The 288,358-nt window shown below is 36.5% G+C and overlaps 2 protein-coding genes across 2 annotated transcripts; both read right to left on the bottom strand.

Annotated features, from left to right (window-relative positions):
- Positions 1 to 50,860: 50,860 nt before the first annotated feature.
- On the bottom strand, positions 50,861 to 55,831 carry LOC131858785 (zinc finger protein GIS2-like). Its single transcript, XM_059212235.1, has 2 exons — positions 55,282 to 55,831; positions 50,861 to 51,084 (listed from the first exon to the last, which is right to left on the bottom strand). Exons 1-2 carry the CDS (start codon positions 55,829 to 55,831, stop codon positions 50,861 to 50,863), a joined length of 774 nt encoding a protein of 257 aa, XP_059068218.1.
- A 17,691-nt stretch (positions 55,832 to 73,522) lies between these two features.
- On the bottom strand, positions 73,523 to 183,142 carry LOC131049616 (fumarylacetoacetase). Its single transcript, XM_057983671.2, has 15 exons — positions 182,638 to 183,142; positions 146,107 to 146,185; positions 126,106 to 126,164; positions 125,878 to 126,002; positions 117,542 to 117,616; positions 105,312 to 105,387; positions 104,666 to 104,765; positions 104,382 to 104,441; positions 104,163 to 104,233; positions 103,116 to 103,178; positions 102,905 to 102,969; positions 88,673 to 88,769; positions 88,330 to 88,458; positions 73,973 to 74,043; positions 73,523 to 73,867 (listed from the first exon to the last, which is right to left on the bottom strand). Exons 1-14 carry the CDS (start codon positions 182,845 to 182,847, stop codon positions 73,981 to 73,983), a joined length of 1,272 nt encoding a protein of 423 aa, XP_057839654.2. The 5' UTR covers positions 182,848 to 183,142; the 3' UTR covers positions 73,523 to 73,867; positions 73,973 to 73,980.
- Between the last annotated feature and the right edge of the window lie 105,216 nt (positions 183,143 to 288,358).

Here is a 288,358-nt window from a genome sequence, read left to right as displayed (position 1 = left end):
CACTTCACCGACCTCTGCGTACTTGCCACCTGGTTTCCACCTGTCATCCTTGTCAACATCCACCTATTCTTAGACTGCATAGTTGGTTTGACATCCTTCACCGACCAAGACATACTACTGGTTCAACTTCACCTTACCATTATAACCTATCCTCACTGGTGGACCTTCACACTAGTTGATCTCTTCTTTATTGGTGGATCAACTTGGCCTTCCATCAAACATGTTGGTCCATCCACTGAATCCATTTACCGATTGCATTATACTTCTCTTTGTCTATCAATGATCACATCCCTCTGTTCTTCTTTTCTTCTTTGCTTGCTTGTCGATGGTCCTACTTTACCGGTAGATGTTGCACTTGATGTGTACTAGTAACATACCTTTCTTGTCTACTTACACACCTCATCCTTCATACTGATTGACATCATTACTTACTTCACCCATACCGGTCACCACTACCTACTCACCGGTGACCATTCCATACCGGTTGACATCAATGACAACATAATGCCAACAATCTCCCCCTTTGGCATTGATGTCAACACACTTTGTTCCTTCATCCGACCCATTTGGCCATTCTCCCCCTTTGACAACAATGACAAAGGGTTGGGGCATCCTTCCATCTAATTCATTCTCCATCGGTCATACAGTGTATTCTCCCCTTTTGGCCACAATCTGCTCAACCAACAACATATAAGAATCAAATGTGATTGTACTACGAGTGCTGCCAAGTGGGAAAGTAGATACCCATAATCATGAAATTCTCTTGAGTATTACTACAACAATTTCCTTCTTCTGTAGTTGATGCTTCCAGTACACCCATAATGTTCAAGCATGTCGGTTCTGCATCATAAACACTCGATCTCCCATGTGTCCAGCATATGGTCCAAGAGATAGGGGATTTTACAATGAACTCCCCTTGAACCATAGATCTCCTTCCAAACTTAAGTGCATGAGGCAGGTGACACAACTCCCAACTTGTGTCTTAAGTACTCAAAAGTGCTTACCGGTAATGGTTTGGTGAAGATGTCTGCCACTTGTTCTCCTATAGGAACATATTCCATTACAACTTCTTGTCCTTCAACCTTCTCTCTAAGAAAATGATACTTGATGGCTATATGCTTTGTCCTTGAGTGCATCATCAGGTTCTTTGATATGTTGATGGCACTTAAATTGTCACATCGGATGGGAACAAGATCAAAGATATCCACCTGTATGTCTTTGAGGGTCTGCTTCATCCAAAGCACCTAAGAGCAGTATGTGGCAACATCAATATATTCTGCTTCAACAATGGATAGGGAGACTGAATCATGCTTCTTGTTATGCCATGAGACCAATCGGTCACCTAGGAAGAATGCACCACCACTTGTGCTCTTCCTGTCATCAATGCAACTTGCCCAATCAACATCAATATATGCTTCCAAGATGAATTACCCTTGTTTAGGGTACCATAATCCATAATTGAGTGTCCCTTGCAGGTACCTAAAAATTTTGTTGACTGCATTCATGTGTGACTGCTTAGGTACCGCTTGAAATCTGACCACCATACACATTGTTTACACTATATCCGATCTAAAAGCAGTAAGATACAATAAACTGCCTATCATGGATATATACAATGTCTGATCCACTACCAATGACTCATTATTCTTGCTCAGTTTTCTTCCGGTCACCATGGGGGTACTCACTAATTTGCAGTCCTCCATTTCAAACTTCTTTAGCATGTCCTTTGCATACTTGGCTTGTGAGATGAAGATTCCCTTGTCTAGCTGTGATATCTGCAAACCAAGAAAGTATGTCAATTCTCTGAGCATTTTCATCTCAAACTCTGACTGCATCTGATTAGCAAAATCTTTGCAAAGAGTGTCCTTTTTGCCTCCAAAAATGATGTCATCTACATACACAACCATAATGATCATGTGGTTTTCATCTGCCTTGATGTATAGATTATTGTTAGCACTCCCCCTTTTGAATCCTTGCTCCTTCAGGTACTTATATAGCCTTGAATATCATGCTCTAGGAGCCTGCTTTAAACCATATAGAGCTTTCTTCAACCAATACACAAAGGTTTCATCATCATGTAACAAAAAACCTTCTGGTTGCTCCATGTACACTTCTTCTTCCAAATTTCCATTGAGGAAGGCAAATTTTACATCCATTTGATATACCTTATAACCCTTGTAGGCTGAAAAAGCTAGAAACATCCTAATTACTTCTAGTCTAGCTACCAATGCAAATGTTTCTTCAAAATCAATGCCCTCTACTTGAGAGTAACCCTTGCACACAAGTCTAGCTTTATGCCTAACAATTTTACCTTCTTCATTCATCTTGTTTCGGTAGACCCATTTGGTGCCAACGATGTTCTTGTCTTCTGGTCTAGGGACAAATCCCCAAGTCTTGTTCTTCTCAATCTGCTACAACTCTTCTTCCATGGCATCCATCCATTTCTGACTTTGGTTGGCCTCATTGAATGTCTTAGGTTCTACTTTAGTCATGAGGTAGAAATTTACTTGTTCATCATTTGGGGCAAGTCTTCTTCTAGATTGTACACCATCACTCTTATTACCTAAAATCTGCTCTTGTGGATGATTTTTCTGCACATACCGGTTAGGGACCTTATTGGATGCTTCTTCCAGTTCATTATCTCACTGATCTTCTTCACCTTCATCACCAGAATCATCATACCAGTTCATTTGTGCTTGTCTTCCTTTATGCATATCCTCGTCAACTCTTATATGCACACTTTCAATGACTCTTCCAAGTCTTTTGTTGTAGCATTTATAGGCCTTACTGTTAGTTAGGTAACCAAGGAAGATCCCTTCATCACTCCTGGAGTCAAAACTACCTAAACCATCCATGTCTCTCTTGATAAAATATTTGCTTCCAAATACTTTGAAGTACTTGATTGATGGTTTCCGGTCATACCACAGCTCATAAGGTTTCATTCTGCTATTTGTTCTTAGTTGAACCCGGTTCAAATTATATGCTGCAGTATGAACCATTTCCATCCAATACATATCCGACAACCCTGCCTCATTTAACATGGTTCTGGCCATCTCCTTGATTGTCCCGTTCTTCCTTTCTACCACACCATTTTGTTGTGGTGTCCTAGGGGCTGAGTATTGCATCTTATTCCATGCCTCTCACAATAATATTCAAACTCATTTGATGTGAACTCTCCACCCTGGTTTGATCTAAGGCATTTCAACTTGTGCCCACTTTCCTTCTCTACCATCTTCTGGAAGATCTTGAATTTGGAAAATGCTTGTGATTTATCTTGTAGGAAAGTGACCCATGTCATTCTTGAACAATCATCAATGAAGAGCATAAAATATCTCTCACTAGCAAGAGCTCTTGTCCTAGTCGGACCACATAAATCTATATGGATAAATTCAAGTGGTCTTGAGATGTTGTGTTCTTTTGTCTTGAAGCTCACTTTAGTTTGTTTTCCTTCACACATTCGTCACAAAATGTGCTTACCGGTTTGATGATGGGCATAATATTTCTCACACAACCCTTTTTGCTCACTGCAATTAGATTATAAAAAATTATGTGTCCTAATCTTCTATGCCACAACCAACTTTCATCCACTTGTCCCAACATGCATTGGGATTCAAAACATTCTTTCAGATTGTATACATTTTCGTCTGTCCTCTTTCCTTCTGCTACAACCTGACTGGTACCCTCCTTCTTTATTTGGCAACTGATAGAATCAAAGGTGAATTTATAACCTTTATCACACATATGACTCATCCTCAACAAATTGTGCTTCAGGCCTTCCACATAATATACATCATGTGCTTTCAGTTTGCCATCAATATTTAGGGTACCTCTTCCAGATTCTATTCATCTCAGCTCTGGTTTCTTCAATATCAAATTTCTTCTTTCCTTTTCAGTCTGCAAAATGATTCACTGGTTGGTTCTTCCGTGTTCTGCAAAACTTAGCAATGTGTCCTGGTTTGTTATAATGATAACATGTCATTCCAGATGCTCTCCATGGTCCCACATTGCCTCTACATGTCCTTCTACAATTCATTGCCACATGTCCATAATTGTTGTAAATTGAACAAATCACATTAACTCTTCTCTCCATCTCATAGGGGCTAGATTGATTAACATAGGGTCTTTGCCAATTAGCGCTTCTCCGGTCATTGGAATTCCTTCTCCAATCACCAACAGATCTTGGATTCATATGAGGTGTTGGATTATTAGCTCCATACCTACATTCAATAGATCTATGCCCATACATGTTGCATGTATAATAGTAACCTTCAAAATTTCTAGGCACATATCTAGTATTAGGTCTATAATAAGTATTAGCATCAGATCTGCTTCTACAAATATTAGTAGTATGTCCTGGTTTATGACAATTAAAACAAACAGGTTTGTAAGCTTTCTTACTGGTAGGTTTCTGAGCCTTAAGAGTTGTTTTACCTTCATGCATGTTGATCTTGGTACCAGAAGGTTCTCCTTTCTCAAATGTATTGTATCCTGACCTAGATGTATCACAATTCATCCTCTAAGATTAGATTTGTTCATCCAACATGGTAGAACTCTTGTTGAATTTTACAAGATTCTCATTAGCTCCTACAAGCTCTTTAGTAAGATCTTCATTCTGCTTCATAAGAGTCTCTCTAAAAGACATTGCCATATCAAGATCTACTTTGATTTCTTCTTTCTCTTCTTTATCCTCATGCCAGTGTGCATATAGAGTGTCATTTTCTTAATTTATATTAAAGATTGCATGACCTTTCTCTTTGATCTTTTCTTCAGCTGCCCTCCTAGCTTCAAGTTCTTGAGGGGTGAATTCACAATACTAGTTCCCACTTTTTTACCAACTTTGACACTTATATGAATATTTTGAAAAAAACCTTCACTTTCCGACACCTATAACTTTAAAACCATTAAGAATTTGAAGATGATATAAACTAGTGATTTTTAACATCTTGTTTGTAGATTCTAAATATATTTTTTTCAAATTTGTTTGAATAAAATTTTATTGATTTTTCCATCTCCCTCAAAAAGTAGTTTTTTACAGCAAACAACATTTTTTAAGAGTGATGTGTATCCCGAAATGCATAATTTTTTTTCTATAAAGGATAAAAACTTAATTCTTTTGAAATTTGGTTTGTAAGATCAATACCCAGGGCATGCAGTTGGTTTGATAGTGATATGTTGAATATTTTTCATTTTATTAAGTTTTGAAGTTTGACTAATTATAATTTAGATATAGGTGTACGTTTGAACACATAACTTGTTCTATATATATCAAAATTCAATTTTCTTTTTTTTGTTAGAAAGAAATGTCAATACCTAGTGCATAGATATTTTTCAGAATTTTTTTGAATTACTTTACTATTTTTCCCAATGCATTGAACAAAGAAGTTCATGTTCGGTGAAAAACCTACATTCATAAAAAATAAAATAAAAATATATTGATGAAATTAAATATATTAAAAGTTATACTATTTGGAAATCTTATAATAAGGACTAAATACTTTAAAAAAAAAAACTTTTAAATGAATTAATTTGACCCCCCAAAAGCTAATGTAAAATTGGTTTTTGTATCAGCATTTGATAGATGCAAAGGAGACTCCCTTGCAAGTATGATTTAGAAGTAGAGAGGTTCTATCCAAGAAATTTTGATCTAAGAGCCTTTGATTTAACTCTCTTCAATTAATTACTTAAAATGGGACCTCTTAAAGCTTAAATCATTATATTTTTTTTAAAATGTATGATTTCAGCAAAAATCAGGACGTACCAAAAAGTGGGAACTAGCTTTGTGAGTTCACCCTGAGTCATCCAGATTGTAAGGGCTTCAAGCTCTCTCCTCAGGTTATTTTTCTCACCATTTAGTTTCTCCACTTCCTCAACCAATGCATCTATTTTTTCTCCATTAGAAGAGTTGCTTTCATTAATCTCCAACAGTTGTTCGATTAGTTCTTTCCTTTTAGCTAGTGATGCCTTATACTTGCCTCTTAGGGTTTCTAGGTCTTCCTTGGTTTCTAGAAGTTCCCTAGCCATCTTTATAACTCATTCATTCCCCCATATTTGCCTTAGGATTAGAGATCCCTTCCAAGCAGTTAAGCCTTAAGGAAGTTAGGCTTTGATACCAATTGATGAACTTATAAGGCAATGAGAGGGGGGGTGAATCAGTGCAAGTAAAAACAATACAAATCTGATTATCAATTTCACCAGCTTAAAACTCAATAGGCATATAAGAAATAAAACCAAGTAAGCAATCACCACATAAATTACAAACCACATGACACAAGAGGTTATATGTGGAAAACCCAAATGGGAAAAACCACGGTGGGAGCCAGTACCCACAAAGATCCACTATCTGCAGTATAGAGATATGATTGGTTAAGGTCTACAACACCCAGTTAGGGGCACACCCTATTAGGAGTGTCTAAGCCTGATTAAGAGCTATACAATAAGGCCTATGAGGAACAAACTTGTTAGGAGCTACCCACATTACTAGGATTTGCAAACACAAGTTAATGCGTCACCTAGTTAGAGGATTTAATGATCATACCTGTTAGGATCTGATTGCACCCTGTTAGGAGTGACCTTGTGAGAGTATTTTCTTGTTGCAACTGTTAGGGAGACAACAAATTCAAATGATCTAAGTATAACATCAGTAGTGTCTGATAAGATCTGCTTCAAAACATTACAACATCACATATACTTCATCTCAGAACTCCTCTGATCATCACACTACCAGAAATACAAAATTCGCTACTGATTTCTTACACATTCAAGCTCATACTCATATATGCCTTCATACCTCATCACACATCTTAAAAACATCATTAGGTCGGCTAGAACCTTGGAACAATTCCCTAGATTCAATGAATATATACAAACTTGCATTGCATGCCTTACTTATGTCGGCCACCGACATAACAAATAAAATTATGTGTCATTTTACCAATCTTAGTGATTCTCATCACTACCGGTTGAATGTCCATCAGAATACCCGCTCTGTCAATCAAATCTCGTTCACCTGATCGAATCACGAACATAACTTCATCTACCAGTCTTCTTTGCTGCTGCAAAACCACATCATCCCATTCTTCATAAATTTATTGTACCAATTGTCAGAATATTATTCTATTTGTCTTGTACCGGTTAAAGTCCTAATTACCAGTTCTGATAAAAACTGTCTCTGCTTATCGGTTGAACTGTAGGACTCAGATGGCTGTAGAAACATAGTTGCCATCAATGACAACATACAACATAGTCATTATATGACAATCTAATCTCTTTACAAATCAAACATGTACTGGTTGCATCAAGCAAACAAACAATTACCAGTTTAGATCAAATGATCAAATGCCAACAATTTTGGCTCTCACAAAACTTCTAAAGGGAACATGCTCACTCAAACTTGTGAGATTTTATTCATAATCAACTACTGTAAATGATACTCATCCCACATGAATGCAAAAACTATGTTTTATCATTTTATACACCCAACTTCGTCTTTAATGGCATCCTTATATACTATTACCATCACAACTTTGTGTCACAATGAAGGATAGTAATGGTATATGGTATTTATTATTTAGATTAGTACTACATGGTATGATTATGTGCCATGTTCTTATGCATGTTAAGACCATTGATAAAAACTCATCACCTCCAATTTAATAAAGTTTTTTTTTGGCCAAAGTGGCAAGCTACTAATATATATTAATATAAGATATAAGAAATTATAAAAACTGGTTCAAAGAGCATACTGGCAAGAAACAACCAACAAGAGAACCTCTAGTTATAGCTCAAAATATAGCAAAATTCTTACAAACTGAATCCGAGATTTCCTATGAAATTTTCAACTACTAATCCTAAATACAAACTAAATATTTCCTTTCTACAGTATCCATATTGGCTCATTTGACCATGCCCATGCAAAAATTTAAAAGGGATTACATTTCAAAATGCTTATGCCCTTCGAATACTTGGGCCCGAGTATCGTTGGCCTAATACTTGTACGTAAGATGACATGCAAAATCTAATGGAAACATATTCGGAGAGAAAAAGCCATATTATATTTACTGTAGTATCAAAAATTATGAAATATGCCCAAAAAAGACTTCATTGCAACTATTTCAAAAATCACCCTTATTTTCCCCTTGTTGCTCCTGTAGGTTTGAAGGCACTGTAACCGGATCATGTTCTGCTACTACAGAAGGCTGTGTTGGATGCACATGTTGGGGTGGCATGCATGATGCACTTCGAGGCTATGAAGTTAGAGCTAAATCTACCACATGAGCATGCTCATGACCCAATAACACAAGGATAACATTCGTCCTTCTTCAAATTCTTTGCATTAAATCATCACCCAGAATAGGAGCATGTTTATAAGTTACCTATTACATGATGCTAAAATTTTGGAATTCTAGGACTTCCTTGATACCATTGTGGACCTCCATGTAGACGTTTCCTTTCAGTAAGAAATGACAGGGAAAGAGACCTCCTATATAACCCCGTCCTTTCCACAAATCATAGTTCTGCACAACTTTGTGAAGCTTGTTTTCCTCAAGGAACCTACTTTTAATGGCCCTAATTGCTATTAACTAGAGATGAAAGTAAGATTGAGACAAATCAAACACATTGGAGAGGAAGATGGAAATAATTTGGGATGGGAAGATGAACCTTTGAGCATTGGGGGATAGTATTTCTTCTCCAATGATCCTCTTGATGGTCTTTTTACTGTCAGCACATGAAATGTTGAACATTGAGGCCAACTCTTCATCTCTTATGCTCTCTAAAAATGGCATTTCCCATTCTGACATTGGAATAAAAACTCTGTAGTTACGTGGTAAATATTCCATCTACAAACAATGACACCTTCTACAAAGTCTCTATTCAAATAGAATTTCCCCCTATGCACTCGAGTCTTCCTCATGCATGGCTAAATTAAGAAAGAAGAATGGGTTCCTGAGATAGAAGGGTAGGAATAAATGATTGGAGAGCACGCTGCACAATTTTCCATGATGACAAGATGTGATGAAAAAATCCGTAGTTCAAAAAGGAAAAATCTAGAAAAGCCGCTTGTGAAACCTATTGTGGGCTAAGAAAATACTTGAGCCTGCAATTAATGAAATACAATTAGGCAAGGAATAAATGTCCTTTTCTTGAAAGAGAGGGACACACTTGTTCCTTACAATTGTCCTTCACATGTGCTATCTTCTTGAAACCTATCGCATGCACTCAAGATGATCAACACATGGTTACAAAAATTCCTTAGGTTGTATTGTGTTATGATAAGTAAAATGACCATTGTCCCTTTGAAATAGTAATGAATTAGAGGTTGCAATGTGTACGGGCTCTTGGGACAGCGTGGCAGTATTTAAATGAGTGAATGAATTCACTGACCCAAGCATTCTTGTTGCAATAACCTAACGATAATATGAAAACGTTCAATTTGGGGATCATCATTAAATAATTCCAGTTTTGTTTTGTCACAACCTAAGTTTGCTGACTCATCCACTATACGATTTCCTTCCCTGAAGATATGGGACAATTAAAATGATTTGCAATTGTCTAATAAAGCCCAAAATTTATGTAAAATATACTTGATATGCCAGTTAAGACATTTTCGATTTCTACAGGCATTGATAATGAGAAGCGAAACATCCTCAATGTGATTTTTTTTATACCTATTCACTTAGCCAAGAGAAAACCATGAAAGAGGGCTAAAGATTCTACCATATTATTTGTATCAGGAGGAAGAGAGATAGATTTCAGAGCTATATGTTTCCCTTCATGGTTTCTAATACAAATTCCTACTCCAGACACACCTGGATTACCTTGTGATGCTCCATCAAAATTTACTTTATGGAAACCAATGGGAGGATGCAACCAAATAACCTCTCCTCTAAAAATAGTATGTTGAACATTACCTGTAAAAGGCACTATTAAACCTTCCCAAGCTTTTAGAATACTATTATCACATACTATGAATAAGGAAGAACAATTCTTATTTTTTTGAACATTAGAATTAATTGCTTCTGCAATCGAATTTTCAATGATTTTAATGACTTGTTGTGTATTGTTTGTATTTTTCTTGAAAATTCCTTTATTGCGTTCCCACCAAATTGACCAAAGTACTAAAGCTGGAATAACATGCTAGATGCTTACAAAGAAAGAGGTTTCGTATAGAATCGACCAAGACTGGAGGAGATCCCAGACATTATTGGGTAGAGGAGCAAAGTAAGCTAATTTAGACATCAAATGTTTCCAACAATTTTGAGAAAAAAATACATTGAATGAATAAATGGTCAGCTGTCTCAACTTCCCTCTCACAAAGAACACATTTGAAAAGTTGTAAAATTTGAATTTTGCCAATCTGTCACTTGTAAGGGCTCTGTTATAGAGGACTAACCAAGCAAAGCTTCCTGCTTTTGGAAGAACATAACTAGACCAATAATATGGATAAGCTCTTTGTGAGTGATTTTGAACTTCTTTTTATTTTGTAATGCTTTGTAGCCTTGTTTGACTAGATATAATCCATCTTTGGATGCAGCCCAAATCACTGAGTCCTTTTTGTTAGAGAAGTAGACCACTCTCTACCCCAAGATTTTATGAAATAGATCTTTTTAAACTTGTGAAAGTGGAATAAGGGAGCAATCTTTCCATGTAGCTTTACCTAAAGAAATGTCAACTTAATCAATGTACTCATCTAATTTGTCACCCCAAAGTTGAGAAAGGATTAGAATAATTGGTTGAAGTTGTTCATTATCCTCAAGAGGTGGATAGCCATTCCAGGAGTCATTCCAAAAGTAAGCATCTTCTCACTTATTGACAAACCAAGAAGTATATGAGGAAACCGCATGTCAGTAGGACTTCAAAAAATTCCACACTGTTGAGTCATCTGGAGGATTGGAAATGGTAAGAATTCTCAATGCTTCAGTAGAGTCTAGGTACTTTGCTTGCATAATTTTGCACCATTTGGAATTAGGTTGTGTATACATTATGTCATATCCTCTACCCCACAAATGGAAGGAATTTTGAAGGACATCATGTATATACTCATAGTTTAAATATATGTTCTCTTACAAATTTTGACATTATGACTAATGATCAAATTTTCATTATGCCATATAATGATGGTGTATATATTAATGTATAATTATTATCTATAGCTATTTTAATCACATATAGTTTTCTATGTCTCAATGGAGGTGGATTGTAGGAACAAAGTTACAATTACTACCTGTAATATGGTGAAAAGTGATGAGAGGAGATCAAGTCGAAAACTTTGCCCTCCTCAAGAAAGGAGTGAAAGTTTCACAAAGGATTCTGTTCAACTTCTCACACACATTACATTTAAAAGAGGGGGTTGAATTCACTAGATCCAATCTCAATGGAAAGAGATTGAATACTAAGTGAATTGTAGGGAATTTTCAATAAATTTGGAAAGTAAAGTAACCTTGTTTTAAAATAGTCAAGTTGAATTAAACAAATTGAGACTAAGCATAAAGATGCCAAAGAAATGATTATATCTTGAGATAGAGATGCGAGATGAAGCTGTGCACTTGGAATTAGTAGTAAAATGTTGAGACAAAGCTCCCCTGCAAATTTGAGCAAAATTTGCTGGGACCGGGTTGAAAGTGTACTTGGTCCTCTAAAAAATCCATGCGCCGAAAAGGTTTTTTCTGTCTCTGAAAATGGAGTCTAAACCTACAATTACAGCTGCGCAACTGCAACCTACACACAAAAAAGAGAGGAAATCTTGTTGGGATTGGGGGTTTGCCTTAAGGTCAAACCCCATTTTGGAATTAACCAAGTGAATGAAAATACTTGCAAGTAAATGAAAGGAAATGTCTGAAGTAAAGTTCACCTCAAGAGAGGATGCAATTGAAATGTTGATAGAATTGATTGAAAGGATATGTGGAATTCAATGTTTTGAATGTTGGTATGGATCTCCTCTTCAATGGTTGAATCCTTGAATTGAATGCAACACCTAGCCTTGAAAGAAGACTTGAAATAATCAATACTTGAAAGGATACTTAGATGCTTGAATTCTTGAATATTTGATGAAGATAATGCTTGCTCATCTTAGTTTTTCTTATTGGACTTATGCAAATAGGAGGGGAGATTCCCCTTATATACTTGCCAATTAGGGGTATTAATTGATTTTTCATCTTAGGCCAACATAGGAAACCATTTTCCCGCTCATGATTGACAAGCCCAATGAAGGATTAGGTCAAGGGAGGCCCAAAATAGGGCAGGGACAGGGGCGTCGGTCCCCTGTCCTGCCCTAATTTAGGACAGGAAGTGAGAGCAGGCAGTGTGGGGTGTAATAAAATGCAATTTTTCAGGTGGTATGAGCATGTCTCGGGTCTCCAGTCAGGCTTAGGGATTTGTCCGCCAATGCGAAGACCCAAATGCAGTCTAAAATTGCAGGGTCACAATTTTATGATGCTACACTACCATATATTTACCAATGGTTGTAGCAAGGTTATCATTTTTAAAACAATGTCACAATCTATATATTACGTATGATCATTCAAGTTTCTACTTGCCACTTATTTGTCTACCAATTTTCATTTATTAAAGGACTCATCTGAAGAAAAATTCTTTCTAAAATTCTTACAATTAAAAGTAATATAGGATATAAGTCACCTGGAATAAATGCAGGTAATGAACCCAACTTACAATTTCTATGGTAGAATATATCAAAAGATAAAATTCTAACTAGTACTAACACAATAATAGGTAATTTGTTGTTGAGAATATAATTTTTTACCACTAATTCATGCCCCACTTTCACTTTCCATGTCTAAGTATGTTAGTTCTATACATGTTTTGTACAACCAAGAATAGATAGACTAAAACTTAATCAAGGATGTCATTTTGATATAATTAAAAAATAGAACAACTTGGCAATTAAAAAAAATCACATTGGCATATTGACAAGCCACCTATAATACACTTTATATTTCTTTGGTACAAACTACTACAACAACCACAAACCTAACACAATAACAAATACTTAATTAGTGAAGGCATTCTTTCATGTGAAAGTGACAATTTATTAGTTTTCTCAATTAAATCTACAAACCATAATTACGTTATGTGACTTTTTCCGCAAGAGATGATAAAGTTATGAAATAACCCTTTAGAAATAAAAAGGAGATAAAAATAAAGGATATTATGATCCTTGGTTAAAATAGATTATAAAATTATATTTATAAAAGTCCTTACAAAAGTGGAGGAATAAAAATAAATTAAATAATTATTAAAATGAAACTCTTGTAAAGGGGTGTGATAGTTTGGAATCCATCCCTTAAAAGGTTATATAAAGTATACTTAAAAAGGGCATGGAGATAACTTGAGGAATAATAAGAAGGTGTCTTGGTGAACTATGGGCTTGGAGAAGGGGGCTCATAGTGTGTGTCCAACTCGGGGTATAGTGGAACACTCGAGATTGTCCTGGCTCAAGTTGTTGTGCATGTTGAGTAATTACTCTGGAGCATATTTTATGCATGCTGAGTAATTACTCTAGAGCATGTTGTGTTGATGCTTGGGAAGAATTTGTGTTGGTTCTAAATAAGAACTAGTTCCTCCTACACATGTCATAGTTATGAGGGCCAAGACCGAAATCTTCTTAGAGTGAGAATGATTGTTCCAACTTCTCAAGATTCAAATATGTATTGGAAATCCTTGATGATAAAAGAAATTGAGAATATAATATATGATTTTGGTGATAATAAGATTGATTTATGTGGTTGTGTTGTTCAATTTACTATGTTAGATATTTTCTTTAGAGTTCTTATTAAATTATCAATGCATAATATGCATAATATGCATTGCTATCCATATCTATTTTGGATAACATTATATATTGCAAATTAAATGTGAACTCTATTATTGACCATTGCATTAATTTCGCTGCAAATACTTAGTTAACTCTAAGAAAAAAGAGACATTGCATTTGGTATTAGACCCGAATAGGCTATGGTAGTCATTTATGTAGAGAATTATAGTCGAATATGACGTATATACACTTTACAAATAAAACTGACCATGTAAAAGAATTTTCAATAAAAAATAAATGAAAGTTACTCTCAATTTATCAATTTATATAACCATTATAAAGTTGGATATACTTGGTTATTAAGACTTTAATATAGAATGATTAGATTGCTAATTATTTAAATGAAAATATAGAAACATAACTTCTATTACAAAGAAATAAGAGAATAATACTATTATTCTTCACCAAAATATCCAATATAGAATATATGTAGAAAATAACACTTAAAATATGAAAGCATCCTCTATTTCTATTAAAAAATAAATATGTTCAAGAGTAATAATGAACTACATAAACATCAACTATTTAGTAGTGAAATCTTTTCAATCTAATATGACATCTACTTTTGTAAGGATCCAATTGCTTGTTTTAAACATCTATAGGAAGAGCACTAGTAGTGGATTGCGTTCCAATAACCAATCACTCCTTGTGCACCCAACCCCCCAATTACTAATTTCAAAGGAGTAAAAAATATGATAATAAAAATGTCATTAATAAGTTTCAAATGTACTAATAGCTGATCACTTTTTAGCTTTTTTGATCCATAATTGGCTCGCTTGTGCACCACTATTGGGACATTTGTGCACAACTATTGGGACATTTGTCTACAAGTACTGGCAATTTTGAGTGGACGGTTATTGGAACATCTTTAAGTAGGTGTCGGGTGACACTTTGAAATGTGTAATTTTTGACCCTCGTGCACATAACTAATCCACAATGTGCGTTGTTACTACCCAGAAACCAAAACCTTAGCTATAAACAGTTAAGTCACATATAGAGACAACAAAAAAATCATCGAAATATGATGTATCTTTTAAGATTTGTGGTGCATGAAGTTAGCTATAACCACAATTGGTATGCCTCCCCTAATAGAGTACTTTCTTTTCTAACAAATGTGAAATTATAAAACACTTAGAATAAGACAAACTTATTAGAAACTTATTGGACCAAATTTCAACAATAGAAAAACTATATAAAGTGATTTTTTTGTTTTTTTTCCTTGTGAAATGAGCTACATGAGACAAAGACTTGATAACATAAATTGATTCTCAATCGATAAGATAGGTCTCATGTCTTGCACTTTCTCTTGTGACAAACTTTGCATACATCTCTACAATGTTTGATAAAGTTTCACTATACCTTATGCATTTTCCCACATACACATTTCACATACATGTTTATTAAAACATGAGAAATCATACCGATTGATAATGATCTCCCTTAAACTACACATAGGTGGGCATCGATGTTATGTTCAATAGTGTAGAGAAAGTTGTGAATGCCATGAAAGTATCATACTAGTGTAAAATGTAAAGAGATTATTAACATTACATTCATGGATTTCTAGGGAAAAGTGAAATGGGTGAACTTATTACTAGCATATTACCATTGTCTTCCATGTTTCCTTCATATTGTTTTACCCATATTTTCAAGACAAAGTGAAGGATGATCCTACCAAAGAATAAAGAAAATGAAGGTCATACTAGAAACCCTAGAAAATGTCTTTAAAAACCAAACACCTAAAAATGGTCTGAAGATAATTAATTAAATAAGCAATTATTTTATTAATCCCCCTTCCCAATTTAATTGAATTCATTAGTAAGCTGATTAAATTCCCCCATTCACCTGCTTATTAATAAATCTAAGGATTTATTTAATAAGTTCATTTCAATAGTCCCCTTTGATTAATTAATCTGAATTAATTATTCCTCCCCCCATTTAATTCATTTCTTCTAATCCCCTAATTAATTAAAACAAATCAATTTATGAGTTGTTGAAAGTTAATTAGCCTTTTTACTATTATTTGAATTTTTAAATTCAAATTCCTCACATGCCTCCTAACTTCTAACCACCTAACCTAACCACCCCCTAACCTAACTCATTCCACCTAATCCTGGGTTTAGCTAACCCTATCCTATCTTGCACATCCTAACCTCCTTATCCTAACCTCCTATGGGGTGGATATTCTCCCCTTGAGACATATGGCACTTATGCCACATGTCTCCTCCCTTGGACACTTGCCCTCTTGTGAGCAAGATTCCTTGACACTTGCCACCACAGAGATGACAAGTGTCCCTCCCTCCAACCTCTTCTCCAACCTCCTCCAATTTGACCCTTGATATCTTGAGACTCAATCTTGACCATTGATTCCTGCCACCTCACCCCTTGCCTTGGAAATCCTATAAATATCCCCCGTTTTGGAGCACAAAGGATCCGATCTCATATCATTTTAAGCATTGTTATTATAGGTAGATCCCATCCCATCTCATCCCATTTAAAGCATTGTTATTATAGGAAATTGCATCTTAGATCTAGCTTAATTTGATCATCTTCTATCATAATTGTTGAATCATATAGCATAATCAATCTCTTTTTCTAGCTTAATTGCATCTATCATTTAGCATAATCAATGCATATCATTAGCTTCTTGGATCAATCTAGCTTATTCACGCATTCATCTAGCTTGCACATCATATCATTTTAAATCCTCTGTCTTGGTGTAGTCAAGTCACTGGGATTGCTCATCTAGATCTGAGAGCAAATCCACACTCGTATCTCTTAGGAGGCAATAGGTTGCTTTGTCATGGTTTATCTTTTGTTTGATTTCAATTTGCTAACCATGCTTGTAATGATCTATTGAGTGTTTGTGTTGCAGCTTCAAGTATCTTACTTCACACACACAACAGAAACTGTAGAAAATGTCTTTTAAAACCAAACGTCTTATTATTGAAAAATGGAAACTATATACACCTAAAAATGGTCTGAAGATAGTTAATTAAATACGCAGTTATTTGATTAATTCCCCTTCCCAATTAATTGAATTCACAAGCAATTTAATTAATTTCTCTATTCATCTACTAGTAAATAAATCTAAATGATTTATTTATATAGTTCATCTCATATCCCCCTTTGGTTAATTAATTCTAAATTAATTAATGTCTCCCCATATTAATCAATTCTTCTAATCCCTAATTAAGATTAACAAACTCAAGTTTGTTGAGATTAATTACCATTTTCCAATTATTTGAATTTCTAAATTCAAATGAGTACATGGCTCCTAACTTTAACCACCTAACCTAAACATCCCCTAACTTAACCCATTCAATCTAATCTTGGGTCTAACTAACCCTATCCTATCTTGCACATTCTAACCTCCTTATCCTAACCTCCCATGGTGTGGATATTCTCTCCTTGAGACGCATGGCACTTTTGCCACATGTCTCCTCCCTTGGACACTTGCCCTCTCATGAGCAAGGCTCCTTGACACTTGTCACCACAGAGATGACAAGTGTCCATTCCTCCAACCTCTTCTCCAACTTCCTCAGTCTTGGCCCTTGATATCTTCATATCAAATCTGGACCGTTGATTCCTGCCACCTCAACTTTGGCCTTGGAATTCCTATAAATATCCCCCATTTTGGAGCAATATGGATCCCATCTCATATCAATTTAGGCATCATTACTATAGGCAATTTGCATTTCAATTATCTAGTAATTAGATTTTGGATTAATCATAGCATGTTAATCTAGGTTCTCAAATCATGCATTTCATATCATCTCCATAGTCAATCATGATCAAATAGCTACTCAACTCTTGAGTTGTCACTTTGGAGGTCATTGCTCCGCTGAGAGCCCATCAATCCAACACCTTCAAGGTCCTCAAGAATAGAGGAAAATGGGACATTTCAAGGAAGGCTTATGGTTTGCATCTTTGATTTAGTTTTGAAATTAAGCTTTTCAATTATATTATATTGTCTCATTATATGTGTATGCCTCTTATACTAACAACATTTTTAGCATCACATTAATTGGCACCCACCGTGGGGCCTAGCCCCTTTGATCTTTAACAAGTTTGCTTGCAGGAAATTTCATTGACAGGTTGATTAGCTCTTTTAGAGTGCAGATTGGCTCTCTTGGGCTCCTGAATCGCGTTCTTGGTCTCTATTGTGGCGTTCCGGCACCTCAAAGGACGTTTTTAGGAGACTTCTCAACTCTATTTTTCTACTTTTCTGTACTTTAGCATTTTGGTATGTATGGTGGCATTTTTGGCAAATTTGTCAGCATTTTCAGTTTGTTTAACATCATTTCTGGTGTGCAGGACAACGTTTCTAGTGTGCAGAATAGCGTTTCTGGTGTGCAGGACAATGTTTCTGGTGTGCAAAGCAGCGTTCTTGGCATATATGATGGCGTTCTTGGTCAATTTGATGGCGTTTTCAATTTTTTATTAATTTTTCAAATATTGTATGTTGCATTCCTCATTTCTGCTTCTGGACTGTCATTTTCCCGAACCTAATTTGCAGATTGTTGGTTTTGCAGGTACTTATTTCGCTGTGAAAGACCGGAGTTATAAACTATTTTGCCACCAAAGAATACAATATAAACTACTAACTTTATTTGTAGTCGTGGGATTTTGCACTTATATTTGTTAAATTAGGCACGTAGACTAATTACAATGGAAATGAACAAACATGTCTTATGTGTTTTGATGATAGGCGAGTATGCTCTCACCTTTCTTAGGTGATCAGAAAGCTAGACTCATCCTTTGCTTTCAATAGTGCATATCTTTAGTGGGCTTGTCACAGTGGGAAAAAGTAATCACCCTGTGAGAATGACCCAAGTGAGTACAACTAGACCTGAGCATTCCAACTCACTATAATAAATAGGTCTCTGATGATTAAAGTCTCAGAGGATGGGATTATTTGAGTTTCCTCTTTGAGATCTCTCATATCGGGCATTTTGTTGGGCCTTGCGGTCTCAATCATGTTTACATGACTACAACTTGTTTCGGTACCTTGTCGGGCTATAGGCCTCAATCATGCTTGTGTGACTTCAAGGGGTAATTTCAAACGGAATTCCTGACTAAGAACTATAAAAATAGAAGCTACTTGATTCACCTCCGAAAGGGTGATAATCTTTGTGCAAGAGAGATAGTAACTCTCCCAAGACACTTGCCATATCGTGCCCCCATTAGCGTTTGGAGTTGGATAATACGACATTGAGAATCCATTGCGTGATGCTTAGCGGCCGTATTTTGATTAGCTATTGGGTGTGTACCTAAGTCAACAAGCAAAGGTTTTCATCCTCAGCCAATCTCCTTAGGATAGACTGATTGATGTGTTTTTAATTGTTAAAAACCTTTGGGACAAAAATACAATCTGATTTCTATGTTTATAAGTCAATTCAAGATCTCATCCATTGAAATACAACAAAAATTGCAAACTCAAACCTTAAATTATCAAATTCACAAGTTTTGCAGCAGATTTGCTCTTTCAGTCCAAACAGTCGCATTTACGGTCCAAACAGTCACATCTACGGTCCAAACGTCGCATCTACAGTCCAAACAGTCGTATCTATGGTCCAAATAGTCGCATCTACGATATAAACAGTTGCTCTTTCAGTCCAAACATTATCTTTTACAGCTCAAACATTAGCTCTTTCAGTCCAAACAGCCGCAGCTTCAGTCCAAACAGTCGCATTTTCAATCCAAATGTCAGCTCTCTTGGTGTTAATGTCAAATTTCTCATTATTTCAACATTAACTCTCAAAGGTTGAGCATATTAGAGTTTTTGGTTTGTCTGTCAGAGTTCCTGGTTTAAACAACAGAGTTTTCGGTTTGTTTCTCAGCGTTTCTAGTCTAAATAACAACGTTCCTGGTCTAAATAGTAGCTCTCTTGGTCTAAAGGTCAGGTCCCTTGGTCTAATCAACAAATCTTGTAAGTTGCAAGCCAAATAACTCATGTTGTGGCATTAGATCTCCCAATTGGTACTTATTAGGTCTAAACATCCATTTTCTAAGTCTAAAATTCACAGAGTTGGGTCAAAATTGTAATCTCCTAAGTTCAAACACTCAATTTGCTAAACCTACATATCATTATTTGAACTTTAGAGTCCACTGTATTGCAGAACAGAGTTCCTGGTCTATCAGTCAGCGTTTCTGGTCTGTATGTCAGCGTTTCTGGTCAGTATAGTAGCGTTTTTGGTAAGTCTGTCAGAGTTTCTGGTCTAAACAACAGTGTTTCTGGTCCAAACAACAAAGTTCCTGGTCTAAACAACAATGTTTCTGGTAAGTTTGTCAGCGTTTCTGGTCAGTACAGCAGAGTTCTTGGTCATTTTGTTAGCGTTTCTAGTAAAACTGCATCAAAATCAGAAAACAAAAACAACCCATTTCTCAAACAATCAAACATAGAGAGTAGGTCATCTTGTTAGGTCATTCAATCAGGTTATCTTCTGTCAAAAATAGATTCGAGAACAAGACACACAAAAGTCTCAAGTATTCACCTCAAACAAGTTAAAGATCAAACACCTTAAAGTGCGACACCACATTGTCTTTAATAAACTGATCATTCAAACCTAGTTTCTTATCAGGATCTATCATCCTTTAATCATGAAACTACAACGCTTGATCAACATAACCTCGTTCTTTATCATAGGATATATCGTTCCTATTTGAACTTGGTCATATCAAAAATCACAAAATTTGCACTCCAAAACTAAGATCGAAAAACTTGCAAACAAGCAAATACTTGAAAAAATCATTTCCTCAACAATTGATCACTTATTGCGGCACATTAAGCAAGATTTAATCACAAAAACATTCAAAACACAATGCCCATTTTAATTGCAGCACAGAGACATAAGATCGCTGAAACATTGGAAATACCTGAAGATCATAGAAACATGGCATACCAAAGCAAAAGAAAAGAACACATAACAAGCCAACATATTGGAGAAATCAAACAAGTCCAGAATCAAAATCCAACTATGTCAAAACTTAGCAGGGATTCAAATACATATCCAAAGAAAGGTGGCTCTTTTATGAAACTATTAAAAAGATCCTTAAAAGATTTGGATAAGAAAGATCACAATCACGCACCTATATCTAGCAATGGTTCATCCCCCCATAAGCAAATTAACTCTCCAAAGGCATCTATTCTTACACTTCTTAAAAAAGTAAAAAAACCTTCCATAACATCCTCACCAGACAATACACCCAAAGATGATGTTCCCCAAGGGATATCCATAATGGCCATCAAACCTATTTCAGAGGATCCTATTCAAAACCCATCTACTTCATATCCAAGCATTGATTCCTTGCAACATCCCCATAGCGCTTCCTTGCAAATTGAAGTCCTCATCCATAAAACGCTCGTTAAACGTGTCCTAATAGATGGGGGAGCTAGCTTAAATATTTTCTCATTGAGTCTTCTCAGTGCTCTAGGTTATTCAAAAGATGCAGTTGATCCCCTGAAAAAGATCAAAATCAAAGCACATAATGAAGAAGAGAATTCCTCTAAAAGAGTTGTGGTATTACCCATCAGAGTGGGACCTTTGCAGAAAAACATAGCATGCCAAGTCCTAGATTTGGAACTACCATACAACATACTCTTGGGAAGACCATGGATACATGACATACAAGCTATTACATCAACATGTCATCAGTGCTTAAAATTTCCATACAATGGACAAGAAATCACAATATCAGCCGACTTAAATCCAGTGCAGTGTGGTAATAAACTGAAATCAGCTCAAGAGATCATTGTTTCACATAACAAAGAGGAAGCATATTCAAACACACAATCCAAGGAACAATCATTTGCATCAATTTTGTCAACATGGAAGAACAAATGCAGCTAAAAGATCAAGGGAACAAAGAATATTCATTATCATGGAACAACAAACAAGAGCAACTTGAAATTGAAAGGGAAGAAGCAGATGGAGGTGTTGATGTAGTTCACACATATGCAGAACAAACATTAGGAACTAGCCTACTTGAATCAGAATCACATATGGCTGACACGGACTTAACCGAGGATGATCAGGATTTTCTTGTACGAGGTCATTCTGATGAGAGTATCACCCTAGACATGGAAATACCTACTGAAAGCTCTGACATCTCTATCATGACTCCCAATATCTTTGAAACATATCAACCTGAAGATCCTTTATCCTTAAGCTATCCCGAACCTATGGACTGGGAAAATGAAGGACATACTGACATTGATACCTTACCTAATGACCATGCCATATCCTTATATCTTAATGAAATCAAACCTACAACAACTTTCACTAGGGATTCCACTAACGTATCTTCAAGTCAAATAGATGCCAAATCTCCTAGTCGCAAAAATGAAAATAAAGAAAACAATATCAGGTATAATGGTGAAAACCATTTATTGGCAACATTAGACCATGAAAAAGTAAAAATAAAGGACACATCTATCGGTGAAAACCTCCTCGAGGCATCGAAAGATGGGAGATTTGACACCTTACATGTGTACCATCAAGAGAAATCATCTATCCTAATAGAACCAACAATTATCATTGACACAATCAATCTACATCCAGCAGCAATCTCTTTATCAGAACCAGCAAGGAAAAGATATTTGAAATCCTTCAAAAGATGGCAAATCAATTTTACCTGGTCATACGCAGACATTCCAGGGTTCGATCCAGATCTTATAATACATCACTTGAATATCAGTCTAGGAGAAAACATCAATAATGGAACACAACATAAATCAGGAGCAAGCATTCTATTTATCAAAATGGCTACAAAATGGAATATTAAACAACTTCAAGTCTTTGGAGACTCTCAGCTTGTCATAAATCAAATCAATGATGACTATCAAACAAAAGATGACAAACTCATGCCTTACAAAAAGATGGTGGATGACTTCAAGAAATGTTTTGTTGAAATCACTTTTGAACAAATTCCAAGAAATGACAACAAAGCAGCATATGACATGGCAACACTTGCTTCTCTATTACAAACATAGGAAAATCAAGAGCGTTATGGATTCCTGGTTGAAGAGTTGTTTTACCCGTCTCATAATTGTCCTGATTCCCAAACCATTTGTCAACTTATAGGACATGATTTCTCCCGCTATGGCCAAACTTACACATAACTGAAAGATAACATCTTACCTCTTGACTTATCAAAAAATCAAAAGAGAAACTTTATTCGCCAATCCTCCCATTATACTCTTGTTGCAGATACCCTATTTAAATGAGGTCTAAACGATACTCTTTTAAGATGTCTCGAACAAGAAGAATCTGAGAAGGCCTTAAAGGAAGTACATAATGACATTTGTGGCACTCATTCAAGTGGTCTTACCCTTTCAAAAAAACTCACACGCTTGGGCTATTATTGGCCGACTATGGAACGAGATTCTTTTCAGATAGCTAGAATGTGCAAACAATGTCAGATCCATGGGAACTTGATTCATGCACTAGCACAAGAACTTCATGCTTTGGCAACATCTTGGCCTTTCTGCCAATGGGGTCTTGATCTAGTAGGAAAAATAAATCCTTCTTCATCTAATGGTCACAAATTCATCCTTGTAGCTACAAAATATTTCACAAAATGGATTGAAGCAGTACCTCTCACAAATATCACAAGAAAACAAATTGCTACATTTATCTTGAATTACATTATTTGTCGTTATGGAATACCAATGACCATTATCACTGATAATGGGCGACCATTCAAGAATCAGGATGTACAAGAGCTATGCGAGAAGTTTAAGATCCAACACAAATTCTCCACACCCTATTATCCATAGGGGAATGGGCAGGCATAAGCATCTAACAAAACTATTCTGAAAATCCTCAAAAAGACAGTGAATGATGCTGGGAAAGATTGACATATTCAACTAAACCCTGCTCTCTGGGCCTACCGCACCAGTATCCACACACCAACAAGTGCCACACCTTTCTCTCTTGTATATGGATCAGAAGCCATATTGCCAATCGAAGTAGAGATGCCCTCTCTATGTGTATCACTAAAAGGACTTATCCCAGATGAAGAACAATGAGTATCTAGACTGCAGGAGTTAGAATTGATCCATGAAAGAAGACAAAATGCCTTTGATCATCTAAAGGTATATCAACAAAGAATGTGCCGAAGTTATAATCACAAGGTCAAACCATGAATCTTTCAAGTGGGAGAACTAGTACTAAAGGAAAATCCATGAAATCAGTTAGATCGAGAAAAGAAGGGAAAATTTGAACCAAACTGGTTAGGTCCATTTGTGGTCACAACAGTATTTGGGTCAGGGGCATATCATCTATCAACACAAGACGAAGATCAGCTCGAGGAACCCATCAATAACATGCATCTGAAGAAGTTTTATGTCTAAAAAATCCAAAAACAGTGAAAAAATAGAAAATCCAAAAACAGTGAAAAAGCAAGAAAATCCAAAAACAGTGAAAAAGCAGAAAATCCAAAAATAGTGAAAAAGCAAAAAATCCAAAAACAGTGAAAAAATAGAAAATCCAAAAACAGTGAAAAAGCAAGAAATCCAAAAACAGTGAAAAAGCAGAAAATCCAAAAACAGTGAAAAAGCAAAAACACACAAAAAAAAATCAAATATGAGAAAAAGTGCAATAAAAGCAGATGGTGAAAACCTGGCAAACAGGTGCTATCTGTCGGCTAGCTCTGCCATCTATTGGTTCACGCTTTCTTCTGCTTGCATTCTTTTCCGTCAGCGCTGTTCATATTCATCATAAAGCCTTTGTACATATGTAGGCATCCTAGGTGATTTCTCGTCATGGTTTGGATCATTGACTATATCATAATAAGGCTTGTTTCTAGGCTGGAGGCAAAATCCTGAACTTGGTTGGGGGAAAAAGTTGCAATCATTTTGAGCTTAATCAAAGCAGGTAGAACAATAGTCAAACAACGCTTGTCAAGCGAAAAACTGAGATACATCCAACATTGAACATAAGATCACATTGTCAACCATTAACTATCACATATCAATCTAAACATGACAAAACACATATCAATGGATGATATATCTTAACTCATGATTTTAACACTTTGGCAATAATGGTTCAACTATTTTATTTTGATTTTCATTATCATGATTTCTGAGTAACTCCAAGATGTCTTTGACTAGAGGAACGAGGAAGGAACATGATATTTTTCTTGTCTACTATCTGTAAATTAATCATTAATATGTGCAAAGTTGTCTAAGGAAATGATCATCAGAGTATCATTGTAGACATTTCAGACTTGCATATAGAAATGGTTAATACTGCTTGTTTTACGCAAGCAACACTCAGGTCATCTTGGTTCAATTATACCTCAATGCTTGTGCTAACTTGCAATATCAAAACCCAGGAAAGTAGTGCTCAGGTCATCATGGTTCAATTATACCATTTATATTTGCACCCACTTCCCACATTTTAAAGGCTCAATGATGAAACAAAGCAATGACTTCATGACCGGTCCGATCACTACATTGCATTTCATTTTTGCATTTGCATTTAGTTTGCATTTCATTCTTGCATGGGATCACAAAATATCATCTTATCCAAGGCCAAATATATCGCAGGAATCATCAATGTATCATCAAAGGTGTATACACAATCATAACGATGACTCATCTCTCCAAATATTGTCGACCCAACACAAATCTTACGCTACCCCCTCAAATATGAACCCACATTAGCATCTAAATCTTCCTGCAACAGGATATCAACAAAACATCAGTTCTTTATCTCATCTGATCCATTCTATCATGTCTTATACAAGATGAATCCTTCCTAGAACCAGACATTTTGATCAAGTCTTATACAGGATATATTGTTCCTGAAACCAGACGCTTTGATCATCTTTGTCTTATACAGGAGGTGTCATTCCTAAAACCAGACTAAATCTTGATCTTATTAGTCTAACCAATCTTATCAATTCAATCAAGCTTTATCAATCATCACATCCAGAATCACATCATAGTGATCAAAGAACTCACACTTTCATCAATCAACATTGCAGAAGTCAAATCATTTCTTATCGGGAAATGAATCGGATTGACTCTAAAAATCTCTAAAAATCGAAAAATTATTAAAAATCTAAAAATCGAAAAAATTTCAAAATAAAAATTAAAAAATCGCGAAAAATTCAAAAACATTAGAAAATTATCCGATTCATCTCTCGAGGGGGCACCCTTGCATTGATATCTATCAATCAACGTTTGGGGCATCATATCGAGATTTATCATCTCCAAGATCGAAATCACATCATATCGAGATTCATCATCTCCAAAATCAAATCGACATCATATCAAGATTTATCATCTCCAAGATCGAAACCACGTCATATCGAGATTTATCATCTCTAAAATCGAATCGACATCATATCGAGATTTATCATCTCCAGAATCGACATCATATTGAGATTTATCATCTCCAAAATCAAATCGACATCATATCGAGATTTATCATCTCCAAATCAAATCAGTATCATATCGAAACCAAATCCGCATCAAATTAAGATCGAATCTACATCCTATCAAAATCAATATTAGCAACATCATCAATCAAGTTTTCTTTGAATCAACACGTCGTCACACATCGCTTCAAAGAGGGGCAAAATGTATACACCTAAAAATGGTCTGAAGATAGTTAATTAAATATGCAGTTATTTGATTAATTCCCCTTCCCAATTAATTGAATTCACAAGCAATTTAATTAATTTCTCTATTCATCTACTAGTAAATAAATCTAAATGATTTATTTATATAGTTCATCTCATATCCCCCTTTGGTTAATTAATTCTAAATTAATTAATGTATCCCCATATTAATCAATTCTTCTAATCCCTAATTAAGATTAACAAACTCAAGTTTGTTGAGATTAATTACCATTTTCCAATTATTTGAATTTCTAAATTCAAATGAGTACATGGCTCCTAACTTTAACCACCTAACCTAAACATCCCCTAACTTAACCCATTCAATCTAATCTTGGGTCTAACTAACCCTATCCTATCTTGCACATTCTAACCTCCTTATCCTAACCTCCCATGGTGTGGATATTCTCTCCTTGAGACACATAACACTTTTGCCACATGTCTCCTCCCTTGGACACTTGCCCTCTCATGAGCAAGGCTCCTTGACACTTGTCACCACAGAGATGACAAGTGTCCATTCCTCCAACCTCTTCTCCAACTTCCTCAATCTTGGCCCTTGATATGTTCAGATCAAATCTGGAATGTCGATTCCTGCCACCTTAGCTTTGGCCTTGGAATTCCTATAAATATCCCCCATTTTGGAGCAATATGGATCCCATCTCATATCAATTTAGGCATCATTACTTTAGGCAATTTGCATTTCAATTATCTAGTAATTAGATTTTGGATTAATCATAGCATGTTAATCTAGGTTCTCAAATCATGCATTTCATATCATCTCCATAGTCAATCATGATCAAATAGCTACTCAACTCTTGAGTTGTCACTTTGGAGGTCATTGCTTCGCTAAGAGCCCATCAATCCAACACCTTCAAGGTCCTCAAGAATAGAGGAAAATGGGACATTTCAAGGAAGGCTTATGGTTTGCATCTTTGATTTAGTTTTGAAATTAAGCTTTTCAATTATATTATATTGTCTCATTATATGTGTATGCCTCTTATACTAACAACATTTTTAGCATCATAGAAACAGGTAATTCAAGTTATTTGGATTTGGAGGTTAATTCAAAAGTTGAAAATTTATTCATAGCAATTTCATAGTAATCTAAAATTTTGGACTTAGATTGAATATATGGTTTATTAGAAGATAACTTTAAATCATATTGTAGATTTAACTCTCAACACAAAATTTGTTACTTATGAAGTTTAGGTGGCATATATTGACACAAAGGAAAATTGTGTGTTTATCATTGGTGTTATATGGTATGTTAACAATAAAACAAACCTTGTGATGAAGAATGATTATAATGATAAAGGGAAAATACTTGAATTTCATTCTAAATTTAAAATCAAGAAAATATGGATAGATGGTTCTATGTAGAAAACTCCAATTTGATACTAAATCAAAATGTCACTTTGGCATTTGTTGGTTACTTTGATGGTGATAGAAAAGATGACACAAGCAACAAAAAAAGAGAGAAGATGTGACATAACAGAGAGAAGAAGTGATAGTTAAAGGGAAAGAGTGCCTATTTGGGGGAGATTTGGAAGATTCAAAGGCCATTCCTTAGTGGGTGTATTATATTTAGTTGATAGGCTTCTTATTGCGAGCTTGTTCGTGTAGATTCATAGGGAATTTTATCTCACGCCTGTAAAATCTTCTCAAATCAAAAAAGAAATCGTTTCATGCCAGAAAATAAAACCTTTCATTCAATTCAATACAATTGATGATTGCATCCCATCCCATTGGAAAAGTTGAACTGTCATGCAGTTCAAAGACTCTTTGCATCACGTCTAAATTTTTTTTTGATAGGAAACCACTCATGTCTAATATTTCTTCAGCTACTGACGTTTGAAACAAGTTACTCTGACCATAAATGTAGTTGCCCCACTAGCCTAGTGTTGGTGATGAAGCCCCTGATATTTTTAGTGACTATAAAATTATCTCACGCTGGAAAGAAAAAAACTTCGTACAACTCAAAACATTCCTCTGGTAAAATTTGCCAGATCAGCCTGGAAACAAACTCACATCTCATTCAAAAATATGACCTGCATTTAATATTTAAATCTCCATATCTCGCATTAATATCGAAAAAATATTAGTTGCACCAGTAAAATCTTGTCTAGCCCTAAAACTCCAATATTTGCAGGTCTAGTGTTGTTCAAGGTGAATAGATTGAAGCAGTGACTGTAGGGTTTTGGTTTGTCTCATTTAAAGAAACCTACTCAATCTCACAACATTTCATTTCATGAGCATAGTTGATAGTCACTTGCCATAGTCAGGTGAGTTTGTTTTTTTCATTTTTTATGCAACAATTATCTTTTTTTTGGTTTTGTTTCATTCTAAATCAATTATGTTTTTATCTGTTGAATGGAGGCATGTTTTTCTGGGAAAGTTGACTCTAACACCATCCAAAATATTAACTCACAATCAATATTATTGATTAGAAGGTTGAAAAATCTTGAATCAACAATCTGAAGCAACAACTATATGGAGTCTGGTTTTGGTTCAGGAATTTCTGCTTTGGCAAGGCTTCATAAAAAAATTCTTCCAAACTCTGGTAGTTTTTAGATGATTTCAATTTACTCTTTTTTTTTTTAATAAACTTTGGGATATTTTATAGTTACAAGTTTGATTGCATTAAATAACTAAATTTCTTTTCTGGTTTCAATTTTTCTATCGTTAGATAATCTAGTTATAGAGATGATAGATTCTTTAGTTTACTTTGGTATGTATTTAGAGTGGAAAGAGCACTCAACCTATGAATTGTTCTTTAACCTAAAATGCGTAGTTAATTCATAATTCTTTCCCCATTTTCCAATTTTTAATAATTACATATTTGTTTCCATTCTCTGACTAAAAATAAGGATTGATAATATTGATTACATTAATTATAATTGTGAAAGCTTTTGATAGAAAACATGGCATTAGAGGGAAACAAACCTCCTTGCATCATCTATTAAGTGGTACTACTCGTAGTTGAGTCAAGGGAAGCTTCATAATTAAATATGATCTGCAAGCCATCAAAACAAAGGTATCTCCTCATGGCCTTTCGTCCTTCCCTCCCATGGGAAATTTGACACATTCTTGACTCTTAGAGCCCTTCTAGCAGACTTTGACTTAGTAATTGGATGGAAAAATGAGACAAACCAACATAAACTCCATACAACTATTGCTTCAATCTTTAAACTTATTAAATACTTGAGCTTGAGACGAGTTTTACAACCTCTTAAATGGGAATATTGATTGCGAGTTAAAATTTGTTTTGGCAAATAAGCTTGGTATTTTTATAAAGCATGATTTGATTCCATTTGAGTATATCCATTTTCCAGTTAGAGTGTGCCTTCTTCTTAATCTCACAAAGCCATTCCCTTCCTTAATTTCCATTCAATCCCATTGGGGTATTTGGGATCAGAAAATAGAAATTCAAGATGCTACCTATGTAGATCAACAACAATTTTTTTTGGGCCACTATAATACTCAATGCTAGGATGCTGATCAGAAAATGATTTCTGTGTGTAAAGATCACACTTCGTATCCCTTTCAATGCTCTTTTCATTTGAGAGAGTACGAAGATCAGTATGAGGTTGAGGCATTGGGTGGTGAACCTTCATCCCCGCCACTTAAGTTACATGATCAGTTGATTTGTAATGTTATTTTTGAGTCACTTTTTAAGGCTTTCCATCCAGATTGTTCATCTGTGTCTCCTACTTAAAAGGGCCTAAATGAATTAAATTTTAAGTTGGTTTGTACTGCTCTTTTTGATGCACTTGTTAAGGCTTATCATCCATCTATTCAAAGGAATCATAAGTTATTAGGTTTTGATAAGAGATGGAATTTCCATAAATATTTCTACTTTGGTTTTTCTCTGGATGGACCATTCTGGTTGCATTAATTATTGGGTCCTAGTCAAACTATGTTCACTATTTCACATGATGGACTCTGATCTCATTTTAAATTGGAAAACACTGTCCAAAACTTAATTTTCCAGAGCAGCCCAATTGATGTTGTTCACAAAGAGTTAATTTCTCCCCCCTTGCACCTTTCTAAATGTAAGAAGAAATCAGAAGAAGAGCTTCAAAGAATAGTGGATGAGATGATATTGAATGTGGCTTCCCAACGTTTTGATGAAATTGCTCAAGAGGAAATATTTGGGGATTATGCTAATTATGTGCTCCCACTAGGTTATGTAGATAAGGTTGGGTCTACCCTGAGAGGTAAAGTTGACATTGTGTCCCAATTAACTAAGTTTGATGGACCTGAGATATCTTCACAGTTTTAATTTGAAAACTGGATTGTTGGAAATCAAAAGACAACGGTTCAAATTCATGATATTACAATTGATCAAGACTTGCCTGTGGATTATGCCACTCTGGAAAATTTGCATTATGTTGATCCATTTGACTCTAGTCTGGATGACATTGAGATCATTCACTAGTTATCACCTGTTGAGTTTCCAAGAAATATATTAAAAACAAATCGAAAATAATTTCTATTAGAGGAAGAAAAGGTAGCTTTTGCTCCTTGCAATTTGCCCTTGGAAGAGGCACAACTTAAGTGAAGCTTTGATTTTTCTCAAACCTTATCCATCTCCCAAACTCCCGCTTTATACAAATCAAATTTGAGAACTCCTAAAAGAAGAGGGAGAAAGTCAAAATCTATTAAAGCCAACGAGGAAATTGAGTCTAGTGTCCAATCTACCATTGAACGGAAATTCTCAGTTAGAAAGAGAGTTACAAGGAGGACTAAGTGTAGTTCTCCTCAACATAAATGAAAGTTTTGTCTTGGAATTTTAGGGGCATAAATGCCTCTGGCAAAAGGAAGAGAATCAAGCAACAACTTGATTCTTCTCAGGTAGATGTAGTTTTGCTCCAAGAAACCAAAATGTCAGATGAGGTTTTTGAGAATTCAGTAGCTAAGTGGTCAAATTGGAAATCAACTTATAGTCAGAGTATAGGAGATTCAGGAGGTCTCGTTGTGCTTTGGAATCCAAAATCGGTAGTAGGACAACTTAATAAGCAAGGAACTAATTGGCAGCTTATTAGTATAAATCACTTTGATATGTGCTTCAATTTGATAAACGTTTATGGCCCAACATCTACTCAGGATAAAAAAAAGTATGGTCCTTACTCACTTCTATCATTCAACAAGTTGTAGGGTAGAATGTAATTTTTTTTTTTTTTGGGGGGGGATTTCAATGCAATTACTTCACTAGAGAAAAATAAAGGTGGTATTTGCCCCCCTTATAGGACTATTGAAGACTTAAAAGAATTTATTAATGATAATTACTTGTTTGATATTCTTCTACAAAAATGTTTTTTTACATGAACTAATAGGAGGCCCGCCTTCTTACAAATTGCAGACTAGATGGATTCCTCTTTTCACATGAGTGGAGGGTTCAAAATTATTCACTGCAATCTCAGATTCTGGCTTTTTCAGGTTCAGACCATTTCCCCATCCTATTGAGCATTGATAAAGCAGTAGCCTTGCCAAACTATAACCATAGACCTTCTTTCAAGTTTGAAAGGATTTGGTTCTGTCACCCCCACTTTCATTCCTTGCTTAGACAATGGTGGGTAAGTGCTCCTCAGGTGTTGGGCACCAAAATTTTTAAGTTTCATAAAAAATGCAGCATGTTAAAGCTCAAATTAAATTATGGAATAATCAAGTATTCAAAAACATATTTGCTCAAAAATAATTTGTTGAAAATCAGTTACAACAGATTAATGAGCAAATCATCTCTAAAGGACTAGATTCAGATTTGTTCATTAAGCAGAAGCAATTTCAAGAGGAATGGGAAGAAATATGTAAGAGAGAGGAGGAATAGTGGAGATATAAATCTCGTGAGCTATGGTTAAGAGAAGGGGACAAAAACAATTTTTTTTTTATATGTCAGCTAAACAAAAGAGAGCAGTTAATACTATTTTTTCCATTAAGGAAGTTTCCTCAGGTAAAATACTTTGAGGTGCACAAGAAATTCAGGATGGAGGAGTAAGCTACTTTAAGAACTTACTTGCCCCTGCTTCTTCAACTCTTCCACTTGATGTTCAAGAACGGGAGATAATGGATGATATCCCCCATATTGTTTGTCCCCTTGATAATCAATAATTATTGGCTCCTTTCAAAATTGAAGAGATTCGTAAAGTAGTATTTTCTTTCCCTCCTGATAAGGCTCTGGGTCCAAATGGGTTTACTGCTCTTTTTTTCCAAAAATGCTGGGATGTTTTGGGTTTTGAGTTGTTGGCAGTGCTGGAGGAATCAAGAAAGAGTTCATCCATCCTTATAAACTTCAATGCCACTAAAATTGCTATTATTCCCAAGATTAAGGAGCCTAAAATTTTTGCAGATTTTAGGCCCATTTCGTTGTGCAATACAATATATAAGATTCTTACCAAAGCCATTTATTTGAGACTGCAGAAATTGATCATTAAAATCATATCTCCTGAACAGGGCAGTTTTGTCCCAGGGAAAGAGACTATGGAAGGTGCATTGGTGGCTCATAAAGTGTTGCATTCTATCCATTCCAACAATGCTTCTTTGTTTGTAGTGAAATTGGATATGATAAAAGATTACGACAAACTTAATTGGTCTTTTCTATTTAAAGTGTTATGCAAATTTGGCTTTGCTGAGAAATTATGCAAGTGGATTAGGGCATGTGTCTCAAGAGCTTACTATTCAGTATTAATTAATGGTGTTCCTGCTAGCTTTTTTGTTGCCTCACAAGGTGTGAGACATGGAAATCCTTTATCCCCGTCTTTATTTATAATCATGGCAAAATCTTTCAACATAATTATTAAGTCTAAACATGAACAAGGGCTTTGGATGGGAGCTCATATTGAAGGAACATTTGTCTCAGTTACACACTCTTTATTTGCCGATGACACACTTTTATTTGGTAAGTCAAATGTTTAGGAGGCAAAACAGATTAAGAAAACTTTGGATCTTTATATGGCAGTCTCAGGACAAAGAATTAATGCTCAGAAATCAAAGATCTATTTTTTTAAACACAAATGATGTTGTCACAAGGAAAATTGTTGACACTTTGGGTTTCTCACAAGAATGCCTTCCTTCTACATATTTAGGCATCCCTTTTTTTGTGGGTGCTAATAAGTCATCTTATTGGAAAGCTATTATTGATAGAATTAAGAATGCCATCTCCACATGAAAGGCTCGTTGGTTCTCTTTGTCAGTTAGATTACTCCTAATAAAAACAGTCTTGTCTGCTATTCCCAATTACTACATGTTAGTTCTTAAAGCCCCTGCTGGAGTTATTCAACAAATTGAAAAATTTATTAGAGGTTTCCTATGGAGGGACAATATGTCAGAAGAAAAAAAGATCCCGCTTATCTCAATTAAGGAAATAGCACATGACAAGGGGGGAGGGGGAGTAGGTCCACATGACATATCTAAAAGGAACATAGCCTTTGGGGGTAAACTTGTGTGGAAAATGGTCACCAAACCAGACACTAAGTGGTGCAAAATCATGCAGGAAAAGTACTTGGATTCTCTAAATCCTTCTCGTGTTATAACTATTCTTGATCCCCCAAAGGGATCAACTGTTTGGAACTTCATCATGTCTTGTAGACAGGTTATCACAAGATATGTATCTTGGGAGGCTCATAATGGTGAGAGCATTCAATTTTGGGAGGAATTATGGAATGGTTTGCCTCCTTTGAAGCTCTCAGATCTTCTATTGGATGCAATTCCAATTATTAAAAATTGTTGGGGAGCATTATTGATAGATGTTACTGGAGTGGAACTTTTTTTAGTGAAAGTTATTTGGAAAGATTTATCCATTAGAGATGATCAAAGGATATGCTTTCAGGAGCTATTGACAAAAATATGGGTGTACATTTCTAATCAAGAAGATAAATTGATCTGGGCTCCAACGCATGATGGTAAATATTCAGTTAAAGATGGTTATGTGGCTGCTCGGCATATGGAAATCTAACAAGTTAAAAGTAGAGCCTCTTCATTTTGTTGGAATAATGCGGTTCTTCCTAAAGCAGGCTGCTTTGCCTGGTTAAATTTGAGAAAGAGGATCTTAACAAGTGATAAATTGGAAATATTACATTGTGCTAACTCTTTTAGTTGTGTATTATGCAAGGCAGAGACCGAGACTGTGGATCAGTTACTCCTAAGGTGCCCCTTTGCTCATCAATGTTGGACTCATGTTTTGGAAAAGCTTAACCTTTCTATGCCACTGCCTTATACTTTATGGGAGCTATTCCAATCATGGCCATCTCTATTTTCTAGTTCTTTATTTGCAAGCATTTGGAAATGTATCCCAACAACGGTCATATGGTCAATTTGGTGGGAAAGGAATAGAAGAATTTTTAGACAGGTAGATTCTACAATTCAATTGATTCTTGAGGGAATTGAGACATATACCTTAGAACAGGTTAATGCTAACATCAAGAACACAAATAGCAACTTTAATTTTTCCTCTTGGGATGGTCGCATTATCAAGGTTTAACTATCCCCTCCTTCTGTGCTTCAATTGGTCATGGAAATCATTCAATCAATAGAGAACTAGTTAAATGGCAACCTCCTCCACTTGGCTTTGTGAAATTAAAGTTTGATGGTTCATCAAGAGGGAATCTGGGTGCCTCAGGGATTGGAGTTTTTATTAGAGATCATTTAGGTCATCTTTTGGCAATGAAATCTTCTCCTATTCCTCCTGGAACAAATAATTTGGTGGAAGCTCTTGCCCTATTATCTGGATTGACATTGGAAAAAAAGTAAGGTTCTCTAAGATCCATGTTGAAGGAGATTCTTCTATCATAGTTAAAGCTTGCATATCTAGATGTTCATTTAATTGGAGAATTTCTTACATTTAAAATCAAGCCTGAATGTTGTTAGACTCATTTGATGAATGTTGCATCTCTCATGAATTTCTAGATGACTGGATGAAAAATGTATAGATTAAAAAGGTAGGGTTTAATTTCTCTTTTTGTAGAATGATCCAGAAAGGTTTATTTGTTATTTTATTTAAAGATAATAAATCGCAGACAGAGGTCCTCCAAAAACAATTCTGGGTTGTTGGACAAACCACCTTCAGAGTCCTCAAATGGTCCTTTGATGCGATCAATGAAGAAATACTGTCTCTCTCCTGCCCTTGCTGGCTCCTGTTTAAGAATTTGCCTCCCATCTTCTGGAATTTCATCCCTCAAATTATAGAATCTGTCGACAGAGTGATTAGGGTTGTTCACTCCTCAAATCTTGTCCCCCACCTGGATGCCAAAGTCTCAGTATCCATTAACCTTGACATTGATATTCCTAGATTATCTTAACACAATCATTTTACTTAATTCATGTTGGAGTAATTAGGAAACTTTAAATAATTATTTATTAATTAGGTCCTTTAATTAATTTTTTACTTAAGCTAAACTTAGGTACTTTTTTATTATTAAAGTTTGCTTTTCTAGCATTAGTTCTAAATGTAGTTGAGCTTAATATAGCTCCTATTTTGCATTGCTTTAGTTCTTCTAAATTTAACATTAGGGTTTGTACCTAGGGTTTCATTCATCCTTTATAAGGATTCATTCATTTGTTGTAATTATATCCACATTATTGTATCTTCAATCATTCTTTGTGCATAATACAAAATTCTCTAGTTGTTATAGAACATATTATCTTTGCTTGATCTCTTTTATGTGATAGATGTTTTTCTTGCAAATGATTCTTGGCTCTTGTGGTTGATCATCAACTCCTACATGGTATTGGAGCATCAGATCTATCAAGTTCCTATCCACATACTTGATGGATCCAACTTAAGGTGAATTTTCTATGCACTTTGGGTTCAAATGGAGGTTGCCATTGTGTCTGCAACATCAAAAAACCTAAGATCGACTATTATTTCATCAAAATTGGAGCAATTGAAATTTTGGGTCAAATTGGTCGAGGGCACAAAAATTGAGAAAAATCTAGGTGTAGCTAAAAAATCTAGGCAATTTGGAGAAAAACAAAGGTCGCCATTGCGCTCAGGAGGCCCGAGAACCCTAAAATCACTTGCCAATTTGTTGAAATCAAATACCAGTGAATTCTTTGTAAATTTTTTTAGAAAGTTCCCAATTTGGAAAGTTTTCGTTTTCAAATTGTTTTGATTTTTGGAAAGTTTCTTTTTTGAAAACTTTCTATTTTCGGAAACTTACTATTTTCAAAAAGTTTCTATTTTCATTTTTTTTCTATTTTTGGAAACCCTTCAAGCCTTCTAAGCCCTAATTGACATGCAATTGGTTTTTCCCATAACTTTGTCATATAGAGTTGAAGCTAGACAAACTTGATATTGTTGAAATGTTGATATGGCAGTGATCTAATTTGGCTGGTGGTTTGATCAAATTCTATACCAAGTCTCTAAAGTTGACCTTTATTTTTATGCTTCCAGAGCCATAGCTTGAGCAAACGGACTCTGTTTTTTGACTTTCGCATATCGTTGGAAAGCTCAAAGTCCTCTATTTAGATTTATAATAATTTTTTTCTAGAATATTCACCAAGTACTCAGTGATCACAATCTTTTTTTTTAATTTCTCAACTTTGTGATTTATCAACTTATACAAGTGCAAAAGGGTTCATTTTTCTTGCTGGGGGGATAGAATTATCATCTTTCAGATTTCTATATTGCTCTAACCTTAGCCTAATGTCAAATCCTTCTATTGAGAGGTTCACCCCTCATAACTATCATAACTAGAAGACTACAATAATCAGATTGCTTTAGTCTAGGGGTTTATGGTCTTTTTTAGATCAAACCCAACCCAACTTGACTAGTGAGTTTGAGATCATTCACCACAGGGATAAGCCAAATCTGGCCATGGGTTTGATTTCCCTACATATTTTAGATAGTCTCTAGTTCCACATTGATTCCTGCACCACTTCTAGGGCTACGTGGCTCAAATTTGAGCAATTGTTTTGGATATTAATGAGTTTCATGCAGTTTAGCTTGAGATAGATTTGACATCATTGGTACTTGATTCATTTCCTCCCATTAAAGACTTTTTGGAGGAGTTCAAATCCATCATATCATAGTTATAGGGTTTTGGCAAGCATAAGACTGATAAGGAGTGCATCTTCCTAATTTCGTCCACACTTTGAGGCCAATTTCAGTTCTTTGCTTCATCATTTAATTCCACCATGAATGATTTGGGTATCACATTCACTATGTCTCCATTTGAGGTTTTTTATGAGCGCTTGACATAGGAGTAGGCCAATCTATCACAACTTGATTCAATTTCTAGTTCCAAATCTCAAGCCTTGGTTGCTCAGACTCGTACATCTATAGGGAAACAAAAGAAGAAGTAGAAGAACAAAGATACACAATCTACTCCTCTAGCTTCAGAGACTCATACATATGTTTTAGATTCTTCCACCTCTTCCAATAGCTCTTCATCCAAGAAGGACAAGCTTAAGTGTGCTTATTGCACCAAGCCAAGAGATGATGAGCATCAATGTTATGAAAAGCAGATAGATGAGCTAAAAGAACTTCTCTGAAAGAATAATATTCAACTACCTTCATCTAGTGCATCATCTTCCACCACTTCAAGACCTGGACATTTTGGATTTTCTTCATCATCAAGTGGCGAAGACAAGATGAAGGGCCATGCTTTATTTGCATCAACACATTCTTAGTCCTCCAGGAGGAGCTTCACATCGTATGACATCATTAGAGGGTATATTCTCTTCTTTTGAGCATCGTCCTTTTCCACAAATTTTGATGGGTAATAACACTTACATGAGTGTTAATAGGAGTGGTTCTATTGAGGTTGATGGTGGCACATTCAATAATGTTCTTTGTGTCCCTACATTATCTTCTAACCTTCTTTCCATCTACTAGATTACTCATAGTGGGACAAGCAAGATAGTTGAGTTCACCCTTAATTCAGTGCTCATGAGAGACCTTTGTAGTAGAGAGTTTGTTGCACTTGGTAATGTTGATCATGCATCATGATTGTATGAGTTCTCTCTTTTCTCCCATTGAGCATGCATCTAGTCCTATCTCTCATGCATCAAGAATAGATAAAAAATTTGAGGAGAGGTTTGGTCACTTGAACCTATGTGTGCTTCAGTCATCTACAGTGGTTCCTAAGACTTGTTTTGATCCTCCACCTCCTATTGCTTCATAGATCAATTCAATTCAACAAGTTGATCGTTCCCTTCTAGTTTCAGTAGAGTGGGATGAGTACTTGCTAGAAATTGCAAGGTTATTTGATACATCACACACTCCAGACATTGGGGACATGAGTAAGGATATTCCATTCCTCCTTGATGGCAGTTTGAGCATTCTTGTAATGCCATCTTCAATGCTTCAGAGATTGTTCATCAGGTATCTTCATAGTTGTTTGGATTTTCTTAAGTTGATTTTGCATATCATGATTCAAACAGTTAGACAGTTGAGTAGTTTTCCATGACACATCAAGAGACTATTCCTTCTATCTCCTTTCAAGCAGTTGCCTCTACCTTGGCCACTTGATTTTTTTCCTAAGGGGAGGAATGTGGTTTGCCACTCTTGGATCTTTATCAACATATGTTCTCAAGCCTTCATGTTCGACATTGGAATTTTGTCATTATGGGGGGAGATACATCATCTCTTCTTCTCTCTCTTATGGGGGGGATATACATTGTACTTCTGTGACTGATTCTATACTTGGGGTAGGGGGAGTCACTTGGAGTTCTTCATCTTAGTTACATGTAGTACCTTTTTTATTTCATTGCATCTCTCATTTTTCGAGAGAGGATTTTTCCCATGGGGTTTTTCTCCTTTTCTTCATTTAGAGAGACCTCATTGGTGTGAGTTGCATTGCTTTGCCTTGGTTTGCAAATGCATACCTGATCAAGCCTAGTTGTTGGGACTCATTCGTGCATGAATTTTATATTCATTATTAGCTCTTTAGCTTATCCCTAAGTTAATCTTAAGGGGGTGCAAGAGTAATTAGGAAACTTTATCTAAATATTTATTAACTAGGTCTTTAAATTACTTTTTCACTTAAGCTAAACTTAGGTGCTTTTTTATTATTATAGTTTGCCTTTCTAGTATTGGCTCTAGATTTAGTTGAGCCTAATTTAGCTCCTACTTTGCAATGCTTTAGTTCTCCTACTTTTAGCATTAAGGTTTGCACCTAAGTTTTCCTTCATCCTTTATAAGGATTCATTCATTCATTGTAATTGTATCTCCATTATTGTATCTTCAATCATTTTTTTGTGCATCATATAAATGGTTGTTATAGAGCATATTATCTTTGCTTGATCTTTTTTATGTGATAGGTGTTTTTCTTGCAGATGATTCTTCTCAACTCTTGTGGTTGACCATCAACTTCTACAATTCAAACTTAACAATCACAAAACTAGGAATAGTAGCAATAGTAACACTAACAACAAACATACATCATCCACACGAGAGAACACCAAACTTATGTGGAAACCCTTTCAAGAGGAAACCATGATGAAAGATTGCTTGGATTTACTGCCCCAATCTAGCCTCACAATAATGATGGAATGTTCTTACAATATTTGCATGCACCAACCCACTAGAGCACACAACCAATCAACAACAAATATAACAAAAGTAAATAAGGCTTGACTAATCTATGTTTTATGGACTTAGGGCAAATATTAAAACCCTAGCAAGCAAGCTCAAAACCCTAAACATGCAACAATGCATCCAAGAGGCCAATCCAAGGATCTCAACCCTAATTGTCCATTCAACCTACTCCAATGACATCAATGAAAACATGACATATATCAACCTTTGACATTAATGACATATTTGCAACACTCTCTACATCCCAAGGTCACTTGCAAAATAAAAATAACCTTTTGTGAGAGAATTTCAAGAATTTGATTATGGATGCAAGATCGAGTTGATTGAATATAAAATGTACATAGGAGGCTTTGCTTATAAGGACAAGGTTGAGAGATAGGATTAGACAAGATTGTAACATGTGTCTTATGATAGTTTTGATACTTAATGTAAGTACAAATCCAATAGCTAACAAGATGAGGGGGGGGGGGGGGGTGAATCATACAAACTTAATCTTCATAAAAACAACAGATTCGACCTCGGTAACATATACTTTAGTAATATAACCAAAACCGCTAAACATGCAAACTCAAAAGCATATAAACATCATAACACTCATAACACCAGATTTAACATGGAAACCTAAATAGGGAAAAACCACTGTGGGATTTTGGACCCACTAAAAAATATACTCTTCTAGAGTATGCTTGGTTAAAAACAAATCCTGTTAAAGATTACAAACACATTGCTAGATGTGACCCGGTTAAGGGATTTCCCTCAGATTTGTTAGGATCTTCACCTTGTTAGAAGTGACCTTGTTAAAGGATTTCAAACACTCAATCAAAATGTCACCTTGCTTGAGGGTTTTACAAATAAGACTGTTAAGTCCACTCGATTAAGAGATTTTCTGTCACTTCACAAAATAATAGTAATAAAAATCTATCTGCAACTTCACATCTAAAATGCTAAAGCAGATTCTTATTTGCTCAATACAATATAGGACTTATCTTGTCCATCTGCTGGGCTCTATACTCTGTTATTCATTCAAATAGGTCTTCAAGCTTCTGTGCTCGGTAATCACTATGTAGCATCCCTGTGCATACACTTGCCCACATACATTGTTTATCAACAGTTCCTTATTTATAAACAATTTGCTGACCGCTTAATCTCCTCGATTACATTTCCCATGATCAATCATAGCCATCAGATCTTCAACCTTTGACCAGGTTCAATGTATCCTTCGATCTGAAAAATATTTTACCTCGCCTTGGAACTTGCATACATTTCTTGGAACTTGTGCTAGGGTATTGCGATTCAATTTGAGTTGTAGATCTTCATGCCGATTTTCCTTTGCCATAGATTATTTAACAAAATTCATGCACGACATACCAATCATTTAATCATAGCCAACTCATTAGCTTCCTTCATTAAATAATGCTTTTATTCATTCAATGCATTCTGTTACTGCTCGGTTGCAACTAGGTAAATACTAAACTTCACTCGGTAGACATTCTGCCTTTATTAACTGATAGCGATAACCTTAGGGTTTACCGACTAGGTTCATTGCTCGGTAACATAGTATAGTATTATCCTTACAATGAATAACATATGTATGATATCAAAACAATCTAAACATCATGATCTCATCATTGTCTAACTCAGTAATAGTTGCCCATTGAATAACTTATTCCTCCCCTTATTCATCACATTCTTTATGTGTCTTTTACCGAAATCTTTATATTCATCAAATCATATTTTTTAAGATATGGCAACATCATACTGAATTAGAAAATCAATTTCTTGACATCAATGACAAAATAATACTATTAAGACAGTAAACATCCTTAATCAGTTATATCCATAATCATCAACAACCTTCTCAATATCCTTATTGAAATGCCAACAATCTCGACAATCTCCCCCTTGTCTGTTATAATGCCAACAATCTCCCCCTTTGGCATTGATGGCAAAACCAATTGATTTGACCTAATTGATTCGGATTCAGATTGTTGTGAGATTCTGAAATGCTGAAGTGCTCTCCCCCTGTCATCAGTCTTCTCCCCCATACATTAGTATTCACTCCTTTTCTCCAGTCTTCTCCCCCTTTGACAACAATGCCAAAAAGTAAAGAACTAAAACATAATTTCTTCTTGTATGAAGTGATTTCCTGCTGTTATGTCAACTTAGTCTTGGCCAGAGCATTTTGTCTTCAATTCCTATTTCCTGTATTGTTTCCTGCACACCTTTAGAGAACATCCTAAAGTGTGTAAATCAACATCAACTCCTAAAAGATATTCTGTAGAGTCATCGAATTGATGCGTTCACCGAACTCGGTCAATGAATGAAAGATAGGGGTAGGACCCCTAACTTACTTCTGAGGTACTCAAAAGTGTCCCTTGGCAGTGGCTTGGTGAAGACATCTTCTATTTGTTCCTTCGTGCTAACATACTCCAACACCACTTTTTTCTCTTGAGCTTCTTCTCTAAGATAATGATATTTGATAGAGATGTGCTTTGTTTTAGAGTGTATAACTGGATTCTTTGAAATGTTAATGGCACTAGTATTGTCACAGAATATAGTTACTAGCTCAGTAACTTTCTCATTTATACCATCCAACAGTTGTTTAATCCATGCTATGTTGGTACAATTCAATGCCGCAACAACGTATTCAACTTCTGCTGTTGACTGTGAAACACATCCTTGTTTCTTGCTAAGCTAGCTCACTAGTCTTTCACCTAAAAAGAAAGCTCCTCCACTTGTGCTTTTCCTGTCATCAATGTTGCCTGCCCAATCAGCATCAGTATAAACTTTTAAATCAAATTCATTTCCTTTCTAATATACTAAGACATAATCCTTAGTGCCTTTCAAGTATCTGAAAATTCTCTTGATTGTTGTCATGTGTGTTTCCTTAGGATCTGCAGAGAATCTTGCAACTATACCTACTGCATGTGCTATATCTGGCCTAATGTGAACAACATATTGTAGCTTTCCAATCATGGATCGGTAAAGTGTCTCATCAATAGATGCAAATTCACCATTCTTTGATAGTTTACAGTTGGTAGTCATAGGAGTACTTACTAGTTTTGAATCCTCCATTCCAAATTTCTTCAAGATTTCCTTTATGTACTTGGATTGAGTAATGAAAATCTCATTTTTCATTTGCAGTATCTGTAAACCTATAAAATACTTTATCTCACCGATTAATGACATCTCAAATTCTTTGCTCATTTCATTTCCAAAGTTCTTGCATAAAGAGTCATTTCCACAAAAGATAATATCATCAACAAATATGGCTGAGATCAGTATTCCATTTTCATCATTCTTCATGTACATATTGTTGTTTTCACTTGTTCTTATAAAACCAATCTTGATTAAATAAGAGTGCAATCTTTCATACCATGCTCTAGGTGCTTGTTTCAAACCATATAAAGCTTTGTTCAATTTACATACCTGATCTTTATTCTTGTCTTCAACAAATCCTTCAGGTTGTTCAATAAAAACTTCTTCTAATATACCATTCAGAAATGCAGATTTGACATCCATTTGATATACCTTGAAATTCTTGTAAGCAGCATATGCCAACAATGTTCTTACTCCTTCAAGTCTAGCCACAGGTGCAAAAGTCTCACCATAATCAATTCCTTCTTCTTGGGCATAGCCTTTGCAAACTAGTCTTGCTTTATTTCGAATGACCTCACCTTTTTCATTCAACTTGTTTATGAAAATCCACTTTGTACCGATTACATTTTTGTCCTTCGGTCTTGGGACCAATGTCCATGTGTCATTCTTCTTGATTTGGTCAATCTCTTCTGTCATAGCATTTATCCAATCTTCACTGTTAAATGCCTCTTTGACTATTCTCGGTTCAAATTCAGATATCAGACATGTGTTCTGTCTCAGTTTGTTCCTTGTCATCACTGGATCATCCTTATCTCCTATAATCTGACTTGATGCATTATGTCTTCTGACATACTTGGTTAATACAGGCTCAGTAGGCTTTGTATGATCTTCTCCATCACTCGGTAACTGGATATTCTCTTCATTTCCTTCTGCAGTTTTCTTGGTAAGACTTGTCGGTTGAACATAGACAAATTCATCATAATCTTTTGGTTCTTTGGAGTTTCCTTCATCATTTCTTTATGCAAATTCATCAATTTTCACATTTGCACTTTCTACTATTTTGTTAGATGATTTGATCAGACATTTAAATGCTTTACTTCTAGAAGAATAACCAAGAAATGTTCCTTCTTCACTTTTCTGATCAAACTTGCCATTTCTATCATCCTTGTGTACATAGCATTTACTTCCAAAGATTTTGAAATAACTTACATTAGGTTTCTTGTCATACCAGATTTCATATGGTGTCTTCAAAGTTCCTTTCTTCAGTTGTACTCGGTTCAGGGTGTAAACTGCTGTGCTTATTGCTTCTCTCCAAAATGTTTGTGGCACTTTCTTTTCAATCATCAGGGTTCTAGCACAATCCACAATAGATCTATTTCTTCTCTCAACTATTCCATTTTGTTGTGGAGTTCTTGGTGCATAGACTTGTCTTTTAATACCATGATCATTGCAGAATAAGTTGAACTCATTAGATGTGAACTCTCCTCCTCTGTCCGATCTAAGACATTTCAGTTGTCTTCCTATTTCATTTTCAACTCCTGCCTTGTACCATTTAAACATTTGAAAAGCTTCTGATTTTTCTTTTAAAAACATATCTGACATCATCCTTGAATAATCATCCACAAATAATATGAAATATTTATCACCATAATAACTTTGAACTTTCATAGGATCACAAAGATCAGTGTGCACAAGATCTAAAATTCCCTTTGAAGTGTAGGACTTACTTGTAAAGCTTGATCTTGTCATTTTACCCATCTGGCATCCTCGACACATGGCATTCTCAGGCTTTTCCAAACTCGGTAGACCTCTTACTTATTTTGATCATATTATCAAAATTTACATGACAAAACCTTTTATGCCATAACCAGGTATCATTTATCTTTGCATACAGACACTTGTTCGGAGTTGAGTCAAGGTGAAATGTGTTACCTTTTGTTTCTGTCCCGGTTGCAGCTAACTTTCCATGCTTGTCATGAACTTTGACAATTCCTTTCTGAAATTCTATTCGGTAACCTGTGTTGTTTAGCTGTGCTACACTTAACAAATTGTATTTCAAACCTTCAACCCAATAAACATCATTGCATTTTGCATTGTCAAGAAGTGTTATAGATCCTTTACCTTTTATTGGACATGGTGCATCATTACCAAATCTTACATAGCCTCCATCATAATCTTCTAACATAAAAAACTTGTGTTTATCACCTGTCATGTGATGTGAGCATCCACTATCTATGATCCAAGAATCATTAGTATTTATGTGAGTTATTAGGGCTTTTTCTTCATACCTTTCTTCATCTGATCCATCTTTGATAGCCACATAAACTACTTCCTCTGTATCAGTTTCATCTGATTTATCATCATTGGATTCCTCATTAGCTATTAAGCATGACTTTCTATCTCTTCTTCTGAAGTCTCGGTGTCCTCTGTAATGATTATCTTTCTGTCTATCATCTTGGTAATCTCTCTTTTCAGTAGATTCTTTGTCAGGACAGTTAAAAGTCATATGTCCTATCTTATCACAATTGAAACATTTCAAAGGTAGTTTTCCTTTATACTTACCTTTGCCTCTCAGTAACCTTCTAGCTAATAGTGCTTCAAACTCTTCTTGCTTTCTGATTTCCTCATACAGTTTGTGTACTTCTTCCATGTTCTTGCGAAATCTTTCACTTGCTCCACTGTGATCCCCTTTAGTGTACTTACTCATTCTATCATTGTAATTATCAGATTCACCAATATGAAAAGAACTAAATGCAAATTCAACTTTATTTACCGATGACCCATTGTTATCAAAGTTACTTAACTCAAATGCATGTAGCTTACCAATAGTAGCATCTAAAGAAACTAGCATATTGGGTACAGACCTTAATTAATTGATTGCAGAGATTCGGATTGCATAAGCTGGTAGAAGGGTTCTTAATAACTTACTTGTTATATCCTTTTCTTCAATAGTTCCACCTGCTCCTTTGATTTGATTGACAATCTCCTTTAGTCTTGTACTGTACTGGGTTATGTTCTCACCTTCATTCATCCTCATAGATTCAAGTTGTCCTCTTAGACTATCCACTTTTTCTCTTTGAACATGTTCATCTCCACCATACACAGATATGAGCTTGTCCCAGATTGCCTTTGCATCATTGCAGCCTTCTAGATCATTAAACTCTGAATCGGTCAATGTAGATGTTATTTCAATCATTGCTTGAATATTTTCTTGCTTTGCTTTTATCTCTTCCATTGTCAATGGATAGGTGCTCGGTGTAATGAAATCATTCTCTAGATAATATACAACATATTCTCCAAATCCTGATAGGTGCAGCTTCATCCTTTTCTGCCATGTAGAGAAACTAGACTTGTTCAGCTTCGGTGCATCCCTCTTATACATCTTTAGATCTTTGCCTCAAGTACCTTTAAACTTTTCTTCCAGAGTCCAATGCTCTGATACCAATTGATAGTTCTGATACTTAATGTAAGTACAGATCCAATAGCTAACAAGAAGAGAGGGGGGGGGTGAATCATACAAACTTAATCTTCCATAAAAACAACAAATTCGACCTCGGTAACATATACTTCAGTAATATAACCAAAACTGCTAAACATGCAAACTCAAAAGCATATAAACATTATAACACTCATAACACCAGATTTAACGTGGCAACCCAAATAGGGAAAAACCACTGTGGGATTTCGGATCCACTAAGAAATATACTCTTCTAGAGTATGCTCGGTTAAAAGCAAATCCTGTTAAAGATTACAAACACATTGCTAGATGTGACCCGGTTAAGGGATTTCCCTCAGATCTGTTAGGATCTTCACCTTGTTAGAAGTGACCTTGTTAAAGGATTTCAAACACTCAATCGCTAGAGGGTTTTACAAATAAGACTGTTAAGTCCACTCGGTTAAGAGATTTTCTGTCACTTCACAAAATAACAGTAATAAAAATCTATCTGCAACTTCACATCTAAAATATTAAAGCAGATTCTTATTTGCTCAATACAATATAGGACTTATCTTGTCCATCTGCTGGGCTCTATACTCTGTTATTCAAACAGGTCTTCAAGCTTCTGTGCTCGGTAATCACTATGTAGCATCCCTGTGCATACACTTGCCCGCATACATTGTTTATCAACAGTTCCTTATTTATAAACAATTTGCTGACTGCTTAATCTCCTTGATCACATTTCCCATGATCAATCATAACCATCAGATCTTCAACCTTTGACCAGGTTCAATGTATCCTTCGATCTGAAAAACGTTTTACCTCGCCTTGGAACTTGCATACATTTCTTGTAACTTGTGCTAGGGTATTGCGGTTCAATCTGAGCTGTAGATCTTCATGCCGATTTTCCTTTGCCATAGATTCTTTAACAAACTTCATGCACGACATACCAATCATTTAATCATAGCCAGCTCATCAGCTTCCTTCATTAAATAATGCTTTTATTCATTCAATGCATTCTGTTAATGCTCGGTTGCAACTCGGTAAATACTAAACTTCACTCGGTAGACATTCTGCCTTTATTAACCGATAGCGATAACCTTAGGGTTTACCGACTAGGTTCCTTAGGGTTTACCGACTAGGTTCATTGCTCGGTAACATAGTATAGTATTATCCTTACAATGAATAACATATGTAGGATATCAAAACAATCTAAACATCATGATCTCATCATTGTCTAACTCGATAATAGTTGCCCATTGAATAACTTATTCCTCCCCTTATTCATCACATTCTTTTTGTGTCTTTTACCAACATCTTTATATTCATCAAATCATACTTTTTAAGATATGACAACATCATACTGAATTAGAAAATCAATTTCTTGACATCAATGACAAAATAATAATATTAAGACAGTAAACATCCTTAACCAGTTATATCCATAATCATCAACAACCTTCTCAATATCCTTATTGAAATGCCAACAATCTCGACAATCTCCCCCTTGTCTGTTATAATGCCAACAATCTTAATCCTATACAATGAGATAACTAACTTGATAATTATTAAATGACTCAGGACTCAATAATTAAATGTAAAAAGATAAAATTTTATGAAATTAACAACCTTCTAGAGAGATTCCCCAGAACCTAAGTAAACTTAAACATCTAAATAGGCCCTACTAGTGAACTACTTAAGTAAAATACCTTATTCACACCAACATACTCCTTAAGTTTCACTTAAGGAGAAGTACATATTATGCAAATGATGCAAACCATGAAGATGATTATGATTATGGGTCTCAACTATAAGGTCATGTTAGGAAACCCCTTTACAATGCAATCTCTCACAAACATAGAAAAGGAAAAAACTTAGTGGGACAAAACTCTTCTCCAAAAGAGTTAAGATAAAAACAAGTGACAAAAGATGGATGACACAATGATAACCCCAAGGATTACATCAATTACAAATATACAATGAAGTATTCTTACAAAATGGATATACTATTCTACATGTGGAAAGATAGAAACACTACTTTATTTTTAGGTTTTGCAATAGATGCTCATTTATCTTTGTATGTTAAAGCCATCATATGTTGTAATGTTATGTTATAAATATAATTGTAGGCAATTAAAGTTACTTTGGAGGTTTCTCACTTGTAGACATTTATTGAGACTAAGCCAATGTACCTTGCATTGTTGCTTGAGTCACTATTTCTTGCTAGTAAGGATGCCTCTCCATGGAGATCTCAATGTGTTCATAGCCATAGTGTTCATTCAAGATATGGTTCTCATGGGCCTTGTGTGTCCCCTCAATGCCAACATTGTTGTTGGTGCCCCCACCACATGTGCAGTCCTCTATTTCTTAGCCTGATCATGGGTCCCTTGGTTGACATGACAATGAGAAGATCCCTTAGTTGGACCTTGTTATTTCATCCATTTGCACAACTTATTATGGTCACGAGAAAGAAAAAGTTAGGAGCCTATTCCTAATGCTTGAGATCATTCGTATTTTTAAGGCAAACCCCTTGATTATGATCCCTTCCTCCCTATAGTATAACCCTCCTTTTGTGTATTATATTTTTATATTTTACTATAAAAGTGCACTATTCATCACTAGGAAAAAAAGTTTGAGTACGTGACACCCAATTCTCAAAGTTAACCTTGAATTGAGGATGAATAACATTGGTATCGAAGATGCATTTAATTTGGAAATGTTTGTACTTGACTTTGCCTAGATGAACTACAATTGGATTGAAAGGCAGTTTGATATCAAAGATGCATACTTGTCTTTGCCCAGACACATAATCTTTTTTTTGCTGTAATGACTTTTGAACATGCCCATTTTGCCTCAATATGCAAGTCGTCCCATCCACACAAAATTAGTGCTTTGACCCTACAGATGAAAAATCCAATAATAATTTCACTAGATGAAAGCAATATGCCCTTGTGAAGAATACTTCAGCAGATCATTCAGTTGTTGAACCATCCTCTAATTCTCCAGTGTCGGATGTAGAGGCCAAAATGTGTGTATTGAAACAGAATAGAACCTGAACAAACTTGTGGATGACACTTCAAAGCTCATATATATAGTTTTAACAAGGCAGCATATGGACCCACCATCACTGATTTTGCATGATCTAACAACTTTCTGGATTGTTCAAGTTTTCTGGAATCAACTGCATTTGTCAAAGATCTTTCGGATGCTTATACTGTATCCATATTCAGGGAGTTCTAAAGACAATGCCAATACTGGAGCACAGGCAAAAGAGGTAATGATCGAGTGATCGCAGCTATTTTCTGTGCAGACTTTCCGTACTAATAATATTTATTTATTTCCTTAAAAAACAAAAGCTTTTAGCTTATACGACTTCGACTGTTGGCAACATTTCAACCATTTCAATTGTTCCTTCAAACCCCGATGACCATATTTGCACATTCTTAAACACATCTGACAAAAAGATAACAAAATAACATCCATAAAGTGTGTAGAACATTTTGTCACTAGGTTTTAAATAACAAATAATCCTACCTTGTTGATCATATGTTTCTATAACCTCAAATATCTTCAAAGTTTAGGATGCTTGTGCCTCCACCAACAGTTGTTTAGACTAAGATAGCCCTCTTCAAATTTCACTGAACAGAGATAACTATCAAGATTGAAGAAAAGGCAGTGCCTAACAAGCCATTTATCAACATGTTTTCCTCAAATTGTGTTTACTCCCCACCGTGAGTTATTCAAGTTCCCAGAATGAACAATAAATAAGTATAGACATATGATAATAGTTTCAATTATCTACAGAGCATGGAAGTAACAATCGGATGGCAAAAAGATGTTCTTTTTATTGCATTTCAAAAATGTTCAGTACATCAACATTATTATCGAGTTCCCTTACATGGCAATATATATTATCTAGCGATTGGCCAAGGTACCAACTGTCGTAACTGACACAGGAACCCACATGGCGGAGTCCAAAACATAACAAAATGACATAACAATAACTTAAAAGTTTTATTCCTAACATCAACCCCCCCCAAAAAAGAAGTTGTCTTCCAGACAACAAACAAATGGAAGCAACTGAAACTAATGTGAAGAGGGATGAGAGGGCGTCCCTGGAAGTACAGATGACTGAGATGTGCCCGCTCGTTGGAGTTGCTGTGTGGCTGCCAGTTCCCGCTCTCGTGCCAATTTAACCATATGAGCAGCCTCAACAATTTTGTTGCGGGCTCTCTAAAGCTCCTGTCCTTGCTCCTGCAAGTGCTGCTCCTTCTTGGTCAGTCTAGCCTCCAAGCTTGCCACCTTAGCTGTCAGCTCATCCTTCGCCTTGTCACTTACTTCCCACTCCTGCATGTTCTTGGCAACTGTCTCCTCCAACACGGTAATCCGAGAGTGCTCTTGAGCCAACTGTGACTGACTCTACTGAATGTGGTGAGCCAATGTTTTCCTGATACCCTCTACTTTCCGCACTACCTGATCCCGCTGGGCCTTCATGGCTTCCATCCTTACCACTGTCGTCCTTTGATACTTCAAGACTAGGTCCCGGAAGGCCGTCTCCATTCCATCAAATGAGTATAGAAACAAAACACAATTATACTAAGAACATAAAATGTTCTTACTAATCAAGTAATAGGCCAATGATACAACATGATCATAAAAATCTACATAATACATATCCTTTGTTGCAAATCTTTGCATATTTATAGTTGAAAAAATATTATGGCTACTACATAATCTAGGACCTACCTTAGACACCTTAGTAGGAAAGATGTAGGCTCCTATGAGCCATAGACTTCTAGTTTTTGTTTTGATATTGGTTTGGAACTTTTGATGTCATGGATTTCATATTCCATGAGTGTTGCATACATTTGACAATATTTATATATCTAAGTGTGCTATTTCCTTCAGCTACAATTTGCTCTTATACTTATGTGATCAATGTATACTTGTGGATGTGATCAAATTAGCTTCTATTTTATGATGTTATCGTGTCTTTAAGGTTTATTTAATAATGGGTGCATGAAACAAGTTTTAAATCCTTAAAAATCTCTAAATTCCTTGGGTTTTTCACTTTGTTGAGTCTTCATCAAGTTTTTTGCCAAGTCTCGAGTTGAGTCATACTTGTCGAGTTCGAGCCAAGTCCGAGTCTCGTAACTTTGGGTTATACTACTAATCATAGTGAATTTATGTACACTCAACATTTTTGTACTTGTAATTTGAATGGGGGCACACCACTATCAAAGAAAAACGATAACAAAAATAGATGTGATGGAACCTCATTTATAACACCTTAGATAAGCAAAGATAATCTAATATGATGTCAACATTATTATGTATGGCATCGTGAAAAGAAAAGCTCACATGAGCATCTTCTCTCTAAGCTTCCTAAGAGGAAGCGATAAATTTCATTGATGTACAACAATTCAACTAATCTAAAAGTCCATAAAACAAACATAATTTAATAATGTATTTAACCAAGCATGCATTATTTTAATAGTCTTTAAGCTCGATTTGTAATTAAATAAAATTGATGTAAAATGTTTCGACCAAAACTTTGATTTACAACAAAAATAATAAATTCATGAAGCTTATGGATAGTTACAACTATTTTCTAGTTTACTTCTTATTGTTTAACCTTGCAATTAAAACATAAAAGATAACACATAACAAATAAATCAACATAAACTCATGGCAATTAAACAAGCCGCAAAATAAGAGATTAGTTAGCTATATAATATATAGCTAACTAATTGAATACTAAGAAGCTAAACCCATCATTTACCCATTAATCTTATTTTACCAGTTTTAATCGTAAACCAAAGAGCAAGGAAAGAATTGCAATAACTTATTTTATTTTTTAATTATAGTATTTAGATATGTTGTGGCAAAACGTAGTATTAAATTTTGCATAATTTTTAGTTACCAAATTTGCTAAACTTGCACCTGAAGTATAGTCCACGATATTGTAGGTCTCCTCTTCCCCATGAACTCAGGGTATTTGACGTCTTGCACCTTTTTTCTTCTTCTTCTCAATATTAGCTAAGTGTGAGTATACATAATAACCAAAACTTAGGAATAAGAGATCACCTCTTGTTAAGATATATTCATAATACAATTATAGCTATTCCATTTAATCTTATTAAAATTGTAATAATCCATTCTACCAAAATATCATAGTGTTAATATTGCAAAATTATTAGAATTGTAATAATCCATTCTACTAAAATATCAAGGTGAGACATAATCAAACCCTAAACAACAATAATGTAAAATAATAAATTACCAATGGGAGAAATCGGGGTGTTGCCATTGTTCACAATGGCCTACCATTTACAAGTTAAGCACAATGCAAAAGAGAAGACACGGCAATAAAGCATATCAATTAAAATAATTGGACCTAAAACTCAACAAATTTTGTGATTGAAAATATGATTCAAGGATATCCACAAAAGCTTATAGAAATAGCTTTGGTATAAAGACTATTATAGAAATAGCTTTGGTATAAAGACTATCATTATAGCCACTCAAGTAAACTTCCATGCAGAATATGAATGCAAGTGAGTTAGATCTTTTCAATAATACATTTGGTTTAGTTTCATCATGCAAATTAAGGCTGTAATCACACAATTATAGTGTGGAGTAAAATTATCATAACTTGATAAAATTAAAACATTTTTTGATTTCTAATATGGAATGGAAAGAAGATTTAAAGTATTACAAAACATAGAAATTGTTTTACAAAATTCATAATTAATTATGAACAAAAAAGGTCTAAAGATCTATATAACAGTCTTTTTAAGAAAAATCAACATTCTTGTGGATTATTTGATTAGATTTATCTATAGAGAATTATAGAAATAATTTAGAGATAAATTTTAAAGGGTTTTTTAATACTTAGCTTATATAACAGTCTTTTTAAGAAAAATCAACATTCTTGTGGATTATTTGATTAGATTTATCTATAGAGAATTATATAAATAATTTAGAGATAAATTTTAAAGGGTTTTTTAATACTTAGCTTAGAAAAAATTATCTGAAAATTAGGTGAACTGAATCAACCAATTAAAAGTTATGGTCAAAACACTGCTGTCTTCTATTTCAAACAGTAAATGGTTGTAAAATTGTCTTATAAATTTAATCATAGAGAATTATATACATAAAATTAAGAGTTAAAATTTAGTGGGTTTTTCTAGTATTTGGTTTTGAATGGCATGTCCAAAAAATAGGCTAACCCAGTTGACCAATTAAAATTTTTAGTCAAAACATTGCTACCTTCCATTTCAAAATAATGAATTGCTCAAGTGAGAAAAACAAAAATGCACAACTTTTAAATCAATTTTACATACAATACTCATTGAAGTAATGCTCTCATTTACATTTCTTCATTATAATTACAATTAATAATATCAACTCAAAGTTTTCATATTACAAATCCTTTAACAATAGGTTTAAAGATAGAATATCTTACATAGTGAGTTTCCTCCATGAAGTTCATGTTCAAAATATAACTACGATCTACATATAATAGAGACTACAAGCCTCACACGACTAAGGATAGGTCACCAATCAATCCTAGGATTTGCAAGAAAGTCCATCCTTGAGCTTGGAGGCTTCCAAGAAACTGGTTTGCATAACACAAAAACACATACAAACATCTCAAATGTGCAACTACTCATATCCTTGGATCTTGTCCAACTTCCACACCCTTCACAGTACTCCCCATATTCTGAAGGAAAAGTTGCATCTTCCGTACTTGCACTTGATTCCCCGATCTCGCAGATTTGCAACATGTGGCAATCGGGGTGAAATACTTCATAGTCTTCCATCTACCAATGGAAGAGTTCGACGAGGGAACTTGTTTCATCCTCTAAGCATCCCTCTAGTTCCAAAACCCCCTCGTTATCAGGGTCCATCCTTTCCCGACCTTTTTGTGAGCCCCATTCCCAATTGTGTGAGTCATTTGAGTGCGAATCAGAGGATGCCGATTCCTCGCTTATGACTTGATTCCTCAAGTTGATCACGTACTTCCGACCTTCACTCTCAATGGAGAGTGTGTTTTTCTTCCAGTTGTGGTTCGCCTTCACCATAATTAGCCAACCCCTTCCCAGAAGGGTGTCATAGGCCTTCTTCTCCAATGGTATGACCACAAAGTCAAGGAAAAAGTGTTGGGTACCGACAACAACTTTTTGTGGCATGAGTGTCCCTAGGGGCTTGATTCCATGCTGGTCGACACCGACCAGGTGGAATGTTGGTGGCCCGAGAGTTGGCTTGCCCAGACCTCTCCATGTCTCCTCTGATAACACGTTCACTTCGGAGCCGTCGTCAACAATGGTGTTGGTCAATTTATGTACCATTATCTCCATCTCGACCATGACCGACTTCCAACCAATGCTTACGGTGAGCAGTGTGGGTCTGTAGTAGACGTACCAAGTAATTTTGTTGCCACCATGGGGTCTGTGCCAGATGGTTTTGCTTCCATTTGACGATGTTCCTAGTTGGTAGTGTTGTCACCGACTATGTTTGTAATAACCATCTTCAATTGTGGCATTGTTTGCAGAATGTCAGACACGCGTATGGGTACAGTGGTTTGCAACATCTGTTTGATAATGATTTTCTTGGACTCTGGATGGAGTGGGGTACTAGCAGTATTGTGTGAGGCCCTACGCTCTTCCACCATCGCCAGCTCCACATAAGCCTTTGCTTCCTAGAGTCTCTCCTTCGTATGGGGATTGGGGTATACTGCCTTCTTACTTTGCAATCTTGTGATTGCGAGTACCTCCTCGTTTGGCTCCTTTATGTCCAACATGTTTACTCCCTTCTGTTTGGGGCAGTCAGTGTCCTCATGGTTTCTAGGACCACACCATTTGCACAACAAACCTCCACCATTGTTCCCGTTCTGACATTCTTGAGCAAAGTGGCCCCACTCATTACATTTCCGACATTGGATCATGGGCTGCCCTTTTGCATCGTATTGAATTTTACTCCTTGGTGTGTTACTATTGGAATGGTTGTTTCCGCGCCGATTATTACGGTATCTTCCTAGTGAAGCCTCTGAGTTTGTTGATTGTTTAGGTGGTGTGACTGGTGGAGTAGCTTGCTCGCCTTGAGTGTAGAGCACTTGTGTGATCCGTGTTTTTAAATTGTACGAACATTCCTTGGTGGAATGGCTTAGTACCTGACAGATGTCACAAAAAGCTTTCTTTGAACATGTCCCCTTCGTATGCCCTTTTGCCTTACAGTCGGTGCACCAAAGTTCCTTGTCGTCTCTGCCACTTTCTTTATCAATCTTTAACTTCTTCATCATTCACAACATGTCCTTCCGAAGAGCTTGTACGGTTTTGGACTCGTCGTCTCTACTTCTGTTCGTATTGTTATCGTCACTTGCCCTCTGTTTCCCCTTCGAATTTTTGCTCTCACTTTCAATATCCATCGCTCGGTTGTAAGCTTCGTCATATGACCGCAGAGAGACCACCTTCATCTTCCATTTGAGGGATGGTACCAACCCTTCGACAAACCATCTCTTCTTTAGCCCATCTACCAGATGGTTCTCCATTTTGTTCAGTAGTTCCTTCAACCTTCGGTTATAACCCCAGACACTTTCACTTTTTCCCTACTCGGTATTGTAAATCTCTGCCACAATTTCATTGTCGTCACATAGGAGTTTGAAATCCTCCTAGAAGGCCTTCTTCAAATTGTTCCATGATGTTTTATGTTGAGCATCAAGGTCCGTGTACCAGTCAATTGCTATCCCTCGAAGGGTGGCCGAAAATGACTTCAACCAGTAATACTGGTTGTCTTGGTCATTTGCCTCCCAGATGGTTATGCATGTCTTACAATGTTGTACGGGGTCCTCCGATCCATCTCCCATGAATTTTGGAAGCTTTTGTTTCTCTCGGGTGTGTGCCATTGTCTTCGTCTGGATGGTTTTGTGTTGGCATTGATTGAAGATTGCATTGGAGAAGTATAGTGTTGTCATTGATGTCAATAGCAACCGGTAATGAAGCACGTATAGCTACCGGTAATGATGCAGTAAAGCAACCAATGTTGATGTAGTGAAGATCAACCAGTAACCCTAACTAGTTGAGATGCAGAACCCTAACCGATGAAGTTTGGAGATCGGTTGTGATGATCTATGACCGAATGATGATCGGTGATGAAGATGCCACGTAAGCATGATGCATGTGATGAGTTTCAAAATGGTTTTGGTGCGTGAAGATAACCGTTTATCTTGGGAATGATCAAATGCATAGCATGAAGTGAAAAACGTGTGATGAGTTACATGATTCAATGTGCGGTGATCCAGGAACGGTTGAATATGCCTAGAAGAATGCAATGTTGATTGCATGCAATATAACGGTCAAGATTGAACCAATATGTTTGTAATCTCTATGAGATTTGTAGGGTTTGTGTTGTATTACCGACCTAATGTATTTGCTTATAAGGTTGATGATTTGTTTCAATGAAGTGTTGGCAATTTGGTTAAGTGTGTGAGTGATTGTTGCTGAACTTGGAGGTGTGTTTGCATAATGTTGTGAAGGTAGAGCGGAGCAATAAAGGATCTGATTAAGAAAGGAAGTGCTATTTCCAGATTAGTCAAGAGCGTGTTGTTCTCTAACCATTACAACAATTCAATCGCTTAACCGGGTAAGCTTTAACATGGTTGTTGTTGAAATACTCTAACCAGGTGATCCATTAGATTGGATTTGAAATCCTCCACCAAGGTTACCTTTAACAGGGTATTTGTAGTCAATCCCTTAACCGAGTGGTCCTTAACCAAATCTCTTCCTAATAGGACATTATTGTATAAGCTTCTAACAAGACTTGGCTCCTAACAGGGCGAACTTCAGAAGAGTTCAAAATACTTGTGGGTATTCATCCCCATTGTGGTTTCTCCCATTTGGGTTTCCACGTGAAAAATCATTGTTTCAAGTGGTGAATGATTTTGTGGATGTGTTTTTGATATGGTTGATTTGAATGACTGGTAAATCTGCATAGATATATTTGAATGACCGGAAATGATCTGAAACATGTTTTTACTGGTATTAGTAAAGTGGCTTAAGGTTTTGTCAAATGGTAATTAAGTTTCAAGATTGTTGCATTATGTCACCGAGTATTAGGACAACCGGTAAAGTTTAACAGTGCAGTTGCATATTTGTCTGAGTGTCTAAATCGATATACTTTATGAGTTGATTTTGAGTTGAAAGTTTGTTTGGTGAAATGTTTAGTTTATTTTCTATCTACTGATTCACCCCCCCCCCCTCTCAGTAGTTGACCAGATCTTTATAGTTTCATCATATTATCATTTGGTATCAGAGCATTCCAGCTCCTCTTGAGTTTAAGCTTAATAACTTGAGAAAAAGATCTAGGAGAAAATTAAGAAGAGAGAAGGTTCGAAGTTTAATAGAGATAACTACAAAATCTGGAGTGATAGGATGAAGATTTACATCAAGAGCTTAGGAAGTTAGTATTGGGATCAGGTTATTACTAAGTATAACTTGCCTAGTGGAATTCTGACAGATGATCAGAAGGAGCAACAACAAGAGAACAATCAAGCATTAGAGGCCATCATCAGTACCTTGTCTGATTCAGAGTATGTTGATGTTCATGGATTGGAGACTGCATATGAAGTTTGGAAGAAACCAAAAGAAATCTATGGCGGTGATGACCATGTAAATATTTCCAAGGAAGAGAGTCTCAGAGGAAAATTTGATGATATGTGAATGGCTGAAGGTGAAAACATTCAACAGTATGGTCAGAGAATCAAGGAAATAGTTGGAGAAATCAAAAGTGTTGGAGGTATAGTGGAGGATGCCACTATGGTTAGCAAGGTGTTGAGAACCCTTCTACCGGTCTACGCTATTAGAGTTGCATCTATTCAAGAACTCAAATCTATTGACAAGACAAAGGTAACTCTTGACTCTATCATTGGTAAATTGACTGCTTTTGAATTAAATGGTTTTGATGGAAGTGTTTAGAGGTCAGAATTTGCATTTAAAGCCTCAGGCTCAACCCCACCGCTAAGGAAAAGCAGAGAAGCTAGTTACAGTCATGAATCTAGATCCAACAGAGAGATAGATGATGATGACAGTCTAATGGAACTTGAAGCATTGCTGACCAAGCAGTTACCTAGAGGTATTGGTAAGTATAGAGGTAAACTACATTTGAAATGTTTTACATGTAACCGGATAGGACATATTGCTGCTAACTATCCTAATGGAGATAATGAGCAAAAATGAAAGAAATATAGGAAGTATAAAGGAAAAAGAAAAAGAGATTGTCTCATTGCAGTGGATGGAGGTAGGTATTACTGATGAAGAATCTGAGGGTGATGGAAATGAAGACATTGTCTTTGTTGCTATGAAAGAAGAGATATCAGATCAGAAGGCATTGCTCTCTCACTTAGATAGATTGGATTATAGACAGTGGTTGTTCACACCACATGACCGGTGACCGGATCAAGTTTCTAACATTGAAAGAGTTTAGTGTAGATGATATCTACTCGGTTGAAGGTCTGAAACACAATCTTTTGAGTGTTGCTCAACTCAATGACAAAGGTTACCCATTGGAATTCAAGAATAGAGTTTGCAAGATCTTTGGAAGCAAAGGTGAACTGATTGCAACCGGCAATCAAACCAGAGGTAACTTATTTCACTTAAACTCTAAAGTCAATAGTTGTTTGATTGCAAAAGTAGAAGATAGTTGGCTTTGGCATTAGAGGTTTTGCCATGTGAATTTTGATGACATTGTAAGAGTCAGCAAGTCAAAATCAGTAAAAGGTTTGCCACTGTTGGACAAACCGGTGAATGCTTTGTGCAAGGAATGTCAGTAAGGGAAAATGACATCGTCAACCTTCAAGAGCAAATCTTTCTTAGCTGGACATTTGCTAGATTTGGTTCATACTGACCTATGTGGACCAATAAGGACTAGGAGTATTCAAGGTTATCGATACTTCATGATATTTACCGATGACTGCTCAAGGATGATGTGGGTCACATTCTTGAAAGATAAGACATAAGCTTTTAGCAAATGTAAGGCATTAAGAGCCTTGGTTGAGAGTGAAAGTGGAAGGAAGCTGAAATGCCTGAGGACTGATGAAGGTGGTGAATTTACTTCAAAGGAATTCACTAGATACTGTGAAGACAATGGGATGAAAAGATAGCTATCTGCACCAAGGACACCACAGTAGAATGGTATTGCAGAAAGGAACAACCGGTTAGTAGTTGAAGCTGCTAGGACTATGTTAATTCAAGGAGGTGTTGTTAAGACATTTTGCAGAGAAGCTATCAGCACAACTCTTTACACAATGAACCAGATATTGGTTAAAAGAGGTAAAGACAAAACACCCTATGAATACTGGTATGGTAGATCACCTAATGTCAGTTACTTCAAAATATTTAGTAGCAGATGTTTTATTAAAAGAAGTGATTATATTGGTAAGTTTGATGCGAAGAGTGATGAAGGCATATTTCTTGGTTACTCCACCAAGAGCAAAACTTACAAGTGCTACAACAACCAAACTAAGAAGATCATTGAAAGTGTCAATGTCTGAGTTGATGAATTTCCTGAGAAATCAGAAGAAACCAGCAAGGAGAATGAAGAAGTACCTAACACACTGTTTTTGGAACCGGAACCAGTGAAGCCAGAAGTTGGAGAACAAAACACAGAAGCCCCAGTTCAACCGAAACATAAAGGTCCAATAGAAGATGAAGAAAGTGAAGAAGAAGAAGAACTTGTAAATTAAGATCATGTTATTCCAAGCTATGTCAGACTCAATCATAGCCCTGATCAGATTATTGGAGACAAGAATGCAGGTGTGCTAACTAGAACAAGGCTAAGAGAAAACTCTTGTATGATCTCCACCAATGAGTAGAGAATTCCAAAATAAGCCTTTGCAGATGAAGACTCGATCAAGGCAATGGAAGAAGAACCTGACTAGATAGAGAAGAATAATACATGGTCATTAGTAACTAGATGAAAGAACAAGAATGTAATAGGTACAAAGTGGGTATTTAGAAACAAACTGAATGAAGATGGAGTAGTGGTCAGGTATAAAGCCAGACTGGTATGCAAAGGATATGCACAAGAGGAAGGTGAGACTAGGGTGAGACATTTGCACCAGTAGCAAGATTGGAAGGAGTAAGGACTTTACTTGCATTTGCAACATAGAGAGGATTTAAAGTATATTAGATGGATGTTAAGTGAATATTTTTAAATGAAATATTGGAAGAAGAAGTCTACATGGAACAACTAGATGGTTATGAATTAACAAAAGAAAAGGATATGGTGTGTAAGCTACATTATGTTGTCCACAACAGACCGAACATTTCTCATGCAATAGGATTGGTTGGCAGATTTCATAAAAGCCCAAAGGAGTCACTCATGGTTGCAACCAAACGAATTTTTAGATACCTGAAAGGCACTATAGATTATGGTATCCATATGTAGGTGAATTTGACTTAGAGGTCTATATTGATGTAGATTGGGCAGACAATATTGATGATAGGAAGAGTGCAACGGGGAGGTGCATTTTTTCTTGGAGGCAGATTAGTGTCTTGGAGCAGCAAGAAACAAAGTTGTATCTCTCAATCAATAGTAAAAGCTAAGTATGTTGCAACTTACATGAATTGTACACAAGCAATTTGGATGAAACACATATTGGAAGGTTTCAAGCTGAAGATATCAGAACCGGTAAGAATTTTCTGTGATAACATCATTGCTATAAATATTTCAAAGAACCCGGTGTTGCATGTTAGGAAAAAACATATAGAGTTGAAGTATCATTTCCTGAGAGAGAAAGTTCAAAGCAAGGATGTGTCACTAGAACATGTTTCCACTAAGGAACAACTGGGATATATTTTTACTAAACCTCTACCTAAGGATACATTTGATTACCTTAGAGGTAAGTTAGGGGTTGTACCCTTACATGAAGTCAATTAAGAAGAGAGGGAAGCCATCAATCCCAAAGCCTATTGAAAATCTTGAAGAAGGATTAGTGACAAATGGAGCTACTACACAGGGGGAGCAACTAATTGTAGATTGGTGAAGCATGGATGAGAACCAGAATGGTTTACCTTCACTTTGGCATTGTTGTCAAAGGGAGAGAAGAACTGTATATGATTGATAGCCAGTTACCTGCTAATGATATGTAGATACAGTTGAAGGACAAAATATGATTTGAAAATGTAAACCAGGATTCCTATACTTGTGTATGTGCTTTACTCTCAATCATGACAATACCTTGGTATTGATATTTGTATTGCCATCAATGCCAAAGGGGGAGAATGTTCGCATTGCATGAAGATTTCATTGGAGAAGTATAGTGTTGTCATTGATGTCAATAGCAACCGGTAATGAAGCACGTATAGCTACCGGTAATGATGTAGTAAAGCAACCGGTGTTGATGCAGTGAAGATCAATTGATAACCCTAACCAGTTGAGATGCAGAACCCTAACCGATGAAGTTTGGAGATCGGTTATGATGATCTATGACCGAATGATGATCGGTGATGAATATGCCACGTAAGCATGATGCACGTGATGAGTTTCAAAATGATTTTGGCATGTGAAGATAACCATTTATCTTGGGAATGATCAAATGCATAGAATGAAGTGAAAAACGTGTGATGAGTTACAAGATTTAATGTGCGGTGATCCAGGAACGGTTGAAGATGCCTAGAAGAATGTAATGTTGATTGCATGTAATCTAACGGTTACGATTGAACCAATATGTTTGTCATCTCTATAACATTTGTAGGGTTTGTGTTGTATTATTGACCTAATGTATTTGCTTATAAGGTTAATGATTAGTTTCAATGAAGTGTTGGCAATTTGGTTAAGTGTGTGAGTGATTGTTGCCAAACTAGGAGGTGTGTCTGCAGAATGTTGTGAAGGCAAAGAGGAGCGATAAAGGATCTGATTAAGCAAGGAAGTGCTATTTCCAGATCAGTTAAGAACATGTTCTCTAACCATTACAACAGTTAAATTCCTTAACCGGGTAAGCTTTAACAGACTTCTTGTTGAAATCCTCTAACCAGGTGATCCATTAGCTTGGATTTGAAATCCTCCACCGAGGTCACCTTTAACAGGGTATTTGTAGTCATTCCCTTAACCGGGTGGTCCTTAATCGGATCTGTTCCTAACAGGACATTATTGTATAAGATTTTAACAAGGCTTGGCTCCTAAGAAGGCGAACTTCAGAAGAGTTCAAAATACTTGTGGGTATTCATCCCCACTGTGGTTTTTCCCATTTGGGTTTCCACGTGAAAAATCATTGTGTCAAGTGGTGAATGATTTTGTGGATGTGTTTTTGATATGGTTGATTTGAATGACTGGTAAATCTGCATAGATATATTTGAAGGATCGGAAATGATCCGAAACATGTTTTTACTGGTATTAGTAAAGTGGTTTAAGGTTTTGTCAAATGGTAATTAAGTTTCAAGATCTGTTGCATTATGTCTCTGAGTATTAGGACATCTGGTAAAGTTTAAAAGTGCAGTTGCAGATTTGTCTGAGTGTCTAAACCGATATACTTTATGAATTGATTCAGAGTTGAAAGTTTGTTTGGTGAAAGTTTAGTTTATTTTCTATCTACTGATTCACCCCCCCTCTCAGTAGTTGACCAGATCTTTATCATCATATTATCAATTGGTATCAAAGGATTCCAGGTCCTCTTGAATTTAAGCTTAACAAATTGAGGAAAAGGTCTAGGAGAAAATGATGAAGAGAGAAGGTCTGAAGTTTAGAGATAACTACAAAATCTGGAGTGATAGGATGAAGATTTACATCAAGAGCTTAGGAAGTCAGTATTGGGATTAGGTTATTATTAAGTATAACTTGCCTAGTGGAATTCTGACAGATGATCAGAAGAAGGAGCAACAAGAGAACAATCAAGCATTGGAGGCCAGCATCAGTATCTTGTCCGATTCAGAGTATGTTGACGTTCATGGATTGGAGACTCCATATGAAGTTTGGAAGAAACTGAAAGAAATATATGGCGGTGATGAGCATGTAAAGATTGCCAAGGAAGAGAGTCTCAGAGGAAAATTTGATGATATGCAAATGGTTGAATGTTAAAACATTCAACAATATGGTCAGAGAATCAAGGAAATAGTTGGAGAAATAAAAAATGTTGGAGGTACAATGGAGGATGCCACTATGGTTAGCAAGGTGTTGAGAACCCTTCTACTGGTCTACGCTATAAGAGTTGCAACTATTCAAGAACTCAAATCTATTGACAAGACAAGGTAACTCTTGACTCTATCATTGGTAAATTGACTGCTTTTGAATTAAATGGTTTTGATGGAAGTGTTTAGAGGTCAGAATCTGCATTTAAAGCCTCAGTCTCAACCTCACCTGTAAGGAAAAGAGGAGAAGCTAGTTACAGTCATGAATCCAGATCCAACAAAGAGATAGATGATGATGATAGTCTGATGGAACTTGAAGCATTGTCAGCCAAGCAGTTACCTAGAGGTACCAATAAGTAGAGAGGTAAACTAGCTTTGAAATGTTTTGCATGTAACCGGATAGGACATATTGCTGCTAACTATCATACTGGAGATGATGAGCAAAAACGAGAGAAATATAAGAAGTATAAAGGAAAAGAAAAAATAGATTGTCTCATTGCAGTGGATGGAGGTATTACTGATGAAGAATCCGAGGGTGATGCAAATGAAGACATTGTCTTTGTTGCTATCAAAGAAGAGATATCAGATCAGAAGGCATTGGTCTCTCACTTAGATAGTTTAGATGACTGGATTATATATAGTGGTTGTTCACACCACATGACCAATGAACGGATCAAGTTTCTAACATTGAAAGAGTTTGATGGAGGTGTTGTGAGATTTGAGAATGGCTCTCCTTGTATGGTGAAAGGGAAAGGACCCATCTCCTTGAATGGTAAGAGTAGTGCAGATGATGTCTACTGGGTTGAAGGTCTGAAACACAATCTTTTGAGTGTTGCTCAACTCAATGACAAAGGTTACTTGTTGGAATTTAAGAATGGAGTTTGCAAGATCTTTGGAAGCAAAAGTGAACTAATTGCAACCGGCAAACAAACCACAAGTTACTTATTTCACCTAAACTCTAAAGTCAATAGTTGTTTGATTGCAAAAGTAGAAGATAGTTGGCTTTGGCATCAGAGGTTTTGCCATGCAAATTTTTGATAACATTGTAAGAGTCAGCAAGTCAAAATCAGTAAGAGGTTTGACACAGTTGGACAAACCGGTGAATGCTTTGTGCAAGGAATGCCAGTTAGGGAAAATGACATCCTCAACCTTCAAGAGCAAATCTTTCTCAGCTGAACATTTGCTAGATTTCGTTCATATTGACCTATGTGGACCAATGAGGACAAGGATTATTCAAGGTTATCGGTACTTCATGATATTTACTGATGACTGCTCAAGGATGATGTGGGTCACATTTTTCAAAGATAAGACATAAGCTTTTAGCAAATTTAAGGCATTCAGAGCCTTGGTTGAGAATGAAAGTGGAAGGAAGCTGAAACGTCTAAGGATTGATCAAGGTGGTGAATTTACTTCAGAGGAATTCACTAGATACTGTGAAGACAATGGGATCAAGAGATAGCTATCTGCACCAAGGACACCACAACAAAATGGTATTGCAGAAAGGAACAACCGGTCAATAGTTGAAGCTGCTAGGACTATGTTAATTCAAGGAGGTATTGCTAAGACATTTTGGAGAGAAGCTGTCAGCACAACTGTTTACACAATGAACCAGATATTGGTTATAATCGGTAAAGATAAAACACCCTATGAATACTGGTATGGTAGATCACCTAATGTCAGTTACTTCAAAATATTTGGTAGCAGATTTTTTATTAAAAGAAGTGATTATATTGGTAAGTTTGATGCCAAGAGTGATGAAGGCATATTTTTTGGTTACTCCACCAAGAGCAAAGCTTACAAGTGCTACAACAACCGGACTTAGAAGATCATGGAAAGTGTCAATGTCCGAGTTGATAAATTTCCAGAGAAATCAGAAGAAACCAACAAGGAGAAGGAAGAAGAAGAACCTAACACATTGTTTTCGGAACTGAAACCAGTGAAGTCAGAATTTGGAGAAAAGAACACAGAAGCCCCAGTTCAATCGAAACAGGAAGGTCCAACAAAAGATGAAGAAAGTGAAGAAGAAGAAGAACCTATAAATCAAGATCATGTTATACCAAGCTATGTCAGACTCAATCATAGCCCTGATCAGATTATTGGAGGCAAGAATGCATGTGTGCTAACTAGAACAAGGCTAAGAGAAAACTCTTGTATGATCTCCACCATTGAGCCAAGAACTGCAAAAGAAGCCTTTGCAGATGAAGACTGGATCAAGGTAATGGAAGAAGAACTTGACCAAATAGAGAAGAATAATACATAGTCATTAGTACCCAGACCAAAGAACAAGAATGTAATAGGTACAAAGTGGGTATTTAGAAACAAAGTGAATGAAGATGTAGTGGTCAAGAATAAATCCAGACTGGTATGCAAAGGATATGCACAAGAGGAAGGTGAAGACTATGGTGAGACATTTGCACCAGTAGCAAGACTGGAAGGAGTAAGGACTTTATTTGCATTTGCAACATACAAAGGATTTAAAGTATATCAGATGGATGTTAAGTCAACATTTTTAAATAGATTATTGGAAGAAGAAGTCTACATAGAACAACCATATGGTTATGCATTAACATAAGAAAAGGATATGGTGTGTAAGCTACATTATGTTGTCCACAACAGATCGGACATTGCTCATGTAGTAGGATTGGTTGCCAAATTTCAGAAAAATCCAAAGGAGTAACACATGGTTGTAACCAAGAGAATTTTTAGATACCCGAAAGGCACTATAGATTATGGATTATGATATCCATATGCAAGTGAATTTGACTTAAAGGTCTATACCGATGCAGATTGGGCAGGCAATATTGATGACAAGAAGAGTACAACCAGAGGAGCATTTTTTCTTGGAGTCAGATTAGTGTCTTGGAGCAGCAAGAAACAAAGTTGTATCTCTCAATCAACAACAAAAGTTGAGTATGTTGCAACATACATGAATTGTACACAACCAATCTGGATGAAACACATATTGGAAGGTTTCAAGTTGAAGATATCAGGACCGGTAAGAATTTTTTGTGTTAACACCAGTGCTATAAATATTTCAAAGAACCCGGTGTTGCATGCTAGGACAAAGCATATAGAGCTGAAGCATCATTTCCTGAGAGAGAAAGTTCAAAGCAAGGATGTGTCACTGGAACATGTTTCCACTAAGGAAAAACTGGTAGATATTTTTACTGAACCTCTACCTAAGGCTACATTTGATTACCTTAGAGGTAAGTTAGGGGTTGTACCCCTACATGAAGTCAATTAAGAAGATAGGGAAGCCATCAATATCGGAGCCTATTGAAAATATTGAAGAAGAATTGGTGACGAATGGAGCTACTCCATAGGGGGAACAACTAATTGCAGATCAGTGAAGCAAGGATGAGAACCATAATGGTTTACCTTCACTTTGACATTGTTGTCAAAGGGGGAGAAGAACTGTAAATGATTGATAGCCAGTTACTAGCTGAAGATATGTAGATACAGTTGAAGGACAAACTATGATTTGAAAATGTAAACCAAGATTCCGATACCTGTGTATGTGCTTGACTCTCAATCATGACAATCAAGGAGGTGTTGCTAAGACATTTTGGAGATAAGCTGTCAGCACAACTCTTTACACAATGAACCAGATATTGGTTAAAAGAAGTAAAGACAAAACACCCTATGAATACTAGTATGGTAGATCACCTAATGTCAGTTACTTCAAAATATTTAGCAGCAGATGTTTTATTAAAAGAAGTGATTATATTGGTAAGTTTGATGCGAAGAGTGATGAAGGCATATTTCTTGGTTACTCCACCAAGAGCAAAACTTACAAGTGCTACAACAACCAAACTAAGAAGATCATTGAAAGTGTCAATGTCCAGGTTGATGAATTTCCTGAGAAATCAGAAGAAACCAGCAAGGAGAAGGAAGAAGTACCTAACACACTGTTTTTGGAACTGAAACCGGTGAAGCAAAAGTTGGAGAACAAAACACAGAAGCCCCAATTCAACCGGAAAATAAAGGTCCAATAGAAGATGAAGAAAGTGAAGAAGAAGAAGAACCTGTAAATTAAGATCATGTTATTCCAAGCTATGTTAGACTCAATCATAGCCCTGATCAGATTATTGGAGACAAGAATGCAGGTGTGCTAACTAGAACAAGGCTAAGAGAAAACTCTTGTATGATCTCCACCAATGAGTAGAGAATTCCAAAATAAGCCTTTGCAGATGAAGACTCGATCAAGGCAATGGAAGAAGAACCTGACTAGATAGAGAAGAATAATACATGGTCATTAGTAACCAGATGAAAGAACAAGAATGTAATAGGTACAAAGTGGATATTTGGAAACAAACTGAATGAAGATGGAGTAGTGGTCAGGAATAAAGCCAGACTGGTATGCAAAGGATATGCACAAGAGGAAGGTGAGACTATGGTGAAACATTTGCACTAGTAGCAAGATTGGAAGGAGTAAGGACTTTACTTGCATTTGCAGCATAGAAAGGATTTAAAGTATATCAGATGGATGTTAAGTGAATATTTTTAAATGAAATATTGGAAGAAGTCTACATGGAACAACCAGATGGTTATGAATTAACAAAAGAAAAGGATATGGTGTGTAAGCTACATTATGTTGTCCACAACAGACCGAACATTGCTCATGCAGTAGGATTGGTTGGTAGATTTCATAAAAACCCAAAGGAGTCACTCATGGTTGCAACCAAACGAATTTTTAGATACCTGAAAGGCACTATAGATTATGGTATCCATATGTAGGTGAATTTGAGAGGTCTATATTGATGCAGATTGGGCAGACAATATTGATGATAGGAAGAGTACAACAGGAGGCACATTTTTTTTTGGAGGCAGATTAGTGTCTTGGAGCAGCAAGAAACAAAGTTGTATCTCTCAATCAACAGTAAAAGCTGAGTATGTTGCAACTTACATGAATTGTACACAAGCAATCTGGATGAAACACATACTGGAAGGTTTCAAGCTGAAGATATCAGAACTGGTAAGAATTTTCTGTGATAACATCATTGCTATAAATATTTCAAAGAACCCGGTGTTGCATGTTAGGAAAAAACATATAGAGTTGAAGTATCATTTTCTGAGAGAGAAAGTTCAAAGCAAGGATGTGTCACTAGAACATGTTTCCACTAAGGAACAACTGGGAGATATTTTTACTAAACCTCTACCTAAGGCTACATTTGATTACCTTAGAGGTAAGTTAGGGGTTGTACCCTTACATGAAGTCAATTAAGAAGAAAGGGAAGCCATCAATCCCGGAGCCTATTGAAAATCTTGATGAAGGATTGGTGACGAATGGAGCTACTTCACAGGGGGAGCAGTTAATTGTAGATCGGTGAAGCATGGATAAGAACCAGAATGTTTTACCTTCACTTTGGCATTGTTGTCAAAGGGGGAGAAGAACTGTATATGATTGATAGCCAGTTACCCGCTAATGATATGTAGATACAGTTGAAGAACAAAATATGATTTGAAAATGTAAACCAGGATTCCTATACTTGTGTATGTGCTTTACTCTCAATCATGACAATACATTGGTATTGATATTTGTATTGCCATCAATGCCAAAGGGGGAGAATGTTGGCATTGCATGAAGATTGCATTGGATAGATATAGTGTTGTCATTGATGTCAATAGCAAGCGGTAATGAAGCACGTATAGCTACTGGTAACGATGCAGTAAAGCAACCGGTGTTGATGCAGTGAAGATCAACCGGTAACCCTAACTAGTTGAGATGCAGAAACCTCACCAATGAAGTTTGGAGATCGGTTGTGCTGATCTATGACCGAATGATGATCGGTGATGAAGATGCCACATAAACATTATGCACGTGATGAGTTTCAAAATGGTTTTGGCGCGTGAAGGTAACCGTTTATCTTGGGAATGATCAGATGCATAACATGAAGTGAAAAACGCGTGATGAGTTACAAGATTCAATGTGTGGTGATCCAGGAACAGTTGAAGATGCCTAGAAGAATGTAATCTAACGGTTAAGATTGAACCGATATGTTTGTAATCTCTATGAGATTTGTAGGGTTTGTCTTGTATTACCAACCTAATGTATTTGCTTATAAGGTCGATGATTTGTTTCAATGAAGTGTTGGCAATTTGGTTAAGTGTGAGTGATTGTTGCCGAACTAGGAGGTGTGTTTGCAGAATGTTGTGAAGGCAAACAAAAGCAATAAATGATCTGATTAATCAAGGAAGTTCTATTTCCAGATCAGTCAAGAACCTGTTGTTCTCTAACCATTACAATAGTTAAATCCCTTTATCGGGTAAGCTTTAACAGGCTTCTTGTTGAAATCCTCTAACTGGGTGATCCATTAGCTTGGATTTGAAATCCTCCACCGAGGTTACCTTTAACAAGGTATTTATAGTCAATCCCTTAACTGGATCTGTTCCTAAGAGGACATTATTGTATAAGCTTTTAACAAGGCGAACTTGAGAAGAGTTCAAAATACTTGTGGGTATTCATCCCCACTGTGGTTTTTCCCATTTGGGTTTCCACGTGAAAAATCATTGTGTCAAGTGGTGAATGATTTTGTGGATGTGTTTTTGATATGGTTGATTTGAATGACTGGTAAATCTGCATAGATATATTTAAAGGACCGGAAATGATCCGAAACATGTTTTTACTGGTATTAGTAAAGTGGTTTAAGGTTTTGTCAAATGGTAATTAAGTTTTAAGATCTATTGCATTATGTCTCTGAGTATTAGGACATCCGGTAAAGTTTAACAGTGCAATTGCAGATTTGTCTGAGTGTCTAAACCGATATACTTTATGAGTTGATTAAGAGTTGAAAGTTTGTTTGGTGAAAGTTTAGTTTATTTTCTATCTACTGATTCACCCCCCCCTCTCAATAGTTGACCAGACCTTTATAATTTCATCATATTATCATTATGTATCGCCTGGAATGTATTGTATGTTTGGAAGGTACCATATGCATTCGACCGGATCGAACTGTATTGCTCCGTCCATGAGCCTTCTACGTGTCCACCCGCGTCCTCCGCACTTTGGTCACCCTCACTCATATATTCCCTCTTTCTTGGGGTTTTTGGGTCTGAACCTCCTATTTTTGAGTCTTCCCCGAGCAATAGATTTCCAATTCGATACAGGTTATCTCCAAGAGTTCGGTGACCTCACCCTGCAAGTCCCGTACGACCCCTTCGTCGCGATCAGAGTGCTCTAATGGATTGCTCTTGGACTGAGTTCCAAACTCTTCACTAGACGTAGAGTGAGTGACCTAGTTGACGAGATCGTCCTCCGCTACGTTTGACAGTGGTAGGGTCCCAACAACTCCTACCAACTCGTTCCGTGTACACCGAGTCTGTCTCTCCCGACTATGGCTTTGACTCTTGCTTCGCCTTTCTGGACTCTCCGACCCTTCGACAATCTCTCGTAGCCAACGTCTTTGTTCGTTTGGTTCTCTAATCCGTAGGGATATCCGTACGGACCCCTCACCTAACTCTCTGTTGGTGCCAGTACGTTGTCGGTCCTTGTTGGGACCTTGGGTTATTAATTGTGGGGGGTACAACATCTGCTCGTAGCCCTCTCTTCCTCTTCCCTACGACTCCTTTATTCATACTGCTGCAGGATTTGTTGCCGATGACGTTCCCGATTGGTTTCTTCCCTTTGCTCTTGCCGTTTAATGAGGTTTCATGGCAGTAGTCTAGGAAAGCTCCCCAGAAGATCAAACACTACAGAATTTACTGTGAGTTCCTCACGTATCGTGCCCTCGGGGACCGCTCTCTCCCGAGCTTCCTTTTGCACGTACTGTCAGTTGATCATCCCTTGCTTCCGCTTGCGTGGGCTCCTTGTGTGTATCACCTTCAATGACTATTAACTGTTGTTGAAATGGTCGGCCCATTAGTGGTTTCGGCCTACCACCATATTGATCTCTGGAATTCGAATTGGCAACGATGCCAAAATGTTTACTCCCCATAAATAAGTACAAAAATATGATAATAGTTTCAATTATCTACAGAACATGGAAGTAACAATCAACATTATTGTCGGCATTCCCTTACGTGGCAATATATACTATCTAGCGATTGGCTAACAAAATGACATAACAATAACTTAAAAGTTTTATTCCTAATTACAACCAAACAAATTGCTTACTTTTTTAATTTTGTAACTACAAAAATTGAACTAACTGGTAAACAGTATCACCGATCTAAAACAAGGTACTACCGGTAAAACACATAATGATTGTGAAAGACATAAACCAGTTAACACTTAGATCTTCACCACACCTAATATCTCTTTTCCACTTCACCCATATGCATAAATAGGTAATACATCAAAAATATAAAGACCACTGGTTCAACATGCATTACCACTTAACAGAAAATACTAATCATCATATGAAAAGGAATCACACATGACACACTACACACTGATTTTTCACGTGGAAACCCAACTGAGAAAAACCATGGTGGGGATGAATACCCACAAGTTGTTCTTTGAACTCTTATGAAGTCCGCTCTGTTAAGAGCCTAATTCGGTTAAGAACTTTACAATAGGTTTTGCTAGGGATCACCCGGTTAAGGGATGGCTAAATACCCGGTTAAAGGTTAGAACCCTATCAAAAGTTACCTCGCAAGAGGATTTGAAGAACTCATTGAATTGATTCCAAGGCAGATCCACTTTAGCCCATTTGCTTTTGCAATCACACTCTACAGGTATCAACACACTTCTCCGATCTGGCAAGAATCAAGTATCTCTTCACTTGGATACACACATAACATTTGCCAACAACTTCACAATGCAAATCATCATCGACCTTATAGGAAACAGATAGGTCGGTAGCATAAACGCTAAACCCTAAACATTTAGGTTATCAATACAGTCGGTCCAATCCTGATCGTTCAGACACATTGCATTGAATAAAACAGTCTTGAAAAAATCTCAAGACGTTCTCTATCGTTCGTTCTATGCCGCTTCTGGAAGCTGATAACCCATCACGCGCTCTCCACCGTTTATAGAGACTTCGCACATTCCCGAGGTAGATAGGATCAATCTTCTTCATGCAAGATCTTCAAATAAATTCCTCACGCGCACAACGCTGATGTGGCAACACAATCTGATCTTCATCTCAATGTAAGCCCATCACAAAATGTCGTCGGTTGAATCACACAAACTTAAAATGCATCAACCGAAAACTCTAAAGCTGAGACTACCAATGGGTAGTCATAGCAAATGAAAGCTCGATACCGGTTCACATTTCAACTTACCAGTTGTCTTGCCAATTTGATTACTTTAATATTCCAGTTCACTCTTCAGCATATTGACACCAATGACAACATACAATATCATCATGTCATCAAGCTTTGCACAAATGCCAACACATCATAACTATTAAAATGTCATCAGAAGCAGATTTTTTTATCTGTAGTTTGTAACTGCTCCTTTTTTATATATAATGTTAAGTCCGTGCTTCTTTTGCAGAAACCTCTACCTGCATTTTGTAACTGCTCCTTTAATATATTTAATGCAAAAATCCATGTTTACTTTGCACATCTAAAATTAGAGATATCCCAAATCCACAAGTTTTGTTAACACCTCCATGGACACTGATCCATAGCCTCATGTTCTTAAAAGATGATCTCTTTGATTTATAAGCTTCCAAAATTATTCCGACTTTATCCTTATTGCATATTCATATTTCGGTTTTGATATAACTTCTATAATCTATTATTGCAATTTGCAAATACCTTTCAAGTGGACAATTTATAGATCATCATATGATAAGAAATAACATTTAGATTTTAAATTTTAATCCTTTGGGCAATATCGATCTTTATGATTTACTGAAAATAAAATGCATCTACTGTTTTTATTTGATTGTCTATATATATTATAGATAACACTCAAATATTGCAAAAGATTTATGTTGGCATTCAAATATGGAAGTATTTGCTTTGAAATAAAAAATCAACAGTGATAATGCATCCTATCACGAGGAAGGTCAGTGATGGATCAGAATTGAATGTTCAACAAACTAATTGTCGCTCTAAGGGAGCAAACTCATGGACGACCTTGATAATAACTGCAACTTTATGACAAGGGCACTGAAGCAACTGGAATTCAAAGGAAGAGGATACTACTAAGCAGCAGAATGACGGTCAATTATACATGAACCATCAAAACAAAGTGCAAAAGTAGACATTTCTTATACAATCTGCTTTTTTTTCTAACGATAATTGTCATAGTCAAATTCCTGCAGAACACACGCAAATCATTATTAATTATAAAATACTCACTAGAAAATCTTTAAAAGATCTTAAAGATGTGCTACAAATTAGACAGCAAAGAAAAAACATACTTCACTAATCAAGAAATTGACGGAAGAATTTTTCCAGAGCATGCACCAAATCCCACCTTATACCCCTCTCCCTGCAAATTAACAAACAATGTTAGCAAATAATATTGAACTTATTTTTAAAATCAAGAAGCCTTCTAAATCTTCGGTTTTTATTAATTGGTATATATGATCACAAATAGAAGCCAGCATGTCAAATGCAGGTATTATGCTTCTTTATGATATCATTAACTATGGTTTAATAATCATTTCTAACCACACATTAATAAGCCTAAGGAACCATTGTTAGAGAAGAGAACACAGTAGTAATACAAAGATTTTTAAAAAGTCAAGAGTAAGCATAAATAGCCCCTACGCAGATGTTGAAGCTACTTGGTCATTGTGCACAACCCCTGGTAGAACATGATCATATTGAGATAGAAGGGGTCCAAAAGGACATTATTAAGAAACGGATATTCTGTATTCATGCTGGCCAAGAGGCACCTAGACCATAGCAGAAATAGCCATTCAAGTTTCCTTCTCTCATTTGATTGTTCAATTTTTCATTATCACAGAGAAATTTGTCATTAAACAGTTAAGAAGAAATTGACATCATTCTAATGGTAGCATCTTGACTCAAATCATATCAACTGACCACGCATAACCCTTTGGCTTTCTTTATTGAATGTGTTTCAGTAATCTAATAAATATTGAATGTTTATATTGACTATGCCAACTTCAAGTAACACTCAACTCTGGGTTATTCTATGTCACTTTGACGCTATATGTTCATTTGGGCTGCTAAATGGAAGCAAACCATAATTTATTTAATCTGGTTTTGGTGAATTTTCCCAGAATCGAAGGCACATGCTGGTTTTTATTTCTGAGGCCGGCCATCTGCTTTAAAATAGCAGTAGCTGATCATTAAGTAATTCCCAAGCATGTTTAAGACATAACTCAAGTTATGTCCATATAAAGCCCTGTAATCTGCATAAACATTGTAGCACACCCACTAATATAAAGTTTCAGTTTTTAAAATATCAAAAGGTAGTTCAGTTTGGAAAAGTAAGAGTGGTTAAAGACAGTAAAATTTCACCACCTTTGGGAGGTAGTGCCCAAAATGTTGTCAAGAAAGTAGCCCTGGGGAGCTGCATAATAGATATTTATGGCCAAAAATTATTTGTATAGGTCAACAAACTGCCAAATGAGGGGCAATTTGGACCAGGAACTCATTTTGCAGGAAACTGCTTTCATGTGTGAATATTAACTGATAAATAATTATTAGTTAGGTATTCGAATTCAGGAAGAAGCCATGCTGATCAAACAACAATTTCTTGAATGGTGGTAGTGGTAATTTGTTTTTTTGCAATGTAGTTGTGCTGGAAAAAAATGACCACCACAATGTTAGAAGAGCCCCGAAGGAGGGACAGAGTTACCATAACATATACATGTTAAACAAAACAATTGTAAAACAAAAAATAGTGTAGGATAAGATAATACACAGTAAAGAAAAACTCTACACTAAAATAAGTGCAAATTTAATTGCATTATTACAAAAGGATTTTTTATAAAGCTATCTTCAACTGATTCTTGTGAACCACCCCAATGACTACTTACACATACATAACAATAACAACTATTAACTCCAAACTTACTAACCTAAGCAACATTACAAAAACATGAGCATTAGGTCATAATATAATATTATAACCTATGTCTAAGTCTAAGTCAGTTTAACACACTCACACAATACTACACTTACAACAAACGACTTTTGAATTATAAGGACCATAAAATCCAACAAAGTCGCCCTTGAAAAAGAGGAAAGCCAAATGATCTGGATTATCTGATGGTTAGTCTACAATTCAACAACTAGCAATGGTCCACTTGTGCCTCTAACACTGACACAATCATGTTGAGTTATCATTCATTCAACATGCTTTTGACTATATATACCCTGCATGTGGTGTAAACAACATATGTGCCTCTCAAGCACACCTGTCTCACTAATCAACACAGGTACCTGTAATCATTGGGTCCAACTCCATCTGAGATCACTAGACAACTTTGCTCCACCTTCCTCTGTGAGCAACACATGCCAGTGTTTATTGATACAAAATTTTCAACCTCCCCTCAACAGTAGTGAGGGAAAAATGATAACATTCACAATCGCACACCACCTTCAGTCTTCATCATAGCTCAAACACTGAAAACCAAAATTAAATACACCGAACACTATAAAGTTAAAAATACAACACACTGAACTTGACAAACAACTCCCATAAAAAATGCTACTCAAGTATTTTACCTCATTCCTGAGTAAATAGCTAAATTGAGATAAGAATAAGCATCCATCATCCTGGTGGGTCTTCCAACCCCCGTTTAGATCACCAAGCAGCTTACCAATTCTAGTGACTTCTTCCTATAAAAACATCTGTATGTGGGTCACACAGGTAACAGGCATACAAACAGAGGTTGCAGGAGTAAAGAATCACAATTGCCCTGCGGAAATTTGTAGGATAGACTAAGTAATTGGAAGTTTAATTTTCTGAATTAACATTGATGATGTATTTGTAAGTCATAAATTGAATTCTTATTTATGTTATCTGAGTTATGGTTACTCTCGTTCTGCCTTTGTGGTTTGATTTGGTGTATTATGTATTAAGCTGCTAGGATTGGCTGCCTCTCACTGGGCACTCGATCCTTATCTGCATCAGGGACTTTAACATTTTACCTTCTACTTAAATGTCTTATCAAAAATATTTTACACCCACGCTAAGATATATCATGCTTAGCCATATTTAGCCATATAAGCACCACTGCATTTTATAAAGAGAGATGGCATAAACAGAAAAATAAAAATTAAAGAGAAGATGCAAGACCTTTGCTTACTCCATAAATCCGTACAATGTGCAAAAGGCATAGATAGCTGGTGCTATTTAATTTTCTAAACCATCTTGCTTAACTGGTAGCATGTTGTTTGCTACTTGGGTGTGCATTGTGGACTATGGGTGAGCAAATGTAGCCAGAGAGTAGCTTGTGTGTGAGTGGATCGGCAAAACACAGTTTTTTTTATCAATCAATAAAATCTACCTTTACCAAAGATGTCATAAGTCTCTAGAAATCATTAGGTACATGTTACTTTACTTGTAAACTCTGATGATACTGTAACTTAATTTCAACTATATTTGAAGCATGAGACTTTGGGGAATAGATATCAACTCAAAAAATGCATCATATCCAGTGTCAAAGCTCAAAACAATGTAAAAAATACATTATTTGGGTCCAAACCGAAGTTACCAAGCAACGAATTGAAGAAGATTAAACTTTATTTGCTAATATAAAAGACAAGCTTTCACCCAAACCTTCTCTGATTTTAGATCTGCTCCATTTTGTGTTAGGTATTATATGAACTTCTCTAGGGCATTCTTATTGCAAATTATCCTTCACACACTTGTGCATTCATTACATCTTTTCATAGCAAACGATGCAACTACACACAAAGCTTCACATGGAAGCTTCATGATTGAGGACAACCCCTCTTTCTTTGCTTCATGTGAGCACTGAAAGGGAATAAAACCAATACATAAAGTCTTCCAACCAACAACACCAACTCACAGTTTAAGAAGGTTTCACATGATATACATGTCTCATTTATTGAGAGAAGAAAAAACTAAAGAATTATAAAATATAAACAATACTTATGTATCTCATGTATGCCTCTGCCCCTTCATCACTCTCACAAGCTAGTCATTGTTAAGGCTCTAATACCACTTGTACGATCAGATAACACGCATGGAAAAAAAATCTATAAAATGAATGCAATAATAATAGTCATAAATTATCAAATAAGTGGGAATTAACTGCATTATGACAAAGCCTTCTTCAGTTGATTCCTGTGAACCATCCCAACAACCACTTACCTGCAGCTAACAATAACAAATATTATTCACTTACTAAGTAATATAACCAATGCTCAACACAGTTAGCGCCAGTGCTGAAGAGCCAAAAAAGCCATCTTCCCCAGTGACCTTCAACCTCCTTCAGACATGGAATTTCATAATGGTGTATCATAAGAGCTCTGAAGGGTTTGATCTCAAGTTCCTAGAGTTGTATTTTAGTTTCATTTTCAGTTTTCACATGTATTGTAATAGATTTTTGTACACAAGGTTCATATTAATTAACCATGCACTTCTGTGTTATAGTTCCAACCTTGTTTCAATATATCAATGACGTTATTATCTGCAAATCTGCACAAGAACAAGTTTGTGACTGTTATTTTTGTCTAAGTACTCTAATTGTTCTTTATAGGTATTACTGCAAATAGTCCTGTTATATAGGACGTTATAAGTAATTTAGCGTGTTGTACAATGGATTGCTGTTGGGATTTGAATCAGTTGTATCAGTGTTCTTATTCCTGCAATTGTACATCTTGCAAACAAGTTCAGGTTGCAAAATTTTTCATCTCAATGCACATGGTTTTACAAATTGCATTTCCTGTTTCAAATCATCTCATATAGAGGAAAAGGAAAGTGCAATTACAAAAGTCCCTTTGGGCATTATAAGATGGTTAAAGATGCAGTTCAAAGGCAAAGAGAGGACCTGATCAACCAGTTTTGTTAGATTCTTGTCTCCTTATAGGGCTTGTTCCAACTTTCACATTTTCTTTTGTCCTTTATCCTCATTGGTCTTTTCAGGTTTTTTAATATTTGGATATTGGGTGGAAGAATGTCTAAGATGCTTGTATTCAAAGCAGGATCTATATTAAAAAAAAAAAAAGATTCTGGAAACAATCTGCAGCTTCAAGGCATAATCCATCAGTTCATGTCTGATTGAGACTAGTAATGATTTCATCAAGCAACAAGGAAGATCTATACAAATCCTTGTATAGCTTAGATTGACCATGCTTCGTTCTTCAGTTAGGAAATCAGCAAATGAGAATCAAGCATATTTCTGACTTCATCAAAGATAGACTGGTGCCCAAGATCTTAAGGAATGTTAAGGACCCCACCCAAAATAACATAGTGGAAGGTGTCTCTGAAATGGATTGCAACCTATTGTCCATAGCTTCATAAAACTTTTGGTCCTTCTAGAATCTAATTAGCCATGGTCAGTTGATAAAAATAACTCTAAGCATAATCTGAAGCCTAATGCAATAACTTAGTTTTCCATTTCTACAGGATCTGTTATTTTGAGAGTTTCTTGCAGCCCTGATTCCCAAGAAACGAAATATCAACACCGTAGCTTGCAAACTTGGCAAGTTCTTGCCAAACTCAAGAGCTTTTCTGCTCTGCAAGTAACTTGCAGTCTGGGTCAGTGCATGTAACTTGCAGATTTACTTCAAAGTTTTGGAGTTTTCTTGCAGAAACTCACCTGACAAAAAACAAATGTGCCAAAATTCGAAAAAATGTTATTTTTTCCTCATTATAATCTTCAACAGGTGCAAACACAGCAAAGGAAATTGATTGCTGACTGATCAGAGGTGGAGTTTGAAGATTTAATTAATGCTTTGAGTGCATTCATAAAGGTATTTACCCTTTTTCTATTCTTCTTTCAATGTCAAGCCCTGCAATTATGCTACTGAAAATTTCTTTTATTTCCAACCCATGCTACTCTAATTGTTTATTTAATCTTCTAATTTTTTAGATATTTTCTTTCAAAAATTTCAATTTAAAAAAATAAAAATAAAACCCTGCTGTTATGCTGCTGAATTTTACTTTCTTTTTTTTCAACATTCATAATCTATAGTGTGCCATGCAAGGCTGTGGCAAAAATGACCTGCAATTGAACCATGGCACAGAGGGTGAAAATCAAGGGCACGGTGACCTGCAATTATTGCAGGTTTAATATGAGAGGAGGTATAAATTGATTGAAATACCACCTTGCAAGTATTAACTCGGATGTCTAGTTGTGTAGCTAAAGCACAGGAAAAAGTGAAGAGACCTGAATTCCCTTCTTTCTAGTTATGAGGAAAAGAACAATAAAAAGGATGCGGACAAGGGAAGTGGTTGCATCAGTGATGAATTCCACAGCCACCCTTGAATCATCTAGAAATTCTCTTCTTGGCCCATGGATTTGGCATCTCTCCACTACGGAGAGTTTTAGCTGTCTAAATTTCCCACCTCATTTCTTTGTTCCTCACAATGTTCTAGGTTAACAACCTTGCTTGAAGATTCCGCTTGGAACTGAGAGACACCATTAGGAAGGATGGCCAGTACAAATTTTTGGTACTGCAAAAAATACACCATTTAATGTGGCTAACAACATATTAGGATGGAATTAAAGAAAAAAAAAACAATTGCCAATGCACAGAAAACATTAACAATCGCAATGCAAAGTTTAAGGTTCCAACTTCAAAGGAGCTGGGACTTGGCAAAATTTGGCACTGTCAGATTGAGTCCTAATGAAATCTACCAAAAGAATTGCCAAGAACATTAATTGCAAATGGGACAAGTGATGGTGTTGCAAGGATGGGATGTTGTGTTGCTGCTCAAGATGTGGTAGCTAAGAGTGTTAATGGAAAACAGGCAAAAATCTCATTGTTTTAGGAAACCAATGAGTGAAATGACTCATGAATATGGGCTACCTTCTGTTTGCCACATACGGGTAAACGATTAAATGCAGAAAGTAAATGCACAAAACATAATGGGAATATATTAAAGAACCAGTCATTGTATTAATTCAACAGTCCATGTACATCAAGTAATGGGAATATATAACATCACACCCAGATACGACTATCATGATCCCACTTCGAAGGAAAGGTATGCAATATATAATACCCAAAGGGGTGCGACCAACTGCCCTTCAGGAAGACTAACTGACTGCCGTAACCCATAATTACCGACGACAACATAACATAATGATTATTCCCGACACATCATCCCCCCGAAGAAAAGAAGTCACCTCCGGACGACTTAATACAAAATAGAGATGAGGTTCATACACTAAACAAAATCAAGGTATAGAAGAAGGGGGCTGAGGGGGCGTCCCTGAAGTAGCAGGTGGTAGGGCTGATGATGATGCTGGTGTCAGTCGTGCGCGCAGAACGTACACCCGCTGTGTCCTCGCCTGAAAACCCTTTTCTGCTACCATCTGATGCTCAAGTGTGGATTTCACCATTATTGCTTCCGCAAGGAGTTCTTTTTTTTCCTTGACATCACAGTCCTCCTATGCCTAAACCAAACTTGTCTGCAAAACACGCTTTTCAGTCTCAGCCTCCACCAACTGCTACTCAAATGATATTGTCTCCCTAGCCAATTTGTCCTCGATAGCCACCCGTGTTGCCCTCTCGGCATCCAACTTCTGGGTACGCTGAGCTAAGTCTCACGCTACTACTGCCCCCAACCTGGTGGTCAGCTCCTCCTCCCGAGCCCTCTGTGCATCCACCAAGGCAACCTCACGTCCAACAGATACATACTCTGAGTTCCTCAAAGCGTACCATTCATGCCTGGAAGTGGCCACAACCCTCTGGCACAAAGGCTAGGAGACGCCTCAAATCCTCCATCACACTCCCCAAAGGCTGATAACTGAATTGAATAACTCCTTGGTGCCATACGACTTCGCGTTCTTGCAATGCCTTCCTTCGAACTCTGTTTGTTCGCAACCTCCAAATCCGTCTTTCTCTATGGCTATATGGCTTCCCCGTATGGAACAACCCCAACACTTACCGTGACTTCTCTGATGCCCTTCGCCCAACTCAAAAGTGTATTGTAGCTCAAAAATAAATTGGGGGTCTGGGGGCAGTGCCCTCGCGGGGTCCGGGGGCAGCACCCCAGGTGTGCTCCCTGTCGCAGTACAGGGCGGGGTCCCCGCTGCCAACACCAATTTACAACCTTCAGAACCACACAGAAGTCCATGGCGCACATCATTTTTGTGATATTTTAAGATGCCAAAAATCTTCTTCTCCACTCTAATTTTTTCAACGTCCTGGCTCCAGACTCCATCGAATGATTTTTCAATTTGGTCGGTTTTTTTTTCACGTGCCATCACCATCGTTTATCCCTGCCGTGCCATGGTATTTTTCCTTTCACCCTTTTTTTAAATCGCCACCGTGCTCCTTCAAGCCTACGGTGGTATTCCACCGCCGGTGACCTCCGTCGACGGTGTCCCACCGCACAGTGGTCTACCCGTGGTGTTTCCACAGCACGGGGTCCCAGCGTACGATGGTCCCACCACCACTTTCAAAAATATATATATTTTTTTTTTCATTTTTATTTTTAAATTTTTTTTTTTTCCTAATCTAATTGTCCAGAGAGTCTTAGGCTCAAGTCCCGTGCCTTTGGGATCGCCCTTCATCCTTCTTTGCCTCGCTTGAGAGTCTCCTGCCTCTCGGGTCCCCTGCGCGCTTCTCGTGGTAGGGTTTCAATTTGGACCTGTTGATGGCAAGTCTATTTTCAATGGCCATCCGAAGACCTGGAACCATAAATTCTACAGGGACCACGGTCTCCTTCTCGTACATAAGAAGAAGAAGAAGAATAAAGATTTTGAAGGCTGTGGCCTTCCACACAGGGTTCCAATCGTTGTCGACACGAATGATCTTGGGATTATCTACGTCACCGAGGTTTGTCTCCTTCAATTTTACCTCTTGATACTTGATGGGTTCTTCCTTCGAGAACTGGTGTGCAGTGGTGTCACTCACACGAGTGTCTCCCTTCCAATATTCTCTGTATTTCTTCTCGTACCCTTCGCTTCTCCGTCTCCGGGTTTGGGCATGTTGCTTGTTTGGCTTGGGCACAGGTTACGGCCAACACTTCCTCTTCTTTGGTTTCCTCGATATTGAGCACCATTTGCACAAATATTGTGTGGCTTCTCCCTTCGGGCAGTCTCAGGCAGCGTGCCCCCATTGGCTGCACGCTTTGCATTGTATCATCGGTCGGCCTTTGGAGTCGTATTGGATCCGGCTCCTTGTATTGCTATTGTTGTTTCGTCCTCCCCACCGGTTATCTCGGTAGCCTCCTGATGTTGCATTGTTGGTTGCCTGGGAGCTGCTGGTACCGCCCGATGTAGTTGGTTGTTCTTGCGTAAGCAATACTTGTTGGTTTTGTGTTTTCATGTTGTAGGGGCATTCCCTGGTGGGATGCCCCATCAACTGGCATATATCACAATAGGCCTTCTTTGGGCAGGAGCCTTTCATGTGGCCATCCATCTTACATTCCGTGTACCAAAGCTCCCCTTCGTCAGTCTTGCTTGGACCTCCCTTCATAACCTTCAGCTCTTTCATCATCCTCAGCATGTCCTTCTGCAGGGCTTGCACCTTTTTGCCGGACTCGCCATCGTTGGTGCTTCCCTCGGAAGAGTCATCATCCTCGGACGAGCTATCCTTCTTCTTTTTCTTCTTAGATGTCTTGGTCTCGCTCTCGAGATCCATTACTCTATTATATTCATCTTCGTACGAGGTTGGTGGAACAATTTTCATGTTCTTCCGGAGGGAGTGTTTCAGTCCCTCCACGAACCATCTCTTTTTCAACCCATCCGCTAGTTGACTCTCCATTTTCCCCAACAGTTCCTTTAGGTGCCTTCCGTAGGCACGAACTGATTCCTTTTGTCCTTGTTTCGTACTGTATATCTCTGCCACTATTTCATTATCATCCCGGAGTAGGCGGAACTCCTCCTCGAAGGCTTTCCGCAGCGTGTCCCAGGTGGCCACTGCAGTTTTATCAATGTCCAAGTACCAGTCGATGGCAACTCCCCATAATGTTGCTGGAAATTGCCTCGTCCATTTGTCCTGGTTCATGACACCATTGGCTGTCCATATGATTTCGCAGGTTCTGCAGTGCCTTACGAGGTCCTCCTTCCTATCGCCGGTGAATTTCGACAGCTTCTGCCTATTGGCCATTGATGGGGGTCGTGTCCCCAGAGGTGGCTGTGTCTGTCGTGCACCCGCGCCACTCCCCCCCGCACCGGTGGTGTTTCCTGTTTGAGTGACTGGGGGTACGGTGTTTTGTACCCGCGTGCTTGGTGTGATGGGTCCCAAGAGGGGGTCCTGTCTGCCGTGTGCCTGTGCCTCCTCCGCACCTACGGTCATACGGTTGCCCTCTCCTCCGTTCTTACCCTCGTCTGCTGTTCGCTTCCTTCGGTGGTCCTGAACTGATCCCGGGTCTCTTCGACCAGATTTCTCCATAGCCTTGTTTCTTCCAAAAATTCTTCGTGGCTTCTCACCCTACGGTGTTCTGGCGACACGTAGAAATCTCCTTCGGCACCCTCTGTGACTCCTTTTAGGTTCCCTTTGGGCAACCCTACGACAAGGTAGAGAGTGTAATTCTATCCGTCTATCTTTGCCTCCGCAACCTCCGTGACACCTCCTGGGTTCCCTTATTGCAAACCCCTCGGTTAGTCGTCCCTCGGCAAGATCCCTTAGCCTACACCTTCATTCAATTTGCTATCTGAGATTCAACGCTCTTTGTGCCACTTCCCATTCGTCACTTTGAATCTTTTTATTTTTGTCCTTATTTAGCATATTGGGCATAAATCACTTCCGTACATGGCAAGCACACATCATGTACACAAAAAAAAACTTTTATTATTTTCCCTTTCGGCCACAATTTATGCCAACATTGTGTTGGGATTATTACAGTATTGCTTTATTCCTCCCGAAGATTCAGGGTTCAATTTCCCCTTTGCCTCTTGCCATCACGCTCTGCTTCCCAACGACGATTGTTTTCTTCGTACTGTCGGAGTACCTATTGGCGTCGCTCCTCACGGGCAATCTCCTCTAGGCGGGTTTGATGTGCCAATGATCCCCGTGCAAGCAACCGGGGGAGGTGGTTCATCAGCCGATTCGCTGCGGGGCTAACTTCCAGTGCGGTCCACACGACACTTGTTGGGACTTCAGCCTCCGTGGCCTCTCTTCGGATGTAGGTCTCGATAGCCGCCTGAAGAAAGATTGAAAATTCCCTTGTTGCAGTGTCTTCTTCGTCGTAGAGCTCCGTTTGTGCGTCGTCGGCCTCTGGGTTAATCTCTCCAATGGGTAGGCTCCTTCCTTTCCCGAGTATGTCTAGGCAACGGTGCCAGGTGTTTGCCACATATGGGTAAACGATTAAATGTAGAAAGTAAATGCACAGAACATAATGGGAATATATTAAAGAACTAGTCCTTGTATTAATTCAACAATCCATGTACATCAAGTAATGGGAATATATAACATCACACCCAAATACAACTATCATGATCCCACTTCGAAGGAAAGGTATGCAATATATAATACCCGAAGGGGTGCGACCAACCGTCGACTAACTGACTGCCGTAACCCATAATTACCGACGACAACATAGCATAATACGACAACATAACATAATGATTATTCCCGACAACACCTTCCATCTATTCAATTGGCATCAGGTCTCAAATGGAATTAGGTTGTAGCAAGTATGATGTATGTAGATTTGAGAAGGGTTTTCTCCTTTATTCTGAAAAGGATCCAATCCAAAGGAATGTCCTACAATACAGGAGGCTTGATTAAGTATACAACATGGTCTATGGTGGATTTAATAGGTTGTTGCAACAAATTAATGAAATGACTGCATACAATGGTGCAGATTGCAGCAAATGTCAGTTGTGTAGAAGAGCTTAGCAGGAATGATTGGTTAAATGGGAGTTCTTGCTATGCATATTTTCTCGATTCTTTTGGCCATTTTGTGTACAGGGCAGCCTATAGTGTATTCTAGGGTAATCAAATGAGTTATCTCAGAACTAAGAAAGGATGTGGGGCAGATTTGGGTGAAGTCTAGCGAAGGAGTTGCAAGTAAATACCACTCACTGGAGGCAGATATGCCATATTGCAGCATTTCTAGGAGCAGGTATTTTATCATGCTTCTTGGGACACATTTACAAACCTCTTGTAAGTTTCTGATTAGTCTTTACCTTTTAGCATCAAATGTTGACAGGATGTTTGTAAGTTATTGTGAACACGTTTTTCCAAACCCACACAGAGGATATTATGGATCATTTATGGTCTTAAGAAATTCTACTGCAGTTGATGTATTTGGATTTCATTGAATTTTTTCATTTTGGATGAATTTGTAGCTAGATTGATAGGATTCCATTTACCTGATAAGATTTGCATAAATATTTTCCACATTTTTTGGGTTCTTGACTCTATTTTCTAATGGAGTGCATTGGTCACAAATGGATGATTGATCATGCTTTATATTGAATATCATCCAATGTTCTATGTAGATTAGTGTAAGTTAGTATCTATCCACTCTGTGTAAACTCATCGATATATCTTGGGAGACTAAACTTGTTAATTATATTTAGAGAAAGATGAATTTCTAGGTCTTCATAGGTTGTAATGAAGTAAGATATTGTAAATGATTTGCATTTGATGATATAAAAATTGGTTCTACATCCTTAGTTGCTGCTGATAGGACATGTCAGGTACAAGACTAGTAAACCAATATAAGAGGTGCCTAGTGACAAATCTTTGAGGTAGCCGTATGCAAAGGGTGTGGTAAGCTGTGTGCCCATTTGTTCTGATTTCTCTTTAATTGTCCTCTAAGATCTCTAGGAATAACCTCATCAGCATAGCAAAGCAAGAAGTCTAGAAGAATTTTCTGTTGTCATTTTGCACACATTGTCTACAATTTAATCATGACTCATAGCTTGTCTATCTGAGACTCTGATCTGACCTTTAGTCCTCAGGTTCAGATCTTTAAGTCTGTCTACTAGAACTGCAAGATACAATTTGAGCACCAAAAAGGCCCAAGGCTTATTTGAGCACCCAATTTGTCTACTAACTTATTTGCTTTTCCAGGTTACCCTGGCAAAGAGAGAAACACACAAAGTCACAGCTCAGCTCACAATTACCAGTGAGTGATTACACAGTAGTCATTATATTTGATATCTCTAACCCAGGAAAGACTCCAAATTACAAAAGGATTATGAAGGTTAAAGGATAATAGTTTTGCATTAGCATACCCAAAAAAGGAGTTTGTCAGTTGTGAAATGGGGTTGGCCCAAGGAAGGTTAGGTAACCAAAGTGCTCAGTCAGTATCACTTATTGGGCATGTTGTGTTGAATCTCCTCACACCTGTCAACCCCAAGGGACCTCCGATGCAAGGTAAGACCACAGCTAGAATGTCGCCACTAGCACCAAGTTTGCAACTACTCTTGCCATGTGGGCAGTATAATTGAAAAATGCCTTAGGTTAATGTACTAAATGCCGTGCACTGTGGATGTGGTCGATAATTGTAGTTGGACAACACCTAGTTGATGGAGCTAGTATGCACCCGAAAGTTAAAACATAGCATTTCAATTACAATGATTCTGTATGGAGCTCACCAAAAATTTATATATTTTAAGAAAAGAAAATTTAGTAGTTACTCTGGTTTCCCATATCCTTGGTTGATAGAAGATCCAACTAGGAAGAGGGAGAAGTTGAAGCTCTACTGTGTGAAGGAACTGTATAATTCTCACCATTTTGCTAACTGGTCCAAGGCCCAAGTGATGGTTATTTATTGTCTTCCAATACCTATATGGTGAAAAGGAAGAATCAGAAGAGACTTATTTTCAGAATGTGAAACTGAATCACGTCACGTGGACAACCTAAGCAAGGTCTTTATTGGAGGTATGCCTATTTACATAGCAGTCTTTATACATTCAGGATCAAGCATATCTGCAAGCCGTGCTCAACTTAATAATCTCATTCCATCAGTTGATTCAGTAGATTTGAATTGCAGGCGAATCCTAATGCCAAATCTCTGCTTCATTTGTTTAAAATGCAGAGAAGTGGTTTATGGCATATATGTGTTATTTGTTACAGTAAAAAATTGTCTGAGGTCTGTCTGTTCTGACTTCATTCAATTTAATTTGGTGGCATCTCATTTATATGCATCTTCTCTTTACTATTTATGTGTGATCAAATGCATGAATGAAATGATAGCAGTTAATTCTAAAGCCATTAAATAGTTTGTTCAGTCTTCCAAGTATGCCTGATGCCCAATGGTTCTTGCGAGTTGGTTTACATAGTAATATAAAAATATCTATGAACGACCACACAGTACTGTTATAATATGTGCCATCTAACAGAAAAAGGATTGATCTAGTCGAGTTCATGGTAGAGGTATTTGAATGGACCAAAAGGGATACGAATGGGGCAATTTGTATAGAACCAAGTAAAAATTATATTTACAAATCAATGTAACAAGTATAACACAACTAAAAAAAACTGATGTTTTGCTTATCATCAAAAGCTACATAACAAACAAATATTTCAATGTCAACATTTATTAAAATTAAATCTATAAAGAAATAAACTTTTACAGCAAGAGTTGTCACTATCTAAAATTTTGATTTGAAGAAAATTGCAGTAAGATTAGCCACAACAATTGGCAACAACATATTTGAAAAAACAAAAATTGGCTAATGATATCTTATGCTACCTGACAACATGCAGATAGAATGACCTCATCACCATCCTGAATAAATGTTCGAGATATGTCATTTTCGAGCTTCACTTGCTTCTTGCCATCCCATGATAGCTCTAATAGAGAGCCAAAACTTTCAGGTTCCTGTACATCCAAGAATCTTAGATAAATACATTTCACTAAAAGAATGGTAAGCCACAATAGAGCTGTAATAAATAATTCACATGCAAAGCCAGTTATAACCTGTATCCACAAGGTTGTAAATTTGAGTCCTGAATTGCAATGCGATGTCCGTTGTTTACCTCTATAATTCTGCTAATATTTACCTATTTAAAATTTTAAAGAAATCATAACTTACTGGTCCACTTATGGTTCCAGATCCTAGCAGATCACCAGGTCTCAAATTGCAACCATTGATTGTATGGTGTGTCAGTTGTTGTTCAATTGTCCAATATCTGAACCACAATATGTGCACCGTAAGAGAAGAGTTTATAATATATGTGCTCTGCATTGGAGGGGGAAGAACAAATGGCTATACTGCCACAAATCAGCATTCACACAGTAATGATCATTAAAACCTCCTGATAAAGAACTTTTAGATAAATACATATTTCAAACCAAAAAAGAAAAACAATAAAACAAATATAAAAAATCTTGATAAGTTTTTATCACATAACTTTAGTAGGAAGTAGTTACAATGTGCAATTGCTTTCTGGCCAATGAACTACTAAGGTTGGTGAAAGAATATGTTCCCATGTTATCCTACATAATTCAAGATTCCACACAATATCTTGAGCAACTCTGCATGGGAAAAATTCAAGTTTATTTCAGGCTCTTTGTCTCTGGTGAACTTCACCAAAAACAATAGTTAAGCATTATGTTCATGGTATAAGACAGATAAAGGTGATTTTTTTAGTCCCAGTCTTGTTGCCACACTTAGTGTATGAGCCTCCTTGCGAACTTTTCCACTTTACCTTAAGAATTCCTCTTTATGTAAGTTTTATCTTGATTAACGTATGTAATCACTTGTTGCTTTTTACTGATTCATTACTCCTTTCCAAAGACAATTCACACTTGTCCTATAGAAAGAGAAAGAAAAAATTTAAATGTCCGCAAATGACCTTTAATAGGCCCATAGGAGTGGAATGCACAATTGTTGCAATAGCAAAGTACTAGGGCAAAAAGTACTCTAGACTCAGAAAAAATAAATAAACAAAAGAAACCAAGAAACAATGGAATAGACAAGTTGGCATAAACCTAACATGATAACCCTGAAACAAATTCAAGTACAAATAGTTGTGTGGAGGAAGGACCTATCAATGACTAGGGAGCTGATGAAAATCCAAGCTAGCAACCACGAGCTGAAGCAAATACTATAAAGTGTTTGTAACTTTGTACCTTGGCATGCACTCAAAGAGCCAACAACATTACCATCTATCATAGTGTCTCAACGCTTGCATTGTGAATGTGTATTAGAGGGTCTTTGACCTTGAGAAAAGTTATAACCTACCAATGACATGGAAGTTGATGAAAATCAAAGCTAGCAACCAAGATTAGAAGCAAATACCATCAAGCATTTGTACCTTGGCATGCATTCGAAGAGCTAACAACATTACCATGTATCATGTGGGAATACCAATGTAGGATCTGAAAATGCTCATTGGGGAGTGTTTAGGGCTAAGGGGGTTAGGCTAAAGAATCATTAAGGTAATTAGTTCCCTCTAGAGCCTCTCCTAACACCCAAGGGCAAATAATTGTTGGTTACAGGGAGAAATCAGTAAAATGAGCTTACACTCTAGATTGCATTGTAGATGAGTGCTAGTCCTCGACCTTGAGAGAAGGTATAACCATGATTCCTAGAATGAGAGTTGAAGTGTTAGGAAACTTGTTAGTGTACGTTTTATCATATACCTAACATTAGAATAAAATATCCAAGGATACTCTATCCTCTCTTGAACAAAATCACTACTTGTGCCAAGATTGCGAGAAAGACCACAAGACGACTCCAAGGTCTATATGTGCGAACGAGCGGCTTTATGTGGATAGCTTCTTGGGTAATGTGTGCTGAAATACAAGGGGGACTTACGCTTATCAATTGGTATCATTCACAAGTTGAACTTAAGTGAATTTTTCAATAAATGCTCTTTGTTTTTGGATTTTCTTATTTGGGATTTAAAAAAAAAGGATAAAAAAGGATAAGGGTTTAGGAATTCTAACTACTGCTAAGCTATTCTTATGAACTCAAGAGATGGTAAAGACTGGGTGAAACTAGTAACGACACTTTGTTTCGCCACACTTGGACAACTATGCAAAGCGGGTGCAATATTCTAGGGTTGTGCTTAAGATTTTCACACTTATGAATAATACCAACAATTAAACAATATTACTCAAAGTAGAAGTTAAGCATCCACATCAAAAGCTCGGGCTAACTTTACACATTGAATGAAAATCATCCATCCAACAAAAGTATGAGCAAAATTTCACCAATCTAAACTATCAATCCTTCATTCATCTAACAATTGCAAAGCAAATTACTTAAAGCAAATCTATTCTAAGTGTTGAAGAAAATATGCAACCATGCAACCACTTGATAACAAATAAGATTTCAAAACAATACTGATAGTGAACTTTTTATTATCCAAGTAGCTCTACGCAACAATTTCATAAATCTCTCCACACTGAAATGAAATGAGAGAATGAGTTTATATACAGTTTCTGAAAACAAATGAAAGGTAATCTAAGATCAACAGTCGAAATTAAGACAACCTAACCCTAATTAGAGTTTCCCAAAATAAAATCAATATCCAATGCACACAAGACAAATGGCACAAGGTGCTATTTTTTAGGATTGCACCCCCTTCTCCTGTTGAGAGGCAAAAAGTTCAATGAACTTGGACACAATTTGATCAACCTCTTCCATTGTGACATGTGGCAACACGCTGACTCTGAATTCTAATTCTTCCAAATCATCTATACATACAACAAAAGTGATTTCCCAATCTAATTCATGTTTTTGGAAAGCACCTCCGATGGACAGGAGGTTCGATGCCTTAGCTAGATTCTGCCTCAGGATTGGTCCAATGGTGAAGATCTCGTGTCTTGGTCTTTAGATTTTCTAACTTCATATCCTTCTCTCGGATAGTTTCATTTTCAAGAACTTTTGCAGCTACAAGGTAAACTTGGTCTTGAATTTCTTTTATCTGTTCTTCAGCTCTGTCAGCATCTGCCTTCACTGCGTGTGACCAATGTCCAATGCCAACTGTTGAAGTCATATGCAGCTCTTGATTCTATTACATTTCCATCAATTACTTCTTGTTTTGAAACTCCTTTCAATTCTCTAAGGCATGGAATAATTCTTTCTTGGATGTCTTGAAGGTCTGCCCATGCTTCTGCCATGCTTGCAATCCTAGAGAGTAAAGAAGAGGTTTGTTCATATGTTAATGCTAACCTTCCCACAATTGCAGCTGCCTCTTTACGTGTGCTTTCCATCCCTGAATTGGTCTCTCTGGCTGTTACTGCTTCTTCCTCAGAACTTCTAACTATTTCTTGTGGATTCAAGAGTGGAGGAGCCTCTGGATTGGCTTATTTAAGTGGCTTAGTCAAGTGCTGAATGTATTCTCTCAGGCGCTCAACTTCTTTCTTATATTCCTTCTTTTCTACTTCCTTGTCCACTCTTTCCTTCATGGAAGCAACTGAATTATCCAAGTCTTCAGCTTCCTGCTTCTTGGTAGTTGGTCCTAAGCTGATCACAGTGACTACATATTCATGGGGACCAATATCTCCCTTCGCCTTGTGCACTTTTGGCACAACAATTTGCATTGTCCTACAACTGGCTTCATCTCTTTGGATGGTGGAAAACCTTCTAGCTGGCTTCTTTGTGGCAACCTGTTCTAATCTGGCCAAAAAATCTATCATATCATCCTCTTCTTGAATTTCTATTTCTTGTGTTTTTACTTTCAATCTTTCTTTTAACTATTCTGAAATAGTGGGCTGCTCAATGCCTTCCATTTCCTAAATGCCTTTCTCACACATGATATCCAGAAGGGCGGAAATCATTCCTTCTTGAAATTCACCTTCCTCAACATCCATTTCATTGTCTGATTCCAATACTTCTGTGCCAGTAGGAGATGGATGGTGTTCATCTTCTTGATGGATTGACTCTACGTTTTCTTCATGTACTAGGGAAGGAATTTCCATCTCTGCCAATGACTTATCAATGGCCAATATATCATTGATGTTTGCTGACACGGCAAAACGAGATGGTTCTAGCCTTTGTTTCTTCTGAGCAGGCCCTTCATTCACAACTGTCTTTCCTTTCCTTTTAGCACTTTCAATTGGTCTGGCACTTTGAGTTGCTTCCTCATTTGAAGAATATCCTTCTGCTTCACCCATCAGGTCATAAGTCAAGATTATATTTCTCCGTCTTAATCTATGACACTGCTGATCAACCCACCACCTGGAATATTTCATAACTAGCAGCATCAAGGTAGTCAAGTCTGCACGCTCTGGTTCTGACCATTTGATAGGAGAAAGAGGTGCATGCTCATCAAAGCCAGGTTGAATATATTTTGCATCATCTTCTAGCTGATCCAGTACAAGGAAAGGTTCAGTCATTCTGATCAAGGTTACTGGCAATTTGGAACATAGTCTTTTCCTGATGTCAAATTCATTTGCAACATTTGCCCAAAAATCCTCTATGCCCACTCTATGTTTGAATCTTTCTCCATTCACTGATCAAATATTGTTGTGAGGATCATAGTTAACTCTAGACCAGTAGAATGTAAAGGGATACCACTGCATCTCTAGCCTGACACTTTCAGCTACCTGTGCTGTCAGACAAGACTCCTCCATATTTCCAATAAAGAATGGAAAGGTAATTGTTGCCTTCTGCCTTATTCTTTTGAAGCTTTGATATGTTTCAAGTTGTCTGAGAACTTCACGTAGGACCATCCTGTTGGTTGGATAGATCGGAAGTTGGTAAGGACGACCTTCAAAACCTTGAGCTCTTATGTATATAAGTTTCGGAAACTGGATAAACCAGGATACATACTTGCTGATTAAACTTTTGGTTCAAGAGATAACCTTCCTCCTTGTAATGTAATTGTGATGTACATCAAGAATGCATCATTCACTCGCTTGAAGTGGGTTTTCTCCTTAAGTTGTAGCTGAGGATAACAGTCATAAGACTTAAATTCATTTTCTCCATTGCCAACCACTCCCCTGCAGATCAATCCAGAATATCTAAAATTTCTGGTCAATGAGTAGATAATGTAGGAGCTCATGTAGAATGACTTTGTCTTCTCCAAATTTATCAGTTGTTCATGAAGATTGTTGCTAATTATGCAGGACCAATTGAACATTTTGACTCCCGAGGTAATTTCATCTATACAGTAGTACATCCATGTCTTGAATGGTGTACCCTAAGGGCTGCCCATTACCCTATTTAGTAGTAGGATGATATCACCATATTCTTCTTTGAAGTATAGATGCAACATATACTTTGGCACTTTTCCCTACGGTCTTTTCTTTTCCAACCATGACTTGTTAATATTTGCCGCACAGAGTTCAGATTGGTTATCATAGATCCTTTGGGTATCTTCTTTGGTCTTGTAGGAGGTTTTATTGTAGACTAGTATTCCAAATGTATCTTGAATGGCTAACTTTGAAAGATTAGCTAAAACTCTTCCATCAAGTGCAATGATCTCTCTTGATTGTGCGTTGTAGTGGATAGCACATTCAACTATCAGCTTAGCACATTCTTTAGCCGGAGGAAATCCAGCTGCCTAGATGATGCCATTTCTCATCATCCGACAAGCAATGGGTGTCGGCAGGTATCCATCAAGCCCGTACATTCTCTTTCTGAATTCTTCCAAATCTACATGCCCCAAGTTAATGTCTGTGACATTCTTCCATTTGGACTTGATCTTGGATTCCTGCTGAACTCTTTTATTGGCAAAGTTCATTGGTGCTTTTCTGGAAGGTGCTCCTTTGGTGGTCATTAACTTGCATAACACATAAAAATTCAATATTATTTTCAAGACAACTTGCTGATTTTAGACCCTTTTTTCTTGAAAATTTTACTTTCAGCTTATCAAAAAGCTAAATTTCTGCGAAAAAGCAGACTGAAAATGAAGAATTTGGTCTAGAAATCGACAAATTTGATGAGAAATAAGACAAAAAGGTAGAAGAATTCAGTCAAATTCAGATTTTGGATCACTGAAATTGCTCTTGGTGACTGAAATTCACCTTTAATTCTGAAAATTCTGCCTTAAAATCAGAAAAAGCACTTTGTTCTGTGTTCCAACACTTGGAAAAAATTTTGATTCTTGAAAATTTCTCTTCAAAAACTAATTTTCTAAAAAATATGAGAGAACTTCTTTTCAATTGCTCTCCAAATTTCCAACCTGAATAGTGAATTTTGAAAGTGACTGTTTGAAAATATAGAGTTTAAGGTTTTAATCTTAGAAGCTTCTTGTGTTTTTTTTCTAATTTTTTATTATTTTTTTGTGTTTTAATGTTTTAAATCTTTCCAAAATGGAAAGTTTTATTTCTCTCTCAAAACTTCAGCTAGCTAAGGAATCTTCTAGAACTTTCTTTTCAAATTGAATTTTCTTGAATTTTTCAAAAATATTTCTAAGTGTTGAAATTATTTTTCCTTTAGCCAATTTTTGTCTTTCATCATGGCAAGTTGATTGTCTTCATGTTTTACACATAGGTCATGGACAAACTTTCATCCGGCTCAGGCATCTTCACATATTCCATTTATGCCTAGGCAAATTTGGAATGTGTAAGTCTTGCCAACTTGTGTTTGATCGAACTTCCAAAGTGTTCGGACAATTTATTTTGGCAAAATTTTATTTTCTTCCTAATATGTGTTTCATTGTCAATGTCTTGCCAGAGAGAGCGAACTTGGATCATGTCTACCCAAGGGCGGAGTTGGAAGTTGCTTAGACATGCTGAGAAGAGGGCAGACTTCAAGTATATTTCACCTTGCTTACTTGTCAAAATTGTTAGTCCTCTTATCCATTCTTTTCTTCTTCATGGTGAACTTGGCCATATGTATGCTATACTCCACCTAGGCGGACTTTGGAGGTGTCTCCTTCGACAAGGCAGACTTGGAATGCTATGCCAATTGTGTTTGCTTTTCTAGATGGCGGACTTCATGAGTTTTATTCCAACTTTAATGTGCTTTTCCAAGCTTGGGCGGAGTTAGGAGTGCATTAGCCAAGGGCAGACTTTGAAGGTCTTGTGACATTCTATCTCATGGGTGGGGTTCACCTTCTTTCTACCAAAGAGGGCAAACTTTGATGAAGTCAAGACATTTTCCATAGGGCGGAGTTTGAACCTTCTTGGACAATCCAAGGGCGGACTTCACCTTCCTTGTGCCATGTCTTCTTCTAGGCGGACTTGACAAAGGCTTTGCCAACCTTGACATATGCTAGGTGGATTTTGACTTGCCAATTTTGAAATTTGGAAGGCTTTGCATGATCTCTCTATTTGGCTCAGGATGACTTCAAAAACTCTGACTCAAAACTCTCAAACAAAATGGATTATGAAACTACAGAGCTAGGACAAAACCTTAAAAAGCAAAAATAGGGGGTCCCCATCTGCGATGGGGCGATGTGTGAAATAGGTCACAACAGGAACCTAGTACTAGTAGATCACAAGGATGAACAATCTCTCATTGATCTTGCCTCCTTTGTGAAAGATCAACAAGATTCAAAGGTTTCTTAACAAATATGACATGCTAAGAGATGAAAGTAACCGATTTGGTAGCTCTTGGGCCCCCCACATAATGTCATATGCCTTGAAGTGGCGACTTTACAAATAAATAAGTTAAGTGTCCCTAATCAAGCTAGCAAAAGAAAGTGAATAAAAAGCCACTAGAGTCTTTATACAAACACCGGTATCCCTAATACATCTCATAGTAGGAAAGACGCAAGAAAATAAAATGCTCCTTGGTCTCCACCTCTTGGAGAGACCATAGGTGGAACTTTTTCACTTTGTGGTGTATAATGGTTTGTTTCATCTCTTGGTTGGTAGGAACACACTCTCAATAGACAAGGGGAATATTTTGACCACGACTAATAATGCTGAAGATAGTTGGGCCAAATAATGGTCCCATCTCCACCATATAAAAAAAGCTTAACTTAAAATCTGGTTTGTGGCTGAGAGTATACACAAGAGAGCTCCAGTTGACCTAGTTACACCACTTGTAGATGTCCTCTCTAACTAATCTATTGAGAACCAACTTTTTGGGAAGAAGGCAATGGGAGGCATCTAAAGAATACTTGAAAGGAGGTAGCTTGTCCAAAGAAACGCAAATAGATTGGAAGAGAAAATTGACCTAAAAAGTCTACAATATCAACATTTGGTAGGACCCAATCATGCAATCCATTCTAAGGAACAAAGTCCAAATATGGATACCTCTCACAAATTGAAGCTAAATCACGCAAAGATCTAAGCTTGTGTGTTTACTAATTGAGTCTAAAATTCTTCAACAACCTAAGTGATAGGACCAATGTCCATCTCCCTTATGTCATAATCTTCTGTTGTAATTTGATCCCTTGGTTTATCAAATTTGGGAATAGCCACTTGTACTTTTCGAGAGCCAGATGCATCATTCACAATCTTGGAATATTTCTTAGGCTTCTTTTCTTTATTTTGTTCTACTCTAGCAAGCAAAGTATCCAAATATCTAACCTCATCTACTATTGTCACTGATTTCTTCTTTATTCTTTCTCTCAACCATTCGGGTGCTTGATCATCCACCTCTCCTAAACCGGATTGCTGCTGATTACTCTCGGGGGCCATGAATGTGTCTTCATAATGTTCTTGATTTTGATTATCAACATCCATACCTTGTACTTCTTCATTTGTGTTGATTTGCTGATCATAAATAGGTTCTTCATTATGGGGTGGTGAATTGACTTCTTGATCCTCTTGCTGATTGGTATCATTAGATTCATTGACACTTCTCCTATCTTGTGTGTTTTGAATAACTCCTTCATCTTCTTGTGAGATGTTCTTTCCTTTCAAAGCTGCATTCATGTCTACAAAGATATTCACTTCCCTTCTAGAAGGAGTACTAGTGGTAGATGGAGTTCTTGATGACCTTTGCTTCTTTTCCTGAGCTCGATTATCATTCACCCTTTTTCTCTTCTTTGCTTGGGCTTGTGAACTTTCAGGAATTTCCCGTTGACTACTCTCCCCTTGTGTGTTCACTTCATTTCATGTGTTTTCATCTTCACTCTTCTGAATTCTCATATTGATAAGATGATGACTCCTCATTATCCATCCGATCATATGTCGGAGTGATACCTTTTGCTCTCAATTTATCAGCTTGATACAATGTCCACTTCTTAGTGTTGTCTAACACTACTTGATTTATGACTTCTGGTTGGGTGATCTCGGGAGCATACCAATCTATTGAAGAAAGAGGTTTGTCCTTTTCTTTTTTATAGTATGGTAATATCACATCTTCATCTCCCTCAATCTGCTCTGGTACCCGCAATACTCTTGTGTGCTTGATCAATTTAAGAGATAATCTTGAGTATGCTCTTTCTCTTATCTCAAAATCATCAGCTGCATTAGCCCAATGATCTTCAATATGCATGAAGTGGTGAAACTTCTCTTTATTCATTGTCATGATGTTATGATAGGGATCAAAGTTGCTCCTTGAGGTATGAATCTCGAGATTATAATGTTGTAGCTCTTCTTCTGATCCTTGTGCTGCTGAAAGGGTGGAGCATGTTTCAAGTGATTTTCCCACCATGATTGGGAAGGTAGTCTTAGCTTTCTTCTTTCTCTTCTCAATTGCATCATATTCCAATAGTTGCCTGGATACTTCAAACAACACTATCCTATCAGTAGGATATCTTGGTAGATGGTAGGCATATGAAGAGCATCCTTGTATCCTCAAATATGTGAATTTTGGAAATTGAGTATACCAACACCCATACTTCTTTATCAGCTTCATCGACACTTTAGATAGTCTAATATGAGTGCCCCCTTGTAATGTTCTCACAATATGCATGGTGAATGCATTGTTCACCCTCCTGAAATGAGCGACACGATTGTTCAAGTGCAATTGTGGATATGCATCATATGAGAGCATTTGCCCTTGTTCTGGTCCAACAGGTGCTCTACAATTCAAAACTTTGTACTTCCCAAATCTTGCCAAAATGTAGATTAAGTATGAACTCATATAAAATGTTTTAGTTTGTCCTACATTCTTCAATTGCTCATGTAGATTATCACTCACTATCTTGGCCCAATTGATTGTGTTAACACCTTTAGTCACTTCCTCTATGTAGTACCACATCCAAGATTCGTAGGATGCATTTTGTGGGGATCCCATAACTCTGTTAAACATCATTATAAGCTCGGTTGGTCCTTCCTTGAAATCTGATTTGAGGAGCATCTTCTTAGGTACTCTCTTATGACTACTCCATGGTTCTATCACTATAATCCAATTCTTGTTGAGGATGTCATCGCATATCTCTGGTTTGCTTTGGTATAGTGCTAATGCATCATCCTTACTCTTGTAAATGAGCTTGTTGTATGTAGGCACATTGAATACTTCAGCTATAGATAGCTCCGTGAGGTATGCTATCTTGCTCCCATTTGGTGCTACTATAATCCTCCTCTCCAGGTCATAATGCTTTGCACAATCTAGAACCCATTTGCTACATTGTACTGCTGGTGGGAAGCTTGCAATGTGAGCAATGTCATTCCTTGTGAATTTCTTTGCCATCTTCGAAGCGGTGTATTTGCTTCTACCAAACACTCGATCTCGAAAATCTTCCATATTAGCGTGCCCGAAGTTGGTGTCGCTGATCTTTCACCATTTGGAGGTGAGTTTAGTTTCAAAGAGTGTCTTTGAATTCGTTCTTCATTAGGACTTGCCTCTTATTTCCTCGTGTCTTCACTTCAGTCATTGGCCTGCAAACAAGATAATTTTGTCACCAAATAGATGTGGTTTTTGAAGTTTTGAGGAATGAGATGTGATAGATAAGAATGCTAGTGATATTCAATTTGACCAACAACTTATCTTACCTTTGCTAAGGCAAACAAAAACTTTTGTTAAAACTTGAAAGCTACAGCTCTTTGATAAAAATCAGACCTGGAAATGAGATAAGAACTAAGATTTTCAAACCTCTATAGCAAATTATCAAAACCTTAGGATTTATAAAAGTGGTTTTGGCAATAAGATGCAAGCTTACAAATGTTGATTTGCCAAATGTCAAGGTCTGATTTGATCTTATTTCGCCTTTTATATGCAGATGTAGATATGATGGTATACAGATTTTCACCAATCTTTGCCCAGGTTGCTTTCAAATTGAACTGAAAATGCTTCTAAGTCAGAATAAAAGATCTTCAAATCAATTACGCCTTCCCTGAAAATGTATTTTGATCAGTGAACTGTGAAATGATCAAAATCTGTTGCTAAAAATTGCTAATATAGATAGAATTCACCTTTCAAAATTGCTGATTCTGAGATGCAAATCAGAATTAAATTGCTCCTAGAGATGTAGTTCACTGGTCTCTTGTATTTGCAGAGCAGAATATTGTTGATTGACTTGAATGATGTTTTGAAATGAACAAGAATACTTTCTTATATACAGGCGTTGAGGGCTAGAGATGTGTCTTTTCATTTCTCCTTCCCATAGGCCGACTTGCATCTAAAAGAAAAAACATTTAATTTGCTCTTTGTTTGGGGAGCGCTCATCCTTGAAGGCCGGCTTCTTCATTTGCCTCATCATTTCGGCTTTTTAGCTATCCTTTACACCTAGTAATGTTGGCGGGTTTTTGAACTTGCTTTGCATCATTTGGTCTAGGTGGCCTATTGAGGCACCTTTGCAACTTTTGTTGAAGGCGGTGTTTTTAAGTACCTTTGCAATATTTGCTTAGAGGCGGCTTTTCAAGGCACCTTTGCAACATTTGATTGAGGCGGCTTTTCAAGGCACCTTTACAGCATTTGATTGAGGTGGCTTTTCAAGGCACCTTTGCAACTTTGGACTGAGGTGGCTTTCTAAGACACCTTTGCAACTTGCACACTTGGGCGGATTTTGAAGGCACCTTTGCAACATTTGATTGAGGCGGCTTTTCAAGGGACCTTTGCAACTTTAGATTGAGGCGGCTTTCTAAGACACCTTTGCAACATTTGATTGAGGCGGCTTTTCAAGGCACCTTTGCAACATTTGATTGAGGCGGCTTTTCAAGGCACCTTTGCAACTTTGGATTGAGGCGGCTTTCTAAGACATCTTTGCAACTTGCACACTTTGGCGGATTTCGAAGGCACCTTTGCAACATTTGATTGAGGCGGCTTTTCAAGGGACCTTTGCAACTTAAGATTGAGGTGGCTTTCTAAGACACCTTTGCATCTCATGGTGTGATCAGCCACACTGACTTGTTTTGGAAACCATTAGTGAATCGACCAATTTGGAGACCTTTGCATCTCACTACTTAATCGGCCAATTTGGAGACCTTTGCATCTCACTACTTAATCGGCCAATTTGGAGACCTTTGCATCTTTTAACTTAGTCGGCCCAATCAGCTAGCTTTGCAATCCATTTGTATTCCAAAGTTTTGTCAAGATCTTGAAACTAAGTTTACCAAATTTTCATCTCTAAGGCAAATCATGATTCAAAACTTCATCCTTTGTTGTCAAAACCTTCTTCACCGAATCGGCCATCAGGGGTTCATTTGCATTAATTCTTGACATTTCAATGTAGTTGGGACTTCCTTGATTCTCACTCCTCATGCTCTCTTCAAACCCTAATTGACCTAAGCTAAGAGACTTCGATGATCTCAATCTCTCCTTCATCTCTCTTAACTTATGAATATCATCTTTAGTCATTGCAATCGGAAATGCTCTAGGACAAGGAAAATCTTCATCTTGGAGTCTAATCTTAGAGTGCTAACCGTTTGATCGACTGACTACTACTGCTGGACGCAAAAAGAGGGAGGTCCTCATCTTTGATGGGGTGATGTGTGAAATGGTCACCACACCTTCCTTCTTCCTTTTTCTATCGCCCCCTCTCAAATGAGGTTCTCTTCTCCCTTTTATATCTCATGTTTGAGGGAGTCACAACTTTTCATTACATGACTTTTGACCATTCATTAACTTAATTATATTTAATTATATTCTTTTATATTTTAATTTTAATTTTATTTTTATTCTTTTGTATTTTAATTTTATTATTAAATATATTTCAAAGGGGGGACATTACATGTGCGCTCATGTAATTAGTGTATATGGTTTCATTTGTGCAGTTCTCCACCAAATAATATTTTACATTAATATTGTAAGTGGATACTAGAAGATTTTCTGCCAGATCCCTCATTAAGATCTACATCATTTATATCAATTCAATAGTTGCATGTTTTTCTCTAGAAGGCCTGCCACCAAACTCAACAAATTTATCTTCCAATTTTTGCATGAATTGTAAACCATGCAGCTTGCTGCCAATGAGTGAAATATAATTTTTTTGTTAACATCCTGGCTAAAGTATGCTCTCACCTTGTCCATCCAGATCTTGGTGATCAGAAAGTGTTAAGGATTGTGTTCTTCTTTTCAAATTTTGAAAAGTAAGCTAATATCCCAGCTATGGGCATTACAGTGTTATTCTAAACTGAATAGTATTCTAAAGTTTCTACCCACTTCCAAGCCTTAACATTAGTCCAAAAAAGATTTAACAAAGTTTACACCCTACATAATGCCACAATCCATTTTCTCAAATGTTAAATATTTTGCTAAATTGACTCACTGGAAGAAACTTATCATTCGTAAGCAGTTGTTGACATGTAATATATGAACTATCATGAGGTTTGAGAATCGGTCTGGAACACCCATATAATTTAAAGAGGACTGGTCCATCATTATATGGATATTAAAAATGAAGATCATCCTTGCATTATGTGGGAAGTTATATGGGAGAAAACTGCTTTTTTAAAATTTGAGCTTTACATTTCATTTTCCAAGGAAAACAATTTTTCTATGAGGCTTATGCAAAACAATTGTTAACTTGTGCGCTAACAGATAATTAAGTAATCTTCATTCCACAAAACAATGGATCAGTCACTGAAGGCATGTTCCAAGGCATGGAAGTCCAAATGGTAGGTGACTGAAATGACAACCAGCGAGGAAAAAGGATTGTTTGCCTGGGGAGAAATCACCACCAACCAGGGAACATTCCCCTAACCCTTAGATTAAAATGATTTCTCGTATGTTTCTTAGCTGAAAATTAATGGTTTTAATTTTTATCATTATGCACTCTGAAATATTGGTATAATCCTTTTTTTGTATGTCTTGTGTATTACTCAGGGCAAACTACTCTATACATTTTCTAGTGCTACCGGTTATAGCTTTTTTGTCCATATCATTTCTATGTTTCTATATTTTCTCCCCTGCTTTCTATCATGGTGATCTTCAGAAACTTAAGCTAAACCCTGAGTTTGTTTTTTTGTACATCTTGGTCATTTAATTTAACATAATTAACTCATTTTGAAAAAATAGAGATAAGAAAAGGGATGAAAAAAGAAAACCAATCAAGTTAAAAAGAAATGCAAGTAAAAATTCTCTTACAAGTGTTTTGCATTGCTTCTACATACAACTGAAGCTTTTTCCTCTCCTGCTGGTCTTATGGCAACCTTAAGAGAAAATAGACAAAATGAACAGAAATTCTGTACCAAAGATATTGTAATCATTCAAATAAGAGGATACCTCCAACTAATAATTAAAATTTGAAGCTAAAGTTACAATATTTTAACATGGGAATAATGAAATGTTCATATACCTCCAAGGGGATATCATAGCTTTGGCAGTTTTTTCCACTTAGATAGGCTGATGGGGGTGGATCCTGGAGTAAACGTCATAAATCTTTATTAAAATCTTAATTTCTGATTTTTTCTTGGACATGAAATTTTGACAAAACTTCACTTCTATTGACTAGTAAATACACGTAACATTGATTGATATTATAAACATTTGGGATACGAGTCAATATATATTAAATTAAAATATTTAAGCTTAAAAACTTGAGATCTAGCTGTCAACAAAGTAGAGAAACTGGATGAAGCAGAGAACTTCAAAAGAAACAATCTACAACATAACACCTATATGAGTACTGCGGTTCATACACTAGGACACCTAAGCGAGCTTATCTCCAAAAAGGGAAACAATCTAGAGATAAGAATGACAACTTAAAAGACTTCCTAAATAACTTAAGTTATTATGTTGCAATGTTATACTTAGGATACAGTAAAAATATTATACCAACAGTCATTTGTGATGGATATGCTTTAGGTGCTCCCTTGCATCTATAATTATAGAGATATTTCTACAGTTATATTTAATGCTTTTGGTTATTCGCTTCCAGAGTTGAAAATGGAACATAAACATTTTCGAACAAAAGTATGTAATGGAGCTTGGATATAAAATAATTGGTACTTCGATAGACATCATATAATAGTTCACATAAAGAGACCATGTAGGAAAAAAGAAAATGGAGTCGTGTAAAACAAACTTTGTAATGTTTCCAGCTCTATTTTCAATTTTCTAACTAACTAATTTTTTCTAACAAGCATCCTCCATGAGACTTAAGTATCAATAGTACACTTCTAAAATAAATATGAAAGGAGATGATCTTCAATAGATGTTTTTTAATGTATGATACAAGGCCAGAAAATTCCTGAGCTTCTTCAAAGAAAAGGATTCTTCACATGGTGAAAATATATGATGCAGGGCCGCCATATTCACAAGAAGAATCCAGTTCTGAAAAATAATAATTTGAAAATGTTCCAAATCTTCAACTATAGACTAAACAAAGGGACACCCACGTCACCTGGGATGGAGCTTCACAGGCAAATGGTTCTAATGCCTCCAGAGTTACAATCCAAGGTGAGATGCTTGTTCCTACAATTGTAAACAATAAAATAAGACTAATTTTACAATATTCAGTTACAGCATTGTGAAATTAGCATAAGCTAATTGGCAGCCATTTGGTTCTTACTTAAAAGGTGCTCTATTCTCCTACAGCAAATTAAACAATAGCTAAACATACCAAAGCTCTTTCCTAAAAAAGGTCCAAGAGGTTGAGCTTCCCATGCTTGTATGTCTCTGGCTGCAAATGCCATTTTCTGAGTAAGAATATGCTTTAATAACTTTTCCAAACAAAATTGGCCTAGAAAATATATTCACATTAAATAAAGTATCATTTAAATTGTGAAAGAAATAGCATTATTATTCCAATAAATAGTTTCTTCCATCTATTTTATTGCCACAATCTCAAGGCTTTCAGGAAAATTGAAAAGGGTCAAAAGGTGAATAATTGTTGTGAATGACTACCACTCCAATCATTCATTAAAACCAATCCGAAGATATGATCAGCTGCATCATCAATGTTCACAGATGTACCCAGCTCATTTCCCGGACCAACTAGCATAGCCTGGAAGAAAAATCCCCAAATCATCAACCAATATATATTGGATAAAACATGAAACTTACATATTTGAACAAGGGTCAAAACCTATATCCTTCTTACAATATGAGGAAAAATAAGACAATATGAAGAACTCAGAACAAGTAACAAATGACTCTAGACAACCAATGTAAGTATGACCTATGAATCCAAAGGCTAAATCCATACATTCCCTGCCTTCAGTTTCAAATATCTATTATAACCCCTTTGAGGCTTTCAGCTGTCCATGCTTTTAATTTTTTAATCTAAAGATCATGTTTTGCTCTAGGATACTATAATGACATCCAATTGCCACTTTTTGCAATTTTTTGAGTAAAATCATTTCTGCTATAATTTTCTATTGTTCTGCTCCTCATATCCAGAAAAAAATATTTTGTAAAGCTAAACTCGCTCCTCTTCCTTTCCCTTTAATAATTAAAGTTTGAACTTCCAAACAAATAAAATGTAAGCTGTGCTGTAGAATTTGTCATCGCTACTATATTTCATTTACTGCAAAATTGCCAAGAACTTTACCATTTCAAGCTCAAAATCAAGTTTTACACTTGGCCCAAAACCTGGTGGAGAATTACCAACTGGGCGCTTTTGTCCTCTGCAAAAATCAAATAAAGCTGATTACTTTTTAAGAGGTATTTTGATAAAGACAAGTCATATAATAGCCAAGAACAGACCATAGCTTTTAACTCACAACTGGAAGGCTGAGTCAAAATTATTTATCTATAGTCCAGTAAAATCAATCACATATCTGAGCACTTTATTCACCATCTAAATGCTATCAACCTTACTAAGGTTTAGTTTTCTAAGATAAAATTGGTGTTTTCAATATTATATCAAAAATACTGACACCACTACATGATCATGATTGAACCACCCAAGGCACCCTTCACACAAGATTCAACTTTGGTCATGGTAAATACTAAAACTACCTTGGAATCCATTAACATGAGAAGACAAATGCAAAATATTATAATGTCCACAGAATCCAAAAAAGTGGAATACAGATGCCAGAATTTACAATGATCTTCTAAGCCTGTAATAGGAAAGCAGGAAGTTAATTAGGAACTATAATTGGAGAATGTTGAATTTAGTTTGTTAGAAAATCCTACTGGGATTAGCAAAAACAGAAAAGATTTGTGAATAGGCTAAGGTGCTTGTTTAAGGAGAGTTTATCAAGTTTACCTGTGTCCACTTACACACCTTTTACCAAATGTTTGGATTTGAACAACACAATTTGAAATCAAAAAATGTGATAATAATATAATTATATATTTAGAATGAAGATGCCTAGAGACCATTTTAAAAATGTTACAAAGATTACTTGGTGAATATTAGATACAATATAATGTTTGAATACAGGCATTTTATTGTTTATGTTATAAATGTAATAGTTATAAATGTAATAACACCCATTTAATTATGTCTAAATAATAATTTCCAATTAAGTTACAACCACCTTGGAACTTCCCCACTCAATAACAAATACAAGACATTCTCATTGAAGTGTGTCATCTATTTCTCTAGAACTTCATGCAATCGTCGTTCCAACATTTGATATCAAAGCAAGGATGCCCTAGGAAGGGTACAATGTACAAAGCAAGGAAGTCCTCGGAAGGGTATGCTGATCCAAAGTGAGGAAGACCTTGTAAAGCTGTGCAGATTGATATAATGTCCCCTTTCCACCTGACCTTTAAGAATAATTAAATAATTAAAATTAAGTAGTCAAAGCTAACTTTATGTTATATTTTAAAAGACGACTATTTTAATTATTCAAAAAGGTCACAATAATAAAGTGTTTATAAAGTACATTAGTTCAGGACCAAAAAAGTAAGTTATTAAGTCACTTTAATGAAGCAAAAGGATTATAGGAGGCCAAAGAGAAGAAAGGGATTCATTTGGAAGTCTGATAATTTCTCTTTTTGAGATTTGTGCTTGTGGCCAAATTTCTACATAACCCCAATGGCTACTTGATGGATGAAAATCTGAACGGCTGAAGCTAAGGACGAAAACCCTCTACCTCAATAGAGCAATTCCATCCAGGGATCAACAGTGAGCTGAAGGTTTGGGATTTCAGGATGGAAACCCTCAGAATCAGTTGAAGCAATTTCATACAGAAGTTGCCTTTGTGCTGAATGCAAGTTTGAACATTTATAAACTTATTAATGATTTGTAGCAAATTGATAAATTTATGGAGTTTGTATTATTTCTCTTTCTTGTTTGTATCATTTAATACTTCTTGTAATGTCCCTACTTTGAAATATAATTTAATAATAAATTATAATAATAATAAAATTAAAATACAAAAGAATAAATATAAAAATTAAATTAAATTATAACAGAATATAATTAAAATTTTATTAAAGTTAATGAATAGTCAAAAGGCATGAAATGATAAGTTGTGACTCCCTCAAACGTGAGATATAAAAGGAAGAAGAGAACCTCATTTGAGGAGGGGAGAATTTGGAAATGAGAAATGCAGATCTGATTTAAATAAGAAGTGCAGATCTGATTGTGGAAGGTTGTGTCCCTTTCAAAGGGCAGAAATAATGAAGAGTTGCATTCTTTCAAAGGGTGCTAATGGTGAAAGGGCATGTCTCTTGCCAAAGGGCATACATGATGAAGAGGTGTGACCTCTCCTTCACACTGAGAGATATAAAGGGAAGGAATCAACAGCATCTAGTGACATCACCATTGATCAGATCAGTTCAGAACTGTTATTAAGTTACAGGCAGTAACATCTGTGTTCTTGGTGGTATGCATGGGGATGTGCTTAATATATGAACCCTGATAATGTTGTTATGCAGAATTTAGTAGTAATATTAATATAAACTGCAATATGTATGACAGTCATACTTTATTTCATATATATTCATAATACATGAGAAGTTGGTATACTTATAGTCTAAATCATGTTATTACTGTCAATATTTAAAAATATGGGGATGAGATGTTCCAAAGAGGGGCAATCTAAATCCAAGCAATAGGTTAAGTCCCAAGATGGGGTAAGATTCAGCGACCCATAAGCCTTGAGGGTATAAATCCAAGATAGGTAAGGGCTTGGATCTGTAAACTTTGAGGGAGCCTATTGTATTTGGTCTCTAAGTACTTTGGTAACATACATACACCCTTCTCCCTTGAAACTGAAGTAGTAGCAGGGTCTGATATCTATATTAAGAACTATGAATACTGAAATTAATCATCTAATGAGGAAAATAAATAAGCACTTGTTAATAACTAATAAATTGAAGAATATCAATGACTGGCTTCATGATTAGTCTCTCAATCAATTTTAGTATATTGAAATAGATTAATTATGTTAATCAGGTAGGGAGACATTACACTTCTTCTATTACTAGGTGCTCCCTTTCATGATCATCGGAAGTAGTGATTCAAGGTAACAGTTTGTTTGAAATGCTATCGTCCAAGCTGCATGATTGATGAATGAAAAGATTTAAAAAATTTTAGATGGGATTGATTAGTCAATGATTTATAAGGGAAATCATGACACGAGGAAATAGAGACCTGCAATTTGAGCTAAATCTGGGCGACTCTAAAGAAAGGACGTGGGTTATTTAAATATGGTGTCCTTCATTCAAATGTGGCCTGACAACAATAAGGCAATCGAATTCTCTTATCTTGGCCACTAGCTATTAGATTGAAATTTATACTTAAGGGGCAACACATACTCCAGGGGAATTGTGAATGTATGAGGAGCTACCATTAACAAATGATTTATATTTACCAATGCTGGAGAAGGCATCTAGAATAGTAAGACTTGGCAGCCGCGAGCAATATAGAGGTCTGAAGACTTGAAGAGCCGTGCTACAAAACAATACGTGAGGATAAGAATTAACTGGTAATAACGTTTCTAGAGTTCAGCAAATCAAACAAAAATCACGGGAGCGAATATCAGCCACTAGGAAACAAAAATAAGTCTTCCCTTGGTTGGTGCCACCTTATAGCTGCTGACTAAAAGCTATCAGAGTCATATATAGGCATTCGTTGGATCTTGAGTGGTGGACGCCACCATGGCACATGAGAAAATTAACAAAGTGAAAGAGTATAGGCGGTTTGGAGGATTTGTGGGAGTTTAAGAAACCTTGCCAGGTGTAACTGAACTCTGAAATTGACATATGAAGGTACTGAGCAGCATATATATGCACTGTGATTGGTAAACATTCAATCTGCAATAACAATCCCGTTCAGCAAATCAAACAAAAATCATGGGAGCGAATATCAGCCACTAGCAAACAAAAATAAGTCTTCCCTTGGTTGGTACCACCTTATAGCTGCTGACTAAAAGCTATCAGTCATATATAGGCATTCGTTGGACCTTGAGTGGTTGGACGCCACCATGGCACATGAGAAAATTAACAAAATGAAAGAGTATAGGTGGTTTGGAGGGTTTGTGGGAGTTTAAAAAACCTTGCCAGGTGTAACTGAACTCTGAAATTGACATATGAAGGTGATGAGCAGCATATATATGCACTGTGATGAGCAGCATATATATGCACTGTGATGAGCAGCATATATATGTTTTCAGATTTCCACAGTGGCTATATGAATGGACTGTCGCAGTATGGATAAACAGTGCTCATGCAGATGAACAATCATTGGGTATGGATGAACAGTAATGGTTTGGTACGGCAAAGACAAACAGTACCATACAGATGCACAGTAGTTTAGAAAGCAGCAAAACAGATTTACAAATCAGATTTCCTCCCACCCATTTCTTGTCACTTCTATTTGGTCATTTTTAATTATCTCAAGACCTTTTTTGCAACTCCCCTTGGTAAAGTCAAATTGTTAAAAAAAATCATTTTTCTATAATGTTTATTAAAGTCGAATACATCATTATTTACCATCCACTTGAATTTGAAAGAATCATTTTTTTTTAAATGAAGTAGAAAGGACATTACAAGATTGAGGATAACAATTACAAAAAACATGACCTCACAATGAATAACAATAAATAAGAATATACCAAGGAAATTCTATAATGACTAAAAAGAGGAAACAAGCCAGGCAAAAATCAATCTTGAAAATTGATGCAAGAATAATGAAAGTAACAACCTATATAAAAAGATGAAAGCAGTAATCCACTTCGAAAATGGATGTAAGAATAATGAAAGCTACAATCTATTAGAATATGTTAGAATATAATAATGGTGTATTAAAGTGTATTCACACTTAGTGTACTTGGGTAATTAGGTGTAGGTCATTGAATAGGGTTATTGTAATAGTTGTACTTATTGCAACTCTTAATGAGCATGTTGTATTGTCTTTTGCTATGGCAATCATACGATTATATGTGGTAGATGCATAGTACTTTTCTAATTCTATATAATTCTACTACTTCTCTTTGTGGAGTAAGTCATTCCAACCATTTTTTATCATCTCATTTATTTGCAATTACTAACATTGATATAAGAGCTCTAAGTGAAGGCTCTAGGTTAGGGTTTCAAGTTACAATTTGATCAAGCAAAAAAAGTCAAGAAGAAGCCGTGATTGCAAAACAGGTCACGAAATCACTAAATAACTCAAGCAACTCATTATAGAACCTGAAGGGGTGGTAAGGAAACAGTTACATAGGAAAAATCAATCAAAATATCTTGAAAGTTGTGGCTAGGGTTTTCTATTACCCAAATGCAAATGTGCGACTCAAAATAGAAAATATCATGAGCATTAATTTCAGAAAATCGCAGGTCACAAGCTGAAAATTGTGGGCAAAACCACAGCATAAATTTAGGACTCAAATGCCAACCACATTGACTGATTTTTGTCATTTTTTAAGCAGAAAATGAAGTCACGGCTATAGAATTGCGATCTTTGGGCACATGATTTTTTCTAGTTGTGTCAAGGGCACATGATGCAAAAAAATCAGTATAGAGGTCATGCAACAAGTCAAATTTGCAGAAAAAAATGCTAGAAGTCATGGCTAGGGCAGAAAAATCGTCGATTTTTCCTCGCAAAACTTGCAGGTTTTAAAAATTGCACAAGAAAATTTTATTTGACGAGGGTCTAAAGGTCATAAATCCCATGTTTTGATAAGGGCAAATGTGAGATTTTGCCAAGATCTAGAGGCAATGGAAAGCACAAATAAGAGAGAACAAAATGTATGAAAGGAATAAATTGTATTCTATCAAGATGAAAATATTGATCAACTGGATCATCAATCGTTGTTGTTACATACAATGTAGATGAGCCTGCTTATATAGGCAAGGCTATATGGATATGTGAGCACACAAACATGACATGTGGCTCAATGAGAAACAAAGGTAGGTAGGAGAAACAATATAATATTCCACATGAGGTGGATGACCCACCGAAAGTGGAATTATCACTCCACAATAAGTGGATATGATAAATTAGTAACAAGATCAACACCATAAAAGGTGGAAATTCTCCTACAAACACTATCCCAATGTGGCACAAACACCCAAGTGTCTCATATCCAAACTAATATGAAATGCATTATCCTAAGTAAACTTAAGTAAGGTGTAATAATATCCAACATGAATAAATATTTACACCAACACCCCCCCTTAAGTGCAACTTAGGGAAATGCACTTAAGTCTACAATGCAAGATGGGTCTCGACTACAAGGTCATGTTAGGTACCCATGTACAAATGCAAATGCATGCAAACCAATGCAATGAAATCTCTCATAAAGCAGGGAAAGAGAGAAAAACCACATGGGAAAAAACTCCCCCCCAAAAGAGAGATGATGAAAGCACACAATGCTTTCAATGATGAATAAGAGAGAAGAAGAGACCATGAAGCCCCCCCTCAATGTAAAATCTCCTGCAAAGATGGTCCAATGATGTTGACCAAAATACCTCCCCATAAGAAAGAAAGAGAGCCAATGCTGCACCAATAATGTCAAAGTGTGACAAAACTAGGTACCAATGTCGATGACGATGAATCACTCGCTGCAACAAAATGAAGATCAGGCATGGCGACAACCTGCTTTGAGCATCATCTGGATACTCGTAAATAGCAGAAATACCGGTACAATCGAAGTCTCACAGGAGCCATGCACAAATGTGTACAATCTAAGTCTCAACTGGAGCCATGCACCAAGTCTCACAAGATATTCCTAATCTACATGTACAAGAGGATTACATCAAATAGTCATCAAAGACAAGATACAAAAAGGTGTGGCACTTTATGATAGTGCGAGTACAACATTGCTCATGCAAGAGCATAAAACATGATATAGTGCAAATTTGGAAACGTGAAGATGATGCCACCAAAGAAGCCTTGTAGAATACTGCAAATGAAGATGCCTTTGATTGGGATGTTGTCAAGCAAAATATAGGAGCAATAGGCCCCCCCCTTGGCTGCCGGTTGGTAGTGCTGCAAGACAGGTGTGAAGTGGACAAAAAAAAATGTGTTCCCAATTTGACTTATTCCATGATATTTTTGTTTTTAAAAGATCTCTTAAAAAACATTTATTAAAATGCCCATTAAAAAAAACTTTATTAAAAAGAATAAAGAAAAAAATTAAAAAAAGGCGTAAGTCATTTTTTTTATAAAAAAAAAATTGATATTAAAAAAACTTTAATAAAAATTTATTAAAGAAAAGCTTTATAAAAATAAACTTTAATAAAAATTTATTAAAGAAAAACTTTATAAAAAAAAATTATTATTTTTTATTAAAAAACTATTTAAAAAACTAAAATTAAAAATTAAAAAAAGGGGCCTATGGGCACTGCGGAGGCCGCAGGACCTGCGTCACCCACAGGTACAAACCTGGTTCCAAATTATTATTATTATTTTTTTTAGATTTTAATTTATTAAAAAAAAACAAATTACCCCCCCCCCCCCAAAAAAAAATTTTGGATTTTTTATTTTTATTTTTTTTAAATTCTGAAAAAAAAAAAAAAACGGAAAGTAAATTTTAATATTTTTTTCAGACCTGTACCTGCAAGTGCGTACGGCGGGCCAAGAGAGGGAATTTTTTCAACTCGGAGGGACGGAAGCTGATTTCAACGAATTGATAGTCTATCTTAGGGTTTTTGGGCCTTCTGAGCGCAATGGCGATGACGGATTTGGCCAAACACGCTCCAAAATTGCAGATCGCTGTCGGGACAAGTCACCACCCTCCCCCTTCAAACGGCTCTAGATTTGGCTTCGGATGTCGGATTTGGACGAAACAAAAGGCGATTCTGACTTTCTCAAACCTCCTCAATCCAATGGTGACCTCAGATTTGAGCCAACAAGCTCCAATAATAACCTGCAATAGAAAGCTCCAAAATGCAAAACCCCAAATTTCTCTCAATTGGCAAACCAATGGCACTCTAATGACTCTGATACCATATGAGATTTTGCCAAGATCTAGAGGCAATGGAAAGCACAAATAAGAGAACAAAATGTATGATAGGAATAAACTGTATTCTATCAAGATGAAAATACTGATCAACTGAATCATCAATCGTTGTTGTTACATAGAATGTAGATGAGCCTGCTTATATAGGCAAGGCTATATGGATATGTGAGCACACAAACATGACATGTGGCTCAATGAGAAACAAGGTTAGGTAGGAAATAGGTGTGGTAGGTAGGAGAAACAATATAATATTCCACATGAGGTGGATCACCCACCGAAAGTGGAATTATCACTCCACAATAAGTGGATATGATAAAGAAGTAACAAGATCAACACCATAAAAGGTGGAAATTCTCCTACACACACTATCCCAATGTGGTACAAACACCCAAGTGTCTCATACCCAAACTACTATGAAATACATTATCCTAAGTAAACTTAAGGTGTAATAATATCCAACATGAATAAAAATTTACACCAGCAGCAAAAATTTAATGTACCATTTTTATTTAAAGATCACTCACCTTTTTTTAGAAAAACTATTTGAATTTTTTTGAATTTACAAATTTTGGAATGAGGGTTTCAAGTTGACAGATCTTGGAAGATTTTTATTTGCAATTTTCAGGATCATTCTAAAAGTTTTTGAGGAAGTATTATTTTTTCAGGTCAAATTTAAGAGGTTGTGGCGGTTTCAGTAAAAGCTAATTTTCTAGGATAATGGTAAATATTAAAAATTTAGATTTGTTGGAGGCACAAAAATTCACTGGGAAAAAACATTATATAAAGTCACAAACTCACGACTGTTGAGCATATAGAATGTTTGATAGAATTCTCTAGGAACCAAAACTAGGCTTGCAACCAACCTAGATGATTGTGACAAGCGTCACTAAAAAGCCTTATTGGTATTCTTGTTGTCTATGTCTATGATTTAATCCTCTAATTCTAGAATGCCATATCTACATTTACACTATGGGAAAGCTTGTAAAACAAGCAATCAAGTCTCCAAGAAAAGTCAAGTCCTATATATGGGGAATGTGTTGTTTACCACAAAATTGTACGAGGGTGGATCTTTATTAGAGCACCTTTTGAAAATCAAAGATATTAAGGTTCACTTTGTCACAATCAATAAAACAATGGACAAGAAAAAATACGATTCTTTAGTCATCAACAACTTGCCACCCTCCTATGAAACCTTTGTGGAGTTGTTATTGTTGGTGTGAATTAGGTGTCTTTCCTAACTAGATCACCTAGTAGGTCCTATTCACATGTTAAGTTTACTTAGGTCTTAGGAATCTTTCTAGAAAAATTCTTAGTTGTCAATGAGATCTTATCTCATTTATTTGTTGTGTTCTAGGGGTTTAAATATTTTTTATGTTAGTTGTCTCATGTTCTAGTATTAAGACACATATCAAGAAAAAAGATCTTGTCTAATCCTATCCCTCACCTTGCCTATATAAGCAAGGCTCTTGTACATTGTAGTATCAGAAGATCAAAAGATCACTATCATAGATCTTAATATCAAACAATCTCTTTTCTTGACACTCTCTTGTGGAAGGCTATCTTTTGTTTTGCAGATCCTAGGGTGTGTGAGCTAACCTTCAGCTCCTACATGGTATCAAAGCATTTTATACCAACTGTAACAGTTACACCTATTGGCAAAAAGTCAAATTGTGACATTTGACAAGGTCAATTCATACTTGTGTAGAAGAAACAACAACAAGAGCACATGAGTGGAATTTCTTCTAGTAGTTCAAAAAGTGCACTTGTTGCACAATCTCAAGGTACAAACCGAAGTTCTCATCATTCATCTACCAAAGTTCTCATCATTCTTCTTCACAATCATGAATAAAAGTACAATGCTTCAATCATACAAACTGAGCATGTGAATAATAATTGCAAGAAACAACACCATGATATGTCCCACAAGAAACAACATAATGAAGCTAATGTGGCAATTATTGTTAGTGAAGACCATGATGTGGAGTTTCCATTGATGACTTTTTTAGATAGTACTAAAAACAATTGTTGGTTCTTTGATCTAGGCACTTCACCTACTAGAAGGACTAGTATGTCAAGTTTTCTATTAATGATAGTCACAGGGTTTCACTTGATAACGGCAAGTCATACATGGTTAAAGAGATAAATGATGTAAGAATTGCACTCAACAATGGCATCAAGCTTCTATTACAAAATGTTAGGTATGTTCTATGATTGAACATGGAAATTACTCTATATGCCAAATTATAAAAAGTCACATTCTAAAACTTTAGTTTTGTTGGACAAACCGTATTGTTTATGATGTCAACTACAAAAAAGTAATTGCTCAAGACATTAGAATAGGCAGTGTGTACAAAAGTTTGTACAAACTTACTAATTATATTTTGCATGCCACGCCAAAAGAACCATGATCCAATGATACATCTAAGGAGGTCAAGGTAGAAGTCAATAACATGACATCATTGATAGATGTAATTTCCAATTCATGGGGTGTTCCAACGCATCAACCTTTGGGTGGTACTTCTCCACCTATGTATTAGCAGAAAAGAACTAAAAGTGTGTCCATTCCAGCTGAAGTTCATCCTATACAAATGTGTCTCTGAACGGGACTATCTACACAACATTTGCTTTTTATGCTTCAAAAGGATTGTTTGATGATGACTTCACCAAACCAAATGCATCACTCTGGAAGGTAGGCAAACAAATCAGTAACTCTACAATACTTATGAGCACAAGCTTATACGAGGGTGGTATATCAGTATAAAATCATTTTTAATTTTTTCAAATCAACAACCACAATAATAAAAACTTCAAAATATCAACAATTAGGAAAACAAGAACACAAGATTTATGTGGAAGCCCTTTCAAGAGAAAAACATGGCAAAACAATTTGCTTATATACAAAAACTTCTCTTACAGCTTTGTAGGCACCATCCTACTAGAGACACCAATCCTCACTTATATTTGTGGACACCAATCCCTATGACTGAGCACCAAAACATCAAGAGACACCAATCTCTTCTATAGATAGGCACCAACCTCTTTAACAAAAAAGTCTTCTTGAAGAATAAGTCTCCTTAAATCTGCAACAAGATCACCTTAAAAAGGTCTGCTCAAATCTGCTATAATTCTCCTCTTAGATCTGTTAAAAATCCTTCACAAAATCTGCCATCAATCACTTTCAAAATCTGCTCAAGAACTTCTTTAAGATTTGCTCATAAAAAACCTTACAATCTGCTCATTAAGTCTGATTTAATTCTGCTCCTAAGTCTGGTATTAATAGGAAAGATGGTTGTTTTAATAGCTTGTATTTCACATCTCCACATTTCCTGATTTTATATCTCACAAATGCATCTCTTCACCCAAGAGAGGTGACTCTCCAAGGAGATCGGCCATATGTGTATAAAACAATTTTTTTTATTTAAAAGCCTTCCAAATTTGGGTGCTAGACATGGGTCGGTCCATGCAGAAAATAGTCGGCCATATGTGCATGAAACACATTTATTTCATTTAAAAACCTTCCAAATTAGGGAACTAGAAATGGGTCGGCGATATTTATTTTGAATATTAAATCCCCAAAGTGGGGTGCCACTATGAGGGGGGCTCGACCTCATCCAAAATAGATTACCTGCAATTTTTAAAACATTAAAAGGGGGCAGGAAAAGCCAAGGGTCAGTCAACATTATGAATGATGGGTTGGTCCTGAATAGATATAAATTAATTTAAATGCAAATCAAACTCTTATTTTGAGCACCAATTTAATTCCTTCCTTTTTGCTGATGATCTGCCAGTGTAGTTGGCCATGATTTGCTTCAGTACTTCATCTCCTTGGATATGTGCTTTCACATCAATGACAATTACAATAGGGCATGTTCATTCTGTTCTTTCTTCACACCTATCTCATGTGCTTGATGTCATGGAGCTTGCTCATTCAAACACTCCTTCCCATTTCTGCACATCTCAAGGACCCTGTTGTACTTTAATGACTAAACTTCCTGATCCTTTTAGTTTAGTCATTAAGAGGTATTAGAATATAATAATGATGTAATAAAGAGTGTTCACAATTTAGTTTACCTGGATAGTTACGTGCAGGTTACTGAATATGTCTGTTGTACTAGTTATAGTTGTTCCAGCTCTTAATGAACCTGTTGTACTGTGATTTAATATAGCAGTTGTATGATTGGAATATGGTAGATGGAATAGTACTTTTCGATTTCTATATATTGCTACTACCACTCTTTGTGGTGTAAGCTATTCAAGCCAATTTCTCTCATCTCATTTCTTTGCATTTACTAACATAATCTAATATGATCTTTAAATTACGGATGAAAAGGTAGAAATAACAGTTTGTTTGCATACATTGCTTTAGAATTAAGCTTCAAAGAAAATTCAAAAAGATGAAACTGAGAAACCTTATTACCTGGGTCTGATAATATCTGTTCCAGATATAACAATAGAAGAAGCTCTTCCATGATAGGCAACAGGAAGATGGAACCTGCATCATGACAATGTTTAAACTGAGGCACATCTAACGTTGTTAATTTATATTGGTTATGTAAAAAAAATCAACGACAATCTTCTCACGATTGCCATAGTTACAAACATAAAATGCCCCAGATAACAACCAACATAAAATATATATGTAACATAAACTTTTAGAGGATAAAATGTTACTTTGGCTCTCATCAGTGTCCATGAAAATAGCTGGCTACAAAGGGTAAAGGCTAGTGACAAATGTGATTATAATTTATTACCTTCACTTTTTATATTTTTCAAGTCTTGGCTTTTGTTGACCACACTGAATGTGTTGGCCAACAGTAAGGGGTTTTATGACTCCCAATACTAGGCTTGCTCAAAGATTCATATTTGATGCCTAGGCCCTAAACTATATAGTTAAAAGTATGGATATAAATAAAACTTGGAAAATTACAATGTTTATTAAAGTATAGAACTAAGACGTCAATATTTGATTGATAATATTTGTGATGGGGCCACATAAATTACAAAGGTTATTTATTCTGTTTCAAAACAGTTTTATGGCCAAAACAATTAAATTCAAATCGACAATAACCCTGTGCAAAATTTAAAACAATATATTCAAACAAATTATATAGCAATGGGTGTTTTGTTGACGTGGCTTAAGTCGGATTACCAACTCTCTCCGATCAACGCAGAATAGGATTGTTGAGTATCCTATCCTCTCTTGTGTAAGGAATCCCTAATGCTATTTTAGATGATCAAAGGGAACAACCTCAAGGCTCCAAATGTCAGGTCTTGACTGCGGGATAGCTCAGCGATTGATGCGTTTTACTAGTAACACAAGGGGGCTTACGTTTACAACAAGTTGGTCTGCATCTAACGATGTTGATTCTCTAGTTGGAAAATGAATAACAAAAGAGAGGGGTTTAGGGATCCTAAGGACAGTGATGATAACAGCTAATGCAGCGGGTAGACAGATTTCCATAAACCAATTCTCATTTCGCCGGAGACACCCTCACAACTCGACAAGAACGGTGCAAGCTCCAAAGGATAAATGGATTTTCAGACTATGGGGATTTGTCTAGGCACCCAATTCTGGCGCAGCCTGAGACATACTCACAGTTGAACTACGCACAGTTTTGGGTTCAGATTAACCATGCACGGTGACCTACAATTAGCAGGTCCCCGAAGGTATGAACCTAAAATGCATCAAATACCCCCCACACTTTGCCATTAGAACCACTAAACTCTAATTAACCAGCTGAAAAGGAAACCATGCAAACAAAATAAAACCAAAATAACAAACACCAAATTCAATGTTCAAATAACAAAACTCGGCGATAGAGGAGGAATGCGAACTTCAACCTAGCAATCCCTTTAAATGCATTTTAGCCCTTTTGAAGAAAACTTGGCCTTTTAAACAGATTTGCAAGACTTGGAAAACTCAGCTTTACAAGGGTGAATTCAAACTCTTTATAAACTCATATGAAAAAATGTCGAGCTTTCATCTGTTCCTTTATTCTTTCAACTTTCATATTGCATGTAAGGGGAAATCTCGCCTTTTTTAAGAAGAATGCAAACTTTCATTTTAAAATTCCCTCTTGCTTGTTAAAAAAACTCGGCCACTCTACATGAGATGAGCGAACCTTTGATAGACAAAAATCACCAAACCTTTGTTACACCCCCTACTCAGCGAAATTCAGTTTCTAAATAAAAATGTGCGATTTTGATATTTCTTGCAAAATTGACAAAATCACTGAACTTTGCCTTTTAGATTTGATTTTTACTAAAGGGAATTCGGGCCCTTTCAAGGAATTGCACAAATTTTCATGACTGGCCCCTTTGAAGGAAAAGTGCGAACTTGGTATTTGCAAATGAAATTCAAGGTTTTGAAGGAAAATGCATGATTTTATTTGACCTAGCTAATAAACCTATCTTTGGGGAATTAGGCTATTTTAGCCAGAATGTGAGACCTTTTGTTTCCTTTCTATGAAACTCGGCACCTCACAAAAATGTGCAATTTTGATTTTGCAAACTCAGCATCCTGAAGGTGAAAGATGAAAACGGCTTTCATTCTTTTACTTCAACGCCCGAGCTCTATTTCCTCTTCGGTTTTTCTCGGTGATTTGAAGACATTGACGAGGGTTTTTACTTGGTCTTTGTTGCTTGTGAGAATACTGAGTTTTCCTTTATACGCCCCCTTGCAACATGAGAATTCAGCTTTAAAATGGGGCTTGAACAAACTTCCTCTCTCTATCAGGCAGACTTCAAAAGAAAAAGACAGGGGAGGGGGGGGTCCCTGTAACAGGGATGTGATGTGCATCGCACAACATTTTCCAGTAAAAACAGATCAAAATATTAATAATTCGGATAAAATCCCTAGCAACAGTCAACACAAAGGCTTGGATACAGCAATTGTTAAGCAATCAATGGTGAACAAGATGGAAGATATAACATCTCAAATAATATATATTCATTTATTCCCAAAATTTAGATTTTGTAAATAATTTTATAAATGAAAATACAGAAGTAGCAGAGATCTGAGACTTATATGATTTAAACAAGTGAGTGCACAAAATAAAAACTGTTAACGGAAGATATTGCAGAGTAAATGAGTGCTTTCTTATGCTACTGTAGTTTCTAAAATATCAAAATGAAAAGTTTCTTCCCCATGATACAAACATCTATTCCTGGTTCCTCTGCCATCCATGACCATTAAAGGCTGGTGTTTCTCAAATGAAGTGCTCAAAGAGACTAATAAAAGCAGAAGCAAGTCCCACTGAAAAAGGGAGATGTCAATGTCTCAACATGCCCCAATTTTTCCTAACTAGGCATTCCATGAAAATTAAAAACTGTCCCTGGTTTATATGATTCTCGAGTGTTCTGAGTTCTGGGTTTAAGTCAATGACTTGTCCTTGGTTGTCCTTTCCCTGATTTGTGTCTTTGGCTTTCAGCTAGTCATCTCTGAAAGTATATATGCGTCCTAAATCTCTACTCTCATCACTTCAAAGTTCAAACTATTTTAGCAACAAGCCATTAGGGTTTTTTTTTCCATAGGAAGAGACAAAATGTTTTGTGAAGATATATTAGGTGCAGGTTAGTCGGTCATAGTTCCCTATAGTTATGTCAATCCTTCACATTCTGACTGACTGACTGATACTTATACATCTATAGACCAATTGGACGACAAAAAAACAAACTTTTATGTTTCCCCATGGCATTTGGCCAATGATTTTGAGCTGACGTCATTACTTGCTGTTAACCATACCATAATGATTGATCAATAGAATGAGATTTTAAATTGTTCTCTTAAACCAAATTTAGAATGTTTCAGAGCCATTTCCTCAGAGCACCTTTTATGATTTCAAACCTATTCTTATCTTCTGAACCCCCAAAACTGATAAGTTTATAGAGCCCATTTAAACCTCGTTTTCAGCTCTATTTTCTGTGTGCCTGTATTGTGACTTTTAAAAGACACTTGTTTTACAGGCTATTCTTGTGCAGCTTTACCAGTGAAACTGAATCCACCACATGCTGGCCTACTTCTTAGCTTACGAACTGTCACAATAACTCAGCCTAAACCTGAATTTGACATTCATCTTCCTTGAGCCAAATAAATTTCCTTTTTGTTAGAACTAGCTAAGGAACCTAATACAAGAGAATCTATCCAATCAATGAGAAATCAAAACGATCTAGGTATGCTTGTATTTATTGTGATTGCAGATGAATTTGATTTTGAAAAATGAACCCAGGTTTGATATTAAATATTTTCTTTAGAAAATAAAACAAAAGTATTGAAGGATCTAGGTATGCTTGTATTTATTGTGATTGCAGATGAATTTGATTTTGAAAAATGAACCCAGGTTTGATATTAAATATTTTCTTTAGAAAATAAAACAAAAGTATTGAAGGATCCATGGGAAACAAAATTGAGTTCAACTTTTAATAATTTATCTAGTGAATATTGCTTTTCTCTATGCACAGTTATCTTGATAAAGAGGGCAATTTGAAACATTTATTGGATATTGTTGGACCCAAATATTGCATGAAAAACTGGGGCGAAGCCTAGGAATTTGTAGCTGATTTAAAAACTCATTATTGAAACTTTTGGAAATCTTATTACATTTTAACATGAGAATCTATATATACCTAGTTTAATGGCATTGTAAAGGGTTGGAAACTGTTGTCATTTTATGACACCCTTGGTCCATCAGTAAGAAACGATCAGAGATACGATCCATGGACTAGCACTGCCCTAATTGATCAAGGACTAAGTAGGAGAATCATGAAGTAGGAAGTGTTGCCTTGTCCAAAGGAGGTTCTTCCCCTTTGCCTTCTCCTGTTCTCCTTCTCCGGAACTCCAGAACTCGGAACCTCGAGGTTCCGTAGTTCCTTCCCCTCCCTGCCTTTTCTCTCTAGTTCCCCCGGAACTCCAGAACCCCGAGGTTCCGAAGTTCCTTCCCTTTGCCCCTTTTTCCAGTTCTCCGGAACCCCGAGGTTCCAAAGTTGCCTGCTGCTCTCCTTTCTCCTTCCCGGAACCCCGACGTTCTGAAGTTCTTTCCTTGTCTTCCCTACTTCAGAAACCCGAGTTTCCGAAGTCCCCAGACTTCCTTCCGACTGGCGACACTTCCGGATGGAGTGATCGACACTCAAAGCTTTAAATGCTCCGAAAGTTTTGGTGACTTATGGACCTTCTTTTGTGGAGCCACAGGTGTGCATTTAATGTTTTTGGCAGGATTTCCATCAAAGGAGGTATGGGGCCATGCTTGTTGTGGTGACTTATGTCATGTCTGCATACTTTGACTTTGGAAGGTCAGTAAATCCACCTTCTCAGGGTTGCCCTTTGTGGGTATGGCTAGGTTGCTTGCAAGTACTGAGGTCAAGTGCATGCACTTCGTTGCACTCCCAGACTAACATGCAATGGTCATGATCACTCTCGTAACCTTTTTTCTATATAAGGCTTTTAGGCCTCATTGTAAAGGGTTCTCTCCCTGCTGCCTTGAGCTTTCTTATGCTCTTTCTCTTCTTTTGAAGACTTGTAAATTTTTTTTTGCATTTCTGCAACTGTAAGTTTGGCCTTTGTCCTTTGAATGAATTGAAACTACCATTCTTGCCTTACTTCAACTTATGCATGTTGTGTATGTGTTCTTACCTCCATTATAAGTGTATGTTTGTGGTTTTCTTCTCTCCATATATGCTGTGTTAACTTGTTTTCTAAGTGTGACTTGTGGGAATCCTTCTCCCCTCTTGACACTCAGCAAATTCTAACCTCCATACATGCGTTTGGGTCACTCATACAACTGAAGTTTGTGCATCTCTTGGGTATTTCAGTTGATTCCTTGTGCCATTTCGGGTGGGGAGAGGAACAATCTCTCTTCTTGGTGCATCACCTCCTTTTATTTCAAGCATTTCTCTCTTCCCTTTACCTCTGCAATTTGTTAGGATAGGCCTAGGAGTTAGTTTTGAAGTGTTGAGTTGGTTCAACACCTCCACCTGGATTGAGAAGGAAGTCGGCCTTCTCCGGAGATTCAACCCCCTTGCGCAAGGTCCCACACTTCGAGGTTGTTTCCATGCATCACAAGGTTGCTGAGTTGATAGCTCAGCAAGGGTGCGAGCTTTTGTGATAACAGAAACCTTGGAGACTTTTCTTAATTTTTTAACATAATATATTAATTATTAATTTTCTCTATTTCCATTCTGAGTTTGTGAGTTTGAGTATTTTCATTGCTGCAGTTTATATGAGTTCCTCTAAGTCAGCAATTCAGAGTGCCCTATCAAAGCTTTATCATTTGCAGTTGTGAGTTGTGATGTTCCCGAATCTTGATGACATGTGTATGAATATGATGGCCATCTTGTGTATGTATGTTCTTTATCACTTTTCCACGGAAGATTGTATCATTTGAGTAATGAAATTTTCCTTTGTGACTCCGCTTCAATAAAAACCCAGGAGAATCTTACAAGCAAAAATTTTAAGGAATTGTCATGGAGCTATTTTTGCAAGAAGCATGGGTAAACCACCTATCATCTTCTTCTCCATTGTGAATTCTTGCAAAGGATTTCTTGATAAGCCAGAAATGATTTGGATGACCTCTAGATCTATCAAACAATATTTAGAAAGCTGGTGAATTGGGAGGAAGAACCTACAATCTTTGTGACAGGCAACAATCTGCACCCCTTGGCGAATTTGGCTTCAACAAAAAATATAATGTTCTAGGAGGAGCATCCCTACATAAGGTGTCGGGTGAAAACAAAAACTGTAAACGTTGAGGTTGTCAGGCCTTCCCTCTCCTGGAACGTGTACTTTAATTTGGAAATTTGTGCTCAAGAGCTAGGAAGTAATTGTACCCTTCTTTCTCCCCTACCCTAGTAATGTGGGGGTTAAGAAACAATAATAATGAAATCAAGAAGAACCAGCAAGGAAATGGAGTTCTCTACTTAGGAGGTAGTTCAATTTTAAGCTCAACTTTGACAAAGCTTCTAAAAGGAAACTGGGTCATGTAGTTTGTGGTTGTCTAATCAGGAACTTTTATGTTTCCAAATAGAAACAACAACCAAGAGAAGCCCTATCCCTTTTATAAGGTTCATGGATGGCAAAATAGTCAAATATCAAGAATATGATTGTTGAGGGTGACTCTTAGACAATCATCCAAGGAATGATATAGGAGGGTTTGGGTAATTGGAGATTGAATTGCATTGTTAAAGGATCTATTAAAATAACTCATCTTTTCAGACAATTGAATTTGTTCGTTGCTATTGGGAAACTAATACAGCATTTGACTATCCGTCAAATGCTGGTATTATCAATAACACTTTCTACCAAGGTCATCTCAAATCTAACCTCATGGCCAATTGTCCAATAAGGCAAAAATTTGGCTTAGGGGTTTAAGAATGTGGGACAGAAAAATATCCTCAAGTTGAGGGCACAGGGAAGGCTCTTTCTGTTTGAAGGTATCATTGCCTTGTGGGGAGACTTGCATAGTGTTATGTGATGATTTGATTGCCTACATTTTTTAATGAACAGAACCAGACTAAGATGTAATTAGCAACATGTGTGGGTGTTTTATTTCTCTTTTTTATTTTTTTCTTGTTTTTCTCTGCATTCAAGATAAGGGCTAGATCGAAAAGCACTTGAAGAACGGAACTGAAGCGGAAAACACATGACTTGTGACTCTCCTTATGGAGAAGTCATTTTGGACAGCAGATTGGAAAACATCTCCTACATTGATTCTCATGATGATGGAACAGTGTTGGGATAGGATGGTGTTGGAAACACAGGGAAAAGGTAGACTGGAGTGTCTATTGCTAGAGATTTTCACATAAAACTGATTGTTGTGATCCACAAGAAAGCAATGTATGAGTGGATGTTGCACCACCTGCTACAAGGAGGTGATTTTTCTTCAGGAGATAGTCTGGGTTCTAACATAAGGTAAAGAGGAAAGCAAGTCTTCTCTAGCTGTGGCTAAGGAGGATAGTTGTGTGTAGAACAGTGTAGCAATTCTCAAGCAACTCTGCTACAACTTCTTAAAGTATGTTGATACTCTAAGAAGTGGTTATAAGTGGTGCACTGGGATGGATAACTGTAGGAAGCTAACAATGTCACCATGCTGCAATTGATTGTTGAAGGCTTTCAAAAAGTGCTTAAGCAGCTATTCCAGACCCTAGTGTGGGAAATTGCATAAAGGCAAAGAGCAGCAAATTCAGTAAGGAGGTGGGAGGAATGGTGCAGGTCCAACAGGTGCACAATTCACGGGAATTGTTGGTGTTGATATTTTTGTAAATCCTCCATAGAGCATTGACAAGTTGAACTGTGAGGGCAATGGCAGCCCTATTCCTGCCTTAATCAATATGTAGCATGTGTTGCTGGAAGGGGGTGGGCTAGGTTCTTTCTGTGGTTGGGGGTCAATTGTTTGTATTTTTTCATTTCTTGTAACCATGGAAGTCAGTGCTCCTTCTTTTAGTTGTTCCCATAGAGCTAGTGATTGCTTTGGAAGGTGAAAGGAACAGCCACAACAGACCACTTATTTTATCAATCAGTTATTGTTTTCAACGACTTCTCTCTTCTAAAAGTTAATTTCATCTACACTAGCAAAATATGAAAATACAATATTTCAGTCCCCTATTCCATCATTCTTAGTCATTGAAGTATGTAACAATACCCATAGTCTCATACACTTCATCTTAAAATGCCAACTAATGAACATTAGTCTTCCTAGCAATAGAAATAATGGATTTAAAATTTATGTCTATTTCTTGCTAAAAGAAAGAAAATACATTTACCAGTTTGGGAGAATTGGATTTTCTGGACCACGAAAAATAATGCCACAGTTCTTTGTATGATGCAAGGAGGCAAAAAAGTCTGTATAGTCCCCTATAACGCAAGGAAGAACCATCTGTACCTGACTCTATTGATCAAATGGCACCAATTCATTAATCCTGTGAACAATCTAAAGCAATTTTTAATTGCTCTTTTAAAATTTTATTTAAAAAAGACTAATCAATTCTCACCATGGGGAACAATGCATTTTTTTGTAATTCAACATTATCTCGCAATGTTGGCTCATCTACTGTGAGAAGATAATATAAGTAATATTAGTTTTGAATCCTGACACTAATAATTGATGAAAAATTACTAACTAGTATAGAGTTTTAAGCATTCATCCTCAAGAACAAAATAATGGTATTATGCAAAGAGAATGATCAAAAGATATGAACAAATACGACACTGAATTAGAATTATCACATCATTTAGAACCTGCAAGTTCTGTACAATGATTTGGGAAGTTGAATATGTGTATCTATCAAAAGTTAAAACTGAGCTAACTAGAAACCTATTTGACAAATAGTTATTATACATACTTATAAAGTGAGGAGACAAAGACATGGCTTGATAGTTACATGAAGAGAAACTGCTCAACTTCCCTTAATTGAGATTACATGCTTTGTCATTTTCTGCAGTATCACAGACCAACTATTCTGAACAGAGATGACACTACCAATACCACCTATGTTACATGAGACAAATTAGGCTCTAAGGTTTGACTTCTTATTCTTAAGAAGATAATAAATCTTATGATGAAAAAGTTTGATTTATTGTTATCATCATGATGTGGCAATATAATCAAAGTCTAGTACCATCTTTAGATCAATCTTGACACTTTTTTATTAAAAAATGGAACATGATGAGGCCAATAATTTTATATTAGGAAAAGCTATTCAGATTACTTCAAAAGTTTACATGCATATATTTAGCTGCTCAGAATACATGTTAATGTGTTCTGCTTATTGACTGGACCCCTAAAAGTGTATAGCATATTCACAATCATACTGAAGCTCTAAATCATTAAGGTCCTCAGCCCCTTTAAGAACATTAAAGCTAGATAGAGAATTTCATTCAGAGTGAAACTACCACTACCACTCCTTGATGCTACATTTGACTGCCCTGACTGACTCTCTTCCTTAGACATCAATGTAACCACAGCCAAAAAGGCACATCCACGTCAGTCAGCTCTAGACCAACATCCCAATGCATGGACAACCTTTGCTTATAACAATTAGTCTTATGTCATCAATGTAACCACATTTAAAGACACATACAAGTCAGTCAGCTCTAGGTTGACATTCCAATGAATTGATGACCTTTTCCTATAAATTAGTCTTCTGTGTCAAGAGAGAGGAATTGACATGTACAAACACCAAGTTCTCTGTTTTATATGCTCCCAATCTATTGAGCTTAACCAGATGCATAAAGGAGCCTGAGATAAGAGAGATGAATTTGAATACCTTTGAGAACAAAAGTAGTTTGGGGGACATCAAATTGTGTTTGGTTATTACAAATTTGTTTCTCTTGAGTGCACAGCTTTAAAATAAATTCTCTAAGTTGTGTTTGCATTTCTTGATTAAAGGTTTCGTGTACTCAACTATGATTGTATAATGAACGGAAAAAAGCAGCGTAGAGCTCAGATTGCAGAAAAAGTGAGCTTAACATCACTGTCAACCCTTTTCTGTTGCCTTTCCAAGGACATTTTTGTTGACCCAGTCATTTCAAAATTTGCATGTCACTTTCAGCACTTCGGAGGTGCTTCAAATATGTTTGTGTATCTGAGATGTTTCAGAGAGCTAGAAACACAAAACACTAACACCCTTAGACATTTCTGATTACTTAGCTTGTTAGAGGACTTAACTTTCAAATCTGAAAGACAATATAACCAAAAGGATTCTTCCTAGATCCACAATGTGTGCATATGTTTCATGCCCCCTTTGCAAGGATATGGGGTTAACACTTATAAAAGTTTCAATAGAAGTGCTACTTGTAAATACTTTCTTCTATGCTAATTGAAGGATATAGATATTTGATATATATTTCAGCTTCCAAAGATGTAGCAGCAGGGGTAAGAACACACCCAGAAGGTTCATTCGATCTTCCCATGGCATATCAAGGGAATATTATAACTAAAATGGCTTTTTGGCATATATAAATCCATGATGTGATCCATAGGCGATCAATTTAGAGAGTTTGCAGCAGTTGGATAAAACTTTTAACAGTAGAGGTCATAAAGTGTAATATTGCAAAGCCAAGAGAAAGATATTGGAATGATGAATTAAGTATGCATGGGTCTAACTGTCCCAATTGGAGATACTCTTTGTAATTTGCATTCCTGCTTTACAAAAGTGAATGTTAGAGCAGACACATGACCCATTTCTATGCTATTACTTTCCCACATTGGATTTTCCGAGCCCAGATCAGTTTAATTGCCACATTGGGAGCCACTCTTCATAAATGAATGGAAGAGCAGAGGCATGGCTCATTTCCATGCTGCAGTTTTACCACAATGGACTTCTCTAGAGTCAATAAGGTGTTTCATGCAATATTTTCTTGCTGCTGTCTCATTTTTATCATGTTTTTTATACATTTCCAATTTGTATTTAATTCTAGAAACTAATTTGGCAGGCTATACAATTCCTGCAACTTTTAGGCAATGTTCTTTAAGTAGAGCATGTTATGCCAATAACTATCCAGATTCAAAGAAATTACACACAACTCAAATAGATGGAACTTTTATTCCCATTGAAAGTAGGGTACATACTATAATGGTACAAGAAAATATGATAATTGATAAAAGCTCCCTTACCCTGACCAACATCATTGCACATTTAGTATTGTCTATCAATGGCGTGTCCACGTAGAGCACAAACGTACCACCCAAGGCTAATTAAGCATGCATTAAGTACACTAATCAACCATGGAATAGGACAAAACGATAGTAATTCAATTAATACAGATTATTTTGCTGTCTAAAGAGGGGCCATATTTTCAAATTCAGTCAATCACTGGAGTATCTTAGTCAACTAAAGAAAAATTTCCATAATTGAAAATTTGAAACACATCAAGGCAATGATCTAGGCATTACACAGTTAGCACGAATGCTGAATTTCTCAGGAACCAAGCATGTGCAATGATATAACCTGTAAAGAAAGTTATAAAAATAATTCAAGAATCCATACACCATAAGTCAACAGCACACGGTTGTCAACTATTCCTTATAGTTCAGAGGACAGCTCACATAAACTCCATTTTTTACCATGTAACTATAAGATCATGTCCATACGCACACATACTAGCTGAGACATCAATAATATTAAAATAGCAAACAACTCTAGCCAGGCATAGCATTAATAATTTTCTCAAAATGAATAGCAGATGCTTTAAACTAATTAAATATCCATATTACAAATACGCCATATCAGCAATTTTGTTCAAATTAGTACTTTGCCCTAAGCAATTATTTTTATTTTCTATGGCTATGATAGTTATGATGTATAAAATGATAAAAATCTGCCATATGTAATAAAAAAGGACAAAAAAACCCAAGAATGATAACATGAAGTAACACTAGACTACCCACCAATTGGCAGACAGAGGTTATAGGTCAAGGAATTATATTATTATACGGTATACTAACTTTGAGGCTATACAGAAGGGGATCTCAAGCATATAAAAAATAATTGAATCTGACAACTGATCCAAGCCAACCTCTCAATGAATGAATGCTACAATATACACCATTAAACTAAACATGAAGGTTAAAGGGTAAGAGAAGCCAGAAGATGTTTATCATGTCAAAAAACAATTATTGTGTGTGTAATTTGTCCACAATCTGAAAGGTGTATCTATTTTGCCAAAAAGAAGCACTTATGGCATGTGCTAATTGAACCTCTTCGGTTCCTCTTTTAACCCATCTCGCCAGAATGGTTCCTCTGTTTTGATAAGGTTCTAAACTCAATAAACAAGTGCCTTCTAACTCCATGGACGGAGATTCTACAATAGTCCAGCTTCTTTCTTATGTATTCAATCCCAATATAAGGCAAGCATCTAACTAAAGTTTGTTGTGGCTCATTAATCATAAGTAAAATCAACCAAATGACGAAACAACACTTAGATATAGCTTGTTCATAAAGAAAAATGGCCTCTCATGTTAATAGCATGTAGTTCTCAATCATTAAAGGCAACTAAATTAACTTATTTGTTGTTTGCAGACAGCACAGCTAACCTTTTACTCTTCCAACCATAAAGAATGTATGCACATCAAGGCCAAAGATGTATGACATATGTAGGCACATGTGGATGTGCATTTGTTTGTATCCATGTATTCATATATGTATGTACAGCTGTGCATATGTATGTGTGTGTAGACATACATATGTATTATAATATCCATATGTAGGTATGTGTATACTGTATTATGATATACATATATCTACACAAATACATATGATAATACATTTATATGCATATGTATGTTAGCATATATGTAATGAATGTAGTCAGTGTACAATGTCTAGTATTATGTTTCGATTATATTGGTTGTCTGATTATGTATTAAGTGTTTGTTGGTTTCAAGTAGTTATAAGTGTTGTTTGGCTGATAGTTGTGTTCCTCTTGACAACCATCGGGTCCATTAAATAGATTGTGTATCATCAAGGAAAGGTGTATGAACTAGTCAAATCAACACCGATCCTTGGCTGGCCATCTCTAGTCATCTTCTATAATAATTTCAAATGCAATTAGATATATATTTTACTCCTATATCTGGTATGCATTGTCATCTCTATTATTAATTCATGTATTTATTTTATTAGGTAGAGCAAGAAACATTTGGCAATGTTGTCTTAAAAAGAAATTAAGTCAGATTTGAGTAATTCATGCCCTCAAATCCCAATAAAGGTGACTAAACGCCACAAGGTGGTCAAGACCATGAGATCAGGTGATCTTTAAGGATCATTGAGCAAAGGGAACGAAGGAGAAGATTACGAGGAACACTTGAGGAAAATACAACCAGACAATTTTCAGGTTGAAGCCCTTCCTGAGAATGTAGTCAAGTTGAAAAGTCAAGACAACCTTCTCCAGACTTGGGAGACAAAGTCACATTCCATCACAAAATTGTAGGAGAGTAGCCTTTGGAGCATTTAAAGATTGTCAATCGATGGAGAAGAAGTTGAGCCAAGGGTGTATAAAACAAAATCTGAAGGCGAAACAAGTGCATGAAAGGCCGAAGCCAAGGGAAGACTTGAGGATTCCTACATGGCCGAGAGTGCAAGAGAAGCACTAAGTCTGAATCAAAACTCCCAGGCATGTAGATTCTAGATGCTAGATTCGCATCACAATAAAACCATGTCAATACTTAATGGCAAAAAGCAAAAGTTGCCCAAGTTTACAGAAAATGGATCTAAGGATTTTGTTAGGCATTATACTTGTGAAACAATCTGAACAGCAAATGGGCAAGAAAGATGATAAAGCGATTTGGCTACAATCTTTCCCAGCCACCTTGCAAAATATAGCAATTGAGTGGCATACAAAAATTGGCCAAGCCTCCATAAATACATGGGAAATATTAAGGAAGGCCTTTGAAGAAGATTTTAAATCACTTCCTGATAATGAAATAGTAGCAAAAATTTACAATATAAAACGAGGTAAGCATAAAAATGTACGAGCTTATAAGTTATAACCATAGAATTGAAGAATTCCTAGTAAAAATTGGGAACAAAACCAATTAACAGTAAAAAAAAGTGGTAGTTCATTTAAGGTTTAATTCCATCATTAAGAAAAAATATGAAGGTAGTACCAACCTAATCCTATTTTGAGGCTACAATCGGGGACATAGATGGAAAATGGAAGTTTGGACAACAACAAACAATGAATTGGGAATGATAAAAGTATTTTGGGGGGACATGCTCAAAATGATGAATGAACTAAAGGCAAAGAAAGAAACCGATAAAGAAAATAACACACTATGGTGTACTAAGCATAGTTACAAGACTTGGACTCGGCTCGAACTCGGCAAGCTGATTTTTGACTAAGACTCAGACTCGACGCCCCGACTCAGCCAAGACTTGGCAAATTGAAAAACCCAAGAAATTCAAAGATTTTTAACGATTTTAAACTTCTTTCATGAATTTTTTTAATAAATAAACCTCAAAAACACAATAATCTCATCAAATAGAAACTACTTTGAACACATACACAAGTTTACATTCATCACATAAGTATAAACGCAAATTTTAGGCTTGAGTTGAAGGAAATAAGCTAAACGAAATAACACATTATAAATATAAATAGTGTCAAATGTCTACAAAATTCATTATCATCTCAGGTACATGTAGAATGTATGGTCATTGCACAAGCATGTTTTGTTTATTTAAATTTACACATACCACTTCATTATTTTCCAATGTGTTGTGCATATGAATCTGGGTAGAAAGAATTAGTTGTTTAACCAGATGAACTAATCTTAGATTCCTTAAATTAGGTGGTTTACCATGGTGCAAAACAATGTATGTGGTTCATTCTTGTTAGTGGCTTAAGCATCTCCACAAGTGAATAAATCATTGTGCAAGCAGTTCATGATGCAGTTAGTATCCAATACCGTGTGAGAAGGAATGTCCTTGAAAGTGAAGAAAGTTGCAGACAAATGAGCAGTGCAGATCTTAATTTGTTCGTAAAACCGGAAAGGATTGCTTTATGTTGTTATATGGAGCCTAATCAAACTCGGAGATTAAATTTTCCCCACTTTTATCGACGCAGTCCCCCAAATCATTCAACAAGGGTTTGGGGGCAGCGCCCCCAAGATGGGTTCAAGGGACAAAGCCCCTTGCGGAAGTTTTTTTTCTATAAACTATAAACTATAAATTTGTTTTGTCTTTTTTTAACCTTGTTGGGTGGCAGAGTCCAAGGCTCGAGACTCGATGCCAAGTCTGGCAGACTCGACGAGTCTACCAAGACCTAGCCAGACTCGGTCGAGTCCGAGTCCAAGGTCGCCTGTCATTGACAGAGGCGACCCGCCTCGGGACTTGCCGAGTCTTGTAACTATGGTACTAAGTGCAAAATTTAGGGGCAAAGTAAGTAATTGTCCTAGAAAGATGTTTTGTGAGATTTGCCAAGTTATGGGTCATTCAATAAACGAATGCCCGTACAATTTGAAGACTAGGAGTACACAAGTGCTCTTTACATAAGGAGAGTAGTCCACTCCATTGAAGCCATAGAATGCATCTCCAAGAGGTTATCAAAATCAACAAGGGCAAAATCGAATATAGTACAACTCCAAAGGAAGTCCTATCATACAATGTTGACAATGTAGTGAATGGGGACATTTTAAGAAAGACTGACAAAAAAAGCAAGACAAAGTGTAATTACCATGCAAATGGTGTAGACCTATAAACCATGAAGACACGAGATGTCCAAAGCCAAAAGCTAGCATCAATCTAATTGATGTTGACAAGCAAAATGAAGTTCTAGCCATTACTCATGCCCAAGCAAGGAAGGCTATGTACCCAAACCCACGTACAAAAAAAGAAAGGCTCTATCAAGAAAGTGCCAAAGTGGAGAACGCTACAAATAGCAAATGCCACCACTCAATTGCAAATGCTAGTATGGTAACAAATCAATTACAATCCAAGAAAAATATTACAAGGCAAGTACTTCATATTACCTTACCAATTAAAGTATGTAATGTCTTCTTTTGGGATTTACCTGAATTTAAGCCCTAAAACAATAATTCCAACTTACGATGATAATCATATTATCTTTAACAATAAAATTACCAATCATAATGCCCTTAATAGGATAATTCGGGTTTAGGTCCTACAAACAATATTAATCACTAGAAACAGACATTAAAGACATCATTAAGCATTAAGACCCACGATAGCATCTATATCCAAGTAAGCATCATTCATATCTAAATCAATACACCCTATTATCATTGATATTTAGTTCAAGGCATATTCCTTATAATCAACCATATTAGGAATTCATTGGAAATGTTTGCAAACAGCAATCTCAAGAATGGTCATCCTCGTATCGCGGGAGTATGTAAGGATTTTTGGTCCATTCCATCCCCCAGTCCACCATGGAGATTGGTCCTCCTCCTCGACCAAGCCCACGAGCATGGAACGGATTACTGGTCCATTCAATTTCCTGGCCCACGAGCATGGCAAGATTTCTAGTCCATCCATATCGAGGTGGCAAATTTGATATGATGCATGGAGGATTTCTAGTCCTTCAGCTCTTGTGAACCTGGAAGGCTGGCCATCCTTCCTATTTACAAGACATTTCTATAAATTCAAAATAGATTGCTAAAGGAATTTGCTATATGAATTGCTAATAAATACTCTTAGTGGAGGTGCGATGAATCCTAGAATAATCTTATAACTTGCTAGAATCCTATGCATAAATAGGACTGATAATAAATTAGACTTGCTGATCTAGATAGGGGTCCACTTGATTCTTATAAATAACTGCAATCACTCAAATTGCAGATTGGTTCTTGTCAATCTATTAATTTTCACTTGATGTCTTCACAAATGGGTTGATCTCCTTTTTATGTCCTCCATGGTGGAATGAAAACACACAACCTTTATTATCATCACACCCTTTACAAAGGATGCATCCCTTGATTAACTCATTGCTTTTAGTAGCTTGCTGTTATGTCTTTTAATTAAGGAATCACTGCCTAACAAATCCCCTTCAACCCACTTTGGAGAGTCATTTCTTATATATTCTGAATTTATTATGGCAGCGATCTCATTAACAATGTTGCGATCTAGGTTATTATGGTTAGGGCATGACAAATTAGTGGATTTATTATAAAGTATTCCTGACTTCCAAATGCAAATGCATTGGGAGAGAATGTGATGGTGCATGCTACGGCCCAATAGAAATCTAGCGAGAATGAAGATCCAATAACCAAACCTCTACTATTGGGCAACCAAGTGATCAATCCGATGCTAATGACAATTAACACAATAAAGAAACTAGTCACGGTGAATATGGAGATCCTTGGAAGGTATCTCACAAATACAATTTTTGATGGTGGCTCTAGCGTGAATGTACTTCTAAAAGACACTTGGAGAAGTCTTCGCAAGCTGACCATTTGGCCCCCAACCTTTCAATTGGTGGATGTAGATCAGCAAGGCACTAAGGTAATTGAAGTTCTAATAGGACAAAAGGTAATTATTAGAAACCAAGCATTTTCGTTAAGCTTTGTGGTCATCTCATTAAAGAAAAAAGCATACGATGCATTGTTGGGTCGAGGTTGGCTAGTAGTAGCCAAAACAGATCACAACTGGAAAAAGAATACAATCTCCATTGAAAACAAAGGTTGGATGTACGTAAGTGATTTAAAAAACCAGGCCATCGGTAAGGAAGAAGCTTCTTCGGATTCATCAAATTCAAACCCTAGAGAAGAATGGAGGAAGAGTCAAGGTCCAATAGAATTGAATGATGAAGAAATTTTGGAGTTATAGTCATGTTTGGAGGATGAAACAAATTCTCTTTGTGGCCTATTTCATTGGAAAATGAAGGATTATGAAATACTCATCGGCTTGTAATTTTCTCGAAGCTACAACCCTTAGTGAAAAGCAACCAATGAAAGAACGCAAAATTACCAACAACACATCTCAAAGTACTAACAGCAATTACAAAAAAAGAAAACAAAATTAAAAAATAAGGAAAGATTGGAACAAAAATGGAAAAAATAAAATTTCAATGAAAAATATAAGAGGAACAATTATAAAGTGCAGCCACTTAACTATCAAGCCATATGGTGATGTATAGTAAAGTTGCATTCAACAAAGGGAATAAATGGTAGCAAGAGTCAAACAAAGTCAGCCTTTTATTGTATTGTACAGCTTCTGAAGAACACAAATGGATCACTGAGAGGGGGGGAGGAATCAGTGGTAATCAAAAACTTGAACTTTCCTAAAAGATTAAAACATTAACAATCAAGATTATAAACCTATGAGCAAAGATATACAAATACATAAACATACACAAATAAAATGCAAGCCCATAACACAAGATATACGAGGAAAACCCAATGTGGGAAAAACCTCGGTGAGAAATGTTGTTGGAATCTACTGCTCCAATCCAGCCTCACAAGTAAAACTGATTACAATGTTTAGGGCACCAACCCAAGGAGCACCAACCCCTGAAGTTTATGGGCACCAACCCCTAGCTTTATGGGCACCAACCCAAAGGAGCACCAACCCCTACTCTGAACACCCACTCGGAGATTTACAATAATTCAATAAACAATTTAATACAATGAAAAACCTTGTTACAAATGAATTTTGTAACACCTTACTGTTGTCTTGAGATGATCTCTCACTGATGCTTCATCTCTGCCTTCCTGTCACTGCAAATCAATCTTCCTTTTCTGCCCCACTCTGATTTTTGTTTTTCCTCTGTTGAAAACCCTATCTCTACTAAATGCTCTGTTTTTTGTTATTTCTCTCTCTCTCAACAACTGACCGCTCTACAACAACTACTTCGCAACCAACTGTACTTCTTTATATTTTTCACCTTCTGCTACTCTCAACAAAACAACATTCATTACCCAACTACTTTTTAAAAAATCTTCCACCGCCTCTACACATACGGCCAATATGATTTTCCCTCCAAAAATTCCATTTGAAAACATTATAAAAAGATCATAACCGTATGTTTATCTGCTTTTGTCTTCTTGAGCTTCCAAGAAATCTGCCGCACAATCTGGTATGCCTACCAGCTTAGCCACCTCAACTACCACTGTACTTAGATTACTAAAATTAGTAATCTCTATCTGCATGTAAGATCTGATATTATGCCTCTGTCGATCACCTCGATCCCTTCAACCATCTGTAACTAATTCGCCATTAATGAAATCTCTATCTTCTTGCATAGATTGGATCGACTACACCTGTCTTCATAAATGAAGTCTCCAATCGATTACCAGATCTTCACAACTGAGACAACAAGCAAACCCTAGCAACAGATGCCAACCATATGTATGTAATCAACAAGTGTCACGACGTTCAATATGCATGGTCAACCTTTGTCACATTGCCACCTGGACCTTTGAGCCTATCTGACTGCCAACGTGTCGTCATCTCCATCCTTAGACTCTATCATCGTCACAGCAAAAGAACTTTCTTATTGCTATAGCTTCCACTGTCTGCAAAGGCCAATTCAAGTCTTGTCGAAAGACCAAGTCACATTGAAGAGAGAAAACTTTATCACCCAGACACATCTCTTGTCAAACCGAAAGGAACACTATGTTGGTAGGACACAATGCGAGTCATACTGAAAAGATTATTTCGATATAGCTCTTAAGGGTCGGCTCAAGTCCTGAACCGTCTTGCCGAAAAGAAACAATGTCGACAAGACTTGCACGAGGTCATACCCAAAAAGGGTATTTCGGTGTAGCACAAAGATTCGGCCAAAGGGAAGAGTGGTCTTGTTGAAAGGCAAGGTCTTGCCGAAAAAGACTCTTGCTGCCATTCCAACACAGGGTCTGCATAAACAAGGAACCAATCTGCAACTGCCACGTGGTACCACCAAACTCAAAAAAAAAGGGTCAACGCACATTGCACAACCTGATGGACCAAAACACATGCCGCCACATGGTCACATGAACTAAGTGCATTTAGTAGTATACATCAACCTCCACATGTCTAGCGTCTCTTTTGCCACATCACCCGAACATGCCATGTCATCAGGTCAACCTTGGTCCATGGCCACGTGGACCTCCTTTTATATTGGCATCCAATATTTCCTCCCATCACAATACTACATACCGCTTGGCCAAAGTGGGGTCCACAACATATCTTCCTCACCACACAATCCTTCATCTATTGGAGGATCAGGTTGTCAAAGGAAATCGGAACACAAGAACAACACAACTGAAATGAGCGTTGCTTCCAGTTTAACTTGATAAAGCGATAACCTAGAGAGCCTTGTAACCTTAACCGGGCCCACGCAAACACGTCACCACCAGACAGAGCCAATACACATCCGCCAACTACACATTTGCATGTGCACACACCGAGGTGGGTCCAGCAGAGAATGTCAATGTGAAAATAGACAACAAGATAATGAAACACAAGTGGGGACCACTATCGGAGATTAGGCATCGACAGGAAATAAGAACGATGCAACTCCAAAAAGAAAGTGGCAGGACTTCCAATGAGACGCGATAGTCAGGTAAAGCATTAACCAATAAATTAGAAGGCCAGGAGACAACGCATATCGAAGGTCAAAGGATCGGGTGAAACAAGGATTTTGGGCACAAAACTAAACACCGCCGCACTTCCATTTTCACGCGATGGCCAAATTATACAAAGAAGTGATAATGCAAGGGTTTCACCATTTTTGATCTGCAACAAACATATATTGAACCCGATGGATCCAAAACACTATTAGATCAGTGTACAACATGATGCAAACTCTGAAACACATGGATCCAACCGATATGCACATCTGCCAACAATCTACAACCTGCAACATATTTTTCTCGTGTAACACATTTCTTCTGCAACTCCATCAAATCGGCCATGTACATCACATGTTGACATCAATGACAACATATGGTGAAGCACATGAGTTCCACACAATATCACCTTTGCAACTCATCTGCAACCTGCAACTCTTCTGCACATGACATCAAGGTTGACATCAATGACAACATATGCCAACAATCTCCCCCTCCACACAATATCACCTTTGCAACTCTTTTGCACATGACATCAAGGTTGACATCAATGACAACATATGCCAACAACTTCCATTCCACAATGTACAGTCAAGCTATTCATTCACTTAACAACTAAAAGTAAGTTTTCTCACAACAGTGACAATCATCACTTCATTCTCCTACAAGTCCTATGACAGCATAAAGTGAAGGTGCTTTTGAAGAAAGGAATAAATTATATAGCACACCCAAGAGAACTAAACACTCGAAACATTGTATGACCTGCATTCATTTACATTGTGCAACCATCGCTACTCATCATACATCATCCTTGCGCACAGCAAACTTTCTATGGCATTTGGTGGGTTCTTACTTCCAACGTATACCCCTCTCCACTCACCATATGATGGCCTCACTACCCACCATACAGCCAACACTTCATCGTACTACAACATCAATTCGACACACAAAAAACATCACCCCCTCTCTACAACATACAGCGATGGCAAGCTTGTTCGACCATGCGACAATCCCTCTTCTCCAACATATGGCTATCCCTGCAAATCACACAGCTCCCTTCATTCTTGGAAAAGTATCATATTTTCTCCCTCGTGCATCGACAACATGGGTATTTGGTCATATGGTGGCACCATGCCTCCTAGCATAGAGGCATATCACTCCTAACTACACCAATTCCATCATTTGGCAACAAATAGATTCCCTCACCACTTAGCAACGTCTTTACTTAATAGAATGACAAAGTGGATTGTTTAGGAAACATCAAACTTTACTATGTTGCATACGTTGCTTAAACACTCTAAAATCTCTACTTTTTGGCTTTGTCAGCATTGCTTTGTGCTTCTTAAAAAATCACAAAGAATGATATGGCCATGACAATCTATGTGGTTTTGAAGGTCTTAATTTGGGCTTGGCAACAAGGACTCCACCCCTCAAACCTGCCTTGTATTGCATCAAGGAGCATGCTTAGAGCACTACCCCAAGATCCCGCAAGGGGCACTATCCTCAACCCCATTGGGGTCACTAACTTAGGTTCCCGCAAGGGGCACTATCCTCAACCCCATTGGGGGCACTAACCCCAAACCACCCTTGACCCTGCTAAGGGTGTTGCCCCTAGACCCCCGTTGCACTCATTTGATTTGCCAAATGCTCTTATTATTACGCAAGTAATTGGTAAAAAAATTGAATGTCTATTAACAATGAGCAAACGCCCAATAAATAAGATTACAAAGAATTACAAGAGGGCAAGTTTCTAAAAAGAAACTGCCAATAAGATCGAGCAAGATCTTATTAAGATATTTACACTAAGTTTACAATATTGAGCATTAACAATAGAATAATAAAGTATTACTCTAATACCCTCCCTTAATGTTCAATCTATCAACTACACCAATAGACCCCCTGAATTTTACAAACTTATCTGGACTGAGGGGATTGGTGAAAATATCTGTTGACTGCTCCGAGGTAGGAACATACAGCAACTGAATGGATCCATCTTCAACCAACTGCCGAATGTAGTGACAATGAAGTTCTATATGTTTGGTTCTTTCATGGAAGACTGGATTCTTGGCAAGTTTGAGAACTCCCTGATTGTCCGAAAACAAGGGAGTCGGACCTGCTTGAGATATTTGCATATCTCCAAGCATCCGGCGAAGCCAAACTGCCTCACAAGCTGCCTTAACGGCTCCTCTATACTCTACTTCTGTCGAAGAGAGAGCCACTGCCTGCTGCTGCTTACTAGTCCAGGTGATTGCACCAGATCCCAAACTGAACACATATCCAGAGGTTGACTTCCTGTCATCAACTGAGCCTGCCCAATCTGAATCTGTGAACCCACTGAGTCGAGGATCATCACTCCTAGTGTAAAGAAGTCCATAATCCGAGGTGCCTTTCACATAGCGCAGGACACGCTTCGCTGCTACCCAATGATCAGCCCTGGGGGCCGTCATAAAGCGTGAGATGTAGGTCACTGCAAAACTGAGGTCGGGTCTAGTGGCAACGAGATAGATGAGACTACCCACTAGTTGCCTAAATTGTGTTTCATCTACAAGAGGAGAATCAGACTTGGCTGACAATTTCAGACCAGTCTCCATAGGTGTGGAAGCAGGTTTGCAATCCTGCATTCGAAACCTGTCAAGCAAGCTTCTAGCATCCTTATACTAAGAAAGGAAGATGTTGCTATCAGTCTGCCAAACCTCACACCCAAACAATAATGAAGAAGTCCTAAATCTGTCATATCAAAAGTGTTGCACAAATCCTGTTTGATTTCTCAAATCAAATGTGCTGAATTCCCAGTAATGATCAAGTCATCCACATAGACAACAAGAAAGAGAATATCATTACCAAAGTGTTTGATATACAGATTATCGTCTGAAGGACTACGCTAAAAGCCATGAGCAACCAAGTACTGATCATTTTTTATGTACCATGCTCGAGGAGCTTGTTTAAGTCCATAGAGTGTTTTCCAGAGTCTACACACTTGCGGTTCTGAACCGGCAACCTTGAAACCAGGAGGCTGCGTCATGTAGACTTCTTCCTGCAATTCACCATTGAGGAAGGTACTCTTCACGTCCATCTGATGGACTTTCCAACCATACTAAGCTGCAATGGCGAGAAGAAGACGAATAGTACTCATCTTAGCAGTAGGAGCAAAAGTCTCCTCATAGTCAACGCCTTCTCACTATGTGAATCCTCGAGCAACTAATCTGGCCTTATATCTATCTAAGGTACCATCTGCATGATACTTGACCTTATATACCCATTTATAGCTAATGGGTTTCTTCCCTGGAGGAAGATTTGAAAGAACCCAGGTGTGATTCTTCTGAAGACTTTGGAACTCAGCATCCATTGCTTGTTCCCACTCTGGAATCCCTTTGGCCTCTGCATATGTTTGAGGCTCATAGATACTGTGGATGTTAGCCATAAGAGCAAAATTAACTGTGTTTTGCTGTTTGCCCTTATTTCTAGAAGCTCTACCCTCAATGAGCTCATTAGGACGAAGATCACTGATGGTCTTAGCCCACCATTTAGGCCGAAGAGTAGATGTGCCAACATCAGGAGCAGGAGGAATAACTGGAAGAGGAAGCGGATCAGGATTAGGATGAGGAGGAAGATGAGCATCTTCTGGAGGAAACTCGGGTAGTGCATCCTCAAATACAGAATCTGCATCATCCCTCCCATCAGGTGAACCGAATGGAAGACAAATACCTAAGTCAGAAGCCTTCAAAGGCTGATCCTCAAAATCCTGCTGAGACGAGGAAAGCTGAAATGGTCCTCATTCTTCATCAAAGACAACATCACGACTAAAGATAAGACAATCAGAGTCTACATCAATCAATCGATAAGCCTTATGGTTGTCACTATACCCTGTAAACATGAGCTTCTGACTCTTGGAATCCAACATAGTGCGCTTGGCATTAGGAATCTACACATAAGCTAAAGAGCCAAAAACTTTCAAATGGTTGATCCTAGGTTTGCGACCAGACCATGCTTCCTCAAGAGTCTTATTTTTAATAGCATGAGTGGGTGACCTATTAAGAAGATCGACTGCTTTGAACACTGCTTCTGCCCAATATTTCTTAGGAACGTTTCTATGTTCCATCATAGACCTAGCCATTTCTGTAATGGTGCGGTTACGACGTTTTGTTGAGGGGTGTATGGTGTGGTTAATTGACGTTTGATGCCATGTGTATCACAGAAAGTAGAGAAAGTAGAAGAACAAAACTCCCCCCCATTATCAGACCTAAGAGTAATAATAGAAGAACTAGACTCTTTTTCTACTAAGGCCTTAAATTTCTGAAATACAATAAACACATCTGATTTGTGCTTAAGGAAATACACCCACATTTTACGACTGAAATCATCAACAAAAAGCAAGAAATACCTGCACCCAGTAACAAAAGTAGTATTCATAGGACCACATACATCAGCGTGGACCAGCTGCAGTACCTTAGAGGCTCGCCATGAGTCACCATCCTTGAACGGTGTCCGATGCTGCTTCCCGGCCTGGCAAGCTTCACAAACATGATGATTCTGAGTCTAAATATCAGGGAGACCATGTACTAAGTCTTCCCGAACAAGCTGTGCAAGATAATGAATGTTCAGGTGACCATATCGCTGAGGCCAGAGACTGTTGATAGATGAAGATTTAGCTGCGAAGGCATGCTCAAGAGAATCACCTGTATCTACAAGTCTATATAGACCATGATCCTCAATGCCAATAGCTACAATAGTGCTAGAAGCACGATCAACAATCGAGCATTTATGTGTATTGAAAACGACATCCAGCTAAGGAGAATGCCGCATAATCTAACTGACAGAAAGGAGGTTAAGTTCCATACCAAGAACATAGTACACATTGAGGAATATGAGATTCCTCCCTCCAGACTGTATCTGAACGCTGCCCTTGCCGACAACAGTGTACTCTTCACCACCTCCAAAAATAATTGAATCAGTGTAGGGAGAGAACTCAACAAACCAGTCACGCCTGTGAGTGAAATGACGAGAAGCACCAGAATCAATGTACCAGGCAGAAGACTTCACATGATCTCCAGGTAATGGCAGGCAGACTTTTTCTGCTCTGTGTGCTCAGCAACATTGGCTTTAGGCTGAGACCCTCCTTGCTTCCGATGCTCGGAAACCAATCTGGTACAGTAATCTTTGATCATATGACCAAATTTGTGACAGTAATTGCACTGCACCTTCTTTTTCTTGGAACCATCCTGAGACTGAGAAGAGCCCTTCTGCTGAAAGGACTGGGATGACTGGGATTTGCCTTTATCCTTGTGAAAGGATTTGGCAGCAAAGGCATGTTCTGAGGAGGCTGAAGTAGCGCCGCTACCAAATTGTTTCCAATGATCCTGTTGCAGAAGTTTGGTGCATAACTCTGGAAATTTCAGATCAACATTAGTAGAAGTAATGTTGAGAGTCTCTATAAAGTGCTCATACGGTTTTGGTAAACTTTTCAGAGTAATGACTACCATATCCTCTTCCTCCATTTGCCGACCAATAGCTTCGAGCTGATCTCGAATGTCCTTAATCTTTGTAAGATGCTCCTATAAGGACATGCGTTCATCCATCATAATGGAGATCAGCTGATTCTTCAAAAAAAAGGCTTGACTCTTGTCGGATGTCTCATGCAACTCCTTCAGATGCTTCCAGATTTCTCCAACTGACTTGCCAAAAGGAATCTAAGGTAGCTGGTCATCTGTAACAGAGAGCTTGAGAAGCATAACAGCTTCTCGATTGCAGTCATCAAACTTGTCCTGGTCAGCTCCAGGCGTTTGAGGACGAGACTCCGTGCCCAAAACAAGATTATCCAAGCGGTGATATTCAAAAATAGTCAGCATGCGCTGCTTCCAGGTGTTATAATTTTTCCCATTAAATCGCTGACTGCCTTCCAACATCAAGTTGGTCAATGACACCATCTTGCACGTTTCCCAATGCATTTCGTGAAAATTTTACAGCTGACCCAACAATCCGAAGACAACCTAGAAATCCTTGCGAAAAACCCAAAAAGAATCTAAAATTAGAATTGAAATTTGCTGGCACGAAATTTGAGGCACGGAAAACGATGCACCCACAAAATTCTGAAAACAACCTAGTTGATCTCTCGAAAAACCCACCAAGAATCTGCAATCGTAAAAAAAATCGACTTGATCTGAAGGGTAAAAACCCTAATCGAAAATGCAGATTTCCGTCTAAAAATGGCAGAAAAAAATTTGAAGGTGGAAAAAATCGCATCATGTGCAGAGGATTAATGGCATCGTGGGACGAAGATCTGGTTGAAAAGAAATCCGCCACAAAAAACACGAAGAACAGTAGAAAAAACCACTTGAAAGAAAACCCTTTAGAAAAAAAAATTTGAATTTCGAATTCTGAAAAAATCACAGGCCCTAGATTTGTTCTTTCAGTGATGAAAAATTTCATTCGAAAATTTTTAGAAAAAACAAAATTTTTCTTTCTGCTCTAACACCATATTACGCAAGTAATTGGTAAAAAAATTGAATGTCTATTAACAATGAGCAAACGCTCAATAAATAGGATTACAAAGAATTACAAGAGGGCAAGTTTCTAAAAAGAAACTGCCAATAAGATCGAGCAAGATCTTATTAAGATATTTACACTAAGTTTACAATATTGAGCATTAATAATAAAATAATAAAGTATTATTCTAATACTTATGGTTCAAGTTTGCAAGGTATGCTTCCACATTCATGTACAAGTCTTTGTCTACAATATTGGTTATCTGATTGTGTATTAACTATTCATATCAGGTGTTTGTCGACTTCAAGTAGTTATAAGCATTGATTGGTTGACGATTGTGTTCCTCTTGACAACTGTCGAGTCCTTTAAATAGATTGTGTATCGTCAAGAAAAGGAGTATGATCTAGTCAAGTCAACTCCTATCCCTAGCTGGCCATCTCTAGTCTTCTTCTATTATAATTTCATGTGTGAATAAAGATATAATATACTCTTGTATCTAGTATACATTGTCATCTCTACTAGTATAGATATCTTAAATACATCTATCTAAATAAATGCCTAGAGATATCAAATGGACCTATTGTATTTACCTTAAAATTATTTTATTTTACTTCAAATTATCTTTACTACAAACAAAAACAATTAATTTCTTTTCCTAATACAATTTTTTTATTTTTAAACTTCTTATCATTATTCAAAAAAATCGGTAAAAATAAAAATTTAATAAATATTTATTTTATTGAATTAGTTATTCTCTACTAATAAATTTTAAAAGAATATTTGCTACATATTGTAATTATGAAATGGTAGAGTTTTTTTTTAAATATCTCATTTTTTATTTTTTATTTATATATCTATTTAAAACTTATAATTTTGATAAGAGTATTTTATTTTATATGGTGTTTATTTTGAAAATATTATGTTTATAATCAATATTAATATTTTGACATGTGAATGGTCGCAAATTTAAGATAAAAGGTAAAAGTTACCATTAACACGCTCATGCCATTGCACTCCATCCCTTAATGCCATTCTAGAATGCCTCTTGGTATTAATTATTCATGTATTTATTTTATCATATGGAGAAATAAACAATATATATCCATGCATATGTAGGTATTTGTATTATGATATACATACATGTGTATGTGTGTTTGTGTGCATGCATATGTAAGTATAAATATAGACACATTTGCATATACATGAATGTATGTGCACAAGTGTGTGTGCACGCTCATGAATATGTGCGGATGTATGGTGTGTGTGTGTGTGCAAACACACACATATATGAATATGCACACATGCACACCACTTCAATTCAATCCTCGAGGTGACATTGATTTGGTCTTTTCAAAGCCAAATTTGGAATATGCTAAATCAGGCTGATAAAGAAAAATCAGTGGTAAAACATAAATAGGCACAAAGATCAGCATTTTTTAGGTAAGTAGATGCCTTGATACACTTGAGAAAGCAACAACAAAAAATCAAATTTCATGCTTACTGGACAAAAGTTTCTGAATTGTTGCCCTTGCCTCCTTCCATGCTGGTCTTCCCATTGCCATGAAAGAATTCAAAGATGTCTGTCACATGATTTTAAGGTTATGTCAAATTCAATTTTGAAAAAAAAATTAATTTAGGGCAGAATTGATAACACAATGCCCTTCAAATTATTATAATCCTAATTCCCTTTAACAGGCTAGTACCAAAAAGTTAAAAAAATTCCTATATACAAATTCAGATGCTAAGATTGATACTGTAAAAACAAATAATATATTAGTAATTATCAGACCAGATATATGCTATTATTAATCATAATAAAGGGAAAAATTGAAAGTTAGATTCAGATAATCTAAACAACCAATCCCACCACACGACAGGAAGATCAATAACATTACTAAAAAGGGGGGATTTCAAGAAAGTCAAAAGAATTAAAATTTAGACAAAAAAGAATGAATAACCACTAGCTGTCCAGTGCTGCTATATATATAGTGCAATCTGGCATTAACAATGTCATAAACAGATGAAGTGATAAACTCATTAATGAATAACCAACAGTGGCATACTATGTATGACAAAAACAGATGCATTCATGCAATAGGAATGATATAAAGTAACTAAGCAAGTGGCAGAATAATATCAGTAATCGTTTCGTCACAAAGTTGTAGCAAACTAAATGGCACATCAACAAAAAAGGCATATTGACATTATGTCCAAAAAATAAACAGTGAACCCGGAAGGCTGGCCATCCTTCCTATTTGCAAGACATAACCCACTCGGGATATTCAAAATCCTCAAAGATGTTAATTTGCAAAATTTAGTATCAACTGTATAAACAACAAAATCATCATTAGTTAAATCTCCGCTTTCCACATTTTTTCTGTTTGTTTAAGGTTTATAGCTGTGATACCGGTTCTTCCCTATTTTGGCTGGGTCCTGGTCCTGGTCCGTGCCCAGTCCTGGTCCCAGCCTGGTTCGCTCTGGGTCCCACCCGGGTCCTACCCAGGCGGCTGGGTTCCCTGTGGGTCCTGCCATGCAGGACCCACAGGGAACCCAGCCGCCTGGGTAGGACCCGGGTGGGACCCAAGGCGAACCCAGGAGGACCCAGGTGAACCCAAGAGGACCCGGGTGAACCCAAGCCTGTGGGTTCCCAAAAACGGGGCCCACGGGTTAGAAAGCAATTAAAAACAATAAAAAAACAATTTTTTTAATCTTATTTTTACATCTAAACCCTAATCCGCCCCTCTATGATGCATTTCATGCATCAAAACATGCATTCAACCTATTCTACTTGAATTTTTGAAGATTTTTTCTCTACAATCAGGCTTCTTAGTTTTTGTATTTTTCTTCGAAGGTGACGACTACGAAGGTGTGAGACACGCATCAAAGGCATAGGAATCACTGGAGAAGAAAGATTTAGCCATTAAAGGTAAGTGAATCTGAATTTTTTTCAAGTTTTCAAGAATTTTTCCAAGTTTTTTTCAAATTTTTAAATTTTTTTTTCAAGTTTTTTAAAGTTTTTTTAATTTTTTTTAAAGAAGTCTTGTATATTTTTTTACACTTTGTATGCATAGTATGGGGTTATAATAGCGAAATTTTAATAATTTTTTTCAATAATGTTGTGCGTTCTCTTTTCATTTTAGGTACACTATTCATATAATCATACATAATGGCTGGAACTGGAAGTGCAAGTGCAAGTGCAAGCTCTAGTTCAGTTGCAAATGTCCGAACTGAAAATGCCCCCTTTAAAATTGATCAAGATTCACCACTTTGGCATTATACAACAATGATCAAGCCAGTGTCTGGTGGTGGGGGTTTTGTTTGGCAATGCAACCATTGTGGCACTGAGTATACCAGCTCATACTTTCGAGTGAAAGGCCACCTTTGTTTCATCCCTGGGCGTGGAATAAAATTTTGTAAGGGATCAGATGGCAAGGGGCTGTCAAAAGCTCTAGTTTTGGGATATATTAAAGAACAAGAGGAAGCTGATAGGAGAAGTAGCAAAGCAAAGACTGATCATCCTCTTGTCCATCCAAGCTCAATGTCTAAGAGGCCTTCTAGTAGCATTGGCTCCACAAGACCAGCTAGTTCACATCCTTTCATGCAAAACCCACCAGTTGATGCAGTAGAGAATCAGAATGTTGTGGCTTCACGGAAAAGAGGCCCATTGGATTTTGCCTTCAAAAATGAACTGAGAGAGATTGCAGATTCCAAAATTGGACGTTGCCTTTATGGCAATGGGCTTCCTTTCAACCTTGTTAGATCACCTTACTTTCGGGACATGGTGCATACTCTTTGCAATAAACCTTCTGATTATGTTTGTCCAGGGTATGAAAAGGTGAGAACCACCTTATTGGCAAAGGAGAAAGCATCCGTAGAGTCACAGTTGAAGGTCATCAAAGATACATGGCAGGAAACAAGTGTGACCATTGTTTCTGATGGATGGAAAGATATTAAAAATAGGCCATTGATCAATGTTATAGCAGTGTGTCCTAAAGGGGCAATGTTTTTGAAAGCAGTGGATTGTGAGGGGCAAGTGAAAGATGCAAGTTTCATTGCCAATATCTTGATAGAATGCATTGACATGGTGGGGCCTCAAAATGTTGTCCAAGTTGTAACTGACAATGCTAAAAATTGTAGGGCAGCAGGGACTATAGTGGAGGCTACATATGGTCACATCTTTTGGACACCATGCGCAGTACACTCACTCAATTTAATCATGCAAAAACTTGGCACACAAATTGATTGGGTGAAAAAACTATATGTGGAGGGCGAGGAGATTCAAATGTTTGTGACTAATCATCATATGTCACAAGCCATTTTCAGGACCTTCTCCAAGTTGGAGTTGTTGAAGGTAATTTATAATTACTAATTTTAAATTTTATTTTTTAATTTTTTAGTTTTAAATTTGTATTTTTTATAGACTTGCATTTGATATATGTTGTGTATTTTCAATTTTGTTATGTCATGTTAGGTTGCTGAAACACGATTTGCATCTCACACGCTCGTCTTAAGACGACTTCTGAAGGTGCGAGACGCCTTGAGTTCTATGGTCATCAACAGCTTGTGGAGTGTATGGAAGCAGTCCCACACAGAAAGAGCTCTAAAAGTAAGAACATTGATCCTTGGTGAGAAATGGTGGGATGATGTGGAATATGTTTTGAATTTCACTGAGCCCATCATGAGCATGATCAGGTATGCTGATACTGATCGCCCATGTTTGGGCGAGATTTATGATGGCATGGATTGCATGGTGGAAAAAATAAAAGAAGTAATAAATAGAAAAGAAAATGACCCAACGGAAACATTTTTCAAAGTTGTGCAGAAAATTGTTGTTGACCGTTGGAACAAGATGACCACCCCCTTACATCTCTTAGCATTTGCTTTGACGCCAAAATTTTATAGTGCAGAGATGCTTGCAACACCAAAGAGGATGCCACCATATAGAGATGCAGAGGTTGCTTCTGGCTATAGGGCTGCCTTTAAAAAGATATATCAAGATGAGGAGACAAGAAATATTGTCATGAGGGAGTTTGGCCAATTTGTATCTGCAAAAAATCATGATGTTGTAGCTCTTAATGCTAGATATGGGATGGATGCTGATGAGTGGTGGTATGTACATGGTCAAGGCTCCATTTACTTGCAGCCTCTTGCAATTAAACTTAACTCCCAAGTATGTATCTTTTTATTTTTTATTTTTATAGTTTTCCAATTCCATTTGATGCTATCATATTTTTATTTTATAATTTTAATTTATAAATTTCTAATTATGTTTTAACTTTTAACAGGTTGCAAGTTCTTCTTCAGCTGAGCGGAATTGGAGTACATACCCCTTCATCCACTCAGTCAAACGTAATCGTTTGGGTGCAAAGAAAGCTGAGGATTTGGTCTACGTACACTCCAACCTTCGTTTGTTGTCACATAAGGACCCTGGATATAGTGAGGGTGTAACAAGGAATTGGGATTGAGCCCCTGAGTGTGCTGATTTAGATGCTACAGTTGCACAACTTTGCCAAATCTCTATAGACGAGGCAGTTATGGAATTTGAGAGAGACATAGCTAGTGGGAGTGGCATTCCATTTGATATTGGTTCAACTGATGCTGAATTTGAACCACTTGATGACTGTGGGCTTGGGTTGGATGCTTCAGATGAAGATGAATATGGAATTTAAATCCCATAGATGGCTTGTAATTTGAATGTTTAACTTTATACTTTATTGTGTCATGACATTTTCACATTTTGAAACTTGAAACTTGAATATTATCTTTTTTGCAAATTATGAATATGATATTACATTTATGATTTATGATATATCAATATCAGAATATTTATTGGCATTGGCAATTATGGATTTATCATTTATGATTTATGATTTATCTGTTATCATTTATGTATCATTGTATGGGAAAGTTACATTGTATGTTTGAACTGTGAACATATATAATTTTGATGTTTGAAGTTTGAACATATATATATATATATTAAAAAAAATTAAAATGTATATATATATGTACGGACGAACCCGTACCCGTACCCAAAAAATTTTTTTTTTGCTGAATCCGCGAATCCGTACCCGAATCCGAACCCGAACCGGTAACTTAGGTTTATAGTATTCTGTCTTTGTTATATTTGCGTGCCTCTGTCCTAATCTTTGTCTTCCATTCAGAATAATTTCAAAACTGGGCCAGAGGCATTAATAGAAAATCATAGAAAAAGAAACCACGGACACCTTGAAGAAAAGCAAAACTCTGTTAGCTGCTGACTGGGATGCCTTGTCTGTTAGGTTTCTCATGAACACTACTCTCACAAGAACAACTTTAACTTCAGATTTATAACTGGAAAACTTTGTTTGCAAGAAAAAGAGGGAAAGAGTTACAATGTTGTTTCAATTTCATATACCTCTTGAAAATGTGAATGACTAAAAGATGATTGTCTAAAATGAAGATAATGGTATTGTTGCTCACACAATATACCCCAGTTCTTCCTGTACTAGGGACACTCTTTTGCATAAAAATCCAGATTTTATTGTTCCCCGGGCAATGTTTATACAGTTCCTTGATACTTCTCCCCAGATAAATTTGACACAAATTTCACATAAGTTTGTTAGATGACAAACCTGATACAATCTACTAGATGAAATGAAACTAAATCTTATGATAGAACCTTCCATAATTGGGTACATGCATATTGATTAATAGATCTTTTTTCTTGAACTAAATTATTATGTTGACTTCTTGGAATTTAACATTGGTTGTTAGATGTAGTTGCAAAGGCGGATTTCCCTAGAAATTTGGGAGTTAAATATCTTGGATGTGAATCTAAGATGCAGCACAAAGGGGGCCTGAAGTGATCAGGCTATTAATAACTGCAAGAACAAATTTGTAAAGAAGCCTAAGACTCTTAAATGGAGACAAAATTAAGTTCTTCTTGGGATCAAAGAAGCTGCTCATCAACAGCGAGCAGGTAAGTGGAGAAAGCACAACATTTGGAAATTCTGATTGTCATTTCTGGGATTTGGCAAGTTGAATCCAAGGTATGGAACTGCCCATCCTGCACACCGATGGTGCGTGGGTGATGGAAAAGTATGCCAGGGAATGGGTACAAGTGTCTGAAACAGTGAAACTGACTACTCTCTTTTAAAGTAAAAAAGATAATTAGCTAATCAATTATTAATTAGGTCCCATTTTACTATATTACTTGAGCTAAACTTCGTAGTGCCTTTTCTATTTTTAGGTCATTTTGCCTCATAGCATTGGATGATGACAATTGTCATGATTTAACTTAATCCTTCTTAGGGTTTCATCTAGGGTTTTCTTTTGCCTTTATAAGCATTCATTACTGTACATTGTAATCATTCACATTCATTTCAATATCATATGATTTTGGAGATCAATTCTCTTCTCAAGATTGCATAGCACAATCATGGCTTTTTATATCTAGATATGATAAGCGTTTTGCTTGTACATGATTCTAAGGAGCTATGGGGTTCACTATCAACTCCAAAATGGCATTAACACTAGATATGTGACTTCCTACTCATTTTTTGAGAGATCCAGCCTTGAGGAAAAAATCGGCTCATTCTAGAGCCAAACAGACATCACTATTGAGTCCAAATCAGCCAAAAACCTTTAAAAACCTATCCACACACTCAAATCCGAGTAGTTAAAATTTTAGCAAATCTTTTTAGGGTTTGAAAAATCTGAGCACAAAATTGCGTACAATGTACAAATATGTACAAGCATACAAAATCCGTACACCATACAATCAATGTATAGGTACAATTTTGGCCAAAAAAAGAGCAGCGATTAAATAAAAAATCTGAGAAATTTAATTTTTTGTCAGTGACTATTATTTTCTCACCAGAGTTTTTGTCCAGTGCGAAAACTTCATGTTCATTGTTTCCCAACAGCTTGGGTAACTCCTAGTGAGCTTTTGGAACCTCCTACGACATACCTTACTTGACTACAGCGAAAATACCTACTTTACACTTTCTCGATGGCTGTTCCAAACCCCCCAAAATTGATATGCCTCTTGTCAATGATTTCAAAATATTTTGTCAATTTTGAATATTTCGTCTATAATGAACTCCTTAAAGTTTACAACATCAAGTGAAAATATTTAAAACATTTGCCCTCTATTTGTCACAATGGTCACCAACCAAGAAATAGGCTATCCATGCCTATTGTAGTTCATTTTTGTCATGCCCCCAAACTGGAAGTAACTCAAAAACTATATTCATATATATAATGAGTAAATTACCTGTTGACGGCCAACCAAGATGAACAAAAATAAATAATTTTTTAAAACAAACTAATAGCACAGGCCGACCTCTCTCCTTTAGGCGTGATCCATTATATTGAAAAACAGAATTAATTCATTTTTACTCTTGGCCGACTTCTTGTGAAGATGGCCGACCTTCAAGAAGAGGTATGATGGGGTATAAAAGGAAGGTAAGACTAGCATACCTATTTTTTGAGGAATATAGATAAAATACGTCGAAAGATATCATATTTGTTCATTACTCCACTTAAAAATTATTATATTATTATATTGTAATTAATATTAAATTATTGTTATATTATGACATTGTAATTAATATTAAATTATTTTAAGATATGATTATATTATTATGTTTTAATATATTCTTATTTTTATGTTTCCATTAAACTCTTTACAAAAATAAAAAAGCATTTAGTACCATATTATTATTATATTATTATATTTTTTTATTTCTATTATAATAAACTCTTGACCATGGTAAAAATCTATTAAGACAACTACAAAGTTGACTCATTGCATGATGGAAATAGACAATTGATTAACTCTGAGTTAGTGGTAGTTGAGAAGTGCGAGTGAAGATATAATTAGTATTAAATTATAAAAAAATATTTAATTGATTACATGAGAGGAGGAAATAATTTTTTTTTTTTTTGTGTGTTTTTCATGTATAAAGTGTCACAGACACGTCAAATTAAATGCTTCTAGTTTTTATTCGACGTAACTAGCATACCTATCTTTAGAAGAATATAGGCAAAGTAAGCCAAAAGATATCATAATTGTTCATTATTCCACTTTAAAAATTATTATATTGTAATTAATATTAAATTATTGTTATATTTTGATATTGTAATTAATATTAAGTTATTATTAAGATATGCCTATCATAGATGGACTACTCGCCGAAAACTCGACGAGTAGTAAAAACTTGTCGGGTTTTTGGGTCAGGCAAGTATTTACCACTTCTTCTTGCCGAGTTTTTGGCTAGTTTTTGGCAAAAACTCAGCAAGTCCGAGCCAAAAACTCGGCCGCGCCAACACAAAAGAAAAAAACGTCAAAAGTTCATGCCATTTCATTTTTTGAGCTGGGTTTTTTTATGAGAAGGGAGAAGAGTGACCAGCAAGGAGATTTCAAGCTATTCTTGCTCATTTCAAGTGGATTTGAAGTGATTTTTCAAGGGAAAATCAGATTTCCAGGTTTGTTTGTTTTTTTTTTTTTTTCTATGCTTTTTTAAAACAATTTGTTTATTTTTTTGTTGCATTTAGATGAATTAGAAATCATTCCTAAGTAGTCTAAATCCTTTCTAAGTTATTTGCACAGGATTTAACACTAGATTTGACAAGTTTTGTTGAATTTTCACAATTTTTTTTGAAGAATCTCTAAATTAAAAAAAAAAAATCAAACCCTAATATTTATTTTTAAAAAACTTTGAATAATATCTAAATATATTTAAACTAATGTAGATAGTTTGCTAAATTGTTTAACTAAAATGTTAACTTTTTTTTTTCACTTTCTATGTGTAGGTTAAGTAAGCATTAATCATGGCAAGGGAGGAATGGCCACTAGATCTATGCCCATTTGGATATATAGGCACCCGTCCTAAAGATGCTAGAGATGGGGCATGGAGGTATGCCTATGAGGGACCCAATCCTGGGTCAGTTATATGCATAAAGTGTGAGAAAATACTTCATGGAGGCATCAACCGCCTCAAATACCACCTTGCAGGAAAAGACAGGCATGATGCTAGAGCATGCCTTGGGACCAATGAAGAAATAAAAAGACAAATGAATGCCCTACTTGCAGTTGGGGAAAAGAAGAAATTGCAAAGGGAGAGGGCAAAGCTAACCATGAGATCAGGAATAGCTGAATCTCAAGGTGTTTCTATTGACATTGAAGAGGAACAAGAAGCACTTGAGGGCATAATGGGCTCTCGGCGTGGCCCACAAATCCGCAAACCCACCACCACCTCGCCCATCACTTCTACTTCCTCTAGTAGAGTAACTGGCATTGTTGCATCATCACGATCAGGGTTCATAGGTGATATTTTGTGCCCAGGAACACACCTGGAGCACAACTATCATTAGAGGCCACTAGATGGAATAGGGAGGCAAATGAGAAAACCAACATCGCAGCGGCTGATTTTTGGTACTTCAACAACATTCCATTCAATGTGGCGGACAATCCTTATTGGTTGAATTTGGTGACCGCTATGATAGTTGCAGGAAAGGGGTACAAGGCCCCTTCTCACAAGGATTTGAGTGGGAGGTAAGTAAATTACTACATAGTCCACTTCATTTCATTTTTAATTATTTTTTAGATTTCTTGTTTATTAAATCAAAATTGTGTACTAAGACCTAATTTCACTTTGCTCTTGCAGGTTGCTCACAAATGCAATTGCTAGGGCAAGAGAAGTGATGGAGGAACAAAAAATTGAATGGGCAAATTATGGCTACACCATTCTTTCTAATGGGTGGACAGATGGCAATAACCGCACCATCATCAATGTTTTGGTTGCTTGCAAGGACAATGAAGTGTTCTTGAAATCTATTGATGCCTCCAGCAAGGTGAAAAATGTAGAAACATTGGCTGGAATGTTGGAGCATGTTGTCATGGAGGTGGGGGTAGAGAATGTGGTGCAAATCATCACAGATAATCCAGCAACATATGTGTCAAGTAGAATCCTTTTGAATTATCACCTTTAGGCATTAGCAATATTTTCATTCGTTGTGGCTTTGTTTTACTTGGTTGCATCTTTCTTAAGAATAACTCTTTTTTGGACACTTGAGTGGGTGACTCCAATTGTGGAAGATGCAAGGAGGATCACCAAATATATTTAGAATCACCCTTGGGTCCTAAATTTGATGAGACAGCACACCCAAGGGAAAGATTTGGTGAGAGCTAGTGTCACAAGATTTGCAATGATTTTCTTGACGTTGCAAAGCCTTCTTGCTGCATTGACTTCTTTGAAACAAATATTTGTGAGTGGAGAATGGCTTAACTCACCTTATTCAAAGAAGTCTAAAGGAGAGGTTGTCGCATGCATAGTCTTCGACAACCAAATTGCACAAAGGGTTGCAGAGATTGTGAAGGTAACTTCAAAACTTTAATTTTTAATTATTCTTGATTCAAGTCTCTCATTACTAATTTGTAAATTCATTAATTAATCTTTTTGTAATTTGTATTTTTCAATTGTAGGTGTCAGAGCCCTTGGTTCGAGTTTTTTGCTTGGTGGATGGGGATAAAACCTCAATGGGATATCTTTATGAGGCCATGGATAGGGCCAAGGAGTCTATCAAAAATTAATACAAGGGGGATAGACTCAAATTCGATCCCATTTGCGAAATTGTTGATAGGAGGTGGAACCATCAACTCCACCAACCCATTCATGCAGCAAGGTACTTCCTCAACCCTCGTTTTAGGTTCAGGGGTTCTTACTCAGATACGAATGGAGAGGCCATGGAGGGCCTCAGTACATGCATTGAGAGGATGGTACACAATGTTGAGGAGAGAGACCTCATTGTGAGTGAGCTCCAAAATTATGAGGGAGTAAAGGGTAAGCTATTCTCTTCAGAACTGGCTAGGAGAGGAAGAACCACTCAAACCCCAAGTATAAGATTTACCATTTGGATTTTGGGATCTAAAATGATTGATAAATTATGTTTTCTCTTTTCTCTTTGCTTCCTAACTTTTCCATTTTATTTATTTTGTAGATGCTTGGTGGCAAAATTTGGGTGGAAACACCCCACATCTCCAAAAATTTGCCCTCAGAGTCTTATGTCAGCCTTGCAGTTCATCCAATTGTGAGCGCAATTGGAGCTTGTTTGAAGCAATCCACACGAAGAAGAGGAGCAAGTTAGCATAGAAACACCTCAATGACCCTGTCTTCGTGCAATATAATCTTCGATTGCGTGTAAGGAAGGTAGAGGAAGTAGAAGGTGGTCCAATTGATTTGGATGATATAGATCCCTACAGTGATTGGACATCACAGGAGCAGCCTCCATTGTTTTCCGACACTGACATCATTGATTTGGAGAGGCAGGGTATGGAGGAGGGGGGTCGATTTGGGCTGGATGACATTGATGAGGAAGTGGAAGAGGATGAGTATTCATTGTCAGTGCCAAAAGCAGGTGGAGACATAGCTTCATCCAAGATGGAGGATGAGCCAGCCATACCGAGCGAGGAGGCACAGTCATGCCCACTGCAGACTTCTAGGACTAGACCCTCTAGTTCTACCTCTCCCCGAGTTTTTGCTAGAGCTGGGAAGAGGAAGTTGTAATTGTAAATTGTAATGATGTATTTACTTTTGGTTTTACAAAAACTATTTACTATATTGCTTTCAGGCTTCCAGCCATCAACATTCCTCATGAGGATGCGATTTTGTAGACACTACGCATTTAAATATATCTAGAATCAACTTGTTTCTTTTTTGTTATCATTTATTGACTCATTGGATGCATCTTCTCATTAAATTTTGCAAAAAAAATGCATTTTTTATTAAATTTAAGAGTGTTTTTAAGTTGTCGAGTTTTTCCCAAGTTTTTTTTCTAAAAGGGCAACGATCTCATTTAAGTAAAAGATAATTAAAATAATAAGTTTAAGCCAGCAATTGAGAGGAAGAGTTGTGACTCTTCCAAGAGGTAGAAATATTGAAAGGACATGACTTCTTCCCCCCATATTGGGGGAAATAAAAGGTAGGAAAAGGGGATGATCTGAAAATACATTGGGATATTAAAATAATAATATCTATTCTATAATGGTCATCTTAGTTGTCAACTTAGTTCGCTTTTTATTTAGCTTTGTAGTTCGTTTAGTCTTTTAAGTGCAACGATTGCTACTTTTATAACAACACATAGTTTGCTTTTTAGTTTTTAGCTTTTTAGCTTTATTTAGCATTTTAAGCTTTCTAGCTTCATGTTGAAGCTTTAGATTAACAGTTCGTTCTTTTTAGAACGCCATCTTGTAATTCCTTTATATACGTTGTATATTCATGATTAATTCATTCAATTATTTTTCATGGTATCAGAGCATGGATTAAATTTTTGAATAATCTATAGTTCTAAAAAAGTTTCAAGTGGAATTTTTTGTGAGATTTTTTCAAAAGTTTTTTTTCTTTTTGATCAAGTTGCTAGCTGGATTTGTCTTCTGGGCGTTTTTTTTTTCTTCAAAGAAAAATCGCATTTTTTGTTGGCTGCGATTTTCAGAAGGTGTCGTTTTTTTTCTGGGGTTTCTGCAAGTCTTCACTGAGCTCGTTTATTTTGCAGGCTTTGTCTGGAATTTTTCCGTGTTTTTTGTTCTATTGGCGACACAATTTTCATCGGATTTGTTTCTGTGTGCCACAATTCTGCACGAACGTTATTTGCGCTTTTCGTGGCTTGCGCAACGGCGACTGTTTCTGCTGATTTTTCCCATTCCGTGTTTTGTGGCTAGGCTTTTTTTCGAACCTGTCATGTGTCTGCAATCTTCCTTAGTTTTGGTGCACTAACTAGGGTTTCTGATTTCTTTTAAAAAACAGATATTATTATTTTTGTTGACTATTTTTTTTCTGATTTTCTTCAGAAAAAAAATACATATTTCAGATTTGCAGAAATTTTTTTGGGGTTTTTCCAAATTTTTGCCTTGGGTTTTGTGCCAAGATATTTGCCTCAGGAGCTGTGCCCTTTTTTTTGCTGATTTTTTTTGTGACCTAGGGTTTGCAGGAAAATTTATGAGTTTTCAACAATTTGTGCCTCGATTTTCGTGCCTGAGTTTTCAACTTCTTGATATTTGTATCGACTATTTATGTTCTAATTTTTAATCAGATTCTTCTATCTCGTTTTTCGTGCCTTCACAAGGTTGACCCCGTTCAACCTCAATTTCCATAATGGCATCTTTGACCAACATCATGTTGGAACACACCTGGAAACAGTGCATGTTGACGATATTTGAGTATCGTTGCCTTGATCAAATTGTTTTGGGTAAGGCTACTTGTCCTACAACATCAGGTTCAAACCACGATAAATTTGATGAGCGCAATCGACAGGCTGTCATGCTCATCAAGTTGTCCATCACAAATGATCAGCTCCCTCGAGTGCCTTCAAGTAAAACAGCTAAAGAAGAGATCTTCATGAAACATCCGACAAGAGCCAAGCTTTATTTCTAAAGAATATGTTGTTTTCTATCAAGATGGATGAAAAGACATCTATCCAAGCACATCTTACAAAGATCAAGGACATCCATGACCAGGTGGAAGCTATCGGCCGAACCAAAGATGACACACTCGCCGAAAACTCGGCGAGTGACAAAAACTCGGCGAGTTTTTGGACCTGGCGAGTAGTAATGCCGAGTTTTTGGTGAGTTTTAGCCAAAAACTCGGCGATTTTTAGTTTAAAAATCGCCCGCGTTAGCCTAAGAGCCGAAAACAACAAAAAATACAGTCATTTTTGTTTTTCGGTATGGTTTTGGGCTGAGAAGGGGGAAACTCACTTGGAAGGGCTTGCAAGGTGATTTGGAGTGATTATTGGGTGATTCCAAGTGGATTTGAAGGGGATTTGAAGGGAAAATCAGGTTCCAAAGTAAGTTTTTTTATTTTTTTTCTATGCTTTTTTTAAAACAATTTGTTTATTTTTTGTTGCATTTAGATTGATTACAAATGATTCCTAGGTAGTCTAAATCATTTCTAAGTTATTTACACAAGATTTAACACAAGTTTTGTTGAATTTTCACAATTTTTTTGAAGAATCTAGTTTTCAAAAAAAAATTCAAACCCTATTTTTTTTTTAAAAAAACTTCGAATGATGTCTAAATTTATTTAAACTAATGTAGATAGTTTGCTTAGTGCTAAATTGTTTAACTAAAATATTAATTTTTTTTTCACTTTGTATGTGTAGGTTAAGCAAGCATTAATCATGGCAAGGGAGCAACGGCCACTAGATCCATGCCCATCTGGATATATAGGCACTCGTCCTATAGGTGCTAGAGATGGGGCATGGAGGTATGCCTATGAGGGACCCAATCCTGGGTCAATTATATGCATAAAGTGTGTGAGAATACATGGAGGCATCAACCGCCTCAAATACCACCTTGCAGGAATAGATAGGCATGATGCTAGAGCATGCCCTGGGACCAGTGAAGAAATAAAAAGACAAATGAATGCCCTACTTGCAGTTGGGGAAGAGAAGAAATTGAAAAGGGAGAGGGCAAAGCTAGGCATGAGATCAGCCATAGCTGAATCTCAAGGTGTTTCTATAGACCTTGAAGAGGAAGAAGAAGCACTTGAGGGCATAGTGGGCTCTCGGCGTGGCCCACGTATCCGCAAACCCACCATCACCTTGCCCATTGAAACCGCTTCCTCTAGTAGACTACCTGGCACTGTTCCACATCCATCACAACGATCAGGGTCGATAGGTGATTATTTTGTGCCCAGGAACACACCTGGAGCACAACCATCATTAGAGGCCACTGGATGGAATAAGGAGGTACATGAGAAAACTAACATTGTAGTTGCTGATTTTAGGTACTTCAACAACATTGCATTTGATATGGCGGAGAATGCTTATTGACTGAATTTGGTGACTGCTATGACAGTTTCAGGAAAGGGGTACAAAGCCCCTTCTCGCAGAGATTTGAGTGGGAGGTTAGTAAATTACTACATAGTCCACTTGATTTCATTTTTAATTATTTTTTAGATTTCTTGTTTATTAAATCAAAATTGTGTACTAAGACCTAATTTCACTTTGCACTTACAGGTTGCTCACAAATGCAGTTGCTAGGGCAAGAGAAGTGATGGAGGATCAAAAAATTGAATGGGCAAATTATGGCTGCACCATTCTTTCTGATGGGTGGACAGATGGCAAGAACCGCACCATCATCAATTTTTTGGTCGCTTGCAAGGACAATGTAGTGTTCTTGAAATCTGTTGATGCCTCCAGCAAGGTGAAAAATGCAAAAACATTGGCTGGAATGTTGGAGCATGTCATCATGGAGGTGGGGGTAGAGAATGTGGTGAAAATCATCACAGATAATGCAGCAGCATATGTGTCAGCAGGTAGAATCCTTTTGAATTATCACCTTTAGGCATTAGCAATATTTTCATTTGTTGTGGGCTTTGTTTTACTTGGTCGCATATTTCTTAAGAATAAATTCTTCTTTTGTAGGAAGAATCCTCCAAGAGAGGCACCCCACTCTTTTTTGGGCACCTTGTGCAGCACATGTCCTTGACCTTCTTTTGGAGGACATAGGAAAACTTGAGTGGGTGACTCCAGTTGTGGAAGATGCAAGGAGGATCACCAAATATATTTACAATCACCCTTGGGTCCTAAATTTGATGAGACAACACACGCAAGGGAAAGATTTGGTGAGAGCTGGTGTCACAAGGTTTGCAACGATTTTCTTGACGTTGCAAAGCATTCTTGCTGCATTGACTTCTTTGAAACAAATGTTTGTGAGTGGAGAATGGCTTAACTCACCTAATTCAAATAACCCTGAAGGAGAGGTTGTCGCATGCATAGTCTTCGACAGCCAATTTGCACAAAGGGTTGCACAGATTGTGAAGGTTGTTACTAACTTACTTCAAAACTTTAATTTTTAAATTTTAGTTATTCTTGATTCAAGTCTCTCATTACTAATTTTTAACTTCATTATTTAAATTTTGATCGTTTTGTAATTTGTATTTTTCAATTGTAGGTGTCAGAGCCCTTGGTTCGAGTTCTTCGCTTGGTGGATGGGGATAAAACCCCAATGGGATATCTTTATGAGGCCATGGATAGGGCCAAGGAGTCTATCAAAAATTACTACAAGGGGGATAGGCTCAAATTTGATCCCATTTGGGAAATTGTTGATAGGAGGTGAAACAATCAACTCCACCAACCCATTCATGCAGCAGGGTACTTCCTCAACCCTCGTTTTAGGTTCGAGGGTTCTTACTCAAATTTGAATGGAGAAGTCATGGAGGGCCTCAGTACATGCATTGAGAGGATTGTACCTGATGTTGAGGAGAGAGACCTCATTGTGAGTGAGCTCCAAAATTACGAGGGAGAGAGGGGTAAGCTATTCTCTTCAGAGCTAGCTAGGAGAGGAAGAACCACTCAAACCCCAGGTATAACATTTGCCATTTGGATTTTGGGATCTTAAGACTAAAATGATTGATAAATTATGTTTTCTCTTTTCTCTTTACTTACTAATTTCCATTTTATTTATTTTGCAGATGCTTGGTGGCAAAATTGGGGTGGAAACAGCCCACATCTCAAAAACTTTGCCCTCAGAGTCTTATGTCAGCCTTGCAGTTCATCCAATTGTGAGCGCAATTGGAGCTTGTTTGAAGCAATCCACACGAAGAAGAGGAGCAAGTTAGCGCAGAAACGGCTCAATGACCTTGTCTACGTGCAATATAATCTTCGATTGCGCGTAAGGAAGGTAGAGGAACTAGAAGGTGGTCCAATTGACTTGGATGATATAGATCCTTACAGTGATTGGACATCACAGGAGCAGCCTCCATTGTTTTCCAACACTGACATCACTGATTTGGAGAGGCAGGCTATGGAGGAGGGGGGTGGATTTGGTTTCAGGCTAGATGACATTGAGGATGAGGATGAGGATGAGGATTCATTGCCAGTGCCAGAAGCAGGTGGAGACATAGCTTCATCCAGGATGGAGGATGAGTCTCAATCAACCATACCGAGCGAGGAGGCACAGTCACGCCCAGTCCCACAGCAGACTTATACGACTAGACAGTCTAGACCCTCTAGTTCTACCTCTCCCCAAGCTTTTGCTAGAGCTGGGAAGAGGAAGTTGTAATTGTAATTTGTAATGATGTATTTACTTTTGTTTTTACAAAAACTATTTAGTAATTTACTATTTTTCTTCCAAGCTTTCAGCCATCAGCATTCCTCATGAGGATGCGATTTTGTAGACACTTTGCATTTAAATATATCTAGAATCAGCTTGTTTCTTTTGTGTTATAATTTATTGACTCATTGGATGCATCTTCTCATTTAATTTTGCAAAAAAAATGCATTTTTTACTAAGTTTAAGCGTGTTTTTAAGTTGTCAAGTTTTTCACCGAGTTTTTCCAAGTTTTTCCCGAGTTTTCGCCGAGTTTTTTTCCCAGGGGCTTGGCGAGTCGATCCGAGTCGCGAGTAGTTCAACTATGGGCTGAACCATGGAGGAAGAAGATATGGTAGTGATCACGCTGAAGAGCCTTCCCCGATACTACGAGCATTTCATTGATATGCTCAATATCTCTTCTACTAGTGTTGATCTGAAGTTTCCTGATCTCTGCAACAAGCTTCTACAGCAGGATTAATGGAAGCAGCGCTAGTTCATCCACTGAATAGGCCTTCATAGCTGAAGTTTCGGATAAGAACAAGGGTAAATCTCAGTCCTTCCAGTAGAAGGGACAAGGTCAATCTCAATAGTCTTCAAAGAAGAAAAGTGTACACTGTAACTATTGACAACAATTTGGCCATATGAAGAAAGATTGCAGAAAATTGTTGGCATTTGTGCAATCTAAACTAGGAGAGTCTTAGGAACAGGAGCAAGCTCATGTTACAAAGCGTTCTGAAGAGAAGGAGTCAGCCTTCTATGCTTTGTGATTTTTTCCTATTTGCTAGGTTTTCACGATTTTTTCCTGAAAATTTGTCTAATGGTTTTCACGAATTTTCCTTGAAAAATTGTTTGATGATTTTCACAAATTTTTCCTTGAATAATTGTTTGATGGTTTTCATGATTTTTTCTTGAAAAATTGTCTGCGGGTTTTCATGATTTTTTCTTGAAAAATTGTCTGAGGGTTTTCACGATTTTTTCCTCAAAAATTGTTTGTTGGTTTTTTCGATTTTTTCCTCAAAAATCTTCTGTAATTCGCGAAGTTCACGTGGGATTTTGTGATTCACGAAGTTTTCAAGGTTGACGGTTTCTTCCTCAAAAATCATGCTTTGTTGCAATCTGTTTTGGGTCGCACCTAGAATTGTTGGGGCGAACATCTACAACTGTGGTATCTTGCAGTCTATTTTGGAGTCACTGAGCAAATAGTGCTTAGTACTCTTCTGCAAAAGTTTTTTGCGATTTTTGTCAAAATCGAGTTTGTTGCTCTTTGGAGGGTTTACCGATTTTTCCTCGAAATCGTGGTTTCAAGCTCAATAATTCGCGTGTGGCGGTTTTGTAATTCGCATGCGAGGATTGCATTAGGTTGGATGGCTTTTTGTACTCTTGGTCATTAACACTTTGCAAATCCTAGGAGATTGCATTTGTGATCAAAAGACATACAGTGTCTTCTGTAGGGTATTGAGTACAATGACCATTAGGGAAGGTATTAAAATAATAATATCTATTCTATAATGGTCATCTTAGTTGTCAACTTAGTTAGCTTTTTATTTAGCTTTTTAGTTCGTTTAGTCTTCTAAGTGCAACGATTGCTTCTTTTATAAGAACACATAGTTTGCTTTTTAGTTTTTAGCTTTTTAGATAAATGGTTCTTTCTTTTCAGAACATCGTCTTGTAATTCCTTTATATACGTTGTATATTCATGATTAATTCATTCAATTATTTTTCATGGGAAAACTAAAAAATAGAAAGGAAAGTAGAAACTAAATCAGAATAACATCTATATCTACAAAAGATAAAAATCAAGGAAGAAATAAAAAGCATCCAGTGACCTCACATCAATGATCAAATTAGATCAAAATTGCTATTAATTTACTGGCAGTAACATCCTTATTCTTTGTGGTATGCAGCACGATGTAGTTCTATGTATGATTACATACATATGAATGATATGCAGCCTAATGATATTATATTATTATGTAATCCTTTATATAAGGAATATAGACAATAATGTGCAATTCCTCATATGTCTGTTTAAATACTACAAACAACCATGATAGGGATAGTAAGGGAATGCAAGAAGGGGAAACAGTTATGAGGTCCTCTTCTAAGCACACCACCTCATGGTGGTGACCGATATTCTCATGAGGCCAAGGAGGTGCAAGGAGTGTCCCGCCCTTGGGCTTAGAATGGAAGGATGTTCCGGACACCCCATTGTAGTTTCCCACAAACCTCTCGCAAGGTTGACTATGGGATTAAGGAATCCCAATCTTAGTGAGGAAATAAGGGTGGCATGATGAGGGGGAATGGCTATAGGACACCTCACTAGGATGGCAGAAGGTCACATGAGGCCATGAGGGATGGTATATCCGCTCTTAGGCCTAAGGTAGAGGATTGCTTTGGGCACCCTATCATGTCTCTGTATCCTAACCCCTTATGGTTGAACTCCATTAATGGACTACATATATAATATGATTAAGATAATGTTCCTAACCCTAGTAGGAAAGATCTATTTTATGGATTATTCTTTCAATGATTATCTAACAAGATTGTAGGGTCTCAACTAGGATCTATCTTGTTCAACAATTTAAGTTGATAAATGATTATCTTGTTCAACAATTTAAGTTGATAAATGATATCACTAACTCTACTACATTTCATCTTTTACTTGGAATTGTGATATTAGGGCAAAAACTACGGCATTTATAAGAGGGCACATTACAATTTACAATTTTGTTGTATCCTACCCTTCTAGCATAGGGTACTAGTTTTATCTAAATACCCTCTAGTTGAATTTAGTTGATTGCAAGCCATCTTTTAGGTTCTTTGTTTAAAAAATGTTCTTAATTATTATAAGAAATAATTTTCTGTTTGGATAGGGGACATTGATAAGTAGTTGGATCACTCATTTGACAAGTATTATTCATGCTTAGGTTATATTAGACAACTGCAAAGGTATATGAAATATCACTTCTCATCATACACCACTTACTTGCATTTAAAAGTGTTGTGGATTTAGAGAAAGAACTCATTATAGTTTAAGACATCAAGTGGAAATATTTAAAAGGTTTGCCCTCTATTTGTCACAATGGTCGCCAACCAAGAAATAGGCTTTCGATGCTAGAATTGAGTACACAAGAGGGATATCAAAATAAATTTAAATGATAAGAAAGAAGAAAAGATGTGAAAACTCAATTTTTAGGTGATTCAGCTGACAATAAAACTATGCCCAAAGCAAGACCAATGATATACCCGTTAAAGATTTAGAAGTCTAACTAGTAGTTTAGAAGTGTATGGTAGTTGGCAACATGTCTACTTGTACGAAAGCACATATTTAGTAAACCTACATTCCATTAAAGGAAAAATCCCTAATTCAACATCATGATTCTTTCATTTTAACAATAAATGCTAGAAAATTCAAGAGGAAAAGAATTCACATGCACACACTTTGGTTTGAATGATATTGAATATGGTCTTTAAGCCAAATATGTTGTTTCCTAGTTATGAATACAATTTGTTTTGGGTGATCTAGTTTCTTGTTAGTTCCTTGGGTGAATGCTTATGAGTATTTTCTAGCAAAGTCACTATATGTTGTTTCTTGCACAACACATCCCAATTCTTCCTAAACCGACGAATCTCTTTGGTATGTAAATCCTAGTTCAATTGTTCCCTAGGTAATGCTTTCACTATTTCTTGATACTTCTGGAGATAGCAGGATCATTAGTTAGTCAGAGAATGATTTGATCGAGTTATGAGATCCAGTATTGAGGTTGGTTTTTTTGTCTCTTCAAGGAGGCACAGTCCCTCTCCACCTTTTTTTGATACACTGACCAGAGGTGCCTTGCTCTTTACATTCGGGAGGTCGTTCGGCTCCGGGACCTCTCTTCTCAACATCAGCACTATGACATTGTGCAGTCATGCCAACTTATTACCTCCTTCTTTCCTAAGATTCACTCAGATTGTGGCACCAAGCATCGGCTCAATCCTCCCTCCAAATCTCATCAGTCAATTGTTTCCAAGAAGGCCTCCCTTTTGCAGCAATGCTCTTCTCCTTCCAGGAAATGTTATAAGGGCACTGGGCCTCTCGCCGACCTTTCGGGTGGCGGGTCTATCTTGAGGTTCTTCTTTGAGGTGCAAATTTTGTAGTGGAAGGGGCTTGAGGGGTTTGGGGGTTTTCTGATGCAGAGCCCTCCTTTTATTACCTGTCAAACCACCTCCAAATGTATGACACTGACCCCCTAGCACATGGATGGGATCCTATCAAGGCAAGGCTCTACAACTTTAGTACAATCTTCTCACCATCTCCAAGACTCTTGCTTACTAAATCAGGGGTATCTTGCTACAACACACTCCATGATACCTCCAAGGGTTACAAATCATTTGCACACCTGTTTTGGGTCATACCAGCCTCCCTAAGGTCGAACAAAGCACCAGTTGCAAGAATACATGCTCATTCCTTAAGAAACTCACCCAATTAGGCCTAGTTGCTTGTAGCCCTATTTAGCGAGTAAAGGGACCTTAAGTTCAAATTTTCCCAAACACCTTGGTAAACAAATTATGGATTCAAACACCCTTTTGGAAGTTATGCAAGTCCCCAAAAGGAAGGGTCAAGGTCTGGAAAATAAAGGTCTTTGCCGGTAGGAAGTTGACTGTCCTAAATGGGCTAATTAGGCCTCTTTTGTCAAGCAACTATGCTCAGATGAACAAACCGGTCAATTACAATCCCATGGGCATATTGGGAAACATAAATCAATAGGGATTCCAGGGTTACACTCCTGGAAGCATCGCCATTTGCACACAAGGTACTTTGTTTGTTCAAGGTCTAGGTAGCCACATAGAGATGTCTACCTAGGGTCGCTCCAAACACTTCTCTCCATTGTTCCTCCTGCAAAACACTCTTGCAAATCTAAAATACATTGACCATACTTGCCTTTCACCAAATCTCATGAGCCTCAGATTGGTAAAGTGCAAGATATGGCCATGAAGGAGGAAAAACCCAAGGTAAACCCTAGTTTTCCGGGTACCAACAGCAAAACTTGAATATCAGGAGCAACACACACAATCGAGACTTCAAATCAAAACCAAAACAGAGTTAACTCTTCTCTCAAATCAATTCACATCATTGGGAATGGATCCCAATCCGTACAGAACCGTACCATTGACCAAAACTCTAGAATTGCAGGAAAAACTCAAAATTCTATTAGTTTGTTTGCATCAAAACTCTTCACCGTCCCATCACCTCTTGGAAATTGGATCCACGAGGTGTATAAACCATTCCTCAACTGCTCTCAACCGAAAATCAAGAGGTTGGAGCCGTTGGAGGAGTTTCAAATTACAAAATGCAAAAAGTGCATAAAAGTTGCTCATGACAACTTTTGACAACTTTTGCAAAAGTTGTCAAAATGTCATCTTTCGCCTCCTAATGCCTTGGGTCAAGTTCAACCCCTCCTAAAACATCTTAAAACACTTCAAACCAACACATTTGATCCTCTATTGTCCAAAAGTCCTAATTGGCTCATAGAAATGCCAAAATAGGAGTTTGGCTCACAAGATGGGGTTCATTATTACAAACATATAATGTATGATTGAAAACCTATATAAAACATCCTCAAGACATTGTTAATGCCTTATCCTCCCTTATCAGAGTCTGACTTGTCATCTTGAAGGGTTTGATGAGGTGCTCCTGCACCATTTTCCCCTCTCCCTTCTCCCCTCTTCTCCCCCTCTCTCTTTCCTTTCTTTCGGCTCTCTTGCTTTCCTTGTCTTTGGTTCTCTGTTGCTTTTGTTCGGGCACCATTTGGTGTCCCTATTGCGGGCTAGCCCCCTTGTATGGTTGTTGGCAGTCCCTTTGACCTGTTTTGTGGTCTTTTGTTGGGTATTAATAAATTTATCTTATCTTCTCATAAGATTTATTTTGACGTATATTTACAAAAATTTATCAAGTGGCAAAACTGATACAAAAGATTTTACACACGATGAAAATAAAATAAAATTTGATGTTAAAACTCTCCTTGATAAAGTATATGCATATCGATTAATATATTTTATATGACTAAAACAAGTAATTTAAAATCAAGTTGCTTTAACAATGTTTCCTTCTCAAACTTTAATGCTAGTTGTTGGATGTAGGTGCAAAATCAGATTTCCCTAGAAATTTAGGAGTTAAAACACCTTGGATGTGAATCTAAGTTGCTAAGTGGGGGCGGACATGCTGAAGTGATTTCATTGGTTTATAGAGCCATTTAATCCTACACAAAACTACCCAACTATCTTATGGGAGCTAACACCTATATATTGATGGAAATATTGTCATTGATGTCAAAGATGCAAGAAGACTATCATCAATGTCAAAGGTGATGGTTAAGGAATTGGATAGCTGTGATTTGTATGAAGACATCTCCATAATCAGATTAGTGATCAATTTTGAAGATGAACTCCATATACAAGATGTGGGTATACAGTGATCAATGCAGCGATCTTCTTACAAAGACAATGAACCACTAAGCAACAAACTGATATATATATTGTCTCAGTAAATGGCTACAGAGCACAGTGACTGAGAGAATATGTACTGTATATTCTGATATACAATGCTGTACATAAACAGAAAGACATGACTATAACAACAAATGACCAAACCATAGAAAGAAAAATATTGATGCAGTAATCAAAGTTGTGGAAGAGACTAAGACAGATACAAAATGACAGCATGCCAGTGTAGAGAATGACAGTAGAAAACAGAAAACTGCAGTATATTCTACAGTATACAAACATATATTGCAGACTCTGTATACAATGATATGTCACAGTATACTAACAACATACATAAGACTCAGATACAAATGAACTGATATATATACATATATTAGCATACAATTCATACAATGATTTATTTAACATGTATTACAATTTCAAAATTTCCTTCAAAGAAGGATGAGATGGAGGAATGCGGTACAAAAAGACATTCATCATATGTGTTAATCCATACAGACATCATATGTATAGACATGACAATGATTAAGATAGAGAGCCGAAAAATCACTATTGGTCGTGGCTAAAGGCGACAATAAGGTATATAGAATACAAACACAGAAGATCAAATCATTATGATAGCAGATTAAGGCGACAGAGAGCAGTAACGATATACAAAAATTAATATTGAAATGACAGTGATAAGTTTACGAGCAACTAATATTAATAAACTACAGTGAAAAATAGAGGAGTAAGAAGCATTTATCAATGATTTATATGAGCAACAATTCTATTTAAGGAGAAAATCATTTGATAAGGAAGTGATTATTTTATATAAACAACACTCCCTATAATAAGACAAATTTGTCTTATTCAAAAAGTGAAGTATCTCTGTCCTATTCCTAGTTTGTCCTATTCTCATAAGAAGTGGTGCGATATGATCATTCTTCTTTGTTGAAGGTGTGATCCTATAGTAGAAGGGAAGATATGTCCAGGGGGGAATATGATTTGTCTTATTCAGAAAAGTAATGTTTTTGTCTTATTTACGTAAGACAAAAAGGTGCGATTCATTAAAGAGGAATTAATTATTAAGTAGCAGACGAAATCAAGGAAAGGTTCCATAAGCACGATTTCATTACAACATTACACCTTGTCGGTGATTTGAATAAAATAATATGAAGGAAGCTGATTAATGTTAACTATAATTTAATGATGAGTAAAGAAATACAAACATCTACGTAATGAAGTAGTGTGAATATATGCCACTTGACCATGGAAGAAGACACGTGATAATAGAGGAAGAATATGAATGAGAAAGGTGCGGATATTTTAAGATGAGAATATCGAGATGTTCAATTAAAAACAATAATACGATTTATACACAAAAGACGTAGACTTAAAGTTACATTCTTGATAAACTTTGAAAGGGTGCGATGAAGAATATAATAGAGATACATTTAACTTAATTGTGTTAAAGTATTTTGAAGATGTGTGACTCCTCATTTGTGAAAAGACCTGTCTTTTAGATAAGGATATATATGTTGAATGATGGAAGAGTCGGGTGAGTGGAATATGTGTGGTGTATGTGATTATTACTGAAAGGAGCATAGCACATACGATTGAGTGTGAGAGAATAATTCTGAGAATACAACTCAGAAAATAAAGTAGTTCTCAGAGTGTGAAGAATAAAATAAAAAATATATATTATGGAGTGGAGATACGTGAAATACATTTATAGTGTGTAGAAAAGGAAAATATCAATCAGACATACACAAATCTGAAAATGAAGGCATAGAAGAGAGTTCACTGCAGATTTTATCAAAGAAAATCATTCCAGATTTGTAGGTGTGTTGTGTGTTAAAGACATATCATATATACCAGCAGATATATGGACATGAATGTGCAGATTTGAAAGAGGGTTCAAGCGACAGAAAATATAAGAAGATCACGTGAAGAAAGAAGACTGATTGAAGAACACTATACAGTAAACTGTAAAGTAATCTTTGAAGCAGATTTATTAAAGAAGATAGAGGATATACTGTGTATTGGTATATCTGCATAATAACAAAAATAAATCAGACAAAAGTGATTCTTAAGAAAGATTTTAATGCAGATTTTGAAGCAGAATTATGAAAAGATCATAACAGATTTGTGGAAGATAATATAACAGTTTTATGAAGAAGAATATATGCTTGTGAGGAAGGAATATATGCAAAAGATTAAACTGTCCATCATCAGTTGAGATAGCAACATTGTCAAGATGGAAATTCAGATTTATATGAAGTGGGTTGGTGCTCACTAATTCTGGATTGGGGAGTTGGTGCTTCCAGTGAGTTGGTGCTCACAAATTCAGAAGTGGGAGTTGGTGCTTCCAGTGGGTTGGTGCTCACGAAATCAGATTTGGGAGTTGGTGCTTCCAGTGGGTTGGTGCTCACAAACAGAGTTGGGGGTTGGTGCCTCTAGTAGGTTGGTGCCTACAAATATTGTAATAGAAGAATTATATAAAAGCATTATTTTGCCGTGGTTTTCTCCCATAAGGGTTTCCACGTATATATCTTGTGTTGTACTTTGTTATATTACATGTGAATGTTGATCACCAATGAATATGTTTATAAGATAAGTTATATACATGTAATGGAAGTTGAAAAAGTTTAAGTTGGTGAAATTTGTTGTTATACTGATTCACCCCCCCCCCCGTCTCAATATAACCGTGTGCTCTTCATATATTTATTTATTTATCTATCTATCTAATCTATACTATATGATGTTATATAAATCCCAACATTCCCCCCTCCTACATCAATCTAAACAAAGGAAAAACCCAACATTGAGTGAACATAGCAGCTACTTTAGAAATTTGATGAAGTGGCTCCACTAATTCTCCTTTCTCATACAAGGCACACCAAACTAAGCATATTAGTGGATTCTTGACTATCCAACAATACCTGTGAAATGAGATATACTCAACTATTCACAAGTACACCGCTCTTCTTGTGAATGAAGACATACTCAATTATCCTCAAGAATACCACTTCCCATTTGTATCAAGAAATACCCAACTATCTACAACGCAACAACACCAATCTACTACCAATCAAGACATACCATCCAAAACAACACTCCTCCTATGGATCAAAATTGTAATGTCCCCTTCTCATTGACAACCTTCCAATGGTCCATTAGCCTATTCCTGAGACCCGTAGGCTAGGTGGAATGAAGGATGAGGGGTCCAGCATTGATGAAACGAGGACTTACTATTTTTAGTAAGTCACGGAATGACTATTCTGGTGATACTGTCCTACTGATCTCTCCATGCTCTATCTCTGGGCGCGAAGTTCATGCTTTTCGGGGCATTAGTTCTTGACTTACCATTTTTAGTAAGTGGCAGTGTGGCATTATTCTATTTTTGGCAGTGGACAAGGTCCTGATTCTACAGCAGTTCAGTGGTCTTCCTGGCTCAATTTCATTCTAGTCTTGATAATAATCAGTACGGGAGTCATATGTGATACAATTAAATATTATTTCCTTATCCTAAGGTTTAATATTTAATTAATCTGATTATTTGCTACTGATTTATTGAATTTGGGATTAATGCCTATTTTATCCTAAGTATTTGGCGAAACTCGTGTAATAAGGGATGTCGAAATATTTTAGAGGAATATTATTTTATATTACATCTCCATTATTTGCCAAGTGATTAACGTGGGTCCATTCCTTTTTGGCGTGAGGTTTGACTTATGAAAAATGGCGCTGCACTTGGGTCCACATGAAGGTGAAATGAAATGCAAATGAAGGAGTGGAGTTTGGAGGAATTTGCATTTGAATTTGGTTGTTGAGAAGTTATAAATAAGAGCCTTGGGCTCTCATTTGGGGGATCTTGAAAAATTGTAATGTTATGCTACCATTTTGGCGACAGAACTTGAGGCTTCAGAGTGCATCTCCCTAGTGCTACCCAGTTTCGTACTTGAAATACAGTACCTAGTTGTGCATTGTATTCTCTTACATTCTCAGAGTTGGCCGTAGACATTTTTGGTGTTGAAGTGATTCTGGAGACTTGCTGGTTTTGCCTGTGGCTGAAGCACATTTTCAATCACACCTCTCTGCTGGAGCAACTGACGGTTATGGGTATTAGCTCTATCCTCCTTCCCAGCAATGGCGATACATTTTGTGAGTTTATAGCAATTTTAATTAAGCTTTGAATTTCCTAGATCAAATCGAAATTCCTAGGTATGGCGTGGGTTTCTGATATTGCATTGGGATGCGTGCAAATTAAATAAGGGTTTTTTGGGGTTGTGGCTTTAATTGGTTGTAATTGCATATGTTATATGGTGGGATTGGGACTGGTTTGAGTTGATTTGGATGAAAAATGAGGGAGTTATGAGCATTCTAGCATTTCCATAGGCTGCCGATTTGTAATTCCAGCCTGCAGATTGGATGTAGCAGAAATTCATTGTTCGTAGTATTATAATCTGCATTACTCTTCTCATCTTATCTCTATTTTTGTAAGGTTGTTTCAGTAGTACTGATCAATCATTCTTGCTGTTCTTATTTGTAATCCCCACTGCATAAGTGGAAGAGGCTGGCTTGCCGCCTTCTTGCTTTGTAATTCAGTTTATGTACTTAGTCCTCCCACTGAATAAGTGGTCGAGTGATAAGTTTAATACAATGGTCCTCCCGTTGATTAATGTAATGTCCTCCCGCTGAAATGTGCGGTCGAGTGATTGAGTTTCAGTTTCTTGTTATTTTCCCTTCGTTGGTTTACCGCCAAGAGTTTGGTTTCTATCCTGCTGGATAAGCAGAAGGGGCTGGCTTGCCGCCTAGGCATTGTAATTTCAGTTTGTTTTATGGTGCTAATGATCCCTGGAACACCGTATGCTCTCACCCTCCCAGATTGGGCTCTCAGTGAACAAAAGGTGGAAGGGTTCCCTTTCAGCAGTTTGGATTATTTCTCTAACCTTAACGGGTTGATGTGTTTGCTTGTAACTCTTACTGTTAAAAAACCAAAAAAAATTACTGGGATATTACAAAAATATACTCAACTATCCACAAGTACAAACCTCTAGGTCTATGGATTGAAACATACTCATCTATCCATAATACAAATCACCAAGTCTACGGATCAAGACATACTCAACTATTCACATACACACCACGTCTCTTATGAAAGACATGCTCAACAATACACAAATGAACTCTATCAAGCACCCTTTGCTCCAAGAAGGGACACCACGGAAGAATCCGTGCTTCTCACACAAAGTGTCGCCTTTAAGTGAGAAGCTAGCTCAAGATAATAAGATTCCTCAAACCCTTGGCACCTCTAGCCTCCTCTTTGACCTCCTTAGAATTTATCTACCTAATACAGCATGTGAGTGTTTGAAAGATTGTCAAATGTAGCATTGATGGTTCCAAGAATACAAACATTATGAGAAATAGCCATGTTCAAAGGTGAAAATTTAGGTGTCAATTTCAACCAATAATGTACTAGACAATGATTTTACAAAATGAGACATTTAACTTGATAGTGCTTGTCAAGCCTATCTCCAAGTACATTCAACTACATAATTGCAAATAACTAAGGGATTTTGAACTCTACACCTCTAAGTTCCAGATAAATTCTTTTGCCAATGAATCAGCTCTTACTTCAAAAGAATTTTTTAACTAAATTTGTGACTTTGAGAAAGGAGACAAACCAAAAAGATAATATGAATATAAAAAAACACGTTTTTTTCAAATGCTAAGTTTTGATCTTCTGGTGTATCATGGTAACATCTTCACGCTTTTCTTGCAACCAATCAGTCGTGCACCTCTTTGACAATTTTACTAGACTTTGTAATATACCTTTTAACCACTCTCCTTCCACAATTATCATGGATTCATATGCTAGGAATATTACTGGATCGTATTCCTTCCTTTATTCTATACAATAGAAAATAACACCCTTTAAAGATTAAGAAAAGACATTGGCATCATTCTTCAACAAAGTGTTGGAGCAATGTCAAGCACTTACCACTACCTCAAAGATATGACTTGTTCAAGAAATGATGCAAAATGTGTAACGTTATAAAAGAGTCCTTTAAAATGTTTTTTTGTTTTCATCTCTTGCCCCTGGTTCTATAGATTTTGCAACTTAGCAAAGATATAAATCTCAATGATCCTGAAATTGCACTATTTTGTTCCAAAATTTCTAGATTTCTTTACAGGCAGATGTTTCAACCAGAAAAAAAATGAAGGCTCTAGGTAAGTTGATACATTACCATTGAAATTTATCTTCTTTTACCTAGTAGCAATCTTCAACCATTCTACTTGCACTCCAAATTGAATGCTCATGTCAAAATGCAAGACAAATCTGTTGTATGCTAAATGTTTCTTTTAGCCACAAGCTCTCACGGAATCCTTCAAGACAAGCTACCAACACACAAACACAAACCTACATGATGGTGTCCGAGTTTTAATAAAAATCAGTAAATGTAAAAAAATTTCTCAATAAATTGTAAAGACTTGCATTATTGTTGTAAATGCCATCAGCAATACATTTATCTTCCTTGATGCCTAGGTTAGTTTTCATCTATAGAGCAATATATTTATAAGCAATACATTGTTATAGAATTTCTAGATTTGCTTCCAGGCAAATGTTTGGGGCAAAAAATGCTAAGTTACTGGGTATGCCCTTACAGCGTTCCGCACGTGCACCAAGAACATCCGGGTATGTGTTCACCTAAGGGTATGCCTTGGGTATGAACCTGGGTATCTGGCTACACCCAAGGTATGTATTGGGTGTACCCAAAGGCGCTAAGTGCCAAAAAGTAACAAAAAGACATTTTTTGACCTATTTTTTTGCATCCAAAAACCCTATAATGCCCCTTAAAGCATCATTCCGCCCAAAATAAAGATCATGTTGCTCTCTTCAGTTTTTCTTTTCTCGTTTTCTTCGCACTCCTTCTATCATTGGGTTTTTCTCAACTCTAACACCTTGTACAACTTATCATTGCTGCCCCTCAAACCCATTAGGGTCTCCACTCCCAAACCCATACTAGTTAGTGGGATCTCTTGTCATATAATAAATTTGATTACAATGAGGGGGTCTGGGAGTATGGACTAGAGTCAAGAACTTAGACAACTAAAATTATCACTATTATATGCCAATTGATAAAGATAAATATTAAATATTTAACAATCAATTGGCATTTAATATATATCTTTATCACTACCATTTTGGCATTTGGCATTGATCAATGATGAAGTATCAAACTATCAAATGTATTTAGTTTTACAATTATGTATACTTATTTAGGTTTTTTGAATATATACATACATACACGCACATGCACACACAGTAAAACGTATTGTACCCAAGGGCAATTTAAAAAAATTGCTCGTACCAGCATACCTGATTCTCACACCCATACCAGCGACTTAGAGAAAAAGAATGAAAAACGGACTAGGTATGTTGATACATCAATATTAGAATTAATTATTTTCTCCAGTAGCAATACTCAACCGCTCCAGTTATCTTCCCCGCACACAGCGTCAAATCAAATGCTCATCTAGAAATGGAAAATGAAACTGTTTGTATGCTAAATGTTTCTTTTAGTCAGGCTCTTACAAAATCCTTCAAAACAAGCCACCAATGGACAAAAACACTAAAAACCAACCAGGATATTGTCCACATTTCAATACAAATCAGTAGATGAGAATGTCTTTCTCAAATAAATTGTGTAGCCTTACATATTTGTTAAAAATGCCATCAGCAATATATTTATCTTCCTTGATGCTGAAGCTGCAATGCCCCATTGTATCTGTTAATGTTTGCCTACGCAGCAGGAGAATTTATTTATTCGTTGGTTGTTAAATCGTTTTGCTTTCTTGTTCGGCAATTAGCTGGAAGTATAACAACTTCCTGTTTTATCGTCTTCGACCTGTGTATGTGTTGGCAGCTGTTTATTCCTTCATGGATTTCATCTGTTGAAAGTTCTTTGTGTATGTCGGTTGTGTAACTGTCAACATGTTTTGGTGCTTGGCCTTCTGTCTTCCTTCTTCATGAGTTATATCGGGTCATGTTCATGTGCTATATATATATATATATGCCGAGAGGCGTGAAGTTTAAGTGATTGGACAAATAAAAAGCCTATGTTCAAAATGTATTGAAGCAGCTATCAACTGTCTGAGACATTATCGACTTATTCTGCTAATTGTCAAGTGATTAAGCTTGTGAATCTTTGTATCAGATTTGTGCCTTTAATAAAGGATGATTTTTTGAGTGTGGCTGGGTTTTTCACCCTCAGGTCGAGGATTTTCCCAGGATAAAATTATGTGTATCTTGTTCTTGTGAGATTTTTCTAAGTTTCAAATTTCTATGTCTTACCTTTATGGTTCTAACATTAACATGGAATCAGAGCCAGGTTTGAGGCTATTTCCCTCACAGGAGGTCTCAGGATTCTGGGAGGGTTGCTTGTTTATTGTTTGGTGTTATTCAAACTAATGTTTTTTTTGAAGACTACACCTTTCTCTAAGTTGTGGCTTCATTTCTTCCTATTTCAGGTTTCTTGAGTGGCCCTACAAAACTCGACGGGATCTCTACAATGCGACTGATCTTGTTGTCACATCATGTGAGGTCCACTTTATTGTTTTGGAAGGACAAGATCACGGCTTCTTTGTGTTGTTGCTCTTCTCTGGCATCTGCATCCTATCAGCTTGTACTTGCTGTGATCATTTATCACATTGTTGTCGTTGCTATAATCTGCAATCTCTGTTTTGTTCAAAGGAGAGAACACTTAGTATGTGGTGTATTTGAGCTGACCTTAATGCATACCAAAAGATTCCTAATATAAAGAACAGTGCTAGGGGAGTCTTATGAGAAGATAAGACTCAGCTACAGGACTAACTCAATGGGAACTGGCAATAAAGAGATAAGTTTCTTTTATGTTTGAATGATGTTCATGAATTTTTCATAACATTGGAATAGTGAATCATTATTTCTATTTGTGCTTGTTATTATAGGTGGAGGCTACACATGTTCTAGGTGCATAGCATGTGTTTGTGAACTTCCAACTGAATGCTATTTCTGAGCTATCATTATGTTTCATATGGCTAGAAGTGTTGGTCACTCTACTGATGGGAGATTTGAAATTGAGGTATGCTCCAACATACTTCTTGACCACTACAACACTAAAGATATTAAAATTGAGAGAAGAGGACGCTCGCAGTGAGAGGGACCCTGACATTTCAGCTTCAGAGGGAGCCTAACTTTTCAGCTTCAGAGGGAGTCTGACATTTCAGCTTCAAAAGGAGCCACATCATCATGAAGATTATGTTAATGCATTCTTCTCTGCAAGAGAAATTTGAGTTGCAAGCCCTTGTAATGCCATTTTCTTTGTGATGGAGAAATTTGAGGTGAAAGCCCTTGTAATGCATTTTTCTCTGTGATGGAGAAATTGAGGTGAAAGCCCTTGTTAATGCATTCTTCTCTACTAGAGAAGTTTGAGGTGAAAGCCCTTGTTCCACCCTCTGGGAGTAGCCAAGGTGGATGTCATGTTGAGAAACTTCATGACAACATCACATTGAGTGACTCCGTGATGAGAGCTTGTGTTTATTTCACTTATGGGAGTAGCCATGGTGAACATCATGTTGAGTGAATCCATGATGCTATCACATTGAGAGAATCCGTGATAAAATGTTGCTTTTTACACATATGGGTGTAACCATTGTGTTTGTCATGTTGAGAGACTCCATGACTTGAAAATCAGAAAATAATATCTCCTTTGCTAAGAGGGAGTGTTAAAGTTTGCGTACGCTGCAGGAGATTTTATTTATTCGTTGGTTGTTAATTCGTTGGTTGTTAAATCGTTTTGCTTTCTTGTTCGGCGATTAGCTGGAAGTATAACAACTTCCTCTTTTACCGTCTCCGACCTATGTATGTGTTGGCAGCCGTTTATTCCTTCATGGATTTCATCCGTTGAAAGTTCTTTGTGGATGTCGGCTGTGTAACTGTCAACTTCTTTTGGTGCTTGGCCTTCCTTCTTCCTTCTTCATGAGTTATATCAGGTCATGTTGATGTGCTATATATATGCCGAGAGGCGTGAAGTTTAAGTGATTGGACAGATATAAAAAGCCCATGTTCAAGCCGTATTGAAGCAGCTATCAGCTGTCTGAGACATTATCGACTTATTCTGTTAATTGTCAAGTGATTAAGCTTGTGAAGCTTTGTATCAGATTTGTGCCTTCAATAAAAGATGACTTTTTGGTGTGGCTGGGCTTTTCACCCTCAGGTGGAGGGTTTTCCCAGGATAAAATTATGTGTATCTTGTTCTTGTGAGATTTTTCTAAGTTTCAGATTTCTATGTCTTACCTTTATGGTTCTAACATTAACAGTATCAAACTAGATAGAAAATTCTCCCCAAAATCTCCAAGTGGTTATCACCATTTGCGTGCAAACTATTACTGATTCTGAGAGAGACTATTGCTCCACAACATACTTATCATGGACCACAACCTTGCTCTGATAACGTATTGAAATTGACAGAGCAAACACAAAGGAATCAGATTACACCAATATTGAAGTCACTTTAAACCAAATGCTATATGATGCTGATTTCTTCATAATACACCTAACATTAATATGCATTAGCTTATCGCCATTACCAAAATTATCTTATGGGAAAGCTGTTGAAGTGAATATCATGTCCTAATAAGGACTTGTACCTTGATTCTTAGTGAAGGGGACATAATCCACATGTTTACTTAGGCCTACTAAATAATTAGTTTTCATAAGTTAGATGTCATAAAGTTACTTTATGTAAATTGTTATTTAATATTGTTCATTGGATTATGTTAAATATCCTGGGTTGCATTCTAAAGGTTGCCTTATAATGGTACCATGTCTCATCATTTACTTTTAGATCATAGGCATTTATTATTATGCATCATGCATTTAATGTTTGTATCAAGAGTAGTTGTCATCTTACCGCATCACCTTGCAAGCAATGCCTATTGTACATTGTAACATATCTCATGTATCTCATTGACTACTATCAATCTTAATATTCATGCAAGCTCATGTGGGAGACATGTTTCTTGGATGATCCTTTGAAGTATACGCAGCTTCATTATTGGCTCATTATCATTTCAACAAAAGCAACTCCCAGAAAACTAACATTATTTAATACTAATAAAAGATAGCAGCTATTTATTTAATTATTTATCTAATCTATACATGGTGTAATATAAATCCCCACAGATCATGCTATTAATGACTGCATTGACAGAGTTTGCAGAGAGAACCTTCAATGGAGATAAAACTGAATTCTTCTCAGGATTACAGTAGGAGTTGTTCATCAATGGCAAGCATGCGAGCAGGTAAAGCAAAACATTTAGAACTCATGATTGTCAAATTTCTAAGATTTGGTAAGTCAAATCCAGGGCATGGAACTGTTCATCTTGTGACTGATAGAATTTTATTTTTATTCATGCATCAGTGCTATTACTTATTAAGGCAAAATTTTGGCTAATGTATTACATGCTAAACATTTATGGATTTTATCTAGAAATCAGTCATGTTTCAAAAATGATTAATTCAAATCAGAACATTTAGGATTTTAGAGTATGCCATAATGAGATTTCCATTTCATAGAACATGGTGATAGATTAGCATCACCTATTGCTTCAACTATGATTCCGTTATTGGATTTGATACGCTCAATTGACTGTGCAAGTCCTACAGTTATAACGACCAATGATGTGGCATGTGAAGAAATAACTTGTAGTTTTGTGATTGTCTAGTAACTGTCTCATTTCACCCAAGGAAGCAATGAGACTGTCCTTTCATGTCGAACTTGTCACCTCATCACTAGGGGTATAGAAAACCAAGTGGCATTTACACGTGTGTTTGTCATAATATGTTTGTCTATGTCCTTGCTTGTGCTTTTGCACTTCTGGCTATGACAGTTCAGAGTCCTATAGCTGAATTCATAAAAAATTCGAGATCGTTTATTTTACTAGATCTTTTAGTTTTTTTAACTAAATTCACTTCATTCCTCTGTTCCTAGTTGAAAGTATCATAGGATATTTCTCAGCTTGAAATATTAGAAGTCCATCAACTGTAGAACCTCAACAGTGTGGCCTTCCTGTTAGAAACACAAACACAGGTGTCCTATATAGTGTTAGATTGAACAAGCCTACAGAATAAGTTACAGTACAATCCAATTCCAGACGAGAGGAATTCCTCTTTGTCATTGAGACATAGACAAGTATTTCTCCTTGTCATTTGGACTGAGGCGGGTAACCTGAAGTATGTGCGAGAAGAACAACACCATATGTAAAGAAGATTAAAGTCAGTTTTAGTACAATTGGAAAAGCCCGACGGTAATTTGGATATGAAACTCACAAATTCAAACTTTTTAAGATTGCAAGAAGATTTTATTTTCATTTAGCCTGTATATTGTTCAAATGTTGCGTGTTGATTTTGACCCCTATATAAACCTCGGGAATAAACCCAATTCCTAAACACAAAGTATTCCTTGCTAAGAACCTATTAGGGTGACCCGACAAGATGTCCCAATTGTTGGCTGTAAGTTTAAACGGTGTTAATTTATGCTATGAAATGGTACGGCACACCAGTTTCAATTCCACCTCTCGACAGCTATGCAATGATAATCTTGGTTATTGGGTGCAAGTGTGGTGTTTGTCTGATAATATACAATTGTTCATTTTACAAGTTCCAATCCCAACTTTCAACAGTATGCAATTAACACCGATTTGATCATTTCATCTCACTAGAGACAGGTTAAAGAGGAAATATCTATTCAGCCTACATGAATCATTAAAAGGAATGACTTCATTAGACATGGGTCACAAAAAAATTATTGAAATATTGTTAACTGATACCATGCTAAAGTTTGTTTTGCATATTTCAATCCTATCTTTCGAATGATATGCAATGATTGCCAAGTGTATCACTAACACTCGTGAGACATGGGTCGTCTGACTAACAGCTACTCAGAGGCATATGTCACGCAAGAAATAACTTCTAAATTTAAAGCTCAAAACAATTGATTCCCAAGACAAGATGAGAGAATGAAAATCAAGAAAACCGAAAACTCCAAACGCTTAAAAGATTGAAATGCTGTTTCTAGGCCAGCATTTTCGTGCACTGAGCATCTGAGCAGTAAAGATGGTCCTATTAGGCATCGATCTACAGAACACCCAAAATCATGATAAACACAAGTTGCATGACATAAAGGGTAAGGATTAGCTCCAAACAAGTGGGAATGGATTTGGACCTTTGATGCGATGGTGAACTCCCAAGATAATCTCCGCATTTACCACTACTACACTGAGACTCACCTTAAAAACACAAAACCTATAACTAAAAATTGAGATTCCGCTCTTAATATAACAAATAAAAAAAGGCCAGTCTACATGTCCCAGGTCACAGTGAGCTTCTCATATTATAATAACTAACAAAACAGATGAAAACCCAAAGAATTATGGACTAACCTGCAAAAAACAGTCCGATTGTTTAAGCAGAGGGCCGTTAAAAAGACCTGCTTGGGCAATGACGCTGAGGTCCAACACATGCTCACCGATGGCCACTCCCGGCCTTACCTGCTGGTTAGCAGTTGGCTTGAACACTCCATATGGCAAATTTTGCAATGAAAAATGTGAATCTGCAGGTACGCTCACAAACGACGCCATTCGAGTTGCCATTTTTGAGGATCCTTATTGCAGAAGCCAAAAAACACTAAAAATTAAAACCCAGAGCAAAAACTTAGTTGATGGAGGAATTTAAAAGGTAGTTGTGATGATTCCGCAACTCTTGTTGTCCTTGAGCCAAATCCAATGTTACACGTAACCGCCCACGCAGATGATTATCCACTTAGAATTTAAGTGGTAGTGGAAAAGCTGCCAGATTTTGTTGCGTATCTATGGGGTCATGGTACTCTTGCGCTTCGGCTAAGAGACCCCTTCATTTAATTCAAATTTTCTTCTTCTTCTGTAGTTAAGTATGGTCTCACGCAACTACCCTTGCTGTTTTATAAACACGTTTCTTTATGCTGGATATATATCCACATTTTGAATTGCTTTTTAATATAATATTATTGTTTAATTAATAAATAATTAGTTATGAAATATATTATTATTTTAAGGCAGTTATATAATATTAAAAGTATTATAAATTACATGAAGATAAATGTACTAAATTAAAAATGGCGAGCATGTCGAAGAAGGAAAGCAACAAGAGGGGAAATCACTCCAAGATAGCAACCTAGTGAGGCAGAACAAATTTTGCAATGGGTTTTTGAGCGAGGGCATTAGGTGGACAAATGCCCAACCAAGAATCAAACACATGACCATCGCAAGGCAAGAAACCAAGGACATTGGACCAATTTCTATCAAACCAAGTTAGATGCACAATCTTTATGCCCCCAACCAAGACAGGATAGATGGAGATATCATAGACAAGATCACCTTATGGATTTGTGAAATAGGTTTCTAGATTGTGGGCGCAATAATCGAGTTGAAAATATACTCAATAGAACATTGGGTTTTAGGAGAGGAGGGTATGGACGGTTTTGACAAGAAAAAAAATCTAGGGCGGGCACTTCTACATATTGGTGAAGAAAAAATCAATCAGGGAGAGCAGATGGGAGATGAGAGCAAACTAGCAAACCGTGCAAGGAGAAAGGTAAGCAGATTGTGGAAGATGGATCTTAAACCAAGTTTGCAACCCCACAAGGTATCTTGGAAAACTCTAATTTTCATATAGCAAAGAAATTTGTCTTCATTGAAGAAAGTCAGATAAAAATTGTAAATAGACTGAAAGAAGTAGGAGTCTTTATTATTTATGGGGGTTTGGATGATCGACATTTGGAAAAATGAGGCAATGGTGTCAGGAGAAATAGGGGGAACAACTGCAGATTCGAGCAATACTGAATGTATATTTTTTAGTAGAATTCTTGGCCAATTATGAGAAGGAGAATGCCTTGAATAGTGGACCACATTATTTGGACAACACTAAGATGCATTTAATTGATTGGATCCCAAAATTTGATCCATATAAGCACAAAATTGATGAGGGACTGGTATGGAACCGCCTGTATAACCTACCTACTAAATATTGGGAGAAAGATATCTTAGCAGAAATTGGGAGGAGCTTGAAATCTTTCATATCGGTTGATATGAAAATACAGGACATATATGTGGGAGCTTACACAATAATATGCCTCAATTTGAAACTCCAAACCCCTTTACCACCAGAAATAGAGATCCAAATTGAGTTGGGTGTGTGGAGATAGAAAATAGAGAGGGAATATCAGATAGTCATATGCCCTAAATGCAAATCCAAAGATCATGGGTGGTTGGAATGTTGAACAACAATAAGTATGAATAAAACTAATGAATATGTATGGATACCAGAAGGAAGTGATGAAGGAAACCCCCAAACTTTCCACATAGGGAAAGCTTCTAAGCCAAAAGGGCAAGCACTAGAGACAGTAGCAACCAAGGAAGATAATACAAACAAGGCAAAAAATCTCAAAGTCATCCCTATAGAGAGAGAACAAAAAGAAATGGAAGAGGTCACTACTTTGATGAGGGACGCATCCTTAACCCTAAGTCCATAAGACGAATCAGAAGAGCCTATAATAGTAGAAGGACATAGAATGGGAAAAGAATGAAGGCAGTAATGGGGTTTTAGGAGCTTGGAAATAGAAGGTTGGGATATAAATAGAACTGAAAATGTAGAAATTTTGAACCTCCTTGAGACTGAAATTAATAAGGTTATAGTTGTGCATGAATCAAGGGTGGGATCTCCTATCTAGGAAATAGGCAAGGAAGAAAGTGCAGATTCAAACATAGATATGGATGTGAGCTTTGAGAAGGAGGGTGGAGACATAATAGTTGAAAGGAGCATTCAACAAATAGAATCCAAACTAAAGAAACCAAATATCAAGCCCAATATGAAGAGGGGCCCAAAATCAAACAAGGTTAAGCTGGAAATGGCTGTTAATGCCAAAGGCCAGAGGAAATTGAGAAACAAGAAGGAGATACTACTTCTTGAGGAGAAATGAGGCTCTTAACCTAGAATGTTAGGGGCATTAATGCCCCTAGCAAATGGCATTTGATCAAGAACCAAATAGATCAAAGCAAGGCTGATATAGTTTTTATTCACGAAACGAAATGGATTTGAGATGAAAAGTGAGAAGAGAATTAGTGCTTGAAGGTAATGGAAGGGGTATTTTGTGGAATCTAACAAATCTTCAAGAGGAATGAGCATATTATGGAATCCCTTAGCAAAAACATGCACCTTGCTAGAGGAAAATCAAAATTGGATTGCTATGAGATGTAAAGTTTTGTTAAAAAATAAAGAATTCATAGTCATAAATATTTATGGATTGATATCTACCATAGCTAAAAGGGAATTATGGGGCACCATCATGGAATGGTTGAACAATATGTAGGAGATAAAGGAATCATAGGAGGGGAATTCAATGCTACCTTCAATAACTTAGAGAAACGGGCTGGACTGTACAACTGTTCTCAAGTGCAAAATGGCTTCCAAGCATTTGTAGATGACAATAGATTGAGAGAAATACCTATACGGAATGACATTTTTTGCATGCATGAATCGAAGGAAAGTTTTCACTTGTATTACTAAAAAGCTTGATTGCTTCTTTTTGTTTGGGGAGTGAGACAATCAATTGAACTTATATGAAGTTTTGATTTTGTCCTATAGTATATCAGATCACTTTCCAATACAACTCACTATCAAGCCAAAGGATCCTCTTGGTGGAAGCCCATTCAAGTTTGAAAATATGTGGCTCAATGACCCAAAACTATTTAACTTGATTAGCCAATGGTGGGATGAAATCAGGATAGGAAATCACTCTAAACTCTTCCAACTCCATAAGAAGCTAAACCACATCAAGAATGGACTCAAAAGATGGAATAAGGAACAATTCAAAAACATATTTGAAAAAAAAGTGAAGGTGGAGAGAGAATTGGAAGTTTTTAATGAAGCAGTGATTGAGAGAGGCGTGATCATAGATGACTTTGAAGTGGAGAAAAGCCTCAAAGATAAATTAGCAATGTTGATGGCAAGAGAGGAAAGCTACCGGCACCAAAAGTTGAGGGAAATATGGCTTAAGGAGGGAGACAAGAACACCAAGTTCTTCCATAGGACTACAGTTGCAAATAGATGTAGAAAAAAAATAGTGGAGATCAAGAGAGAGGATGGGTCAATGGCTCAATTGGTGGAAGAAGCCAACCAAGAGGTTGTTAGATTCTTCAGAACAATTTTGAACTAAGAAACTCTAGATCATATGATAGAAAGAAACTTGATAGGATATCAACCTTTATCAATGATGAGGAAAATGCCATGCTATACAAGTAGATCAATATGGAGGAGGTTAGGAAAGCTACTTTTCAACTCAATCTAGACAAAGTGCTTGGGTCGGATGGTTTTATGGCCAAAATAATTTAGCACTTTTGAAGTATTGTTGGAGAAGGTTTGTTCAAGGCCATGGAAGAGTCTAGGAAGAAAGCAACCATGCTTGAGGTCTTGAACCACACTTTCTTGGTTTTAATTCCCAAAAATAAAGAGGCACTCGACATGAACAACTACAAGCCCATTGCTCTTTACAACATAGTCTACAAAGTAATCACAAAGATCATTGCTAATAGATTGAAAGGGGTGCTCCAAAATTTAATTTCAAAAGAACAAAATGGCTTCTCACTAGGGAGATCAATTGTAGAGGATATCATTGTTGTTCATGAAACCATCCATTCAGAAAGAAAAGACTAGAGCAATGAGAATGATAATAAAACTAGACGTTCTAAAGCGTATGAACTAGTTGACAAATAATTATTGATAAATGTTCTACGCAAATTTGGAGTTGGAGACAAATTGATTGAATGGATAAGTAGTTGCATAAACACATTGAAATTCTCAGTGGTAAATAGAGTGTCACAAGGTTTCTTTGAGTCTTCACAGGGGCTAAGGTAGGGAGACCCAATCTCACCCTTCATGTTCATAATAATGGTCGAGGCCTTAGGGAGGAGCATTAGTCATCTCAGAAAGGAGGGAGTTTCGAAAGGAGTTGAAGTGGCCCTTGACCTTGCTCCAATCTCTCATTAGCAATTTGTTGATGATATTATCCTATTTAGAATAGCTAGCAGAAGGAAAGAAAGAACCATTTGCACTCTACTGGATAACTATAGCAAAGCTTCAAGTCAAAGTCTTAATTGGAGGAAATCCAAATTTTTCTTTCTGAATGTTCAACCTAGCCTTCAAAGAGACATAGCAAGAATTCTAGACTTAAGACCGACCAACTTTTTGGAGAGGTTTTTGGGGATGCCACTATTTGCTATTATTGATAAAAACTACTATTGAGAGAGCTTAATCAATAGGTGCAAAAGTAAGATGGTGATGTGGAAAGGTATATGGCTCACATCAGTAGGAACAATACTACTAATAAAGGTTGTATTATCAGCCATACCAATATATTCCATTTCATGCCTACAAAACCCCAAAGTAGTTGAAGAGGTCCTCATTCAAGTTATGAGAAGATTATTTTGGAGTGGGATAGATGACAATTAGAAATTTCCTCTCATATCATGGGAGAAAAATTGTGTGCTTGAAAAAGTGGGTGGAATAGATTTAAGACAGTTGAACATAATGAATTTAACAATGGGTGTGAAGCTTGTTGTGAACATGTACACAAAAGGAAACTATAAGTGGGTGTAGAATCTAAAGAAGAAGTATTAAGACATTGATGAGCCCATCCATATCCTCAACACAAGAAATCCACCCAAAGGATCTATAATTCGGAACTACATTTTGGATTGTCAAGATATAATAACCAAGCATATAACTTAGGAAATCAGAAGTGGAAGATGTGCATCCTTTTGAAAAGACTCTTGGGAGGGGTTTACTCCAATTAAAAACAACCCAAATTTGGAAGAAATAAAAAGGGAGACTGCTATAATCTGGGGTAGTAAAGTCTGTAATTATAGAGATATCGTTGAGGAGGATGGCATACAAAAATGGAGGTTTATTGATAATATGAATGCCCTATAGGACCAAAAGGAAACACTAAAAGGAATTATGAATAGTATATTCTTCTCTTTCACAGATAAGGATGATGTGATTCAATGGTGTGCATCTGCAATGGGGGAGTACAAGGTAAAGTTGGGGTATAAGGTGAAGGAGGCAGCTTGAGATAGGAACAATCGATCTGCTGATCTATTGTGGGGAAAACATGTGTTTACCAAAGGCAAGAGTTTTTGCTTGATTGGCCATACAAAAGTGAGTTCTGACCCAATATAGGCTTGGCAAGTTTGGTATGTATGTGCAGAAGTTAGGAGGAATCTGCAAACCATCTACTTCTGGGCTTCCCATATGTAGAGACATGCTGGAAATACTTCATGTCAAGGATCAATCTCTAGTGCCTAATCCCACAAAGTTAGACAAGTGGATGACTATAAGGCCAAAAACGTTGAGAAGAGGATTATTTGATAGTTTGTGGCAACTTCTTCCCTCATGCATTATCTAGGAATTATGGAAGGAACACAATCAACAAATTTTTCAAGATAAGGCTATGACTAGAGAAATTCTAATTAAGGAAATTGAAAGTTTGGCTATAGAATTAGCCGATATGGCAACTTATAGAAAACCCTTAAAAGGCAACACTTTCACAAATTGGGAGGATGTGATAAAAGCTTTTAGTGGCCATAAAGGCCCCCTATTAATGGGGTTAGGAAGGTTGATCTTCTCGTCAACCCTTGTGATGGTGTTAGCTAGAGTGCCCCTTAGGTAAGATGGATCAAGATAAATTTTGATGGGGTCTCATGAGGAAACCCAACCCTAATGGCCCAGGATGCATATCTTGAGACCACAATGTAAACATTTTGGTTGAAAGAGTAGTTTTCTTAGGAAGGACTACAAACAATGAAGTTGAATTTAGAGCAACACTATTAGGATTGAAACTGGGTAGGGAGATTCAGACTGATCAGGTTCACTTGGAAGGAGAATCTGAGCTTATTACAATTAATGCCACCAAACAAAATTCTACCCCAAATTAGAAGTTGGAAAGATGGTTAGAACTGATCAAAGCACATGCTAATTCCTTCAAAAATTTAAAAATATCACATATGCACCAGGACTTAGGAATGGGTCAACATATGTCTTGGCCAATCTAGCTATAGATAGAGGAAACCAAATCAAGAAAGATCAGAAAGGTTGTCAGGATGGATGCCAAGAGATATCAATGGTATTGTTGACGGGATCACCAATATGGCCCCAAAGATTGGGTGAGTTGATGAAGTTATCATGCCATTCTCCTAGATTGAAATGATGAAAGCGTTTGGACATTAAATGAATTAGGGAACAATTTGCACAAAACACATGTGAATTAAATTTCATATCATCTAACTTTATGATTATTTAACTCCTGATATTACAGAACATGGCCTCCCAACATGCCTCAAACATACAGTTTACAATCATGACTATTGATATGCAAAATTTGAAGGACACAAGAATCATTTTTTGTGGTGGCATTATTTGGTGTTGGGGTTCATCTTTGTGAGGATAGGTTGCATATCCTTATTTATCTTCTTAGTAGTTTGTAGTGACTCCTCTCTCCCATCATCAAGTGCTAAACCAACCTTTTGATATGGACACCCTGATTCACCTACTTGCAGATAAAAGACAAATGTCCTTTATGGGTGAGGTTTTTTAGAAAAGGTTCAAAGCCATTCACAATTATCTGAATGGACTGGTAACGTGTGTGATAAAAATGATATCAGGGGAGGAATTTATGCTCACGGTTCACAAGCACAAAGTCAACAGAGATATCACTGGGATTTTTTTGGTAGTGACTCTAATGGCTAGGGAATCCAAAGATGGTGCTAAGATTCCATGTTGGAAGATCTTTCAGGACTCTTTCCTAGGTGACATGGATTATGTTCTTGTAAATGTAGACAAATAATTGAAGGTTAGGCTACCACATGATTATTTCTATCTCCAACATGATGGAAAGGATGTGTCAAGATTGCCTATCATCACTACTTTTGGCCTAGAGGCCTTTGAAGAAAGAAATCCAACAATTATCAGAAGCATCGCCTTTCTAAAAAATTGATGGGTATTATGATGAATGAGAGAGGCAAATGGCTTAAATCTTATATGATAGCAAAAGGTCTAAATAGTGATGGGGATGAGGATGATTTCGATGTGACAATCAAAGAGGTGTAACCAAGGATGAGTGTTGTGGAGAGCCTAAGCATAGGGGGCAAGGATCTTGTAAGTGTTGCGATCAAGGATAAATAAACTAAATCGGTTTGATAGTTAAAATTTTTTTCTTTTTGAAGTACTTCTCTGGTATATGTTAGCTAGGTCAGTGAAGGCATCATTTTGGATATGAATGCCTTGTATATAAAATGTATAAACAAGCGGAATATGGTTAGTCTATCTGGCTTCACCATTTTGGGGGTTGGTGAACCATTTTGAATCTTGTGGGTAGATTGGGAGGCTTTCATCATAGCTGGAGGGTCTCTAACAGATAGACAGATTGATGAAAGAAGAAGAATGTAATGAAAAACTTTGATATCAATACAATGAGTGCTGACCCTTACCAGCTATTAAATTACCAAAAAAAAAATTGTAATAAATTACAATTTTTTCCTTTGTAATTTTTTTACAATATATTGTAAAAGTGATGTGTTCAAGTATTTGTTTATATGTAATTTTTTATAACATATTTTTTCACAATTTTTACTATAATATTCTTTTACTAGCATACTTATTTTTTTAAAAATTATGTAATCTACGTCAAGAGATATCAATTTTCAAAATATTTAAATTCATAAATATAAATAAATCACTAAATTCATTATTAAAAGCCATCAAGATTTAATTTCATGTCATACAATAAAGAAATTATCTGCATCTTTTTATTTTAGAATTTAAATTGAAGTAAATATTGTTGAGAATTATTTTCTTGTGGATTAATAATCAAAATGATAAGGAAACCCTCTCAAAGGAAAGAAAAAATAATATCGCTTAGGAAAGCATTAAATTATTTGATTAAATATTCATTAAAATTTAAACTCCTCAATTCTAGTTTAAACAAAACTTGATTTTTTTGTTCATTCACAAAATAATAGTATTATAATTAAAACTTAGAATTATCCACTGATCCATACAGGAGAATTATATTTATACTCCACCGATCCATGTAGGAAAGCATTAAATTATTTGATTAAATATTCATTGAAATTTAAAAACTCTTCAATTGTAATTTAAACAAAACTTGGTTTTTGTTGCTCATTCACCAAGTTTCGTGCTCTCCTTCCTACTCTTAGCGACGTCAAATTCTACCACATGTGGCATGAGGGCAACTGTGTGGCGAACAAGTTGGCAGGGTTCAGCATGATGGTTAATGATTTTAAAATATGGTATCACTTGCACAAAATCCTGATTGTAGCTCATGTCATGATCTTGTATGACTTACCTATTAGTGAAAGGGAACTAAAAATTATTGTAACCTATTTTGTTATGTAACAATTGAACAATTCTAAATAGAATTTGTTGTATGTCATTCCTCGTCCCAGACTCGCCTATCATTTGTTCCTAATTTCTTTTCCATTGAGGAACACCATCCTCCTAATGAATATATCCATGAATATATTTTCCATTAAGTCTAGAGAGAATTTTTTTCAACTAATTTAAATTTTGATTTGCAAATAAAGGAGGACCTTCGATCTAAGAGACATTTCAGAAGTCAATTATTTTTTGATATTCTCTTCTCCATTTGATTTCTTTTCTGAGAATATTTCTAATATTAAGAACGTTGTTCCATATCGTAGATCCATTGGGAAGTTCTTGATTGGAAATAAGACAACTCCAATCAAACATTTCCATATATTTAGTCTTGATAATATTCCCCCAATCCTTTTTGTCCTCAAGTAAGTTCCACCCAACCCTGGTGAGTAGATATTTATTGAAAATTTGAAGTTTTCTGATACCTAGACCCCCAATCCTTTTGGATTAACACAGTCTCCCGTTTAACCAAATCCATATGTGAGTGTTCTTTTGTCTCCATCTAGAGGATTTTTCTCAATCTTATTAGATATGTAAACAAGAATTTTGAATAGGGATAGGCAGTACATAAGTATATTTTAAAGAGAGGCCTTGAGAAGTTGTTTCTCTTTCCACCTGACTAATTTATTTAGTAATCAAAGGTTGACCAAGATATAGGTATCAGATAATTTAACATATTGAAATTGCAAGATCCTAACAATATTATCTTTCACATAGTTCTCAATATTTTAAAAGTGCATATTTCTTTTGTTATAATTTATATATTGAGCTGAAACTTTAGCATACACCTCAAGAGTAGGATTTCATTTCCTAGATTCCATAATGAAAGCATCTTCGAAAAGGATGGTATCATCAATAAAATTTCGATTAGTGGAGGGAGGAAAGGATAAAAAAACTTTGACTCATGCTTAAGAGCCCTTAAAATGAGGTTGTTTTGAATGTTTCTCCCCAATATTTAATAGGCAAAGAGACAAAGGATCTCCTTGGCCTAATCCTCTTCCACATGAGAAAAAACCCCTTTGGAATCCATTAACCAAAATTGAAAATTTATCCATTTATACATAGGATTTGAAGAGGTTGGAATTCTATAATACTACAAACAAAAAAGGGCATAACCCTATCATAATCTTTTGATATATCAAACTTTAAGACCATCCCTTTTTTAATTGTATTCTATAGAGTGAATATATTCATGAGTTGTCAAGTAAACATCAAGTATTTGATATCCTTTAACAAACCCATTGCCATTTGAAGAGATGAAATGATGTAGGACATGTTTTAATCTATTGACCAATACCTTAAAGAAGATCTTATAGGTGGTGTTACAAAGGCTAATAGTCCTATAGTCCTACATAGAAGAAGATTTATAATTTTTAGAAATAAGGACTACAAAGGTGGAATTTAACTTATCAGGAAACCTTCTAGATCTAAATAAGTTCCTCACAACATTAAGGAGATTGTCAACAATAATTTCCTATAAATCCTAAAAGAAACCTAGAGGAAAACCATATAGTCCTAGAGCTTTAGAGACTACAAAGGAGAAAAATATAGTTATTGCCTCTTCCATGGAGGTACCTATTTTTGGAGTTTCCTAGTATCATCATCATTCAAATAATGGGAAATAATCCAAAAGATCATCAAGATAAGAGAAATCTAGATTAGAGACAACTAAAGTTTCTTTGGAAAAAGAAACAACATACTAAGTTGTATCATCTTCTTCTATGTTGTATCATCTTCTTCTATTAGGACATTTTCATTTTTAGAGGTAGGATTCATTACAAGATTTTTTTTTCTATGTTTCATAGTGGATTGGTGAATATTTTTTTGTATTGTGATATCTTTCTATAGACCATTGAAATCTAGATTTCTGTTCCCACTAAACTTTGTCAAGTTTAGAGAGTCACAACTATTCAGCTCTATAATCTCTCTCTTTAGCATAAATTTTTGGATCAATTCTTTTTGCTACCATATTATCTTGGATTTTTTTAAGGATACATAAAGTATTCTCTTCTTTTTTTCATAAAAATATTTCTAAAAGATATTATATTCCATCTTTTCACTCTTTCTTAACATCATTGAGTTTTTTGGACCCCCCAGATACCGGTTGGCTAAAGATAAATTTTGATGGGTCTTCTCGTGGTAACATGGGTCAGGTGGGAGGGAGTAGCATGATCAGAGACTCATGTGGTGGCTTAATCCTTACCTATGTGGTGAACTTTGGTGTCCAAACATCTAGCGCGGTTGAAGTGGTTGGGGTGTTTCACAATTAGTTACTGCTAGGGAGATGAATCATTGTGGAAGGTGACTCTCACAATACAATTATGATGCTTAATCAGGTGGCTAAACTGGTCTGTAATACTATCTCTCTCATCACCAATTGTCGTGCTCTCCTTCCTACTCTCACCAACGTCAGATTCTACCATGTGCAATGTGAGGGCAATTGTGTGGCGAACAAGCTGATAGGGTTCAACGTGATGGTTAATGATTTTAAAATATGGTCTCACCTTAATAGAATCCTGATGGTGGTTCATGCCATGATAATGTATGACTTACCTATTAATGATGCATAATCCAAAGATTGTACCTTTTTGGTACTTTCTATTCTTGCCTTCCCCTTTCCTTGTTGGATAAGGATTTAATACTATTTGTATCTATCATTTTTTTCTATCTGACCTGTCACTTTCTCAATATGGCTTCTGGTTTTTTGGAGATGGAAGGAGATTTGAACCAGGTTGAACCTAATGAATGCTACAATTTCAAGAATAATGGGGAGCTCCAAAGTAAGGTGATACAGGGAAATTCAGACTCCTATGTGGAGGGGATGACCGACCATGATCCCAAACTTTCTATGACTTTTGTTCAAGCCTGGAATAATGGCGCTATTAAGATCAGGAGAGTTACCTTTGTGGTTTCTAAGGAGACCATAGAGAAAGTGACTAGGTTGGCCCTCAATGGAATTTCCTTTCTTGAAAAGCCCAAGGGGAGCTACAAGGAATATTTTGAGTGATTCTTTGAACCTGGGGAAAGGGTTTCCAAGCTCCAAAGCGGCTACAACAGAAAAGAGCTTCCTGGTATTTGGAAGGAGGATTCCCTTCTTCTCATGAAGTACTTCACTCTGGATGGAAGGAAGAAGATATTTCACCTTTATATTTTTCCCATGTTGAACCACCTCCGCCATGGGGTAAGAATGAATTTTCCTTACTAGGTTTTATCCTCTCTATTGTAGTCTATTTCTAAATCTTGTGTTAAGGGTAAACCCCCTCTTCATCAAGGCCTCATTCATAGGTTATATAACTTCCATTTGGCCTTAACCTCCTTTGGTGGGATCCCAATTGTTGATATCGGGTTCACTTATGACCCCAACTTATATGTTGATCTCATTGTCACTCCACCAATTCTGGTGATGTGTCACATTTGGGTTAAAAAATGTCCACAAAAAAGAACCCTGTGCGTATGGCCAAATTTAAAGCCATTGTTGCCACTAAAAAGGACCATGATATGGAAACCCAGACCATAGAATTGTAGGGGTTGTATCTCGATTCAATTGTCAAAATCGACTAAGATGCATAAGAATATGTAGATTGTTGAGGAATCAGACTCTGATTCTTTATCCTCTAACGAATCAAATTCCTTTGAAACCATGGGCTCGAAATGGTCCCCTCCCACTAATATTAATTTTACAGATAACCCTAGCTTTCTGCCCTCAAACCCTCCTCCCTCTACTAATAACAAGCCTCCAAGATCAATTACGGGCCTTAATAAAATTGTGAAGGACCTACATGATTTTGTGCAAAGGCAGGATGATTTGCTAAAGTGGCTTTTGGGGCAAATGAATGTCACTATTAGGAAAATTAATTGGTTGGAGGCATCGGTTAAGACTGAAGCTAGGGCCAACACCTGACTGGAGGATTTAGATGAAGATAGAGTGTGGAGATATGACAATGACCTTTTGGGACTCATGGGGTAGTGGGATAAGGTGAATGGGAGGATTGAAGATCTGTACGCCAAGATCAAAATGGCTGGGACAAAAATTGAGATGGAAGAAATTAAGAGATCCCAGGAGGACCTCAAGAAGAAATTTTAGGAAGCTAATCTAGCTTGCAGGAATGCGACCAATATGGATAATGCCTCCCTCCAGGCTATCCAAATTATCCAAACTAAGATGAATAGGAAAAGGGAGAAGCAACATAAACACACAAAAGCCCTAATTATGAGTTCAGGCCCCACAAAGTCCTTGGTTAAAGCCACCCCCTTGGTGTCCTCTGGCTCTGGGATAGTTTCTTGCAAAAAAGTATCCTTTTTCAAATAAAGTGTTAAGTTTGTGTCAGGATTGGTAAGATAAAAATTCCCCCATGTAGTTGGTCGTCTCTTTGTATCTTTATCGGGCGGTTGTTCTAGTTTTTGTGGGTTTCAGTCTCTTTCTATTTCTGCTAGTTTTTTAGTTTTGTTATTGGCTTCCTAGTTGTCATGCTGGGTTTTGGTTTTGTTTTAGTGGGTTTTTTTGTTGGTTGTGCAAACCTCATGTGCTCTTGGTGTCATTATGTAGATATATAATGGTACGAGCCTATCCTGGACTTTTATTAATCAAAACATTATTGGGTTTTTAGATAGACAAAAAATAGGGGTTCCAATGTAAGGCATATGCCACCACTCTTTAACCAAATTTTCAAAATTTGGATGGAAAGCCCACATTATCCCATATTTGAAAGGGAGAGGGCCTTTTGGAACTCTGTTAGTCCAATTCAAAATAATGACATTATGGTCGAAACCAATTTCAAGAATACCAGTCAAGGCAATAAACTTTAGGATATTCTAGCCAATAGAGAAAATCTTGAAGATTAATGTATGTTAGACTAGTACTAGAAATAAAGTTAGCAAGATCCACCCTATTGTTAGAAAAGTTTTCAGCCAAACATCACGATTTCTTTGAAGGAAATAAAGGAGTGTTTAAATCTCTACCAAGCATCCATTTATCCAAATGTCTACCATTCATTAAATTTTAAAAGGACTCCCATAGTTTTTTTCTAGTAGGCCTTGAGTTAGGAGCATAAATGTTAACAAGGTTCCATTTAACTGAGTTTTTGAGATCCTCAAAAATAACAACTAGACTATTTTTTTAGTTACAATCTTTGACCCGTTTAACTTCAGTGGGGTTCCACATTATAGTTATACTCCCTAAAGCCCCTTCAACAGAGCTAATAGAAAATTTAACCACTCACCGTATGTGTAAATATAAAATCTAGACAAAGTTATAATCTAGCATCTTATATTCTTGGATAAGGATTATGTCTAATTTTTTATGGACACAATACAACTCCTAATAAGATGTTGTTTAAAAGGAATATTAGTTCCTCTAATATTCCAAGAAATAATCATCATAAAGGCTAGGACAAAAGACATCATTAAGACTTTTGTTGATGTAAAAGTGTATACCCCTTACTAAAAATTATAATTATTATATTTCTTGAGGCAATGTAATGGGCTTATCACTGGGTTGGATAATGGGCTCTTGTGTATCTTTATGAGTGTCTACCTTTCTTATTATATCCTCTCACATCTACTTTTTTCTTATTTTTGATTTTCTATTCACTTGATCCATTTTTCATCTTTGCTTACATCCATTTGCTTCAAAAGCGAGGAAGGCATAGCCTTAGCACCAAACCCTAGAAGTGATAGCGAATATTCAAAATCCTTACTACCCCAAGATTTAACTAGTAGCCCTACCCAATTAATTTGGAACATTATTTTGTAAGTTTTTAGGTTGGAAAATTTGTGCTTAAGAGTGATTAATAACAAATGAACTAATATTACCTATTTCTATTTCTTCATTGTCCAAAGACTAGATAACATTGTTCTTAGCTTCTTCAAAAATAGGGGTTAGATTGATAATAAAATCAACCTTTGACAAGACATTTTCTTCTCTTGATAGAATTGCAGTAGTTTGGTTTTTAGGAGTCTTTACCTTAATATCTTGATGTACCTTTCTCTCTAAGATTCTTTTGTCTCCTTCTTCTGACTATTGTGTCTCAATACTATTGTATGTTATTCATCTATTTGAAAGAGATGCATTTACTACCATAACAAGATTAAAACTATTAGTCCTTCAAATCTTTGAGAAGAAGAGCTTTCTCTAATCCTTTATTAGAGCTAACATTTCTAAGATTTTTCACCACTCCTTCCTTAGGACCATTTGAATCAAAAGGATTTTGAATCTCTATTTTGTCTTCCATTTTTCCTTTTGAATTTGGAGATTTTTTCCCTCCTTTTTATTTTAAGGAATTTTTTGTAGGAATCACTGAGGTGCCCATATCTATGGCATAGTTGATATAAAGCCATAGAATTTTTTTATTCAATAGGTGATATTTTAGATTGATGGAGGGTAAACTTGACTTGACAACAACATTCATACAAATTCTAGTAAAACCCAAATGGGATTTCTATTGCGTGACTTTATCCACAACTAACAGGTGCTCAAAAGAGTTTGTAATACCATGAAAATTTTGATAAATCCAAAATTCTAAAGGAAAACCTTGGAGGAAAATCCATGTTAGGGCCACAAACCCTAGGTTTGTAGAAGGGTCAAAGCTCGACTTCCACTAACATAGGGAGAGAATTCTTAAACCCATTATATAAAGCCCAAGGGCCCCTTGTTAAAACCTTGATGAGGTCCTCTTTATTCATAAAACTATAAAAATAATCTATTATCCATAAAAATGACACTAACACGTCCTTTCAATTTCCAAACATCACCAATGCATTTCCTAATTTAATTAGGTCCATAAACAAGGAATTTACTAACAAGGGATAAATCCAAACTTGCCATAACATAATTTAGCAAATCATCTGGAATATTCACTTCCAATCCTTTGTCCATTTTGGACACCTTAAGGGCCTCTTTTGGTGGTTCAACATACTTCATAGTAGAAGATTTGAAGCCAACTAGTTTCTCACATAAGAAGAAGGGTCTTCTTCACTGAAAAAGGATTATAGGTCAAAGGGTGGGGATGCAATGTCATTGTCCTTTTTCTCACCACCCTTATCTTTAGATGATTAAGAGAAATTGACCCTCGAAGGCATCCCAAAATTGCCAGCTTTCATCCAAGGGTCCCAAGGGGGGCCCCCATCTGTCATGAACATTGACAACAAACCCTAGAATATTCAAGAATTTCAAAATTACAGGGTGTGCTCTATTCTTTTGTATTATTGTCTATACTAGCCATTGATGTTACTCAAATATCTTATAGTTAATATTGTAACTATTATTGGATATTAAACATGTTAATAATAAATATATTTAATAATATATAATTATAATATTTAACAATATTATATAATCTATATAAAGTATATTGAGACTTTTTAAGTGTTTAGGTTTTAATCAAATTTCCAATACATATAAGTATAATAGTTGATTCATCTCTCAACATATTTTATATAGATTAGACATCTATACTACTTATATTTATAATTAATATATCTATACTATAATAGTATTTAAGATATCTATACTAGTTATATTTTAGCTAAACAAATTATTGGATAAGTACAATAATATTAACTACATCTTTATAATTTGTGTAAATATGTATATGTATATGTATATTTATGTATGTATGTATCGAGATTGAGATGGCGTTTGTGCGGGGGCTCGCAGGCGGCCAAGATAGGGTTTCGCGGCCCTAGCTCGTGAGAGGCGTAGGTGCAAGTTCGTGCGGGGGAGGGAAGTGCAGGGTGTCGGGGGTAAGTGGTGGCGGATGATGCTAGGCATGGCTCAACAGTGGGTGTGGGTGTGGTCACCGGGAGGGGTGGAGGTTATGCGGGGGTGGGGTTCTGGTCTGCTGTGGCCCGAGGCAATCTTGTGTGACAAGGAGTTTCAGTGGGCCCCTCTCTTTGGTGGTGCTTGGGAGGGGAGGTGCCTTGGGTGCTGAGCCTCCTTGAGTGGCCCTTTAGGGTGTGGGTTATTGACCCTCTTGTTTTATTTTTTTATTTATTTCTTGCGCCCCGATGGTGAGTTTTGGTGGTGAGGCCTCGCAGGTTTCTCTAGCCATGGATTTCCGTGCTACAGTGGACTCAAAACCCCCACTTCAGAGTATGAAGACTTTCAACAATAATATTTTCTCTTCAGATTTGGGGTTTGGGAGTGTTGGCAACTCTGGCATTGAGAAGATTAATGGTTGTCCGGAGAGATAGAGTGAGAGGCCAAAGCTAGTTATTCCTTTGGAGATGATAGTTGAAGACATTGAATATTTTTCAAATCACTCGCTATACTGCAAGTTTTTGGGAATGAGGGTTTCCTTGCAGTTTTTGGAAAACTAGGCGCAGAGGACTTGGGCACCGGAAGGGGAAATGGAGATTATGCTGCTGGCAAATAACTATTTTATGGTTTCTTTCAACTGCATGGAGGATCGCAATAGGGTCTTTGAAGGAGGCTTGTATTTTTACAGCCAGGTGGGATTATTCACCAAGCCTTGGCATGCGGGGTTTAATCCTTCAGAGGAGCTCCCAAATAGGGTTCCAGTGTGGGTTCGGTTACCACGTTTTCTAGTGGAATGCTGTCACGAGGATGTGCTAAGGATGCTTACCGCTCTGCTTGGGAGGCTAGTGGGATCCTCAATGCAAACCCTGGGGAGAAAGGTAATGACCTTTGCGCGTATCTGTGTTGAAATTGATCTTAGTAAACCTTTGCCAGATGCTATAGATATGTGCGCAGACTCTTATTCTTGGGTTCAACAATTAGATTATGAGACTTTACCATTTCATTGTCGGTTGTGTCATAAGTATGGTCATTTACAGCGCAAGTGCCCTAGATACAAACTGGTGGTGCGACAACCTCAGCAGTCTAACCCGAGCTTAGTTAGGACTAAGAAAGGGAAATCTGCCATGTCAGTCGAGGTTAAGGGTGCTGATGGTTTTGTCTCAATTAAGACAAAGAACATGAACATAGGACAAAAGAGGCCCTTATAGGAGAGACAAGAAGGGGATACCTTTAACAGATTTGAGGTATTGGATGACCTTAGCCATTAGGAAGTAAACCCGAGGTTAACTCCTTTGGATCAAGGGGCATCAAGAGGGGTTTTGGAAAGTGTAATTGAGGACTCTACCCAGGCCCTACTAGTGGTTGGAAGCCAACAAATGGAGATGGACCAGCCAGTAGGGGTATAGTTGGGGTTGGATCCTGGTTTTGAGGTGAATTTGGTTGAGGGGGAGGGCTCTCCGTTATCTTTGAAATTGGAACCGGTTGCGGTTAAAAGTAAGAAGTCCTCACTTCACCTGGTTCTGCACCAGAAAGATATTAAGAAAAGTGCTTCAGAGAAGAGCTCAAAGGTTGGCAGAAAGAAGGATATGGATAAGATTAAATTGATGGGGGAGAATTTGGTTGAGTCAAGGTCAGTAAAGACTTTGGATTCACACTTTTCCAATCCTCCAAAATGATTGTGCTTTCATGGAATGTAAGGGGCTTGAACAGTGGCCCTAGACAAAAAGTTGTTCGGGATTTGATTAGGAATCATTCACCTGATGTCCTATTCTTGCAAGAAATGAAACTTTTAGTGGAGAGTATGATGGGTCTGGTGCCAAAGCTACGGGGGCAAGGTGAGTGTCAATGTGTTGGGGCAACTAGTTCCTCGGGAGGGGTGGCCTGTCTTTGGAACCCTTTAAGGTTTCGCCCTGTCTGGTGGGTTGCCTCCAGATCCTCGTTATCCGGGGTGATATCTAGTCTTGAAACTGGGGAATTCATCTTGTTTTCAAACATCTATGCTCCCACTGATCTTTAGGGTAGGCAAAACTTATGGTCTCATGTTTCTTGTATGCGAAGGTTGGCCCCTTTTCATCCTTGGATTATGGTAGGAGACTCCAATGCCATCCTGGAGTTGAGTGAAAAGAAGGGGGGTGTTATGTGGTTGGAACCTTCTTCTTTCCTTTTTCAGGATAGTATATCCTTGTTGCAGCTAGTTAACATTAAGCCTGGCAATGGTTTGTTCACTTGGAACAATAGAAGGGTGGGAGAGCATTGGATTGCAGAGAGGCTGGATCATTTTCTGGTTTCTAGTTTTTGGATTGGTGGGGGGTGGTCCATAAGTTCTGAGATTCTTGACTGGAGAGGGTCGGATCACTGGCCCATCAAGTTATGTGGCTTCGGGACCCTTCTTTGCAGGTTCTGGTTGTGGAGTGGTGGAGGAAAGGGAGGCCGGCCTTTGGCACTACCATGTACTCTTTTGCCAAGTAGCTGTAGTTTGTTAAGTTTCAGCTTAAGCAGTGGAACCGACAAGGTTTCGGGAACATTTTTCATGAGAAGAAAGCTGCTCAAGATGTGCTGAATGCGATCACCAGTGTAATTAGAGAGCATGGTTTGTCTGAGGACTTGCTTAGGGAGGAAGTCAGGGTCGTCAAGGTGGTAGAGGAATGGGAGCTTAGGTAAGAAATACACTGGAAGCAGAGAGCTCGTATTGATTGGCTGAAGGAAGGGGACAAGAACACTGCTTTCTTCTTCAACTTAGTGAAAGCACAGAGACATGGAAATTCCATCCCTGTTATGGTTAATGATAGAGGTGAGCAGTGCTTATCCTTGCAGGAGATATCTAGGGAGTCGCTTTAGTTTTTCCAGTCTCTCTTCAGGGAGGAATCTCAGGGGGAAACGGTGGAGGAGAATTTGGTTCTGGCTTGCATTCCTGCTCTTGTCACGGGGGAGATGAATGAGCAGCTTTTGTGTTCTATTTTGTTGGAAGAACTTGAGAGGATTGTCTTTCACATGAGGAAAGGAAAAGCTCCTGGACTGAATGGGTTCTCAATTGAATTCTTTCAAGAGTTATGGGATATTATCAAGCTGTATTTATTGGAAGTAGTCTAGGATTCCCAGAGGAATAAGAAGATGCTTCAGGCGTTGGATGCGACTTTCATTTCTCTAATCCCCAAGTGTGATGGGGCCAACAGGTTAGGCCAGTTCCGCCCTATCTCTCTCTGCAATGTGATTTATAAGATCATCTCTAAGTTGATAGCAGATAGATTGAAGAAGTGTCTGGGGAAGGTTATTTCTGAGGAGCAGAGTGGGTTTGTGGAAGGGCGCCAAATTCTGGAAGGTGTGGTCATTGCTATGGAGACCATTCATTCTATGGCATCCTCCAAGGAAAAAGATATGTTTATCAAGTTGGATATGGCTAAAGCGTATGATAGAGTTCGATGGTCCTTCCTTCAGAAGATCCTTAGGGCTTTTGGTTTTGCTGATGAGTGGATCCAGTGGGTTATGAGTTGTGTTACGTCTACTTCTTTCTCTGTACTTATCAATGGAGACCACACTGAGCTATTTGGTGCTTCTAGGGGTCTCTGCCAAGGGGACCCCCTCTCCCCTCATTTATTCATTCTTCTAGTTGAGGGTCTGGGGAGGCTGATTAAGCATAATGTGGGTTTGTGTATTATTCAGGGTTGGAGATAGGGTAATGACTTGCAGCCGCAGTCTCATTTGCAGTTTGTGGATGACATGGCCCTTATGGGGCTAGCTAGGATCGGTGAAGCTTCTAATCTACGTAAGGTCCTGAATGTTTATCTTGCGGCCTCAAGCCAGTTGATCAATGAGGATAAATCTTCTATCCTCTTTTTCAAAACTCCTGAAACTATTCAAAGGAGGATTGCTCTTATCTTGAGATTCCAAGTTGGCTCCCTACCCTTAATTTATTTGGGTGTTCCTCTTTCTCTTGGCAACTCTCCTAGAGAGTCATAGCAGGGTATCTTGGATAAATTTTGCATGAAGGTTGATCACTGGACTCATAGATGACTATCCTTTGCTGGGAGGGTTCAACTGATTCAGTCTGTGGTTCAGGCTCTTCCGATCTATCAGTGTATGCTTCATGTGGCTCCTAAGTGATTCTTGAAGGGTTTGGATTCTCTGGCTAGGCAATTCTTATGGGCAGGTAATCTCTCCTCTTCCAAATGGAGTCTTGTTAATTGGGACCTGGTGTGTAGCTCAAAGCAGTCGGGGGGGCTTGGTTTAAGGCAGTCTATTCTTTTTGGGGAAGCTCTTGCAGCTAAATTGTACTGGAGGTGGTGTGTTGAGTAGGATCGAGGCTGGGCTAGGATTTTGGCCAACAAATATATGCAGAGGATCCTGATGGAGGAAATCCCTAGATACCCATTTGAGGGAAAGGGCTCATCAATCTGGTATACTCTCAAGAAGGGGGCTTCTCTCATTAAGGCTGGACTCTTTTGGATTTGCAGAAGGGGGGAAGAGGCCCTTTTCTGGAATGACTCTTGGGATGGATACCCTCCCATCCTTGATCAGTTTCCTAACCTTGGAAATCTATGCCAGAGGTTTTTGGAGGTGGGATGGTCAAGGGTGAGTGACTTCAAGGAGGTTTATAGGTGTGGTTGACTGGATTTGGAGCGGTGGAAGGCTCCTAATGAGTGGTCGGTTGTTGGGATGGAGGAAGAGTGTGTTGAGTTGCATGGCATTTTGACGAGTAGAAACTATAGCTCCCTCAAGGGTAGGGATGAGCTTGCTTGGTCTCCAAATCGGACTAAGGACGTTTTTCTGTGGCTAGTGGATACTGAGAATTGTTGAACCAAAGACTTGAGGGAAGAGAGGTGAACTTGTGGAAACAGGTGTGGAATAATGTCTCTTAGCCGAAGTGTAACTGCTTTGCTTGGACTTTGGATTTGAATAGATGTCTAACTTGGGACAATATCCGTAAGCGAGGATTCTTGGGGCCTTCTATCTGTGTTTTGTGTGGTAACGGGGAGGAAGACTCCTCACACCTATTCTACAGATGCCCCTTCTCTATGCTTATTTGGCACTATTGGTGGGGGGTGTGGAAGCATCCTTGTGTCCATGCGGATTCTCTGGTGGAGTTCTGGAGCAGTTTGGGTAGACCTCCTATCTTGTCCTCCTTCCTCCAGACTGTCTGGTATATTGGGCCCATCTTCATTCTGTGGCAGATCTGGCTCGAAAGGAACATGAGGATCTTTCGTGAGGTCAGATTGTTTGTTCAGCAAGTTTGGAATAGGATCATTGCTATGATCCGGGAGACAGTGGAAGCTAAATGTGAGGTGAATTTTCCACTAGGTAGAGATGAGGCATATATTGTGAGTAGGATTAGCCTGCAGGAGTTGTCTCCTACTTCTGCTTGTGTTAGGAGAGGTAGACGGGCTATTAAGAAGGTGCATAGGGTGGATACCCCCTTAGGATGAGTTTATCAAGATTAACACTGATGGCTCATCTAGGGGTAACCCAAGCCCTGCTGGAATAGGTGGTGTTGGCAGGAATAGTAGGGGGGAGGTAGTTTTCCTCTTTTCAGTGCATAAAGGGCGGTAGTCTACTAATTTTATGGAGGGATTTGCGATTCTCTATGCACTAGAGCGGGCTTGGGTGTTGGGACAAAGGAAGATGATTTGTGTATTGGATTCACAAATTGTTGTTAACTTGTTGACTGAGCAGAAGGGGAGTTGGATTCAGTGGCAGTTGGCAAGGATTGTCCAGCAGATTCTCCAAATTAGCTCCTTAATGGAGTAGGTGTCTTTCATCCACATCCCTCGAGAATGGAATAGAGCAGCTGATCATTTGGCCAAGTGTGCCTCGGAACATGGTAGTGATTGGAAAGTTGAAGGTTGGAAGCATCTCTCCAGGGATTACCATCAGGACTTGCAGAAGATTTTCACTGAGCACATGGAGGGTTTTGAAGTTGAATGATCTGAGGCTGGGTTGGTGGTTTTTTTTTCTGGGGCCGCGGGGCTCTGGATCTCTTTGTAATTCTTGTGTCTGATTTTCAATAAAGTTTTTACCTTTTATTCAAAAAAAATGTATGTATGTATCTACATATATGTAAAATTTTGTCTAAAAAAATATTTAAAATAAAATATAATTATATTAATTAATTATATTTAAATAAATTTTTCCTTCTTTAACTATTGACATTACTTGTTTCACATACTAAAATATTAAATTATTTATTTTCCTTTATTACAAGATAATTCAATTCTAATATCACATTTAAATATTATTTTAATTTTATTTATTTTGATTATTTATTTGCCAAACTACCCTTTTTGAAGATCCAAATTTCCCTATTCTCCTCTAAAATTTAGTAAAAAATAAATTATATTCCCTTACCTACTTGACATAATCATTTGATCACTTGTTTTCCATGGGGTATAAGTTTAGTGCAAAATTATAGAAACAAATCCTGAAATCTTAATCACCTTATGTAACCATTGGATCACAAGATAGGAAAATCTATGAAAACTAATTATTTGTAATAGAAGTAATAAATGTAATAAGATAAATATATAAGATTTTTTTTTTGAAAAAAACTATTATAATCTTTTAATGCTAATAATAAGAATGGTTGTTTGAATTAGATGAATATTAGTCTACTAGTAAAGATTTATGAAAGTGAAATGATAAGATTGAAGTTACATAATTTAGAAATATAAATAGTGAATGTGATTTGAATTATCAACATAATTATATATATTGTAGGTTAAAATTGTATGTATTGTAATTTAATTTTAATTTTGATTTTGAGAAATGAGGTTGTAATAAAAGTAGTATGATATATTATAATATTATCTAATTCTATTTTACTCATAATCGATAGAGTATTAAATTACATAAGGATAACTCTAACCTAGCCAAACTATTCTATAATAACTAAAATATTGTTATTTTAAATATTATATTATTTTTATTATTCTATTAATAATATTACTTTATTATCATTTTTTTATGTTATTAAAATGCACAAGAATAACTCTAACCTAACTAAAATAATATTATTAATTTATATTTTTTATGATATATATATATATATATATATTTTAAAAGATTTAAAAGATTTAAATTAATTTTTTTTTTGAAAAAGAGGGGTAAAAATTTATTAATCAAGAATAATTAATACAAGGCCAACAACACTCCAGAAAGCCAGACAATAAGAAACACAACAAATCAGGGAGCACCCAATCCATTGACATAATTACGCATGTCCTCCGTGACCAAATCCTCAAGAACTCTAGAATACTCCAAAGGTAACTTCCCCTAATCCCCAACTCTCCATTGTCCCATCTGCTCAGAAGCCCATCTAGCCAAACAATTTGCCACCTTGTTCCATTCCCAAGGAATGTAGCAAAAGACAATTGAGTCCAAGGAACTGCTAAGTCTTAAAATGTGTCTTGCCACAAGGGCCAAATGCCAGCTCACTCCCTTCGAAAGTTGGCTATTCAACATATCAACAATATTTTGCATTTCAGATTCATAGATGTTAGGTCTCCACCCTAAGGCACAACATCTTTCTATAGAAAAAAGAATCGCTAGAGCCTCCATTAAGTTATTAGTATGGTGACTCTTATACATAGAAAAGAAGAATTGAACCACTCTAGAGCTATCTCTACCAACTCTAATTCCGGCATTTCCTGGATTTCCTCTAGAAGAACTAGTATTAATCTTCAAAATACTAGGAGGGGGAGACTAGAAGCCATCCCATCGAACCTTAGCCCTAAAACAAACACCCCCCTTAGATGAGGGACGTTTCTCCAAACATCCCTCCAAACCCAACCTTTGGATAACAACCTAATCATTAGCATCCACTTGAGATGAGAGATCACTTTTTACTAATAAAGTCTCCTGCAAGCCACTAATGATGCACATCCAAAATTGCTAGATAAATAGTTTTTTGTCGTGGAATATTCTTCTATTCCTTTCTAACCAAATCCACCAAAGAATGAAGGATGGGCCAATATCCCAAGCAATATGAAGAAAAGGAGTCTTGGTGGGAGGGAACCCCACGGTCCCAAAACTCAACCAAAGAGGAAACATGAAAGTGAGCCTTGCTCCAAACCCCCACCAATAGAGCCAAATTTTTTTGCTGAAAGGGAAGTCAAAGAAAATATGAGAATAACTCTCCTCACATTGATTGCATAAAACACACATAGAAGGGCTATGAAATCCATACTTTCTCAAATTATCCCAAGTAAGACACCAAACTGAACAAAAGATTTAAATTGAATTTAATCCTTCAAATTTATTTAATACATTATTATAATTAAGTTTATAATTCAATGAGAGATATGATTATGGTTAAGTTAGGGTTATATTTAAAAGTGGTGTTAGGTTAGGTTTAAGTTAAATCTTTAGTTAATGGTTATGTTAAGGTTCGATTAGAGATATGGCTAGATTTTTTTAAAGTTACTAGAGTCAATGTCATATAGATAAACATTAGGATTCTTATAGTATTACATTTTTTATTATATGATTTTTAATTTAAATACATATTAAATTATTATTATATTAATAATATATTATTTTTATTAATATATTAATAATACTATTTTATCATAAATTATTTATATTATTAAATTATATGAGGATAATCCTTGCCCAACTAAAATAAATAACTTTAATATTATAATATTTAAAATATTATATTATTTTTGTAGTCACATAAATCTGTCCATTTTAATTAAATGAATATTTGCTATTTATTTGATTAAAAACCCACTAAGCCATCAGTTAATTAAATTAATATTTAATTAATTCATCTTCAAACAAATCAATTAAATGAATAAATCCTATTTATTCAATTTAATCCCCTTTCTTCTTTTAAATAAATTAAATAAAACATTTATTTAAATCATTAAATCCCCTCCCATTTGCATTCTCCTAAAAATGCAACTTGCACCTATTTGTTGAAATAAATGAATTTTATTTTAATAAAAATTCTATTTTCCCTCACCCACAAAATCCACTTGCACTCCTAAACCCCCTTCTAGATTCTTCTAACCCCTTCCTAATTAACCTAAGCCATCCCCTAATTATTGTTACATTCCTAAGCAACTTGGAGTCACTTCTCAAAGACTTCAAAGTCTTTGAAAAGCATTAAATGCTTTGTGTGTTCAACAATTTAGCCTCTAAAGTTGTCCAAACCACTAATGGCTCTTACATGACCATTTATGGTTCACCCCTAACTCAACCCTCATGTGACTGATGTGTCTCTTCAAGCATTTATTGCTTTGACCATGGTTATCCCTTTAACCTTTGCACAAGAGTTTATCTATAGGATAAAAGCTTTATTCTTTGAATAAAGAATTTATTCACTCAACCCAACCTTAACCTTAACTCCCAAGTTAAATTTCAGGTCATGTCAAGCCTTTAATGCTTATTCCCTCTCCTCTCAACCTATCTCATATTGACACTTGTCATCCTGGGATTGAGTTGAAAGCCCTCACATGGATCTCAAACCATTCAATCCTGACCCTTGTTGAGATTACTCAATCTCAACCATCCATTGCTCCATTTTTCCTATAAATAGAGCTCATTTCTTCATAATCTAGATCCTGAAAACTTGTATGCATCTAAGTTATAGAGAATTTTAGAGAGCATTTTAGCATAATCAATCATATTCACTCTTTTGGCTTAAAATCAATACTAGCTAATTAAATAATCTCTCATTTTTAGCTTTTGTTCACACTTGCATAACATTTTAGATTAATCATCTTTTCATCTTGAACCTCCATAAGGCATCCATAGTGCAAAAAGTTGCTGAGAGCTACACTAATTTGGAACTTGGAGAGGAGAGGAACAAGAAAGGAGAAGCTACCAGCATGGTAGAGAGCATATGGAGAATTTTAGTTACTTTTTGTAGATTCCTTAAGCTTTCTATTTGTTTAGTAGTGTCTTTCTTGATATGCTTGCTTAGGATAGTATTTAATCTTTGATTTGCTAACACTAATGACTAACTCTTGTCTCTTGTGATTCCTTGTGTGTGTTTAGTTATCAAACCAGGTTTTTACTAAATCCTTCCCTTTTTGCAGAGCATCAATATTAATAATATAATTTTATTATCAAATATTTAAATTATTATTTTACATGAGAATAACACTATTTAATTAAATTCTATATATTATTAATAATATTATTATATTACATTGTATTATTTTTAACTATGATTATATTATATTGATTCTAGTCCAATGGAAAATTACAAGACATATAAGACAAAAATATAGAGAGTAATCTAGTGCAAAATAAAACTATATTAATTTATTAATTTAAATCTACTGAATGCTCCATTCCTAGGATAGAGAGTGGTTAATATCAAAAGACAATTTAGATAGTGGATTTGTGAAATCCACCCATAAGATCCAATTCTTTTTAGGACTTGAGTACTTTTTTGCCACGTTGCATAAGTTTAGTGGAAAATCATAGAAACAAATCCTTGGAAACCTTAACTACCCTATAAAACCATTGGATGAGGAGATGCACAACTCATTGAAAATTGATACTATTTATTCCCTTTAGAAATAAAATAATATTAATTTTACTTACCCTTGTTTGCCAAGAGGCGTAAGTTTAGTGAAAAATTATAGAAATAATTTTTTGGAAATCTTAAATACTCTAAACAAATCTTTGAAAATTCCTTGCATTCTAATAGAGGAGGTTTATTTGAGCATAAGTGGGTTTCTTGAACATAAAAGCCATATGAGGCCCCAAAATGTTTCTAGTATTGATTTCGAAATACAAGTACTTGAGACAAATGCAAGAAACAACAATCGCAAGCCAAAAGTATGTATTTTTTAATGCTATTTCAAAAATTATATATAAAATATTTGTAAAATTCCATGCCATATAAATTGGAAATGATTGAAATAATTGATTTGTTGTGTTCAAAAGTATTTTTTTAACACGAAATTAGGGTTTTTAAATAAACATAAATAAACAACAATTCACTAAGACTGTTTAATGTTTAGCATTCAAGCTAGGCCTAGGCTAAGGTAATCAGTTGAAAAAAATATCATGGTTCTATATTTATAGTTTAGTTTTCTTTTTTGAAATTTTCAACTTAATCTCATGGCTCTATAATTTATCGTTTTGTTTTTTTAAAATTAAAGTTTTAGCTTCTGATTGCCTTGCACAATCAAAGTAGTTGAATGACAAGGTTTCTGTCGAGGTAAGTAATTGAATTAAAAAAAAATTAGATAAGCAAACCATTGCATTATAAAACATTAACTCATAAGTTTGGTAATGTCCAACAAGGAGGAGGAGGGGAGATAAGCTTGGAATCATCCTCAACCTTCATCATGACTGAAATATTCACACATTTTACTTGAACAAATATGGAGCCTAGGTAAGAAGTTAGCCTTGGGACTATAATTTGTGGCCTGGTGTATGGCAGTCTTTGCATTGGAGAGCTCACTTGAAAGGAAGGTAAAGTGCGGAAAACGCTTCCTAACACTAATCTAGTGGGGGAGATAATGCAATTTTTCTTACAAATCTTCTATTACAGAATCATAAACATATTCATAGGTAGATAATAAACATGCATATAGATAAACACAATGAACATAAGATATATCATGGGGAAAACCCTTTCAGATAAAAAAAACCCCACACTCCAAAAACACAATACTTTGTATTCTAGTAATCAAAATTCTTACAATACAATACAAACACTTCACTTCTTCAACAAGAGTCTACAACTATAACCCACGACTTGGATTAATTCCGACAACATACCACTTCACTTGCAAACATTACATGACTACTACTCTCCATGGCTACCTTTTATAGAGAAATACATCAAAGAAGGAAGCTTTTAGATGAAGTTGTAAGATTTTGTACGTCGTACGATCTTCTAAAACACTACTACACCACGTACATGATGGCTGTATGGTATGCTTCCTGGTGATGTCTGTACTATAATCCCTCTCTTCTGTGATGTTCATATAACATTCTCTCCCTTCGGTGCGTGGAACAACGTCTTGACTGTACAATGTGTTTGACGTACGGTAGTATGCTTGGCCGTATGGTGAGTATTTGACGGGGTGTACGGTAGTGGGCCGTATGGTGGGTGTTGGATGGGGGTGTACAGTTGGAGTTGGATGGGTTGTACGGTAATGGGTCGTATGGTGGGTGAATGCTCTCCAAGCTTCACCCTTACGCCCTTCAAACACTTAGTTAGTTCGAAGCTGTATAGAGTAGTGGGATGAATTATTATTATTCCAGGCACAAAATACTTAGGTGTAGATGATGAATATTCACACACGCACAATAAATTATATTGATAATGATCGCACAACAGATTACACAAACATAGAATAGAAGCTAAATAGGATGAGCGGTGCAGGAGCACCTAGTTGAGTAAAACTCCCATTTTTGAGAATTTAATGCTTTTATGTTTGTAATGTCTTGTGTTAGGTTGTTAATGTTGTTTTAGGTTGTTTTGTGTCATGTTTAGTGGTTTTGATCTCATTTTGGGCTCTAGAGATCAAGTTTTGCCTTTTAGGCTTTGAGTTGACAATTTTTGGCAAAAATGTGCAAAATTGCCAAAAAGGTCTTCTAATGCTTTCCAAAGCATTGGAACATGTTAGATAAGTGTTTTTAGGCATATGAAAGTTGTTTAGACAAGTTTATAAGGTTAGGTTGTCTAAAATGCATCTTGGAGCAAGAAATGTTGTCATTTGGCTTGAAAAGTTGTAAAAGTTGTCATCTTTTTGACTTTCCTTGCAAGATGGAGTTATGGAAGCCTCATGTCTATAATAAGGCTTGATAACCAACTGGAAAAACTATAAAAGGCCTCCCTTTTCCTTGGAAAGGGTTGGTGATTGTATAAGCAAGAGCTTTTGAATAAAATCATGGAATTTTGGCTTTTATGACTATTTTTCCTCTCTTTTATGTAACAGTCCGTACTGTACCTTCTTAGTCTGTACTGTACCTTTGGGAGGTGTGCACAATAGTTGTATGATGCTCTCTAGTTGATTTGTTGTATTGGTTTCCTTGGTAAATTGGTTTCTACAAAAATATTTGTAAACTGTGTGCTCGCTGCCCTGTCAAGGGTTTGAAGATTTAAAATGTCACCACTTGACTAATCCAGGTCTGAGATCCCACATAATGGATTTAGTGAAGTTGGATATCATGTATATACTTTTAATATTCTCTATTTTGTGCCAAAAGTGTGGTTGGAAGAAGAACTTGAGCGAATACTAGGCAAGTGTTGATTGCTTGACTAGTAACATGAATAAAAACTCAAGATTTGCACCCAAAGGCAATTTGGAGTGAACAAATGAATGAGGCAGAGGTCTGGACATATGACCAAGGTTGTTTGGCATCATCTTGAAGTTTTAGAATAAGCCTGTTCCATTTAATCATTCTGATTTTGTAAACAAAACAGTGAGTTCACTGTTTTTGTGAATTATACTTGTCAAATGCTCATGGAATGCTTCAAAGGCATCATCCAAGCCTTGTATTGAAGAAGGAAATGTAATAGGAAGTTGATTAGAGTTTTTTTCAGACCTCTTTGAGGTATAATTGCAGTTCAAACACCTTGTGATGCAGGCCCAAAGTTGGAGCAGCAGATATGACTGGTAAAAGGGCAGTTTTAATAGTGATAGTGACATTTTCAGTTGTGTGCCAAGTGTTTGGAATTTTGTTTGTAGGGAAGCAGCAGGGGAAGGCTTCATGTTGATGGGGCAGAGGTTCTAAATAGTTTGGAAGCTTGGTTGGTGAAGTAGTATTGGTTTCCTATGTTGTGTGGGTCTAAACCCTAGTAAACCCTACTAAAATGCCTAAAAAGGTGGACAGTCCCCAAACAACCTCCTCAACAACTAAAAATACAAAAATACTTGAGCCTTGAAATTTTTAATAGCATCCAATACAACTCCTAATGTTTAAATGGCCATCGTTGGTCAGTATGAGCAAAAAGACCCTAAATTAGGCCTAGTCGGCTAGTAGCCCTTTTTAGCCCTGTTTTGCAAAAATCATCACAACTTTGTATTAAACCGTTGGATCTTTCTATAACTTGGAGGAAAGTTTTATACCTATCATTTCTATAATCTGACCAAAGCGATTGTTCTAGTAATTAATATTTTGAGAGTTACTAATGATTGTTCATGACTGTAATTTCATGACCAGAATCGAGTAAGTTTCATAGTTTGGAAAATTCTTGGTTTTCATTTGCAAGAAATAAATAGATGAAGGGTTTTAACTCCTTGTATAAACCTTTTGAAGAATCTAAATGCTACCAAGAAACATCATAAACAATGTGTGGTGAGCAAGGGTATCCATATGTTGAAGTTGATGGGTTGAGGAATGTGAGCAAGGAGTTGAGTTGAGCAAGTGTATGAACAAATGATGGGAAGAGATCAAGGAGGAAGTTTTGGGTTGAGTGAAGCTTGTGAAAATTGAAAGTGGGCCTTATCAAGAAAACCAAAACCTTTCCACTCTCATTTGAAGGAGTCTCTTAACAAGAAGTTTACACTTAGCTTTAATTGGTCCTCCTGTGGGCTTCTTCCTATCAAATTGGTATCAGAGCCAGTGAAAGGTCTGGGATATAGGGGTGAATATGGAGTTAACAAAATCTGAGAAAGAGATAGTAGGTGCTTACAAGAAGTGGAAAGAACTAATTTTTGGTGGACATAAGAATAGAGAGGAAGAAGAGTTGAGGAAACAAGAAGTCGAAAGAACGAAGAGAGAAGAAGAAGAAAAGAAACGAGATGAGTTGAGAAGTTTAAGAAGGGCTTTAGAAGCAAATGAAGCAAGATTGAGGGAGCTTAAAGAGGAAATAGAGAAAAAGAGAAAGGAAGATGTTGAATAAGTAGATGGTGCAGCAGTACAGAATGGAAGTTTAGAGGAAGAAGTGACCCCAAGTACAATAGAAGGTGAAGTTGAAGAGGTAGTCAGTCCATTCAGTGACTTTGGGCAGCAGATGCATGCTGAAGTGAAGAGTGAGCAACAAAGAGTTGAAGAGGAACCTTATATGGCAAAGGTTCTTGAGGATGAGCAAGGGTTAGAGACCAATGTGGCTGAAGAACATGGTCTTTATCCTGATGATGGAGTTGTTGAACAGATTAGACACGAAGAAGACATGGTACAAGGGTCACGTGCACTTGAGAAGCCTATTGACAAGCATGATACAGAGATAGTTGTTACTGATCATTATGTTACTATAGAGGTCTACATGCATGAACACTATCATATTGGTATTAGTCTTTATGAAGGTGTAATGACCTTTATGGGAACAATGCTCTATCCTGGGTTCCTGAAGCATGACACCAAGCACCTATATTGGTCCCCACAAATGAGCACTTCTCCTCACTTTGAGATGAAGTTCATTGAGATTTCTCATATCTATTCATGGATTTGTTCTTGGACTGAGAGTTTGTTGGAATGATAGTTGATGGTATCATCTACACCTTATGAGTAGCCACAGCTATGGTGGATGTTGATTTTTGAAGCAAGGCCTAGAGTGAAGATGAAGGAAGGAGCTTTTCATTTGGCCATGCATGATGAAGCCAAAGATAAGTACATGCCAAAGGTCAAGATGAAGCCTATATTATTTGCAGGTATCATTTGTTTTGCAGGTATCATTTCCAAGAGGACTTGGAACTTTTTCAATTTTGGGGAGTATGGTGCAGGAGCACCTAGTTGAGTAAAACTCCCATTTTTGAGTATTTATAGCTTTTATGTTTGTAATGTCTTGTGTTAGGTTTTTAATGTTGTTTTAGGTTGTTTTGTGTCATGTTTAGTGGTTTTGATCTCATTTTGGGCTCTAGACATCAAGTTTTGCCTTTCAGGCTTTGAGTTGACAATTTTTGGCAAAAATGTGCAAAATTGCCCAAAAGGTCTTCTAATGCTTTCCAAAGCATTGGAACATGTTAGATAAGTGTTTTTAGGCATATGAAATTTTTTTAGACAAGTTTATAAGGTTAGGTTGTCTAAAATGCATCTTGGAGCAAGAAATGTTGTCATTTGGCCTGAAAAGTTGTAAAAGTTGTCATCTTTTTGACTTTCCTTGCAAGATGGAGTTATGGAAGCCTCATGTCCATAATAAGGCTTGATAACCAACTGGAAAAACTATAAAAGGCATCCCTTTTCCTTGGAAAGGGTTGCTGATTGTATAAGCAAGAGCTTTTGAATAAAATCATAGAATTTTGGCTTTTATGACTGTTTTTCCTCTCTTTTATGTAACAGTCCATACTGTACCTTCTTAGTCTATACTGTACCTTTGGGAGGTGTGCACAACAGTTGTATGATGCTCTCCAGTTGATTTGTTGTATTGGTTTCCTTTGTAAATTGGTTTGTACAAAAATATTTGTAAATTGTGTGCTCGCTGCCCTGTCAAGGGTTTGAAGATTTAAAATGTCACCACTTAACTAATCCAGGTCTGGGATCCCACATAATGGATTTAATAAAGTTTGATATCATGTATATACTATTCATATTCTCTATTTTGTGCCAAAAGTGTGGTTGGAAGAAGAACTTGAGCGAATACTAGGCAAGTGTTGATTGCTTGGCTAGTAACATGAACAAAAACTCAAGATTTGCACCCAAAGGCAATTTGGAGTGAACAAATGAATGAGGAAGAGGTCTGGACATGTGACCAAGGTTGTTTGGCATCATCTTGAAGTGTTATAATAAGATTGTTCCATTTAATCATTCCGATTTTGTAAACAAAACAGTGAGTTCACTGTTTTTGTGAATTATACTTGTCAAATGCTCATGGAATGCTTCAAAGGCATCATCCAAGCCTTGTATTGAAGAAGGAAATGTAATAGGAAGTTTATTAGAGGTTTTTTCAGACCTCTTTGAGGTATAATTTCAGTTCAAACACCTTGTGATGTAGACCCAAAGTTGGAGCAGCAGATATGACTGGTAAAAGGGCAGTTTTAACAGTGATAGTGACATTTTCAATTGTGTACCAAGTGTTTGGAATTTTGTTTGCAGGGCAGCAGCAGAGGAAGGCTTCATGTTGATGGGGCAGAGGTTCTAAATAGTTTGGAAGCTTGTTTGGTGAAGTAGTATTGGTTTCCTATGTTGTGTGGGTCTAAACCCTAGTAAACCCTACTAAAATGCCTAAAAAGGTGGACAGTCCCCAAACAACCTCCTCAACAACTAAAAATACAAAAATACTTGAGCCTTGAAATTTTTAATAGCATCCAATACAAATCCTAATGTGGAAATGACCATCGTTGGTCAGTATGAGCAAAAAGTCCCTAAATTAGGCCTAGTCAGCTAGTAGCCCTTTTTAGCCCTGTTTTTCAAAAATCATCACAACTTTGGATTCAACCGTTGGATCTTTCTATAACTTGGAGGAAAGTTCTATAACTACCATGTCTATAATTTGACTGAAGTGATTGTTCTAGTAATTAATATTTTGAGAGTTAATAATGACTGTTCATGACTATAATTTCATGACCAGAATGGAGTAAGTTTCATAGTTTGGAAAATTCTTGGTTTTCATTTGCAAGAAATGAATAGATGAAGGTTTTTAACTCCTTGTCTAAATTTTTTGAAGAATCTAAATTCTACCAAGAAACATCATAAACAATGTGTGGTGAGAAGGGGTATCCATATGTTGAAGTTGATGGGTTGAGGAATGTGAGCAAGGAGTTGAGTTGAGCAAGTGTATGAACAAATGATGGGAAGAGCTCAAGGAGGAAGTTTTGGGTTGAGTGAATCTTGTGAACATTGAAAGTGGGCCTTATCAAGAAAACCAAAACCTTTCCACTCTCATTTGAAGGAGTCTCTTAACAAGAAGTTTACACTTAGCTTTAATTGGTCCTCATGTGGGCTTCTCCCTATCAGTGAGGAGGACTCCCATTGAAACTGCGGATGCCAAGTAGGGAGGATCTTTCACCTTCGAAATGATAGGCAAGCTGAACTCCAATTGGAATTCACACATACAAAGAAAAATACCAAATTCGCGTACCAACACAAATGACATACTCGGCCATAAAAATGGGCTCCAGGAGCTTTCCCGAAGGGTTACAAATGGGTCGACACGACCAAACTAAGACTTGACTAAACTAATTAAATAAAGGGCTCGAAAGATTTGTTATTAAATTTGGGGCCTTACAATAAAGTATTTAAATTTATTATTTAATTATATTGGGGACATCACAGAAGCAACAAGATGGGACCGTGCAAAGCATTTGGCCCTATTTTTTGGCCACCAAAAAGCATGCAAATGGCATGTGTGCATCTCCAAATGACTTCCAATTCAAACCTCTAAGTTGGGCACCCAAAATTTTCTATTCGGAGGTATGACAAACGTTTTTATGCATCTTACAACCGTCATAACTTACAACACATATAGTTGTAAGAGAATCCATCATAATTGACTAATTTTAGCTTATTCTCTTACAACTCATCATAACCCCACTTGGGCGCCCATCTTCTCCATGCAAAAGGTATCTCCTGCCACTTGTCCAATATGTCATAGAATCTGTCATTGGCTAACACTTGTCAAGATCCTCAAAGCAGGAAGCCTACCTCCACATGTGCAACATATTTGTCACACCATCATTCCCAAGTAGGATGCCACCAAGCATTTGGCTCCCACTAAATGACTAGACATTTGTAGAAAAATAATAAATAAAATAATAAATAAATAAATGCAAAATCAATGTTAGGATTTGCAAAGGTTGAGACACCTAAATCCCAACATTCTCCCACTTGTCGAAGACCTTTCAAATAGGCCATTAATCAACTATCGAGGGACGAGAGGCCCATAGAACTGGAGCACCATTTGAAATCTGTGCTCATTGGTTTTGTTAATGCATCTGTAACATTAGTTAAAGTGTCAACCTTCTCTAATTTTACCTTCCCATCCTCTACCATATCTTGAACAAAATAAAACTAGACATCAATGTGCTTCGTTCTAACATGGAAAGTCGAATTCTTTGCTAAGAAAATAGCACTCTGACTATCACAACATATAGTAATCAATCCTGCATCAAACCTAATACTTGAACACAACCACCTAAGACAAATGGCTTCCTTACAAGCATGAGTAGCTGCCATATACTCTGCTTTTGTCATGGACAAAGCGACTACAACTTGATGCTTACTCATCCAACTAATTGCACAACCATTCATGGTGAAAACATAACCACTAGTGGATCTTCTGCTATCAATATCTCCTACCCAATCTGAATCCACATATCCACAAATAATTATAGAATGTTGTGGTCCAATAGGATAACCATGATAGCACAATGAATACTCAGAAGTACCCCTCAAATATTTGAACACTCTCTTAACTGCATCCCAATGCACTCATCCATGATTAGCCACATATCGACTCAGGAGGCCCACTGCTTGGGCAATGTCTGGTCTTGTATAGACCATAGCATACATGAGACTGCCAACTGCACTTGCATATGGTACACTGGCCATGTCCTCCACCTCAAAAGGAGATTTTGGACAATCCTCCACAGATAATTTTGTTCCCAATGCAACAAGAACTATCATGGATTTACAAGTTATCATGTTGAATCTCTCCAACACCGAACTCACATACTTACTCTATCTTAACCAAAGATTTTTGTTTGATCTGTCTCTTTTGATTCCCATTCCCCAAATGTACATAGCTTCACCTAAATCTTTCATCTCAAATTGTGCTAACAACTAAGACTTCAAGTCATAAATTAAATGTCCATTCCCAAATAGTAACATATCATCCACATATAATGCAATAATGAGAATGTGACCATTATCAGTTTTAAAGTAAACACAATGATTGGATTTAGACCTCTGAAATCCCAAACTCAACACATAGGTATCAAACTTTTGGTACCACATCCTACAAGATTATTTCAAACCATACAAAGACTTTTTCAACTTGCAAACTAGATTTTATTTACCTCTGACTATGAAATGCTCTGGTTGTGACATATAAATCTCTTCCTCCAAATCATCATGAAGGAATGTTGTCTTCACATCCATTTTCTCAATTTCCCAATCATGAACTGTAACAAGTGATAACAATAACTGAATGGATGTCAACTTTGCAACAAGAGAGAAAATATCACCATATTCTATTCCGTCAATCTAGGGATACCCCTTCATGACCAACTGTGCTATACGCTTCTCAACACTACCATCAAGACCCAATTTTTTCTTGAACACCCATTTGCATCCCATGGGCTTACATCCTTCAAGCAAAGGTACCAGATCCCAAGTATTGTTCTTCTTCAAAGATGCCATCTCATCATTCATGGCTTTCATATAGGAATCTGCATCATGCATACCCCTAGTCTCTCTAATAGTCCCAGGCTCATCAATGTTAGTAATCAAAGCAAAAATACAACTGGAATCTAACAATGTATATCCAAACCTATATGGTGAATACCCATATCTATCAGGTTGTCGCCTATCACGACTAGACCTCCTTAGAGGATGAGTTTGATGTTAATCATCTTCTTTAGAACTTTCAGAGCTACTAGAGCTCTCCTCACCATTAGGTCCACCAGGATCTCGTAGTTCTTCTTTCTCAGGGGTAGAAGCAAACCGAACTACCTCCTTATTTTGTTTCTCCTCTTTCTTTGGTTGTAGCTAAATAGTGGAAGGTTTCATCTCTCTAAAAATAACACTTCTGCTATAGATAACCTTCTTTGACACTAGATCCCAAAGCTTGTACCCTTTTACATCGACACCATAGTCAATAAAGATATACTTTGCTGCCTTTTTCTCCAACTTAGATCTCTTTTCATTCAGAACATGAGCACAAGCTTCACAACCAAATACTCTGAGATGTCTTATCGAGGGCTTCTTTCTTGACCACACCTCCATAGGTGTCTTATCAACAAGTGATGATGTAGGAGATCTATTTACCAGATAGCAAGTAGTGGCTACTGCTTCAACCCAAAAATTTTGTTTGAGGCCAACACCACTAAGCATACTCCTAGCCCTCTCCATCAACATCCTGTTCATCCTCTCTGCAACTCCATTTTGTTGAGTGACGTATGGAGTTGTCTTATGTCTCTCAATCCCATGGTCCTTACAGAACCTATCGAAATCCATTGAGCAAAACTCACCACCATTGTTAGTCCTCAAACACTTCATATTTCTACTAGTCTGAGTCTCAACAAAAGCCTTAAACTCCTTAAAATGACTAAAGACTTCAAATTTACTTATGAGAAAATAAAAAAATGTCCTTCTACTGTAGTCATCAATGAATGAAACAAAATAAATAGATTTTAAAATCGAAGGAACATTTACAGGACCAAAAACATCAGAATGTATCAAGTCCAACAACCTAGAAGATTTGTGAGAACTAGAGTAAAAATGAACATGATTTGGTTTACCATAGATGCAGTGTTCATAGAAATAAAACTCAAGATTACAATCATCAAGCCCCTCTACAAGACATTTATTTTGTAGGGTTTTGATACCCTTCTCACCAATGTGACCAAGTCTTTGGTGCCATAACATTGTCTTCTCCGTTGGGAGTTTCATCTCCAAGGCATTGGCACCCTTAGGTACCCAAAAAGCATGACCGACATATGTAGAAGCAATAGTCGTCTTCACAACTTGATTTGATGGTGAGGATGAAGAATATAGAGCCATCTTATTGGACTCCACATAAGCACTATTGCATTGTATAGTGCATGCATCCAACTTATACAAGGCACCTATCTGAGCACGCTTAGAAAGCACCATAGAACCTCTAGTCATCTTACATCCACCTTGCGAGAAAACAACCTAGACACCCACATCACTCAACTTACTTATAGAGAGTAGATTTTGTGCCAAGCTAGATGTGCATTACACCATCGATCCAATTCACTCTGCCATCAGGGAATCTAATCACGACTCTTCCATGGCCAACAACTTTCAGATGAGAGTCATCACTGAGATACACCTTCCCACCATCATATTCTTCATACTTTAAAAACTAACCCTGATGTGAGGTAATGTGAAAAGATGCACCCGAGTCTATCAACCACACATCTTTCAATGCATGTGTTCTCAAGGATAAAACAAATGCTTCACCATCATCCTGAGAGGATTTGTCTGAATTTGAATCGGAGGGTCTCTTCTTCTTCTTTTTCTCCTGCTTACATGTTTTACAAAAATGACCAGTTTTTCCACAGTTCCAACACTTTTCCTTGGAGTTTCCAGGAGACTTAGATCTCCCACGGGATTTGGATCGACCTCTTTTATCTTTCTTGTCCTTCTTCTTGCCTTTCTCTTTTGATCTACAATGAACTGCAAGAGCCTCCTTAGTTGACTCATAAGTCTTCCTCCACATCTCTTCAGAAAGTAATCATGCTACCACCTCATTAATCTTGAACTTGGTGGTTGTACTCCCAATAGCCATAACAAGGTGGTCCCATGAGTCAGGCAAATAATATAATAGAAGCATGCAATGATCCTCCTCAATCTTGTCACCAACAAAACCCAACTGAGCAATAATCATATTGAATGCATTGAGATGATCAACAATGGATCCCCCATCTTCCATCCTTAGAGAATACATTTTCTTTCTCAGAAAAAGCTTGTTTACCAAGGATTTAACCTGATAAACATATCCAAGCTTCTTCCAAAGATCTTTTGCAGTCTTCTCTTCATGGACATTCAATAATATGGAGTCTACCAAACAGAGTATTATAAGGCCCTTAGCTTTTCGATCCATTGTAGCTCAAACATGTTGTACTATATTCTGAGGTTTTGTCCTAGTTATTGTTGCCCATAGATCTTGATCCACGAGCGTATCCTCCATTTTCAACTTCCACAATTCGAAGTTGCTGCCATTAAACTTCTCTATATCAACTTTTACAGAAGTTCTTGCCATCTTCTTCCTACAACAAGATTTTGAAAATACTTTGCAAAAGCTCCCACTCAAACTGAGATTAGTACAAAAAACCCGCTACCCAACAATAGAACCAAAACTAGCCAGGCTCTAATACCAATTGAAAGGAAGCTATAGTGTAGAAAACACTTCCTAACACTAATCTATTGGGGGAGAGTGTGCAAATTTTCTTACAAATCTTCTATTACAGAATCATAAACACATTCATAGGTATATAATAAACATGCATATGGATAAACACAATGAACAAAAGATATATTTTGGGGAAAACCATTTCAGGTAAAAAAAACCCCACGCTCCAAAAGCACAGTACTTTGTATTCCAGTAATCAAAATTCTTACAATACAATACCAACACTTCATTTGTTCAATAGGAGTCTACAACTACAACCCACAACCTAGATTAATTATGGAAACATAACACTTCACCTGCAAACATTACATGACTACTACTCTCCATGGCTACCTTTTCTAGAGAAATATATCAAAGAAGGAAGCTTCTAGATGAAGCAACAAGATGGGGTCATTCAAAGAATTTAGCCCCATTTTTCAGCCACCAAAAAGAATGCAAATGACATGTGTACATCTCCAAATGACTCCCCATTAAAACCTCCTAAGTTGGGCACCCAAAATTTACTATTTAGAGGTATGACAGGACGACTAGCAAAATGGATCATGATCCTAATTGAGTTTGATATTGAGTATGTAGATAGAAAAGCTATCAAGGGACAAGTCATCGCAGATCAACTAGCAGAGGCACCACTTCAAGATGATCATCCTCTACAGATTGAGTTTCCTGACGCTGATATCCTAACAGTCACAACAAAAGCATGGCAACTATTCTTTGATGGTTCATATACGTAGCACGGATCAAGAGCCAGAATTCTATTTATCACACCACAAGGTCATACCATCTCGAAAGCATACAAATTAAGCTTTCCATGCACCAACAACACTGCAGAGTATGAAGCTTTGGTTACAGGTATCAAAATGGCTGTAGAATGGAACATTACACAACTTCAGGTCTTTGGAGACTCTCAACTTGTCATCAATCAAATCAATGATGACTATCAAACAAAAGATGACAAACTCATGCCTTACGAAAAGATGGTGGATGACTTCAAGAAATATTTTGTTGAAATCACTTTTGAACAAATTCCAAGAAATGATAACAAAGCAGCAGATGCCATGGCAACACTTGCTTCTCTATTACAAACACAGGAAAATCAAGAGCGTTATGAATTCCTGGTTGAAGAGTTGTTTCACCCTTCTCATAATTGTCCTGATTCCCAAACCATTTGTCAACTTATAGGACATGATTCCTCCCGCTATGGCCAAACTTACACATACCTGAAAGATAACATCTTACCTCCTGACTTATCGAAAAATCAAAAGAGAAACTTTATTCGCCAATCCTCCCATTATACTCTTGTCACATATACCCTATTTAAACGAGGTCTAGACAGTACTCTTTTAAGATGTCTCGAACAAGAAGAATCTGAGAAGGCCTTAAAGGAAGTCCATAATGACATTTGTGGCACTCATTCAAGTGGTCTTACCCTTTCGAAAAAACTCATACGCTTGGGCTATTATTGGCCAACTATGGAACGAGATTCTTTTCAGATAGCTAGAACGTGCAAACAATGTCAGATCCATGGGAACTTGATCCATGCACCAACAGAAAAACTTCATGCTTTGGCAACATCTTGGCCTTTTTGTCAATGGGGTCTTGATCTAGTAGGAAAGATAAATCCTTCTTCATCTAATGGTCACAAATTCATCCTTGTAGTCACAAAATATTTTACAAAATGGATTGAGGCAGTACCTCTCACAAATATCACAGGAAAACAAATTGCTGCATTCATCTTGAATTACATCATCTATCGCTATGGAATACCAATGACCATTATCACTGATAATAGGTGACCATTCAAGAATCAGGATGTACAAGAGCTATGTGAGAAGTTTAAGATCCATCATAGATTCTCCACACCCTATTATCCACAGGGGAATGGGCAGGCATAAGCATCTAACAAAACTATTCTAAAAATCCTAAAAAAGACAGTGAACGATGCTGGGAAAGATTGGCATATTCAACTAAACCCTGCTCTCTAGGCCTACCGCACCAGTATCCGCACACCAACAGGTGCCACACCTTTCTCTCTTGTATACAGATCAGAAGCCATATTGCTTATCGAAGTAGAGATTACCTCTCTACGTGTATCACTAAAAGGTCTCATCCCAGATGAAGAACAAAGAGTGTCTAGACTACAAGAGTTAGAACTGATCCACGAACGAAGACAAAATGCTTTTGACCATTTAAAGGTATATCAACAAAGAATGTACCGAAGTTATAATCACAAGGTCAAAACATGAATCTTTCAAGTGGGAGAACTAGTACTAAAGGAAAATCCACGAAATCAGTCAGATTGAAAAAAGAAGGGAAAATTTGAACCAAACTGGTTAGGTCCATTTGTGGTCACAACAGTATTTGGGTCAGGGGCATATTAGCTATCAACACAAGATGAAGATCAACTCGAGGAACCCATCAATAGCATGCATCTAAAGAAGTTTTATGTTTGAAAAATCCAAAAATAGTGAAAAAATAGAAAAAATCCAAAAACAGTGAAAAGCAAAAAATCCAAAAACAGTGAAAAAGCAAAAACAGTAAAAAAATAAAAATAAAAATAAAAATAAAAAATGAGAAAAAGTGCAATAAAAACAGATGGTGAAAACCTGGCAAACAGGCGCTATCTGTCGGCTAGCTCTGCCATCTATTGGTTCGTGCTTTCTTTCGCTTGCATTCTTTTCCATCGACGTTATTCATATTCATCATAAAGCCTTGTACATACGCATGCATCCTAGGTGGTTTCTCGTCATGGTTTGGATCATTGACTATATCATAATAAAGGTTTGTTTCTAGGCTGGGGGCAAAATCCTGAACCTGGCTGGGGGCAAAAAGTTTTGATCATTTTGAGCTTAATCAAAGCAGGTAGAACAATAGTCAGACAACGCTTGTCAAGCGAAAAATTGAGATACATCCAACATTGAACATAGGATCACATTGTCAACCATTAACTATCACATATCAATCTAAACATGACAAAACACATATCAATGGATGATATATCTTGACTCATGATTTTAACACTTTGGCAATAATGGTTCAACTGTTTTATTTGGATTTTCGCTATCATGATTTCTAAGTAACTCCAAGATGTCTTTGACTAGAGGAACGATGAAGGAACATGATATTTTTCTTGTCTGCTGTCTGTAAATTAATCATTAATATGTGCAAAGTTGTCTAAGGAAATGATCATCAGAATATCATGGAAGACATTTGGGACTTGCATATAGAAATGGTTAATACTGCCTGTTTTATGCAAGCAACACTCTGGTCATCTTGGTTCAATTATACCTCGATGCTTGTGCTAACTTGCAATATCAAAACCCAAGAAAGTAGTGCTCAGGTCATCATGGTTCAATTATACCATTGATGTTTGCACTCACTTCCCACATTTTAAAGTCTCAATGATGAAACAAAGCAATGAGTCCATGACCGGTCTGATCACTGCATTGCATTGCATTTTATGATAGGCTTGCATTTCATTTCTGCATGGGATCACAATACTCATCTTTTCCAAGGCCAAAGCTAACATGGTGTTATCTCTCTTATTATGTGATTGAGTACATTGGACAATAACAAAAATAATAAATTCATTCATCCTGCATGATAAGTTAGTTCATCTCATGTAACCATTGCATACCAAGGCATCATTCATATAAAGCATCAAATCATTCATTCATTTAGTAGGATCATTGCATGACCTTCTTCTAATCTCAAATCATATAAAATAACACCATTGCATTGCATTGCATCCATCTCATATTAACATGCATGAGAAAATCATAAAAAAATATCATAAACATAGAAAGCATTGCAATCGCACAAACATCACATAGAAATTATAAGCATCACCATACATATTTGCATTTGCATACATCAAGCATACATCATGAAAGTAACTGCGCATCATAATCATATACCAAATAGAATGCATCCATCATCTCATAAATCATGTAGAACGAATAGGATCGACTGCATATCATATCATCAAAATAAGATCAATGTCCAAGGTACAATGATATCACAAAATCTAAGAGATACATCACAAATATACATCGCAGGAATCATCAATATCTCATCACAAAAAGGTGTGTACATAAATAGATCAATGTCCCATATCAGTGTGACCACTCAGACGTGGAGCAGAACTCTGTCCTGATGCGGCAGGTAGAGTAGCACCAGCTAGTACCCCTGTACTCGAGTCCCCACCTGGGGGAGCTCTCTGAAGTGACCCTATCACTCCTCGACTCTTAGTCTGGCTTTGTCTCGATCTCCTGCTCAGCTGTGAAAATCCTGGAGCCTTCCGCTCAGGAGGAACAATAGTAAAGTATAATGTCCTGTAATACTCAGCCTCTCAGATCCCTTGACGCATCATCTTTAGGGCGCTCTTCCCTGAAGTAGACCCTCTTAACAACTGTACCTGTGTCTCAGCCTGCCGATACCTATCCATAGCAGTGTCTCTCTCGACTAGGAGAGAAGTCATTTGAGTCTCTAGCTGGGCCATCTAAGGGTCCCTCTCTGCTAGTCGACTCTCTAGCTACTAAACCTGAGCCTATAGGTCCGTAATCTGAGCCTGCTACTGATGCGACGACATCCTAATGAGGACCCGTCGAGGTGCCTCTGCCTGTGGCTGCTCAGCCCGTGATACTGTCATAGGTACCTGCTCAATCGGGGGAACCTCCTACTCTGGAACCTGATGCCCTTGATCCCCTGGACCCGATCTCCTACGTCTGACCACCCGGGCCATCCAATCTATATATGCATCTCTAGCAAATCTAGAACTGCTAGCTCCTGGTGTACCTGTCACTGCCACTGCCACTGCTCGACCATCTCCCTCACCATCATCTCCCCCATCCCCCCCATCATCATCTCCTCCATCATCATCCCCAGCACCCTAATCTCCTACATCTCCTCCATATCCATCTCCATCTCTGCTATCATCTCTGTCTCTACCATCCCTCCATCGTCTAGGAGCTCTGTGTCGTGGCCTCTCATCATCCTCATCTAACAATGGCTCTGGCTCATCCGGATGTGTCAGTCTCAGAAACCTATGTACAATAAAATGCACAGCATACTCATGTGTCATCCCGCTATCCATCACACCTGGAAGATAATCCCAATCCATAGGCCCTAATGATCGATACTCTGCACAGGCATGGTCATATGAAATAGAAGGCCCCCAAGTAGCCACATCCAATCTCCGACGAGCATAATGAGCTATACCCTGTGGTATCCCCTGTATCCTACCATACTGTCTCAACACCTTCATACAAGGGAATCACTCGATGACATAAGGTGTCGAGCCAATCAGATATCACATCATGAATACATATGGCATCTCCGCTGCATCCTCAGGCCAAATCTCACAGTCCCTGTATGGCCTCCATATCACAGTATCTAGGTCATCCAAGGTCCCTCTCTAGTACTCTAATTTGCCTAGCTTTCACTAGACGATGACACCAAGATACCCGTCAGCATAAGGTTTGCCTATAGGTCTCTCTCTGTCCACAAATGGTCGTGTGATAGGTAAATGCTCCCAGGCCCATATTTGAAGCACAGTCACCCTTGCTGATAACGCAGCTGATCCTTGGTACACAACTTGGTGCAAGTCATGATACAAGTGCACTAACATACATGATCCCCATGAAAATCGGGTCCCCTCTGTCACCATCTACTCAAGCAGACGACCCCATCCAACAGATAATCCCTTTAACCTATGATCAGGACAAAGGAAGCCTCCAATAAATCCGGCAAGCACAGTAGGTAACGTGGCATACCCTAGCTCTAACATCTCCTGCCACGCAATATCATACCCGCCAATCTCGTCATGCTCAAACATGCGACAAAGTGCCTCTGTCCCACCCCTCTCATTGAGATCATAATATACTAAATCACCCATTACAGGGATCCACAAAATTTGGTGGACATCCTCGGGTGTCACCGTCATCTCTCCATTCGGTAAGTGAAACGTGTTATGTTCACTATGCCAGCGCTCTGCTAAAGCTGTCAGTAATCCCTGGTTTATCAGAGGCCGGGGCATGTCAAGAAGGGAAGACAGACCACATCTGCTAATGTGATCTCGCTCTGCCTGACTAAGGCGGGGTATCAGCATCCATGTCTTCTGGAAACGCTCCCGAGACTAAAGAATGCTAAAGTGCTCCTGCAATCAAATCACTTCATCATATCAGTTTCTTGATTTATCTATCTATCAAATCAATCTATCTATTGGTCTATTTTGCTCAATTGAGATTTTTATCAAATCTCATTTGACCCCTATCAGTGACGTTCATCTATCATGAGGTCATTATCAATATTATCTCATCTCACGCATGCATCGAGATAATCAGAACTGATCAACAAATTTAACAATCAGGAGCATCTAATTTTATCAATTAGATAGCTAATCAAATCTTACCCTATCAAAAATTGAAAAATCAAATCAAATCTTACCCTTTCAAAAATCAAATCCAATTGACAGCAAATTTGAAGAATCGAAAAATCAAATCAACTCATCGAAATCAAAAATCGCGAAAAATCACCAACCAATCGTCAAATTGAAATAAAAAATCACGAAAAATCATCAACCCATCGTCAAATTGAAATAAAAAATCGCGAAAAATCATCAACCAATCATCAAATTGAAATAAAAAATCGCGAAAATCATCAACCAATCGTCAAATTAAAATCAAAAAATCAAATCAAATCATTAGGACCCCATCGCAGAATCATTTTCCAAAAATCAAGTCGAAAAAATCATCAAAAATTTCCAAAAATCAAGTCAAAAGTAAAAAAACCAAAAAAAGTAAAAAAACCGGAAAAAAAAATTCAAAAAATCGAAAAAACTAAAAAAAAAGAAAAAAAGGGTTTCCCCCCCCTGGTTGGCGACGCCCTCGACACCTGTGGTGGCGCCTAAGGCGCCGCCCGCAGTGCTGGCGGTAGTTGCGGTGGCGCTGAAGGTGCCTCTTGCAGCGCCGGCATTGGCGCCGGTGGCGGTCGTCGGCGGGCCTTCGCCCTCCTCTCCCCCGCCCCGCCATTTCCCTCTCCCGCCTAAAATTTTTGAAAATTTTCAAAAACAAAAATAAAAATGCATGTATAAATATATTTTTTGAGATGCGAATGGAACTTTTTAAAAAAGAAATCCAAAAAACCCATTTCACTAATCGAAAAACCCATCTCAAAAATATAATTTTTTTCCCAACCCATCTGGCGAAAACGCTAAAAATGATTTTTTATGCAAACAGCTAAATTTTAAAAAAAAATCAACAAAGCTGGGTTTTCTCGAAGTACGTATCAGTGGATCGTATGCCGGAGGACGCTCGTATCGCCAAACTCGCTCGAACCTATGCTGATGGTACAGGATCACCATTTCTATCTTCCAGAGCAAATTTTCTCCAACAACTACAATGCACAAATGAGTGGAAAAAGGAGGTCACCTTTTTAAACTCATAATGGGGCATTTAAGTGGAATTTTTATTCCACTTATTGTTAATCATCTAATCAACTAATCAGTCTGGCAGGGTAGCATTTTTCAAATTTCTTATCAGGAAATGAATCAGATTGGCTCTAAAAATGGGAAAATCATTAAAAAATCAGAAAAATTCAAAAAAAATAATCGCGAAAAATTCAAAAACATTAAAAAATTATCCGATTCATCTCCCAAGGGGGCATCCTCGCATCAATTTTTATCAATCAGAGTCTGGGGCATCATATTGAGATTTATCATCTCCAAAATCAAAACCGCATCATATCGAGATTTATCATCTTCAAGATCGAAACCGCATCATATCGAGATTTATCATCTCCAAATTAAATCAGTATCACATTGAAACCAAATCTGCATCAAATCAAGATCAAATCTGCATTCTATCGAATCAACAACATCATCAATCGAGCTTTCTTTGAACCAATGCGTCGTCACACATCGCTTCAAAGAGGGGCAAAATGTATACACCTAAAAATGGTCTGAAGATAGTTAATTAAATATGCAGTTATTTGATTAATTCCCCTTCCCAATTAATTGAATTCACAAGCAATTTAATTAATTTCTCTATTCATCTACTAGTAAATAAATATAAATGATTTATTTATATAGTTCATCTCATATCCCCCTTTGATTAATTAATTCTCAATTAATTAATGTCTCCCCATACTAATCAATTCTTCTAATCCCTAATTAAGATTAACAAACTCAAGTTTGTTGAGATTAATTACCATTTTCCAATTATTTGAATTTCTAAATTCAAATGAGCACATGGCTCCTAACTTTAACCACCCAACCTAACCATCCCCTAACTTAACCCATTCAATCTAATCTTGGGTCTAACTAACCCTATCCTATCTTGCACATTCTAACCTCCTTATCCTAACCTCCCATGGTGTGGATATTCTCTCCTTGAGACACATGGCACTTTTGCCACATGTCTCCTCCCTTGGACACTTGCCCTCTCATGAGCAAGGCTCCTTGACACTTGTCACCACAGAGATGACAAGTGTCTCTTCCTCCATCCTTTTCTCCAACTTCCTCAATCTTGGCCCTTGATATCTTCAGATCAAATCTGGACCGTCGATTCCTGCCACCTCAGCTTTGGCCTTGGAAATCCTATAAATACCCCTCATTTTGGAGCAATAAGGATCCCATCTCATATCAATTTAGGCATCATTACTATAGGCAATTTGCATTTCAATTATCTAGTAATTAGTTTTGGATTAATCATAGCATGTTAATCTAGTTTCTTGAATCATGCATTTCATATCATTTTCATAGTCAATCATGATCAAATAGCTACTCAACTCTAGAGTTGCCACTTTGGAGGTCATTGCTCCGCTGAGAGCCCATCAATCCAACACCTTCAAAGTCCTCGAGAATAGAGGAAAATGGGACATTTCAAGGAAAGCTTGTGGTTTGCATTTTTAATCTAGTTTTCAATTAAGCTTTTCAATTACATCTTATTGTCTCATTATATGTGTATGCCTCTTATATTAACAACATTTTTAGCATCACACAAGCTTATTTACAAAATAAGTTCCCGGGATATCTTGAAGGCCCAGCAACAAAGAACTCCTGCAACCAAAATTGGCATGCCCCTGCACCAAAAAACAACTGCAACCAAAAAATATATATATATATACTACAGAACACAGAGAATTTACAAGAAATGCAAGGTTCCAAAACATGACTGACACCAATGACATGAGATCTGCGGTCTGCCATTATAGATAAATGCCAAAAAGAGAAGAGGTGAATGCGGAAATGCTAGAGAGAAATGAAGCCCAAATTTTTTATGCCGTAAATGAAAAGAAAGAGGAGATATATCATAAAAAAACTGACAAACCAAAAGAAGCAGCTCACAAAGATAATCATGAAAACAACGCTACGCCAAACTTTAAATGGCATATGAAGGACGAATTCCCAATGTGAAAATAAATATCTCCATATTTTGCACCAGAAGAGAGTACCAAACACATGAACAACATCAATAACAACCAACTCATCATTAATGAATGTCAAGTGATGACCAAGTAAAGCAAAGTACCTCAAATCAAAACCAAATGGAATTATGAAAAGAAATACCTCACCAAGAGAAGAGAATATCAACTCATATAAATGAGCAATCATATAATAAGAAAGATTAAATCCTCAACTCTCTACAGGCTATAATTAATAGGTTTGGGAAGCTCATCAAATCACCCCCCAATCGAGAGGAATCAATAACAGTTTTGTCATAACCCATATTAGTGAGGCAATCAGCCAATGCATTACCTTCATGATAAACATGTGAGATGATGAGGTGCTCAAACGTATCAAGAAGAGCCCATATTTGTTCAAGAATATATCGGAAATGCCAATTATCAGCATTTCTTTCCTTGCAAGCATTAATGACAATAACTAAATCACCTTCAATATGAAGGTATTTGAAATTCAAATCCTTAGCCATAACAAGACCTTCTAAAAGAGCACAAGCCTTGGCCATATTATTTGTGCTAGGAGAAATTGGCATAGATTTTAATGCTAATAAAGAACCCAAATGATCAGGAAAAACTATCCCTATTCTTGAATCACCAGGATTTCCACGGGAGGATCCATCAAAATTCAATTTACAAAAAGGGGCATTAGGAGGATGCCATTTTATGGAATTTCTGTCTACAAGTGTTTTTCGAATCCTTGGAAAGGCGGGTGATACAAGAATAATGATACTTTTCCAAGAAGAGATCATAAAATTATCCCAAGAAGAGAACTCTGAATTCATATTAAAATATTTCTAGACATGAGCATTAACTTGCTCAATAATACTTCTTTCCAAAATCCCAAGCAACCGATAAATCCGATGAGTCACATCTAAAAATGCGCTTGTTTCTTTCCCACCAAATGGCCCATATGACTGAAGAGAGAATTATAAACCACAAACAAGCAAATAGAGAAGATGAATACAAAACTGGCCAAGACTGAAACATGTCCCATAAAGATAAAGGTAAAGGGAATGAAAGAGATAACTTTTGGAGGACAAAATGCCAACAACTACTCGCAAACTCACAATGAAGAAAAAGATGATTGACATCTTCAAGAGCTTTACCACATAAGACATAAGAGGCTGCAATATTACATTTGACTAAACGATCACTAGTCAAAATTCTATTTTGCAGCGCGAGCCAGGAAAAAATACCAGCTTTAGGTAATACTGAATTATTCCAACAGAACAAAAAGGCACGATGAGGAACATTTTGATTGGCCATTTGTTGAACAACAAAATATCCTTCTTCAACAGAGTAGTTTCCCGATTTAGAAGGGCACCAAATAAGTTGATCTTTGATGTTAGAAAGGAAAGCCACTCGATCTTGCAAAACAGATTTAAATTTTGAATTTCCTGCAAGGACAATGGCAAAGTAGAGGGATCCTTCCATGAGACCTTGTGAGAAAATAGATCAACACTATCTACATAATCAACCAATCTAACTCCCCATAATTGAGAAAGAACAATTGAAACAGAAGCAAGAGAATCATGCTGTGAAAGAGGGGGAAAGCCATTCCAGGAGTCTTTCCAAAAAAGAATATCCTCCCCCAAATGTACCTGCCATGAGAGAAAATTAGAGACCACTTCCCTACATGAGATCATAAAGTTCCAAATAGCAGATCCCTATGGAGGATTAGAAATTGTGAAGATCCTAGCAGGATTCTAGGAATCCAAATACTTAGCTTGCATAATTTGGCACCACAAAGATTGGGGCTTAGTATACATAGACCAAACTAGTTTGCCCCCAAAAGCCCTATTTCTTTTAGATAGGTCCTGAATCCCAACACCACCAACTTGTTTGGAAAGAGACATCTTGGTCAAATAAATCAGTGGAATCTTTTTATCTTCTGTCATGGTATTTTTCCAAAGAAAAGATTGAATAATATTTTCAATTTGGGAGATGACTGATTTGGGAGATTGAAGAACTGAGATATAGTAATTGGGAATGGTAGATAGGACCATTTTAATGAGAAGTATCTTACCTGAAAGAGACAACCACCTAGCCTTCCAAGTAGAAATACGAGATTTAAGTCTCTCAATAACCGAATTCCAAAAAGAAGACTTAGCAGATCCCATAAAGAAAGGAATCCCCAAATAGGTAGAAGGAAGAGAGTCTACCAGGAAACCTAAGATATTCACAAGTCTATCAGCCACCAACTGAGGAGTATTAAAAACGAAGATCTTGGATTTATGGGGGCTAATCTGTTGGCTAGATCCAACATTATAAGTACCCAAAATAAATTTAATATGAGTAGCTTCTTGAATAGAAGAAGACCCAAATAAAAGTGTATCATCGGCAAAAAAGTTATGAGTGATTGACATATCAGAGTTAGGAATTAATACTCCTTGCCAAAAGTCCAGATCCCTTTGCTTAATAATCAATCGACTAAAAGATTCTGCCATAATGATAAATAAGAAAGGAGACAAATGACCTCCTTGTCTAACACCTTGGGTTGAAGAAAAGTATCCAGAGGGAGCTCCATTAATGATGACCGAAAATGAAGCAGTAGAAATACAACTCTTGATCCATTTACACCAGCTTTCAGAGAAACCAAATTTTCTCAAAACTTTGAGCAAAAAAGCCCAACAAACTTTATCATAAGCCTCCATCATATCAAGTTTGACCACAAAAGCTGGGATATTGGACGAATTTATGGAATGTAAAGTTTCATGAGCAACAATTGCCCCCTCATGAGTTTCCCGACCCGGAACAAAACCTCCTTGTTGAGGAGAGATGATATGAGGAAGGAGAATTTTAAGTCTTAAATAAATAGCCTTGGTGAAGATTTTGTAAATAGAGTTGCACAAAGAAATGGGTCTAAATTCAACAAAAGTTTGGGGATTCTTAGATTTCGGGATAAGTGCAATATAAGTGATGTTAAATTTTTTAAGGATATACCCACCCCTCCTAGACTCTTCCAAAGCCATTAATAAGTCAAAACCAATAAAATCCCAACATTTATGAAAAAACAAGATAGTAAACCCATCAGGACTCGGAGCTTTGTCAGGGGCCATGGAAAAAGCAACATAATGAAGCTCATCTAAAGAAAAAGGCCTCATAAGAAAGTCATTATCCTCATGAGAAACAAGGGAGGGGATAGAATCTAAAAGCAAATCCACATGATGATCCATAGAGGAAGAAGAAAAAGAAGGAGATAACAATTCCTTAAAAAAAGACACCCCTCCTCTCTAATTTGCCGATCCGAATTAAGGACACAACCAAACTTAGAATCCTTAATGCTAAAAATTGTAGAAGCAACTCTTTTAAGCTTGGTTGCAGCTTGAAAGAAGGTAGTATTCTTGTCACCTTCTTTAAGCCAAACCTCACGAGACTTTTGCTGCCAATAGATTTCAACCCGGGAGCAAAGGATCTCCCAGTAAGCTTGCAATTTATTTTGAGCATCATTAGTGGAGGAATTAGTGCCATGTCTAGTAATCTCCTCATTAACAACCTTCAAATCATTGGCAACTACCTCTTTCTCATGAAAAATATTCTTAAAGACCAATTTATTCCAAGCCATAATTTGAGATTTCACAAATTTTAGTTTGGAATAAAATTGAAACATCTTAGTACCTTTGCAAAATAGAGCACTTATCCACCATTGCTTTAACAAAGAAAGAAAATGAGGATGAGTGAACCACATTTTCTCAAACTTAAAAGAAGGTCTAATAGAGGGAACATGATCCAATTTATCAAAATTGAGCAAAATTGGGAAATGGTTAGAATCTGAGGAGGTAAGAATCTCAGAAGAAAATGAAAAGTTGCTCAAATGTAGGTTTAGAAAAATAAGAAATATGTCAAGGCGAGAGGCAATCTGGCATTTAGATCTCCTATTAGTCCAAGTGAAAGAACCATTAGAAGGGAAAATATCAAATAACGCATTGTTTTGTACAAAGGAAGAAAAGTCATCAATAACCTTCTGAGCTATAGGATTACCCCCTCTTTTTTCATTCGAGGAAAGGAGACCATTAAAATCACCCCCAAGCACAATAAAAAAGTCATCATATTGTAAAAACAATTTAGATAAGGAATCTCATAAGTCGGTTTTATCTGAAGGAGAAGTTGAACCATAAATATTAAAAAGAACAAAAGAGACTTCAAACCAGTCAACCTTTAACAACTGCCAATGAGAAGCAAAAGATAACATCTCAAATTTGATTGATTTAGGATTCCATAAAGTTATAAGACCACCAGAAGCACCCAAAGAAGGAACATGAACAACTTTCCAAAGGGACCATTTGGAAATTATGTTAACAAAAGAATCCTGAGAAAGTTTAGACTCTTGCAATAAGATGATATCCACTTTTGAAGAATCAAGAAATTTCTTGATCCTTCCCCTTTTGTCACGGGCATTTAAGCCCCTGACATTCCAAGATAAAATCCTCATTTATCACAAGGAGAGCAACATGCCCTCCTTATTTTGATTTGGGAAGAAAATTTCTCTACAATAGTGGATTGAATACCAGCCGCAATCTCCTCCTTGATTTTAGCCAATATTGGTTTTCGACCCCGCTTCTTAGGAGTTTTAATAATAGGGGGGGAAACAAAAGGAGATTGCTCCAAGGCTAGCTTTTGAGAGAAATCAAATTCATACACATTAGAAACAGTTGAAGAAGGACTATCAATAAGATTCGCATCCACACCTTCAATTGAATTTGGTTGAGAAGAGGAAACATGACAACCATCATGGACAGGCCCCGAAGAGGCAGATGAAGAAGAAAAAGAAAATTTAGGAAATTCCTTTGCAACAATCTCATAAAATAGATCAGAAGAAATTGAAAATAAAATATCTGAAGCAATAAGTTGAATCTTCTCTTCAGAAATGGAAAGAGAAGAAGGAGACCTTGGAATGGGCAAAAAAGAATCACTATAAAAAATCAAACTATGAACAATTTTGGTATCATCCGCCAGACCCACAAAAGAAGAACGAGGAGAAGAATTATCAGAGCAATGATTTGTGCAACCATTCGAAGGTAACAACAATTTTGTAAACGGAACTGAAGGACAAGAAATTTGAAAAAAACTCGCAGAGGAGAATAGAAAAGGTTCAAAACGAAATTCAGAAACCAATAATCCTTGAAAGGACTAGGAAGAAACTTAACTGAGTTTGAAGAAACAGGACAAAACCGACGAATGGCAGACAAAACAAAGAAGAACACGGCCAGAGAGAAGAGAAAAGTAAAATCCATCAGAGGCACATCACATACTATATATCCAGAAAAAGGAATGAGAGATGTAACAGAAAGAGGTAAAGGAGCAGAATCCTTAACATTATGATCCTTTAAAGACTGACGATCCTTACTTTTAAAAAGGGAACATTGGCGAAAATCAGATGAAAAATCTGAACAAACTTGTAAAGGTGCATCAGAATCACCACAACATTGAGAGGTGAAATGGCCAAGTAATGGAGCACAAGAATGAATAGCGATCAAATCTTGAATCACCAGAGGCTGAATCCACGCACCATATTTGGAGAAAATAGTAATCTTAGAGAGAACGGGTTTAGACATATTTAATAACAAACAAACCCTAACCGGAAGATGAGGTCGTTTGAAAGGAACTAAATAATGCATAATAAAATGCCCAATTTGTTTGCCAGGATTTCTACCATATACATATCACGATACTCCAAAGGAAGACCCGAGAAAGTTACCCAGAAGGGCATAAACAGTGGCTTCGCCGATTGAATATCAAAATGAGGAGACCAAGCATAGGTAAAAATTCCTATCCCAAAACAAAACCACCCTTTAAATCTATGCACACAATCCCTATAATTTTTAGAATCGAAAATCACAGTGAAATATAGAGAATCTTTATCAAACAGAAATAAATCCTTCATACCATCCCAATTAGACTTTGCACATGTTAAAAATTTACCAAAAGAAACTAGAGAAAGAAGCTTACTAATGAGGGCAGTAGAACATAATAACTTCACAGAGTCCTGAATAATGTAATCGGGGAATATAACCTTATACTGCACAGAAGAATGTGGGTTACCCCTTATCGAATTGGAAAATGTAGAGGGAGAGTTACGGGGAAGTGGATTTGGATGGAAGGGAGCTCGTTTAGCAACATGAATGTCATTCGGGGAAGAAAGGAAGTGAGGGTTCGAAACCAAAGTGTTATTTGGCCAGGTGACATAAGATGGGAGGGAAGGATTACAATCCCGGGAAGGAGATCCAGAAGAAGCTAATGGGGAAAAACCATCAGAATGCGGGGAGCCATCACAAATCTCGAATGGCGGTTGAGGCGAAACATATCTATGCTTCCTAGGTTTTTTATAACCAAAAAAGGAATGAAAATGCTTAAAAGGAGTCTTTGGGTGATCAACAGGATGAGGACCCAGAATGCCCTGAAATATTAATGCCTTGGGAACAAAAGATTTATAATAAGAACGCGAAGGTTTTGGAACAGAATTACCTGTAAATATGCGAAAATATGACGAAGCCAACAGGAATGTTTCATAAGCCAAGTCACGCCAGTGACCATCCTTGACAACCCATTGTGGAGAATGATTAGAAGTTTGTAATTGAGCCAAATCATGATCATCAAATGGTACATTTGCCCATCGCATCTGCCTGTTCGCCGTTCCTAGGGGTTTATTCGAATATCGCTGGATGCCATCACCATCCGCCATCCTCTGTGTGTCCTTGTGATCTGTATTGGCTGCCTAGTTTCCGTTGCTTAAACAATCCATGGCCATTCTAAAGCCTTTTATTTGAGGCATTCTGTCAAACAGTTCGTGTGTCTTGTCTATTCTTCCACATTTTTCATAACCCGATTCTAATGCTTCCACTTTGGCACAGGTTGGGAGACGCTGGCAAGGTGTCATGTATCGGGCAAGTGAAGAAGAAAAAACAGGCCCTCAAGGCAAAGCAAAGATGGAGGATGTCTCAGGATCGACCTCAGCTGCTGTCACAAACCAAGCCCCTTTTAATGCGTTGTGGCCCTAAATTTTCCAAGATGAAATTTTTTTCTCGGAGGGAAAAAATGTTACAAGTGATCTTGGCATTAGGTTTCAGCGCTACACCATTAACCCTGTGTTTGCCTCCCTGCCAACAATTGACGACTCTTGTGGATAAAGTGGAAGAAGTGTGAGGCGATGCTTTTATTTTGAAAGCAAAGATGCAGCCGACCCCAAATACTGCCTGAATATTCCTTTAATTGTTACAACCAATACCAAACAAGCTGTAGGTAGGGCCACTTAGATCTAACTATCCTATTAACAGGAAACACACTGTAACAAAGCCAAGAATGCGCCCCCCTCCTTATAATGTCTCCTCTTGTTTTACAATGAAATGCATGTAACTCTAGCAAGGTAATAATGATTTGGTTCTGCAAGAACTCTCCCTCCCCTTATAATCATTGCCTCTCTAGATCCGAATCGACTGTATAAAGGCAGAAAGTCTACGATTTTCTAATGAATGGTGCCACCCAACTCTTAAAATTTCCTTCCATACTAATAATACTAATATTTATAATATGATAAATTAATAAATAACAACATAATAATAATAAATATATAAAGGTGGCATAATGATAGCGGGTCTGATTCTAGATTAGACGGTTGTCTATTTGATTCACGTCGAGTTCAAAGTTAATTATTTGGTTTGATTTGATTGGATGGGCTCTGCAATTTTTCAGGAGGTGGGTTTCTGATTGTAGACACCTAAAATTGTCCCGTCTAATTAAATAAATATTTTTTCCTAAGTCTTCTATTAATTAAATAAATTCTTATTTAATTTATTAATTCACTTATCCTCTTCTAGCCCTTTCTCTATTTAAATAAATATTTTAATTTATTTAAATTATCTTTACCTAAATTAAATATACAATTTATTTAATTGGTCCCACTGCCTCTATTAATTAAATAAATCTTTATTTATTTAGTTAATTCATTAGCTTTTTCACTCTTTGACACATGTCATTTGTCTCTTAATTTTCCTCTACCTACCCCTTCATTAGTTTATTATTTTCCTAACTACCCTCTTATCATTTTATTATTTCTTCTACCTACCCTTTAATCCTAGTCGATGATTTATCTTTTTACTTCTTAATCTTATTCCTCCATTTTCTAGAGTGTCTTCTATATAAGAGGATTCTTTCATCCTTCTCAACCCTAATGAATGACATATGCAATTAAGCCTTCTTGTGATTAAGTGACTTCACAAGCACAATTTGTTTGTTGATCTCTTGTGCACAATGCAAAATTTGAGAGCAAATATATCAAGCACGATCAATGGAGATAGGAGACAATGGAAATCAAACCCTACTTGACATGTGAATGGTATTATTGTTTCTTTTGCTGATTTACATGATCTTAGGTATCTTCATTGGTGTATGGTAAATGTTTTATTGTAAAGCGAGGATTGTTTGTGGTTGGATCTTTGTGGTTTTACAATAGTTTTTATCATCATTTTTCACCTCATACACTAATTAGTCCTTCATAATGGAAAAGTGGGGGGATGCCCCTCTGCACGATCCTTTTCCATCTCTATGCGACATGACTGACAACCATGTCTCCCAGTGGGTTTGGCATCAGGGGTGGTGGACAAATGTTTTAGCCAGAAATGGTCTTGCTTTTCCCTCCAAGTTTTTTCAAGGTTTTAGGGCTTATGATAAGCGTCGCGCAAATTCTTTGAAGATTCCTTTTGTAGGGAAAAAATCTAGTGTTAATCGGTCTTGGAGGTCTTGGGAAAACCACAACCTCACTCTGATAGGGTTTAGATCTGGATTTGGGGGTAAGTATGGTGCTAAGGGTAAATGGTTTGATTTTGGTTTTTCTCAATCTAAGAAACCAACTGAGGTTTGGCTTGGAGTTTGGGGTAATCATGGCAGTAAGGTTAAGAAGATCGAACCCTCTATTTTTCAAGGTGAGAAGTTGGTCGAGTCTTTGGTGAAAGGTAATGATGTTATAATTGTTGGATCTGCGGTCACTCCTACAAATGGGGTATTTGTAGACAAAGATCTGTCAGGGAAGGGCTCAGGGTCTGAGAAGGTCTGGATTCCTGTTCCACTCATTGAATTTGGTAACGATACTCTTAACTGGCGTGGTATGGATCTGAATTCTTTTGCGATTATTATTCTGGTATGGGTGGATTCTGTCCCATTATCTAAGCTACAACATAAACTCTTATATCATTGGTATGAAATTGTTTATTTTCAAGTTCTATATTTGGATTCATTTGTTATTATTTTTTATTTGGAGGAGGCTAAATCTAAAGCTTTAGAATAGGATTGGTTTTGGGTTGGGAAGAATTGTATTTCGGTCTTACCCTGGAGGCCCTTATTTCAAATTTCTTATTATACTTCGAAGTTATATCCAACTTGGTTTGTTCTCCTTGATCTTTCCTATGACTTACATGATCCTATCATGCTTGAAAATATGGGGAATTCTTTTGGGAGGTTTTTGCATAGCGATTGCTCTCTGGTGGATGGGTCATTTTCGGTAAAAGTTTGTGTTATGATTTCTAACTCTTCTCTCATTCCACGTTTTTGCAATATTAAATCTTCATTTGGAATTTGGCGCCAAGTGATTTATAAGGACTCGATGGGTTGCCCAAAGGCATTTGTTGTTATGGATTATGAGTTATTTTGTTGTCTAAAGAGATCTGATCCTAAAAACCCTAACTTTGTTTGGTAAATTGAAATCCCCCTCTATGGATCTTAAAATTGGGAAGGCTTGTGTTGTTGGGGAGAAGTCCTCTGATAGGTTGATTTCTTCTAAGGTTGACTCCCCCCTACTATGAAAATTGGACTTCCTAATAATCACTCTGCTTTGAAGACTACCTAATGATGGGTTTGTTATTTTAGGTAATTCAGTTCCTAAGCCTTAAGGAGGGGTTATTAGCAATGAATTTGCTAATGTGGCAGATCCTTCCTTGAACCCTGGTTTGGCTCCAGGGGCTTACAATATTCCCTCATAAAGGAATTTGTGCTTGAGGGATTAGTTGATGTTCCTAAGAAGAATATGATTATCCTTGACAAACATCTTATTGCTCAAGTTCAAAAAAATATGGAAAGAACTTATACGGTGTTGGATGGTGGTATTATTGATAGAGTAGTTATGGATATTGATTTTGATTTGGTTTAGTTAAACAAGCAACCTCCTATTCTGATTTCCTTGAACCCTTTTGAAGTTTTGACTCCAGATCGAGTTGGTAATGATCATATTGATCATGAGGTTGCCCCTGAGGTTCAGCCATCTGGGGATCAAGTTGGGGCTCTTCATATTGTTCAAACCCTGATTGCTTCCCCAGTCTTTTCTTCTCCCTCAAGGAGTGGGACGAAACCTAAGAGCTATTATACTCAGATTGAAATAGTGGTTGGCATTTAATCAACCTTGGGTGCTTTTGGTTCTTCTAAGAAGAAAAGAAAGAAATTTAGTCCTCCTTTTACTAGATCTTTGGATTCTAAGCGAAATTTGTAGAATGTGTTTGCTGCAGGGGTCAATCCCCAAACAAAAACTTAGAAGAAGAGGGGAGAGTCTTCCTCCCCTCGAGGGCAATGAGGATTTTTTATTGGAATGTTAGGGGCTTAAATGCCCCTAACAATCAACACTTGATTAAGCGTTAGTTGGATTTGGCTGATTTTAATATTGCCCTACTCCAGGAAATTAAATTGAGTTCATTGTCATCTATTGAGTTATTTACTACTCGGAAGAGTTGGAAGTTCTCTTTTGTCCTTTCTATGGGTGCTTCAAGGGGATTAGCTTGCATTTGGAATGATTTGAGCTTAGACTTCAACATGGTATTGCATCTTATTCCTCATGGATGCTTGGTCTGGTCAAGAGTAGATTATCAAAGGTTAGATTTTGGTTATTTAATGTCTATGATCCTATTGTGATTATTGAGAAGAAAAAATTGTGGAATCGATTGGCTTTGGTTTCTTCTCCTTTGAAAAAAGAATTGATTATTTTTGGAGGTGATTTTAATGCTACGTTATTTGATGCTGAGAAGCTTGGTGGCATTATTCCTAATAAGAGAATTATGGAGTATTCTGGTGCTTTTATCCAATCTAATCACCTCTTTGATTGTCTAGCTCATAATGGTCCTTTTACATGGTCAAACAAATGAAAGGATTTTTGCCAAATTTCAGAAATACTTGATAGATTTTTTCTCTCTCCTAATTGACTTTTAGAGGTTGATGATTTTTACTCAATTGTTCTTGCCTATTTCTCATTGAGGATAGGGCTCCACATAGAATTCCTTTTAGATTTGAACCAATGTGTTCTGGGATAAAACTTTTTTACCTTTGTTAGATGATTGGTGGTCTTCTACTCCCTCTTTTTAGGGTTCCCAAATGCACCCCAAATGTTTTAGCTTGTTAAGAAATTATCTTACCCTAAAGGGAATATTAAAGAATGGAATGATACACATTTCAAAAATATCTTTTCTGAAAAAGTTAGGTTGTAGAAGGCTTTGGAGGATATTAATGAAGTGGTCATGTCGAAAGGGATGGAGTCTTAGTCTTTTTATCTCCAAAAGCCTTTGTCTCTTGAGTTAGATGAGACTCTTCTTTGGGAGGAGTGTTATTGGAGACAAATGCCTAGAGAGACTTGGTTAGCTGAAGGTGGTTGTAACACCAAGTTTTTTCATTCTTATGCGAAGATTTGTAGGAAAAAATCCTGTCTTTGTAGTATTTTGGATAAGAAAAGGTCTTTGATTGAGGATGGGGATGTTCTCACTCAGAAGGTTGTTGAGTTCTTTCGGACTATGCTTACAGCTGATCCCACCTCTTCTAGTGACTCTGTCCTAAATTTTATTCCTTCTCTGGTGTCTTCAATAGATAGTAGGATGTTGATGTCTCCTTTCTCTTTGGAGGAACTTACATAAGTTGTTTTCTCTATGGCTCCGAAGAAAGCTTCTGGCCTAGATGGCTTTACTACCTTGTTTTTTCACAATTGTTGGAATTTTATTGGCAAAGATGTTCTTCTATCTCTGGAAGAGTCAGACAAAATAGGTCCATTCTCAAAGAATTAAATACAAATTTTATTTATATTATTCCTAAAGTGGATAATCTTAAATCTTTTGCAAAATTTCGTCCAATATCTTAATGTAATACTTTGTATAAAATTTTTACTAAGGAAATCTCTTGTAGACTTGCTAAGATCATTTCAGAAGAGCAAGGTGGCTTTGTGTTGGGTAAGGAAAAACCTGAAGGGGAAATTGTTGCTCACAAAGTCTTACATTCAACTATGTCTCAAAAGATCTCAACAATGATCCTTAAGCTTGATATGATGAACGCATATGATAGGGTCAATTGGGATTTCTTAAGTGGAATCTTGAGGAAGTTTGGTTTTGTTGCTTCATGGGTCAAATGGATCTTGGCATTTATTTCATTTGCTAGGTTCTCTATCGTAGTGAATGTTTCACCTTGTGGCTTTTTCTCTTCCTCTAGAGGAATTCGACAGGGAGACCCTTTGTCTCCATTTTTATTCATAATTATGGTTGAGGGATTAAGTAGAGCCATCAATGCTGCTAGGCTTAGTGGGTCTTGGAAAGGAATTCCAATCCTGAATGTTGAGACCCCTCAAACATACTTCTTTTTTGCAGATGATACTTTTTGTTTTGGCTATGCTTCCATTGTTGAATCCAAGACTATTAAGTAGGTGATTTTAGACTACACTTCTACATCTAATCAATTGGTCAAAGAGGCTAAATCTAGAATATTTTTCTTAAATGTTCCTCTTATGATTCAACAGAGATTATATCAACTTTGGGGTTTTCAGACGAGCTCTTTTCCTTGTAAATATTTGGGACTTCCTTTCTTTGGGGATTTGGAAAAGCATAATTTTTGGGAAAAAATTATTTTTTCTATTTATGCTAGGATTTTGTCTTGGAAGCACAAATGGTTATCTTTTTCAGGAAAGATTTTGATGATTAAGTCAGTTTTGAATGCTATCCCAATTATCTTATGTCTATTTTTAAAGCTCCTAAGAATTCTATTGTTAAGCTACACTCGGTTTTAAGGAAAATCCTTTGGAATGACAATGTGGGGGGTGTAGACACCTAAAACTGGCACAACTAATTAAATAAATTTTATTCATTTAATCGTCATTAATTCTTCCTATTAATTAAATTAAGATTTAATTAATATCCCTATTCTTCTAATCACCTATTAATTAAATTAATATTTAATTAATATACCCTTCTTCTATCTAAGCCATTTAATTAAATTCACATTTAATTAAAAATATCAATTTATTTCCTTTTCCATTTTAATTAAATCTACATTTAATTAAAATCTCCTTTGAATCTAAATAAATCAAAATTTATTTGTAAATCCCCACCACTTGCAAAATCCATCAAATGCAAGTTGCATCCTCTTTTGGCTAAATTAAATCTTTTTAATTTACTAAAATTCCTATTTTCCCTCATCCACTTGCCAAATCCTACATTTACCACTTGCCCTCCTAATTTCTTCTATAATTCCTCTAATCCTTCATTAATTAGCCTAATTCTCCTCATCATGTCCAATCCCTAAATTTGGGGAGTCACTTCCCCAAATTTGGAGAAAGTCTTAAAAATATTTAAGACCTTCTCCTTTCAACAAGATAACTTGTTGAATACCCCCAAATTTGTAAGGCTCTTACAAATTTGTCCCCTAAACCACTAGTGGTTTTCCTCTTGGAGCAAGTTAGCCTCCAAAGTCTTCAAAAGTTATTTAATTCCTCTTACAAGTCCACTTGACTATCTTTTATCCTTGCACAAGAGTTTACCTCTTGGACAATAGCTCGCTTCCTTGGATAAAAGCATTATCTAATTGATGTCACCCCTTGAAGCCTTCCCTAATGCTCAGTTAGCATCTAATACTTTCTTATCATCTCTCAAGACCTCTCAAGATGACATTTGTCAACTTGGGATTGGATTGAATCCCTCACATGGATTGATAACTTTCAATCCTAGCCCTTGTTGAGATTGCTCAATCTCAACCATCCATTTCTCTATTTTCTCTATAAATAGAGCCCATTTCCCCATTCTCAGGATCCAATTTTTTATGAATCCAAGTTTTTATCCATCCACTTCTATTGCATCCAATCTATAGTCTAATTGTGTTGTGCAGGTTATCAAGGAGCTCAATCCCCATCACCAAGCATTTAGGCCATTTTAATTGCATTATAGCTTAGTTCTTTTAATACATGTTAGAATATCTTGCTAGCTTAATTCATATCATTTTCATAGAATTCTCATATCTCATCCTCATATTAGCCTAATTAGTTCACTCAATCTTTCAATTTGGAACTCATTTTATATCTTCATCTTGCATCTTGCATCTCCATCCATCATATCATCTTAGCTAGGATCTTAGTTGTAGTCATTTTGATCCTAGAATCATCTTTCATAACTCGTTCTCTAGGTTGTCATATTGAGGATCAAATTCTCTTCCAAGTGAGGGCCACCTTGAATCATAGAGATCTTTAGAGATAGAGGAGCATGGGACAGGCTTAGCAATCTTGAGATTTATTGGACTAACAATTAGATTAGTTTGCATTTTTGATCTCTTGATTTCACTAATGTAATGTGTCATGTGTGTGTATGTGATTTGTGTTTTCTTTCAGGTACATGTATTCCCCACATTTTAACCACACATCAATTGGCGCCCACTGTGGGGAAAGACCCCTAAAATCCAATCTTTCTAACAATTTTTCCACAGGTTCATGTAAGTTCATACGAGGGTTCTTGTTTTGTTGTATGAGAACCTACCATTTGTTGTATGGGCCTGTGAAGAAACTCGTACGAGTTTATGGTCAAAATAGAGAGCCATTTTTTGTGTTATTCTATCCCGTGTCTCTTTTCTAAGCTCGTACGAGCTAGTATTTAAACTCAGATGAGCTAACTGTTTTCTCCTATGAGAAAATTGTTTTATCGTATGGGCATATGGGAATTGTCGTATGAGTAGGTGAGAAACCTCGTATGAGTTTCTTCTTTAACAGAGGAGATTTGTAATCAAGATTTGAAAATAGGCTTGGAGAATCCCATCATATGATTTTTGATTTTTCTAACTGATGTTTTCTTGCAGGTCTAACAGTTTGATGTAGGATTGAAGAAGTTAAAGTAGGATTTGCATTTAATTTTTCTAGCTTTCTCAAAGTTGGCTAAAATTAACTCATTTTCTTTTCAATCTAAAAATAACCTCATTAAGTTTCAATTGGTGAAAGAATCTCACATTTCAATTTGGGCATTTAAAAAGAATCAAATTTGTAAGGTTAAAAAGAACAACAACTTCATGTTTTCCTTCTTGCAAGTTAGGTTCACACTTGAAATTTTGGGGTTATAAAAAGAACAACAACAATCTTTATTTTCTTGCAAAGGTTAAAAAATTCACAATCCATACTTGTTTGCAAGACTAAAAAGAACAATCCACATTTCTTTACAAAGCGATTTCCATCTCAAAGCAACATGCATTATTTTAAGTTGACCAAGATTTCATTTCCTAGATTAAACAAAAAAATTGCTTTGTGGGGATAAAAAGAACACCATGCTTGTTGGAGCAACATCTCCAAATAGGTCTTAGCCAATCATTGCTTTGGAAGGGTAAAAAGATCATTGTTTACCTTGTCTCAAAAGTGGTAGTTATATGCTCTCCTCTTAATTGGGTGACCAAAAAACCAAACCACTCTTTCATGCTTTCTTTTACTTCAAGAAATTGAATCTTTTAGAAGGCCTTCCCTCCCGAGTTGCCCTTAGGATGCCATTAAGGCTGGTGAGAGGGGAACGACCTAAGTGGGAAATGACTTTATCGCCAGTGTTCTAACCCACTATAATCAAATGTGAAGGCCGATGAATGTCCCATCCAATGGTTTTGCTCAGTGATTAGCATTCCCCTAGTATCTTTAAGATACATAAAGCCTTTGTTCTAAAGCTTGGGAAGCCTCCCGAGGGAGTTTATCACTGAAGACCGAACTTAAGCCTAATTACAAACCATAGCAATAGAGACTTTGAGCTGAGTCAGTTGCCAAACATTGGCAATATCATAGTGCAAGGGTGGGGAGGAATCCACCCCCAAGATTACTCACCATATATCTCCCAAGATAACTACCCAACAATGAAGTAATTCACTTTGGGTTAATTTATGGCAAAAGGCAAAAAAATGGGCCCCCTCTAGAGGGTGACAAGGCTGTTTGAGGTGACAGAGTATCGAGACTAGTGGGCTATGATATTGTCAATGACCTTTGAATAAAGAGTCTATCTTATGTGTCTTTTGTTGTAAATCAAACCAATACAAACATCGGGGATTTGAAAACATCCTCACAAAAACATACACTCAATGTTTAACATAGGGATAATAATTTTCTTCATGTGTGCTATGTATTCTTGTCACAAATGTTAAGACATCTTGCAAATCAACCAATACAAAAATCAACCTTAGAGAAAAGAGAATTTCCTACTCCAACTAAGCACCTTTAGAAAGAGGCATCAAATCATCAACTATCTTGAGATAAGGTTTCATCCAACAAAATTAAAGAGTATCCAATAAAGTGATAAAGAGTTCCATCATCCAACAAAATTGAGGAGTATCCAATAAAGTGATCAAGAGTTCCATCATCCAACAATCTTAGCAACATCAATACCTAGTTAGGTTCTCAAGTTGTCAAATTAAGTTTCTACATTAGGAAACTTGAATCATATCATTTGACACACTTTGTCGTAGAGGCGAATCAAACTAAACCTCTACTTGACAAGTAAACTTGAGTATCCAAAACAAAGTATACATATCCAACATCAACATCAACCTTTGATCATTTTGTATGGCCACTCCTCACATTTTGAGAAGAAGAAGTCTTCATCAAAAGACTAAGTTGAAGAAGAGACAACCTAGTTCTAAGGCACTTATCAAGAGGAATAAATTTCTCTACATCAACCGTCAGCTCTTTAAATCACATCATGTTTTCTTGCGTCATATGCAGTTTTAAATCCAAGGAAAAACCAATGAATTTGACAAAGAACCTTTGAGAAGTAGGGCTTACATTCAGAAAGCAACATTCAACCAACACCTTAATAGTGGAGGAACCTCGCTTTGTTTCCAAAGTTTCTTATCACTTACAACGAGGCTCGACCTGACCCACCAACTCCACCAAGAACCCCAATAGAAGAAGAAGAATTCTCTACGGTAGAGATATGTTAATGCCCGCTATCACTCGATCTTAGAGAAACAAAAAGAAGGAATCACAACCAGAATCAAGTATGAGTTGTAGACTGCCCAATCCTTTTGATGAATATGTAAATATGGGAGAAACAAAGATCACCAACGAACTTCTCCAAGAATGTCAAGAGAACGCGTCTTTCCAAAAACTCATAGAAAGACTTATAGAAGTGGATAAAGAAAAATATCTCCTCATGCTAACTAGCAAAGGAGTCAATATTCCTGAGGATTTTGACACAAAAAACTTAAGGAATATAGATGAGGGAATTTCAAGGACGAGATTGAGAAACTATGCTTATCAAGAACAACAAAGAGAAGAAGAGACACATGATCAAGAAAACATACACAACCAACTGACCAAGATCACACCCATGAACAAGAAAACACTCATGAACAAGACAATGCCTATAATCAAGACAATCTTAATGAACGAGGGGAAGCTCCCTATCGAAGGAAAAATGCGCCCCAATTGCTTTTACACAACAACTCCAAACACTTCAAAGACAAATGCAGGACATGCAACAAGGGACCACGATACGATACTCCCTAGATGAAATCTATCCTTATCCTTTTGATAGGAGATTGAACATGGTACCTTTTTCCCCAAATTCAGATATACCAAAGTATGACAAATACGACGGTAAGAGTGACCCCCGTGATCACGTTCGGGAATTTTGCACCATGAGCTTAGATTTTTCTCAGAACAACACATACTTAACGCAATTATTCCCAAGAACTTTGGGAGGGAAAACAATGGAGTGGTTGTCAAAATTCACACCTCCCATTAGGTCATTTGATGAGTTGGTGAACAAATTCATAACACAATACTCCTATAACATCCAACACACAATCACCATGCTGGATATGTGTAACACGAAACAAAAGAACAATGAAATATTCATGGTGTTTCTACAACGATGGAGGTGCATGGTCTCAAGATATCCACGAGATGTGCCTGAAAAGGAAAAGATGGAAATCTTCATACACAATCTTAATAGTGAGATGAGTTATCAACTCAAACTACAATGTATACCATCTTTTGCAAAATTAATAGAAAATGGTATCCATGTAGAGGAAGCTTCCATCAAGAAAGGAACATTGAAGTTATTTAAGGAAGGGGTTAATTCATCAAACAATATCACCTGTAACAATCAAAACAATAACAACAATTCAGACAAGTCCAAATTTTGGACAATGAACAAAAACATTGTTAATGATGGCAAAATCGATGCCAACAATGTAAAGTCTAAACAACTAGTGTTGACTTTATCAGGCAACCCACCATCCAATAATGATAAAAAAAGTTCTAATCAAGGCACTAACACTTATCAAGAAATACCAACCAAGGAGCTTCAATGTCAAACAACAACAAGAATTACCAAGGAAACAACAACAACAACCAAGGGAACCACACAAACCAAAGAGGAAACACTAATACTTTCTCATATCGACGAATATACACGCCATTAGGAAAAACCTTATAATCAACATTTCGAGATCTATTGGCAAATAAGATCATCACATTGCCATCCATAAGCAACTTTGAACCCCAAATCAAACCACCATGGTGGAATGACTCACATTATTGTGATTATCATTGAAACAAGGGACATAATACAAATGATTGCATGAGGTTGAAGAATATAGTTCAAGACATGATAGACAAGGGTGACTTAATGGTCGATGGTCATAAAACCAATAGTGACCATGAAGCTTTCAAAAATCCTCTTCCCAATTATGACAAGGGAGGAGCGTCAACGTTCAAGAATACCAAAGGAGCTTGTATTAATCATATATAGAAAAACACCATCAATCACATATCGACATATGGAAATCAAGTAAATGTCATAAAAATCAAAGACAAACAAGAAAATTTGTTGATAAATGTGACAACAAGAGCACAAAAATATGTCTTGAAAGGGAACACATCAATATCAACAACTCTCCCCAAGACTCAATATAACTTGGTCGACCAACTATGGATAACACCCACTCATATATCTATACTTGAGTTGCTCAAAATTTCACAAAAACATAAGGATATCTTAGAGCAAGCTCTTATCGAAGCAACCATTCCAAATGATTTAGATATTGATCAATTCCATGCCATGGTGGGCCATATGATAGTGCCACACAACATATCTTTTTTCTGAATAGGATGATGTCTCTTTGAATCATCCGCATAACACCCCACTCCATATCGAGGTCTTAGTCTATAAACATTGAGTAAAAAGAGTATTAATAGATGGAGGAGATGGTCTCAATATATGTACTCTAAAGCTTATCTGTGCATTGGGCTTCTCTGAGTAGGCTATTGATCCCAAAAAGAAAATCACTATATAAGCTTATGATGATGAAGAGAGATCATCCAAAGGAACTATAATACTACCCATTCAAGTAGGTCCTATACAAAGAGACACCATGTGTCAAGTCTTGGACATAGACTTGACACACAATATACTATTGGGTCATCCATGGATCCATGAAATGCAAGCGGTGCCTTCCACGTACCATCAATGTATCAAGTTCCCCTATAATGGATAGGAAATTTCAATATCTGCAGATAATAACCCTTTTCAGTATTGCAATGCTATGGGGGCAGCTCAAGATATCCTGGTTCCACACAACAGGGAGGCCCAAGCTCCCTCAACATCCAATCATCAAGAAGAACTCAAGTCCCTGTCCATGAACTTCAAGCAAAAGATGAAAATAAAGGACCAAGGCATGGGGGAGTACTCTTTTTAACCCTCGTGTCTATCTAAATTGCCAGCTTCACCAAGGTCTTATGGACAACCTTCCACATCAAAACATCAAGCAAAACAAGCCCTCACAAATTTTATTGGTAAATTTATCCAAATGGGCACATTGGCTGAAGTATCTGAAGATAAAGACATCCTTAATTGGCTATTCAAGGATGAAGAAATTAGAGCTGCTACCATAGAAGTGGTCGTACAAACAAAACAATATGGCAATGGGTTCCAAATCATGCAATGAATGGGGTACAAAGGAAAAGGACCTATTGGAAAGCGCCAAGAAGGTATCATAGAACCCCTACAACTTCGTTCACAATTTGCAAAAGACAAAACAAAACTTGGGTATGGCCAACATAATCTGCCTGTGCAAAAGCAAAATCATCATCATAAACCTCAATGAAGACAAAGAAAAAATATAACGAAGAATCATGGAAAGAAGCACTACACCAAGCAACAAAAAATACAAGGAAGGAGCAAAAGCATCAAGAAAATGAAAGACGACAAGAAGAGATCGCTATTCAAAGGGAGGAAGCTTCATATAAAAAAGTACATCATGTACAAGAACCTAATCAAACCAAGGTTGAGCCACAACCTAAAGAAATTGCTACTCATAGAAAAGAAACAGTGTACGAACAAATGTAAAGAGTACAAGCCAACCCCAATCTCAAATCAGAACAAGCTACTAAACTTGTGTTAATTATCAGTGATCTTTTCTCACCCTACAACATACCTATCAGATTCAGCAAGGTAACCTGGGACAATGATTCTGAAACCAATTCCAATGAATATGAGTGGGATAGTTGTTCTGATTTTGCTGAAGATATTGAGGTGGATACAATCCACACATACACACCCCTTTCTCAGGAGGGACAAGGCTCAAGATCTCAATCGTTTGAATTCGGACCACAACATATCTACGAGGCTAGTGAGAATGAGCAACGACAATACGAACAAGGCAATATCAAAGATAATACCATAGAAAACCTCAAAAATATCATAGACCTCACCAATATCCCAAACGAATATAACAATGACTCCATCATGACACTTACAGTAGCTGATCTTAACCCACCAAATGACTCCTTACCGCTCATATATCCCGATCTCATAGACTGGGAAGAACTTGAACATCATGATATACCAATATTACCAAACGATGAATCCATTGTCCAATACCTATGATCATTCAACCCAGAAACATGCCCCACCAGTGAATAACATAATGATATTTGCAATCAAGGGAGTGCCAAGTCTCTCAATCGCAAAAATAAAATAAACAACGGATCTAATGGTGAAAGCCAGTTAATGACAACATTAGATCACAAAAAAGTAAAAATAAAGGACGTATCTGAAGGTGAAAACCTTTTTGAGGCACCTAAAGATGGGAGACTTGACACTCTTCCCGAACTTTACTAGGAGAGGTCACCAATATTGATAGAGCCAACTCAATCAATAAATATCGGCACTGAAGTAGCAGTCAAAACCATACATCTGGCAGAATCACTCACAGAAATAGAACAACCAGATTTTATCAAATTCTTCAAGGAAAAGCAAATCAATTTTCCTTGGTCTTATGCAAACATGCCAGGGGTAGATCCTAATCTAATCATGCATCACTTATCCATCTCTCTTGGAGCTAATCCCGTTAAACAAAAATTAAGAAAGATAAATCAACATGTGGCATTATTGGTCAAAGAAGAACTGAAGAAGTTATTAGATGTCAGATTCATCCAACCTATAGACTATGCTGAATGGATCTCAAACATTGTACCAGTTTCTAAACCTGACAAAAGTATCAGAATATGCATAGAATTTAGGGATGTCAACAAAGAATGTTTGAAGGATGACTTTCCTTTGCCAAGCATCGACACTATTGTTGATCTAACAACAGGGCACACAATTCTATCTCTCATGGATGGCTTCTTTGTCTATAACCAAATCAAGATAGCCTTAGAGGATCAAGATAAAATTGCATTCACTTGTCCATGGGGAACGTATTGTTGGAACATCATGCCTTTTGGATTGAAAAATGCTAGTGCAACTTATCAAAGAGCCACGACAACAATCTTCCATGACATGATGTATACTTTCATGGATGATTATGTGGATGATTTGCTGGGTAAATAATTCATTAGAGCAGAACACCTGTGCATACTAGATAAAATTTTTCAATGATTGGAGAAATTCAATGTCAGATTAAACCCTAAGAAGTGTGTCTTTGGGGTCACATTCGGCAAAATGTTGGGCTACATTGTATCAGAAAAGGGTATCAAAGTAGATCTAGCAAAGGTTCAGGCTATCATGGAGATGCAACCTCCTAAAAACATTTGTCAGCTACGATCTCTGCAGGGCAGGCTAGAATCCATCAGACGATTCATTGCTCAGTTGACAGATAAATGTCTTCAATTCAATCATCTGCTACATAAGAATATACCTTTTTGATGGGAAGACAAATGTGCAGAATCATTCCACCAGCTTTAACAATATCTAATGAATCCACTAGTCTTGGTACCACCAATAGCGGGCAAGCCACTCATTCTTTATATATCAATAGAAGTATCATTGGGGGCACTGTTAGCACAAGAAGATCCAACGGGAAAAGAAAGGGCTATCTATTACATCACCAGGATTTTGAACGGATATGAACTCAATTATACATTCATTGAAAAGGCTTGCTTAGCAGTGGTGTTTGCCTCTCAAAGGTTCTGCCACTATATGTTAGCCCACACAATCAAGTTGGTAGCAAAAATTGATCCTCTCAAGTATCTACTCAGCAAGGTAGCTCTCACAGGAAGATTAGCTAAATGGGTCATGATTTTAAGTGAGTTTGATATTTAGTACACAAAATGATGGGCTATCAAAGGACATGTAATTTCATATCAACTGGCAGAAGCACCACTGCTAGACCAACAACCACTACAGGTGGAATTTCTTGACATGGATGTGCTCACTATCACACCCAAGCAATGAACCCTATACTTTGATGGATCCTATACACAACATGGATCGGGTGCCGACATCCTATTCTCCACTCCAGAGGGGCACACAATTCGAAGATCTTATAGACTGATATTTCCATGCACCAACAAAATTGTTGAATATGATGCTCTTGTATCAGGAATCAAGGTGGTTGTAGAATGGATAAGAACAAAATTAAGAGTCTATGGGGATTCTCAATTAGTTATCAACCAAATCAACGATGACTATCACACGAAAGATGATAAGCTAATACCTTACAAGAGAATGGTGGATGACTTCAAAAAATACTTTGAGAACATCACCTTTGAGAAAATTCCAAGATTGGACAACAGAGCTGCTGATGCAATGGCCACTATCGCCTCACTTCTATAAATTCCAGATAAACAGAATCGTTATGAATTCCTAGTGGAGCAATCATTTTTCCCAACCTATGACAATTCCGCATCCCAAATCATTTATGCCCTAACTGGTTCCGATTCACCTCTATACGGGAAGACCTATGACTATCTCAAAAACAATACCCTCCCTCCTGACCTATCTCACAACCAAAAATGAAGCTTCATCCGACAAGCCACCTGCTATACCTTAACCGCTGACACACTTTATTGCCGAGGTCTAGACGGTACTCTTCTTCGATGCCTCCATCATAACGAATCTGACTCCTCTTTACATGAGCTTCACGAAGGTGTTTGTGGTATGCATTCAAGAGGTCCTACTCTCACCAAGAAACTCCTAAGAATGGGATATTACTGGCTAAAAATGCAAAGAGAGTCCTATCAATTTGCTAAGAAATGTCCTAAATGTCAAAATCATGGTAACCTCATACATGCACCAACATAGGAGTTGCAACTGTTCACAACATCTTGGCCTTTATGTCAATGGAGACTTGATCTGGTAGGAAAGATTCATCCTTCCTCTTCCAATGGGCATAAGTTCATTATCACCGCCACAGAGTACTTCACCAAGTGGTTCGAAGCAGTCCCGATGACCACCATGACTAGAAAGTAGATCTCATCATTCATCCTCAACTATCTCATTTGCAAATATGGAAATCCCAGTTCCATCATCACAGATAACAATTTCAAGAATCAAGATGCGCAAGAGCTATGAGAACAATTCAAAATCTAATCTCTCTTTTCCACACCATACTACCCACAATAGAATGACCAAGCAAAAGCATCAAACAAAACAATCCTGACAATCCTCAAGAAAATAGTAAATGATGCTGGCAAAGATTGACATGTACAACTTAATCCGACACTATGGGCCTACAGATCGAGTATCCAGGCACCTACAGGGGCTACACCATATTCATTGGTGTATGGTTTAGTACCAGTTATACCTCTTGTGGTAGAAATCCCATCGCTTTGAGTATCTTTGAAGGGCCTCATACCAGATGAGGAATATCGAATAAACAGGTTGCAGGAATGTTGGTAAACAGATTTGTCACTGCGGTCGTTTATCTAAAACTAACCCTTTTCGCCCAATGAGCAGTGACAAACGTTCCAACAGTTGGAGAGATTAGAGTAAAACCACAATCTTCCTTTGCATTTGAGAGGGGCAACTCCCTCATATGACAGGCGTATTTAGGATTTTTGTGTACTTTTAACTTGGAAGTACGTAAAGGAGAAAACATAAAACTTAAACAAGATTAATAACAAAAACCCTACTAGAAGACATACGAATACCAAGTAGGATTCCATAAATGATAACAATTACAAAAGGGGTCACCACCAAATAGGTTAGTCATCCAACGATGATGAAAGAAGTAAAGTAAACCTCAACACATAAAGATATAGGTTGTACTAGCACATGCAAGTCAAGATACCATGAAATGATGTGTTTCATCAATATATTTCACCAATACATAAAAGGATTACTAATTCAACATACGGGAAATTAGTAACAATAACTCATGACTACATTCAAGACACCTGTACTCAATGCATTCTTCATTATTCTTTTTGAAAATATCAAAGTTCAAAAACCCCCTAGTACAAAAGTATGAACATAAAAGTTCTCACTTAGTTTCTCTACAAAATTTTGTAGAGTTTTCCCCCTTGTAAGAGTCCCCTTTACAAATGAAATAGCCTTACATTTATAGGCTTCCCAGAATAACCACCTTAGCAACTAACTTTGGATAAGTTAATAACTAACTCATTTTTATGCAAAAAAAGTTTAGTTAGAAACTACTTCACTTTTGCGTGAATAAGGTCCACTTTCTAACCTTTAGTTACAATGAGTGACAAAACTCACATTTACAAAAAGAACAACTTGAAACATTGTAATTTTCAAGTTATGGATCTTGCTGAAGTAGTTCTCCATCATCATTTGCTTCATTCGCACTTGTAATCATCTTGTCATCTAGTCACTTAAGGATATAAAACATATATATTCATTTGAAAGGAAAATAAAACTTTGAGCCTCTTCATAAGGATGGGAAAGGATCATGTATTACAAATATCCATAACTTGAGCTATATCCATCATTGACATAAATTATCCTTTCACCAACATCTTTCTTTTAAGGACATACGTTGCTACTTCATTACACTTAGACATTCACATTGTATGTGTGATGTAGCAACCTATCAATCCTTTTCTCTGAACATCCTCTAAAATTAAAGTGATCTTCTTTGACTTGTGGTCAACAGATTTTAGATAATACTTTGAGGAATCCTACCAAGTCAAATCTTTTATCCTCTAGATTCTTCCCATGCTCAAAGAGAAAATATAAATTTCCCTTTCTTGATTTCACAAGAGAACGTAGTGGCTGCTATCCCAAATATTTCAAAAATTGGTAGCAAACTCATTAAGAATAACTCCTTTAATGCATCAATTCCAACTGCAGCATGACATTTATGAACTTTTGATGTCACCATTGCTAGAACCGCATCAAGTGCATTCAAGTTGGATAAATAATTATCCTCTTCTTGAAGATTTCAAATACTTCTCACTGAATTCATCATGTGTCCATTTTGCAACCATTTCACAAGCATCATCTTATCACAAATCAATTTGATTTTTTGCATGTCCTGTAATTCATGTGTTTCATGAGACTCCATCTCTTCACAATATTGAGTCAACCACACAGTGCATGTTTATCTACAATATAATTTCAAACTATAATATCTGGCAAACATCACTTTACCATTATACTTAGATGAACATCTTTTCACCATCCTCAAGCTCACATTTTTCAAAAAGGCGTGAAGGATGCTAACACAGGTTACAAAATTTGGCTTTACACCCGCCAATTGCATCTACTTTAAGTTTCTAAAACTCTTTCAAGACACATGGTTATGTATGTCTTCCTGCGAGTACTCTATTCACTATGACATTTATTTTAAGCATGTCATCGAATAGTTCTACACTTTCACATTTTGCATGCATTGGGCTCCATGAGATACCATCTCTTTGAAGTGGACTGTCAAACAAGTTGTGGGCCTTGTCTTTCCATGATTTGCATACATGCAACATTCTATCATACACTTCACGCGTATTGTTTATACTTCCACATTGCACAACACTTGAAACACTTTACGTGTATTGTTTATACTTCCACATTTTTCACTCATGACTACCAGAGGAGTTGCAACTTCAACATCTGACTAAATTCCTCTATCCTCTTATGCTTTGATGAATGTTCATACAGATGTTCTAAAGCTTCCATTTTGTACAGGCTGAAAGGATGCTTGCACAGTTGTGGAATTCAGCCTTACACCTGCTGATTGCATTACATGAGATGACACCTTCTTTGAAGCATTTTGTCAGTTAGTTCACTTGCCTTGGCTATGCTCCCATGATTTGCATTTGTCCAACACATCATGGCATTGTGTATGCTTCCATATTTTGCATTCATGTCTACAAGGTGTCTTCAAGGTAGCCGACATGGGCATGAGACAAGTTCGTTCTCAATGAAATTAATATGTATTCATTATGAGAAAATAACAAATTCTTGAACAAACTCATTTTGTGAATACTTCTTTCGAAATAATCAAGTCAAACTTTACACAAACACCATTGACCATATAATCCCTTATATAGCACGACTGCTAAAATGACAATGCTTTTTCTTGGAAGCCTTTAAATAGTTTTGAATGGTTTCATTTTGTTTATTATTTGCAGCCAGATAAAATATTGTATTCTTTAATTCACAATTCTATCATGCCATTTCTAGTGCATACAGGGAGGATAGTGAAAAACAAAGTGGAATTGGCTCTAAACTGTTTTAAACCCGCAAACTGCTAAAGTCATTTCAACAAATCCATTTTTGTATAACCTGCAATCCTTGCTTGTCGTGATGAGGTGACATCTCTTTAAGGCATTTTGTCAAACAATTTACGTGCACTTTCTTGATCAAACAGTCTGCTTTCTTCGTCTTTACTTCTAAATTGTGCAATAATACCATCATTAATAGCTGCCAAATTGTAGAGCTTTTTCATCAAAATATATTTTCTGCTCATCTCTGCGACTGCTACACTCCATGAAATGACATGTATTTGAAATATTCTGCTAACAGTTTATGTGCTCATTTATGCTTGATCCACACTTTGGTTTAGATTTTCTGAAGTTTCTTTCAATCCATTCTACTATGTGTATTGTCTATGCTTCCATATTCTTCATATTGTGTAATGCCATGAGACTGCATTTCATTTGAGCTTTTTTTTAATATCTCTTGTGAAAAAGGTTAAGAATGCCCCAAAACGGAGCATTTCTAACCTTTTTATGCAAAGAGGGCCCACAAAAGGTTAGGAAATAAGGTTAGAGATGCTCCATTTTCGAGCATTATTAACCTTTTTTTTTTCTTTTTCTTTTTGAGGTTATGAATATGGGTAAAAAATGCTCGAAAACGGAGCATCTTTAACCATTTCTTTTAAAGACTATGATCTCGACCTCCAGAAACCATCGACTACAAAGGAGAATAAAGGAGAAATGAAAATTACATTTTTAGAAATTTTTTTCCTTCAAATGACCAGAATATTAAAATAATTTAAAATATTAAATTATTTTTGAAAAATAATTTAAATATTTTAAATTTAATGCTCAAACTTAGGAAAAACGACCATATCTTCCAAACGGTAGGGAGTTAGGCTCTGAAATTTGAAACACACGTTGATGATAGGGAAGAAAGCCAACATAATCATTTATTCTTCATGAAGATACCTAGGATGAGAGATTTTAATCTTTTTTGGGCGAGGGACATCAAAATTTGAAAGTTTAATATATGATAAACTATGAACTGGGTTCAAGCGAAAATTAGCCACATGACACAAAATGATGCTTAGGACATGTATATCAAATGATTTATCTCAATTATTGGTAGTTTTTAAAAATTCATCCATTTTTCATATTTTGACTGATAATGACCTTAGATCACATGCTCACTGCTTACACATAAACACATATTTGAGCCTTCATTCAACATTGGGACCAGTTTCAAGTTCAAATTTTGGGTATGTCAAATATGGGGCAATAGTTGGCTCTGACTAGGAACAAGGACTGCAAAGGACATACGATGAATCCAAAATCTCTGGTTTCATAGGCTAGTGCCCTATCCATTGGGCAACAGAGTCAAAGAGGAAACAACATAGGGAATAGTTGGAGAAACCAGACACAAACCAAAAATGGGACGAACACAAAAAAACTTATAACTAAAATATGTACATGGTAGGCAAAGCCCACCTCAAAGTTCTCCACGATTATCACACAAAACCATTCACAGGCTGAGAGAAATAGGCACCTTTGTAGAAAAGTGGCATACACCCATGTGACACTTGAAAGCTCAGTTGGTTGGCAAGATCAACATATATAAGATGAGAAAAATCTTTGAGCAATGAACCAAACAACCATCTCTCATCATAAATCTGCAGGCTCTCTTGAAAGATTTGGGTACCACTTTTTGTGATATTGATTATATGCTCTAGCATTGTTAAGCATATCAACCTTCTCCATCTGAAGATCCTTTTGATGATTTGGATTTGAAGACATTAACCCATGAATTGGATAACCTTCATATAGTTTGTGACATGAAGAAACTTTTGTCAATACAAATACCGAATTTGACTTTTGAAAATCAACTTCCAGGAGCATAGGACCGTCTTGTGTGATGATAATTTCTTTTTATTCTATTGAGAGGACTTCAAAGAGTTATTTATCCATGGAATGAAAATTTGAAGAAGACACCACACTTCCAGATTTTTGTTCCATCAAGATAGGGACATTTGTTGAGATATCTTCATAGTTTTCATCTTCAACCTGTTCATAGACATCTGTATTACTTTTTGTGTTCTCTTGTCCCAATGATTCCTCTTCATCACATTCTTCATAAAATTTGAAAACTTCATACTCAGGTGGCATATATGATAAAGAGTGAATGCTTGATGATTCATCTTCTTTCACTCGGGGCTGATCTAGAAGTTCAATAAAGGTCTCCATTTTTGAAGATAAAGAATATGTCTGCAAAATTTTACTTTTGGTTGCTTCTCCATTGGTCATATCTATACAAGGTTTTCCACTAGGTATCATGCCTTTGATTTCCTCAAAAAAAAATTCATCTTCAACTGTTAGTGATGGATGAATGAATCTTCTCCACATAGAAAGTCATCATCAGAAGAATTGAGACACCAAGTTGGAATGAAGACTACTTGAGATTCATCTTGGGATGCTCTTTCTTCATCATCTTCTTCAAGCTTTGGTTGCATGCATGTCTGAAAAGAATTTGATTCATCATCTTCAAGCTCTTTGTTTTCAAGTTGATAGAAGACTTTTTCTTTGCTATGACAATCTTCATAGTGCTCATGGCATTTTTCAATGCAATCTTCTTTCACTATCTCACTCACCTTTAGATATTTCTCTTGACATGTATCCTTACAAGTAGATGTGACTTCATCTTCTTTTTCATATACACATTCTAATGAGCTCCTTTCATTACTTTTCTCACAGGAATTTATATCAATGAGAAAATGATTGTCATTCTCATCTTTTTGTTCAATGTTTTGCAACTTTTGAAGCAACGAAGGGTGCACCTTATCAGGATCAAGATGTTTATTTCCATAGAAGTTTTTCAAAAACTTGATCAGTTTTGAATCATTGAGAATCTGATTCTGTTGCGAAATAGGTGGAGGAGAATGCACATTATTATCCATTGTTGATTCAAGAATACAATCACGAGGAAAAATTTGGTTCTCTCTTCCATATTTTTCCTCAATCTTTTGCAGAGTCTGGAGTAGAGAAAGATTAATTTTATGAGGATCAAGTTTCTTTCCAATGTAGAAACTTTTCAAGAAGTTGACTTGTTCAGGATTATCAAGACTTTGATTCTGTTGAGCAACTAGCTTAGGAGAAAGATAACTTTTGTCTTCATCTTTCTTGATTGTTGACTTGGGTAAATGATCACAAGAAAGAAAACTGATCTCCTTTCCATCCTTTTCTTCAATATTTTACAACACTTGACATAAAGAGGGATGAATCTTATCAGTAGTAAACTGCATGCCACCATAAAAGCTCTTCAAGAATTCAACTTGTATGGGCTCATCAGGAACTTGCTTCTTTTTATATATATAATCTTCATCATCACTTTCATTGTCACTTTCCAACTTTCCTTTGTACCAAACAATTATTCTAAATTCAATATTTCAGACAGAGTTGCCAACCTTCATTTTGAAGAAGGTACCTTACAATTTCTGAGGAACAAAACACACTGGTATTTCGGTCCCCAACAGAGTCGCCAAAAATTTGTCGGTAAACAGATTTGTCACTGCAGTCGTTTATCTGAAACTGATCTTGTTTTCCTGATGAGCAGTGACAAATGTTCCAACAATTGGAGAGATTGGAGTAAAACCACAATCTTCCTCTGCGTTTGAGAGGGGTAGCTCCCTCGTATGATAGGGGTATTTAGGATTTTTGTGTACTTTTAACCTGAAAGTACATAAAGGAGAAAACATAGAACTTAAACAAGATTAATAAAAGAAACCCTACTAGAAGACATACGTATACCAAGTAGGATTCCATAAATGATAACAATTACAAAAGGGGTCACCGCCAAATAGGTTAGTCATTCAACAATGATGAAAGAAGTACATTAAACCTTGACACATGAAGAGATAGGTTGTACTGGCACATGCAAGTTAAGATACCATGAAATGATGTGTTTCATCAATAGATTTCACCAATACATAAAGGGATTACTAATTTAACATACGAGAAATTAATAACAATAACTCATGAATACATTCCAGACACATGTACTCAATGCATTCTTCATTATTCTTTTTAAAAATATACAAGTTCAAAAACCCCCTAGTACAAAGGTATGAACATCAAAGTTCTCACTTAGTTTCTCTACAAAATTCTGCAGAGTTTTCCCCCCCTGTAAGAGTCCCCTTTACAAATGAAATAGCCTTGCATTTATAGGCTTCCCAAGATAACCACCTTAGTAACTAACTTTGAATAAGTTAATAACTAACTCATTTTTATGCAAAAAGAGTTTATTTAGAAACTACTTCACTTTTGCGTGAATAAGGTCCACTTTCTAACCTTTAGTTACAATGAGTGACAAAACTCACATTTAATAAAAGATCAACTTGAAACATTGTAATTTTCAAGTTATGGATCTTGCTGAAGTAGTTCTCCATCATCATTTGCTTCATTCACACTTGTAATCATCTTGTCATCTAGTCACTTAAGGATACAAAACATATATATTCATTTGAAAGGAAAATAAAACTTTGAGCCTCTTCATAAGGATGGAAAAGGATCATGTGTTGAAAATATCTATAACTTGAGCTATATCCACCATTGACATAAATGATCCTTTCACCAACATATTTCTTTTAAGGACATACACTGCTATTTCATTACACTTAGACATGCATATTGTATGTATGATGTAGCAACCTATCAATCCTTTTCTCTGAACATCCTCTGAAATTAAAGTGATCTTCTTTGACTTGTGGTCAACAGATTTTAGATAATACTTTGAGGAATCCTACCAATTCAAATCTTTTATCCTCTAGATTCTTCCCATTCTCAAAGAGAAAATATAAATTCCCCTTTCTTGACTTTACAAGAGCACGTAGTGGCTGCTATCCCAAATATTTCAAAAATTGGTAGCAGACTCATTAATAATAACTCCTTTAATGCATCCATTCCAACTGCAGCATGACATTTATGAACTTTTGATGTTACCATTGCTAGAACTGCATCAAGTGCATTCAAGTTGGATAAATAATTATCTTCTTCTTGAAGGTTTCAAATACTTCTCACTCAATTCAACACGTGTCCATTATGCAACCATTTCACAAGCCTCATCTTATCACAAATCAATTTGATTTTCTGCATGTCCTGTAATTGATGTGTTTCATGAGACTCCATCTTTTCACAACATTGAGTCAACCACACAGTGCATGTTTATCTACAATAGAATTTCAATCTATAATATCTAGCAAACATCCTTTACCATTATACTTAGATGAACATCTTTTCACCGTCCTCAAGCTCACATTCTAGAAAAAGGCGAGAAGGATGCTAACAAAGGTTACAAAATTTGGCTTTACACCCGCCAATTGCATCTACTTCAAGTTTCTAAAACTCTTTCAAGACATGGTTGTGTATGTCTTCCTGTGAGTACTCTATTCACTATGACATTTATTTTAAGCATGTCATCGAACAGTTCTACACTTCCACATTTCACATGCATCGGGTTCCATGAGACACCGTCTCTTTAAAGTGGACTGTCAAACAAGTTGTGGGTCTTGTCTTTCCACGATCTGCATACATGCAACATTCTGTCAAACACTTCATGTGCATTGTTTATACTTCCACATTATGCAACACTTCAAATACTTTACGTGTATTGTTTATACTTCCACATTTTAGACTCATGACTACCAGAGCAGTAGAAACTTCAACATTTGACTAAATTCCTCTATCCTCTTATGCTTTGATGAATGTTCATACCACTGTTCTAAAGCTTCCATTTTGTACAGGCTGAAAGGATGCTTGCACAGTTGTGGAATTCAGCCTTACACCTGCTGATTGCATGACATGAGATGACACCTTCTTTGAAGCATTATGTTAGACAATTCACTTGCCTTGGCTACGCTCCCACGATTTGCATTTGTCCAACACATCATGGCATTGTGTATGCTTCCATAATCTGCATTCATATCTACGAGGTGTCTTCAAGGTAGCCAACATGGGCATGAGACAAGTTTGTTCTCAATGAAATTAATATGCATTCATTCTGAGAAAATAATAAATTCTTGAACAAAATCATTTTGTGAATTCTTCTTTCGAAGCAATCGATTCAAGCTTTACATAGACACCATCGACCATATAATCCCTTATAGAGCACGACTGCTAAAATGACAATGCTTTTTCTTGGAAGCCTTTAAATAGTTTTGAATGGTTTCATTTTGTTTATTATTTGCAGCCAGATAAAATATTGTATTCTTTTATTCACAATTCTATCATGCCATTTCTAGTGCATACAAGGAGGATAGTGAAAAACAAAGTGGAATTGGCTCTAAACTATTTTTTTACCCGCAAACTGCTAAAGTCATTTCAACAAATCCATTTTTGTGTAACCTGCAATCCTTGCTTGCCATGATGAGGTGGCATCTCTTTAGGGCATTTTGTTAAACAATTTACGTGCACTTGCTTGATCAAACAATTTGCTTGCTTTGTCCTTACTTCTACATTGTGCAATAACACCATCATTAATAGCTACCAAATTGTAGAGCTTTTTCATCAAAATATATTTTCTGCTTATCTCTGTGACCGCTACACTCCATGAAATGACATGTATTTGAAATATTTCGCTAACAGTTTATGTGCTTGTCTATGCTTGATCCACACTTTGCTTTAGAGTTTCTGAAGTTCCTTTCAATCAATTCTACTATGTGTATTGTCTATGCTTCCATATTCTTCATATTGTGTAATGTCATGAGACTGCATTTCATTTGAGCATTTCTTTTATATCTCTTGTGAAAAGGTTAAGAATGCTTCAAAACGGAGCATTTCTAACCTTTTTATGCTAATAGGGCCCATAGAAGGTTAGGAAATAAGGTTAGAGATGCTCCATTTTGGAGCATTCTTAACCTTTTTCTTTTTGAGGTTATGAATATGGGTTAAAAATGCTCGAAAACAGAGCATCTTTAACTATTTCTTTCAAAGACTATGATCTCGACCTCCAGAAACCATCGACTACGATGGAGAGTAAAGGAGAAATGAAAATGATGTTTTTAGACAACTTTTTCCCTGAAATGACCACAATATTAAAACAATTTAAAATGTTAAATTATTTTTCAAAAATAATTTAAATATTTTAAATTTAATGCTCAAACTTAGGAAAAATGGCCATATCTTCCAAACGGTAGGGAGTTAGGCTCTGAAATTTGAAACACATGTTGATGATAGGGAAATGAGCCAAAATAATTATTTATTCCTCATGAAGATACATAGGATGAGATATTTTAATCATTTTTGGGTGAGGGACATCAAAATTTGAAAGTTTAATATATGATAAACTATGAACTGGGTTCAAGCGAAAATTAGCCACATGAAACAAAATGATGCTTAGGATATTTATATCAAATTATTTCCATCAATTTTTGGTAATTTAAAAAATTCATCCATTTTTCATATTTTGATTGACAACGACCATGGATCACATGCTCACTGCTTACGCATAAACACATATTTGAGCCTTCATTCAACATTGGGACCAATTTGAAGTTCAAATTTTAGGTATGTCAAATATTGGGGCAACAAGGAACTAGAGATTCTTGATAAAAAATGACAACATACCTATGACCATCTCAAGGTATATCAACAACGAATGTGCAGAAGCTATAATCACAAAGTCATCCCAAGGGCTTTCAAAATTGGTGATCTTGTCCTAAAGGAAAATCCTATAAATCAACAAGACCGAGAAAAGAAGGGGATGTTTGAACCTAACTGGTTGGGGCCATTTGTCATCATATCAACATATGGATCAAGAGCATATTGATTGTCAAATTTAGAAGGGGACATGCTCGATGAACCAACCAACAACATTCATCTGAGGAAATTCTACACTTGAGTCGTCTAATGCACGGATCAAGCAAAAAAGAAAAAAGAAAATAAAAAAGTATAAAAAATCGTCACTAGGGTGAAAACCTGGCAAATAGGCACCTTGTGACACAAAAACAAAATCAGGAAAATACAAAAAAAAACAAAAAAAAAAACAAAAAAAAAAACAAAAAAAAAAACAAAAACAAATTACAAAAAAAAATGAAAAAATCAAAAGTACAATAAAAACAAATGGTGGAAACTTGGCAACAAGCACCACTTGTGAGAGAGAAGCTCTTCTATCTATTAATAATTACATCATATCTTTGATCTATCTGATCTAAACCAATATCCATTGTAGAGCACGTATACACTTAGTATCAATCCCGAACATACTTAGCGTAGTCACTGTCCTTGATTCTCTGATCAGTTATCCGCATCATTTCTCACCATGGCTTGGTGATCAATTGTACATACTCATATCGAGTAGTATCTAGAGTGGGGGCAAGTTTTTGACCTCGCTAGGGGCATTTTGCCTTTGGGTTTCAACATCAAAACAAACACGTAGCAAGACAACTAGGATCAAAACAACCAACAAATGACAATGACAGTGCAAGAAGGATAGCTATCATGGAATAACACTGATTGGAATTGAACAAAATATCTATTTGAAAGTTGTTTTACTTGAAAAGAATACATTTCCAATAGAATGCATGCTTACTTATGGTTGTTAATTTTTGCTTATCATATCTCCTAAGTGACTCAAAGCTGTCTCAATGACTAGAGAAGAAAGGAAGGAATGTGATGTTTTATTCGTCTGCTATCTGTGAGTGAAATCTTTTACCATGCAAATTTGTCCTACGAAGCAATCAGGTGGCATAGCGCTGAGAATATTTTGGATTTGTATGGGACAAAGGTTAACTCTTGTCTATTTACGCAAGCAACACTCAGGTTGTCTTGGTTCAATTATACCTCGATGCTTGTGCCATCTTGCAATATCAAAACTCATGTAAGTTATACTCAGGTCGTTATGGTTCAATTATACCATGATGCTTGTATCAAATTTCATCAAATCAAGACCCAATGACGAAAACAAAGGAAGCACTGGCACTTTGATCACAACAGATGGCAACATTGAGAACGAATGCATATTAAGCTTTGCATTAGCTGCACACCATTATCATCTTAATCTTGCATTAGGTTGCATATCATTTAATCTGGCATTAGCTGCTCATCATTATCATCTTAATCTTGCATTAGGTTGCATATCATTTTAATCTTGCATTAGTATCATTGTTGGTATTTTGGTATGGTTTTGTCATTGATGTCAACACCTACTGAAAACTAGCACTTTGGAGATCCAGCAACATTCACCGGCAAGCAAGTAACTATTGTACAGTTACTGGTATATGGTTCACCGATAGGATATAATGTTCACCGGTACCTGGAATGATATGGAAGCCACTTGGTAATGTCGAAGACATCATGTGGACACTTTGTTTTAAAGAATTAATCATTGGTATATTCATATTTACATATTTGCTTTTATCGGCAAATAGGTCCAGGGTTATCTAGGGTTACACCGGCAAGTTTATCTTTTCCAGATCAACATGGCACGCTATGGAGATGATTTATTATTGATGTAAATGCATTAAGCCGACATGTTTAATCGGTTATTGCATCGGATATTATATTGTATGTAAAATGTTTTTATTGTAATATCTTGTAGAGCCGACCTACTAAAATTGGTCTTAGGTTATGGTATAAATGTAAGATCTTATTTGTAAGATCAAATGTGGAATGCGAAAAAGAATTGTGTGAAGGTATATGCAAGATTAAGCAGAGGTATACACAAAGACATCATTTGAAGGTGAAGCTAGGTTTTTGTAGAAGCATATCAGCATTACATCGGTACTGAATCCAACATATGAAGATGCTATTTTGTGCAGTACATTCTTATTGGATTTAACCATCCAACTGTAGTCAGTGTGACTCCCATTTTGTGATTGAGCAGTGAGCTCTAGGCTGTTGGCCTTTCTGCATGTGCAGACCCCATTTATGTACAATTACTATCTGCAGTAGTATTATCTGATTGTGGGTAAGGTTTCCCACTGTGGTTTTTCCCCTTACAGGGTTTTCACATACAAAATATTGGTGTTATGTGTTGTGGATGACTCTATGTTTATGTTTCATGCATTAATCTTTACCGGTATAGCAATTTACTATTAACACTGTCTACCGACACACTTAACTAGTTTACTGGTATTAAGCATTAAGTTGGTTAATTGGTTTTTGGTTTGAATTTATTAGACAACTGATTCACCCCCCCCTCTCAGTTGTCTCCGGGACCTAATAATTGGTATCGGAGCCTAGTCCTCTTTTGGAGAAGTTTAACAACTTGAGGAGATTCAATGTCTACTAATTATTTCAGGAAGGACAGTCCTAAACTTGATGGAACCAACTATGGGATATGGAAGATCAGGATGGAGACACATCTAAATTGCATCGGTAAAGACATCTGGGAAGTTACAAAGAATGGTTATACTGCTGCTGTAGTTGGTTAGACTGCTCCAACTACCTTAGCTAAAGATGAAGAGAATGATTGCAAAGCAAGAGAAGCACTTTTGAGCGCATTATCAGATCAACAAATCATGGGATTATCAGATAGGTCTACTGCTAAAGCTATTTGGGATCATTTGGAAACATTAAATGAAGGAGATTCCATAGTCAAGATTGCAAAACTTGAAAGCTTCCGAGTCAGGTATGAACATTTGAAAATGGAAGAAGATGAAAGGATTTATGCTTTTATGGAAAGAGTAAATGAAATTGTTTTAGGTATTAAATGTTGTGGAGGAACCTTGAGTGAGGATGAAATTGTTTCAAAAATCTTAAGAGGATTGCCACCGGCATATAAAATGAAGGTTACTGCTATAAATGAGTTGAGAACAATGCCTAATACATCAGTAACTAGGGATACATTGATTGGAAAACTTTCAGCCTTTGAAATTGAGGAATTTAGTCCTGTTGCTACTATAAAACTGATTTGGCCTTTAAAGCATTAACATCATCTGCTCCATCATTTGACAAATCAGACTGGAAAGCCTTTTATGCAAGAGAAATTGAAGAAACCAGGAAGGAGAATGAAGAGCTTGAAGAACTTGAAGCACTATTTGCAAGAAAAATGCCAAAAGGTCCAGTTGGAAGTAAGTATGAAGGTAAAGAACCCTTTAAATGTTTTAACTACAATAAGATTGGTCATATGGCTTCGAGATGCCCTGATAGACATGCTAGACTAAGAGAAGAAGCTAAAAGAACATACAAGCCTAATCCTGAATATCAGAGATACAGATTTAAGAAGAACAAAGACAAATCCTGTTACATTGCTGATGAAGGTGTGACTGATGATTCTGATGAGGATCCAATAGACAATGGATGGGTTTTTGTTGCTATAACAAAGGATCAACCGACACCTACTGCTCAACTGGTAGAACAAGCCCTAGCAGCTAAAGTTGAAGTAAAGGAAGAATGGATCATTGAATCATGATGCTCACATCACATGACTGGAGACAAAGGTAAATTCTTGAACTTTCAAGAATACAATGGAGGTTTAGTAAGATTTGGAGATGACAAAGCCTGTTCAATCAAAGGTAAGGGTTCAATATCTCTTGATGGTAAGCATAACACTGACAATGTCTACTATGTTGAAGGATTAAAGCATAATCTTTTAAGTGTTGGTCAATTAGTTGAGAAGGGATTTCAGTTACAATTTAAAAATGGAAAATGTAAAATCATGAATAGAACTGGTTTGGAAATTGCAACCAATAATCAGACTAGAGGTAATATCTTTCATTTGAATAACAGTGAAAAGGCATGCTTTATTGCACATATAGATGAAAGTTGGTTATGGCAAAGAGACTATGTCATGTAAACTTTGATTGCATGGTAAAAATCAGTACTTCTATGGCAGTTAGAGATCTACCTAAAATTGTGAAACCTCATAATACAATTTGTAAGGAATGTCAATTTGGAAAACAAGTTAGAGCTAGTTTCAAAAGTATTCCAGAAAAATCCAATAATGCTCTTGATTTAATTCACACTGATTTATGTGGTCTAGCTAGAACTAAAAGCTTACAAGGTGATATATATTTCATGCTAATTAGTGATGATTATTCTAGAATGTGTTGGGTTACTTTTCTCAGAGAAAAATCAGAAGCACTTGGAAAGTTCAAATTATTCAAAGCAATGGTTGAGAATGAAACCGGTAAGAAAATCAAATGTTTAAGATCAGATCAAGGAGGATAATTCACATCTAAGGACTTTAATACATTCAGTGAAGTGAATGGAATCAGAAGATAGTTATCAGCATCTCAGACACTACAGCAGAATGGAGTTGTTGAAAGGAAAAACAGAACTATCTTGGATGCAACAAGAAGTATGTTATCTGAAGCAAATCTACCACATGTGTATTGGAGAGAAGCAGTTAGCACTACTGTCTATACATTCAACAAAGTTAACATCAAAGGTGAAACTGGTAAGACCCCTCATGAACTATGGTTTGGTAATACTCCTACTCTTAAGTATTTCAGAATTTTTGGAAGTAAATGTTATATCATAAGAGATGAGTATATTGGAAAATTTGATCCTAGAAGTGATGAAGGAATATTTCTTGGTTATTCATCTAAGAGCAAGGCATATAGATGTTTTAATAAGAGATTGCAGAAAATTGTTGAGAGTACAGAGGTAAAGATTGATGAACAATTCAGAGGAACTTCAAGGTATATAGACTCTGAACCGGCAACAGAAATTGTGACAAATGAAGCTACACTAAATCCACCGGTACAGAATGAAGATCCAGTTACCCCGGTATCATCAGAGGATTCCACAGTAATTGAAGAACAACAACAAACTAAGACACCCCGGTATGTAAGATTGAATCATTCTGAAGATCAGATAATTGGAAACAAATTTAAAGGAGTTATGACAAGAGGGAGACTGGCAAATGAAGAGGTGTATCTTATTTCTCAAATTGAACCATCATCTATCAATGAGGCATGTGAAGATAAATTTTGGATTAAAGCTATGGAAGAAGAATTGGGACAAATTGAGAAAAATAATACTTGGACATTAGTTCCCCGGCCTAAAGATAAAAATGTAATTGGAACCAAATGGGTATTTAGAAACAAATTTAATGAAGATGGTAAGGTTGTCAGAAATAAAGCAAGACTAGTGTGTAAGGGATATTCTCAGAAAGAAGGAGTTGATTACAATAAAACTTTTGCACCAATAGCCAGAATTGAGGCAGTCAGATTATTCTTGGCCTTTGCAGCTCACAAGGACTACAAAGTTTATCAAATGGATATTAAATGTGCATTTTTGAATGGAGTTCTTGAAGAGGAAGTATATATTGAACAACCTGATGGATTTTCCTTGACAAATGACAATGATATGGTTTGCAGGTTAAAGAAAGCTCTGTATGGATTAAAACAAGCCCCAAGAGCTTGGTATGCAAGGCTGGATAAGTATCTTTTAAAGATTGGTTTTACTAAAGGAAATGCAGATAGCAATTTATATTACAAAATAACTAATGATGACATCTTGATTATTGAAGTATTTGTTGATGATATAATCTTTGGAGGAAAAGATGGATTATGTAAGGAATTTTCTATTAAGATGCAGCAAGAATTTGAAATGTCTATGATTGGAGAAATAAATTTCTTTTTAGGATTGCATATTTCACAGACTGATAAAGGTATATTTTTGAGTCAATCCAAGTACTTGAAAAAATTACTAAAGAAATTTGGGATGGAGAACTCTAAACCGGTAAGCACACCCATGACTACAAATGACAAATTATCTCAAAGGGATGAATCTACACCTGTTAATCCAACTAGATACAAATCTATGATAGGAGGTTTACTATATTTGACATAAACCAGGCCTGATATTATGAATGCAGTATGTATTGTTTCTAGATTTCAAAGTAATCCTAGAGAAAATCATGAATCAATAGTAAAAAGGATTTTCCGGTACTTACAAGGCACAACAAATCTTGGATTATGGTATCCTAGAGATGAAAACTTTGACCTATGTGCATACACAGATGCAAATTGGGCAGGAGATGTGGATGATAGAAAAAGCACCACTGGAGGAGCATTCTTTCTTGGAAAAAGATTAGTTTCTTGGTTGAGTAAGAAACAGAGTTGTACATCTTTATCAACAACATAATCAAAATATGTTGCAACAACAACTAACTGTACAGAGGTACTATGGCTTAAGCAAATGTTGAAAGACATAAAGGTAAAATGCAAGGAACCCATTACTATATATTGTGATAACACTGCAGCAATTGATATATCTAAGAATCTGGTATTACATTCTAAAACAAAGCATGTTTCTATCAAACTGAATTTTCTAAGGGAAAAAGTTGAAGAAAAAGAGATAAAAATGGTTTATGTGAATACTAAAGAATAGTTTGCAGATATTTTCACAAAACCTTTGCCTAAGGAGACCCATAAATATCTCGGAGATCAGCTTGGAGTCATACCACCACCAGTAGAGACTTAGACAGTTGATGATTGTCATCAACCGACAGAATTGAAAGACAAATCTTTTACTCCGGTTTTTGATGAGGAAGCTACTTCTCAGGGGGAGTAGTTGGTATTTTGTATGAGCTTGATTTTTGCAACTTTGGCATTTGATGTCAAAGGGGGAGAGATATCTATGAAAAAACACATTATCTTTTGAGGAGAGATTGGTATTGAAAATAAATCTTTGGCTAAACAATTGTTGCTCCCAGGGGGAGAGATTGTTGTTTAGGAGATTGTTGGTTTTTGGTATTTGGCATTTCTGTTTTGGCACTTTGATGGTTTTTCCATCTTGTGTTGCCATCAATGCCAAAGGGGGAGATTGTTGGTATTTTGGTATGGTTTTGTCATTGATGTCAACACCTACTGAAAACTAGCACTTTGGAGATCCAACAACATTCACCGGCAAGCAAGTAACTATTGTACAATTACTGGTATATGGTTCACCGACATGATATAATGTTCACCAGTACTTGGAATGATATGGAAGACACTTGGTAATGTCGAAGACATCGCGTGGACACTTTGTTTTAAAGAATTAATCATTGGTATATTCATATTTACATATTTGCTTTTACTGGCAAATAGGTCCAGGGTTATCTAGGGTTACACCGGCAAGTTTATCTTTTCCAGATCAGCATGGCACGCTATGGAGATGATTTATTATTGATGTAAATGCATTAAGCCGACATGTTTAATTGGTTATTGCATTGGATATTATATTGTATGTAAAATGTTTTTATTGTAATATCTTGTAGAGTCGACCTACTAAAATTGGTCTTAGGTTATGGTATAAATGTAAGATCTTATTTATAAGATCAAATGTGGAATGCGAAAAAGAATTGTGTGAAGGTATATGCAAGATTAAGCAGAGGTATACACGAAGACATCATTTGAAGGTGAAGCTAGGTTTTTGTAGAAGCATATCAGCATTACACCGGTACTGAATCCAACATATGAAGATGCTATTTTGTGCAGTACATTCTTATTGGATTTAACCATCCAACTGTAGTCAATGTGACTCCCATTTTGTGATTGAGCAGTGAGCTCTAGGCTGTTGGCCTTTCTGCATGTGCAGACCCCATTTATGTACACTTACTATCTGTAGTAGTATTATCTGATTGTGGGTAAGGTTTCCCACCATGGTTTTTCCCCTTACAGGGTTTCCACGTACAAAATATTGGTGTTATGTGTTGTGGATGACTCTGTGTTTATGTTTCATGCATTAATCTTTACCGGTATAGCAATTTACTGTTAACACTGTCTACTGGCACACTTAACTGGTTTACCAGTATTAAACATTAAGTTGGTTAATTGGTTTTTGGTTTGAATTTATTAGACAACTGATTCACCCCCCCCCTCTCAGTTGTCTCCGAGACCTAACAATCATTTCATTATCATTATCATCATACATCTCATTTTCAAGATACATCTTACATCATACATCTCATTTTCAAGATACATCTCATCATCATCATCTAGTCACATTCATCATTGCATCCATCACATGTATATCTATCGCATCATCAAGGAATCTTTCTTCACTTTCATATCTTCATCATTCTTCCAACTATCATCTATCATGTCTTATACATATGTATCTTTCCTGAAACCAAACGTTTTGATCATGTCTTATATAGGATATATTGTTCCTGAAACTAGACATTTTGATCATCTATGTCTTATACAGAAGGTGTCATTCCTGAAACCAGACATGATCTCAATCTTATCAATTCTATCAATCCATTTCATTTGATCCATTTTATCATGTCTTATACATGATGTATCTTTCCTGAAACCATACATTTTGGTCATGTCTTATACATGATATATTGTTTCTGAAACTAGACGCTTTGATCATCTTTTTCTTATACAGGCAGTGTCATTCCTAAAACTAGACTTGACCTCAATCTTATCAATTCCAATCAATCTTATAAATCTGATCAATCTGATCAATCATATCATTATCCTCATACATAATCATATAATATCAACAACATGTAGAATGCTAGATCACATTATCCACAACACACAAAACCACAAAATATGTTAGAAACATCTGTATTCATCAAATCCAGCCACCATCTGCATCATCATTTGAAAAAATCATATAGATTAAAAGCATATCATATAGCTCATCAAAATCAAAATCACTGTATTCATATCATATCATCACGCACATGTGTGACCACATACTGATCCAAAGGAAAATCAATGATACAAGTTCGAACCAATCATCAGTTAGAACAAATAAATGTCTAAAGTCCTTGGATATCAAGTTCCATATTGAAATCAATCAATCCAAGTTCCATATTGAAATCTATGACCCAAGTTCCATATCGAAAATCAATCAATCCAAGTTCCATATCGAAATCACTCAATCAAGACCCATATTGAAATCAAGCAACATATCAAAGTTTAGTATCATATCGAAATTAATCAATCAAGACCCATATCGAATCAGGACCCATATCGATAATTAGGACCCATATCGAATCAAGACCCATATCGAATCAGGACCCATATCGAATCATGACCCATATTGAATCAGGACCCATATTGAATCTAGACCCATATCGAATCAAGACCCATATCAACACTTGACCCATATCGACAATCAAGATTCATACCAACGCGATCATAATGGACATGTAGGGCATGTACGTGCTATGCCCACATTAGTCTTCCTCATTTCTTCAATATCCCTTTTAAAATTTATCGGTAGATAAATGTCAAAAAATTTAACAATTCAAATCATCCAACCTTTGAAAAATTGTACTACATCGGAAACTGCCTTGGAAATCATAATTTTCTCAATTTATCTCTCGAGGGGGCATATTGACATTAATTTCATATCGACACCAACTTCATATCAACTTTTCATATCACATCAATTCTTCATATTTGGGGCATCATATCGACTTTGGCGACAACATCATATCAAAATTTTTGGACGACAAATTAAACGTTTTCTTTAAATCAACATGTGGTCACACATTAACTCAAAGAGGGGCAAAATGTAGACACCTAAAACTGGCATATTAATTTAATCATCATTAATTCTTCCTATTAATTAAATTAGATTTAATTAATATCCCTACTCTTCTAATCACTTATTAGTTAAATTAACATTTAATTAATATACCCTTCTTCTATCTAAGCCATTTAATTAAATTCACATTTAATTAAATACCCCCCCCTCTAGCCATTTTAAATAAATTCACATTTAATTAAAAATATCAATTTATTCCCTTTCTCATTTTAATTAAATCTACATTTAATTAAAATCTCCTTTGCATCTAAATAAATCAAAATTTATTTGTAAATCCCCCCAACTTGCAAAATCCATCAAATGCAAGTTGCATCGTCTTTTGGCTACATTAAATCTTTTTAATTTACTAAAATTCCTATTTTCCCTCACCCACTTGCCAAATCCTACATTTCCCACTTGCCCTCCTAATTTATTCTAGAATCCCTCCAATCCTTCATTAATTAGCCTAATTCTCCTCATCATGTCTAATCCCTAAATTTGGGGAGTCACTTCCCCAAATTTGGAGAAAGTCTTCAAAATGCATTTAAGACCTTCTAATTTGTAAGGCACTTACAAATTTATCCCCTAAACCACTAGTGGTTTTCCCATTGGAGCAAGTTAGCCTCTAAAGTCTTCAAAAGGCATTTAATGCCTCTTACAAGCCCACACCCCTAACCCATGATGGTTTTCCACTTGACTATCTTTTATCCTTGCACAAGAGTTTACCTCTTGGACAATAGCCTGCTTCCTTGGATAAAAGAATTATCCAATGATGTCACCCCTTGAAGCCTTCCCTAATGCTCAATTAGCATCTAATGCTTGCTTACAATCTCTCAAGCCGTCTCAAGATGACATTTATCAACTTGAGACTGGATTGAATCCCTCACATGGATATATAATTTTCAATCCTAGCCCATGTTGAGATTGCTCAATCTCAACCATCCATTTCTCTATTTTCTCTATAAATAGAGCCCATTTCCTCATTCTCAGGATCCAAGTTTTTATGAATGTAATTTTTTATCCATCCACTTCTATTGCATCCAATCTATAGTCTAACTATGTTGTGCAGGTTATCAAGGAGCTCAATCCCCATCACCAAGCATTTAGGCTATTTTAATTGCATTATAGCTTAGTTCTTTTAATACATGTTAGAATATCTTGCTAGCTTAATTCATATCATTTTCATAGCATTCTCATATCTCATCCTCATATTAGCCTAATTAGTTCACTTAATATTTTAATTTGGAACTCATTTTATATCTTCATCTTGCACATTGCATCTTCATCCATCATCTCATCTTAGGTAGGATCTTAGTTGTATGCATTTTGATCCTAGAATCATCATTCATAACTCGTTCTCTAGGTTGTCATACTAAGGATCAAGTGCTCTTCCAAGTGAGGGCCACCTCGAATCTTAGAGATCTTTAGATATAGAGGAGCATGGGACGAGCTTAACAACCTTGAGATTTCTTGGACTAACAATTAGACTAGTTTGCATTTTTAATCTCTTGATTTCACTAACGTAATGTCTTATGTGTGTGCGATTTGTGTTTTCTTGCAGATGACAAGGTTTGTCTCCCTAAGAAATTGGGGGGTGTGGGTATTAGAGATTTACATTTTTGCCTGGTTTGGATAGTGATCCGAGAGGATCCAGAAGACGTGGCAATTTTGTTTAAAAAATTTTGGTTTGAGAATTTGAACCCCCAACCAACCTCATCCTATTCTCATGCACTACCACTAGTCTAAGCACTTTTATCGGGAATCACATGTGAGGAGCCCGTCTTTTGTTGTCTACAAAAGGTGGAAAATCCAATTAAGAGGGGATCAGGTGGTTTGAACCCCCGACCTCCCATTTCCATAAAATGCACCCAACCATTGTGGCAACGAAATCTTCAGAGGTGTAAATAGAAAAGCTTTTTTTTGTTCAAGCGTGAGGTGAACCAAGGATTTAGGAGCTCAGGTTTAGCCCGAGCCCCCCCCAACATATACATGAATTTTAACCATAAATCAATCCAAAAATTCCATGAAATAAGGGGAGCCCATAGTAATTTAAATAAGCCCGATTATTAAAATTTGAAAGGCTCTATTTAGTTGATATGGGGAATTTTATTGTTAACCCTATTATAACAAATAGAATTGTATAAAAAGGGGTAGTATTTGGCTCATAAAGGCAATGAATTTCTCTTGGAATCTAAATTAGAATTCTAGATAGAATTGGAGAATAGGAGTCTTGAAGCATTTTGTAAGCACAAAGACATTTGTCAATTTGTAATACTCTTCAGTGTAATTGGGTTAAGAGGCAATTGAAGTCTAACCTAAGGAGAGTAAGCGAATGTCTTTAGGTGCAAGAGGAGACTATAAGAGATGTTGTAATGCAGGTCTGGAGCTTGGATGATGTAAAAAGACATTTTAAGCTTGGCGTCATCAATAAAGCGGTCCTACATTGAGAAGCAGACCCGAAGACGTAGCCAATTGACGAACTCCATTAACAAACTCGTGATCTCTCTTCTTCTCTTCTATCTTATAATTCTCTCTTAGTCGTTTTAGTTTTAATACCTTATTTATGTTATTAAGTTGTGTAAATAATTAAGTGAACTTAGCTTTTGTAATTTCAACGGTTAAAAAACATAACCACACAATTCTGTTTGTGATCGGGAAAAATTTGTAATTTGAATTAAGCATAATTTAATTTGTAAGCCTTAATTACATATCAAGTGGTATCCGAGCAGTTTAACAGGAAATTGTAAGTGGTGGATGTTAACAAGGTTGAAATTAAAGCAAGGAGAAGGTGCACTTGAAGAGTTTAATCTGGAGATCGGATCAAGGCGAGTTACTCAAAGATCAACCATGACACAACCAAAAGAAGGAAAATGTTTGAGTCCTGAACTCTTTGAGAATGAAGAACAATTTTGTAAAGAATTCCTAGACATGAAGATGATGGTTGAATATTTGTACAAGGACAAGAAGAAGAAAAAGGAAGGCAAGGAAAGAAAGAAGAAGGAGGAAGGTGAATCCTCTATGAAAGATGACAAAGGTAAAGGAGTAGGAGGTGGTAGTGACCCCTTGAACCTCCGTCTTCATCTTCTTCATCTTATTCATCCTCTTCATCTTCTTCATCCTCTTCATCATCATCTTCTACTTCTTCCCCCAGAAAGAAACAACTTGCACAGTCCGAATCTAACTCACCTTTGTTGAAACTTGATGTTAAATTTGAATTGCCAACCTATAATGGAGAAGTGGATGCAGAGAAACTTGATAATTGGATAGAACAAGTTGAAGTTTATTGCATGATTCAAAACTTTACTGATGATGCTTCAAAGATCCAATTAGCCACTCTTCGCCTTGGAGGCACAACCTTAATCCGATGGGAGATAATAACTCAGGAAGATCTTAGCCAATATGGTAAAATAATTTCATCTTGGTTTGAGTTTACAACTGCACTTAAGAAACAATTTTATCCATTAGGTCACATGCAAAAATAGTAATGAATTAGCAATCATTAAGGCAAGAGAAAGGACACAGTGTGCAAGAATATACACAAGAGTTTAGGAAAAGAGCTTTAATTTTGGGCATTCCTTTATACACGCAAGAAACCTTGTTAAAGTATATAGGTGGATTATATGAGAAATTGAGACATACAATACTTATGTTTAATCCAACTAACCTTGATGAAGTTAGTGTGCAAGCTATCCATTTGGAAACAAGCTCAAGGAATAGCCATGGCAGTCTTTTCATGGAATCCAGTAAAGAGAAAGGGAAGGAAAAATTGCAGCAAACAACTTTCGTGAAGAAAGAGGAGGGGAAGCCTTATTGCTCACACTGCAAAAGGGAAAGGCACGAAGATGCAAAATGTTGGAAATTGCATCCTAATTAGAAACCCAAGTCGTTCAAGAATCAAAAGGGTAAGAAAAAGACCATAGCTATCGTGAAAGACCTTGGTTTAGAATATGGTGACGAATCCAAGATAACAATTGTGGGTATAAAAGGTATCATGTCTATTGCTAATACTAGCTCCCATACTTCCTCTATAAATTGTAATGAGGTCTCTATTGAAAGTAAAAGGAATGAATTGTTTCACATAAGGGCTATTGCAAAACAAAGTAAAATTGATACACTCATAGATAGTGGATCACAAGTGAATTTAATCTTTGAACAAGTTATTAAGCAATTGGGATTAAAGACAATACCTCATCCTAAACCATATCCATTGGGTTGGGTGCATGATAATGCTCGGTTACATGAATCAAACCAATGTAAACTTCGATTCGCAATCACATCCAAGTTTTTATATGAGGTAGAGTTAGATGTAATTCTGCTTGACATCTGTGGGATGGTTTTAGGCAGTCCTTATTTGTATGATATAAAGGCTATTTATTACAGGGAACATAACAAGTATCATTTGTTTAAAGATGGAATTGAATTCATTGTGAAAGGTCATAGCATGAAGAATGATAGATCTATTGTAAAAACAAGGCATTTGAAGATGATTGTAAATTCAAGCAATACACTAACCCTCATGTCTGTAATAGCTAATGATATTAAGCATGAAGATTCTAATCATGATAAGATGTCATAGAAAGCACAATATGAGGAGAAGTTGCAAGCACATTTAAGCCTTTAGCCAAAGGTGGTAAAAAAGGGTTTGAATGATTCATTTTCTAATGATGTTCCTGTTGATGAGTATATAGTGTTCATAATTTCATTAAGGTGGACAAATGATACTGGGCAAGTGAGGCAACAATGCCCTCACTTAAATTCTACTTAAAAATAAACCTTGTGGTGGTCCAAAAACTTCTCAATTGAGAGGATCCATAAGACGTGGCATTGTTCCATCTCTGCTCCAATTGAGGATTTGAACCCCCAACCAACCTCATCCTATTATCATGCGCTACCTCTAGGCTAAGCGCTTTTATCAGAATCATGAGTGAGGCGCTCGTGTTTTGTTGTATACAAAAGGGTGGAAAATCCAATTAAAAGTGGATTGGGTGGTTTGAACCCCGACCTCCCATTTCCTTCAAATGCGATGAACCATTGCGGCAATGAAGTAAATTGAAAAGCTTGTTTTTGTTCAAGCGTACGGTGAACCAAGGATTTAGGAGCTCGGGTTTACCCTGATGAATTTTAACCATAAATCAATCCGAAAATTCAATGAAGTAAGGGGAGCCCATAATAATTTAAATAAGCCCGATTATTAAAATTTGAAAGGCTCTATTTAGTTGATATGAGAAATTTTATTGTTAACCCCATTATAGAAAATGGAATTGTATAAAAAGGGGGAGTATTTGGCTCGTAAAGGCAATGAATTGCTCTTGGAATTTAAATTAGAATTCTAGATAGAATTGGAGAATAGGAGTCTTGAAGTATTTTGTAAGCACAAATATATTTATCAATTTGTAATACTCTTCAGTGTAATTGGGTTAAGAGGCAATTGAAGCCTAACTTGAGGAGAGTACGTGAGTGTCTTTAGGTGCAAGAGGAGGCTATAAGAGATGTTGTAATGCAAGTATGGAGCTTGGATGATGTAAAAAGGCATTTTAAGCTCGATGTCATCAATAAAGCGGTCCTACATTGAGAAGCGGACCCAGAGACGTAGCTAATTGCCGAACTTCGTTAACAAACTCGTGATCTCTCTTCTTCTCTTCTGTCTTATAATTCTCTCTTATTAGTTTCAATTTTAATACCTTATTTATGTTATTAAGTTTTGTAAATAATGAAGTGAACTTAGCTTTTGTAATTTCAAAGGTTAAAAAACATAACCACGCAATTCTGTTTGCAATTTGGATAAATCTGTAATTTGAATTAAGCACAATTTAATTTGTAAGCCTTAATTACTGATTAGATAGGGAGAGTATTTTCACTGCTTCTTCCCTCCCTAAGGGGTCGGCTATCTGAAACTTTCTTTCTTTGTGTCATTCTGTTATTCTACCTGATTTATCTTGGCTTGTTCACAATGGTCGTAAGGCTAGATTTTGGGAGGAGGTTTGGAATGGGTACCCATCTATGACCAGTATTCGAGATTGGTCTGACCTTATGCTAGTACTTAAATCTCATTGGGGTAATTTTGTTTCTGATTATTTTTGGGTGGATTATTCAGGTGTGGTTCCTATTGCTTGTTGGAAGCTAATTGAATCTTTTTCTATTTCACAAGATTTAAAGGATGATTACTATAGGGTTATGCAATCTAGGGTGATAATCTTTTTGGAAAAACATGATGAGCTTATTTGGGTTAAGGCTAAATTAGGTTCCTATTATGTGAAGGAAGGATATTCTTCCTTGTCCGAGGCTAATGATTGTTTTGATTATTCTACTAAGCTCTTTTGGGGATCTACTTGTTTGCTAAAAGCTGGTTCCTTTGCTTGGTTGGCTGTTCAGGATAGGATTTTAACTGGTCTTAGGCTTGATCGGTTGGGGATTACCGCTGTTTTTCCATGGTTTTTTTGTGGACACTTTATTGAGTCCGTTAATCATCTTTTCTTGTATTATCCCTTCTCTTCCTAGTGTTGGTATTGGTTTTTTTGGGAAGGTTGGGTGGTCTACTATTGTGTGCCCCTCATTATTGGATCAATTTGCCAGCTGGCCGGTATGGTTTTCTTCTTCGTCTTCCCTGCTTTCATGACTTTGGGAAGGGACCTTCTCTGATCATTTGAAATATATGGATTGAGAGAAATAATAGGATCTTTAGGAAGAAAAGCACCTCACTTCTAGATTTTTTGCTTACTATTAAAAGATCAATTTCCGAAGTGGTTATGTCTTTTATCTTTAAAAATCAATCTCAGCTCATAACATTTTCCTCATAGGATAATTATATCTCCAAGGGTTGGGCTTTATTATGAGCCCCTTCTTCATGTGGATCCTTTGATAATGTTTGTTCTAAGGTACAATTCTGTTGGTTCCTTTGGTGTTGATAGTGGTGATGTGGCTTGATAGTCTTATTCTGTTATGAAGGGATTTTTATGATTTGAAATGTGACTCTTTAATGATTAGATGACATGTTCTCTTTGAGTATGGGATAGAGTGTTCAACATTGATGGTGGTTTGACCTTTGTCATTGTCTAGGATTTCATACATTATGCTTATGTATGTCTTAGAGAGAAGTGACCTGGGTCGTGATACGGTCCCTGCTGACATTGGGATCTCATGCTTCGCGTTATCTATCTTGCGCTTGTTTTGATTTGACATGTGGTTATTATTAGCATTTCAAAATATCATTTCTTGAATATGAGTCGCTGTTAATAAGGTTTTAATACTTCTCTGATTTCCGTATCTCTTCCACATGTATGTTTTTATTGTTCGGTGGATTTTGATAAAATTTAATATATTTTCATGGAAGGTGAGCCGACATATGTTAATGATGAATTGATAGTGCCTTTGGTAAGCCTTATGAAGTGGGTACATATTGTGCCTCGTACCATTGTCTCCTTGGCTTTCTCTTTGGTTGAGGTTTTGCTTTGTATCACTGTCTTCTTCGCTTTCTCTTTGGTTGAGGTTTTCTGCTAAAAAAAAGGAGAATCATGTGGGGCTTCCGCAACATCCTTGGCAAGTTAGGGTGGATATCTCTTATTCCACTGAGAGGCTTTCAATGGTATTTTCTATGAGCTGTAGTCATATTGAGGAGGCAATCCATACTCTAATCGATAATTCCTTGCTGGAAAGTAATTCTTCTGCCCTTCTTTCTGAAGTAGCTTCAAGTTTTCTTACTGTTGTTATGGATATTTCTCTAGACTTTCCTTTGGCTCGTTTTATTGCTCTTAAGTATGTGAATCATGAGCTCTTTGATGTGGATATTCTGGAATTCTTGCTCAATTCATATAGACTAGAATCTGGTTTTTTTCCTATTGATGGTTTGGTGGATTTCAATACCTTCATGGATAACACACACATTTGTGAGCTCCTTGCTATGGTTAGATTTGGTGTGCGGGTGGGTGTTCTCAAGGATTTTATTGAGGATTTTAAGAATCTCCTTTAAGTTTTGGCTCCTTCTCGGGTGTCTTTTGCCCTTGCTTGTTTTTTGGGGTTGTAAACTCTTCTTGGGCATCCGAGTGTCTGTGATGGAGTGGACCCTTTGGTTATTCCACCACTGCAAGTTGTTGCTCATGTTGTTGATGACTCTGTCGATGATGCTTATGTGGATGGGATTGTGTAGCCTTCTCCTATTTTGCATTTGGGACCTGATCTTTCTTGTTTGGAAGAGGATTTGATTTTTGTTGGCACTAGTGATTGGTTCGGTTCGGTGGATTATATGGATATTTGTCCTTCCTCTTCTTCTGATTCTGAGTAAATGCTGGTCTTGTGACTTCACTTTTTGTAATTACTCAATGTTTTTGTAATCTCAATGTATAATGTGCATCATGCTGGTATATCAACATGGGGTTGGTGGGTGGTTTCATGTTATATCTTTGGGATTCTTCTTTTTTTGGATGGGTTCCATGCACATTGGTGAATTGTTTCATTTCTGAAGCCTTTTTCTACTCTTTTTTATATTAATAAAACTTTCAGTGACCCTAGGTCACTTTTATATTTTTAATAAAAAAAAAAAAAAGAAGAAGAAGAAGAAGAAGAAGAAGAAGAAGAAGAATTAGAATACAATAATATAAGAATTCTAATATTTTCTATATGACTCTAACCTTAACTTAAACTTAAGTGTGATTATATCTGTGTAACATATTTAACCTAAGTCTAACCTAACACCAAGTTTAAACACAACTTTAACTTAATCATAATTCAAACTTTATATTTGGATTGTATTTAATATATCATGTATTTATTAATAGAAGCATAACCTAAAGTGGTAGCATGAGGTGGGGTGTAATGACGTGATTGTGTTAAAAGAAAGTTTTTTAAATTAAAAAAAAATCATAACACAAACTATTTAATTAAAATTGAACCGTCACCTGTCATTCAATAACAAGTGAAAAAGAACTATAAATGCATAAGTTTCAAAATAATTATTTCTCAAAACAAAATAAAGGTGCAAATAGGAGAGAGAGGAGAAAGTTGTGTAAATGACAAATAAATAAAAGTGGAAACAACTGCAAACAAATAAATTACGGAGCATAAGTAAGCAATACTTTATAGCCAAAAATAGTAATAAAGTTTTAATGGTTGTTTATTTATTTATGTAATATTCTACTTTAACTATTTGATAGTAAAATAGTTAGTTATGAGTAAACAAAATTTATGTATTGATGTAATAGTTATTAGTAAATAAAATAACTTAAATAAAATTTATGTAGTCATGTAATAGTTTTTTAAAATAAAATAGTGAATATAAATAAAATTTATGTATCCATTTAATAGTTATTAGTAAACAAAATAGTAATAAAGTTTTGATGGTTGGTTATTTAATTTAAAATTTTAAAAATATAATTTGATCTATTAAAAAATAATAGTAAAATAAAATAATTAATAGTAAATAAAATTTACGTAGTCATGTAATAGTTTTAATAAATAAAATAATAAATAAATTTACATATCCATGTAATAATTTTTTTTAATAGTATTTATGTATCCATATAATAGTTACTAGTAAAGAAAATAGCAAATAATGTATCCCAATGTAATATGAAATTTCCATTTTATGTATCCATATAATATTCTAACTTAATTATTTGAATTTAACAATTAAAACAAATTTATGGTATAATTGATTATCATGTCTAACTTATAATCAAAAGATTGTGGGTTCAATTCACACTAAGGTTGGAAAAGCTAATTTAGTAATTGATCAATTTAGTTTAGAGAAATTAATTAGTGATCATTTATTAATTAATTTAGTTTTGTTAGTAATATTCTATTTTTTAATTTAGTTTGGAGAAAATTTCTTTTTATTTATATTTAGTAATTTATTCAATTATTTAACAAATCAAACGTTAAATATGTTTATATTTTAAATGCATATATTTTTCCATTAAAAAATATAATTTAATTTATATACATTTAATTAAGTTATTTATACATAAATAATTTGTAGGATGCCTCGTCGTCCAAGGTCAAGTTTTGAAAATGAAGAGCAATGAAGAGAGCATCAAAGAGAATATGCTCGAAATTATATGAGACAATGACATGGATAAATGACAAATGCACAAAAAGAGGAAGTAAGAAGTCTTACAATTGAAGATAAACAAAAAGAACAAAAGAGAGAGAATATGCTCGAAATTATATGAGACAACGACATGAAGAAATGACACACAGACAAGACAAAATAGATTGTCAAAACCAAATGATAGAGAAATAAGTGTTAAATGTAGGACAAATATGACAATGGAAGAGTTTGAAACAAAAAAGGGACAACATGCAAATAAGACGATAACACACTGTATACGAACATCTTAGGATGATCAATATATATTGAGAAGAAGAATGCAAAGAGCTATGCATTCTGATCAATTAAATGAGATAGAAAGACAACAAATACAAGTTCGCAATTGAGAATATTATGTGAATTTTTCTCTAAGAGAAGGTAAAGTGATGAAATAATCCTTTTAGAATTAAAAGGGAGATTAAAAAAGTAAAGGTTATTATAATCCTTTGGTTTAAAGAAAGGTTAATAAAGAATGTTTATGAAAATCTCTTTTAAAAGATAGTTATATTTGTATTTATTAAAGGGTAAATAAAGGTGACCTTTTTAAAAGGGTGTGATGGTTTGGAAACTTTCCCTTGAAAGGTTATATAAGTCATTTATGTGAGACTTGGAAGGGGGAATGGAGATCACTCATGGAAGAAGAAGAAGGTGGTGGCTTGGAGGGCTACGAGCATTAGTGAGAAGGGGCACATAGTGTGTGTCCAACTCGAGGTACATTGTACACTTGAGGGTGTCCTATTTTTTCATGCTATGAAGGCATATAAGGTTCTATGTAAGAACCAGTTTCCTTAATGGGGTGCCATAACCATAAAGGAACCAAGGCCACTGGAATCTTCTTAGAGTGACAATGATCGTTCTAAGTGCTCAAGAATAAGGTATAAGTATTTGAAACCTGGATGCTATAAGATATTGTGAAGGTTTTGTTGGCATTTGGCATTATAACAGACAATGGGAGATTGTTGGCATTTCAATAAGGATATTGAGAAGGTTGTTGATGATTATGGATATAACTGATTAAGGATGTTTACTGTCTTAATATTATTATTTTGTCATTGATGTCAAGAAATTGATTTTCTAATTCATTATGATGTTGCCATATCTTGAGAAGACACAGAAAGAATATGATGAATAAGGGGATGAATAAGGTATTCAATGGTCAACTATTACCGAGTCAGACAATGATGAGATCATGATGTTTAGATTGTTTTAACATCATACATATGTTGTAAATTGTAAGGTTAATACTATACTATGTTACCAAGCAAAGAACCTAGTCGGTAAACCCTAAGGAACCTAGTCGGTAAACCCTAAGGTTATCGCTATCGGTTAATGAGGGCAGAATGTCTACTGAGTGAAGTTTAGTATCTACCGAGTTGTTACCGAGTCGTAACCAAGCTGTAACAAAATACATTAAATGGTTACATGCGTTATTTAATGAAGGAAGCTAATGAGCTGAAACTGATTAAAAGACTGGTATGCCGTGCATGAAGTTTGTTAATGAATCTATGGCAAAGGAAAATCGGCATGAAGATCTACAGCTCAGATTGAATCGCAATACCCTAGCACAAGCTCCAAGAAATGTATGCAAGTTCCAAGGCAGGGTAAAACATTTTCAGATCGAAGGATACATTGAACCTGGTCAAAGTTTGAAGATCTGATGGCTATTCTTGATAATGGGAAATGTGATCAAGGAGATTAAGCGGTTGGCGAATTTTTTATAAATAGGGAACTATTTATAAACAATGTATGCGGGCAAATGTATGCACAGGGATGCTACATAGTGTTTA

Source organism: Cryptomeria japonica, chromosome 10 (assembly GCF_030272615.1).
Source record: "Cryptomeria japonica chromosome 10, Sugi_1.0, whole genome shotgun sequence".
NCBI classification, from domain to species: Eukaryota; Viridiplantae; Streptophyta; class Pinopsida; order Cupressales; family Cupressaceae; genus Cryptomeria; species Cryptomeria japonica.
This window is presented reverse-complemented; position numbering and strand designations above follow the sequence as displayed.

Excerpts from the sequence above, each read along its gene's own strand:
- LOC131858785 (XM_059212235.1), bottom strand. The coding sequence starts at position 55,831 with ATGAAGAAGTTAAAGATTGATAAAGAAAGTGGCAGAGACGACAAGGAA. Across the intron at positions 51,085-55,281 it reads CGCAATCACAAGATTGCAAA|ACGGCCTTCCGGGACCTAGT; the intron begins GTAAGAAGGCAG and ends GATGGAATGGAG.
- LOC131049616 (XM_057983671.2), bottom strand. The coding sequence starts at position 182,847 with ATGGCAACTCGAATGGCGTCGTTTGTGAGCGTACCTGCAGATTCACAT. Across the intron at positions 88,459-88,672 it reads CTGGAACCATAAGTGGACCA|GAACCTGAAAGTTTTGGCTC; the intron begins GTAAGTTATGAT and ends TTGGATGTACAG. Across the intron at positions 74,044-88,329 it reads TTCTATCTGCATGTTGTCAG|GGAGAGGGGTATAAGGTGGG; the intron begins GTAGCATAAGAT and ends GTTAATTTGCAG.